Source organism: Pristiophorus japonicus, chromosome 11 (assembly GCF_044704955.1).
Source record: "Pristiophorus japonicus isolate sPriJap1 chromosome 11, sPriJap1.hap1, whole genome shotgun sequence".
NCBI classification, from domain to species: Eukaryota; Metazoa; Chordata; class Chondrichthyes; family Pristiophoridae; genus Pristiophorus; species Pristiophorus japonicus.
In genome coordinates, this window is record NC_091987.1 from 50822702 (window position 1) to 51111059 (window position 288358).

Here is a 288358-nt window from a genome sequence, read left to right on the forward strand (position 1 = left end):
TCTTTCCCATTTGTTGTGTGCCACTTTCCTCTGCAAAGATGAAATTATAACTTTTTAGAGAGGGTGTCTTTCTGCTTGGTGGGAGATATACAACTGGTCACATTTACAATTGCATTTTGATTAAATAAATGAAAATATTACTTACATTAACTACTTGACCAAGATCCTGCCACTTCTTTTTGCACTGGTCTCCAGACATCGGAGTGGTCACCATTGCACAGTAATCTTCTGCAAATTGGTTCCGGCGTTTCTTCATTTCTTTTGGTGGAACTTTTATGTGACCTCTGCTGGTGTTCAGCTTCTGCCATCTACCCTCAATCACAGTAACTGGTGCCTCCACTTCATCCTGTAAGAAATCATTGGTCCTTGTGCCGCATTGCATCTTGTATTGCAGCTCTGATTTTTCCAATGAGAATTAAAGTTTCCACACAGCACTCAACGTTCTCACACACATAACTGGCTCTTTAAAAATGGCCAAACACAGACCAGGAGCTGTACTGGGCATGTGTGCCCATAGGAATCACGTCAAAAACGTCCTTTTTTTGGCACGGACAATACTCTCCACCCCCCGAGGCTACAGGACAGGCTGCGTGGCTGGCGCCAATTTCAAAGAATGGAACGGGGAAACTTGCTACTTTTTTTTGAAGTAGTTGGGGCCAAGAAAAACTGGTGTAACTCTGACAATACACTAAAAAGTGGCACTGGGGAAAATTGAGTCCATTGAACGGGCAGAAACTTATTACAAGATTCTGGCTTAGTTGAATGTTAAACTCCTTGGGGGCCATAATTACATGGGGGGCCCTTAATTCTGGGAGGTGGGAGAACTCAAAGGGGTTAAATCATTTGCAGGGGAGGCAGGAATTTGGAGTCAAAATTAAATCAGCTGGGTTACCACCTCATGCAACCTATGGCCAATATTTGGTTCTGGGACTGGGAGCTGGGAGCATGTCTTCCGTCGAACCTCCCTCTACCTTCAACCAAGTTAGTGGTGCATCTAAAGGCATCCCCAGGCTACCCAGGCCAACATGCTCTCCTTAGGCTCACCTACGTGGATAGCACGTTTCTAGAGGTGGTCACCCCGCACCTTAAGAGTGTGCAGACAGATAGGGATTGGGTGACACCTAGACAGAAGTGGACTAGGCAGGTAGTGCAGGAGTCCGCTGAGTCCATCTTGCTCTCCAACCGGTACTCTGTTCTGAGTAGATGGTGGCACTGGGGAGTGCAGCCAGAGCCAAATCCACAGCAGCATGGGTGGCTCAACTGCACAGCGGGGGAGGAAGTAGAATCGAAGAGCTATAGTGATAGGGGATTCAATAGTCAGGGGAGCAGACAGGTGTTTCTGTGGCCGCAGGTGTCACTCCAGGATGGTATGTTGCCTCCCTGGTGCCAGGGTCAGGGATGTCAGAGAGCGGCTGTAGGGCATTCTGGGGGGAGAGGGTGAACAGTCAAAGGTCGTGGCCCATATCAGGATGAATGACATAGGTAGAAAGGGGGATGAGGTCCTGCAGGCAGAGTTTAGGGAGCTAGGAGAGAGATTAAAAAGCAGGATCTCAAAGGTAGTAATCTCCAGATTACTCCCGGTGCCATGAGCTAATGAGTATAGAAATAGGAGGATAGAGCAGATGACTACGTGGCTGGAGAGATGGTGCAGGCGGGAGGGCTTTAGTTTCCTGAGGCATTGGGACCACTTCTGGGGGAGGCGAGACCTGCACAAGCCAGGCGGGTTGCATCTCAACAGAGCCGGGACCAATATCCTCGCAGGGGGGGTTGCTAGTGCTGTTGGCGAGAGTTTAAACTAGCTTGGCAAGGGGATGGGAACCTGAAAATAGATTCAGTCGAGAGGGGAGTAAATCTGGAATTAGAAAGCAAAAATAAAGAAAGTGAGTTTGAAAGAGAAAGGAAACAAGCAGGAAAAAACGGTAAGAAAAAACAAATTTAAAGGTACTTAGTCTAAATGCACGTAGCATTCGTAACAAAATAGAGGACCTGATGGCACAAATAGAGAAAAATGGGTATGATCTGATAGCCATTACAGAGATGTGGTTGCAAGGTGACAAGGACTGGGAATTAAATATTCAGGGGTATTTGACAATCCAGAAGGACAGACAGAAAGAAAAAGGAGGTAGGGTACCTCTATTGATAAAGGATGGAATCACTGCAATAGTGAGAAATGATATTGGCTCAAATGATCAGGATGTTGAAACAGTTTAGATGGAGATAAGGATTAATAAAGGGGAAAAGTCACTGGTGGGTGTTGTCTAGAGGCCCTCTAACAGTAGCAACTCTGTTGGTTGCAGCATAAATCAAGAAATAGTGGGGGCTTGTAAAAAGGGATCAGCAATAATCATGGGTGATTTTAACCTCCATACTGATTGGACAAAGTAAATTGGTCTGGGTAGCCTTGAGGAAGAGTTCAAAGAGTGCATAAGGGATGGGTTCCTTGAGCAGTACGTAACGGAACCAACCAAGGGGGGCAGGCTATCTTAGATCTGGTCCTGTGTAATGAGACAGGATTAATAAACAATCTCCTAGTTAAGGTCCCCTTGGAATGAGTGATCATAGCATGATTGAATTTCAAATTCAGATGGAGGGTGAGAAAGTTGGTTCTGAAACCAGCGGACTAAGCTTACATAAAGGAGACTGTGAAGGTATGAGAGCAGAGTTGGCTAAAGTGGACTGGGAAAATAGATTAAAGAGTAGGACGGTTGATGAACAGTGGTGTACATTTAAGGAGATATTTCACAACTCTCAAGAAAAATATATTCCAGTGAGGAGGAAAGATAGCCATTCATGGCTAACTAAAGAAATAAAGGAATGCATCTAATTAAAAACAAGAGCACACAAAGTAGCCAAAACTAGTGGAAGGACAGAAGATTGGGAAGCTTTTAAAAGCCAGCAAAGCATGACTAAAAAAAATGATTATGAAAGGGAAGATATACTATGAAAGTACACTAGCACAAAATATAAAAACAGTTAGCAAGAGTTTCTATTGGTATATAAAAAGGAAAAGGGTGACTAAAGTAAATGTTGGTCCCTTAGAGGATGAGACCGGGGAATTAGTAATGGGGAACATGGAGATGGCAGAAACTCTGAACAAATATTTTGTATCAGTCTTTACGGTAGAGGACCACTAACAATATCCCAACAGTGGATAGTCAAGGGGCTATAGTGGGGGAAGAACTTAACCCAATCACAGTCATATGGAGGTGGAACTCAGTAAGATAATGGGACTAAAAGCAGATAAATCCCCTGGACCTGATGGCTTGCACCTAGGGTCTTAAGAGAAGTAGCAGCAGGGATAGTGGATGCATTGATTGTAATTTACCAAAATTCCCTGGATTCTGGGGAGGTCCCAGCAGATTGGAAAACTGCAAATGTAACTGCCCTATTTAAAAAAGGAGGCAGACAAAAAGCAGGAAACTATAGACCAGTTGGCCTAACATCTGTGCTTGGGAAAATGTTGAAGTCCATTATTAAAGAAGCAGTAGCAGCACATTTGGAAAAGCATAATTTGGTCAGGCATATCCAGCATGGATTTGTGAAGGGGAAGTCATGTTTGACAAATTTGCTGGAATTCTTTGAGGAGGTAATGAACAAGGTGGATAAAGGGGAACCAGTGGATGTGGTGTATTTGAACTTCCAGAAGGCATTTGACAAGGTGCCACATAAAAGGTTACTGCACAAGATAAAAGTTCACAGGGTTGGGGGTATTATATTAGCATGGATAGAGGATTGGCTAACTAACAGAAAACAAAAAGTCAGGATAAATGGTTCATTCTCGGGTTGGCAATCAGTAACTTGTGGGGTGCCGCAGGGATCAGTGATGGGTTCCCAACTATTTACAATCTACATCAACGACTTGGAAGAAGAGACTGAGTGCAACGTAGCCAAGTTTGCTGATGAATCAAAGATGGGAGGCAAAACAAAGTGAGTCGGCAAAAATTTGGCAGATTGAGTATAATGTTCGCAAGTGTAAGGCTTTGGCAGAAAAAAATCAAGGAACAAGTTATTATTTAAATGGGAAAAGATTGCAAATTGCTGCAGTACAGCGGGACCTGGGGGTATTTGTGCATGACACACAAAAGCTTAGTATGCTGGTACAGCAAGTGATCAGGAAAACCAATGGAATCTTAGACTTTATTGCAAAGGGGATGAAGTATAAAAACAGGGAAGTCTTGCTACAGTTATCATCATCATCATAGGCAGTCCCTCGAAACAAGGATGACTTGCTTCCATGCCAAAAAAAGGATGAGTTCACAGGTGTTTTGAATGAAGAACCCAAACTACATCCTCAAGGGTGGAAGATGCTTGTGTGTGGATTTTTTTAACGTGTGATGGCCGTTGCACACCAGCCACCACATGGGCTTGACAGAGCTAGGTCTTGGTCCAGTGGCAAGGATTACCCAAGACAACTGGAGACCTGCTCTGCTGCATGGGCCTAGTGCGCACACATATCGCAGTGTGGGCTGGCCCATGCTGCCCCTGTGCCCCTGGCCCCGAACTCATGCTCCCCTGGGCCCGATCACATCCCTCCACAGTCTCTCACACAGTTATACAGGATAGTGGTGAGGTTACACCTGGAATACTGCGTGCAGTTTTGATTTTCATATTTATGAAAGGATATACTTGCTTTGGCCGCAGTTCAGAGAAGGTTCACTGGGTTGATTCCGGAGTTGAGGGGGTTGACTTATGAGGAAAGGTTGAGTAGGTTGGGCCTCTACTCATTGGAATTGAGAAGAATGAGAGGTGATCTTATCGAAATGTATAACATTATGAGGGGCTTGACAAGGTGGATGCAGAGAGGCTGTTTCCACTGATGGGGGAGACGAGAACTCGGGGGCATAATCTTAGAATAATAAGCCACCCATTTAAAACTGAGATGAGGAGGAATTTCTTCCCTGAGTGTTGTAAAACTGTGGAATTCGCTGCCTCAGAGAGCTGTGGAAGCTGGGACATTGAATAAATTTAAGACACAGATAGACAGCTTCTTAACCGATAAGGTAATAAGGTGTTATGGGGAGCGGGCAGAGAAGTGGACCTGAGTGGATCAGCCATGATCGTGTTAAATGGCGGAGCAGGCTCGAGGGGCTGTATGGCCTACTCCTGCTCCTATTTCTTATGTTCAAATTCCTGGGACATTGGAACCGGTTCTGGAGGAGGTGGCACCAATACAAACTGGACAGTCTGCACCTGGGCAGGACCGGAACCAATGTCCTAAGGGGAGGGTTTTCTGGTACTGTTGGGGAGGAATTAAACTAATATGGCAGGGGGAAGGGAACCAATGCAGGGAGACAGAGGGAAATAAAATGGGGACAGAAGCAAAAGATAGTAATGAGAATAGTAAAAGTGGAGGGCAGAGAAACCCAAGGCAAAAACAAAAAGGGCCACATTACAGCAAAATTCTAAAGGGGCAAAGTGTGTTAGAAAGACAAGCCTGAAGGCTCTGTGCCTCAATGCGAGGAATATTCGGAATATGGTGGACGAGTTAACTGTGCAGATAGCAGTTAATAGGTATGATATAATGGGCATCACGGAGACATGGCTCCAGGGTGACCAAGGCTGGGAACTCAATATCCAGGGGTATTCAACATTTAGGAAGGATAGATAGAATGGAACAGGAGGTGGGGTGGCATTGCTGGTTAAAGAGGAAATTAATGCAATAGTAAGAAAGGACATTAGCTTGGATGATGTGGAATCGGTATGGGTGGAGCTACGGAATACCAACGGGCAGAAAACGCTAGTGGGAGTTGTGTACAGACAACCAAACAGTAGTAGTGAGGTTGGAGACAGCATCAAAAAAGAAATAAGGGATGCATGCAATAAAGGTACAGCAGTTATCATGGGCGACTTTAATCTACATATTGATTGGGCCAACCAAAATGCGGTGGAGGAGGATTTCCTGGAGTGTATTCGGGATGGTTTTCTAGACCAATATGTCGAGGAACCAATCAGGGAGCTGGCCATCCTAGACTGGGTGATGTGTAATGAGAAAGGACTAATTAGCAATCTTGTTGTGCGAGACCCCTTGGGGAAGAGTGACCATAACATGTAGAATTCTTTATTAGGATGGAGAGTGACACAATTAATTCAGAAACTAGGCTCCTGAACTTCAGGAAAGGTAACTTCGATGGTTTGAGGCACGAATTGGCTAGAGTAGACTGGCAAATGATACTTAAAGGATTGACGGTGGATAGACAATGGCAAACATTTAAAGATCACATGGATGAACTTCAGCAATTGTACATCCCTGTCTGGAGTAAAAATAAAACGGGGAAGGTGGCTCAACCGTGGCTAACAAAGGAAATTACGGATAGTGTTAAATCCAAGGAAGAGGCATATAAAGTGGCCAGAAAAAGCAGCAAACCTGAAGACTGGGAGAAATTTAGAATTCAGCAGAGGAGGACAAAGGGTTTAATGAAGAGGGGGAAAATAGAGTACGAGAAGAAGATTGCCGGGAACCTAAAAACTGACTGCAAAAGCTTCTATAGATAGGTGAAGAGAAAAAGATTAGTGAAGACAAACGTAGGCCCCTTGCAGTTGGATTCAGGGGAATTTATAATGGGGAATAAAGAAATGGCAGACCAATTGAACAAATACTTTGGTTCTGTCTTCATGAAGGAAGACATAAATAACCTTCCGAAAGTACTAGGGGACCGAGGGTCTAGTGAGAAGGAGGAACTGAAGGATACCCTGATTCGGCGGGAAATTGTGTTAGGGAAATTGATGGGATTGAAGGCCAATAAATCCCCGGGACCTGATAGTCTGCAGCCCAGAGTACTTAAGGAAGTGGCCCTAGAAATAGTGGATGCATTGGTCATCATTTTCCAATAGTCTATCGACTCGGGATCAGTTCCTATGGACCGCAGGGTAGCTAATGTAACACCACTTTTTAAAAAGGGAGGGAGAGAAAGCATCTAATTATAGACCGGCTAGCCTGACATCATCAGTGGTGGGCAAAATGTTGGAATCAATTATTAAACATGAAATAGCAGCGCATTTGGAAAGCAGTCACAGGATCGGTCCAAGTCAGCATGGATTTATGAAGGGGAAATGGTGCTTGACAACTCTTCTGGAATTTTTTGAGGATGTAACCAGTAGAGTGGACAAGGGAGAACCAGTGGATGTGGTATATTTGGACTTTCAAAAGGCTTTTGATAAGGTCCCATACAAGAGATTGGTGTGCAAAATCAAAGCACATGGTATTGGGGGTAATATACTGATGTGGATAGAGAACTGGTTGACAGACAGGAAGCAGAGAGTCGTGATAAATGGGTCCTTTTGAGAATGGCAGGCAGTGACCAGTGGAGTGCCGCAGGGCTCAGTGCTGGGACCCCAGCTCTTTACAATATACATCAATGATTTGGATGAAGGAATTGAGTGTAATATCTCCAAGTTTGCAGATGACACTAAACTAGGTGGCAGTGTGAGCTGTGAGGGGGCACTAAGAGGCTGCAGGGTGACTTGGACAGATTAGGTGAGTGGGCAAATGCATGGCAGATGCAGTACAATGTGGATAAATGTGAGGTTATCCACTTTGGGGGCAAAACCACAAAGACAGAATTTTATCTGAATGGCGGCAGATTAGGAAAAGGGGAGGTGCAATGAGACCTGGGTGTCATGGTTCATCAGTCATTGAAAGTTGGCATACAGGTGCAGCAGGCGGTAAAGAAGGCAAATTGTATGTTGGCCTTCATAGCTAGGGGATTTGAGTATAGGAGCAGGGAGGTCTTACTGCAGTTGTACAGAGCCTTGGTGAGGCCTCACCTGGAATATTGTGTTCAATTTGGTCTCCTAATCTGAGGAAGGATGTTCTTGCTATTGAGGGAGTGCAGCGAAGGTTCACCGGACTGATTCCCGGGATGGCCGGACTGACATATGAGGAGAGACTGGATCAACTGGGCCTTTATATATTGGAGTTTAGAAGGATGAGAGGGGATCTCATAGAAACATACAAGATTCTGACGGGACGGGACAAGTTAGATGCGGGTAGATTGTTCCTGATGTTGGGGAAGTCCAGAACCAGGGACACAGTCTTAGGATAAGGGGTAGGCCATTTAGTACTGAGATGAGGAGAAACTTCTTCACACAGAGAGTTGTTAACCTGTGGAATTCCTTGTCGCAGAGAGTTGTTGATGCCAGGTCATTGGCTATATTCAAGAGAGAGTTAGATATGGCCTTTACCGCTAAAGGGATCAAGGGGTAGGGAGAGAAAGCAGGAAAGGGGTACTGAGGGAATGATCAGCCATAATCTTATTGAATGGTGGTGCAGGTTCAAAGGGCCAAATGGCCTACTCCTGCACCTATTTTCTATGTTTTTAAAGTTCTTACTAAGAGCAGGCATATGTTCTATTGTAGGTCTAGTAATTGCCCCAACAGAGACAACGGTAATCATCTTTTCTGGGATGAAATAACTTCTGAACTGGGGCACTTTGTCTTCCTTTGTGGAAAATCAATGTTTTTCGATATAAATCTTCAACCCTTCAAGGTTCTCTATGTCCTGCAGGGCACCATTCTTATTTTGCAGGACCTCATGGGGCATATGGTATTAGTTGTATGATACAGCAATAATGGAGTTGTTGGTTCATCATGGCAATCAATCCCGATCAATTAGTCTGCAGCAGACCTAGCCATGTGGCGAGGGAACCTCCAGAGTTCGAAAGCTTTGGGAATCACAGCTCCAAAGTCACTGTTCATCCATTACACTTTCCATAGGTCATGTCTCAAATTACTCATAGTGGAATGGGATCAACATCCAGTGACAGAGCTGGGACCTTGGCATTTTGGGGCCTTTAAAAAGTATGACTGGATTTAATCAGACAACCAGCAAACCAAAATTAGGCAAAAAATATTTCACTTTAATGAAAGCCCGCAATGAAATTCCTACCCTAGAAAGAGTGAATTTTCACTTCCTGGATCATATTGAGTAATATTAATGCATTGATTGTCGAAACCAACATTGTTAATTTCCAGTTTATGTTAAACACAATGGATTCCTGTTGATATTGAGAAGAAATAGGTGAACTTAAAGACCTCTATTAAATCTGTTTTTGGACAGTAAATTGCATCCAATTTAAATGAAGGGTCTTAACAAAAGGGGACAGAACCATTTTCAATTTTTTGGGTACCCAGTACCAAGATCAAATGCTCCCAAATAATATGCATTAGTTTCAAAATAAAGCTTTCTTTCCACTGACATTAAGCCTTACACCAATGTAACTTAGCAGAAGCTCCACGCTGAAGTTTAATTCTGTGGGCTTGGACTAGTAAATGTTTTAAGACTGCTCAAATTGCAATTAGGTCGATTATGAAGTATTACAAAGTATTTAAAGCACAGAAACAGGCCAATTGGCCCAACAGGTCCATGCCAGTGCTTATGCTCCACACGAGCCTCCTCCAACCCCTCTTCATCGAGCTCCATCAACATATCCTTCTATTCCTTTTTCCCTCTGTGCTTCTCTAGCTTTCCCTTGAATGCAGCTGACAGAAACTCTCAGAAAGAATAGTCACTTATCCCATCAGTCTTATCAATCCAGGACCCACAGGTGCAAAGATAATTTGTTAACTGACAGCCTTGTCCAGTCCTTTTAGAATAGTTACCTTTTTGAAGATTTTGAAAAGAGCTTTTGTTCTGCAGCTGCTCAGTCATACACAGTCAAAATGAATTTGGTGCTGTTAAGTGTGAATAGAAAGTTGGCCTGAATGTTGGGTGTCTGTATAATACAGAGGAATCTGACTGCTTTGTTCAGTATATTTTTAAAACACTTCATGGAATTGCATTTCCAAGGATATGCCCCAACAGTTTACCGTAACTTTAGTGGAAACACCGGAGAAATAGCCATTTATGTGTTTCTCCAAGGCTTCTTAAGGAGTTATGGTAGAATGTGGACATACCAAGTGTGCCTATTTATGTTTTTAATGCAGCCTTTTATTTTATATGTTGTGTGCGTTCCCATCAAAACTACCATAAATGCACATCTTTTCAAAGAGATCATCATTTGCTGACGATGCTGTTGTGTATCTGTAAAGCATGCACTCCCATGTTCCGCCACCAGGGAGTGCATCCCCTGAAGTCTCAAGGGATCCCAGCATCCCTTGGAAGCACTGTATTCCCTTAGCTGGCCCCTAAGGCCTGTTCCTCACTCTGAAGTGTCTTAATAAAGACTGAGGTCACTGTTACTTTAACCTCCCTGTGTGCAGCCACATCTGTGTTAGGAACACAATAACTGGCGACGAGTATACGAATCCAACACAAAGATGCAGCAAACTGTGGGCATCCTGGAGAAGTTCTTGGAGGGTGAGGACTGGGAATCCTATGTTGAACGGCTCGACCAGTACATTGTAGCCAACGAGCTGGACGGAGAAGGAAGCGCTGCAAAAAGGAGAGTGGTCCTGCTCACGGTCTGCGGGACACCGACCTTCAGCCTCATGAAGAATCTTCTGGCTATGGTGAAACCCACAGGTAAGTCATATGAGGAGCTGTGTACACTGGTTCGCGAGCATCTTAACCCAAGGGAGAGCGTGCTGATGGCAAGGTATCGGTTCTGCACGTGCCAGCGATCTGAAGGTCAGGAAGTGGCGAGCTCCGTCGACGAGCTAAGGCGACTTGCAGGGCAATGTGAGTTTGATGGCTACCTGGAGCAAATGCTCAGAGACTTTTTTGTACTGGGCATTGGCCACGAGACCATCCTATGGAAACTTTTGAATGTAGAGACACCGACCCTCAGTAAGGCCATTGCGATAGCACAGGCGTTTATGTCCACCAGTGATAACACCAAACAAATCTCTCAGCACACAAGTGCTGGCAATGTTCATAAATTAACTGGAACTGTGTTTGCGAGCAGAAATGTACAGGGCAGAAACCACGAGTCTGCAACTGTCAGCAGGCCTCAGGTGACCCAGATGACTCAGAGTCCGCAACAAAGGATGAAAGCAAGGCAATTCACACCTTGTTGGCGTTGTGGAGGCTTCCATTCATGCCTATTCATGACGCTTCAAAGGGTATGTTTGCAAGAGCTGTGGAAAAATGGGGCACCTCCAACGAGCTTGCAGATGAGCTGCAAGCTCTGCAAACCCTGCTAAGCACCATGTGGCAGAGGAAGATCGGTCCATTGTGGATCAAAGCAATTTCGAGCCTCAGAGAGAGGAGACAGATGCTGAAGTACACTGGGTGCACACATTTGAGATGAAATGTCCACCTATAATGCTAAATATAAAATTGAATGGCTTACCCGTAGCCATGGAACTGGGCACTGGCGCTAGCCAATCCATTATGAGTAAAAAGATTTTTGAGAGACTGTGGTGCAACAAGGCACTCAGACCAGCCCTGAGCTCCATCCACACGAAACTGCGAACGTACAACAAAGAGCTTATCACTGTCCTGGGCAGTGCCATGGTCAAGGTCACCGACGAGGGCATGGTGCATGAACTGCCACTCTGGATTGTCCCGGGCGATGGCCCCACACTGCTTGGAAGGAGCTGGCTGGGCAAAATCCGCTGGAACTGGGATGACATCCAGTGCTATCACATGTCGATGAGGCCTCATGTACCCAGGTTCTAAACAAATTTACTTTCCTTTTTGAGCCAGGCATTGGAAACTTTTCCGGGCGAAGGTGCGGCTCCACTTGGTCCCAGGGGCACAACCCATTCACCACAAGGTGCGAGCATGATGAGGTAGAGAGTGGAAATCGAGCTGGACAGACTACAATGCGAGGGCATCATCTCTCCAGTGGAATTCAATGAGTGGGCCAGCCCGAATGTTCCAGTACTCAAAAGTGATGGCACGGTCAGGATTTGCAGCGATTATAAAGTAACTATTAATCGTTTCTCGCTACAGGAGCAATACCCACTATCTAAGGCAGACGACCTATTTGCGATGCTGGCAGGAGGCAAGATGATCACCAAGCTCGACCTGACTTCAGCCTACATGACGCAGGAACTGAAGGAGTCTTCGAAGGGCCTCACCTGCATCAACACGCACAAGCGACTGTTCATCTACAACAGATGCCCGTTTGGAATTCGGTCGGCTGCAGCGATCTTCCAGAGAAACATGGAGAGCTTACTCAAGTCGGTCCCACACACGGTGGTTTTTCAGGTCGACATATTGGTCACGGGTCGGGACACCGTCGAGCACCTACAAAACCTGGAGGAGGTCCTCCAGCAACTGGATCACGTAGGGCTGCGGCTGAAGAGGTCGAAATGCATCTTCATGGCAACAGAAGTGGAGTTTTTGGGGAGAAAGATCGCGGCGGACGGCATTTGGCTCACAGACACCAAGACAAAGGCTATCAGGTATGCGTCCAGGCCACAGAATGTCATGGAATTGCGGTTGTTCCTGGGACTCCTCAACTATTTTGGTAATGTCCTACCGAGGTTAAGCACCCTCTTAGAGCCCCTACATTTGTTATTGTGTAAAGGTGAGAACTGGGTATGGGGAAAAAACAAAGTAATTGCTTTTGAGAAAGCCAGAAACAGTTTATGATCCAACAAGCTGCTTGTATTGTATAACCCATGTAAAAGACTTGTGCTAGCATGTGATGCGTCGTCAAACGGAGTCGAGTGTGTATTACAACAAGCTAACGTTGCGGGGAAGTTGCAACCTGTCGCCTATGCCTCCAGGAACTTGTCTAAGGCCAAGAGGGCCTACAGCATGATTGAGAAAGAGGCATTAGCGGGTGTGTTCGGGGTAAAGAAAATGCATCAGTACCTGTTTGGCCTCAAATTTGAGCTGGAAACCGATCACAACCCCCTCATATCCCTGTTCGCTGAAAACAAGGGGATAAATACTAATGCCTCAGCCTGCATACAAAGGCGGGCACTCACACTATCAGCTTACAACTATACCATCCGCCACAGGCCAGGCACTGAGAGCTATGCGGATGCTCTCATTCGGCTACCATTGCCCACGACGAGGGTGGAAATGGCGCAGCCAGCAAACTTGTTGATGGTGACGCAGCCCGCAGACTTGTTGATGGTCATGGAAGCATTTGAAAATGATAAATCACCTGTCACGGCTCGCCAGATTAGGACTTGGACCAGCCAAGATCCTCTGCTGTCCCTCGTAAAAAACTGTGTACTGCATGGGAGCTGGGACAGCATCTCCGTTGAAATGCAAGAGCTAATCAAGTCATTCCAGTGGTGAAAGAACGAGCTGTCCATTCAGGCAGACTGCCTGTTGTGGGGTAACCGCGTAGTGCTACCCAAAAAGGGCAGGGAGACGTTCATCTCGGACCTCCACAGCACACACCCGGGTATGGTAATGATGAAAGCGATAGCCAGATCCCACGTGTGGTGGCCTGGTATTGACTCTGACTTAGAGTCCTATGTATGGCAATGCAGCATGTGTGCTCAGTTGAGCAACGTGCCCAGAGAGGCACCACTAAGTTTGTGGTCCTGGCCCTCCAGACCATGGTCAAGGATCCATGTCAACTATGCGGGCCCGTTTCTCGGTAAAATGTTCCTGGTGGTGGTGGATGCTTTTTCAAAAGGGATTAAATGTGAAATTCAGTCGGGAAGCACCGCCATCGCCACCATTGAAAGCCTGAGGGCCATGTTTGCCACCCACGGCCTGCCTGACATACTGGTCAGTGACAATGGGTCATGTTTCACCAGTGCCGAATTAAAAAAATTCATGACCCGCAATGGGATCAAACATGTCACATCGGCCCCGTTTAAACCAGCCTCCAATGGGCAGGCAGAACGGGCAGTACAAACAATCAAACAGAGCCTCAAACGAGTCACAGAAGGCTCACTCCAAACCCGCCTGTCCCGAGTACTGTTCAGCTACCGCACAAGACCCCACTCGCTCACAGGGGTGCCCCCGGCTGAGCTACTCATGAAAAGGACACTTAAAACCAGACTCTCACTGGTTCACCCCAACCTGCATGATCAGGTAGAGAGCAGGCAGCAGCAACAAAATGTAAACGATGGTCGCGCCACTGTGTCATGGGAAATTGATCTGAATGACCCTGCGTATGTGCTAAACTATGGACATGGTCCCAAGTGGATCGCAGGCACGGTGATAGCTAAAGAAGGGAGTAGGGTGTTTTTAGTCAAACTAGACAATGGACACATTTGCAGAAAGCACCTGGACTAAACGAGGCTGCGGTTCACAGACTGCCCTGAACAACCCACAGCAGACACCACCTTTTTCAAGCCCACAACACACACCCAAAGGATCAACGACACCACCCCGGACCAGGAAATCGAACCCATCACACCCAATAGCCCAGAAAGGCCAGGCTCACCCAGCAGCCCTGCAGGGCCAACAACACACCAGCCCAGCGAGGGCACAGCCAACACACCAGAACAGACATTTTTACCAAGGTGGTCCACCAGGGAAAGAAAGGCTCCCAACCGCCTCACCTTGTAAATAGTTTTTGCTTTGACTTTGGGGGGGAGTGATGTTGTGTATCTGTAAAGCATGCACTCCCATATTCTGCCACCAGGGAGTGCATCCCCTGAAGTCCCAAGGAATCCCAGTATCCCTTGGGAGCACTGTATATAAGCTGGCCCCTAAGGCCTGTTCCTCTGGAGTGTCTTAATAAAGACTGAGGTCACTGTTACTTTAACCTCACTGTGTGCAGTCTCATCTGTGTTAGGAACATAATAGATACAAAGCTAGATGGGAAGGTAAACTGTGAGAAGGACGCAAAGAGGCTGTAAAGTGATATAGGCAGATTAACTGGTTGGACAAGAAGATGGCTGATAGAGTATAATGTGGGAAAGTGTGAAAATATCCACTTTGGTAGATAGAATGGAAAAGCAGAATATTTTTTAATGTTGAGGAATTAGTAAATGTTGGTATTCAAAGGTATTTCGATGTCCTTGTACATGAATCACAGGAAGTTAACATGCAGGTACAGCATGCAATTAGGAAGGCAAATGGTACGTTCGCCTTTATTGCAAGGAGATTAGAGTATAAGAATAAGGAAGTCTTGCTGCAATTGTATCGAGCTTTGGTGAGACCACACCTGGAGTACCATGTACAGTTTTGATCTCTCACCTAAAGAAGGATATACTTACCTTAGTATAACAAAGGTTCACTAGATTGATTCCCTGGGATGAGAGGGTTGTCCTATGAAGAGAGGTTGAGTAGAATGGACCTATATTCTCTGGCATTTAGCAGAATAGGAGATAATCTCATTGAAATGTATAACATTCTCAGAGGTTTTGACAAGGTAGATGCTGAGAGGCTGTTTCCCTTGGCTGGAGAGTCTAGAGCTAGGGGATCATAGTCTCAAGATAAGGCGTTGGCCATTTCGGACTCAGATGAGGAGAAATTTCTTTACTCAGAGAGTTATGAATCTCTGGAATTGTCTACTCCAGAGAGCTGTGGATGCTCAGTCATTGAGTATATTCGAGACTGAGATCGATAGCGTCTTAGGCACGAAAGGAATCAAGGGATATGGGGTTAGGGTGGGAAAGTGGAGTTGATGTAGAAGTTCAGCCATGATCTTATTGAATGGCAGAGCATGCTCGACGGGTTGCATGGCCTACTCCTTATGTTCTTATTTCGACGTTTCTCTGGGGTTTTCACGGATCGTCCGTCGAACGTATGACAGATAATCCCACAAAAAGTCAATCCCTTTGTGTCATAATGGCTATGATGGGGTTGTTTTTTAGTTGTCATCTTTTTGTGCTGTGTCGGCTTTTTTAAAACTGTGGGTCAACTTTTGCTGGTTTTCTGGATTGCCATGTATAGAACATTCAAATCTCTTAAGTGTGTCACAACCTTCTAATGCTGTTCCAAACATTAGTTATTCTCTGTAATATAGGCTACAGAGAACATAGCCTGTTATATCATAGCATTAACTTACACATAGCTGTGCCACAATGAGGCATACATAATCAAGGGAGATCCATTTCCTTCAAGCAAATGAGCAATAATGGCAGTGGCTGATGTCTATGCTATTCTGAGGAAAACAAAATTAGCTATATATTAATTTTCAGATGTAATGGCACTTTCAGTCATCATTACTATGACCCCACTTCCTATTAATAACAATCATTGGCAACTCCGCAAGCACAGTGACATGAAGCTCACGTATAACAGTTGGAATGCTCCGGAAAGTTCCTTTGCGGAAAAAAATGTCTTCATAGAATCATAGAAGTTTAAAAAGGTATATTTTAGCCACTTGTTTTATATATTTGAGTAGAGGTGGAAGTGAGGGGAGGGGCAAATGCTGAGCAAACGTGCACTGTTTCTGCAAATCTCATCTCGAGTTTTTCGTCAAATTCATATGAAAACATCAGTTGAAGAAAAAAACTCCTGATTGATTTGCTCTAACAGCCTTCAGTCCTATACTCCAACTAATTTGATTGATTCATATCGATAACCTCTAGTTTCTTCTGAAACACTGACAAACTGACACAGGGTAAAACGATGACTGGGAGTCTGAAACACTGCCAGTTGGCTTGTATGATGTTACTATAAATGAAAGGGCAAAGACTGATTTATACAGTTACCAAAAATTGATAGAGTCTTACAGTCTTGTACATGCTTATTTCTATTATAAACAGTTTAGTTTTGTGAATCTGTTACTGCCAATGATCAATCTCCAAGTTTTTCTCTGCAGTTCTTCATCACGCAATAGGAAGAAAGAGTACTTTCGACAAAAGTTATAATGGGATTAACTGACAGGAAGAGGATATTGCACTGATTAATATCATACTCTCTTGTGGTGGTCCAACACTCTTGTATGCATTAAAACAGAATAAGAAGGAGTCACATATGAAAAGGAAACACCAAAGACTTGAGTTTTGTGAAGACTGGTGACTTTTATTTTTTTCATTCTCCCCACTGTCTCTCTGACGTTTTGTGAAAAAAGGCAGGCCACATTCTGCATCAGCCATCTTAGATGCCACACCAATTACACACACTCACAAATTCAGAATATCATTACTGCTGAGTAAAAATAATTTACCAGTACAAAAATACCAGCAATCAAGCACTACAGAACATCACAAGGACTCAACAGCACCAAGCAAGTAGATCAGGATTGCGTAAGGCAGTGGCCAATCAAGTAGGCAGGAAGGCAATCAAAAAATTCACTGTAAGGCTGAAAGAAATGTATGCTTCCAACTACAAACTCTGTGTTCTGAGGATGGTCAACATTTAAAACACAAAGAGTTGTACTTTGTCTGAGACTTCATGCTCATGCATGATAACATTGGTGTTCATGATGTTCAATAGGATTTACCAAAACTAGGACACTCAGGCTTTCATTTTATTATATTCATTAATTACAATATATTCACTGTACTTTGATGGGCATATTTTTGAAGCCTAATTGGCACCATATTGCAATAGATTCAAAAAACCAACCAGTAAGGGGAAGGATTCCAGTACAATATAATCACACTCTATAATACACGATTATTACCGAGACAAAAGGTAAAATGGACTATATGACATATAAGGTGGCTAATGATGGCTGCCACTGGTCATGTAATTACTTTAGACCTATAAGGAGGGCAACACATTGAAACATGAATCATTACAATTGCTCTGCCAACAGGTTTTATCCGCTGGAGTTTCATTTTGTGGCAACATAGTTGGAAATATACATGTAGCCTTTTTTTAAAACTTTAGCCTAAGCATCAATCAGTTCCAAGTCAAAAGTACAGCTCCAGCAAATACAACATTAGTACAATTTGAAACCTATGATCAGCATGCATAAAGAATCTGGTCACTTCCTTAGCACAATTAAAAAAGATAGTAACCAAGAGTTCTAAACTCAGTTAAATCAGGCCTGAATGTGTCCCCCATTTTAAAACCTCTCTCCCCAACAAGCAATTATTTTTGTGAAACAGTCACCTGCATTCAATTGCCTGTTTCACCAATCCCACTACTTTTGCCACATGTCTGGATGCGAGTGAAGCCTTTATTAAACTATCACATACTAATATGGTTAATGGCAGCACACTATTGTCGCTGTAGTGGTCCCTTTTGCTCTGTTTTGTTGAGTAAAACCTGTAAATTGCTACTTAGACTAATAGAAATATATGTGCTACAAAATACATCCACTTCTAGTCATCTAACCATGGAAATGATTCAGTCTTGTCGAGGATTAAGAGACCACCTGGTTAAAATTGGAAGGTGACCACTTAATCATACAGGTTTCTTTTGCATTTAGTTCTTGCTAGCTCTGTAACTATATCATTCTAAGAAGACATTAAATGCAGTCGTTTCTGGTATGGTGAAAGCTTGCAGTCTGTCCAAATGGCAAGGCATAACATGCTCACATTGATAATTAGGATTCGATTGATACAGCATTATAAAAAGTCATTTCAAGAACAATATTAAATGTTTCCTGTGATTTGTGTTCATCTTAAAAACAGTAGGTTAAAAACATCCTTTTAAACAACCATGTTGTTGCTTGGTGTGACATATGAAATCACACTGTACCAGTGTATACATTAATTGCTTTTACCTTTGGGCAATAATCATTATTAAAACAGGCTGAAATCCCCTATTAACTCCAATTAGTGAACAACAGTCTTCAGCAAGTGACCTCGCAGAATAATCAAGCAAAAGCCGATTCACTTGTGATGTTACAAACAACCATCCTTTTTGATGCAGCTTTAAGACTGAATAATAGTGAGCATTGAAAAGATCCAAGTACATGACATTATTTAGCCCCAAGGACACAATAAAACAAATGCCACCTTACTAGAGGTCTGACATGTATTGAAGTACAAGTGATTGCTTGCAGTGAAAGCTTTTGGTGGTATGTATGAAACAGATATAGTGATTTAGTGTGTCTGCCTACATGCTGAAGTATAATATGCCTGCCAGTATATCAAAAAACCTATTTGTGTTGAGATTAACAAAGTTTTTAATACTTACCTATGTTACCAAGACAAGAAAAGTAAAATGTATTGTGCCTTCGAGACCGTTCATGTTGACCTCTACATTTCCAATAGAAGGTTAAATAGACAAAATCCCTTTGTTGGCCTACATTGACTGTTTTTTATCCAGAGGGTTCATAGCATATTAATACATTTAGTTCAAAATGGTGACGACAAGTACTGCATGAAACAATCATCATGTTTAGTTTTAGGTGTAATAAGCTATTATAGAAAAGTGGAACTGTTTCAAAAAGCTTGATGATATGTTCAAAGTGACAGGCTAGTTATGCCAGAAAAGGATACTACCTTTGCAACTGGACAAAATGACAATAGCTTTGGTTGTATTTATGGCACAGGATTACAGTCAACATGGAGGACAATGATTATTAAGGTTATATAGAATTATCTATGTTCAATTTTGTTTAAATTAACAAACAGACCAGTAACAAAAATGAATTTCACAACTTTTTGTCAATATGTATTAAAAACATGCAACAAACACAAAAACCAACTACTATGTCAGATAGTAACTGAGTTGCCAATGTGCATCATAGACAATATGTGATTCCAGAGTACAATTCTAAAAATATTAAAACCGTCACTAACTTTTTAATAATGTTTAAGTCAAATGGTCTTTATTCAAGGAGAAACTGGATGAAGACATTTTTCAGCTTTTCAAAGTTTCAATTAAGTGTATTTCTTATCACGGATAGGGATAAAAATGTATCTTTGTTTTTATAATGCACTTTACTAAAAGTGACATTTTCTGGTAATAAAAAAAAATGGAGGTCGAAGATCACAGTACAAAGTTCAAGATAGAACATTTATTCCATTTCTCCGTGAAGCCTGATAAGTAATTCCAATCAACTGTACTTCCAGTCAATGTTGCTGTGAGTTACATTTATCTGTATAATCAACCTTGACATAAAAACCTCTTCATTTTCAATTAGTTTTCAATTTTGTGAAGTTCTCTGCAGATATTCTCTCCAGCCAATTTTTTACAAAGTCCAAAATATATTGGCATTTCGTTGTGCTTAGTATAAGAACTTAACATCTGCTCATTACTGAACAAATTCATCCTGTGCAGTGACGTTTCTTTTCTGCTTGAGTTGTACTGAACGGAAAGAGAATAAATATGGTCCTATGTATATCTGTGAAATGAATGAACAAAACCACTTAGCTGACATTTGATGGTTGAAAACCTCAGCCTAAGAGAATAGGCACAGCTTTGCAGGGATTGCATCACTATCCTTCAGAGTGGTGTTCTCCAATGAAGGAACACTTCTTGGATTAAAGAACCTAACCATCAAGAATTTGCTTTAGAACTTCATACTGGCCAAGAGAGTGAACATTTGTGACTAGTGTTCAGTTTGTCACCTTCCAAATAGGTGAACTTATTATTGGTGAGCAAAGTAAAATACCAACTTGGTTACATTTTCAGACAATGGCTTCGTTTGGAGTAGAAATGGGGAAATGTATTTTTTGCATTGCTATCTCCAATCAATAGAAATAACAATCATGTTATTTCTCAATTGTCTTTGAATGAGTTGTGCTTTGATGTTCCTTTTAAATTAATTAACGGTTAAAATCGCTGTAATTAAATAAGTGAACTATTGCTGTTTTTCACTGAAGTAAGGTTTACACTGCCTATTTTAATACGTTAAGAATTTAATTTCTCTCAATATTGTTTGATACTAATATACAATGAGGAGGCCATTGATCTGTACAGTAATTATGTTTTAAGATGAGAAGTCATCAAAATCCAGATTTACAGAAGGAATATATTGGTCATTGAGTAACAGATTGAATGTCATATTCAGCAAGGGCTCTTTGTTTAATGCTTTTGAAATATAAATAGGAAAAACTCTAATTTTATAATATGTGTTGAAGTACATTTTTTACTAGAATAAATTGTGAAAGTGACTCGATAGCTTTGTCTGATGTTTTTTGCTACAGTTTGAGATATTAATGGCAGCAGCTGTCAGAGAATGGCACACCAGAGATCCGGCCTACTTCAGTGAAGTGGAAAGGCACATTATATCAAGATGCTCATTTAGATTGAAGCTTCATTATTTGAGACAATATAAGAATCTTTAAAAACTCCTGCACACAAAAGTTACAACCAAGAGCAACTTTTACTTCAGAAGCAGCAGAAGCTGCTCACATTAACTGAACAGTGTTATCCCACTACATTTCCTTTTTTTTTAAACCTATTAAGTTGCACTTAATGATCATTACATTTTTAAAGTGAAACTGCAGCCAAATTAAGGTTATAGTTGCGTTCTCAATTGCATAGTAAGGTCCATGTGATGGTATTGCAGCTAAACTATAGCATTTGGTAAAATAATTGAATTTGAAGTTAACTTTCAATTGGGCAAACTTTTTTTCTGAATATAATCAATATGTATTAATTTAAAATGCTTGTCACGTAATGTAACAAATCAAATACTTAGGAATTCTGAATTGTTTAGTTTTAATAACTTCTGTGAATTCATTTGTTCTGCTTGTCTATTTAGTATATGATTTGTGACACTTCAGTGTCGCTTTACTTTTCAATACCAAGTTATTGTCATAACATTATCAAAATGAAAGAAACCACTCAAGGACATCTTTTAGTTAGTGGGAAGAATATAATACAGATGTTCTGTCATGAGACGTGCATCAGTGCTTTAGCACATTTTCCCAACATGCTACTAACCATGAACACAACCCTTTATTATTTTTAAAGAGAACTCGCATAGATAACTAATGAGGCATTCTATCAAGGCTAAGGCATTCTGTTTTCAAGTTGTTGTCTGCAATTATTCCACAAGATTTGCAGATAATAGTATAGACTAAGTTTGAAGAAAAACTGCAAAAATTCAATGCGAGAGCTGTGAGGATAGGTTGTAACAACAGCATTTCTATTATTTAATGAATACTACTACAAGTGTTACAATAAATATTATAGCAGTGGAAACGTCCACCAGTTCATCCATCAGTAGCTGCCCTCTCTGAGAGTTGAGGGTGGAATCTCTAAATTTCTGTAAGTATAAGTGATTTGTGGGTTAATGCTTGGTCATAGGTCAAACAAAATGGATTTACTTGTGACTAGCTTTCTCTTAGGCACTGACAATATTAGAGTTTAGGCCTCGCATATACTTCTGACAGGAGACATTTGCCTACCCATTGGAATCTACCAACTGATTGTATTGTTTTTTCAAGGGACGAGCAACCTCTTTCACTCTCTCTCAGCCTATTGTCCAGATCAGTGCTCGTGCTAATTCGTTCATACATGCTGCATGGCATGATGGATGTGTCTTTGGAATGGCGTGAGGACCTGTATTTAAGGCAGCAATGTGAATCAGTTTCCTCGCATTATATTACTGGAGACAGTTTCCATGCAAGCTATAACTGTTGCAAGTGCACATTTTCCCTTCTGGAATGTGTAGTACATTGAAAAGCTGGAATATCTGGTATTGGAAATCTATATAGGGACCAAATAAGATCTAATAGCAGAGAAAAGTACTTTGATACATTTAGAGCCTTTCCGACACTTGAATTCAAGCATCACACAACAGGATTCAGTCCTAAGTGTGAATCCCAATAAATAAATTAAATGCACTACTCTGGAGTCACATATAGTTTGACTGTGGTGTTTGATGCACAGAGGCAGTAAATATGTGTAAACTGAGGTACAATACATGCGAAAATCCCAAAATACATCAATCACAATAATGTATAATCGTCAAATTATCCAAAGTGCTTAAATTCTGACCTGTCCTGTTAGCTGCCTTTTTTTTCCTATTTTTGTCTGTTTCCATAAAATCTCTCTCACAGGACCTTTTTTTATTTTTTTGTGTGGGCTTGTTAAAGATAAATGGGAGGAATATCAGCCTTTGTTATTAACATTAGGGAATATTATTTTACCAATTCACAGCTAATTAGTGAAGGCCAACCGCAGAGATTTTCTGACACAAGGAATGCCGCAAAATGCAGGTCAGCACAGAAAACACCACAGAAAGAGGAATATACAAGTCAGCTGGTCACAAAATTTTATAGCAATTAAATAATCAATGCATTCCTCTTCATAATGCATCATGTAATTCTGCCAAAGGTCATGCAGCAAACATATGTCATCAGCACAATTGTGTATAAGGTTATGAGGCAGTGACATAATCATCAAATATTCATGAATCATTGGATAAACTAAAATAAGGTTTCATTAGTTAGATTGAAATAAAATATTAGTTATTTTAATCAATTAAATGGAGATTGTGTTTAAGATAAATAACAACCCCAAAGTTAGGGTCACAATGAGGCCTTGCCCACCAATAATTGGCACTTTGCTTTATTCTCAAAACAAATGTATATTCATTCCCATTACATTTAAAGGATACCATTTTCACTTACATTTTTACTTCTTAAAATAACATTGCATACAGTGAAACAGAGAGCCAGAGAAATTTTGTACAGTGCAAGAATTCCAAATGATGGTCATCAAACTGCCAGAACAACACCAAGAACATTTAAATTAAGCCACACTGTTTGACTGGAAAACTTTCCCGCCTTTAGCCATATGGGGAATGGTCCACACATCAAAGGGGAGAGAGTAGCTGGGGTTGGGGACCTTGCATCTTCAGGCATTTTCCTCAGTGGCCTTCTTTTCATCACCTTTAACTTCTTCATTTTGGGCACTTTCAGAGGGTTTACTTTCGACTGCAGAATCTGAAAAAGGACAAATTTATTATGAAAGAAACATATCACTGATACAACTTTATACTTAAAAAATTTCAGTTATCATTATTCACAATGAGAAAAACACTGGTGCTTTTTCATGAATGTTGAAACCATTTATCGACTGTGGTATGCCTGTTTCACAAATATCAATTAATATTAGCGGATAAATGTTTAATTCATTTGTATGATATCACTCTGCTATTTTAGTGGATGTGTGGAGCCATTTAAAATAAACAGATCAACACCCGCAATAAAATAGTAGACAAAGGAATGTTCTACATACGTTTTAAGTCTTTTCCAGTAAGATTGGCAACATTAATTTCTATGTTATAGATTTTTGCCTTTTAATTTGTACAGCTAAACATTGGGAAGACTAGGCGTTGGATTTTTGTCGACTTTGCGACCGGGTTTTTGCCACGATTTGACCTTCCGCGGCGAAAACCCAGTCGGCGGGATCCTCGGGCACCTCTTTGCGGTGGCGCTTCCACGTACCGCCAGGAAGAGGTGTGCCGACATGAAACGATGTGCAATGCCACAGATTGTGTTACTGTCATACTTTCATTACACTCTGCCGCGCCCAGAATACCCACATGTCAAACCTGTCGCTGCAGCCATGCAGGCAGCGGCAAGAAAGGTAAGTTAAAGTTTTTATTAATTATTTTTCAGTGCTTTAGTAGGTAAGGATTTTGTGGATGTTTTTTTACAATTTTTGTTTTTTTGTTTTTCCCCCCTCCCAAGGTCTCTCTCGCAGCGCTACCGGCCTCTGACTAAAGTTGCTGAAACTCGCGATTTGCGCCGCGAATCCTCATTGCAACGCTGACTTTACGAAAAGGTCAAAAGTTAGGCCTAAAAACGGTAGCGCAGCGAAAATGGTAACCTTGGTGTAAAACCACCGTTTTCGCTGAAAGCCAAAAATCCAGCCCAAAACTATAATTTTCTCTTCCCATCACAAACTCCATTTTCTTTTCACCAACTCCATCCCTTCCTTGTCTGCTGTCTCAGATGGTTCCTGGAGAGATTGAGTAGATTGGGCCTATACTCTCTGGAGTTTAGAAGAATGTGAGGTGATCTCATTGAAACATAAAAGATACTGAAAGGGATTACAGGGTAAATGCTGAGAGAGGTTGTTTCACTTGGCTGAAGAATCTAGAGCTAAAGTTGTGACACTTTGGAATTCTCTGCCCCAGAGGGCTGTGCATGCTCAGTCATTGAGTGTATTCAGGGCCGAGATAGATATATTTTTGGACTCTCGGGAAATAGAGGGATATGGGGATTGGGTGGGAAAGTGAAGTTGAGATCAAAGATCAGCCATGATCTTATTGAATGGCAGGGCAGGCTCAAAGGGCTGTATGGCCTACACCTGCTAAATTTTATGTTCTTACATTCCCAATCTTGGAGTCCTATTCAAATCTGAGCTGAATTTCACACCTCATATCTTCTACATCATTATGACCCTGTACTGCCTCCTATGTAACATTACCTGCCTCTCTATCATTCTAAGCCGCTCTATCACTGAAATCTTCATCCATGCTTTAGTCACATCTAGACTCAATTATTCCAATGCTCTCCTGGCTGGCCTCCCATCTTAACACTCCATGAACATCAGCTCATCCAAAACTCTGCTATCTGTATCCTATGCTGAACCAAGTCCTGATCACCAATCACCTTTTTGCTCACTGACCTACATTGGCTTCCCCATCTCTGTAACCTCCTTCAATCATACACATCCTCTCTAAACGCACCATTCCACTGGCAATGGGCACATGTGCATCACTCAATCCATTAGTCCTAGAAACGACAGCAACGCTTTCGGCATCTAGGTACCAGTCACTGGAATTGTCTCTCCAAACCTCTCTGCTTTTCCAAGTCCCTTTGGCTTTTTGTTCATTCTCTTCATGCCTCTGTGAAGCAGCTTAGAATGTTTTTTTATGTTCAAGGCGCAATATAAATAAACACAGGTTATATTGTTGAACACTGAAACAGCTCTAATCAAAGTCACAAATGACATCCTTTGTGACTGGGACCATGATGAACTACCCCTCCTCATCGTTCTCGACCCGTCTGCAGCTTTTGACAGGGTTAATCGCACCATCCTCCAACGCATCTCCCCTGCTGTACAACTGAGCGGACTACCTTCATTTGGCTGGTTCCATTCTTATCTTTCCCGTCGTTGCCAGAGAATCTCCTGCATTGGCTCTCTTCCTGCTCCTCTGACGTCCCCCAAGGAACTATCCTTGGCCCTCTGCTAATTCTCATCTACATGCTGCCTCTCGACGACATCCTCCAAAAACACAGGTTCTACATATAAGCTGAAGGCACCCAACTCTACCTCACCACCACCTCTCTGGTCCTCTCCACCAGCTTTGTACAGTTATCCTGTTTGTCTGACATCCAGTACTGCATGAGCAGAAATTTCCTCCAATTAATCAATAGGCAGACAAAAATAACTGGGGGCAAAATTTCCCTGTTTTATAGCCCACAATAGCCCCGCCGGGTGGTGCTAACCATTTTCACCCAATGGAGGGCATCTCTGGGGAAATTGCCCTGAAGGTTTTGGGGGCGCTGTGCAGGCAGCTCCTGAACCAGCACACAACTGGCGATGATGTCATCACTGTGCACACTGACCCCTCACCACATCGCCCTCCAGAGGAAATTGCCAAGCGAGTCGTGAAGCTGGCAGACATCCGTCGCTGGGGTGTCCCTTCGAGGGGAGGCCTTTAGTGTCCCGGCCGCTATATTTATTTGTCAGCCGCCTCTTGTGTCAGCCCAACAATGGGTGCTGAGTTGCTGCCGGTCGATCGCCTCCCTGGTGGCCCAGTGGTGGCCACCAAAGGCCTGAAGGGGAGGGGCATTGTAGCACTGGCCTGCTCTGCACGGTGCTGGACATGGTGCTGCTTCCTGGTGAACAGCCCCTCAAAGGAAGCAGAGCTCTGGAGACAGCGCTCCACTTCCTTTGAGGGACACATGGCCCAATTCTGTGCCGGGGGTGTGACTTTCGGATCGGAAGCAGGAAGTCCCGACCCCGGAAGGTTACCGCCCTCAATCGGGGCGAAGGGCAATTTCAGGGCCATTGTCTTTGGGCCCCCACCACAAACTCTTTTCCCTAGCCACTGATTCCATCCCCCTCCCTGACTACTGTCTCAGGCTGAACCAGTGTGCTCACATCTTCGCATCCTATTTAACCCTGAGCTTCTGACCTCATCCTCTCTATCCCTAAGACTGCCTACTTCCATCTCTGTAATATTGCCCATATCTGCCTCTGCCTCAACGTTTCATAAGAACATAAGAAATAGGAGCAGGAGTTGGCCATTTGGCTCCTCGAGCCTGCTCCACCATTTAATAAGATCATGGCTGATCTGATTTTGGCCTCCACTCCATTTTCCTGCCCACTCCCCATAACCCTTGACTCACATCATCCAAAAAGCTGTCTATATGTCTATATACAATGACCCAGACTCCACAGCTCTCGGGTAGAGAATTCCAAAGATTCATAACACTCTGAGAGAAGAAATTACTTCTCATCTCTGTTTTAAATTGGCAACCCCTTATTCTGAAACTATGTCCCCTAGTTCTAGATCCCCCGAGGTGAAGTATCCTCTCTGCATCTACCCTGTGAAGCCCCGTCAGAATCTTAAATGTTTCAATGAGATCACCTTTCATTCTTCTGAACTCCAATGAGTATAGGCCCAACCTGCTCAACCTTTCTTCATAAGACAAGCCCTTCATCTCAGGAATCAACCTAGTGAACCTTCACTGAACTGCCTCCAATACAAGTATATCCCTCCCTAAATAAGGAGACCAATACTCTAGATGTGGTCTCACCAATGCCCTGTACAACTGCAGTAGGACTTCTCTGCTTTTATACTCTCCCCCTTGCAATAAAGGCTAACATTCCATTTGCCTTCCTGATTACTTGCTGTACTTGTATGCTAACATTTTGTGTTTCATGTACAAGGACCCCCAGATCCCTCTGTACCACAGTGTCTCTCTCCATTTAAATAATTTGCTTTTTTATTCTTTCTACCAAAGTGGATAACCTCACATTTTCCCACATTATACTCCATCTGCCAAATGTTTGCCCAGTCACTTAACCTATCTATAATCACTTTGCAGATTCTTTGTGTCCTCTTCATAATTTGCTTTCACACCTATCTTTGTATCATCAGCAAATTTAGCTACAATGCACTCTGTCCCTTCATCCAAGTCATTAATATAGTTGAGGCCCCAGCACTAATCCCTGTGGCACCTCATTAGTTACAGTTTGCCAACCTGAAAATTACCCATTTATCTCGACTCTCTGTTTTCTGTTAGTTAGCCAATCGTCTATCCATGTTAATATATTACCCCCAACCCCGTGAGCTCTTGTCTTGTGCAGTAACCTTTTATGTGGCACCTTATTGAATGACTTCTGGAAATCCAAATACACGGCATCTATTGATTCCCCTTTATCCACCCTACTCGTTACATTCTCAAAGAATTCTAGCAAATTTGTCAAACATGATTTCTCTTCATAAAGCCATGCTGACTCTGCTTAATTGTATTATGATCTTCTGAATGTCTTGCTACTACTTCCTTAATAATGGACTCCAGCATTTTCTCAATGACAGATGTTAGGCTAACTGTCTATAGTTTCCTGCTTTCTGTCTCCCTCATTTTTTAAATAGAGGCATTACATTTGTGATTTTCCAATCCACTGGGAAATCTCCAGAATCCAGGGAATTTTGTTAGAATACAACATCCACTATCTCTGCAGCTACTTGTTTTAAGATCCTAGGATGCAGGCCATCAGGTCCAGGGGACTTGTCTACCATTAGTCCCATTAGATTGCCTAGTACTTTTTCTCTAGTGATAATTGTTTTAATTTCTCCCCCTCCCTATAGCCTCTTGATTATCTATTATTATTGGAATGCTTTAGTGTCTGCCACTGTGAAGTCCGATACAAAATATTTGTTCAATGTCTTTGCCATTTCCCTGTTCCCCATTAATTCCCGAGCCTCATCCTCTAACAGGCCAACATTTACTTTAGTTACTCTCTCCTTTTTTTATATACCTGCAGTACCTCCTACTGTCTGTTTTTATATTTCTTGCTAGTTTACTCTCAAAATCTATCTTCTCTCCAATATTTTTTTAGTCATCCTTTGTTGATTTTCGAAAAATGTCCCAATCCTCTGGCCTACCACTAATCTTTGCAACATTGTATGCCTTTGTTTTCAATTTGATACCATCCTTAACTTCCTTAGTTAGCCACGGATTGTTCGTCCTTCTCGGGGTATTTCTTTCTCACTCGAATATATCTCTGCTGGGAGTTATGAATTATCTCCTTAAATGTCTGCCACTGCTTATCTATAGTCTTACCCTTTTAATCTATTTTCCTAGTCCACTTCAGACAAATCTTTCTTCATACCTTTGTAATCGCCTTTATTTAAGATCAGGACATTAGTTTGAGACCCAAGTTTCTCACCCTTAAACTGAATTTGAAATTCTAACATGCTGTGATCACTCTTCCCTAGAGGATCCTTTACTATGTGATCATTCATTAATACTATCTCATTGCACAGAAACATAGAAACATAGAAAATAGGTGCAGGAGTAGGCCATTCGGCCCTTCCAACCTGCACCGCCATTCAATGAGTTCATGGCTGAACATGCAACTTCAGTACCCCATTCCTGCTTTCTCGCCATACCCCTTGATCCCCCTAGTAGTAAGGACTACATCTAACTCCTTTTTGAATATATTTAGTGAATTGGCCTCAACAACTTTCTGTGGTAGAAAATTCCACAGGTTCACCACTCTCTGGGTGAAGAAGTTTCTCCTCATCTCGGTCCTAAATGGCTTACCCCTTATCCTTCGACTGTGACCCTTGGTTCTGGACTTCCCCAACATTGGGAACATTCTTCCTGCATCTAACCTGTCTAAACCCATCAGAATTTTAAACGTTTCTATGAGGTCCCCTCTCATTCTTCTGAACTCCAGTGAATACAAGCCCAGTTGATCCAGTCTTTCTTGATAGGTCAGTCCCGCCATCTCGGGAATCAGACTGGTGAACCTTCGCTGCACTCCCTCAATAGCAAGAATGTCCTTCCTCAGTTTAGGAGACCAAAACTGTACACAATACTCCAGGTGTGGCCTCACCAAGGCCCTGTACAACTGTAGCAACACCTCCCTGCCCCTGTACTCAAATCCCCTCGCTATGAAGTCCAACATGCCATTTGCTTTCTTAACCGCCTGCTGTACCTGCATGCCAACCTTCAATGACTGATGTACCATGACACCCAGGTCTCGTTGCACCTCCCCTTTTCCTAATCTGTCACAATTCATATAATAGTCTGTCTCTCTGTTTTTACCACCAAAGTGGATAACCTCACATTTATCCACATTATACTTCATCTGCCATGCATTTGCCCACTCACCTAACCTATCCAAGTCACTCTGCAGCCTCATAGCATCCTCCTCACAGCTCACACTGCCACCCAACTTAGTGTCATCCGCAAATTTGGAGACACTGCATTTAATCCCCTCGTCTAAATCATTAATGAACAATGTAAACAGCTGGGGCCCCAGCATAGAACCTAGCGGTACCCCACTAGTCACCGCCTGCCATTCTGAAAAGTACCCATTTACTCCTACTCTTTGCTTCCTGTCTGTCTGGCAACCAGTTCTCAATCCATGTCAGCACACTATCCCCAATCTCATGTGCTTTAATTTTGCACATTAATCTCTTGTGTGGGACCTTGTGGTATATTTGGACTTTCAGAAGGCTTTCGACATCAACTGGTTCTCCCTTGTCCACTCTACTGGAAACATCCTCAAAAAATTCCAGAAGATTTGTCAAGCATGATTTCCCTTTCACAAATCCATGCTGACTTGGACCTATCATGTCACCTCTTTCCAAATGCGCTGCTATGACATCCTTAATAATTGATTCCATCATTTTACCCACTATCGATGTCAGGCTGACCGGTCTATAATTCCCTGTTTTCTCTCTCCCTCCTTTTTTAAAAAGTGGGGTTACATTGGCTACCCTCCACTTGATAGGAACTGATCCAGAGTCAATGGAATGTTGGAAAATGACTGTCAATGCATCCGCTATTTCCAAGGCCACCTCCTTAAGTACTCTGGGATGCAGTCCATCAGGCCCTGGGGATTTATCGGCCTTCAATCCCATCAATTTCCCCAACACAATTTCCCGACTAATAAGGATTTCCCTCAGTTCCTCCTCTTTACTAGACCCTCTGACCCTTTTTATATCCGGAAGGTTGTTGGTGTCCTCCTTAGTGAATACTGAACCAAAGTACTTGTTCAATTGGTCCGCCATTTCTTTGTTCCCCGTTATGACTTCCCCTGATTCTGACTGCAGGGGACCTACGTTTGTCTTTACTAACCTTTATCTCTTTACATATCTATAGAAACTTTTGCAATCCGTCTTAATGTTCCCTGCAAGCTTCTTCTCGTACTCCATTTTCCCTGCCCTAATCAAACCCTTTGTCCTCCTCTGCTGAGTTCTAAATTTCTCCCAGTCTCTGGGTTCACTGCTATTTCTGGCCAATTTGTATGCCACTTCCTTGGCTTTAATACTATCCCTGATTTCCTTTGATAGCCACGGTTGAGCCACCTTCCCTTTTTTATTTTTACGCCAGACAGGAATGTACAATTGTTGTAGTTCATCCATGCGGTCTCTAAATGTCTGCCATTGCCCATCCACAGTCAACCCCTTAAGTATCATTCGCCAATCTATCCTAGCCAATTCACACCTCATACCTTCAAAGTTACCCTTCTTTAAGTTCTGGACCATGGTCTCTGAATTAACTGTTTCATTCTCCATCCTAATGCAGAATTCCACCATATTATGGTCACTCTTCCCCAAGGGGCCTCGCACAAGAGATTGCTAATTAATCCTCTCTCATTACACAACACCCAGTCTAAGATGGCCTCCCCCCTAGTTGGTTCCTCGACATATTGGTCTAGAAAACCATCCCTTATGCACTCCAGGAAATCCTCCTCCACCGTATTGCTTCCAGTTTAGTTAGCCCAATCTATGTGCATATTAAAGTCACCCATTATAACTGGTGCACCCTTATTGCATGCACCCCTAATTTCCTGTTTGATGCCCTCCCCAACATCACTACTACTGTTTGGAGGTCTGTACACAACTCCCACTAACGTTTTTTGCCCTTTGGTGTTCTGCAGCTCTACCCATATAGATTCCACATCATCCAAGCTAATGTCCTTCCTAACTATTGCATTAATCTCCTCTTTAACCAGCAATGCTACCCCACCTCCTTTTCCTTTTATTCTATCCTTCCTGAATGTTGAGTACCCCTGGACATTACCAGATCTAAAATAGTCTGCTCTCTGGTTAATTCCACAATGTATTGTTCTTCGAAACGATGCCAAATATACCCTATGAGCTCGTCCTTAAGGCTACCTTTGCCAATTTGATTTGTCCAATCTATGTGTAAATTAAAATCGCCCATGTTTATTGCAGTACCTTTCTTACAAGCCTCCATTATTTCTTGATTTATACTCTGTCCTACAGTATAGCTACTGTTAGGGGGTCTATAGACTAATCCCACCAGTGACTCATTTCTCTTCTTATATCCAAACTGATTCTATATCTTGATCTTTTGAGCCAATATCATTTCTCACTACTGCACTGATCTCATCCTTTATTAACAGAGCTACCCCACCTACTTTTCCTTTCTGCCAAAATGTCAAATACCCCTGAATATTCAGTTCCCAGCCTTGGTCACCTTGCAACCACGTCTCTATAATGGCTATCAGATCATATTTATTTCTATTTGTGCTGTCTGCTGCTGAAACTCTCATCTATGCTTTTGTTAACTCCAGACTTGAGTTTTTCAATGATGTACTGGTCAGCTTCCCACCTTCCACCCTCTCTAAACTTCAGCTCTTGCAAAAACACTGCTGCCCATAACCTACTGGCCAGTACATCATTGAAAAACTTCCACCAAGTCTCATTCATCTATCAACCCTGTGCTTGTTGACCTGCATTGACTTCTGATCCCTGAACAATTCGATTTTAAAACTTTCACCTATTTAAATCCCTCCCTATCTCTGTAACCTCCAGTCCTACAACGCTCTGAGAACTTTGGCTTCTTTCACATCCCCCACTTCCTTCACCCCACCATTGGCAGCCATGGATTCAGCTGTGTAGGCCCTAAGCTCTGGAAATTCTTCCCTGAACCATTCCACCTTACTCTCCTCCTTTTAAAACATTCCTTAAAACATACCTATCTGACCAAGCTAATGGTTACTTGTCCTAATATCTCCATATTTGGCTCAGTGACAATGTTTTAATATTGTCTGAGTTCAGAGTATCTGTTGATGCCTTGATCATACATAATTTAGTATATACCTGGAACAAAATCCTTATATCCTGTCTAATTCATAAATCCAGCAACTACCCTGGTCTGTTAGGCAACTCAGCTCCTAATTATCATTTTGAAATTGTATGAAATAAAGTATTACAATCTCCTATTGTGTCTCAATAGCTTACATTTTAAACTATCAGAACACAAAGTGTTAATTTATTTAATTGAAAAGTGCTGTAAAATGAAACAATTTCCAAACAAACTCCCTTGGAGTTTGGTTTGGAATATGAATAATGTTTTCACACTACAACATAACATTAATAAATGACTGCAGTCTACTCATCTTGATTCAAGGTTGCTTAATTTGAATTGTCTGTTAATTCAAATTGGAATCATGCAAAATGGCCTCTTGTGCCATATTATTTAAATTATTTAATTCAAACTACTGGAAAAGGCATATTTTGTTGAACAAAAGATGACTTCAAATTAACAGGAGTAGATTGTGATTACATTCGGCAGGTTTATGTTTGCATTTGAAGCCCCTCAAATGTGCTAACCTTTGTATGTAATATAAATTGGGATATAGTTTCCACTTCTGTCTGCTAGATTTTCACAGTTTCCAGCTCAAATCGACTGAACCAGTGCAAAAAATTGAAGAATCTTAAACGTAAATGAGTTATGCCCAAAACCACTTGAGTTCGCATTTTCCTCGCTCTCTTTCACGCTGGTTCAAGATTCAATTTGCCCAAATCAGGCTCCACCCTCAAAATTGTCCTGCCCCCAAGTCAAAATTGTGAGATTCCGATGATTTAGCTGGTTTGGGAAGGCTCTTCAAATTGCATTCGTTTTCTTAGGGGCACAGGCACAAGTAGACATGTTTTAAAAGTTTCTTCATATCAAAAAAATATTGAATTAAATAAGAAACTGACTGGTGTACACCAATGAAACTATTAAATGGTTCAGTATACTTTTCAAAGTAATTTTCAGTGATTTTAAATCACGTTCATCACAGATGGAGGACTGGACACACTTATTAAAAATGTTTATTTCTTAATCAAATGAAACAAAAAAGAAACAATTACACTGTCCGATTGAACTGGTTCATAAAATATTTGACTTGTTCTGATTATGCAAATAAATTTTAGTGGAAACGTGAAGTTTAACCAAACCAGCACAAAAATCAAGCACATTTCGTCGGAGTTTCCTGATTGTGTCCAAAGCGGAAACTCTATCCCATTTTGTTTATTTACCAGGATTCAACTATTCACTAGCTTGCAACAAATTTGCTTTGATCTTGTCACAATGACACTTTTAGTGTGCACAGGATCGTGACATCTACACTATCTTAAGGGACAACTAGAATGCTCTTCTCTGGTGTGGAAAGACATTGTGGCATCTTGACCCAGTGCGTCAGCCAACTGTGCTGTTAAAAGAGGGCTGGTTCGAAATAGTCAGGTTTCTGGATGGTAATCAAATGCTTTGTGATCTACTGTGTTTGGGGAAACTAGTTTTTGGAAGGTTAAATACTGCCCTGGTGTACTTAGCAATGTTACATGCCAGGAAAGCTCAAGGATTTTTTGCAGCCAGCATTGCTCAGATGCTTTTGGTGGAAAATATGTCGTCAGATAGAAACATAGAAACATAGAAAATAGGTGCAGGAGTAGGCCATTCGGCACTTCGAGCCTGCACTGCCATTCAATGGGTTCATGGCTGAACATGCAACTTCAGTACCCCATTCCTGCTTTCTCGCCATACCCCTTGATCCCCCGAGTAGTAAGGACTACATCGAACTCCTTTTTGAATATATATAGTGAATTGGCCTCAACAACTTTCTGTGGTAGCGAATTCCACAGGTTCATCACTCTCTGGGTGAAGAAGTTTCTCCTCATCTCGGTCCTAAATGACTTACCCCTTATCCTTAGACTGTGACCCCTGGTTCTGGACTTCACCAACATTGGGAACATTCTTCCTGCATCTAACCTGTCTCAACCCGTCAGAATTTTAGACGTTTCTATGAGATCCCCTCTCATTCTTCTGAACTCCAGTGAATACAAGCCCAGTTGATCCAGTCTTTCTTGATATGTCAGTCACGCCATCCCGGGAATCAGTCTGGTGAACCTTCGCTGCACTCCCTCAATAGCAAGAATGTCCTTCCTCAAGTTAGGAGACCAAAACTGTACACAATACTCCAGGTGTGGCCTCACCAAGGCCCTGTACAACTGTAGTAACACCTCCCTGCAGTTCTTTTAATTGTAGGACCTTGTAATACGCCTGCCCATATGTCGGCAGATGTATTATGCACCCACCCCTAAATGATATGGAAATTCTGATGTATGGAAAAAAGAAAGGGGGCATTCCATTCCAATTTCTGCCCCCACCCACAGATTTTTAAACCAAAATATAAATTCAGAAACTCAGTCCCATTGTCACAAGGAATGAGTATTTTCTGTGCGTTAGTTTGGCCTGGTGTTTCTGCTTGATTGCGCTGCTTTTGTCAGCACAATTCCCCCGATATCGGCATATTCGGTGTAAAATATCACAGAATTTTAAGCACAAATTGCGTTCAGCACATATCCAGTTTCAGCGATCTTTTGCACAAGTTTTAAAAACATTGTGCTAGAAGTAGCTCCCACCCACAAAACTGGCCATGCCCCCAGGGTGAATTAATCACCATTGCGAGGTTCCACTAATTGCACTCATTTGTGGGCCTTCGAGGAAGATTTAAAACTGATCTAAAATGCTTATTTTTTGTAATAATCCCATTTTCAGTTATATTAATCAAACTTTACTAAGTTACCACTCTTAAATATATCAAGGACAATGTTTAAAATTACATTCTAAAACTGTGCCTGATTGCGCTGGTTCATGGCAGATTTTCCGTTCGATGATATGCTAATGAGTTTGAGCGGAACCTTGAGAATAAGAAAGACCTCTCAAAACTCCCGCTGTTTGCGCCCGAATCACCGAATGCACCCAAAGTAGAAGTTCTACCCCATAATTTGTACTATTATAAAGTTGAGAATTCTCAATATACATGTTATGTTTTTTTAAGTGTGTTTCTGATTTACAGTGCTTGCATCCTGCTGTCAGCACTCCCTTCTATAAAGTCAAAGCAGTGATTAGCACATGACTGAGCTGTCAACACTATGGCAGATAGCTCAGTGAGTTTATCCAGTCAATAGCAGAGCCCAGAAGGTTCCAGATGCGATCCACACAGTCTGCACTAAATTTGTTGATCGCAGCCTCAGGGCCCTTGGGTTAAGGAGGAGAAACTCAGTCAGGATTCCCATTCCTGATCACTGCAGATTGGATCCCAGGTAATTGGATTTGGCTGTGAGGGCTCCCCACTTCCCCTTGTTGAACAGCCTGCCCACTTTCCCTGTCAATGCTCACACATGATTAATTGCCACTGGAGTGAAGGTATGACTGCTGCTTATGTATCCATATGCGAGCAAGGAGTCAACAGTGCAGGAGAGACAGTGAGGGGAGAAAATTTGCATTTTATGAAAATGAGCTATATTCCTCAAACACTGCAAATAGTCTCATGGAACATCCCATCACACCAGTGATATCACAATCTTCACATGGTTACTTTTACACTATTCATGAGAACAGCCGACTCAATGGGTGGTATTCTTGGTTGCAATAAAGTTTCATTGTCTGAGGTGCTACAGGAATCTCTGCAATGCAAATGTTTCGTGGCAGTATGCTCATTATGGTTAAAAAAAAATAGAACATTTGTCCTCGTGACATCAAACGGTAGAATCAAGCGTTCCTTGGTCAGGTACAGCCTTTTAATAGTCTTTAAATGATTAAATGTCTCAAACTAAAAAGCTGTATAGCTATGTACTCACTACTTACTCTCTGGTTGCCAATGTGTCAGGAACTAGATCACAGAAATTAGGTTGCATATATATTTTGTGCAGCATCCAATCTAAGGGGAATTTTTTCAGTAGCAAAACCACGTGGGATTAATTATTTTTCAGCAAATCTCAGCACAAGAGGTGGTAGAGAGATGGATTACATAAATGGTATTTCACAGGAACTGCAACACTAGGCAACCAATCACTGCTGAAATGTTAGAAAGAAGTATTTAATACATAGAGGACCTAGAAGTGTAAGGAAAGCCAGTGGGGAGGGGTGACAGGCAATACATTTTCAGATCCTGTCCTCTGGCACTATAAATGTTTATTATGTTTCATATATCTGTGCATTAATTAGTTTGGCAGTTTAATTTGATATTATAGCAATATTAGTAGAATTAGTCCAGTAAGCAGCTACCTAATGGGATATTATACAGCATAGATTGTGCAAGAACCTGGATAACGACAACCATATAAAATTTATCAAAGCTACAATAACCTCCTTTTATTAAAATGCTGTCTTCGGAAGCCATATAAAAAGGATACTATAGCATGGCATTTGGTACGAAGCAGCTGGTTAATATAGTTCTTGTATAGGAGCTGCATGCAATATGTCTCATTTACTTGGTGTATGGTTCGGGTTTCTGAAAATCTGCCTATCTAAATGATTTACATCTGGTATATCTCTGTAGGGTGTGAACCATGCATATTTGATCAAATCTCACATTTGTTGTTAAGCAATTGATCAATATAAAAATCTGTTAACACTCACACGTGCACAATGTATTCTGCTCACCTTTAAAACAGATCTTATTCCTAAAAAATGGAAGCCATCATAAGTTGGAGTGGCCACTTTATTCCTCATCCATCCCCAAAAAACACTCGCAACATAGGTTCTCATCTCAGTTCATTCATAAACAAATTATTCATTATCCAAAACAAGCAATTTAATACTCCATCCTTAAGGGTTTCATTAATATTAGTTAAACCTTCCAGAGAATTATTTTGAACACTTATTTTCTCAAATACAGCATGTATGGTATATGTTCCATTCACTGAGATGCTGGACCATTGCAGTGCGAGCTTTTGCACTGGCACACTGTGGAAATGGGAGCCTTAGAACACCATCCGGTGTCGACGCCTCATTTAATATTCAAGATGACCTCCTGAATTGTGCCTCACGTGGCAGTTCGCTAAAGTTGGAGTATCTGAATGTATGGCGTGTAAGCAGCCCTTCGAGGGCTGCTGCTGGGACTTGAAGCTCACTTACCAATTGAGTGGTCACAAGGGATAAAAATTGTTGGCAGCCCTTCTGAAATGTGTATGAGGTTGAAAATTGTAGACAGACTTTCTGAACACTTAACTGAGCAAAAGAAGTGGGTGTCAAAAGCCAATGGATGGCACACCAAATGTGGAGGTAGGAAACAAAGTTAGTGCTAAAATGATGGAGCGAATGATCCAAACCACTTGTCTGATGGCTGGCGATATGGGGATGCTGGATGAGGTGGGTCTACGAATGTTCACCCTAATAGCCCCACTCCCTCGAGGGAAATGGTACAGAATGTCTTGAGTGAGAGCCAGGAGTGAATGTTTCATAAAGTGTCTGCGAGTCTTGGAAACAGATGTGGAAAAAGATAGCAAAGTCGCCAAGGTGCAGGGGAGGTTTAAAGTTGTAGTATCTCTGACTAAGGACATGCCGCATCCCGTAGATGGTCTTCTCTGCTTAGACAACGCTCACCTACAGCTAACAACAGTACCATATACCACATAAATGGCCCAAGTCTGTATGCTGTAAAGTGTTGCCTGTCTACCACTAAAGCAGTTGATTTCCTGTTTCCTCCTGCAGTCTGCTCTTTGGATTCCTTCAACATGCTGCTTCTTTCCCTCTGAACATTACCACTCCAGAAAACAAAAGAGAACAAAGAACCAGAGGCAGCATGTGGGAGAACAGGTGAAGGGAGAAACTAGAAATGGTGTAAAACCAAGCTCTGATATCCCACATTACAGTATTTCATTAAGCCCTCAGTGACCAATTTTAAAACCAGTTTCTTCAGATCTCCTCATTTGATCATTCAAATTGGAATGAATGCCATTTTGATCAAATGAGATCACTACATTTTATTTGTATGAAGTCTTTCATTTTTCACCTAAAGGTAGCAAATGTATGACAAAACGCCGATACACAATTATACTATTTTTATGCACTACTTCATCAGAAGAACCCACACCAAAAAGACACTGTGAACGGAGGAGCAGAATGGAATAAATTCTTGGGACTTCTGGTCTACTGCAAACTCAACAGCAGTTGAGCTTAAAGAGATCACAGAATTCCAGGGTTGGGGGAGGGAGTTTCATTTCTTTATCCTGTGCTCTGATGTGCTTCTTGACTGCTCTGCACAGTGCCTTAAATTAGAGTGGTTTATCAATCTTTTGTGGATATTTTGGGCTATTGTAGATATTGAAGGACAGTTGGAACATTCATGTCGAACAAACTACCTCAGTCAACACTGACACAGCCACAGGTCCTAAATATGCAGAGCCTTGAGCCTCGTTTTTAACTCTCTCTCTGGCAGGAAGTAGCCAGGGGTCAAGATGGACAGCAAACCACCTGATCTGCCGCATCATGCAGCTCAGGAAATTTTACCTCCCGGACCTCTTCAGCCTCTGTCCGCCAATCTCCCTTTCAACTGGGAAGTGCTAGCTGCCTGGCAGGTGGGAGCGGGAATTTGAACAGCAGGAAATCTCCACTGGAGACCTGAAGAAATGGTCCCTGGCAGTCCGGTAAATGAGTGGGAAGGGGTCATGAGATGTAGTCGGGGAAGGGGAAAGGGAAGGCTGGTACTGGTGAGGCCCAAGATTTCTTCGTGGGGCCTGGATGAGCACTTTTGTGGGAGGAGCCTACAAGGAAATACACACACAAAATTAGCTCATCTTTCTAGGCTTCTACTGGCCCCGAAATTTCTCGTCACCAGGTTGGCTGAGTGGAGAAGCCACGACAGCTTTCCCACACAAGCCTTGGGTTAAAATTGCCATCGGGCATAGTTGAGGTAAGTGGAACCCAATCTGCATATTTGACGAAGGTCCCCACTTCTTTCTGACTGCTGTTTCTCTCCTGCTCAAAAGAGCAGGTTAAAATTGCAAACCGTGTTGAAGCAGTGGGATCAGTGGTAGTAGGTTGCTGCAATCATATTATCTGCCTGTCTGCCCAATTTCCACACCAGAAGCTAGCTCTAAAAAGAAAAAAAATTGCATTGTCAGCTTTGGCTTTGCCTTTAAGACTGAGATCATTGGATTAAGTCCCAGAGCCTTGAAGCACAGAATCTAGGCTGACACTTGCAGTACTGAGGGAATTCTGCACTGTTGGAGGGGCTGCCTTTAGGATAAGTTGTTAAATCGAGGCCCCCCTCAGGTGAAGGTAATAGATCTCACTATTTAGAAATGAGCAGGAGAATTCTCTTTGTGTCCTGGCCTATATTTACTCCTCAACCACCACTATTAGAACAGTTTATCTGTTCATGTATTTCATTGTTTTTTATGGGACCTTGCCGTTCACAAACTGACTGCTGCATTTCCGTATAGAATCAAAAATGGCTGCACTTCAAAAGCACCTCATTGGCTGTGAAGTGCTTTGAGAAGTCCAGTCGTTGTGAAAGGCACTGTAGAAATGAAACTTATTTTTCATCTATCACCATATCATATCCTTAGACCATTCCAAACGACTTCACAATCTGAATTACTTTTGAAGCACCGTTACTATTCTTATGCAAGAACTTCTCCATCTCCTCCTTTAAAACCTGCCTTAAAACCCACCTCTTTGACAAAGCAGTTAGTCAAGCCTCCTAACATCTCCTTCTTTGGCTCAGTGTTGATCTTCATCTGATTACACTTCTCATAAGGGCCTCGGGATGGTTCCCTACTTTAAAAGGCAGCAGATAACTTCAAGTTGTTCTTGTTCAACAATTTTTTTAGTGATGTTACTTGAGGGGTGAATGTTGTCTAGGATACTGGAAAAACTCTTTTATCTTGTTCAAATGGATTCTATGTCGACTTGAATAGGCAGATGGCATTTTTGTTTATGACAGCACATCTGAAAATACAGCACTCCTTTGGTACAAGTTTCAGGTGTCAGTCTAGCACACATGCTAGAATCCTGGTGGTGGGTGGGAGAAATTGCTAGGGTCAATTACATTTATCCTCCGCGATTAAGTAATTATTTGGCCTGGTGCTTATCTTGCAACTGGAAAACTAGGAGGGTGCAGAAAAGAAAAGGAAATTGTGTATTTGTAACATTTATTTATTTACCTTTAAAGAAACAGGCACTAATAAACCACAATTATTATAAATGATTTTTCTTTTCAGGTGGAACAACACTCCAAAATGTTTCAACCCACTCTATCCCTGACAGTGTTGTAGGTGAGGGTAAATGCATGATTGATATGTGTCCAATTCCTGATGATGTACTGGAGAGGCTGACCTTGGTATTATTCTCCCCATGTCGGGCGGGAGAGGGTCAGGGGGGGTGTTCAAGAATGAAATTCAGGGAAAATGCCAGAAATGGCAGATATTGGGCTAGGTGTCCTGCTGTGGAGAGATGGGCTACTTCATTAAGATATTTAAATTGGGCTCCCAATTGCACAGTTTAAAAAAAAAATTGGCTGTTGTTGAGTGAGCATCCTAGAGGCTGGGAAACCTGACAGTGAAAGGAAAACTAGAGCTGCAGGCTTCATCCCAGCACTCCTTTTCCAGCACTCCTTGTGGGTCAGAATTGGTAGGAGTGCTTTCCCCGGCCCCTCAACAAAGTCTTCGGCCTCCCCTCTGCCAATTCCAGACCTGGGTCAGCCCCCCAACACCCCTGTAGGCCCGATAGCGTCCCTCTCGCACCTGCTGTGATCGCTGACCTTCCCTCTTTGCGGTTGCCGAGGGTCGTCCCCAACGGTCCTCAGCTACGACCTCCTGCCACTGGTTTCCTCTCCCAACTGCAGGCCAGGCTGTCAATGTGTCCAGCTGCCAGGCAGGACACTGAACAAATAACTGATAATGAGGTCCTGCCATTAAGTCTGACAGGTATTCCATGTCCCCAGTCTTGCCAGGTTAGTCGGACATTTTTAGGTTCCCCACCCCATCCATGTCTCCCTGTAGTGGGGCTGATGTGTCAATCCTCAGTAGTATTTTGTGTGTGTGTGTGATGATCAAGGTTGTGTCTCTGTTCCCTGGAAGCACAGTGACTTGTAAATGTCCAATTCCTGGTGATTTGGAAATGTGTATGCCTCTGATCCTCAGTTGTCTAGTTATGGGGATTAGGGGAAATGCTTCATGGCAGCATAGTGATGAGTTTGTATATCAAGTGGTTTGCAAGTGAGTATGAATCTAATCCCTTTGGTAGTTTTGTGGTGAACATATGTAATAGCGGAGGAAGGATCATCTCTGCTTCGTAGCAGTACTGTGATGAATATGTATTGATTCCTGGTGACTTAGAAATCAATTTAATCCCTGGTGTGTTAGAGTTGAATTTCAGTGGTCTGGTGAAGAGACTGGAAGGTGTATCTGTCTTCCCTAGCAGCGTACAAATGGGTATATATGCCTTTCACTCAGAGAGATGTTTCCAGTTACAAGATAGGCAACATGTCATCCAAAAAATAATGATCAAAATCGTGATAGAGTAGTTCTCATTGATTTTTGTTACACTACCTGTGGTAGAGCAGAAAACCCAATGTCACTCTGTTGCCAATGACCAATGAAGGGTGAGGTCATTAACATTTCACAGGTTAGATAGCTCAGATAGTTGTGAATCAGGATTGGGATGAGAAAGTCTTGGGTATGAATCCCAGGAGAATTCATTCAACCTTTCATTCCTCTGAAGTAGATAAAATGAGCACCAGGTCTTGGTATGTGGGGAGAATATGGAACACTGTCAGGACTAATCAATGCTTATCACACTGTTGCAGTATTTGTTGTCTGTTCAACAGGGGATGAGCGTTGTATTAAAATAGACATTCATTACATGCCTAATGAGACCAATCCCCATCAATAACCTCTCTCTCTTTCCCTCGCATACATATTGGCACAGCTCTTCTACAATGGAATGGAGGCTTTAAAATGTTTTGCATTGTATCATCACAAATCTGAAAGTGAGTTTGTTAGATAACATTCCACTTAGTAACTAAATTATGTTTCTTCAATGGCTTTGTTTTTTTTAAGGAGTGGTATATTTATATATCACAGACCAATTGCATGGAATGGAAATCTGGGAGTTGCCTCAACAGTTATTGATATTTGCTACCGACTTTACAGGATTGGTAATATTTTGTTCGACCAAAATCCTGTTAGAATTTGCCACAAAACTTTACAGTGCATCACAAAACACCAATTAAGATAGAAACCATAAAGTGAGAAAATGTAAAAACTAATCAAGTGCTGATGCTTTGACAGTAGAGCTCCTCATTTGAATTTCAATTTCAGAGTTTTCCCGACTCAAGACTTTTCTCATTCTCTCTATGACTATTGCTTGAAAAGCTGTTAAGTCATTTTTGAATCATCTTCTTCTTCTTAGGCAGTACCTCGGAGTCGAGGATAACACCAAAAATGAGTTCTCAGGTGACTGAAGGGTCCAGTGTGGGACCTACAGTCTCTGTCACAGGTGGGGCAGATGGTGGTTGAAGGAATGGGTGGGTGGGTTGCTTGGGTTGCCGCACGCTCCTTCCGCTGTCTACGCTTGGCTTCAGCTTGCTCTCGGCAATGAGATCTGAGGTGCTCAGCACCTTCCCGGATGCTCGTCCTCCAATTTGGGTGGTCTTGGGCCAGGGATTCCCAGGTGTCGGTGGAGATGTTGCATTTTTTCAAGGAGGCTTTGAGGGTGTCCTTGAAGCGTTTCCTCTGCTTCCCTGGGGCTCGCTTGCTGTGTCAAAGCTTCGAGTAGAGCACTTGCTTTGGGAGTCTCGTGTCAGGCATGCGGACGATGTGGCCCGCCCAACGGAACTGATCGAGCATGGTCAGTGCTTCAATGCTGGGAATGTTGGCCTGAGCGAGAACACTGATGTTGATGCGCCTATCCTGCCAATGGATCTGCAGGATCTTGCAGAGGCAGCGTTGGTGGTACTTCTCCAAATTTTGAGGTATCTACTGTGCAAAGTCCACATCTCTGAGCCATATAGGAGGGCGTGTATCACTACTGTCCTGTAGACCATAAGCTTGGTGTCGGGGTTGAGGTCCTGGTCTTCAAACACTCTCTTCCTCGGGCTATTGTTTAAAAAGCTGTTAAGGCACTTTAAAATAGTTTTCAGTCAACATGCCACCCGACAGATAGAACTTTCTGACTCTAAATCTAGCCAGCCCAGCTCTCAGATTTGTGTTATCAATCTAAGAAGGCTTGTAATAAAGGAATGACAATAATCATGGGCGAATTTAACCTTATTGATTGGACAAAGCAAATTGGCCAGGGTAGCCTTGAGGAGGAGTTCATAGAGTGTATCTGGGATAGTTTCCTTGAACAGTATGTTGTGGAATCAAACAGAGAGCAGGCTATCTTAGATCTAGTACTGTGTAATGAGACAGGATTAATAAATGATATAGTAAAGGATCCTCTAGGAATAAGTGACCATAACATGGTGGAATTTCAAGTTCAGTTGGAAGGTGAGAAAATTGGTTCTCAAACCAGGGTCCAAAGCTTTAAATAAAGGAGACTACAAAGGTATGAGGGCAGAGTTGGCTAAAGTGGACTGGAAACATAAATTAAAGTATGGGATGGTTGATGAGCAGGGGCAGATATTTAAGGAGATATTTCATAATTCACAACAAAAATATATCCCAATGAGAAGGAAAGACTCTGGGTCCTTGTGCATGAATCCCAAAAAGTTAGTTTGCAGGCGCAGCAGGTAATCAGGAAGGCGAATGGAATGTTGGCCTTCATTGCGAGAGGGATGGAATACAAAAGCAGGGAGGTCCTGCTGCAACTCTACAGGGTATTGGTGAGGCCGCACCTGGAGTACTGCGTGCAGTTTTGGTCACCTTACTTAAGGAAGGATATACTAGCTTTGGAAGGGGTACAGAGACGATTCACTAGGCTGATTCCGGAGATGAGGAGGTTACCTTATGATGATAGATTGAGTAGACTGGGTCTTTACTCGTTGGCGTTCAGAAGGATGAGAGGTGATCTTATAGAAACATTTAAAATAATGAAAGGGATCGACAAGATAGAGGCAGAGAGGTTGTTTCCACTGGTCGGGGAGACTAGAACTAGGGGGCACAGCCTCAAAATACGGGGGAGCCAATTTAAAACCGAGTTGAGAAGGAATTTCTTCTCCCAGAGGGTTGTGAATCTGTGGAATTCTCTGCTCAAGGAAGCAGTTGAGGCTAGCTCATTGAATGTATTCAAATCACAGATAGATAGATTTTTAACCAACAAGGGAATTAAGGGTTAAGGGGAGCGGGCGGGTAAGTGGAACTGAGTCCACAGCCAGATCAGCCATGATCTTGTTGAATGGCGGAGCAGGCTCGAGGGGCTAGATGGCCTACTCCTGTTCCTAATTCTTATGTTCTTATGTAAGGGATAACCATCCATAGCTAACTAACGAAATAAAGGATGGTATCAAATTGAAAGCAAGGGCATACAATGTGGCCAATAGGACTGGGAAAATTTTAAAAGCCAGCAAAGAATAATTTAAAAAAATGATAGAGAGGGAAGATAGATTATGAAAGTAAACTAGCATGAAATATAAAAACAATCGTAAGAATTTCTATGGGTACATAAAAAGGAAAAAAGTGGCTAAAGTAAATGTTGGTCCCCTGGAGGATGAGACTGGGGAATTAATAATGGAGAACAGGGAAATGGCTGAGACGTTGAACAAATATTTGGTATCGGTCTTTGGTAGAAGACACTAAAAACATCCCAATAGTGGATAATCAAGGGGCGATAGGGAGGGAGGAACTTAATACAGTCATTATCACTATATGAAGTAGTACTCGATAACATAATGGGACGAAAGGCAGACAAGTCCCCTGGACCTGATGGTTTATATCCAAGGGTCTTAAAAGAAGTGGCTGCAGAGATAATGGATGCATTGGTTGTAATCTACCAAAATTCCCTGGATTCTGGGGCGGTCCCAGCAGATTGGAAAACTGCAAAAGTAATGCCCCTATTTAAAAAAAGAAAAGGAGGCAGACAAAAAGCAGGAAACTATAGACCAGGTAGCCTAACATCTATCGTTGGGAAAATGCTGGAGTCCATTATTAAGGAAGCGGTAGCGGAACATTTGGAAAAGCGTGATTCAATCAAGCAGAGTCGGCATGGTTTTATGAAAAGGAAATCATGTTTGAAAAATGTCCTGGAATACTCTGAGGATGTAATGAGCAGGGTGGATAAGGGGGAATCAGTGATGTGGTGTATTTGGATTTCCAGAAGGCATTCAATAAGGTGCCACTAAGCAGTTACCGCACAAGATAAAAGTTCATGGGGTTGAGGATAATATAGCATGGATTGAGGATTGGCTAACTAACAGAAAACAGAGAGTCGGGATAAATGGGTAATTTTCCAGTTGGCAAACAGTGATTAGTGGGGTGCTGCAGGGATCGCTGCTGGGTCCTCAACTGTTTACAATCTATATTAATGAATTGGATGAAGGGACCGAGTGCAATGTAGCCAAGTTTGCTGATGATACAAAGATGGGTGGGAAAGCAAATTGTGAGGAGGACACAAAGAAATCTGCAAAGGGATATAGACAGGCTAAGTGGGCAAAAATTTGACAGATGGAGTATTATTTGGGAACAAGTGAGATTATCCACTTTGGCAGAAAGAATAGAAAGGCAAATTAGAATTTAAATGGAGAAAAATTGCAAAGTGCTGCAGTACAGAGGGATCTGGGGATCCTTTTACATGAAACACAAAAAGTTAGCATGCAGGTACAGCAAGTAATTAGGAAGGCAAATGGAATGTTGGCCTTTATTGCAAGGGGGATGGGGTATAAAACCAGAAATGTCCTATTACAACTGTCCACTTGATGAGGCCACATCTGGAGTACTGCATACAGTTTTGATCTCCGTATTTAAGAAGGATATACTTGCATTGGAGGCTGTTCAGAGAAGGTTCACTAGGTTGATTCAGGACATGAGGGGGTTGACTTTTGAAGGTAGGTTGAGTAGGTTGGGCCTATACTCATTGGAGTTCAGAAGAATAAGAGATGATCTTATCGAAACATATAAGATACTGAGGGATCTCGACGAGGTGGATGCACAGAGGATATTTCCACTCAGGGGAAACTAAAACGAGGGGACATAGTCTCAGAATAAGGGGCCGCCCATTTAAAACTGAAATGAGGAGGAATTTTTTTCTCTGAGGGTTAGAAATCTATGGACTTCTCTGCCTCATAGAGCTGTGGAGGCTGGGTAATTGAATATATTTAAGGTGGAGATAGACAGATTTTTGAGCGATAAGGAGTAAAGGGCTATGGGGAGTGGGCAGGGAAGTGGAGCCGAATCCATGATCAGATCAGCCATGATCTTATTGAATGGTGGAGCAGGCTTGATGGGCCAAATGGCCTACTCTTGCTCCTAGTTCTTATGTTCTTGTGTTCATACGAACTGAAATAAAAGTATGGAGGAAATTTGCAAAATGTTCCAGTTTTATAATGGTATCGAAACAAATAGTAACAAAGTGGAGAGAGAAATAAAACTAATCATGCTATTATTGTCCCTTTATGCTCTGTAGTCAAATTAAAAAGCTCTTTTTCATTCTATGAAGTGTAATATCACATTTATACTGGGAAAATGTCATCCGTGGCATAACTGTTATTTGCAGTAAACTCTTAATTTATATGCAGCAATGCTACTGCTAGCTTTGCTTCCAATATGTACACTTTGCTTAGATTTGTGATGGTAAAGTGCTTATACACTGCAAAACAGTTTACACTGGACCTTTCTCAACCGTTGGAAAACGCACTAAACAAACATCACTTTCAGGACAATTGTGCATATTTGGTGGTTGCCATGTTTTTCAGCAGCCTCTTCTGTCCCAGCTACTATAAAATCTCCATGAAATATAAATAAGCGGTGTCTACAGCAGTAGGGCTGGGAACCATCACGAGAGAGCCTATTCAGAAAGCAGTTCTCGATTATATATTGGCTATAAGAAATACACCACAACTCGGCCAGTATGACTCCTGTATAATGTGATTTGCAACAAGTGAAACAAGTAGGTTTGCATGTTACAATGGTGGTTTCAAATACCCATGCTATTGGGTTAAATGGAATATAAAATAACGTTGCATTATCATATAGATGACACAATAATTGAGGGTTAGCTGTCTTGTGAAAATATATTTTACTAAATATATGCTCCTGCCTCTGCCAATCTTGAGAATTTTTCAGACAGTTTGCTAACATTGAACTTCATTGCCTAGAAATACCAGCATGAAATATTACTGTATAAATTCTTAATATGCTCCAGTTACATTTTTCTCTCTGCTATTTTAACAGATATTAATACATTTAAAATAAATGGATTAGTACCTTTGTTAAAGTAATGGAGAGACGAATTTCAGACAAATGCCTTTGTACGTTAATATCACATGGCATAATTTCAGGTCCCAAGTAAATAATACTAGGAAATATTCGATAAGTTAAATAGGAATGTTTTGTGTGATGCTGCAGCAGTGCAAACAAAATACAGAAAGTAACATTTTAGAGGCTCTACTCCTTGTGTAAAGCCTTGGTTGATGGGATCGTAGACTAGAGAATTGGGCACAAACGTCATCACACCCAATGTTTGCCGCCCCTGAATTCTCCAATGATTAATTTTAATGAATTAAAAATCTCGAGCATCTCCAATCCAGCACACTAATCTGGCACGCTTGTCTTCATACTTGACATTCTACACATTCTCATCATCATCATAGGCAGTCCCTCGGGGTCGAGGATGACTTGCTTCCACACTAAAAATGAGTACTCAGGTGACTGATGAACTCATTTTAAACGGTGGAAGATGCCTGTGCATGAATTCTTTTAACATGGATTGGCTGTAACACACCAGCCACCACACAGGCTTGACGGAGCAAGGCCTTGGTTAAGTGCCAAGTGACTCCACAACGACTGGAGACCAGGCTCCGCCGCATGTGTCTAGTACATACACACAAACTCAAACATACTCCTACTTTCCTCCTTCCTCCTTCCCACAGGACTGCTCTCTCCATGGAATTCACAGTCTGCAATGTGAGCCTCACGACCAAGGGTCAATGATGTCACTGAGCGACTGCAGGGCATTCTGGGGAGGGAAGGGGAACAGCCAGTGGTTGTGGTCCACATTGGTACCAATGACATAGGTAGAAAGAGGGGTGAGGTCCTGAAAGCGGAATTTAGGGAGCTAGGAGTAAGATTGAAAGCCAGGACCTCAAAGGTGGTAATCTCAGGATTACTGCCAGTGCCACATACTAGTGAGGGTAGAAATAGGAAAGCTAATCAGATAAATACATGGTTGGGGCATTGGTGTAGGAGGGAGGGCTTTAGTTTCCTGAACAATTGGGACCGCTTCTGGGGTAGGTGGGACCTGTACAAGTCGGACAGGTTACACCTCAACAGAGATGGGACCAATGTTCTCGCGGGTGGTTTTGATAGTGCGGTTGGGCGGGCTTTAAACTAGCTTGGCAGGGGGATGGGAACCCAGGAGAGGGCTCTGACCTAGTTAGAGTGGGTGAGAGCTCAGATGAACAGAACTCCAAGAAAGAATGCAAAAGGCAGGAGGCAACAGAGCAGAGTAGCACTGGGGTAAGTGTAAACCACAACGTGATAGGAAGGGACAATATGTATGAATATAAAGGTGCTGCAGGAGGGGTCAAAACTAAAAATCATGGTTTAAAAACTAGTATTAAAACACTTTACCTAAACGCACGCAGCATTCGAAACAAAGTAAATGAGTTGACAGCACAAATCATTACAAAAGGGTATGATTTGGTGGCCATTACTGAAACGTGGTTGCAGGGTGGCAAATACAGGGGTATCTGACAATTCGGAAAGATAGACAAGAGTTGGGGTAGCTCTGTTAATAAAGGATGATATCAGGGCAGTTGTGAGAGACGATATTGGCTCGAATGAACAAAATGTTGAATCATTGTGGGTGGAGATTAGAGATAGTAAGGGGAAGTCACAGGTGGGCGTAGTTTATAGGCCCCCAAATAATAACTTCACGGTGGGGCGGACAATAATCAAGGGAATAATGGAGGCATGTGAAAAAGGAATGGCAGTAATCATGGGGGATTTTAACCTACATATCGATTGGTCAAATAAAATTGCATGGGGTAGCCTGGAGGAGGAATTCATAGAATGCATATGGGATTGTTTCTTAGAACAGTATGTTACAGAACCTACAAGGGAACAAGCTATCTTAGATCTGGTCCTGTGTAATGAGACAGAAATAATAAACGATCTCCTAGTAAAAGATCCTCTTGGAATGAGTGATCACAGTATGGTTGAATTTGTAATACAGATTGAGGGTGAGGAAGTAGTGTCTCAAACGAGCGTACTATGCTTAAACAAAGGGGACTACAGTGGGATGAGGGCAGAGTTGGCGAAAGTAGACTGGGAACACAGACTAAACGGTGGCACAATTGAGGAACAGTGGAGGACTTTTAAGGATCTCTTTCATAGTGCTCAACAAAAATATATTCCAGTGAAAAAGAAGGGTGGTAAGAGAAGGGATAACCAGCCATGGATAACCAAGGAAATAAAGGAGAGTATCAAATTTAAAAACCAATGCGTATAAGGTGGCCAAGGTTAGTGGGAAACTAGAAGATTGGGAAAATTTTAAACGACAGCAAAGATTGACTAAGAAAGGAAAGATAGATTATGAAAGTAAACTTGCGCAAAACATAAAAACAGATAGTAAAAGCTTTTACCGATATATAAAACGGAAAAGAGTGACTAAAGTAAATGTTGGTCCCTTAGAAGATGAGAAAGGGAATTTAATAATGGGAAATGTGGAAATGGCTGAGACCTTAAACAATTATTTTGCTTCGGTCTTCACAGTGGAAGACACAAAAACCATGCCAAAAATTGCTGGTCACGGGAATGTGGGAAGGGAGGACCTTGAGACAATCATTATCACCTCGGGGGGGGGGGGGGGGGGGTAGTGCTGGATAGGCTAATGGGACTCGAGGTAGACAAGTCCCCTGGTCCTGATGAAATGCATCCCAGGGTATTCAAAGAGATGGCGGAAGTTATAGCAGATGCATTCGTTATAATCTACCAAAATTCTCTGGACTCTGGGGAGGTACCAGCGGATTGGAAAGCAGCTAATGTAACGCCTCTGTTTAAAAAAGGGGGCAGATAAAAGGCAGGTAACTATAGGCCAGTTAGTTTAACATCTGTAGTGGAGAAAATGCTTGAAGCTATCATTAAGGAAGAAATAGCGGGACATCTAGATAGGAATAGTGCACTCAGCAGACGCAACATGGATTCATGAAGGGGAAATCATGTTTAACTAATTTACTAGAATTCTTTGAGGTTATAACGAGCATGGTGGATAGAGGTGTACCGATGGATGTGGTGTATTTAGATTTCCAAAAAGCATTCAATAAGGTGCCACACAAAAGGTTACTGCAGAAGATAATGGTACGCGGAGTCAGAGGAAATGTATTAGCATGGATAGAGAATTGGCTAACTAACAGAAAGCAGAGTGTTGAGATAAATGGATCATTTTCAGGTTGGCAATCGATGGTTAGTGGTGTGCCACAGGGATCTGTGCTAGGACCACAACTGTTTACAATATACATAGATGACCTGGAAGAGGGGACAGAGTGTAGTGTATCAAAATTTGCAGATGATACAAAGATTAGTGGGAAAGCGGGTTGTGTAGAGGACACAGAGAGGCTGCAAAGAGATTTGGATAGGTTAAGCGAATGGGCTAAGGTTTGGCAGATGGAATACAATGTCGGAAAATGTGAGGTCATCCACTTTGGGGGAAAAAAACCCAGTAAAATGGAATATTATTTGAATGGGGAGAAATTACAACATGCTGTGGTGCAGAGGGACCTGGGGGTCCTTGTGCATGAAACTCTTTTGAGTTTACCTGAAAAAAAACATAAACATTAAACCGTGCCACCCGCCCTGGATGACACAGCAGACCTTTACAAGGCCCTTTTTTTTTTTCCTTTTTTGTGTTTTCTTTTGTGTTTTTTTTTTTGGGCGCTAAAATCACATTTTTCCAAGTGCCCCCTATAAAAGGGGAGGGGGACACTAAAAGCACCGGCAATTAAAACAAATTAAACTTTAAAACGTAAAATCAAATTAAAATTTGGTTGCCGGGCGTGATGATGCACTCCAGTCCCTCCGGTGCCCACTTCTCGCGGAAGGCCGCGAGCGTACCGGTGGACACCGCGTGCTCCATCTCCAAGGACACCCTGGACCAGATGTAAGAGCGGAAGAGAGGCAGGCAGTCAGGTTGAACGACCCCCTCGACCGCCCGCTGCCTGGACCGGCTGATGGCACCCTTGGCCGTGCCCAGGAGCAGTCCTACGAGGAGGCCTTCGGACCTACCCGCTCCCCTCCGCACAGGGTGCCCAAAGATCAGGAGAGTGGGACTGAAGTGCAGCCAGAATTTCAGGAGCAGCCCCTTCATATAATGGAACAGGGGCTGCAACCTCGTGCATTCAATAAAAACATGGAACACGGACTCCTCCAGACCGCAGAAATTGCAGGCGGCCTGGGAGTCCGTGAACCGGCTTAAAAATTTATTGCACGGCACTGCTCCATGCACCACCCTCCAGGCCAAGTCCCCGACAAATAGTGGGAGGACCCCTGCGTAGAGCGCCCTCCATCGGGGACCCCCGCCTCCTCCGGACGGCAAGATGGTATCCTTGTGCATGAAACCCAAAATGTTAGTTTGCAGGTGCAGCAGGTAATCAGGAAGGCGAATGGAATGTTGGCCTTCATTGCGAGAGGGATGGAGTACAAAAGCAAGGAGGTTCTGCTGCAACTATTCAGGGTATTGGTGAGGCCGCACCTGGAGTACTGCGTGCAGTTTTGGTCACCTTACTTAAGGAAGGATATACTAGCTTTGGAGCGGGTACAGAGACGATTCACTAGGCTGATTCCGGAGAAGAAGGGGTTACCGTATGATGATAGATTGAGTAGACTGGGTCTTTACTCGTTGGAGGTCAGAAGGATGAGGGGTGATCTTATAGAAACATTTAAAATAATGAAAGGGATCGACAAGATAGAGGCAGAGAGGTTGTTTCCACTGGTCGGGGAGACTAGAACTAGGGGGCACAGCCTCAAAATACGGGGGAGCCAATTTAAAACCGAGTTGAGAAGGAATTTCTTCTCCCAGAGGGTTGTGAATCTGTGGAATTCTCTGCCCAAGGAAGCAGTTGAGGCTAGCTCATTGAATGTATTCAAATCACAGATATATAGATTTTTAACTAATAAGGGAATTAAGGGTTATGGGAACGGGCGGGTAAGTGCAGCTGAGTCCACGGCCAGATCAGCCATGATCTTGTTGAATGGTGGAGCAGGCTCGAGGGGCTAGATGGCCTACTCCTGTTCCTAAATCTTATGTTCTATGATCTCACAACCTCGCTATTGGCCCATGCTGCGCCTTCCCTTGGTCTTGCCATGCTGCTCCACTTCTGGGCTCTGACCTCTCCACACTTCCATGCCTCATCTGTCCTCTCCTCTCTGCTTTCGACCTCCGGACCTCGCCCGTCCCGACCTCCGGACCTCACCGCTTCCGACCTCCGCTTCTCCAGTTCCTGCTCCTGGGTCCTAATTCCTCCACTGGGCTCCACCATGCTCCAAGAGATGCCACCAATCAGCTACCTGCATTCTGATGACATCTAATTTTGTAACCCACTTTGGTTTTGTCGCCCTCTCTAGACTGTTGTTGATTTTGCTGCTGCGGTGGATAACTTTTTTTGATTTGCCCACAGGTCCAGGCTCACGCTGCAAACATTCTACACTCCTGTCAGTTCAATCTTAAAAGTGACACTCATGGCTTTATGCTAGCCACTCACAATGATTCAAAATATTACTGGTATCCAACAATATAATTTCACTATAAGATATTATACCAATCAGAATACAGCCTTTTATCAATTGCTGTTCCAAAAACTGAAGTCGCAGTGAAAAACATTCTAACCTAGTTTTCTGTCCTATTTTTGGTACTACATTGCTTTCATTTTTTTTCAGATCTCCATTTGCAGTTCATATTTGGCCTGGATAATATTGATAGAATCTCATCTCTGTGAATACAGCAATTTATTTAGGGTAGAAGCAGAATATACAGTTTGCATAAAATAGATGACTCTAACTGTTTGGCCTATTTAGTGCCAATAGGACTGCAATCCTAACATTAAATTGTGGGGTTCCTATTATCCTGACCCAAAAGCTTCAAGGTAATTTCTAAATTGTGTATCCAAAATGTTTTTAAAACCTAAAACAGCAGAATATGGAAGCATTGTCAAAATTTAGGTGATTGTAAAGGGTCTTCTGCGATATCTGTTTACCTGTGTGCATTTTCTGCCTCTGCGTCTGTCTCAGTGACGACAGACAATCGGAATGGACCACACCGAGTTCTGGGGAATTTCCCGCAGGTTATAGAAAAGCTAAAACAAAGTAAAGCTGTCCATACAACAACATCTTCCTACATAAGGTAATATCTAAATCAATCCAAGTTACATCGTGGTGCAAGTTCATGGCAAAAAAGCAACCATTTACAAAATATTTTTTTTTAAAGAAATCTTAAAATCTGGATTATTCAGTCAATAGTATAAAATAGTGTCGATCAGAGGTTCCCTAAGCTGAGCCCTATCCCTTTGGAGATTTATGGCCCATACACGGCCCCCTCTTTCTAAGAAACCGTATTATTGCATAATAAATGTTAGTGTTGATATAGCTGGTAACCCAGAATACTTCAGCAGTTTTGTCACTTTTGCTGTGCTCGCTGACCTACATTGAATTTCGGTTAAGTTTCGCCTTGATTTCAAAACTCTCTTCCTTATTTTCAAATCCTTCCATGGCCTCGCCCCTCCCTACCTCTATAAGTTCCCCCACAATCCCCCGAGATGTCTGCGCTCCTCTAATTCTGCCCTCCTGAGCATTCCTGATTAAAATTGCTCAACCATTGATGGCCACATCTTCTGTTGCATGGGCCCCAGCTCTGGAAATCCCTGCCTAAACCTTTTCACCTTTCTACCTCTCTTTCCTCCTTCAAGACGCTCCTTAAAACCTACCTCGTTGACCAAGCTTTTGGTCACTTGTGCTAATTTCTACTGATGTGGCTCGATATCAAATTTTTAGTGCATTATACTTCTGTGAAGCGCCTTGGGATATTTCACTATGTTAAAGGCACTATATAAATACAAGTTTTTTTGTTTTAATTCTGCACCCTTGCATTTTTGGGTTTAATAAGAAGTCTAATCACATCACTAAGCTCACCGATTGGGAAATTCCTGAGCATGCTTTTCATGATGTACCAGGGCATCATGTTGGGTACTAGCAGCCAGTCAAGGGCTGCTGACTGCCTAATGAGCCTCTGTACAACTTGTGTGCAGATTATGAGCTCTCTGAGTTTACTGCCTGCATTGGTGCATGATGAATGCGTCAAGCATGCTGAATACCTCAGGCCTCCACGCCCAATTTTTCACGGAGTGGGTGATGTGTTTCAGGCACCTGCCATCCTCATGGAACCACATCCCTACATGTTCCAACAGATCCTGTATTTATAAAAAAATCATCCTACTCCTCTTTTGGTGATTACCAGGAGTTTTATATTTGGTTTTCAGCTAACTGTGTGGAACTCATGCTTCTGGAACCCAATAGTACTAGGACAGGTCTCATGCAATTCAAAATAATGGATTAAAACAGTTGTGGTGCAAATGGGATTTAGGGGCCAAGTGGCCTACTCTTGCTCCTATTTCTTATGTTCTTATGAGTAGTACAGGTGGTTACAACACTTTTCTATCAATTCTGAGACCAGAGTTTGAATCTAGCCCAGTCTGATGGGATGAAATTATCTTCTGTAGGCAGCAATAATTGCTAAGCAATATGAGTTTGGGCAGTCTCAATCCGCCTCCTCATGGGCACACATCCACAATACAAAACTGACAATAATTTAGCACTAATTGTCTCCCCGAGTGAAATTATCAATCAGGTTAGATGATGTGGGGAATGTAAGTGTCTTATGAGTGTTGTAGGAGTGTTCTGAGATTGACTGGTGTTCTAATGTAGTTCTATCCTGCTTTTGACTCTTACAATACTGCACCTGGAAATGCTTGATAAGATCGAGCTGCAAAGAAAAGTTTGATTCCACAGCATTCTTCATTTCAATAAGCACAAGTTTTATAAAAACAAAAGTAAAAAACAGAATGCCCTTGAGGTCTTTAATTAAACATTTCTTTTTGGATTAAAATTAAATTGAATATCCTTTTAACATTTTACATATGATAAAAATGTGTGCATTTTGCAGCCTTTTAAAACCATGTCATTTGTCATGTCAAGTGGGAATAAAGCAGCACCTCGGATCCGTACCAAATCATTCATATTCTGCACATGGATCAGTTAGCAGGGGTGTTAAAATTACCTAGTTATCACAGGATAAAATCCTGATTTCATTGCTTCAGCTCATAAGCCCAAAACAGTCCCCATTCACATCAATTATCATCAGAGTGATGCTTTATTTGAAGACTATCAATCACTGGATAGATCTTCTGGGAAATATATTTCCCCATGAGAAATAATTTATTTTACTTGAAGCAATGGTCACACGAAGTGGTTAATGGATTTCCCAGCTAGTCCTACATTTATATTACCACCTTTAATGTGGAAAAATGTCCCACAGCACTTCGCGGAGGAGCAAAGGAGGGTTAGGAGAGGTGACCACAAGTTTAATTGAACACCTGGTGTTTTGAAAAGACTACTAAAAGGAGGTGGAGAGGTTTGGGGAGGGAGTTCTAAAGATTAGTGCCAAAGCACCTGATAGCTTTGCTACCAAAGCAGAAGGTTAAGATTGCACAGAAAGCCAGAGCCAAATAACTGGAGAGTGCAGGAGCGAACATACGGCTGGGCAATGTTGGAAATATAGATGGGGTAATATCATTTGTAGATGAGGATCAGAATTTTGAAAGCAATCTACTGAGGGATGGAAAACTAATGTCGGTCCGCAAGGAAGGGGATAATGCAAGTGGAACTTACTATGGGGGAGGATGTAGGTGGTTATGTTTTGAGATTTAAGGTGTGTGGAGGTTGGGAGCAAAGTAAGGAGGTTAGGGGTGGAGGCAAGCAATGTTGCAGAAATGTAAATAACTGGTCCTAGTAGTTGATAGGATACGGGTTCTGAAGCTTAGTTCTAAGTTGAACAGGAGGCCAAAATTCTATACAGTTTGGTTCATTTTAAGAAAGCAGCCTTGGTGGGGATGGCGAAAGTGCAGAGATTTTGGCAGAGGCCAAAACTGATGGCTTATATGTTCCAGATATTCTATTGTAGGAAATTCTGGATCACTCTCAACCTAATGGCAGGCAGGCAGTCATGGAGGTGGTTGTGGGATGTACTGGAGAGGTAGAGCTGGATGTCATCAACATAGATGTAGAAACTGGATCTGTGTCTTATGGGTATTTCCACCAAGGGACAGCATGTAGAGGAGGGAGGCAAAGGAATTCCAGATGTTGATCTTCCAGAAGATTTAAGAGTAGCCATTGATGGAAATGCACTGGCTATGTTGGGCCAGGTAGGAGTGGAACCACACAAGGACCGTACGACAAGGTCGACCACAGAAACATGGTTCCATCGAGTGTACAGCACAGAAATCAGCCATTCAGCCCAACTGTTCTCTGCCAGAGTTGTTCTCCACATGAGTCTCCTCCCACCCTTCTTCAGCTAACCCGAACTGTATAACCTTCTATTCCTGTCTCCCTCATGTTAAATGAATCTCTGCTATTTGCCTCAGCTACTCCTTGTTTCACATTCTTGCCACTCTTCCTCCTGAATTCCAGATTTGATTTATTAGTGACTATCTTATATTTATGATCTCTAGTTTTGGACTCCCTCCACAAGTGGAAATATTTTCTCTACGTCTAAACTATCAAATCCTTCCATTATCTTAAAGACCTCTATCGGGTCACCCCTCAACCTTCTCTTTTCTAGAGAAAAGAGCCCCAACCTGTTCAGCCTTTGCCGATAAGTATATCCACTCAGTGCTGGTATCATCTTTATAAATCTTTTTTGCACCTTATCCAATGCGTCTATATCCTTTTTATAATATGGAGGCCAGAACTATGCACTGTACTCAAGTATGGTCTAAACAAGGTTCAATACAAGTTTCAAGTTTAACACAACTTCTCTGCTTTGTACTTCTATCCCTTTCGAAATGAACCCCAGTGTTTGGTTTGCTTTTTTAATGGCCTAATTAACTTGCGTCGCTACGTTGTGTGATTTATGTAACTGTACCGCTAGATCCCTTTGTTCCTCTAGTCTAGTCAGGCTCTTATTATCCAAGCAGTATGTGGCCTCCTTATTCTTCCTACCAAAGCACACCACTTCACACTTGCCTATATTGAAATTCATTTGCCAATTACATACCCATTCTGTAAGTTTATTAATGTCCTCCTGTACTTTGTCATATTCTTCCTTTATATTAACTACACCCCCCAATTTGGTGCCATCTGCACATTTTTAAACTGTACTTCTGATTCCCGAGTCCAAATCATTAATGTAAATAGTGAACAATACTGGTCCCAGCAGCAATCCCTGTGGAACACCACTTCCCACCTTTTGCCACTCTGAGTAGCTATCCTTAATCTTGACTCTGTTTTCTGTTTGTAATCAGGTTGTTATCCATTCTGCTGTCTGTCCTCTGACTCCACCATGCATCTACTATATGGTACCTTATCGAAGGCTTTTTGAAAATCCAAATATATTACATCTACTACATTACCCTTGTCTAATCTTTCTGTTACTTCTTCAAAGAATTCAATAAGGTTTGTCAAGCATGATCTTCCCTATTGAAATCCATGCTGATTACTTTTTGTTATATTTTTGGTTTCTAGATATTACTCTTTTACATCTTTAAGTAAAGATTCCATTAGCTTTCCTACCACTGAAGTTAAGCTAACTGATCTATTGTTTCCTGGATTTGTTCTATCTCCCTTTTTTAAATATAGGGTTAATATTAGCTGTCTGTCTCTGGTTCTATTCCTTTTTCGAAATAATTGTTTTTTTTATATATGTAATAGTGCCTTTGCTATCTCTTCCCTCTTTCCTATTACTCGATCCAGAAGTGATTCCACCCCTTGTTGGGCTTCTTGCGTATTGGGTAAGAAAGGAATCCCGAACCCACTGCAAAAATTTAATTCCCTTTTCCTCTTTCCTTACTACTTCTTGCCTATTAATTTGGGGGTAGTTGAAATCTCCTAAAATTATTCTATTATGTCTTTTACTCATTTAACAGATTTGCCCAGTTGCTGATGGTAGAGGATGGAGATTGATTAGTGGGGGAGCTCCCCTCGGGAGCTGACTCCCCCGGCGGCCATCTTGTAAAAACCCTTGCTCCAAACACTGGCACCTGCTTGACTATGTCATCATCTGAGCCAGGGATCGCAAGGATGTGCACATCACCCACGCCATGACAGGAGCTGATGACTGCTGAACGGACCACCGCCTAATCCGATCCATCATCGACATCAGCATAGCCCCAAAGCGTAGGGGGCAGCAGAAGCAGTGCTGCAAAAAAGTCAATGCCGGGGCACTTAAGGACCCAGCTAAGAGAGCCCTATACAGCCAGCGCCTCACAGCTAACCTGGCGTGCCTTGATGACCCTGAGATGCAGAATGCCCAAAATGCTTGGTCTGCCCCCCAGGCCTCCATAACCAGTGCCTGCGAAGAGACGCTCGGTCACTCAACCAGGAAACACCAGGACTGGTTTGATGAGAATGATCAGGAGATCCAAGAACTAATAGATTGCAAGCGCAGGGCATTTTTGAGCCTTAAATAACAACCCAATTCTGGAGCAGCAAAGCAACATTACAGACGGCTCAAGGCTAAGGTCCAACAAAAAACTCGGGACCTAAAGAACAGGTGGTGGATGGAGAAAGCACTGGAGACACAGCAGCTGGCCAACAGCCATGATGTGCGAGGATTCTTCATCGCAGTCAAGGCCACCTATGGTCCAAACACCCAAGGCCCCACTCCACTGATGGCCAAGAATGGAGAAACATTCATCAAGGACACCGAGGCAGTCAGGGCCCATTGGAAGGAGCACTTCGAAGATCTCCTCAATCGAGTCTCTGCCTTTGACCCGAGTGTTCTCGACTCCATCCCACAGCATGCCACCCGCCACCACCTCGGCAAAACCCCATCACTGCACGAGGTAGAAAAAGCCATAAGAGAGCTTAAAAACAACAAGGCTACGGGTGCGGATGGAATCCCTGCTGAGGCACTGAAGTATGGCGGAGAGGACGCTCCATTGACCCTCCACGGTTGACCGTGTCAAAGACCTTTGCAAGGTCGAAGAAGGCCATGTATCAGGGCTGGCACTGTTCCCTGCATTTTTCCTGCAGCTATCACGCTGCAAAAATCATGTCCGTTGTGCCCCGTAGGGGATGAAATCCACACTGCAACTCCGGGAGGAGCTCCTTGGCCACAGGGAGAAGACGGTTCAAGAGGACTCGCGACGACTTTCAGATAGAATCCCTGCTGAGGCACTGAAGTATGCTGGTGCGAATACATGACCTCATCTCTCTCATCTGGAGGGAGGAGAGCATGCCGGGAGATCTCAGAGATGCAGTGATCATGACCATCTTTAAAAAAGGGGACAAGTCCGACTGCGGCAACAACAGAGGAATCTCCCTGTTATCAGCCACTAGAAAAGTCGTCGCTAGAGTCCTCTTGAACCGTCTTCTCCCTGTGGCCAAGGAGCTCCTCCCGGAGTCACAGTGCGGATTTTGTCCCATACGGGGCACAACGGACATGATTTTTGCAGCACGACAGCTGCAGGAAAAATGCAGAGAACAGCGTCAGCCCTTATACATGGCCTTCTTCGACCTTACAAAGGCCTTTGACACAGTCAACTGCGAGGGTCTATGGAGCATCCTCCTCCGCTTCAGATGTCCCCAAAAGTTCGTCACCATTCTCCGCCTGCTCCACGACGACATGCAGGCCGTGATCCTTACCAACGGGTCCACTACAGACCGAATCCACGTCTGGACCAGTGTCAAACAGGGCTGTGTCATTGCCCCAACCCTCTTCTCAATCTTCCTTACTGCCATGCTCTACCTCACAGTCAACAAGTTCCCCGCTGGAGTGGAGCTAAACTAAAGAACCAGTGGGAATCTGTTCAACCTTCACCGTCTCCAGGCCAGGTCCAAGACCATCCCAACCTCTGTCGTCGAGCAACAGTACGCGGACGGTGCCTGCATCTGTGCACATACAGAGGCTGAACTCCAGGACACAGTTGACGTATTTACTGAGGCATATGAAAGCATGGGCCTTATGCTAAACATCCATAAGACAAAGGTCCTCCACCAACCTCTCCTCGCCGAACAGCACTGCCCCCCAGTCATCAAGATCCACAGCGTGGCCCTGGACAACGTGAACCATTTCCCATACCTCGGAAGCCTCTTATTAACAAGAGCAGGCATTGACGACGAGATTCAACACCGCCTCCAGTGCAGCCTTCGGCCGCCTGAGGAAAAGAATGTTTGAAGACCAGACCCTCAAAACTGCCACCAAGCTCATGGTCTGCAGGGCTGTAGTAATACGTGCTGTCCTGCATGGCTCAGAGACATGGACCATGTATAGCAAACACCTCAAGTCGCTGGAGAGATACCACCAACGATGTCTCCGCAAGATCCTACAAATCCCCTGGGAGGACAGACGCACCAATATCAGCGTCCTCGGCCAGGCCAAAATCCCCAACATTGACGCACTGACCACATTTGATCAGCTCCGCTGGGCAGGTCACACTGTTCGCATGCCTGACACAAGACTCCTAAAGCAAGCGCTCTACTCGGAACTCGTTCATGGCAAATGAGCCAAAGGTGGGCAGAGGAAATGTTACAAGGACACCCTCAAAGCTTCCCTGATAAAGTGCATCATTCCCACTGACACCTGGGAATCCCTGGTCAGAGACCGCCCTAAGTGGAGGAAGTGCATCCGGGAGGGCGCTGAACACCTCGAGTCTCATCGCCGAGTGCATGCAGAAATCAAGCGCAGGCAGCGGAAAGAGCGTGAGGCAAACCAGTCCCACCCACCCCTTCCCTCAACGACTATCTGCCCCACCTGTGACAGAGTCTGTGGTTCTCGTATTGGACTGTTCATCCACCTAAAAACTCATGTTAAGAGTGGAAGCAAGTCTTCCTCGATTCTGAGGGACTGCTTTTGATGAGACTTGCCCACATATTTCTTCCTACGCTTCCTTTCTACTATTAGGTGGTTGGTAGATTACCCCTATTAATGTGATGGATCCATTTTTATCCTTTGTCTCAATCCATATGGATTCTGTTTCTATCTTGATGTCAGTTATGTCCCTTTTTTTCTACTGATATGTTATCTCTAGCTGGTACAATGGCCCTATGCTCCTCCCCCTTCTTCCTTCCCAATCATATGTGGTGGAGGAAGATTGCATGATCAACTATGCTGAGCATTACAGACAGGTCAAGGAGGAACAAAGAGTCTTCGCCACGCCCACAGAGGATATCATTGGTGACTTTGATCAAGGTGGTCTTGGTGCTATGGGCAAGGCAGACTGTGGGAGACGTGAGCATGCAGCTGTGAGACTATGACTTGTTAGAGGATTTAAACGAGGGGTTAGAGATTAAACAATAGTTAAAGTTTATGAGAAAGTTAAGGTGGGCTTTTGGGGAGGGAGAGTACCCACCTAAGTGTCATTATGAAATCCATTTTTTAATTTAATTTTTAATAATTATTGACCTAAATGAGACAATTTTATTGGATTTTCTTCTCATTAATCATTGATTGGGATTACTTTTGCTTTCTTCATTTATTGATGCACTGTAATTAGTTACCATTTATTTTGGTTAGACCTTCATGATTCTAACTCTTTAAAGGCCGAACATTCCTTCGTGATCACATTGAAATGACAGTCTGTTAAAATACGAAGGTGAAATTGATGATTTAATGATAGTATGAAATTCAAGTCTCAAAGATCATGCCATTAATCAGACTGCAGGCTAATTACATCAGGAAATGGAAGTTTGTCATGTCTCTTGATAAATGCTGCCATCGTCCTGCCATACCCATTAAGAGATGTATGCCCTATTGCAAAACATTATTTTAAATCATCAGCATTTAAAATTATATTTGGGGTAGATGTTCAAATAACATGAACGATTTCCTGAGTTTAATTCCAGAGCCCAGGTTGATTTGGGGCAAATCCTGAGGTGTAATTTGTGAACTGAAATGTAGTACTTTATATCCCTGTCTTCAACCAACATTATACTGCACATCTTAGCAATAAATCAGAGAGCAAGGCAGCAAGGGAATGAAACTGTAGTTTAATTGCAGAGCATGTCTCCGACTGGCTAGACAGTGCAGTTGCCATAGTGACATAATACCATTGGTTGGTAGCTGAGGAGTCTCTAGAGACTGGGTGCTTCATTTAGTTTTCAAATTTAATCTTAAAGACACAGTAGAAGCATCTGCCGTGAGGTGTCGGTGACATATTCACTGACTCTGTTACCAAGGTAACACTAAATGCCAGCCATTTTGCTGTCAAGTAATTTATATTGATGTTATCTCTTTTTATCTTACAGCACAGATCTGTATTTTTATACATATATCTTTTAAATTTGCTTTATCTATGGTTAGTTGAAATTTGTTTTTGCTCGTGATTGTTTTCCGAAAGGGAATGTTTTCCTAGAAGTCTGCACATTGTGTCTACTCTTTTTAATTGCCAATTAGGATGACTGGATTGCCCCAGTGTCATCTACCCAAATCCAAAATAATTTAGCAGAAGTGCTTCCTTTTGAAAGGGGCACAAATAATAACCACCCAAATAACAGAGAAAGCAAAGGAAATCAAATTAAATATTATTACCTGTGTTGACTAAGCACTCTCGTCCCACCGGTCATGGAAGGCCTCAAGTGTACTGGCGGACACCTTGTGCTCCTTCTCCAGGACCATGTGAACATGGACGTAGCCGTGGAAGAGAGGCTGGCATTCAGAGCGAACACCCCAGATCACGTCCAAACTGACCTGTGGAAGGCCACCTTGGCCAGGACCAGGAGGAGACCCACTTGGAGGTCCTCTGACTTGCTCCCCCCCCCCCACCCACCTCTAAAGGTCAGGAGCGTGGAAAGTGTGGCTGAAAATTGAGGAGAAGCCCCTTCAAATAGTGAAACATTGGCCCTGATGTTTACTGGGATGGGATTTTCACGGGGGGCCGGTGGGGGGGCGCGGTGCGGAGGAGGAGTTCTGGTCACGCTGTGCATAGTCCTTTTCAACAGGATTCCTGCCTGGAAGTCAGCATGATTGACAGACTTGGCTCCCTGCCAGGTGGGGGAATCTGCAGCAGAGGCTGCAGCCCAGGAGCAGGTAGGTTTCCTACTGCTGGGGGTGAGGTCAGAGTGTGGAGTGGGTACTTAGTGGATTTGGGGCCGATTTGCGGGTGATCGGAGACAGATCAGGGATTCCCACTGTTGCCATGTTAAGGGCTATTTGAAAAAGAATGCATCTCTGGGCAATGTTCCTCTAGTGCACAGAATACAGACAACTCGAGGAAGTGGAAGATGTAATTGGACATCAATCACCCAGCATCCTTTCAGGAATGTGTAATTTGCTCCAATCAATGGCAGTCTGGCTGGTGGCTGGCAGTACAGCCTTCAAGCTCTGCTTGATGACACAGAGATAGTTACTAATGTGTAGTAGCACTTCAGGCACCATCCCTGAGTTCAGACAATGCACCAAAATAACTCACCCCACAGTTCAGAATGTGCACCGTGCTAACACTACCTACAGTTCAGATAATACATTATCATCATCATCATTGGCTGTCCCTCGAAATCGAGGAAGACTTGCTTCCACTCTAAAAGTGAGTTCTCAGGTGACTGTACAGTCCAATACGAGAATTACAGTTTCTGTCACATGTGGGACAGACAGTGGTTGAAGGAAAGAGTGGGTGAAGAGTCTGGTTTGCCGCACGCTCCTTCCGCTATCTGCGTTTTGTTTCTGCATGGTCTTGGCGAAAAGACTCGGTGCCCCTCCCGGGTGCTCTTCCTCCACTTAGGGCGGTCTTGGGCCAGGGATTCACAGGAGCTGATGGGGATGTTGCACTTTATCAAGGAGGCCCTGGCCAAAGACCGCCCTCAGTGGAGGAAGTGCATCTAGGAGGGCACTGAGCACCTAGAGTCTTATCGCAGAGAACATGCAGAAATCAAGCGCAGTCAGCGGAAAGAGCGTGCGGCAAACCTGTCCTACCCACTCTTTCCCTCAATGACTATCTGTCCCACCTGTGGCCGGGACTGTGGTTCTCATATTGGACTGTGCAGCCACCTAAGGACTCATTTTTAGAGTGGAAACAAGTCTTCCTCGAATCCGAGGGACTGCCTATGATGATGATGATGATACCTACAGTTCAGACAACACCGAGCTGATGTTGCCCAGTTCAGACAATGCACAGTGCTAACACACCCACGTGTTAATAATAGAGGTGGTAATGTGAAGTGCTAACAGTAGAAGGACAAACACGGTGCTAATGCTAATTCATAAATCATTAAATTCCACCGCACAGAAGGAGGCAATTCGACCCATTGAGTCTGCACTGGCTCCTTCAAAGAGTAATCCATTTAGTTGCACGTTCCTGCTCTTTCTCCATATCCCTGCAATTCTTTCTGCTTCAAGTATTTATCCAATTCCCTTTTGAAGGCTACTATTGTGTCCACCACCCTATCAGGCAGTCCATTCCAAATTCTAACCACTCGTTGCGTAAAAAAGGTTTTCCTCATGTCGCCTCTGCTTCTTTTGCCAATCACCTTAAATCTGTGCCCTCTCGTTATCAACCCTTCAGCCATTGGACGCACAGGCATCTTCCACCCCTTCAATTGGAGTTCAGGACTGGAATATTAGGTCCTTCATTGAAACATCTGTGAACTCGTGTGGAAGCAAGTCATCCTCGTTCGAGGGACCACCTATGATGATGAATCATTGGAAACCGTTTCTTTATTCACTCTATCTAGATAAACTCCTCTGGAAAATCTTCTTTCAGTCATCTCTGCTCCAAGGAGAACAATCCCAGCTTCTTTAGTTTAACCATTTAATTGTGTTTCCTATCCCTGGAACCATTCCAGTAAATCTCCTCTGTATCCTCCCAAGTCATCTCGTGCTTCCTCAAGCTTAGTGCCCACAATTGGACACAATACTCCAGTTGGGGCCAAACTAGTTTTTTATAAAAGTTTAGCATAACTTCCTGGCTTTTAAACTCTTAAAATTGGCCAGTCTTGCGCCCGATTTTTCAGCGATATTTCACCTTTTTTGACATTAAAAGGTGCTAACCTAAATTGGCCAAACTTGTGTGCCGGCAGTTTTGAAATACCGCTGAAAAGCACACCGCCGTCGTGCAACTCCAAAAAAAACGCGATATCGCTTTAAATTGGCCTATTGGCACACCCCTATTCTGCACGAAAGAAAATGGTAAAATCTGCGTTGCAGCCTCAGAAACAACGGTAAGTACGAAGACCTGCAAAAAAGGTAAGTTAAAGTTTTTATTTTTTAATTCTTTTGCAGCAATTACGTAGTTAAGGGTCTTGTGAATGCTTTGGGATTTTGATTTTTTTGTTGTTTGAAATTTTTTTTCGGTGTGTTTTCCCCCCTGCCAGGGCCTGTCTTTTTAGTGGTAATCGGCCTCAGACTAAAGTTGGTGAGGATTGCCGTTTCCCCCACGAATCCTCGTGCAACGTCGATTTTTACCGTCAGGCGCATTTTGTTGCCAATTTTACCCCTTTAAAAAATAGTGGTATTTGTAACGATATTTTTGCGCAAAAATGCTGAAAAAATACGGCTATCGCCAAAAGACCAATTTCTATCCATATACCTCCGTTTATAAAGCCCAGGATCCAATATGCTTTATTAATTGCGTTGTTGACTTGTCCTGCCACCTTCAAAGGTTTGTGCACAAGTACCATCAGGTCTTTCTGTTCTTGTATCCCATTTAAAAATGTACCATTTAATGTATATTGTCTCTCCTCATTCTTCCTAACAAAATGTATCGCCTCACATTTCTCTGCATTGAATTTCATCTGCCATGAGTACGTCCATCCACCAGTTTGTCTATGTCTTCTTGAAGTCTATTACTATCTTCCTCACTGTTTACAACACTTCCAAGTTTTGTGTCATCTGTAAATTTCAAAATTGTGCCCTGTACCCCGAAGTCCAAGTCATTCATGTATATCAAAAACAGTAGTGGCCCTAGTACTGAACCTTGAGGATTGACACTGTGTATACTTCCCTCCAGTCTGAAAAACAGCCATTCACCATGTTATGTCTTAGATAAGGAGTCAGACTAGATACTGCAAGCTCAATGTAAGTGTGACCGTAGACCTTTATTACAGATCTCAGAGTGCCTCTCCAGCCTGTGAGACTTTCTTATATACAGGTGCTCCTAAGGGATTGTGGGATTCCTTGGGACTCCAGGGGATAAGCCCTCTAGTGGTTAGATTGGTAATTACAGGTTTACATACATAACAACACTCCTCCATCCTCCCACCCCCCACCCCAAGTCAATAGTGTAACTATTTACAATGTGAGTCGATCTGGGGCCTTCCCTTCCCTGGTTGATTGTCTCGGTGCAAATGATGGTGTTGGTGAGTCATTTGTTGGGCCTTCGCTGGGCTGCTGCGCAGCTGGACTTGCTGGGCTGCTGGAGGTAGTGAGTCCTGCTGGGCTGCTGCCGGAGATGGGTTCTGCTTCATGGTTAACTGCTGGGTCGGTTGCCACTTGTGTGTGTTGGAGGGTCGAAAAAGGTAGAGTCTATTGTGGGTTATTCTGGATAGTCCGTGAATCTGAGTTTGGTTTGGTCCAAGTATTTTTTGCAGATGAGTCCATTTACGAGTTTGACCACAAACACCCTACTCCCCTCTTTGGCCAAAACAGTGCCAGCAATCCACTTGGGACCTTGTCCATAGTTCAACACAAATACAGGATCATTTACTTCAATTTCATGTGACACATTTGCGCGATCATGATATGTATTCTGTTGAAGCCGCCTGCTCTCTACCTCTTCGTGTAGATCAGAGTGGTCTAACGAGAGCCTTGTATTATGTGCCCTTTTCATGAGCAGTTCAGTGGGAGGGACCCCGGTGAGCGAGTGGGGTCTTGTGTGGTAACTGAGCAGGACTCGGGATAAGCGAGTCTGCAGTGAGCCTTCAGTTACCCTTTTCAAGCTCTGCTTGATTGTTTGAACTGCTCATTCTGCCTGACCGTTGGACTCTGGCTTAAACGGGGCAGACGTGACATGTTTGACCCCATTGCAGGTCATGAATTCCTTGAATTCGGCACTGGTAAAGCACGGCCTATTGTCACTTACAAGAACATCAGGCAGTCCGTGCGTGGCAAACATGGCCCGTAGGCTTTCAATGGTGGCTTGCTGACATTATCACATATTCAATCCATCTAAAACCACTAAAAACATTTTTCCCAAGAATGGGCCTGCATAGTCGACATGAACCCTAGACCACGGTTTGGAGGGCCAAGACCATAAACTTAGTGACGCCTCCCTGGGTGCATTGCTTAACTGTGAACATGTATTACATTTGTGCACGCAGGACTCTAAGTCTGCATTGATACCAGGCAACCACACGTGGGATCTGGCTATCGCTTTCATTATTACAATGCCTGGGTGGATACTGTGGAGATCACTAATGAAAGTGTCCCTGCCCTTTTTTGGCACAACCATAGGAGGCAGTCTGCCTGTATAGACATTTCATCTTTGCGCTGCTGGTACAGCTTTATTTCTTCCTGCATCTCTAACAGGATACTAGACCAACTCCTGTGGAGCACACAGTTTTTTACTAAGGACAGTAAGGGGTCCTGGCTCATCCAGGTTCTAATCTGTCGGGCGGTAACAGGTGATTGCGCACTCTCGAATACTTCCATTACCTTAACTAAATCTGCAGGCTGTGCCATCTCCACCCTGGTGGTGGGCAATGGTAGCCTACTGAGAGCATTGGCACAGTGTTCTGTGCCTGGCCTGTGGCGGATGGCGTACTTGTATGTGGACAACGTAAGCGCCCATCTCTGGATGCGGGCTGATGCAGTTGTATTCATCTCCTTATTCTCAGAAAAGAGGGATATCAGTGACTTATGGTCAGTTTCCAATTCAAATTTGAGCCCAAACAGATATTGATGCATTTTCTTTTCCCCATAAACACACGCTAATGCTTCTTTTTCGATCATACTGTTGGCCCTCTCAGTCTTAGACAGACTTCTGGATGCATAAGCAACCGGTTTCAATTTCCCAAATTCATTAGCTTGTTGCAATACACACCCGACCCCATACGACGATGCATCACCTGCTAGTATCAAACGTTTACATGGATAGTATAACACAAGCAATTTGTTTGAACATAACAGCTTCCTAACTTTCTCAAAGGCATTTTCTTGGCTTTTACCCCATACCCATTCATCTCCTTTACGCAGTAAAGAGTGCAGTGGTTCTAACAACGTGCTAAGACCCGGTAAGAAGTTACCAAAATAGTTCAGGAGTCCTAGAAAAGACCGCAGCTCCGTCACATTCTGATTGCCTCCGTCTTCGAATTGGTGGGCCTGATGCCGTCCGCCGCGATTCTTCTCCCCAGGAACTCCACTTCAGGCGCCAGGAAATCTCACTTCAAGTGTTTTAGCCTGAGCCCCACACGATTAAGCCGACTAAGAACCTTCTCCACGTTCTGCAGGTGCTCGACGATGTCCCGATCTGCAATCAAGAAGTCGTCCTGGAAGACTACGGTGTGCGGGACTGACTTCAGCAAGCTTTCCATGTTCCTCTGGAATATCGCCACGGCCGATCAAATCCCAAACGGGCATCTGTTGTAAACGAAAAGACCTTTGTGCTTGTTGATGCAGATGAGGCCTTTCGAAGATTCCTCCAGCTCCTGCATCATGTAGGCCGAGGTCAAATCCAGCTTCGTGAAGGTGTTCCCTCCCGCCAGCATCGCAAATAGGTCGTCTGCCTTTGGTAGCGGGTATTGATTCTGCAGTGAGAAATGATTGATCGTTACTTTGTAATCACTACAGATTCTGACAGTGCTGTCTCCCTTGAGGACTGGAACAATCGGACTGGCTCACTAAATTCGATCAGCGAAATGATGCCCACTCGTTACAGCCTGTCCAGCTCGATCTCCACCCTCTCTCTCATCATGTACAGTACCGCTCCATCCTTGTGATGGATGGGTCGCGCCCCCGGAATCAAATGGATCTGCACTTTTGCTCCGTGAAATTCCCGATGCCCGGTTCGAACAGTGAGGAGAACTTGCTTCGGACCTGAGCACATGAGGTGTCATCGACAGACGAAAGCGCTCGAACATCGTCCCAGTTCCAGCATATCTTTCCCTGCCAAACAGCGTGGGGCCATCGCCCGGTACCACCCAGAGTGGTAAATCATGCACCGCTCCATCGTAGGAGACCTTTACGGGATCATTGCCAATTACAGAAATCAGTTCCTTTGTGTACATTCTAAATTTAGTACGAATGGGAGTCAGGACTGGCCTTGAAGTCTTGTTGCACCACAACTTATCGAAAATCTTTTTACTCATTATGGACACCGGAGCCCATTTAATTCAACCTTCAGCCTTATCGGGGGACACTTTGTGGTAAATGTGTGCACCCCATATACCTCTGCCTCCTCGGTCTGAGGCTCTGGTTCGGCGTGATCCACTGTGGATCTGTCCTCTTCTGCAACATGGTGGTTTGCAGGATTAGTAGGGTTTGCAGCTCGCCTCCACATACGTTGGAGGTGTCCCATTGTTCCACAGCCCTTGCAAATGTATGCTTTGAAGTGGCATGAATGGAATTGATGATCACCCCCGCAGCACCAACAAGATATTAATTGCCTTGTATTTGCCACCCTTGATGACGGACTCTCTGTCATCTGCGGATGTGCCCTGTACATTTCGATTCAAAAACAACGTTACTTTGTTCACAGTACTTGCAGCAGCACTAGTGTGCTGGGAAATTTGTTTGGTATTGTGGAGATAAACGCCTGGGCTGTCGCTATAGCTTTACTCAAGGTTGGGGTCTCTACAGTCAAAAATTTGCGAAGTATTACTTCATAGCCAGTGCCAAAGAAGTCCCTGAGCATATCCTCCAAGTGTTCTTCAAATTTGCAATGTCCTGCAAGGTGCCTTAGCTCGGCGACATAGCTCGCCACTTCCTGGCCTTCAGACCTCTTGTACGTGTAGAACCGATACCTCGCCATCAGAAGGTTTTCCTTCAGGTTTGATTGCTCCCTGACCAGTGTGCACAACTCATCGTATGACTTGTCTGTGAGTTTTGCTGGAGTGACCAGGTTTTCATGAGGCCATACATTGGTGCCCCGCAAATGGTGAGGAGGATCGCCTTTTGTTTGGCAGCGTTCCCTTCTCCTTCCAGCTCGTTGGCCACGAAGTATTGGTCAAGTCGCTCCACGAAGGTTTCCCAATCATTTCCCTCTGAAAATTTCTCCAGGATGCTCACAGTTCTCTGCATTGTTGCGTTGGGGTTAATCATCTGTATCTCGTCGCCAGTTGTTATGTCTTTGATAAGGAGTCAGACTAGATACTGCAAGCTGAAAGTAGGTGTGACTGTAGTCCTTTATTACAGATCTGAGTGCCTCTCCAGCCTGTGAGATCTCCTTCTTTACAGGTGCTCCCAAGGGATTGTGGGATACCTTGGGATTCCAGGGGATAAGCCATCTGGTGGTTGGACATGGTAACTACAGGTTTACATGCATAACACACCAAAAATCTCTGTCTATCTCTTAGCCAATTTTGTGTCCATCCTGCTTCTACCCCTTTTCGGTCACAAACAGTTTGTACCTGAGTGAAACAGGGAGGTGTGGTTTCGAGGGTGCTGAGTGAGGACACGTTGGAGTGGGTTAGATTTGCTCCAACTGTCATTGGTCAGTATGGGCACACTTGTGCATTGGGAGAATATCTAAGACAGACCTGATATTTTTTCCAAGGTGGACAGAACATCACCCTGCTATCTCATGCACTCCAGGCACAATTATTCAGTGAGTTTTACCATGGCAGACAGGCACCAAGCTGACGCCTCCAGCAGGTACAGCACCCAAATTTTTAATGTTTCAAAGGTTCTACATGTTCTCAAGATCTGACCAATTGCCTTTGCTAGCCCTGGTCCCAGAACTAGTACTGAACCTTGAGAACCCAGCTCCTCAAACTGACACCTGAAGTTCAATCAGAGCTATAAACATCCAAACTGCAGTAAACCATCCAAAGATGGCATGTCCACTGAAGTTGATCCCTCCCCCTGTGGAGACAAAGTGCTGCAGACTGACATCACTCCAGAATCACATACTGAGGACACCAGCATGGAGACCATAGGAAAAGTCAACTCTGGAAGTAACAAAAGTGTGTTTTAGGATTGCATCAGTAATGACCATGATGTAGAGATTGAGATAGGCAAAATCTCAGAGGTAGAAGTAAGCACTGAAGATGATTGTCTGGAGTTGAGACTGGCTCGGTGACAGAGGGCAGTCTGGTGCAGCTGCTACTGCTATCTCATTGGTGATGAGTTGCCCAGTCCCAGCTCGCAGGGTGGTTTCTACAAGGGACCACATGAATGCAGCAGTGTTTCCACTGAAGAAGACCTGTGCTGCAGCGATACATGAAGCAACTCCATGGAGGTAGAAGATACATTAATGTTCAAAACACACATGGGTATAGTGGATAGTGTCCAAACACTGATTTCTGCATAAAACCCAGCTGCTTGGTATCTAGCTGACTAAAATGGGCTGTGCTGGGATTTTCAATTCACTGGAAAATAAGAAGTTTGTGATATGCCAAAACGAAATCTGGCATAACTAGGCTGGAAAATGTACTATCGAGATGATGCCTGTAAAACCACATCTTGGGTGGTGTATAAATATCTGCTTTTCCTGTACCCAGTATTTCAATAATTAGCTTCTGTCGTATTGACATGTTCTGTGCTTTATCTGAACTTGGTAATGAGAGGGGAAATACCTCTTTGGGCCTGAAGGTGGAGTGTATGACAGAGGTCTGTACTTATCTGGACTCTAATACAGACTCCTAATACATATTCTCATTGTATGTATGTGAATTTTCAGTACATTTTATCTATTACAGTGACTACAATGTACAGGGTATTTTCTTGCTGTTTTATTTTCTACACCTGTACTGTGTACATCAACACTTATTGACAATGGCTACCATTTCAGTGAGATTACCATTGCTGTTTATAGGACAGACGAAGGCCATTTGGGCCATTATATCTGTGCCAGCTCTTTTTCCATAGAAATATACCTTCTTCTGCTTCAAATATTTGTCCAATTTTCCTTAAAAAATGCAATTGTCTCTGCCTTAACGATTCACTGTTGTAATGCAGTTCATACTCCAGACGATCCTCTGTGCAGATAAATCTCTCCTAACCTCTGTCCTCACTCTCTCACTAACATTTTTAAATTAATAACCTCTCATCACTGACTTAAAACTAGAGGAAATGGTCTTCCCTATTCACTAGCAAAATCCTTCAAAATATTCAAACCCTCTATTGAATCTTCTCTTAACCTTATCTGCCACTGAACAAATAACCTTATATCTCAAGTCACTCCTTGTAACTATCACTGGTATCATCCTGGTGATTCTGCACTGTAAGCTCGCTACGACTTCAATGTCCTTTCAATAATGGACATCATTACTTCTTTACGTGTATATTCTTTGACCCGGTTTATAAAATCCAAAATGCTGCTGGTCTATTTTTATAACTTTATCTACCTACACTTGCAAGTTCAAGGAATGATGTATTTGATTCCCTAGGATTCTCTGTTCATCCAGACTCTTCAGTGTATACTCCCATTCCTTGTATTTTTTCCTCCCAAAATGGCTTATCACAGCCACATGAAACTGTATCTGCCACCCTTCCGCCCATTCTGGTAACATCTGTCATCCTAATATTTTTTTCAGTCCTCATTGGTGTTTGCCAAACTCCTTTACTTTGCATCATTAACAAATTTAGAAATTATGTTCCCTATTCCTAAATCCCATAGGCTTATGCTTTTAATTTTAAGTCTTTTGAGATGCAAGATAAATAAACAGTACTTTGACTAATATGTGTGCCTATGTTGGAGATTGGTTGAGTATTCCGACTTGCTAGCAGAAGATTCAAAGGACTTGGAAGCTTTGATGGAATATTACATTATCTGCTGACATACAACACCGAGAAATATAAATCTGCTGACTGCTGTTTCACATCAGATAGAAATGGATTTGCACTGCAGTTCAAATTGCTGGGCTGAGAAAATGAACTGATGTGATCCTGCATTACAAATATTCTAAATACTTACAACAGAGCTTATATTGGCCTGCTATTCAATGATAGATGGTGGAGACTACTAAACACACATCTAATCCAAGTTCCAAGATACTGTTCCCATTCATTCCGATAATATACAAGTCCTGAGCCAAGCATAATCCTAATCAAACATAAAAATTCTTTGCAAATTATTTATGTATTCATAATTTATGTATTCTTCATTTATGTATTCATCAGGTTCAGCTGTGTCATTGGGATATAAATCATACTGCATGTGTATTTTTCATAACTACAGCCAAATTAATAAGGGTCCAATGTCACTAAAGTGACTGACAGTGACTAAATAGGTAGCTAAATAACATTAATTGTACTGTATAATGTAGGGCCTAAAATCTAATATATAAAAGATACATAAACTAGCTACACTTCATATATAGCATATTTTTTGAAGATATTGTAACTCCTACATATGTGAAAATCTGTGCTATGCAACTATTTTGCTAATTCAATTTAAAAGATGGGGAAAATCCCAGTTATTTATTTGATGAATGATGCTGCATTTACATTACAACACTGAGGCAGCCCTAACAACAGCAACAGTATAGTGTAAGTGAAGCAGTGTTGATGCCTCTGGCAACACAAAGTACCCACTTCAAGAAGAACATTTTCCTGGTGTCACTGGAAGCACAGCATTATTAGCAACAAACATAAACAGCTGCCAGCACCATTGTGCTGACCACCATGTTTTTCTGTTACAATCACCTGAGCACCTGTAGAGGCCAGCAATGTGTTTCTAATGGCTTGCACAGATCTTTCCCAGCCATCAGGGAAAGCCCATGGCAGAAAACAAAAGACATAATTCTAACTTTCAAAGAACTGTACATGCACCGCCCTGTGCCTGTGCAATTGCTTCTGTGTCCCCAGTGCTTTGAGAAGTTCCCTGCAATGAATAAATAGGTTAGATTTCAGAGGACTGGAAGTTAATTGTATGGATATGTAACAACAGTTCTTTTTTTATACTGTCGTGCCCAGAATAGACTTTAGGAACATAGGAAGAGACAAAGGTCGTTCAGCCCTCGAGTCTATTCCACCATTCAATCAGATCATGGCTGATCTGTATCTTAAATCCATCTATCCGCCTGTGTTCCATAACCTTTAACACCTTGTCTACCAAAAAACTAGCAATCGCCGTCTTAAATTTTTCAATTGACCTAGCTTCAACAGCTTTTTGAGGGAGAGAGTTCCAGATTTCCACTACCCTTTGTGTGAGAAGTGATTCCAAATATCATCCCTGAATGGTCTAGCTCTAATTTTAAGGTTATGCCCCCTTGTTCTAGATTCTCTCACCAGAAGAAATAGTTTTTCTCTCTAACTACCCTATCAACTTCTTTAATCATCTTAAACACCTCAATTAGATCATCCTTTTAATATTCTATACTTAAGGGAATATAAGTCTAGTCCCACTCCCACTCTGATCTCTCCCTCCTCGGCCTCGTACATTGTTCCAATGAAGCTCAATACAAGCTCGAAGAACAGCACCTCATCTTTTGTTTAAGCACTTTACAGCCTTCTGAGCTCAACATCGAGTTCAGCAATTTCAGACCATAACCCCAGCCCCATTTTTTTCTGTTTTTCTCTCTTTCCCACAGCAGCTGTTGGTGATTCTGCCATCTCCGTTTACACCCTATCTAGACCCATCTTTTGTTTCCCAACTTAGCCCATTACCATCTCCTTTTGCCTTGCACCATCATCTCCTTTTGTCTTTTAATCTCTTCTGCCTTTCATCCTATCATAGAGCTTCTCGTTTGTTCTTTCTTCCCCCCCCCCCCCTTTCCCTGCCCCTACACTTGCTTAAAAACCTGTTATCTCTAACTTTTTCCAGTTCTGACAAAGATGAGTCATTGGCCTGAAATGTTAACTCTGTTTCTCTCTCCACAGATGCTGCCTGACCTGCTGAGTATTTCCAGCATTTTCTGTTTTTACTTCAGATTCTAGCATCCGTAGTGTTTTGCTTTTGTACAAAGTCTAGTTTATGCAACTTGTCCTCATAATTTAACCCTTTTCGTCCTGGTATCATTCTGGTGAATCTGCGCTGAATCCTTTCCAAGTCCGATATATCCTTCCGGTGGTGTGGTTGCCAGAACTGAGTGCAGTACTCTAAATGGCATCTACCCAGAATGTTATACAACTGTAACATAATATGCACCCGTTTGTATTCTAGCTCCCTTGAGATTAAGGCCAACATTATATTAACATTTAAAATTATTTTTTGTACATGTCCACTAGCTTTTAATGATACAAAAGCAAAATACTGCAGCTGCTGGAATGGGAAATAAAAATAGAAAATGCTGCAAATCTCAGCGGGTCAGGCAGCATCTGTGGAGACAAACAAAGCATGGTAATAGCACAAGTCACTTTAATGCTCCACTCCACTCCCACTCTGACTTTTCCGTCCTCGGCCTCTTGCACTGTTCCAATGAAGCTTGAGGAACCACGCCTTGTCTTTCATTTAGGCACTTTACAGCCTTCTGGACTCAACATCGAGTTCAACAATTTCAGACCATAAGCTCTGCCCATATTTTATTTCCCTTTTCTCCCTTTTTGTTTTACAAAGCCCCCTTTTTTTCTCTTCCCCATGACAGCTGGTGATAAGTTCACCATTCACACTCCATCTAGACTCGTCTGTTGTTCCCTAACTTGTGCCATTACCGTCTCATTTTTGCCCATCATCCCTTTTTGTCTCAAATCACTCCTGCCTTCCACCCTATCACAGACCTGCCCTTTTGTTCTTTCCTCCCCTCCCCCTTTCAGTGTCTCTGCACTTCCTTAAGAATCTGTTATCTCTCAAAATTTTCCAGTTCTGATCAAGGGTCACAGACCTGAAACATTAACTCCCTTTCTCTCCACAGATACTGCCTGACCTGCTGAGATTTTCAGCATTTTCAATTTTTATAAGCTTTTAATGATTTCTGTACTTGGACCCCTAAATTTCTCTACTTCTCCACAGTTCCTAGCTTCTCCCCATTTAGAAAATACTCTGATCTATCTTCCTTGGGGCTAAAATGAAAGACCTCAAACTTTCTCAGATTGAACTCAATCTGGCACGGTTTTGGGTACTCACTTAATCTATCAATATCCCTTTTCAACTTTCTGCATTGCACTATTATATACGTCCATCTACACTATTTACTGTGCCACCCAACTTGGTGTCATCAGCAAAATTGGATATATGGCTCTCTATTCCTTCATCTAAGTCAATGGCCTAGAAATCCTGGCCTCCCCGGGTCTGTACGGAGTGTGTACGGATCTGGGAAGGCATCACAAAAGCCGGTTTTCAGCGCACAATGCACAATGCACCAGCTTGACAGATCCTCCGTATCTCGGCAGCCAGGACATTTACATGGGCAAGATTGAGGTATTTACCCATATCTTGCCTAGCGGATGTCCTGAAAACTCTTGCACCTGACAAATGCAGGTGCATAGCCTACTTTTAAGAGTTTTAAACCGTACAAAAACATAGTAAAATAAAATTTTTAAAACACCTTTTTATTGTTAAAAAAAACCCTGCCCACTACGGCAAGTTTATTTTAAATCCCAATTTTAAAAAAACCTTCTAAAAAAAATTGGAAAAATATTTCTTTTTTCTAAGACATTTTTTAACTTTAATTTCAATTAATTTTAATTATGTGAGGTGTGTTTTTTATTTTTTATTATAGTGTTTAGTGTGTTTTCTTTTTCTCATTAATAGCAATGAGAATTCGTAGATATGGAGTTTTCATTGCTATTAATGAGAAAGCTGTGGAATACTGTATCTGGTTGTGTAGTCACACGTGACTGCATCTTCTGCGCCCGAAAGCACTGACAGGACTGAAAAATAATATGAGAATTTTAATGAATTCTGGGAAAAGCAGATACTTAATTGGTTTTAAAGTGATTTTGGGAAGTTTTGAGGTTGTGAAAGCCACTATATAAATGCAAGTCTTTCTGTCCTTTTCACTTGTTTAGGAATCATCCTGTCAATCATTCAGATATACCATCAAAGGTATCATCATCATTCTATAGCTCTGCTGCAACAGGATTTATTTGGATTGCATGATTGTGTATAGAATAAATGAGATGTTTGGGCGTAGCTCTCTGTGATATAAACGAGTTGTTAGACAAAGCAATGGCACAGGGAGATTCTTCACATATGAGCTTGGACAGAGTGTAGGCAAATTATTTGACAGTGGTGGCCATCATAGCCTAAACTGATCTTGTCCTCGTTGTGTTAGTAATGGTTCCAGAAAATGATCAACATTTAATGTTGCTGTCCTGTGAGATTTTCATGGTTTCAATAAGTCATGAGACATTTCTTATATTTCATATTAATACTGAACATATTCTCCTGGGTTTGGTTGAAGATTATTCTGCAAAATGGGCAGTGTCCTAGATCCAACCAGCTTCAGCTGCTTCATCAATGACCTTCCCTTCATCATAAGGTCAGAAGTGGGGATGTTCACTGATTACTTCCATTCGCAACTCCTCAGATAATGAAGCAGTCCATGCCCACATGCAACAAGACCTGGACAACATTTGCGCTTGAGCTGATAAGTGGCAAGCAATATTCGCGCCACACAAGTGCCAGGCAATGACTATCTCCAACAAGCGAGAGTCTAACCACCGCCCCTTAACATTCACTATCATTACCATCGCCGAATCCCCCACCAGCAACATCCTGGGGGTCACCATTGACCAGAAACTTAACTGGACCAGTCACATAAATACTGTGGCCGCAAGAGTGGGTCAGAGGCTAGATATTCTGCAGCAAGTTTCTCACCTCCTGACTCCCCAAAGCCTTTCCACCATCTACATGGCACAAGTCAGGAGTGTGATGGAATATTTGCCTGGATGAGAACAGCCCCAACAATACTCGAAGCTTGACACCATCCAGGACAAAGCAGCCCACTTGATTGGCACCCAATCTGCCACCTTAAACATTCACTCCCTCCACCACTGGCACACCGTGGCTGCAGTGTGTACCATCTACAAGATCCACTGCCGCAATTCTCCAAGGCTTCTTTGGCAGAACTTCCCAAAACCCCAAACTCTACCAGCTAGAAGGAGAAGTGCATCAGGGATATAGGAAAACCATCACCTGAAAGTTTACCTCCAAGTTACACACCATCCTGACTTGGAAATATATCGCCAGTCCTTTATCGTCACTGGGTCAAAATTCTGGTGCTCCCTCCCTAACAGCACTGTGGGAGTACATTCACAACATGGACTGCAGCAGTACAAGAAGGCACTTTCCACCACCTTCTCGAGCAATTGGAGATGGGCAATAAATGTTGGCCTTACCAGTGACACCCATACCCAGGAACAATTAAAAAAATAACTGATGTCGCAATACCATGGGCTGGATTTTCGGGTTTTGGGGCGAAAACGTAAGTGACACGTGAAAGTTATCGTTTTCACTGCATTACCGATTTTCAGCCGAACTTTTGGCCTTTGGGGTCTGTGCTCCGCAAAGGGAGGCATTGCACAATTATTTACGGCGCAAAACGCGATCCTTGCCAACTTTAGTGCAGGGGTTGGGAGCGCTGTGAGAGAGACCTTGGCGGTGGGGGAGGGTGGGGGGGGGGGGGGAGAGAGGAACATTCAAAAAGCATTACCAAGACCCTTACCTAATAAATCGCTGCAAAAAAAAAAAAAAAAAAAAAAAACTTTAACTTGCCTTTTTTGCAGGTTTTCTAACTTGCCGCTACTGGCAGGGCTGCACTGACAGGCTTTATCTGCCACTGTTCTGGGCGCGGCATACAGGTCGGGAGAGTGCCGAAACTTGGACGGTAATGCAATCTGCGTCGTTACACGTCCGGCGCAGCTCTCCCCAGTGGTACGTCCCATCGCCGCTGGAAACAAGGAGCCGAGGATCGCGCCTGGGCTTTGTGACCTGGTTTTTGCCGCGGAGAGTCAAATCACAGCGAAAACCTGGTCGCAAACCCCTCGAAAATCCAGCCCAAAGATTTTTTTAAATTAATTTGTTACACTTTACGATAATCAGTGCATCAGATTAAAAGGAAATTACGAATGAAAAGATGACTTAATTCTTCATTTGATACTTCTGCTATTATTGTTTACCATTTTGAATACATATTGTGCAGTAAAATATATTTCTGAAATATTAGTGGTGGGGGGTAAGTAGATGTTAATACACTTTCAATTCTTGATAGTATTGTAGAAACTTAATCTGAATTTATACAATTAATTAACACACGTCACTGTGGTAATCAGGATATATGAAAAAATTAATCTCGCGCATCAGATTATGCAATCGGGAACCTTGTGAAAATGAAGCAGGTCTCACTTGTATGCAGATGACCCCTAATGCATGTGACTGCTAGACCATGCCATAATCTGCAATCAAACCAAGCATGCAATAATATTTTACATGTCAGAAGAAATTAATATGTGACCTGCAGATATATTTTGTTATTGCTATTCTAGTGCCTGGAATTTTTTTTTAATAGCAAATTCTTGTTGTAATTTCCAAGATATTGGAAGGATGCTATGTTGAGTGAAGGTGGGATGGTTGGTGGGTTCATACTGTTAGTTATTTAGTCCATCAGATTTCACCATTGTTTGAGCTCAGACTATAGTGCAAACTATTCTCAAGGAGAGCTCCAAAAAATAAAGCTGAGTGTGGCCAAAGTCACTGAGCAGCAGTGTGTGACAATGGCACACAAGGCCCATAAACTGAGGTCCTTTTTAAAAAAAAAAATAAGGAAACATATATGTGTAAATGGAAAAATGTCCTTCTACCAATGCAAGATGCCATTTCTACTATGGTAAAAGTTTGTGCGTTGGGCCTAGGAATGGCCATAAATAAAATAGGTGAGACTATTTTATTCTTACCTTTTTATTATCATTTGTTTGTTGGCCTGTTGTGGTTTAGTGATGTGTTCCATTTTGGGATGGTTCTAAATGTTTATTTTTCTGTTGATTTTTAGTCAGCGAGGTGTCTATCAAACCTAGAAAACCATTACCATATGAATTAAACTACTGAGAAATCTACATAAATAGATTCTTTCTGGTTGTTTTGTGGAGAGAAAGGAGCTGTTTATCTAATCTATGGCAGAATTGCGGTTTGTAATGAAAGCTGATTTATGCTGGAGCAGAGGTGTGGCAAAGGTGGTAGAAAAAAAAACAGTCTTCCAAGAAAGCTCAGTATTTCTTGTCACCACTAACTAATTCAATTTTACAAAAAGCCTAAAGCTTCAATTCAACCACTGCAACCATTACAATGGGCTCACATTTCGGACCCCTGCTAGAATGGCGGATGTCGGAGAGACCCGTCTAATTTGTGGAACAGAAATAGCGCCGAAAACTTACCTCGTGGTTCTCTGATGTATGTCAGGCCGTTTCCAGCTCGGTGTGGCACAGCAGGAGCTGCTGGGGGTGGAGCTACAGCCCTGCGCCAAAAAGAGTGCCGGCAGCTGCGCACGTGTGCAGCAGCTCCAGGTCCTCCCAGCGTGTCCTGTCTCCGGGCGACGACCCTATCCCTGGCCTTGGGGATGTCGCCCCTATCCCGGGCCGAGTGGCCTGACTGCTCTTACCTTTTCCGCGGCGGGCCCGCCCGGTATCTCGCTGGGGGCGGACCCCTCCCGAAGTCCTCATCGGCGGCAGGGCCCGGCCGACCAGCATCTCCTGGGGGCGGGCCCCGCCAGAGCAGCTCTTCAGCAAGCTACTGGAGGGCTCCCGGTGCTGCAGTAGGTGAGTAGAAACTTTAAATTTTTTATTTATTGATTGATTTATTTTTTTTATTTATTTTTTTTTGACTGGTTGATTTATTGATTTATTTATCATTTATTGTTGATGATTGCTCTTTATTGGTAAAAGTGAAGTGCTTAATGCTTGTAAAATCCCCTAACTTCCCATCAGTTGCTACCTGCGACTAATTTATAAATTGTAGGCAAGGTTTATCTTAGCATACAAAAATTGACACTTACTCCGTTCTAAGTTAGTTTGGAGTAACTTTTCGCTGCCTAAACTTGCAAAAGAGGCGTAAGTGATTGGTAACGCCCCCTTTTGAAATAAAAACTGTACTAAAACAAAACTATTCTAACTAACTAGAATTGGAGCAAACTAAATGCCGAGAATTGTGATTTCTAAGATACTCCATACTAAACTAGTTGCTCCAAAAAAATAGGAGCAACTCGAGCCGAAACTTTGAGCCCAATATAACTAAACTCATGAGACACCTGCCCTTGTTGCAGTTGTCTTCTGCAGCACCTTGATGTTATGCCACCTAACAAAACAATAGTCGAGGTGTTTAATATATTACACTGTTGATCTCAGTATTCCTATTTTGGATCATTCGTGCATCCTTTTAAATCAAATTTTAATGACCATTTCTGTAGTTCTTGTAGTCTTACAAAATTAGTTCAGTTTTGTCATAGCATATCTGTAGAACGTGGTTTTTATTTACAGATGTATTTCTCTGTGCTAAAAATATTTCTGTCTACAGTACACATGGATTTGGATGTTCTGTGTCTGAGTACAATATTTTGGGCTGGATTTTCAGCTTTTGGGTTTTTTTCGACAAAAACGGTAGCAATACGTGAAACTTAATGTTTCCGCTGCGCGACCGTTTTTAGGCTGAACTTCGGGTTTTACGTATGTGCCACATCGATAAGGGGGGCATTTCATGAGGATTCACGGTGCAAAAACGCGAGTTTCACCGCGAATCCCAAAGGGGCTGGGAGTGCTGCGAGAGAGGCCTAGGGAGGGGGAAAATTTTTTTTAATTCAAAGAAACATTCAAAACATTTACAAGACACTTATCTAATAAATCACTGAAAATTTTTTTTAAATTAAAAATGTAACAACTTTTTTGCAGATTTTCAAATTACCGCTGCTGGCAGGGCTGCTCTGGCAGGGCTGCACTGACAGGTTTGACCTGTCGGTATTCTGGGCATGGTGTACGGGTTGGAAGAGAGATGAAAGTCCGACGTTAACGCATTCCGCGGCATTGCATGTCGACGCACCTTCCCCGGCGGTATGTCCCATCGCCGCTGCAAACAATGAGCTGAGGATCCCACTCGGGCTTTGTGACAGGATTTTCGCCGCGGAGGGTCAAACCGCGGCAAAAACCCAGTTGCAAACTTCTAAAAAATCCGGCCCTTTAGATGGGCCCAAGTTGAATGACAATAATGGCGCTGAATTCGCGCAGGTTCCGTGTTTAGGCATGTGAAGCTCCCAGAAAAAGCAGAGAGCTGGCACAATCTGGTCACTTATTTTCCAAGGGTTTCCACTGGTTTTCCACTTGAGTTGCAATAGGAAAACGGTCAAACCCCCTACATAGCATTATCTAGAGGACAAGAACTAGCACAATGGATATGCAATTAGGAGTAGTTGAGTGAATGCACAACACTTGAGTGCAAGTGGCAAGGTGCAGATACGATGGTAAGTGCTACAGGGAATCGAATACTGCCAGAGTGATCTCCTGGACTAGTTTCGATCTCCTGGATGGTTTGGAGAGGAATTTTCCCAGATGTTTTTCCCCAATTGGCCTGGGTTTTTATCTGTTTTTTTTTGCCTCCCAGGAGATCGCATGGCTCTAGTTGGGGTGGAGTGTAAAATGTTGCGATGCATGGGGTGTCGCAGTTGGTGGGGCCGACTCGTTGGGCCGGATGCTCTTTACCTTTCCACCATTGTTCACTTTCATAGGTTTATTTGTCACCTTCAGGGCTGCTGAGCGAGGGCCATGTGGCTCTTTGTCGACTGGCGCAGACACGATGGGCCAAAATGGCCTCCTTCTGCTGTGTGCGTGCGTGCGATATTATTGAGATAATTTTATTTTATATTGTCTACTGAACAATCCAACTATTTTCAGATGACGTGTATCAAGAAACATCCGAGATTCAGGGGCAAAATGTCAATGTAGCAGTTTTGATACTTCATCAGATTCAGCACTTAAAATTCTTGCCCTGTATTTATTCTAAAATCCAGTTTGTAAAGACTAGCAATAAAGATCATATCTTCTTTAACCTTCATCTGAATATATTGTATATTTATTATGACAACCATCTGGTAACTTTAGACCTTCTCAGCTCATATCTGAATATGTATGTATGCTTCCACTGTGATTCAGATGCATCTCCAGAATAATAGTGAAGGGGTTATTAACCTCCACTATGCTGAGTAACCAAGAATGCATCATTTGTGACTCGTGCTTTTGGAATTAAATCATCACATATCAACAAAAGAGAAACCTTTGAGAGCATCAAATACAAAACTACTACTTCCAAAATAAAAACTGTTGACCACAAGGTTTTTGAACTGCACTGTTCTTCCGAAATGACTTCTTAAATCTGACATGTTCTGAATTTGTAGGTCTATTTCTGCACTTGAGAAAAGAACACTGGGGAATACTTCAGTAAGCAGTTGGAGCTGAGAAGGTTTCTGGAAATGTGAGCAAGACAAGAGCAAATGCATCTCGGATCTTGCTGTTACCCTGCAGCTCTGAATTAGTTTAATCATCGTCATTGACATGAGACTACAATCAGGTTTGTGCAATGCCTCAAGGACAGCATTAACCTTAGGCCTATGTTGTTATTTTCTTTTTGTGCAAGGAAAAACACTCAATATTTGGCCAACATTCAGCAAGTAGAGTATGTATAAGGAAGGCATGGTTAAATAAAGACTTTGGCCAAGAAATTCGGGTCATTTGCACCTTCTGTTGGCGCTAACTGGGTGCAAACGACTTTTCACCTGGGCGCGGTGCTGCTAACAACTAGTGCAAAATTCCATGAGAGTTTAGCGGTGGCAGTAACCCGTAATACCCCACTTCGCTGTGCCAGCAATGACGACATCATCACCACGCACAGCGCCTCATTAGCGCCCCTAAATTGGATATCGCAACATGAAGCTGCACCAGGCGATGCCAGCAACAGCTTCAGGGGCATGTAAAGAGCGGCCAGCCACTTGCAGGGCACAAGTTAAAGAGGAGGTGTGGGCCATTACAAAAACAAATTCAGCCGATTTTGTTGCTTTGAACACTGGGTCCATGCTGCGATCAGTCAACCCAGCACTCTGCTTGAGTGCCGGCTGTTCTCACAGCACCCACTGCTCTTTGGTGGTCCAGGGAGGCCCCTTTCATTACTGAAGAGTTGTCAGCTTGGGCCCTTCCCTTTAATTAAGAGAAGAGCTCCTCCTACACGGCCCAGTGCGTAGCGCTGCACCTCACTCCCAACACGTCAATCCCCCTGCTGCCCCAGAAAGGAAGTGGAGCGTGTTATTTTGTGCTCCACTTGCGCTTTATGGGCACAATAGAATTTTCTCCCTTTGAGTTTTATTTCTAAAGTAATCTCATCCTAATATAGAGTATCATTCTACATAATTTCCTGGGTGAGTTATGACGGTTCTTAGCTAGACTGTTGAACCAAAGAAGCCACCATACCACATCAGACCCTCAAGGGGAGGGGAGATGCAGAAAAACCAATCACAGACATGCAACCTATGTCAGCTATATACATTGCCACTGTTGGCGACCTTGAAAAAGTCTTTGGCCCAGATTGTCCCACCCTCGTGGTTGATATCAGCAGGAAGAAGCAGTGAGGAACTAAAAGGCGGGCAAATTTATGCAAAATAAAAAATAAACCATAGGACGAAAAAAATTCAGCTACAAATGCAATTTTATGTCAATTTGAATTCAATGTCAATAAATGTAGTTTAGATGCTCACACTGTTACTGATCTGTTTATTAGTGCATAAGCCTAAATAGGCTTTATTTTTATTTCTGGAAATCTTGTGATACTGCATTTAGTAACAGTAAAGGTTAATTTGCAATGTTACAAGCCCATGGAAGGGTCCTAAAAATTCAATCATATCCAATTAATGTAAAAACAAATGTCAGATTAGATAGAATTGGGACTCTAATCTGCACTGTAATCTGCAACCATTTACATGTTGTCTGAGACATTTCCTTGTTAATTGGTTCAGGAGAAAATGTCTGCTAATTCTGACCACTTCTGATCTGCCGCACACCTTTAAAGCAATTTCTCAACATTCGTTATAATGGCAACTGCTCATAATTCATGCAGATAGTCAGCGTTTTCAAGGCACAGCCCGCTGGTGCATGTTCACAGACTTCAATCAGTGCTGCTCCTTGCTGTGTCTTCCTCTTGCTCCTTCAGAGGATTAAACACTTTGACATACTGTGGGTGGAAATTCTTACACAATCAGGAATATCTTTGCCATAGTATACAGAGGCAGCGGTCGACAGAGGTCGAAGCTGGGGTGATGGGGCAGAAAGAGCTGGATCCAGGACCGAGAGGGGAGGGGTGGAGAATACCCAAGATGAAGCAAAAAGTAAAAAATAATGGCTGCATGAATTGGGGGAAGGAGCAACAGCACTAGATTAAACTTGGGGTGGTGGGGGCAAGAGAAAGGAAGAGTCAGCTGGGAAGGTGGAGAAATTGCTAGCATGAACTGGAATTGATAGCGAAGAACAGTGATAGATTAAACTGAGGGGGAGAGAAGAATGCTGAGTTGAATTCAGAGTGGAGAGGAAGAAGTGGGCCAGTATGAACTGGGGACATTGGAAGAAAGAGATGGCCTCCGAGAACTGAAGGGGAGGTTGGAGGAGGAGAGTACCTTTTTGTAAGAGCGAGGGAATGCCTCTTGAGGAAAGGGCTGAAATAGCTGTGAGGAAGAGATAGTCTGTTTTTTTTGTTGTTGAAAGCCTCAATGTTATTTACTTTTCCTTGTTTTGATTCAACATCCACCAATTGTGAACTATAATAGTATTTTAAATTAACTAGAAAGAATTTATTATGTAAAAATTCAAGGTTTTCTTGGGAGCGTACCCCCAGACCTCGATACATGTGCTGCCAGTCGGCATGAATGGGTGTGTACAACTCTAAAGTTGCTGCCTACAGTCCTGACTAAGCTGTCTGAGCCTGTGGTCCCTATGGGTGAAACTCCCTGCTGAAAGCACAAATTCAAAAATTACAAGAGCAAAATACTGCAGATGCTGGAAATCTGAAATAAAACAGAAAATGCTGAAAACACTCAGCGGGTCAGGCAGCATCTGTGAAGAGAGAAACAGAGTTAATGTTTCAGGTCGACGACTCTTCGTCAGAACTGGAAAAAGTTAGAGATGTAACAGATTTTTAAGCAAGTGTAGGAGCAGAGAAAGGGGCAGAAGCGGAAAGAACAAAAGGGAAGGTCTGTGATAGGGTGGAAGGCAGAAGAGATTAAGAGACAAAAGGGATGATGGTGCAAGGCAAAAGGAGATGGTAATGGGACAAGTTAAGAAACAAAAGATGACACAAATTAAAAACATTACCCTGCTTGAGTTAGACAGAAAAAACCCTGAACATGAGGAAAATCACTAAATGGAATACAAATTGGCTATAAGATGATGGGAGCAGTTGGAAGGGGTGTAGTAGCTACTTTCCTAGGTGCACAGAATTTGGGAGAGACAAGAAATGCTTGTGTAGTGTCTAAGGGCAGAACCTTCAACTTGGGCAGGATAGTAGCAGATGGTCGCTCGTTGTACGCCCTGCCTTATTTTCCTTTCCATTGAAGTCCATAGAAAAGAAAAGCGGGTGGGGTGTACAATGGGCAGTCGATTTGCTACCACCCATTTTATGACCCTGCTGAAGCTGAATGTTCTACCCTAATATCGATAGTCTTCAAGTTAATTTGGGTCAAATCTTGGAGTCTTGGCAGAGTTGCTTAGTTCAGATGTTTCACTGTTCCAAATACATATTGAACTCTGGCAGTATTGGTACACTAATCCAGTGCTGTGCTAAATTGATACGAGACACTCAGTTGTTCCTTAGATATCTGAAGTATCATGGAGTATGTTGCACTGAAATCCACATGACGAATTGCAACTTTAACAGATCGAGAGACATTAGACTGTGCATGATTTAGTGTCAGTTCTTTTCTTGAGTTATTTCTAATATGCATGGCAGGGATGCCAATTAATTTGAGCATGTAGTTTTCCTTTGCATCAAATCCTGCAAGGAAGCTGTTGCAAAGTTGAATGATCTGCCATTTCTTTCCTCTGTAATGAGACACATAAATCTGGCAGAATTTCATTTTAGGACTGAAGGCCATTAGTTTTACTCCAGTCTCTCAAACAACATTGATTCTGAGAATGTTTCCTTGGATCCAAACTCTAGTAAGCTTATACCTCGTTTATATAGTGGCAAATGAGAGCAGAAGGAATGCATGATTCGGCTCCTGTTTCTAACTCCAATGCCTTTATTATATCTAACCTGCCAGCATTGAAGCCATACAAGACAGATTATACTGACCCCACACATAAGGGAGCGCAGGTTATTCTACAACATGGGACATTACTCTAATTATGCAGGCATTTGCACATTACATCATACAGAGTAATGCTCCAGGTTTCAAAGGAAGCTGGATCACAAAGCCACTGTAACCTACCTATCTATTTACCTACATTGATGGGCATCATGAAATTAGCTAATTGCACATTATTCATTGATCTGAGAGGTCGGACTCATGGGTAAGTATAATTAACAGTTATAAATTGCATTATGTCATCACGATATATATTGATTCTGCTGCGCTAAGTAGCTCATGAAACAACATGACTGCATCTGCAGGTCACCCCTTGGAGTAAATTTTGAATTTGTGCAACAGCGTAAAACTTCAATGGAAATAAAAATCAAGAGAGATGTAAAAATCATCGAATGAGATTCAGTGGAGTGCAACTCTTGGCCACCCAGATGCAAATCCATGGGATGGGGATCATCTGCATGGTCAAGGCCAGCCATTGGTGGAGGCCTGGAAAATCAGAGTGGCTTCACACCACTCTAAGGACAGAAGGAAAGCCTGGGAAGACCCCAACTAAAAAGGCATTTTGTCTTCTTTAGCTCCCAATGCATCCCAACTGGGCTTAAGCTTAAGGTTATTGATCCACTCTGGAATCGATTACCTTTGCTTTGTAAAGGTTTGGGATCCTTCAGTAGGCCACAATAGAGCTGTTTTGCTGAGGTCTTTTAATGAAATATTGGGTAAAATTTCTGGATTCGCCCAGGAACACCCCTTCCCTCCCCAGATTAGCCACTTTGACTTGGGGGACAGGTGAACACACACTCACACCCACTACAGAAAAATATATAGAGCTAAAAATAGGATGGAATCTGAGTAAAATGCCCTAAATTCCAGCTATAAGCAGTGGAGCCACTTGCTCTCCATCCTTGGGCCTGGTCAGAATTTAGAAAAGATAATCTTTTACAAGTTTTTTTTTTTCACTGGTCACTGCCAGGAGATGTGGAATTTGACTTTATTTCCCACTTGTGAGCTTGAGCATAAAGCTTGGGGACAGAGCTGGGTGGACGCAATCCAAGTGGATCGCAAACGAAATGGAAGAATTTGATGAGAGCAGGAATCGATGGAGAGGAGGAAGGCGGTTGAGACGTCCAGCTGAAAAGGAGGAGTGAAGGCACAGAACCCAAGGACTTTAAATGAATAGGCTCAAGAGTGGACCTGCAGGAGAGCGAGAGGAGCGGCTGGAGGTAAAGGTAGGCTCAGAGTCCAGAGGGAGCGAAACGTCGGAGGTTTAAAAAAAAAACTGAAGTGACATTGACACAAGGGAAGGAGCTGGTTGGTGAGTAGCTGGTGATTGTTTTTTTTTTGCAGTCTTGAGTTTATTTCTGTTAAGTTATTTAATAGTCTATTAAAAAGAGGCATGGCAGGGCACCTCAGTCTCATAGAATGCACATCTTGTGCCATGTGGGAACTCCAGGACCCTTCTCATGTCCTGGACAACCATGTGTGCAGAAAGTGTCGTCAGCTGGAGGAGCTGGTGCTCCGGGTTTTGGAGCTTGAGCTCCATGAGGCTGAAAGCTACATGGATACCATGTTTCAAGAGGTGGTCACCCCACAGCGCAAGAGTATATAGGCAGAGGGATAAGGTCCTGCAGGCAGATTTTAGGGAGTTAAGAAAGATTAAAAAGCAGGACCTCAAAGGTAGTATTCTCTGGATTACTCCCGGTGCCACGAGCTAGGGAGTATAGAAATAGGAGGATAGAGCAGATGAATGCGTGGCTAGAGAGATGGTGCAGGAGGGAGGGATTTAGATTCCTAGGACATTGAGACCAGTTCTGAGGGAGATGGGACCTGTACAGGCCGGACAGATCACACCTCAACAGAGCCAGGACCAGTATCCCTATCGGTGCGTAGAGGGGGAAGAGGAGGTTGCTAGTACTGTTGGGGAGTGTTTAAACTAATTTGGCAGAGAGATGGGCCCCAGGATGTAGCATTAGAAAGGAGAAACAAGGTGTACAAAGGATTGGGAGAGACCGATAGAACTAGAGTAAGAAATAGTATGGTATTAGGTGGGGTCAGACTTAAGAGAGAATGCAAGAAGGTCTAAGACAGGTTTACAGTGCATGTGTGTAAATGCATGAAAAGTGGTAAATAAGGTTAGTGAGCTGCAGGCACAAATAGCCACATGGGGATGTGATGATGTGGCGATAACGGAGATCTGGCTCAAAAAAGACCAGGATTGGGGACTAAATATTCCTAGATATAAGATGTTGAGAAAAGATATGAAAGGAAAGAAAGGAGGTGGGGTGACAGTATTGATTAAGGAGAATATTACAGTGCTGGAGAGAAAGGATGTTCTGAGGGGTCAAGAACAGAATCTATTTGGTTAGAGTTAAGAAACAATAGAGGTGCCAATATGCTACTAGATGCCGCCAACTAGTGGGAAGGATATAGAGGAGCAAGAACTATAGAGTAGTGATAATGGGGAAAATCAACTATTCTAATATAGACTGAGATAGTAATAGTATAAAGGGCAGAGAGGGGGGACATTTTTTGATGTGTATTCAAGAGAACTTTCTTGATCAGTACGTTTCTGGCCCAATAAGGAAGGAGGCATTACTGGATCTGGTTCTGGGGAATGAGGTGAGTCAAGGAGAACAAGTGTCAGTAGGGGAACATTTAGGGAATAGTATCATAAGTTTTATATTAGCTATGGAAAAGGACAGGAATCAATCTAGAGTAAAAATACTGAATTGGAGCAAGGTCAATTTCAGTGGGTTGAGAACGGATCTGGCCTGGGTAAATTGGAATCAAAAATTGGCAGGCAAAACTGTAATAGAACAATGGGCTGCCTTTAAAGAGGAGATGATTCGGGCCTCGGTTTAACATCTCCTCCAAAAGACGGCACCTCCGACAGTGCAGCACTCACTCTCGTGTAATGCTGAGGATCAGCTTAAATTTATGGGCTCAAGTCCCTGGAGTGGGACTTTGACTTAAAAGTTGGGGGCATGATTAAGAAGTTTGCAGATTACATTAAAATAGGCTGTGTGGATGATAATGGAGAAAGCTGCGGATTGCAGGAAGATATCATTTTACTGGTGAGGTGGGCAGAACAGTGGCAAATGGAATTCAATCTGGATAAGTGTGAGGTAATACATTTGGGAAAGTCTAACAAGGTAAGGGAACACACATTAAATGGTATGACATTAAAGAGTGTAGAGAAACAAAGGGACCTTGGAGTGCAAGTCCACAGATCCCTGAAGGTAGCAGGCCAGGTAGATAAAGTGATTAAGAAGGCATATGGAATACTTGCCTTTATTAGTTGAGGCATGGAATACAAGAGCAAGGACATTATGCTTGAACTGTATAAAACACTGGTTAGGCAGCATCTGGAGTACTGTGTGCAGTTCTGGTCACCACATTATGGGAAAGATGTGATTGCACTGGAAAGGATGCAGAGGAGATTTACAAAAATGTTGCCTCGACTGGAGAATTTTGGCTGTGAGGAAAGATTGGAGATACTGGGTCTGTTTTCTTGGAACAGAGGAGGCTAAGGGGAGACCTGATTGAGGTGTCCGGATAGAGTGGATAGGAAGGACCTGTTTCCCTTAGCAGAGGAGTCAACAACTAGGGGGCATAGATTTAAAGTAATTGGGGGGAGGTTTAGAGGAGAGATGAGAGGAAATTTCTTCACTCAGAGGGTGGTGGGGGTCTGGAACTCACAGCCTGGAAGGGTGGTAGAGGTAGAAACCCTCACCACATTAAAAATATACTTGTATGTGCACTTAAAGTGCCGTAAACTACAGGGCTACGGACCGAAAGTGGGATTAGGCTGGATAGCTCTTGGTCGGCTGGCGCGGACACGGTGGGACGAAATGGGCTCCTTCCATGCCGTAAATTTCTATGATTCTATGAACCTACAACCTTCTGACTCTGAGCCAAGTGTGCTATCCACTAAGCCACAGCTGACACAGTAAAGTGCCACGTAATAGGCTTGCCAGCAAAGTTGAAGCCCATGGAATAAAAGGGACAGTGGCAGGATGGATACGAAATTGGCTAAGTGACAGGAAATAGTACTGGTGAACGGTTGTTTTCCGGACTGGAGGAAGGTATTCAGTGGAGTTCCCCAGGTATCGGTACCAGGACCACTGCTTTTCTTGAATTATATAAATGACTTGGACTTAGACGCACTTTAGGAAGGAAGTGAAGGCCTCAGCGAGGGTGCAGAAAAGATTTATAAGAATGGTTCCAAGGATGAGGGACTTCAGTTACATGGATAGACTTGAGAAGCTGGAGTTGTTCTCTTTAAAGCAGAGAAAGTTGAGAGAAGATTTGACACAGGTGTTTAAAATCATGAGGGTTCTAGACAGAGTAGATAGAGAGAAACTGTTCCCATTGATGGATGGGTTGAAAACCAGAGGACACAGATTTAAGACAATTGGCAGAAGAACCAAAGACGATACAAGGAAAAACCTTTTTGCGCAGCGAGTGGTTTATGATGGGGAATGCACTGCCTGAAAGGGGGGTGCAGGCAGACTCAATCACAGATTTCAACAAGGAGTTGGATAAGTACCTGAAGGGAAAAAATATTGCAGGGCTACAGGGAAAAGGCAGGGGAGTGGGACTAGCTGAAGTGCTCTTGCAGAGAGCCGGCATAGGTCGACGGGCCGAATGGCCTCCTTCGTGCTGTCACCATTCTATGTGCTCATAATTGGCCCCTGCCGATTTTTGGCACATTTACCAGAGGTGCACTGCTTTTCCACGACTCCAAGCGTGCCGAAAATCTTCCTCCCGACTTTGGCCGCTGTGTGGTCTCTCCTCATAGCATGGCTAGTGGATTGGGGGCAGAGCCAGTGACCCGCCACTGAAAACAGTGCCGGGACGTTTGCGCATGCACATTTGAGTATGTTCAGTAGCTCCTCGCCCCCAGCGCTTCCTGCAGCCTGTGTGAGAGGGACCTGATGCTCGCAGTTGCCGCCCTTATCCCTGACCGAGTGGTCTCCCGCAGGGGCCCACTGTGTAAGTAGCTGCTTGTGTTTGTGGTTTAAGCTGCTGTGATTAAGATGGCCAGGGTCAATGTCAGGAAGGGTAGTGTTAAATAGGTTTTAGTTAAGCCTTGCTGGGGTTGAGTAGAAAGTTTAATCATCAGTGTTTGGTGAATAAGGGTGCTTTTTGCTCTAATTTTTTCATTTCAGGTTTGGGGGCGGGACCTTTTATAATAGTAAATTAAGTGGCGATATTTTTGGTAAACAGGCGGAGTTTATGTTTGCCTAGTTCCTTTATTTTCTTTTAATCTTTCCTTAAAACTTTAAGTCTTGGTGCTTTAGGTGCAAGTCCTTTCCGCTTCCTTCTATTTTTTATTTGTTATTGAATGCTTATTACTTTTTGTGCTTTGTAAGTCTTGGTGCTTTAGAATATACTAACCTGCGCCGATTTCTTAACTCTCCGCAAGGGTTTTTTGAAGTGGCCACATACGCTGGCCTAAGTAGATTTGGAGTAACTATTAGCTGGCCAAAGTTGCCTAAATGGCCAAAACTGGCGTAGGTGACTGGGAACGACCCCTTTTGAGAAAAAAAAACTAAACAAAAAAAATCGTGACTAACACAGTTACTCTGGTGCAAGTTTATTGGGGAAAGTGGAGATTTTTAACTTGTGCCAGAAAAACTCCAAAAAAAACGGAGCAACTCCTGGCCAATTTTGAGCCCATATGATTCTATGCTCTCGGATAGATTGGGGAATAAAGGAAATCAATGGCGACAAATAATAAGGTGCTGCTCATCTGCTTGCATCAAGCTCCTCCTTCTGCTACTGAATAATTTTAGAAGCATTACTATATAATTCTTACCCTAACACATTAAAAGGTAATAATTAAAAGCATATTTAAAAAAAACATAAATGTACTTGCACTTCAGTTAGTACATACAGACTTTAATTAAAATGTTAACAAATGTATTTTTATTCAGCTGTAAAATAGGTGAGACAGTGCTGGTGAAAGTACTTTCAAGCTCAATCACTATGGAATAGGGAGAAGTGAGAGAATGTATTTGGCAGGAGGTAACATGGTTGCTGGACTCCAACCCTTCTATAGGTGAAACCAACCCTATTGTTCCACCAGACACAAGACTCCCAAAGCAAGCGCTCTACTCTGAACTCGTCCATGGTAAACGAGCCAAAGGTGGGCAGAGGAAACGTTACAAGGACACCCTCAAAGCCTCCCTGATAAAGTGCGACATCCCCACTGACACCTGGGAGTCCCTGGCCAAAGACAGCCCTAAGTGGAGGAAGTGCATCCGGGAGGGCGCTGAGCTCCTCGAGTATCGTCGCCGAGAGCATGCAGAAACCAAGCGCGGGCAGCGGAAGGAGCGTGCAGCAAACCAGGTTCCCTGCCTACCCTTCCCCTCAACCACTGTGTGTCCCACCTTTTACAGAGACTGTGGTTCTCGTATTGGACTGCACAGCCACCTAAGAACTCGAGCTAAGAGTGGAAGCAAGTCTTCCTCGATTCCGAGGGACTGCCTATGATGATATGATGATATCTACAGAACTGCTTTCAAAAGGGTCTCTGTGCTACAATTGACACATGAGGAGCATTTCGTAGAGTGTGGCCAGAGAATGTAAACTAAAATCTTGTTAATTACTTAGAGCGCTCTCATTGTTAATACATAATACATTAGTGTGTCAGCATCCTGCCTGCATTCTCAGCAGCTTTTATATTGCAGAAGGCCCATGGCTAATTGTATGTAATTAAGGAAATAAAGCTTGGTTAATTCTGCATTAACTTCTATTGAGTCAGCGTCACAGTGTGAGTCAAAAATACATTCCCTTTAAACAATAATAGCTGCATGTGTGCACTATCTTCACAAATTCAGCATAGGTTGAGTGATTCAAAGAACAAAGGTCAAGTCCATCAATCTAATAGCTTGCCTTCAATTTAGCAGAACTTGCCTTCCTGGGCCGAGTTTTCAGATAAAGATAGGACTTACTTTTATTTTTTTATTTGTTATTGAATGCTTATTACTTTTTGTGCTTTGTAAGTCTTGGTGCTCCTCTCCGCTTCGCTTCTCTTCCCGCCCCTATCCCAAGCCAAATGGCCTCCAATGTACCTACCTGCGCTGATTTCTTAACTCTCCACAAAGGTTTTCTGAAGTGGTCACATATGCTGGCCTAAGTAGATTTGGAGTAACTATTAGCTGCCCAAAGTGGCCTAAATGGCCAAAACTGGCGTAGGTGGCTAGTAACGCCTCCTTTTGAGAAACACTAAACTAAACTTAAAAAATCGTAACAAACTCACTTACACTGGTGCGAATTGAATGTACAAAATGGGGATTTTTAAGATATGCCAGAAAAATCAAGTTACTCCAAAAAAAACGGAGCAACTCCTGGCCAAAATTGATCCCATAGAAACTGGAGTAGGCCATTCAGCTCCTCGAGCCTGTTCCACCATTCAATGTGATCATGACTGGTCTGCAACTTAAATCCATGTACCTGCCTTTGCCCATATCCCTTGATACCTTTTGGTTAACTGAAATCTATCAATCTCGGATTTAAAATTGACTCTGCGTCAACAGCCATTTGCGGAAGAGAGTTCCAATCTTCTACCACCCTTTATGAGTAGAAATGTTTCCCAACTTCACTCCTGAAAGACTGACTCTAATATTTAGATTATGGTCCTAGACCTAAATTCTTGAACTAGCGTAAATAGTTTTTCTCTATCTACCCTATCAGTTCACCTTAACCTTCTAAATTCTATGAAATACAACCCTAGTTAATGTAATCTCTCCTCGTAATTTAACTCTTGGAGTGCGTATAACATTCCAGTGCATCTACGCTGCACTACCTCCAAGGGCAATATATCCTTCCTAAGGTGTGGTTCCCAGAACTTTATTTTAAAATTTGTTCTGGGATGTGGGTGTCACTGACAAGGTCAGCTTTTATTGCCCATCCCTAATTACCCTTGAGAAAGTGGTGGTGAGCTGCTGCAGTCCTGTTAGGGAGGGAGTTCCAGGATTTTGATCCAGCAACGATGAAGGAATGGCGATACATTTCCAAGCCAGGATGGTGTGTAACTTGGAAGGAAATTGCAGGTGATGGTACACCCATGCGTCTGCTGCCCTTGTCCTTCTAGGTGGTAGAGGTCATGGGTTTGGGAGGTGCTGCTGAAGAAGCCTTGGAGAGTTACTACAGTGCATCTTGTAGATGGTGCATCTTGTAGATGGTGCACACTGCAGCTATGGTGCGCCGATGGTGGAGGGAGTGAATGTTGACGGTGGTGGATGGGGTGCCAATCAAGTGGGCTGCTTTATCATGGATGGTGTCGAGCTTCTTAAGTGTTGTTGGAACTGCACTCATCCAGGCAAGTGGACAGTATTCCATCACACTCCTGACTTATGTCTTGTAGATGGTGGAAAGGCTTTGGGGAATCAGAGGTGAGACACTCGCTACAGAATACCCAGCCTCTGACCTGCGCTTATTGCCATGGTATTCATGTGGCTGGTCCAATTAAGTTTCTTGTCAATGGTAACCCCTAAGATCTTGATTTGTGGGGGATTCGGTGATGGTAATGCTGTTGAATATCAAGGGAGGTGGTTAGACTCTCGCTTGTTGGAGATGTTCATTGCCTGGCACTTGTGTGGCGCAAATGTTACTTGCCACTTATCAGCCCATGTCTGAATGTCATCCAGGTCTTGCTGCATGCGGGCATGGACTGCTTCATTGTCTGAACATCCCCACTTCTGACCTTATGATGGAGGGAAGGTCATTGATGAAGTAGCTGAAGGTGGTTGGGCCGAGGACACTGCCCCAAGGAACTCCTGCAGTGATTTCTGGGGCTGTGCTGATTGACCTCCAACTACCACAACCATTTTCCTTTGTGCTTGGCATGACTCCAGCCAGTTGAGAGTAGCCCCCTGATTCACATTGACTTCAATTTTAGTAGGATTCCTTAGTGCCACACTTGGTCAAATGTTTCCTTTATGTCAAGTGCAGTCACTTGCCTCACCTCACCTCTGGAATTCAGCTCTTTTGTCCATGTTTGGACCAAGGCTGTAATAAGGTCTGGAGCCAGGTGGTTCTAACGTAACCCAAACTGAGCATCGGTGAGTAAGTGCCGCTTGATAGCACTGTTGATGACACCTTCCATCATTTGCTGATGATTGAAAGTAGACTGATGAGGCAGTAATTGGCCGGATTGGATTTGTCCTGCTTTTTGTGGACAGGACATACCTGGGCAGTTTTCCACATTTTCAGGTAGATGCCAGTGTTGTACCTGTACTGGAATAGTTTGTCTAGGGGCACAGCTAGTTCTGGAGCACAAGTCTTCAGCATGAAAGCTGGGATGTTGTCGGGGCCCATATCCTTTGCTGTATCCAGTGAGCTGAGCCGCTTCTTGATATCACATGGAGTGAATTGAATTGGCTGAAGGCTGGCTTTTCTGATGGTGGGGACCTCAGGAGGAGGCCGATATAAATCATCCACTCGGCACTTCTGGCTGAAGTGGGTGTAAACACTTCAGCTTTGACTTTTGCATTTGTGTGCTGGACTCCGCCATCATTGAGGATAGGGATATTCACAGAGCCTCCTGTTCCCGTTAATTGTTTCATTTTCCACCACTATTCATGACTGGATGTGGCAGGACTGCAAAGCTTTGATCTGATCCATTGATTATGGGATCACTTAGCTCGATTTATAGCATGCTGTTTCTGCTGCTTAGCATGCATGTAATCCTGTGCTGCAGCTTCCCCAGGTTGGTACCTCATACTTAGGTATGCCTGATGCTGCTCCTGGCATGCTTTCTGCCCTCCTCATTGAACAAGGGTTGATCCCCTGGCTTGATGGTAATGGTAGAGTGAGGGATACAGGTTACAGATTGTGGTGGAATAGAATTCTGCTGCCGATGGCCCATAGCACATCATGTTTTGAGCTGCAAGATCTGTTCTGAATCTATCCCATTTAGCATGATGGTAGTGCCACACAGTATGATGGAGGGCATCTTCAATGTGAAGATGGGACTTCGTCTCCACAATAACTGTGCGGTGAACACTGCTACCAATGCTGTCATGGACAGATGCATCTGCGACAGGTAGATTGATGAAGACAAGGTCAAGTAGGTTTTTCCTTCATGTGGGTTCTCTTGCCAACTTCTGCAGGCCCAGTCTGGTAGATATGTCCTTCAGAGCTCGGTCAGTAGTGATAATACCAAGCCACGCTTGGTGATGGACATTGAAGTCCCCCACCCAGAGTACATACATTGCTACCCTCAGTGCTTCTGCCAAGCGCTGTTCAACATGGAGGAGTACTGATCCTACTGCTGAAGGAGGCGCTAGGTGGTAATCAGCAGGAGGTTTCCTTGCCCATGCTTGATCTGAAGCCATGAGACCTCATGGGGTCCGGAGTCAATGTTGCGGACTCCCAGGGCCACTCCTCCCGACTGTATACCACTGTGCCACCACCTCAGGTGGATCTGCCCTGCCAATGGGACAGGACATACCCAGGGATGGTGATGGAGGCGTCTGGGACATTGGCTGAAAGGTAAGATTCTGTGAGTACGACTGTGTAGGGCTGTTACTTGACTTGTCTGTGGGCAGCTCTCAAAATTTTGGCACAAGTCCCCAGATGTTATTGAGGAGGACTTTGCAGGGTCGATTGGGCTGGGTGTGCCATTGTTGCATCCGAAGCAGGTACCAAGGTTGATGCCAGGTGGTCCATCCGTTTTTATTCTTATTAATGTTTTCTGTAGCGGTTTGTTACAACTGAGTGGCTTGCTGGACAGTTAAGAGTCAACTATATTGCTGTGAGTCTGGAGTCACATATAGGCCAGAGCAGATAAGGGTGGTAGATTTCTTTCCCTAAAGGACATTAGTGAACCAGATGGGTTTTTACGACAATCCGGTAATTTCATGGTCACCATTACTCGCGTTTTATTCCAGATGTTAAAAAATGTTTTAATTGAATTCAAATTCCACACTGTAACTTAACCACTATGCTTCTGTTATCAATAAACTGTTCACAGTACTCCAAGTATGGTCCAGGGCTTTGTAAGATATCTAAACCCTTGTATTCTTGCTCTCTAGCTATGAAGGCCAGCATTCCATTAGCCTTTTTGGTTATTTTTTGTACCCGTCCATGTCATTTTAATGATCTATGTACATGGCCCCCTGACCCCCCTGACCCCAAGTCTCTTTGGACCTCCACTGTTTCTAGCTTTTCACCATTTAGAAAGTACTCTGATCTATCCTTTTTAATTCCAAGGTGAATGACCTCAACTTGCCTATATTGAAATCCATTTGTGACAGTTTTGCCTATTCACTTCATCTATTAATATCTCCTTATAATTGTATGCCTCCATGTACACTGCCTACAATGCACCCTATTATTGTGTCATTGGCAAACTTGGATGTTTGGCTCTCTATCCTGTAATTTGTCATTAATAAATACAGTGAATAGTTGAGGCCCCAACGCAGATCCCTGTGGGATAGTACTAGTCACATCCTGCAAATTAGAGTACCTGCCCATTATCCCCGCTCTTTGTCTCCTGCCGCTCAGCCAATTTCTTAATCGGGTCAATAATTTTCCCGCAATTCCATGGGCTTCAACCTTCGTTAACAATCTATTGCCCTCAATTGTGGCTCAGCCCACTTTTCGGCGCACTTACCAGAGTTGGGCCGCTTACCTGCGTTCCGAGGTGCATTGAAAAATGTTGTTGCCACTTTGGCCGATCTCCGGCCTCTTCACTGCAGTCGTGCAGCATGGCCAGTCGAGTCGGGGGTGGAGCCAGCGTTCTGCACTGAAAACTGTGCCAGGACATCTGCACATGTGCAGTGGAGTCCGCTGGTGATGTCCGTGAATGTGCAGTAGTGCTGCGAGTCTGCCACAACAGTAGGTGTCTGCGTGGCAATGCGCTCCTTCAGGTAAAGTTCTCTACATTTATTCCGCCTCCTTTGTTGGGCTAGGGGGTGGGCAGAGAAGGGTTATGAGGTTGATCTTTAGTGTCAGGGGTCTGAGTTGTGAGGAAACACTTGAGAAACAGGCTTTTCACGGGTTCAAACTGGTAAAATATAACATTTTGGCTGCTGCTATCAAAGTTCTTCGCACAGTGCTTGATCAACACTTGGAACTGGACTCCCAGGCACAGTGGTGGAGGTGACAAGTCTGGGTGGCAGGCAGGAGCGCTATCAGTTCTCCTGCCGGCCCCAACCCTGGCCAAGTGGCCTCCTGGTGCGATCGATCTCTGAGAAATCACCGGCAGGCAGGAGCACTAAGAGATCGATTGCACCGGGAAGCCACTTGGCCAGCGCTAGGGGTGGGCAGGAGAACTGATAGTGGTGATTTCTATCAGTTCTCCTACCCGCCCCTAGCCCTGGCCGAGTGGCCTCCCGCGACTGGCCGGCCCGCTGCTTTCCCAGGCCAAGTTTGAAGATGAAGGTAGGACTTATTTAAATGTTTTCTTTTTTATTGAATTCTTATTACTTTTTGTTTGCAAGGTTTGCTGGTTTGTAAGGCTTGGTGGTTTAGGTGCAGGCAGGTCCTCTCCGCTTCCCTCCCCTATCCCAGGCCGAATGGCCTTCAATGTATCTACCTACGCCGATTTCTTTAACTCTCCGCAAGGGTTTCCTGAAGTAGGCCAGCGTATGTGGCCAAGTATAAATGGAGTAACTATTAGCTGGCCAAAGTTGCCTAAATGGACAGAACTGGTGTAGATGGCTGGTAACACCCACTTTTGAGAAAAAAAAATTAACCTAAAAAAAATCGTAACTAACTCAGTTACACTGGTGCAAATTGAATGGGGAAAATGGGGATTTTTAAGGTACGCCAAAAAAAACAAGTTACTGCAAAAAAAAACGGAGCAACTCCTGGCCAAAATTGAGCCCATTATGTGGGATTTTATTAAATGCTTTCTGGAAGTTCATGTAAATAACATCCATAGACATTCCCCTGTCCACTATTTTAGTCACCTCTTCAAACAATTCAATCGGGTTCGTCCGGCATGATCTATCCTTTACAAATCCATGCTGGTGCTCTCTGATCAGCTGAAAACTTTCAAGATGTTCAGTCACTCCATCCTTAATTATAGACTCTAATAATTTCCTGACAACAGATAGGATAACTGCTCTATTTTCTTCCATTCTCCTTTCTTAAATAGCAGAGTGAGATGTGCAATAATCTAATCTATAGGATTCTTGAATCGAGAAAACTTCGAAAGATCAGAATTAGGGCATCTGCAATCTGTTCCCTTACTTTCCTTGAAACCCCAGATTGAAAACCATGTGGTCCTGCGGATTTGTCACTCTCATGCCATTATTTTCTTCTTGCTGATGATACAAAGCTAGATGGGTCAACATCCCCAGCATCGAAGCACTGACCACACTCAACCAGCTCTGTTGGGTGGACCACATTCTTCACATGCCTGGCACAAGACTCCCAAAGCAAGAGCTCTACTCGGAACTCTTACACGGCAAGCGAGCCCCAGGGGTGCAGAGGAAACGTTACAAGGACATCCTCAAAGCCTCTTTGATAAAAATGCAACATTCCCACCGACACCTGGGAGTCCCTGGCCAAAGACCGCCCTAAGTGAAGGAAGAGCATCCGGGAGGGCGCTGAGCACCTCGAGTCTCGTCGCCGAGAACATGCAGAAAACAAGCGCAAGCAGCGGAAGGAGGGTGCGGCAAACTAGACTTCCCACTCACCCTTTCCTTCGACGACTGTCTGCCGCACCTGCGACAGATACTCTAATTCCCGTATTGGACTGTTCAGTTACCTGAGAACTCACTTTGAGTGGAAGCAAGTCTTCCTCGATTTCGAGGGACTGCCTATGATGGTGATGAGGTGGGGAAAGTAAGCTGTGAGGAGAACGCAAAGGGATATAGACAGGGTTAGTGACTGGGCAAGAAGATGGCAGATGGAGTATAATGTGGGGAAGTGTGAAAATATCCACTTTAGTCGGAAGAATGGAAAAGCAGAATATTTTTAAAAAGGTGATAGCCTGTAAATGTTGGTATTCAGCGGGATTTGGGGACCTTGTACATGAATCACAGAAAATTAACATGCAGGTACAGCAAGCAATTAGTAAGGCAAATAGAATGTTGTCCTTTATTGCAAGGGGATAAAAGTATAAGAGTAAGGAAGTCATGCTGCAATTATAGAGGGCTTTGGTGAGACCTGGAGTACCAAATACAGTTTTGGTCTCCTTACCTAAGGAAAGGTATATTTGCCTTAAAAGAAGGGGCAACAAAGGTTCACTAGATTGATTCCTGGGAAGAAAGGACTGTCCTGTGAGGAGAGATTGAGAAGATTATGACTATATTCTCTCAAGTTTAGAAGAATAAGAGGTGATATCATTGAAACATACAAAATTCTTACAGGTCTAGACAGGGTAGATGCAGGGAGAATGTTTCCTCTGGCTGGGGAGTCTAAAACCAAGAGTCACAGTTTCAGAATAAGGGATCGGCCATTTAGGATTGAGATGAGGAAAAACTTCACTCAGAGGACGGTGAATCTTTAGAATTCTCTACTCCAGAGGGCTGTGGAAGCTCAAGACAGAGATCGATAGACAATTGAATATTAAGGGAATCGAGGGATATGGGATCAGTGCAGGAAATTGGAGTTGAGGTAAAAGATCAGGCATGATCTTATTGAATGGAGGAGCAGGCTCGAGGGGCTAAATGGCCTACTTCTGCTCCTAATTCTTATGTTCTTATTATCAGTTTTTAAGGAGCCCACATTGCTTTTTAACAACCCTCTTCTTCCGAATATAATTGTAAAAGTTTGTATTGCTATTTATATTCCTTGCAAGTTTATTTTCGTACTCCCTCTTTGCATCTCTTACTATCTGTTTTTTCACCCTTTGCTGTTCTATGTATCTCTCCCATTCGTCAGGCTCTCTGCTATTTTTTGCATTCTTGTATGTTTTCTCTTTTAGTATTATGTTACCTCTTTAGTAGTCCACGGCTGTTTTTTGGGGGGAAAGTAGAGGTCTTGCCCCTTAGGGGTATAATTTGTTCTTTCATGACCTCTGGATGTCCCAAATCGCTTTACAACCAATTAAGTATTTTTGAAGTGTAGTTATTGTTGTATTTCAGGAAATATGGTAGTCATTTTGGGCACAGCAAGCTCCCACAAACAGCAATGTGATAATGACCAGATAATCTGTCTTTTAGTGATGTTAGTTGAGGGATAAATATTGGCCTGGACATTTGGGCGAACTCTCCTTCTCCTCCTCAAAATAGTGCCATGCGTTCTTTTACGTCACACAGAGAGCAGATGTCTCACCCGAAAAATGGCACCACTGTCAGTCCGAGCTTCCTCAATTCTTCTCATGTCACCTGTGTGGAGGTGGAATCCTGGATTATCAGGTTCAGTGTTATTAGGACAATTGGCCTAATGTTGCCATTTTTACATTTTTATACGCAAGGAACACGAGTTAAAGTTCCATATTCAAGTGAAATCTGCTTTATTAACTTTCTGCTATTCTGTTTTAGTAAGCCTGAGTCACAGTGGGGAAAGTATTATTCTTCCACTACCTGAAGACGAAAGAAACATGAGGGGTTGTGCCAATTCAGTGAGTTCATTTCAGTAACTCTCAGCAATGCTACAAAACCAGATCCTGTGCAGATACTTTACGGCTTGCAGGGACATTGCCTGGTGCAGAGCATGAGCGAAATAACTGGTAAAGTACTAAAATCGTAACATAGTTAACTCAGCACAGAACAGGGATCTATCTAATCTGGGTGACTCTGTATAAACCAGGAAGGGTACTTTCCAGATGAGTTATCAAGGGATGTGCCATTTTATGTTTGATGCTATTATGTGCAGACTGAAACGTTCAAGGATGCAATGTTTCTTTTTAATAAGGTCATTTCCTGTATCTGAAAGTCTACACACCAAAAGTAACCTTATTGTAGCAATCATTACGGCTATTAAAAAGGCTATTTTTGGCATGTTTAAACAGTGATTTTCATATGCAGAATAAATTAATATTTTTTAAACATTAAAATTAATTTTAGTGAGATCCCTGATGGCCTAATGGGTAAATGTACTGCTGGGTGTGGCATTGAGCCATGCAGACTGTAAAGATCCCAAGTGGGGTGGCATGTGGTGAGTTAGCTCATCTAAGCTGGGGCACCAGTGAAGCAGTGCAATTAGGATGAAAGGGAAAACAAAATGTCAGACTGCCTACTTCATAGAATAAGAACATAAGAACATAAGAATTAGGAACAGGAGTAGGCCATCTAGCCCCTCGAGTCTACTCCACCGTTCAATAAGATCATGGCTGATCTGGTTGTGGACTCAGCTCCACTTATCCGCCCGTTCCCCGTAACCCTTAATTCCCTTATTGCTTAAAAATCTATCTATCTTTGACTTGAAAACATTCAATGAGCCAGCCTCAACTGCTTCCTTGGGCAGAGAATTTCACAGATTCACAACCCTCTGGGAGAAGAAATTCTTTCTCAACTCGGTTTTAAATTGGCTCCTCCGTATTTTGAGGCTATGCCCCCTAGTTCTAGTCTCCCCCACCAATGGAAACAACCATTCTGCCTCTATCTTGTCTATCCCTTTCATGATTTTAAATGTTTCTATAAGATCATCCCTCATCCTTCTGAACTCCAAGGAGTAAAGACCCAGTCTACTCAATCTATCATCATAAGGTAACCCCCTCATTTCTCGAATCAGCCTAGTGAATCGTCTCTGTACCCCTTCCAAAGCTAGTATATCCTTCCTTAAGTAAGGTGACCAAAACTGCACGCAGTACTCCAGGTGCGGCCTTACCAATACCTTATACAGTTGCAGCAACAGCTCCCTGCTTTTGTACTCCATCCCTTTCGCAATGAAGGCCAACATTCCATTCGCCTTCCTGATTATCTGCTGCACCTGCAAACTAACATTTTGGGATTCATGCACAAGGATCTCGGCTTACGCCGATGACGTGCTCCTCGCGGTAGAGGATCCCGCTGACCTGCGGAGGATGCGTGAGTGCCAGGAGATTTACTCGGCTGCGTCCTCCACCAGGATCAACTGGGAGAAATGTTCCGGACTCCTGGTGGGTCAGTGGCGGGTGGACTCCCTGCCGGAGGAGCTCAGGCCTTTTGCCTGGAGCACGACCCATCTCCTCTATCTGGGAGTCTACCTTAGCCCCGACGAGGGAGCCTGGCCGGCGAACTGGCAGGAGCTGGAGGCCAAGGTCGCCGCTCGCCTAGGGCGCTGGACAGGACTGCTCCGAGTGCTGTCCTACAGGGGTCGAGCGCTAGTCATAAACCAGCTGGTGGCCGCAATGTTGTGGTACCGGCTGGTCACTTTGACCCCTCCCCCTGCGTTTGTCGCCAAGATACAGAAGAAGCTGGTGGACTTCTTCTGGAACAACAGGAAGCACTGGGTCTCTGCCGCGGTCCTGAGTCTCCCGCTTGAGGAGGGCGGTCAGTCGTTGGTGTGCGTCAGCGCCCAGCTCGCGACTTTCCGTCTTCAGACCCTGCAGAGATACCTTTACGTCGAGCCCCCTCCTAGGTGGTGCGCTCTGGCGAGGTATTTCTTCCGCCAGCAGCTCGACCTCAATTATGACACGCAGCTCCTGTTTGTGAACTTGGGGGGTGCCAGGACCGCCCTCCGGGAGCTGCCTGTCTTTTACAGGGAACTCATCAGGGTCTGGAACAAAGTCTCCACCAAGCGCAGCTCTCCGCCGGCTGGAGTGGCGGCCGTCCTGCAGGAACCGCTGCTCGGGAATCCGTACCTCCACGGCCGAGGTTTTATGTGGCGGTCGGAAGAGAGGGCTGTGGCTGGTGAGGTGACCAGGGTCAGGGACCTGCTCGATGGCGGAGGAGCGGGCTGGATGGCGCCAGACACGCTGGCGCGGCGCCTAAATTCTGCCAACGTCCGCCACGCGGCCGATGCCATCGAGTCGCTAAAAACAGCTTTGGGCCCTGACTCCGTTAGGTGCATCGAGGAGGCTCAGGCACGTGGGGAGATCCCGTCCAAACTGACCCCCGTCCGGACGGAATTCCTCATCGGCGCCAAACCCCGGAACCTCCCTCGGGGGCCGGCGCCTCACAACTTGAGCCGCCTCGGGGAAATCCCCTCCGTGCCTTTCAGTTCCGCGCGGAGGGGTTTCCTGTACGGGCTGCTCCTGCACACCCTCAACTTTGCCATCCTCGCCGGCCGTCCGGACACGCCATGGCGTACCATCTTGCCGTCCGGAGGAGGCGGGGGTCCCCGATGGAGGGCACTCTACGCAGGGGTCCTCCCACTATTCATCGGGGACTTGGCCTGGAGGGTGGTGCACGGAGCAGTGCCGTGCAATAAATTTTTAAGCCGGTTCACGGACTCCCAGGCCGCCTGCAATTTCTGCGGTCTGGAGGAGTCCGTGTTCCATGTTTTTATTGAGTGCACGAGGTTGCAGCCCCTGTTCCATTATTTGAAGGGGATGATCCTGAAATTCTGGCTGCACTTCAGTCCCACACTCCTGATCTTTGGGCACCCTGTGCGGAGGGGAGCGGGTAGGTCCGAAGGCCTCCTCGTAGGACTGCTCCTGGGCACGGCCAAGGGTGCCATCAGCCGGTCCAGGCAGCGGGCGGTCGAGGGGGTCGTTCAACCTGACTGCCTGCCTCTCTTCCGCTCTTACATCCGGTCCAGGGTGTCCTTGGAGATGGAGCACGCGGTGTCCACCGGTACGCTCGCGGCCTTCCGCGAGAGGTGGGCACCGGAGGGACTGGAGTGCATCATCACGCCCGGCAACCAAATTTTAATTTGATTTTACGTTTTAAAGTTTAATTTGTTTTAATTGCCGGTGCTTTTAGTGTCCCCCTCTCCTTTTATAGGGGGCACTGGAAAAAGGAAAAATTTGATTTTAGTGCCCAAAAAAAAAAACCCACAAAAAAAAAACCCCCAAAAAAAAACAAAAAAGGGCCTTGTAAATGTCTTGTGTGTGTCATCCAGGTCGGGTGGCACGGATACATGTTTTATGTTTTCGCAGGTAAACTCAAAAGAGTTTCATGCACAAGGATCTCTGCTTACGCCGATGACGTGCTCCTCGCGGTAGAGGATCCCGCTGACCTGTGGAGGATGCGTGAGTGCCGGGAGATTTACTCGGCTGCGTCCTCCACCAGGATCAACTGGGAGAAATGTTCCGGACTCCTGGTGGGTCAGTGGCGGGTGGACTCCCTGCCGGTGGAGCTCAGGCCTTTTGCCTGGAGCACGACCCATCTCCTCTATCTGGGAGTCTACCTTAGCCCCGACGAGGGAGCCTGGCCGGCGAACTGGCAGGAGCTGGAGGCCAAGGTCGCCGCTCGCCTAGGGCGCTGGACAGGACTGCTCCGAGTGCTGTCCTACAGGGGTCGAGCGCTAGTCATAAACCAGCTGGTGGCCGCAATGCTGTGGTACCGGCTGGTCACTTTGACCCCTCCCCCTGCGTTTGTCGCCAAGATACAGAAGAAGCTGGTGGACTTCTTCTGGAACAACAGGAAGCACTGGGTCTCTGCTGCGGTCTTGAGTCTCCCGCTTGAGGAGGGCGGGCAGTCGTTGGTGTGCGTCAGCGCCCAGCTCGCGACTTTCCGTCTTCAGACACTGCAGAGATACCTTTACGTCGAGCCCCCTCCTAGGTGGTGTGCTCTGGCGAGGTATTTCTTCCGCCAGCAGCGCGACCTCAATTATGACACGCAGCTCCTGTTTGTGAACTTGGGGGGTGCCAGGACCGCCCTCCGGGAGCTGCTTGCCTTTTACAGGGAACTCATCAGGGTCTGGAACAAAGTCTCCACCAAGCGCAGCTCTCCGCCGGCTGGAGTGGCGGCCGTCCTGCAGGAACCGCTGCTCGGGAATCCGTACCTCCACGGCCGAGGTTTTATGTGGCGGTCGGAAGAGAGGGCTGTGGCTGGTGAGGTGACCAGGGTCAGGGACCTGCTCGATGGCGGAGGAGCGGGCTGGATGGCGCCAGACACGCTGGCGCGGCGCCTAAATTCTGCCAACGTCCGCCACGCGGCCGATGCCATCGAGTCGCTAAAAACAGCTCTGGGCCCTGACTCCGTTAGGTGCATCGAGGAGGCTCAAGCACGTGGGGAGATCCCGTCCGAACTGACCCCCGTCCGGACGGAATTCCTCATCGGCGCCAAACCCCGGAACCTCCCTCGGGGGCCGGCGCCTCACAACTTGAGCCGCCTCGGGGAAATCCCCTCCGTGCCTTTCAGTTCCGCGCGGAGGGGTTTCCTGTACGGGCTGCTCCTGCACACCCTCAACTTTGCCATCCTCGCCGGCCGTCCGGACACACCATGGCGTACCATCTTGCCGTCCGGAGGAGGCGGGGGTCCCCGATGGAGGGCACTCTACGCAGGGGTCCTCCCACTATTCATCGGGGACTTGGCCTGGAGGGTGGTGCACGGAGCAGTGCCGTGCAATAAATTTTTAAGCCGGTTCACGGACTCCCAGGCCGCCTGCAATTTCTGCGGTCTGGAGGAGTCCGTGTTCCATGTTTTTATTGAGTGCACAAGGTTGCAGCCCCTGTTCCATTATTTGAAGGGGCTGATCCTGAAATTCTGGCTGCACTTCAGTCCCACTCTCCTGATCTTTGGGCACCCTGTGCGGAGGGGAGCGGGTAGGTCCGAGGGCCTCCTCGTAGGACTGCTCCTGGGCACGGCCAAGGGTGCCATCAGCCGGTCCAGGCAGCGGGCGGTCGAGGGGGTCATTCAACCTGACTGCCTGCCTCTCTTCCGCTCTTACATCTGGTCCAGGGTGTCCTTGGAGATGGAGCACGCGGTGTCCACCGGTACGCTCGCGGCCTTCCGCGAGAGGTGGGCACCGGAGGGACTGGAGTGCATCATCACGCCCGGCAACCAAATTTTAATTTGATTTTACGTTTTAAAGTTTAATTTGTTTTAATTGCCGGTGCTTTTAGTGTCCCCCTCCCCTTTTATAGGGGGCACTGGAAAAATTTGATTTTAGCGCCCCAAAAAAAACAACAAAAAAAAGAGAAAAAAAAAGAAGGAAAAAAAGGGGCCTTGAAAATGTCTGCTGTGTCACCCAGGCGGGTGGCATGGTTTTAATGTTTGTTTATTTTCAGGTAAACTCAAAAGAGTTTCATGCACAAGGACCATCAGCCGGTCCAGGCAGCGGGCGGTCGAGGGTGTCGTTCAACCTGACTGCCTGCCTCTCTTCCGCTCTTCCATCCGGTCCAGGGTGTCCTTGGAGATGGAGCACGCGGTGTCCACCGGTACGCTCGCGGCCTTCCGCGAGAGGTGGGCACCAGAGGGACTGGAGTGCATCATCACGCCCGGCAACCAAATTTTAATTTGATTTTATGTTTTTAAGTTTAATTTGTTTTAATTGCCGGTGCTTTTAGTGTCCCCCTTCCCTTTTATAGGGGGCACTGGGGAAAATTGTGATTTTAGTGCCCAAAAAAAAAACCAAAAAAAGAAAAACACAAAAAAAAAGGGGAAAAAAAAAAGGGGCCTTGTAAATGTCTGGTGTGTCACCCAGGTCGGGTGGCACGGTTTAATGTTTTATGTTTTTGCAGGTGAACTCCAAAAAGGGTTTCATGCACAAGGACCCCCAGGTCCCTCTGCACCACAGCATGTTGTAATTTCTCCCCATTCAAATAATATTCCCTTTTACTGTTTTTTTTTCCCCAAGGTGGATGACCTCACACTTTCCGACATTGTATTCCATCTGCCAAACCTTAGCCCATTCGCTTAACCTATCCAAATCTCCTTGCAGCCTCTCTGAGTCCTCTACACAACTCGCTTTCCCACTAATCTTAGTGTCATCTGCAAATTTTGTTGCACTACACTCTGTCCCCTCTTCTAGGTCATCTATGTATATTGTAAATAGTTGTGGTCCCAGTACTGATCCCTGTGGCACACCACTAACCACTGATTTCCAACCGGAAAAGGACCCATTTATCCCGACTCTCTGCTTTCTGTTTGCCAGCCAATTCTCTATCCATGCTAATACATTTCCTCTGACTCCGCGTACCTTTATCTTCTGCAGTAACCTTTTGTGTGGCACCTTATCGAATGCCTTTTGGAAATCTAAATACACCACATCCATCGGTACACCTCTATCCACCATGCTCGTTATATCCTCAAAGAATTCCAGTAAGTTAGTTAAACATGATTTCCCTTTCATGAATCCATGCTGCGTCTGCTTGATTGCACTATTCCTATCCAGATGTCCCGCTATTTCTTCCTTAATGATAGTTTCAAGCATTTTCCCCACTACAGATGTTAAACTAACCGGCCTAGAGTTACCTGCCTTTTGCCTGCCCCTTTTTTAAACAGAGGCGTTACATTAGCTGCTCTCCAATCCGTTGGTACCTCCCCAGAGTCCAGAGAATTTTGGTAGATTATAACAAATGCATCTGCTATAACTTCCTTCTCTTTTAATCCATGGAATGCATTTCATCAGGTCCAAGGGACTTGTCTATCTTCAGTCCCATTAGTCTGTCCAGCACTACCTCCCTAGTGATGGTGATCATCTCAAGGTCCTCCCTTCCCACATTCCTATGACCAGCAATTTTTGGCATGGTTTTTGTGTCTTCCACTGTGAAGACAGAAGAAAAATAATTGTTTAAGGTCTCAGCCATTTCCACATTTCCCATTATTAAATCCCCCTTTTCATCTTCTAAGGGACCAACATTTACTTTAGTCACTCTTTTCCGTTTTATATATCTGTAAAAGCTTTTACTATCTGTTTTTATGTTTTGCGCAAGTTTACCTTCATAATCTATCTTCCCTTTCTTTATTGCTTTTTTAGTCATTCTTTGCTGTTGCTTAAAATCTTCCCAATCCTTTAGTTTCCCACTAACCTTGGCCACCTTATACGCATTGGTCTTTGATTTGATACTTTCCTTTATTTCCTTGGTTATCCACGGCTGGTTATCTCTTCTCTTGCCGCCCTTCTTTTTCACTGGAATATATTTTTGTTGCGCATTATGAAAGAGCTCCTTAAAAGTCCTCCACTGTTTCTCAATTGTGCCACCGTTTAGTCCTTGTTTCCAGTCTACTTTAGCCAACTCTGCCCTCATCCCACTGTAGTCCCCTTTGTTTAAGCATAGTACCCTCGTTTCTGACACAACTTCCTCATCCTCAATCTGTATTACAAATTCAACCATATTGTGATCACTCATTCCGAGAGGATCTTTTACGAAGAGATCGTTTATTTTTCCTGTCTCGTTACACAGGACCAGATCCAAAATGGCTTGCTCCCTTGTAGGCTCTGTTACATACTGTTCTAAGAAACAATCCCGTATGCATCCTATGAATTCCTCCTCCAGGCTACCCTCTGCGATTTGATTTGACCAATCGATATGTAGGTTAAAATCCCCCGTAACTACTGCCGTTCCTTTTTCACATGCCTCCATTATTCCCTTGATTATTACCCGCCCCACCATGAAGTTATTATAGAATGATACAGCACAGAAGCAGGCTATTTGGTCTATCGTGCCTGTGCCAGCGCATGGAAAGAGTTAGCCAATAAGTCCCACTCCCTTGCTCTTTCTTCGTAGCCCTGCAAATTTTCTCCTTTCAAATATTTATTTAATTCCCTTTTGAAAGTTACTATTGACTCTAATCCACCACCCTTTCAGGCAGTACATTCCAGATCATAACCACTCACTGTGTCATTTTTTTTCCCCTCATGTTGCCTCTGGTTCTTTTGCTAATTACTTGAAATCTGTGTCCATTGGAAACAGTTTCTTCTTATTAACTCAACAACAACAACAACCTCTATCAAAACCCTTCAGGATGTTGAACACCTCTATCAAATATCCCCTTAACCTTCTTTGCTCTAAGAAGAACAGTCCCAGTTTCTCTAATCTCTCCACATAACTGAAGTCATGCATCCTTGCTGCCCTCTCTGCACCCTCTCCAAGGCCTTGACATCCTTCCTGAAGTGTGGTGCCTGGAATTGGACACACTACTCCAGCTGGGGCCTAATCAGAGATTTATAAAGATTTAGTATAATTTTCTTGTCTTTGTGCTCTATGCTTTTATTTTAAAGCCAAGGATCTTGTATGCCTTTTTAACAGCCTTCTCAACTTGTCCTGTCATCTTCAAAGACTTGTGTACATACACACCCAGGTCTCCGAGTTCTTGCACCCTCTTTAAAATTGTTCAATTTATTCTATATTGTGTCTCCTCATTCTTCCTACCAAAACGAATCTTCACTCTTCTGTGCATCAAATTTCATCTGCCACATATCTGCTCATTTCACCAATTCAAGTCCTCCTGAAGTCTGCTGTTATCCTCCTTGCTACATTTCTGAGTTTTGTCTCATATGTAAACTTTGAAATTATGCTCTCTATACCAAAGTCCAGGTCATTAATATGTGTCAAAAAGAGCAGTGGTCCTAATACCGATCCCTGGGGAACACCACTGTATACTTCCTTCCAATCCAAAAAACAACCGTCCACCACTACTCTCTGTTTACTGTCTATTAGCCAATTTTTCACCCACATAGCCACTAGTCCTTTAAACCCATGGGCTTCAATTTTGCTAACAAGTTCATTTATGAAGTGCTTCCCCGCCGGCCCACCAAGCAAACTGCTTTCCTCCCTGCGATCTGCTGACCGGCTGCCCCCCACACTCCCCCACACCGCCCCCACCCCCTCGTGATCTGACCCCCCCCCCCCCCCCCCCCCTTGTGATCTGTGCCAACCCCACTGTGTCCTCCACAGCCCACAATCTATCCACCGGTACCTGCTCTTTTCTAGCCAACTCCCCCCCTCCCCCCCCCCCCACTCTGTGATGTTCACCATGACCATCCATGATATCCACCTCCTGACCCTTGTTCTCTCCCTCTCTGCTTCCCATTGCGACCTCGTGCTGCAGGCCATCCCGCCCGACAGCTAGCCAGCCTCTCAATCTGGCTGGCTCCCGGCTGGGAAATGGAGACAAAAAATTTAAATGAGTTGCTGCCGTTAAACTGGGCAGGACCTCCGGGTTATCCGAATTTCAAGGTTTCACAGCCACTATGACCCATCCCCCCTGCCCGCACCTCGTTCCCTTCCTGCCTCCCAATAAATACTAAGACTGATGTTGCGGTCGATAGGTGCACAAATCTGGGAGGCAATAATACGTTCAAGAACCTTGGAGAAGAAAGGGGGGTTGGAACAGGGATGGTAATTATTGAGGATAGTAGCATCCAGGATGGGTTTTTGAAGTGAGGGTTATTACAACTGTTTTGAAAGCAAGGGAGACAATGTCTGAGGAGAGGACTCCATTTACAATGTGATTTAGCATGGGGGACAGAAATGGAAGTTGGGTGATTAGAAATGAGTGAGAATAAAATCGAAACAGCAGAAGGAATGCCTCCTGGATTAGATGAGTTTGGAGATGGAGAAATTAGATATAGCTGGGGATTCAGGGCTAAGGTGGTATGGGGGCTGTGGGGGAAATTTGGCTTGAGGGGTAGGGGGAGCAACAGAGGCAATGAATGGCAGACTTGTGGCGAAGACCTCCTGCCAGTTGATGGGTACAGGACTGCCCACCACCTCTCCAGCGCTAAAAACAATGCCTCCAAGACTGGGGCGATGATCTGCCATGAGGATTTGAGAATAAGTGCTCCATCTCCTTCTTGTTCTTCTTATGGTTATTGAGGCAGCTGCACAGCCAACAATGCTGAGAATGTGGTGCTGCAGCATCAATGAGCCTTCCCTTTAAGTAGTGAAATAATCCTATGGCAATCGGGCGTTTCGATTAGACTGTATCCGATATTGGTCCAGCCATTAACTGTAATGCCAATGAGCTTGAATTTTTAAACCTGATTTATGACTCCAATCATTTTATTGAACAGTGAAATTGAATTTTGCATGCAGTCTAGAGCATTTTCGCCTGGCACTAATTCACCATCTTTTAAGAACATAATATAAGAAATAGGAGCAGGAGAAGGCCATCCAGCTCCTCGAGCCTGCTCCACCATTCAATAAGATCATGGCTGATCTTGTACCTCAACTCCACTTTCCTGCACTATCCCCATATCCCTTAATTCCCTTAATATTTAAAAATCTGTTGATCTCTGTCTTGAATATATTCCAAGACTGAGCATCCCCAGCCCTCTGGGGTAGTGAATTTCAAAGATTCACCACCTTCTAAGTGAAGAATTTTTTCCTCATCTCAGTCCTAAATGGCCGACCTCTTATTCTGAGACAGCGACCATTGATTCTAGACTCCCCAGTTGGAGGAAACATTCCCCCTGCATCTACTCTGTCGAGCCCTGTAAGAATATTGTATGTTTCAATGAGATCACCTCTCATTCTTCTAAACTCTATAGGCCTTGTCTACTCAACCTCTCCTCATAGGACAATCCCACCATCCCAGGAATCCGTCTGGGGGACCTTCATTGCACTCCCCCTCTATGGCAAGTATGTTCTTCCATAGGTAAGGAGACGGAAAATGTACACCATACTCCAGGTGTGGTCTCACCAGGGGCCTATATAATTGTGGTAAGACATCTTGGGGTAGAAATTCGCCTCTGTCGGAAAGAGGCCACAACTACCATTTTTCCTATGTGTTCACCGCCGTGGTGGATGCGGTGGCCTCTTGCGCGAAATTCAGCTCTTTTGTCTTTTTTTTGAAGTGAGCAGAAATCGGTCACAATGGGGGTGGATTGTCCACCGCTGTCGGTCATCTGCATAGTGCTAGTGATGTCATCACGCTGGCGCGTCAGAACGTCCCTCCCCTTCACTTAAAGGGGAGAGCCGTTGCAATCTCTGCGTTTATTTTAGTTCGGTCCACTGGGCTACCAGGGAGGGTTTTGGCTGGGCCAGCAGCCTGGCACCCAAGTTGGTGGCCCAGCCGAACCCGGGGCATATTTGTCAGGCCGACCGAGCAGTCTGCCAACAAAAAATTAAAATGGTGGCCGCGGCAGTGCGCCCTCCTCTTTACTGGCGGCCGCACCGCCATTTTGCACACACTGCAAACACAGTGCGTCGACAGAAAATACTGTCGGGGGCACTGCGCAGCGGCCGCAAGATTTTTTAACGTGAATTTTGCTTGTGGGGCGGGAAATCGGCAGTGCGCGCTTTGATGACGCACTTAGTGTTTGACAGCAGCGGGACAGAAGTGGGGACCACTGGAAAAAGCACCAAGGAGAATTTTGTGAGTGGCGGCCATTCGACCAAAAATTGGTAGCCATTTGACACTGCCACGTGGCTGCCGCTTTCCGGTGGTAACTGGCCTTATTGGGAGGCTGAATTTCGGTGCACTTTACTCTTGTCCTCAAATCCTCTTATAATAAAGTCCAACATACCATTTGCTTTCTTAGTTAACATGCAGGTATAGCAAGCAATTATCAATGATTCATATACAAGGACACCCAGGTCCCTCTAAACTCCAACATTTCCAATGTCTCATCGTTTAAAAAATACTCTGCTTTTCTATTTTTCCTACCAAAGTGGATAACTTCACATTTCTCCACATTATGCCATTTACTGTGTTTTTGCCCACTCACTTAGCCAGTCGATATCCCCTTGAAGTCTCTTTGCATCCTCCTCACAACTTACATTCCCACCTAGCTTTGCATCATCAGCAAACCCGGATATACATTTGGTCCCCCTCGTCCAAAGCATTGATATAGATTATGACTAGCTGAGGCCCAAACACTGATCCTTGTGGTACCCCACCTTTTGTCCTAACCCCACCCATTCCTTGTCTGTAACGAATTTCTAACCCAAGCTCTTCCAAAATGCGACACACACTCGTTATGGTTATTCCATAATGTCAGCCATGGCTCAAGGATAGCACTCTCACCTCTGAGTCAGAAGGAATTGGGTTCAAGTCCCACTCCAGAGACTTGAGCACAAAATGTAGGTTAACATTTCCAGTACAGTACTGAGGGAGTGCTGCATTATTGGAGGCGCTGTCTTGTGAATGAGATGTTAAACCATGGCCCTGTCTGCCCTCTAGGGTGGCTGTAAAAGATCCCGTGAAACTATTCAAAGAAGAGCAGGGGAGTTAACCCCAATGCTCTGGCCAATATTTATCTTTCTACAACATCTCTAAAACAGATTAACTGGTCATTGGGCCACATTTTGCTGTCATCTGGGCCCCATGCTCTGGCATTCTCTTTCTAAACTACTCTTCCTCTCCCCCTTTAAGGCCCACCTCTTTACCAAAATGTGGTCACTCTACTTAATCTTTAAATAGTGAGCCTAATGGAGCTCACCCTTATTTTTACATAAATAGTACAGCAACCCAGGCGAGGAACAGATGCAGAGTCAACTGCAAATATCCAAAAGTTGATGTCCGAGTTGCCGTCAGCCTCGCAAAAATGGCATTTCGCTTTCTACCTCACCATTGAAATGTGTTGGATGTCGTGAAGTTGCTGTATTTGTGTGGTCGATACGAAGTAAACTCGCAACGCAAAGTTAAGTCTTGTTATTTCAAGTGTAAGTACCCTTTATTGACATGATAATTGTTAATTATTGCCAATCAACCTCTGGCACTGAAAATTAACTATTACCAGTCTAATTTCTTCAGGTATTAATTGTTGCTGGAGTTTTTCTGAAATGGTATATTTAAAGTTTTTACTTTTCCTTTCTGTCTCTGTTTTTCTCACTCTTAATCCAATCTTTCTTTCCCTCTCTTTATTGCTTTCTGTACCTGATTTGGCATTGAATTCATCCACTAATTTATATTTCCTTCTCCATCCTTCCACTGTTTATTTCTCAATCCTTCCATCTGATTGGTTAAGGAGATACACAGTTGCTCACCCTCTTCACTTGGGACCCAGAAGCCTTGTTTCCCTCACACTTTGAACAACTTAATGGAGAAAAATATTTTGAGCTGAAGGGTGCATGCATAGTCGAGCTAATGGACTTTCGATGCCCTGCTACAGCAAAATCTGGCTCATTATCACACTGCAGTTTGTGGGACCATACTGTGCGTTACTTGGCTGCCACGTTCCTACATCACAACAGTGACTACACTACAAAATTACTTCATTGGCTGTAAAGCGCTTTGGGACGTCTGGAGATCTTGAAAGGTGCTATATAAATGCAATTTCATTCGTACATTTTAAATGTCATATACTTTTCATAAAATATAATGTTTGTCTTAAATATAGATCTGGTATTTCTTCACCATCCTGATATCTAAGTTGATATAATAATAATGGTGTAACATCATTGAGGTATTCTACATGAAATTGAGCACCTGAGATGCTGTTCAAATAATCAGCTTTCAACACTGAAATAGGGAATTAATGAGCTCTTTATTCAACAAGTTACCGATGAACCTTTGTCTCAACTCTAGACTTGCTTCAGTCCTTTTTTTAAAAAAAAACTCTCTTCACTGGTTCATGGTGATTTCAATTACATTTTAGAGTTAAGCAAAGTGAAAAACTGAATTATGCAGAGATTGTGACAGAATAGTTTAAAATTCATAATTATAGGCTGGGAAATTCTTCAAGCTGCTCCTCCTCCACCAGTGCTGCATTGCAGAAATGTATTGGAAAGCCCATTTACAATGTGTAAAGAAATGTCAGCAGAGTGGGAGTAGCTCTCAGGAATTTCCCTTGCCTCGTAATTTTTGCACTCATTTTATGGCAGCTTTCTTGTGCAACATTTTTTTTTCGCTTGGCAGGCAATGATGCTACTTGAAACTGGGTAATTTTTTGCAGTTGGCATGCAGTGACAGAACTAAGAATTCTTAGTCTGAGCATGGTGCAGATCAACCTAAATTGCAGGTCTGCATCATTGGTCTTGCCCATTATACATATAACCTGTTCCTCCTAAGGTTGAGTCTTCCAATAACAGTTAAACATTGTCATTGCCTAGCTAACCCATATTCTGGGCAGTTATTCCCAAATAATGTTATTATACCACAAGAATCAATCATCCTACATTTTAGTTTGGAAGGATTTTCTTTATGGGGTATGATCAGAAATATTTTTAACATTCACAATGGCCAGTATAATAAGGTGACGTAAAATGGTTTTGATATTTTCTACTTGATTTTTAGTAACCTTGAAGTAGCTGCTTAATTTTCTGACAATTGCTGATCAAATGAATGGTATCAGATGTGCCAGTTCTTTTCCCATTGCCAATTTTCTCCAACAAATCTCTTCCCGTCCCTCCCCATCTTTCTTTGATCCTTTTGCCACATGTGGCTCCACAAGCATCCTCTGCCATGTTGCCCAAGTATCCATTATACATGTGTGTTCTTGATAATGAGTTGCGACAAGCTATTTTATCACAAAGAGCACCATAGTTAAGCCCAATTATGTGCTTATCTGATATATATATATATACATACCCACCTTTCTACCAGTGGTCGCTGGAAAACAACTCGGAGCGGTAACCTTGCCTGAATTTTCCTTCATATCCCGTGGTGTTGAAGATAATTTTAGACCTCTAATGCACCCTGGCTGCAATCAACTAACTCAGACAAGGAATTAAGTCTGGAACCATCCTGAGCTTCATGGATCCGCTACTCATTGGATAAATTTGCCGAGCTATCAGAGAGGAAGGATGCTTGTTCAGTGACATTGTAATATCCTTTCCTTTAACACTCATCACAGGCAAATCCCTCGAAGCGAGGATGACTTGCTTCCATGCCACAAAGGAATGAGTTCACAGGTGTTTCAATGAAGGACCTAATATTCCAGGTCCCAAACTACATCTTTTTGGGTGGAAGATGTCTGTGCTTGGATTTTTTTTAACGTGTGGTGGCCACCACACTGGCTTGACAGAGCTAGGTCTTGGTCCAGTGGCAAGGATTACCCAAGATGACTGGAGACCAGCTCTGCTGCATGGACCGAACGCGCACACATAGAGTAGTGTGAGCTGGTTCGTGCTGCCCTCGCCTCTTCTGGGCCTCAGACTCACGCCTCTCCTGGGCCCGGTCACTTCCTTCTACAAACTCTTGCCGCTCCTTCGCCCCTCCTGCTGTGCCTGCCCACACTGCAATCAGCGACCTGGCTTCACAGCCGTCGCCCTCCTGCAATGGTATGCCGTCGCACGCTGCTCCCTCTGATGGCCCTTTAACACTAACCTTTAACACTAGTGTTAATCTTATTGGCAGTAATTCTTTGAAGACTGCAGTAACTCTCTGTCCTTGAAATTCAAATAGCTGAATGCTTCTGTTAAAATAGCAAACAAAAGAATGCCACTGAAATGAATTAAATGTTCACATGCTATTATTCACATCACATAATTTCAAGGCTTCTACGCCATACAAAAATAACAGAGAATATAATTTTTCATTTCTTTAGCCTGTTCTCTAAATAATGACATGTTGTACCTCTTGAAAAGGTGTGTCTGACTGACAAACCTAGCTTGTGTATTGTCTAATGGAAAATTGACTTATTTTTCACAAAGATATCAGGTGGCCGAAATTGCCCCCATTTTAAGGCTTGTTACCGCCGCTAAAAGGTGATAACGGGGCTGTAAGGCCTGTCAGCCATGCGTTGACCACTTATTGCCCTGGCGGAAATCCTTTTTCTGCCTCTTCATGAGAAGGGAAGCTGCCAGTAGCTGGGCCGTGTGGCTGCCCTTAAAGGGGAGGGTGCACCGCAGTGGCCGTCATTTTTGTTTTAATTGTCGGCTGACTCTGCAGTCGACCCGACATTGGCAGCTGCTAGTTCGGCTAGGATGCCAACTGACAGCCTGGTACCCACTCTGAGGTGCTGGGTCACTGGCCTGGCTGAACTCCTCCCTGGTAGCCTAGTGGGCACCAAGGAGGCCTCACTCGGCCTCGCAGTGTCTCTCCCCTTTAAGTGAAGGGGAGGGGCATTGTTGCACATCAGCATGGCACAGCCGCATCGCGCTGATATACTCAGTGTGGCGGTGATGGACACTGTCCCACTCCCAACACAAACCCGCCTCAAACTGTGCCGCAAAGCGCTGGGAGGCGGTGACAAAGTTAAAGATCCGTTTTTCCCACCTCTTCCCTCCGACTCCCGCCGGGCAGTGATAATTCGAATTATCTGCCCCAAACAGGGTGGGAGGGCAATTTCCAGCCCCAGTTCTCAGAAGAAACATCACATTTTGGGACCAACTTAGAGATTATTTTCACTATCTCTCCATCAAAATGACATTGTTTTGTACCTGATAAAATGGTACTTTCATGTCATGCATTTGGAATCAGAAGGTAAAAGCTTTGCTGCTAACGTCACGATAATTGCCTTTCATAAGACTTAATGCCTTGACATGACACTGTTCTTCTTTCAATAGCTGAGATAAGTCGTGGAATTGCAATAAATATAAAATGTCCATAATACAGCAATGTGTATACAGACAAGTATGTTAATACAGCAATTTAGTCACCAAGGCCACCCAGTGCTGCTTTGTGTTCTGGATACTCTATGTGCTCCTGTATGACCTGATAGCCAGACATCTCAATTACTAATATGAACTGTGAAACAACCACTTTCAGTGAATATTCTTCAAAATCTTAAATGCCCTATTAACTGCACATTATATGAGACAACATGAGCCTCTGCCTCACAGAAACATTCACCCTCAAATCACACTGCGACACATTGAACTTGGATCTGAAACTCTGGATCCACTTTTTGGTGGTGGAGGTAACTTAATTATTTTAACTGGTAGCCTCCATACAAAAAGCACTGAGAGGAATATCAGGTACAAACTAATATCCCACATTGTGATTTCATAGCCATTGAGATACACAGTTTGCAGTAAAAGGAAAAAGGAGAGTGATCAGTCTTCTGGAAAGATGTTCTCTGTACATTATGTGTACCAAAGTCATAAACTGAGGATCCGAAATTCATCGAAATACTGCCCACTAACGCCCGATTACCACAGAAAAAACAGGTTTCATCAAAAATCAGGTACAATACCGCCCACATACTGCCCGGCAATAGTTTCATGAGTGAAATACTGCCGGGCAGTATGCACACCGCCCGCCCATGTACAACCGCCGAAAAGCATAAGTTTCATGATATACCGTCAACATATCGCCGGAACTTCATACTGTCCTGGAGAAGGTGCTTTTCAGTGGATCTTAAGTGGGCAGTACGTCCACAGAGCTGACCGGTTTGTTTGATAATGCACAGATCTTTAAAGTTCTCCACAGTCTGATGTATTTTTAAATGGATTGTAGTATTTTCTAATGTTAGGCAATAATATGAATGGTCTAATAAAGCCTTATTTACTCCTTTTTACTAATGAACTATAATAAAAATGTTATTAGTCTCTCTCAACCCCCAGTCTCCTCCCCCTCCCCACCGTAATCTCACTCAGTCCTCCGCAACCCCCCCAGTCTCACTCACCTCCCCTCTCTCTTCCCCCCCCCCCCCAGTCTCACTCACCACAACCCAGTCTCACTCACCCCCCCCCCCTCCCCGTCTCACTCAGCGGCCCCCCCAATCTCACTCAGCCCCCTCCACCCCCCCCCCAGTCTCATTCAGCTCCCCCCCCCGACTCCCCTGGACTCACTTGTCCCTCCCCCGGTCTCACTCTCCCCTCCCCCGGACTCACTCGCCCCTCCCACCCACCTCCCCCCCCGTCTCACTCACACCCCCCCCCCCCACCCCAGTCTCACCAATACCCTGTAGAGTTGTAGCAGGACTTCTCTGCTTTTATACTCCATCTCCCTTGCAATAAAGGCCAACATTCCATTTGCCTTCCTGATCACTTGCTGTACCTGCATACGAACATTTTGTGTTTCATGCACAAGGACCCCCAGGTCCCTCTGTACTGCAGCATTTTGTAATTTTTCTCCATTTAAATATTAATATGTTTTTTTATTTTTTCCTGCCAAAGTGGATAACCTCACATTTTCCCACATTATGGGGTGAGGTTTCGGCCACCCGCTAGAACGGCGCGCATTGGAGAGGCCCGCCTAATTTATAGAACAAAAATTGCGCCGAATACTTGCCTCGCGATTCTCCAATAGCTGCCGGCGTCCTGTCTCCGGGGCGACGACCCTATCCCCAGCCGAGTGGCCTGTGCATCTTACCTCGGCGGCATGGCTCGCCCGCCCGGCCTCTCGCTGGGGTGGGCCCTGCCCAAAGAGTCGTCGGCGTCGGCAGCAGCCCGGCATCTTCTTCTCTTTCCCCCACATCTTCTCTTTTCCCCCCCCCCCCCCACCCCACCCATCATCATCTCTTCCCCTCTTGTCCCTGGTGCTGCAGTAGGTGAGTAGAAATAATTTTTTTATTTATTGAGTGATTTAAAATTTTTTTAAATTTGTTACTTTTTAATTTATTTGGATTGATTTATTGGTTTATTTATCATTTATTATTGATGATGGCTTTTTATTTGCAAAAGTGAAGTGTTTCGTATTTGTTAACCCCCACCCCTCGTTCCCTACACCTGATTTGTAACCTATGCCTGATTTTCTAAGTGCAGGCAAGGTTTTTTTGAACATGCAAAAATCTACACTTACTCCATTCTAAGTTAGTTTGGAGTAAGTTTTCGCTGGTTAAACTTGCAAAACAGGCATAAGTGGCCGGACACGCCCCCTTTTGAAAAAAAATCTGTTCTAAAATGAAACCGTTCTAACTCACTAGAACTGGAGCAAACTAAAGGCCGAGAATTGCAATTTCTAAGATATTCCATTCTAAACTAGTCGCTCCAAAAAAATAGGAGCAACTCAGACCGAAACTTGAGCCCTGTAATCCTTCTGCCAATTTTTTGCCCACTCACTTAGCCTGCCTATATCCCTTTGTAGATTTTTGTGTCCTCCTCACAACTTGCCTTCCCACCCATCTTTGTATCATGAGTAAAGATGGCTACACTATACTCAGTCCCGTCATCCAAATCATTAATATAGATTGTAAATAGTTGAGCCCGCAGTCTCATTCACCCGCCCTCACTATAGGTTTGTAGAGCTGATACTGAGCCAGAGTGTCCCTGGAGATGGAGCACGTGGCGTTATTGGTTTTAGTGCCCGCCCACCGCCCCGCCCCTTTTAGTCTGGGGGCACTTGTATAATTTGTGTTTTATTGCCCTGAAAAAAACCCTAAAAAAACAAGGGGGTATTTGAAAAGTTTTTGGAGTGCCCCCCACTTTAATCAGGGGGCAATTGATTAACATAAAAACATAGAAAATAGGTGCAGGAGTAGGCCATTCGGCCCTTCGAGCCTGCACCACCATTCAATAAGATCATGGCTGATCATTCCTTCAGTACCCCTTTCCTGCTTTCTCTCCATATCCCTTGATCCCTTTAGCCGTAAGGACCATATCAACAACTCTCTGTGACAGGGAATTCCACACATGAACAACTCTAGTGAAGAAGTTTCTCCTCATCTCAGTCCTAAATGGCCTGCCCCTTATCCTAAGACTGTGTCCCCTGGTTCTGGACTTCCCCAACATCGGGAACATTCTTCCCGCATCTAGCCTGTCCAATCCAGTCAGAATCTTATATGTTTCTATGAGATTCCCTCTCATCCTTCTAAACTCCAGTGTATAAAGGCCCAGTTGATCCAGTTTACAACTCAAATTAGTTGTAGAGCTGATGCATTGTGAGTGGCTTATCCAGTCATGTGATGTTCACAAGACTCAATAAAACCCCAGACAGTTGGGTCTAGGTCATCCACGATGAGGTATGCAGTTGTGAGCCGAGTGGATGAACTGTTAATGTGTAGTGTAATTTTGAACCTTTGTTAATAAATCAGCTAGTTCTTAATAGCAATGTGCTGCTATGAATTCTTAAGCAAAGAACCCATGAAGCAAATACATTACAGGAATAAAGCAGGACTTACTGGTTTGTTGCACACACCTTCCGCCCTTTGTGCTTGGCTTCCGTGTGCTCCCAACGAAGAGACTCGGTGTCCTTAAGCATGTATGAATAAGATGGCGGCCATGGAAACCATCGCTCCCTCTCCTGGTTCCCGGGATTATATTCACCGTTTCCTCCCCTACCGGTTGTAAAATACCATCGATTCTCGCCGCTCGCGATCCCCCAGCTCCTGAAGTGGCTTTGTTGTTACTGGCTTACTTGCGCTCGCCACCCGATGCCATCAGATTAAGAAACTGAGCTGAATTGTCGAGTTGGAGAGGCCAGCAGTGAGACCGGGACCCAGGGAAGGTTCAGCATGGACCAGCAGCGAGGTCAGGTGGTCGAAGCCAGCATCGAGGTTAGGAGATCAAGATCAGTAGCAGGGTCAGGACCCAGAGAAGGTACAGCATAGACCAGCAGTGAGGCAGGGCCACGAGGCCAGAATACGCGTGGTTGTTAGTAAATAAACAACGACCAAAGCATAATCGGCTGGAGAGAGAGCGGAAAGAGAGCCTATGCATGGATAGCAGCATGCTGGAGCTGAAGCCGGGGGGCCCAGGATACAGTGTCAGTATTTTATGGACAAATTCGCAAGTTGCTCCAAGATTAATGCGCTCACCTGCACTGCAATCTCTGAAAACCAGGGAGAGAGGGCCTGAGGGAGGGAGGGGGTCAGTAGGAACATGTGCATGCGTGCGTGTGTGTGTGTGTGTGTGTGTGTGTGCGCAAGGCAAATGCAGCAGAGCCTGGTCTCCAATCATCTTGGATCCCCTTGCAATTGGACCAAGACCTCGCTCTGTCAAGTTCGTGTGGTAGCTGGTGTGCAACGGCCACCATACATTGAAAGAATTCACACACAGGCATCTTCTACCCTTTTAAAATGAAGTTTGGGCCTTTAACATCAGGACCCTCATTGATAACTTCAACAGCAATAGACCGGGACGTTTTACAGCTATCATTGCCCGGGAACTCAGATGTTTCGACATCGCTGCCCTGAATGAGACACGGTGGGCAGGAGAAAGTCAGCTCAAGGAACAAGGTAGTGGTTACACCTTCTTCTGGAAAGGCAAACCAGAAGAAGATCGCTGCCTCCATGGAGTTGGCTTCGCCATCAAAAATGAACTAGTTTGGTGTCTTAGAGATTCCCCTTACGTGACAAACGAATGCCTCTTGACCCTTTGGCTCACCCTAACCTGGAACCAGTGTGCTACAGTCATCAGTGCATATGCCCCAACCCTGGAAGCGACAGACGAGTCCAAAGAGGAATTCTACGCCAGCCTTGAACAATCCCTGCCCCGACTCCCAATGGGCGACAAGCTGATTCTCCTTGGTGAGTTTAATGCCAGATTTTGAAAGGACATAAACCTTTGGAGAGGTGTGAGTGGCAGGAAAGGGATAGTGAAAACCAACTCCAATGCATCCTCCCCCTGACAAAATGCTTAGAACATGGTATTGTCATAACCAACACCTTGCTTCATCAGAAAGACAAGCACAAGGCCTCATGGCAACACCCACGTTCCAAGCACTGGCATCTGCTAGACTAAGTCATCGTCCAAACAAGGGACTGCATCACTCACGCCATGACAGAAGCTGATGAATGCTGAACTGACCACAGCCTAATCTGCTCTGTTATCTCCATCAATGGAGCCTCAAAACTGTGGCGGCAGAAAAATCAATGCTGAAGCAATCAAAGACCCTGCAAAGAAAGCCCTACTCGGCCAACGCCTCACAGTCAACCTGATGACTTCCAACGAACTGACATCGCAGAGTGCCTAGTCTGCCCTGCGGGGGGGGCAAAATTCAGGGTCTCTGAGACCAGTTACTGCCCATTTGCAGCAGCCATTCGTCAAAATCGAATGGCCGCCGCTTTGGGATCAACTAGCCGCCCTGACCCAATATCAGGTCGGGGATTTTTCGGCCTGGACCCCATACCGTCCGATGCTGATGACCATCGCAAACAAGTCATCAGTTAGTGCACTGCCGCATTTAATTTAAAAAAACTAACCGACATAAATTCAGCTGAACTTGTCGATCCCCCGCTGCGCAGTGCACCAACAGGTTTTTCTGCGTCTGCCATCTATTAATTTTTTTCCGGCCAACTTCCTTATCAGCTGGCAAGACAGTGCCCCTGGGTTCGGCCAGGCAGCCTGGCACCCCCTCTTGGGTGCCAAGCTGTTGGCCCGGCCGAAACCCTCCCTGGTTGCCCAGTGGCCAAAGATCTTTTAAAAATACTGAATCTCTCCCCTTTAACGGAGGAGAGAGAGTGTGGTGATGCAGACACGCTGTGATGTCACCACTATTCCGCTGCTGATTGAAAGCGACGGAGTCCCGATCCCACCCCAAATTCAGCTACTTCCCGTCTAAGTCCCTCCCCCACTATGATCGATTTCCGTTGGGACTTTGAAAAAAATTCAAAGTCCCGAAATTCGCTCAGCGGACTGCATCGGACCTACCAGGGGTAAGTACCACTAAAAAAAAAATCATAGGCGCGCCAGCTTTATGGTACACCTGAATTTCGGCCCCTTGGTTACTCTACCAGAAAATATCAAGACTGGTTCGATGAGAACGACCAGAAGATCCAGGAGCCAATAAACCGTGAACGCAAGGCATTTTTCAAGTAGAAGCAACACCACAACTCGAGTGAAAGAAAGCAGATCTACAGACAACTTAAGGACAAGATCCAACAAGAAACTCGTAATCTGAAGAACAGATGGTGGGTGGACAAAGCACAGGAGATCCAGCAACTAGCCGACAACCATGATGTGCGTGGATTCTTTAGCACAGTCAAGACCACCCAAGGCCAAAGCACCCAAGATCTATTCCACTGAGAGCCAAGAACGGTGACGTTCTCATCAAGGACAGAGATGCAGTCAGTGCCCACTGGAAGGAGCGCTTCGAGGATCTCCTTAACCAAGACTCTGTCTTTGACGTGAGTGTTGTTGACTCCATCCAAAAGCATTCTACCCGCCACCACCTCTGTACAATCCCAAGCCGGCATGAGGTTGAAAAGGCCATCCGATAACTGAAAAACAACAAGGCCTCAGGAGCAGATGGAATCCGCGCCGAATTACAAAGTACTCTTGACCTCCATGACCTCATCCTTTTATCTGGAAGGAGGAGAGCATGCCAGGGGATCTCAGACGTTGTAATCATGACCATCTTCAAGAAAAGTAATTAGTCCGATTGCAGTAATTACAGAGGAGTTTCCCTGCTGTCTGCCACGGGGAAAATCATCGCAAGAATCCTCCTCAGTCGTCTCCTCCCAATGGCTGAAGAGCTCCTCCCAGGGTCACAATGTGGATTCCTACCAGTAAGGGGCACAACGGACATGATCTTCACCACGTGACAAATCCAAGAAAAATGTAGGGAGCAGCTTCAACCTCTGTACATGGCTTTTTTGACCTCACAAAGGCCTTCGACTCTGTTAACCGTGAGGGATTGTGGACTGTCCTTCTTAAAAATTCTCAGCATCCTCCGCCTGCTTCATGATAACATGCAAGCCGTGATTCTTACCAATGGATCCACCACTGACCAATACAAGTGCAGACCAGGGTGAAGCAAGGCTGTGTCATCGCACCAACCCTCTTCTCAATCTTCCTCGCTGCAATGCCTCATTTCACCTTTAACAAGCGCCCCACTGGAGTGGAGTTAACCTGGAGGACAAGCGGGAAATTGTTCAATCTTCAACGCCTCCAGTCCTGATCCAAGGTTGTTCCAACCTCTGTCATTGAATTAAAATATGCAGACAACGCTTGTGTTTGTGCACACTCGGAGGCCGAACTCCAAATCACCGTTGACACCTTCACTGAAGCGTACGAGAGTCTGGGCCTTACATTAAACATCAGTAAGACACAGGTTCTCTACCAACCTGCCCCACCACATAGTACTTCTCCCTGATTTGTGCAAGGTCTTGTCATGGATCTTGATAATGTGGACCACTTCCCATAACTTGGGAGTCTACTATTAGCAAGGACAGACATTGATGACGAAGTCCAACACTGCGTTCAGTGTGCCAGTGCAGTCTTTGTCCACCTGAGAATTAGTGTTCAAAGACCAGGATCTCAAACCTGGCACCAAACTCATGGTCGACAGAGCAGTAATGATACCCACCCTCCTATATGCTTCAGAGACATGGACTATGTACAGTAGGCACCTCAAAGCACTGGAGACCTACCAGCAACACTGCCTCTGCAAAATCCTGCAAATTCATTGGCAGGATAGGCGCACCAACATCGGCATTCTCTCTCAGGCCAACATTCCCAGCATCGAGGCATTGACCACGCTCGATCAGCTCCGATGGACGGGCCACATTGTCCCATTGCAAAGTGCTGCAGTACAGCGGGACCTGGGGGTACTTGTGCATGAAACACAAAAGGATAGTATGCAGGTACAGCAAGTGATCAGGAAGGCCAATGCAATCTTGGCCTTTATTGCTAAGGGGATGAGTATAAAAGCAGGGAAGTCTTGCTACAGTTATACAGTGTATTGGTGAGGCCTCACCTGGAATACTGCGTGCAGTTTCGGTTTCCATATTTACGAAAGGATATACTTGCTTTAGAGGCAATTCAGAGAAGGTTCACTAGGTTGATTCCGGAGATGAGGGGATTGACTTATGAGGAAAGGTTAAGTAGGTTGGGTCTCTACTCATTGGAATTCAGAAGAATGAGAGGTGATCTTATCGAAACATATAAGATTCTGAGGGGGCTTGACAAGGTGGATGCTGAGAGGATGTTTCCACTGATGGGGGAGACTAGAACTAGAGGGCATAATGTTAGAATAAGGGGCTGCCCATTTAAAACTGAGATGAGGAGGAATTTCTTCTCTTAGTGTTGTGTCTGTGGAATTCGCTGCCTCAGAGAGCTGTGGAAGCCGGGACATTGAATAAATTTCAGACCGAGATAGACAGTTTCTTAACTGATAAGGGGTTATGGGGAGCGGGCAGGGAAGTGGACTAGTCCATGATCGGATCAGCCATGGTCGTATTAAATGGCAGAGCAGGCTCGAGGGGCTGTATGGCCTACTCCTGCTCCTATTTCTTATGTTCTTATGCCCGATACTAGACTCCCGAAACAAGCACTCTATTCCGAGCTACGTCACGGCAAGCGAGTCCCAGGAGCGCAGAGAAAATGCTTCAAGGACACCCTCAAAGCCTCCTTGGAAAAAATGTAACATCCCCACCGACACTTGGGAATCCCTGGCCCAAGACCGCTCAAAGTGGAGGAGATGCCTCCGAGAAGGCACCGAACATTTTGAGTCTCTTCTCCGGGAGCACGCAGAAGTCAAGTACAAACAGCAGAAGGAGTGTACGACAAATCTAGCACCCCACCCACCCGTCCCTCCAACCACCATCTGCCCCACCTGTGACGGACATTGTAGATCCTGCATTGGAATCATCAGTCACCTTAGTGTGAATGTGTGAACATTTCAATGTATGAACATCACGGATCTCATTGGAATCTTGCTGTGCGCAAGTTAGCTGCCACGTTTCGCATATTACAAGTGACTACACTCCAAAAGCGTTTCATTGGCTGTAAAGTGACTTGACTGTGGTCATGAAAGGAGCTATATAAATGCTAGTCTTTCTTTAAAACTCATTTTAGTGTGGAAGCAAGTCATCCTCGACTCTGGGGGACTGCCTAAGAAGAAGAGAAAACAGGATTGCCCACTGTCACCTGTCATGTATCCAAACATGTTTACTGCTTGTACTATTACATATGATGTGCCACTAGAGGGCACTACTATGGGAAACTTGTACACCAGCAGTATGGTCACTAAGGTGTGCCACCAGAGGGCACCACAGTGGGAGACTTGTACGTTACCTGTACAGGTGTGCCAGGCCTAGTATAAAAGGCAGGCCACCATGTGTGATACGCACTCTGGGGTTACATTAAATGGACTAAGGTCACTACAGTTCAAGTAGAATACATTGCCTCGTGGAGTCATTACCAGAGCATCTAAAGATATAACATGACCCATCCAATTTGATAACAACACAGATGTATATTGTTATTATTGGCGGATTTGGGACCCAGTTAATTCCACCCACTGCCTTGAATAATGGCTAACCACTGGAATCAGGTGGTTGGTGCCCCAGGTGTGATATTTCTTTGTATGTCTTAAAATGAGATCTTTTGTTTGTAGGGCACGAGACACCTAGAAAATTAAGGTGGCTGACATGACACAAGCTCCATGCATGGGTTCTTCTACCATGTTAAAGGCAGATGTCTCTTATCCAGTGGATAAGGAAACTTCAAGACTTGGTTTGTGGCTGCTGGAAAGGGTTAACTGGAGGCTTATACATCTAGGACTCAATGTCTTCCAGGGCTGTAATGCAGAGAAGCAGACAACTGCTGTTGAGCCTGCATGTGTCCAACTGGTGGAATGAATGTTTGGTGGGGCATGGTGTACCGCTATGCTATGATTAGAATAATGGTGGCAATGCCCTCATAAATGTAACGGTGATTTGTGCTGGTCACTATGCCACTCATGAATTCCTGATAACTGCTGTCCATCTAGAGGACACATGCCAGCAAAAAAAGTGTCAGCATTAATAGAGATGAAATGGGGTGGGACAATGCCAGCATGAGCTCAGGGGGAGGAATACTTGGTTAAATGAGGAGAGTAGAAGAAACGTACTTTTAGATTAATAATTAGATTGAAGTGGGACAAGAGTGTTGGGTTAAATTGATGAGCGAGAAGAAGAGTGCCATTATGAACTGGGTGGATTGAAAACACAAAGAAAGTGTCTCTGTGTAAAGGTGGGGGCTTAGGTGGGTTATTGTGTGTATATATGAACTGAGTCTGAGAAGGGTGGACTGCCTTTGTGAACGGAATTGGTGGGGGTTGGTTGAATGTAGGAGAGTGATTATTGAGGCATCTTTTGGGGATGTAATGGTCTGATTGGTGTCTGAAAAAAACAAATATCCCTGTTTTTTTTCTTTGTTAGGATGAAATCTATTACTTTTGAAGTGTATCGTAGTTAGAATTCATAAAGTAGAATTTTAATGCAAGAAAACAACTTTTTCAAGGGATCATGTTCCAGACAACCCTAGAAACCACCACTACTTGTTTTACTTCACTATTTGAATTTTCCCCATTCAACTTACATGTACTTGTATTTCTTTCCTTCTTTCCTCCATTACAAATGAAGAAATGTTTTATATAACTATCACTTAAATTACAAAGACCTACAATTATTTGTTTTCACATGTTAATTTGTCAATGTTTTTTGAAGTTCCATCAATCTTTGCTCGTTTTCTAGGTTATCATGTATGCTCGTAAGGGTTCAAAGTCATCTTTTTAATTGTCTAATCAGTTAATGACCATCTTCCTCAGTGGGGGCAAATAAGGCTTTTTAGGGTGTCTCTAAGATGACACGTGGTGATGGAAGTGTGGAACCAAGTCAATCGAATAGACTCAATAATCCAATATCTGAACCAGCAGGTCCATAGCACTCCAGGGCATTGCTGATTACTAATGGATTCCTAATGGATGCCGGAGGGAGAGGCCTGTTCTGGGGCGCTGGGACTCTTCTCATTGGGCAGTAGATAACCCTGCAAGACAATGCCCTAATAGATAGGATGATCCTAGCTAGACAAGCAATGGAAAGTTCTCTGTACTGGTAAGCTGCATGATTTTAATTAAACTTCAACAGTACCTCTACACATGCTTTGAGGTCCCTAAGCTTGGTCTCTGCCAACCTGCATGAATGCTCTCTGCAATTATTAAGTAGGATGTGTTCCCTGAGGAAAGGATGTACACTCCATATTGGCTGAATAAAAACTTTATATGTGTAGATTTCTCAGTAGCTTGATCTGGAAACAGAAACATGGTGATGGGTTTGTCCTGTGTCAGTGGGCGACTTAAAAATATAAATAGCAAACATGAAATAAATGAGAAAAATCTGTTACTTATCATGTAATGACTTCAAAATACTGTCTGTTTTTTAATTAAAATGCATTAATATGTAATGAACTTTCAAGGCAGAGAGCCAGACACGATCATTGAAAAAAATTCAATAACAGGTTTATGAAATAATTTTGTATTCACACAAAAGTATTCAACAAGTAAGAGATGTGAATATATAAATGTCAAGTCTAAACCAACTTTGGCATTTCAAAACATAATTGGGTTTGTCAATCATTGTAAGTTTTCTTTTAAAGCAGAACTAACCACAAATTGAGTATGTGAAGAAAATAAGTAAACAGGTTTTTCAATATGTGTATTATACGTATCTTGCAGACTTAATACTTGATATTTACATTATCCAAAGACTCTTCTTGTTGATAAAGGTGGCTGAGAGAAAGCAAGATGCTAAGGATAGATGCTGCACGATCTACAAATTTCTCTATCTAGTTTCACACAACTAGACCTGATGCTACATATGAGCACAGAAGGTTATCAAAGTTATCAAGTTGTTGAACTCGACTGGCAAAATAACCCTATCATCAGTTATAACTTCACCACAGTCTTCCCCAAACCAAAAACAACTCTTGGAATTATAGAGTTTATAATCAAAGAAGGTCATTTTGATCAGGTTTAACTTGGAGGAATTTTTGGTAAGGATTTTTTTGAGGGTATGTACCCTCTTACCCTTTCCCCAGCCCCCCCCCTCCCCCGCCCCCACAGTTTGCTCCTGTTACTAACCCCTCCCAGGCTGGACACCTTCTGGTGAAGAAGGGACAAAGTGGGCCTAGTATAGTATAGTATGAGGCAATCCCTCGTGCCAACGATGACCCGCTTCCACACCAAAAAGGGACGAGTTCACAGGTGTTTCCTGAACTACATCCCGATGGTGGAAGATGCCTGTGTGTGAAGTGGTCATTGCACATCAGCCACCGCACGGGCTTGACAAACAAAGGTCTTGGTCCAGTGGCGAGGATTAACCAAGATGACTGGAGATCAAGCTCTGCTGCACAGACCTAGCGGGCACACATACTCCGACTGTCCATAGTTCGCAGTGTGGGCTAGCCCATGATGCACCTTCCCTAGGTCCCAACCCCACTGTTGTTGTAAACTGCGCTGCTCCTGGGCCTCACCTTGACTCCGACCTTGCCATTCCTCGACCCCGCCACTCCTGGGCCATGACCCCACCGCTCCTTGACTCCGACCACACCACTCCTAGGCCACGACCTTGCCACTCCTCGACTCCGCCACTCCTGGGCCACAACCCTACCGCTCCTCGACTCCACCGCTCCTGGGCCACGACCCCACCACACCGAACCCTTGCTTTTCCTGAGCCCCGATCACGCCACTCCTGGGCACCAATCTCTCGTCACTCCTCCGCCATAATCTCTCGTCGCTCCTCTGCTTCCCGCCGCCTCTCCTTCTGCGCCTGGGTCCTGACCCCACTGGTGGTCCCACCCATGCTCCAATCAGTGTCCTGGATTCTGATGACGTCAATCCAGTCGCCCTCCTCGAAGCCGTCACACACCTGGAATGGCTCGCGCTGCTCCCTGCAGGGGCTAGCTCCAGCTTTTATATCCCCAACCCAGGGATGGTGTTCTCTCCCAGATCGGGGGTGCCATGCTGTCCATGGCCATTCCAGGTCTTATAGCCCCAACCTGGGGATGGTGTTTATTATGTCTTTAGATGCTCTGATAATGACTCCACAAGGCAATGTGTTGTACTTGAACTGTCGTGACCTTAGTCCTTTATTGATAACTCGAGTGAGGATCACACAGTGGCCTGCCTTTTATACTAGGCCAGGCACACCTGTACAGGTAACCTACAAGTCTCCTACTGAGGGGCCCTCTGGTGGCACACCTTGTAATAGCACAAGCAGTAACCATGTAGGATACATGACATCACTTTCCCCCAAGCCTTTAGTGCAAATTGCCTTCATGTATTGACTGTGCTCTGGGCTTAGCTCTATCTGGTTGACCCTTGGAGGGTCGTTTCGATCTTGGGTGAGTAGGTGGTGTTTCGTTGGCAGTGAAGGTGCTGGTGGTTACTGTTTTTGTGCGTCCATGACCACTCCATTCTCTTCACCCCCACCCCACATATAGATTATGCTGGTGGCTCATTACATTCATATACATTCAAGTCCAGAAAAAAAATTGTATTTACATCATTACATTTGTGGTACAGCTGTGAGGCAAGTACATTTGACTGGTGAGGTACACACTTGATATATACTTGGAATCAGTACTGGTGTGTGAGGACAAATTAGTACCAAAACTGCTGGATAGTGTCCCAGGTGGTCTGGTGGTGCGGTGCCCAGTGCTGGCAGTGGGAACCCGGTTGGCTCAAGTTGCCTGCTCTCGGGGCCTTTGCCGTTGCTCCTAGCGCCGGGCAGGTTCACCTCCCTGTCCTTTCTTTGTGCCCTGGTCGCTGCTGCTCCCTGTGGAGCAATCGTCTGGCAGTGCACAGGGAACTGCTGACTCGCTTGCCTGGGTGTTATTTGGTTTGGGATCCTGGCTAGTCCCGGTCCTATTTGGGAGAACCGTTGCGGGTGACCCTTCGTTCCCGGGTGTAGCCTTGGTGGCGAGAGGGTCTGTGGGCTGCACCTTATCGCAAATTGCTCTTTCAGGCTCATGGCGATTGGTGCCATCGGATCTCTGAGAGTTGGAGCTGATCAGGGGCAGGGTATCGATACCGGTGCCATTGCCCACCTGAGATCTCTTGCTCTGTGGCTTGTATGTATTGGCTGCTTGTGGCCACACTCCATGGTGCATAACTCTGGTCTCAGGCATGCAGGCTACTACATTGGGTAGCTCGCTGGACCTGTATGCTCCCGATCAGTGCCTGCCTGCTGCATTAAGTGTATGCAGTTGAAATCCTACATCGCACAACATTTCATTACTCATAGTAAATAACCTGTAGCTGCGATCGCGCGACTTTTCTTTGCTTATTGCATGTACACAGCTCTGATCATCAATTACACATTTTACATCTAACTCACAGTTGCTCTTACATTGATTGAGAGTGTAGAACTGTCCCTTTAAGTGTGGTGAGTTGCAGGCCTCCTTTTAAGAGAGCCTTGCTATCTTTACCCCACTCCTCTTCGTTTGGTGCCACGTGTTGCTCCATCAGCTCTGCGCCTCGTGTTCGGCAGCTGCCATCTTTTTCTTCAGTGCATCATCTCGTGGTTTGGGTGCCATCTTTCCTCCATCCATGATGTTGAATGCAGTGATTTTCTTCTCCCCGGGTTCTGCGACCAAAGCTGGGAAGTCGCCTTTGGATCCGATTTTCTTCCTCCGGAGTCCTGTCACTGGAGCCCAGAAGGTGCGTTTGGGTCATCTCAGCTGGATCCTCTCCATGCAATCGTGCTGTGCTGGTCTGCTCTCTGGTGTCAGATCCAACCTCAGGTGAGGGCTTGCTTTGCCTCTGAGCGTGGAGGACGTCGATCGCTGGAGGGATGAAATCTTCCCAACTCCAATGGATCTTCTCCATCCACCACCTTCCGCGTAGCGTTGGTCCATCACCTGCAACAAACCACAGAGGTAACTTGTGCACCGCACCATCATGGAGTGCCTTTACAACCGCACTACCAACGACTGGGATAAGTTAATCGGTGTAGGTGCACAGCTTTGCCTGAACCGGGACCAACTTGGATCGATTAACTTGATTGTCCCATAGCCTCTCAAAGGCTTCTTGATTCATTACTGACTGGCTCACCCCCATGTTCACTTCCATGAAGACTGGAACACCATTTATCTCGACTTCCATCCTCAACGGGGAATGCTCGGTGGTGCAGGTAAACATGCTATATACCTCATCGTGGGGCTGAGCTGCTTCTCTGACTATCATTTCATAATCCACGTTGGATTCATGGCCATTTGCAGACTCTTCATCAATACAGTGAGTCGTATTTCTTTTACACATTTGCTGGAGGTGGCCCTTTGTGCTGCAGCCTTTATACACACACAGTCTTTAAAGCAGCACTGGTGAGCCCTGTGGTTCCCTCCGCAACGCCAGCATGGAGCTACTCGGTTAGCCCCCTTCGGCGGACTCTGAGTTAAGAGACTCGGGGGTCTGTTCTTCTTCCCCTGAGAAGGTTCATGTTCTACAGTCCAGATCTAAAAGGCGCCACTCTGTGCACAGTACTTGCTGGGTTTGAGTCCTGAGGATGAGTCATCTGCCTAGAGCCGCAGGTCGAGGTCATGAATGCCTGGCTCACGGAGATGGGCTTCTGCAGTGTGACTGTGACATCCGCAAACAGTAGCTTATGAAGAAGGCCCTCATGGCCGATTCCAATGACAAAGATGTCCCTCAGTGCTTCGGTGAGGTGGTTGCTGCAGTCACACGGTGCCACTGGCCTCCTGAGGTCTGCAGAATATTTCGCGATTTCCTGGTCTTCGGGCCGTCGGTGGGTGAAAATCCGGTGTCTGGCTGTGAGGATGCTCTCTTTGGGCTTGAGTTGTTTTTGGATAAGAGTTACAAGCTCCTCGTACATCTTGGTCATTGTCTTCGCTGGTGCCAGCAAGTCCCTGATGAGGCCATAGATGTTGGGCCCACAACTGGTTAGCAGGATAGCTCTGTGCTTATCAGCCAGTGTGATGGATTATCGCCTGCCAGGTCGTTTGCTGTGAAGAAATGGTCGAGCCTCTCCACAAAGGTGTCCCAATCATCACCATCGGCGAACTGCTGCAACGTGCCAAGGGTAACCATTTTTGCGTGAAGGTCCGTAATCTCGTCGCCAATTATTATGTCTTTAGATGCTCTGATAATGACTCCACGAGGCAATGTGTTGTACTTGAACTGTAGTGACCTTAGTCCTTTATTGATAATTCCAGAATGAGGATCACACCTGGTGGCTGTCTTTTATACTAGGCCTGGCACACCTGTACAGGTAACCTACAAGTCTCCCACTGAGGGGCCCTCTGGTGGCACACCTTGTAATAGTACAAGCAGTAACCATGTAGGATACATGACCCTGTTCTAAGAGGATCATGAGAGCAGCTCGATAAAGGCTCCCAGACCAATTTTTTCTCTGTCTTCTTCCTTAAAAGGGCAATGCCTGACTTTCATTTAGCACATTGCCACTGCAAGAAAGCTGACATCAGGTACTTGGAGACAAAGAGAGTTTGAACAATTATCTCATTGCTTTACGGCACTGTGTGCATGAGCTCTGCTATAATGTGTCATTGTGCTGTGTTAATTTTCAAACCGCTTCATTGAATCTCTGTTAGCTGCTTAATCAACTGATTGTTTCCTTCCACAATAATCAGTAATGGACTGGGAAAGCCATAAGTACTGTCAGTTAATGATGGCCTATATTGTTCCATATTACATCTCTGGATTCACTCCAGATCTTGTAGTATGAGATAAAAATGAAACCTCCCCATGAAATACTATTGTCAAAATTTTATCTTAAAGGTGGGTAGGGGTTGCAATGTTGTCAGAAAACTCAGGAGAACGGGCTTCCTTCAGGCCCTGCTGAATTTAACGACAGGGCCTGATTAATATTTAGCTTCACAGTTTGTCGCTTGCAGCCAGCCAGAGGGAGAGGCTGGCTGGTTATCGGACGGGTATCCCTGCAGCACCAGGCAGTGGAGAGGAGGGAGTGGGGGGGGGGGGAGGGGATGGGGAGGGGGTTAGAAGGATGGAGAGGATGGGGGGGGGGGGGTCAAAGGATGGAGATCATGGAAGGGTCAACTGATGGAGATTGTGGAGGTTTCGAAGGATGGAGATGATGGAGGGCTCGGAAGGCTGCAGGTTGGAGTGTGGGCCGGAGGGGAGATCGAAGGCTTGATGAGAGGGGGGAATCGGAGGCCGGATAAGGGGTCGGTGGCCAAGGATCAAAGACCAGAGGGTGGTAATCGATTGGAGGCCTTGTTGGGATTGGGGGGGCGGGGGGGGGGGTGCAGGGATGTTAGAAATTAATGGTGCCTAAAAATGCATATTATGTGAAATAAACTGTGATGGTGAATAATACTGTGTTTAAATGATTGTATGTTTCTGATCAAGACATGTAAGGGGTTAATGCATAAGTTGTGTCTTTCAGGAACTCTAAGTTTTTTGTTTTCCTGCAAAATTAGTATGAGAGACTCTAGCCTTGGGAGGACAAGGTTGGATGAGATAAGGGGGGGATCCAGATGGATTGGCCTTCAAAACATATAAACAAGAAAGCATGCGTAATGCATGTGAAGACCACTTCTTGCGGGAGGGTTTTCATCTGTAAGTTTAGACCAAGAATTCGACATGCCATTAGGCAATTTGTTTTAAGTGATAAAGTGCAACATCCCCACCAGCACCTGGGAATCCCTGGCCCAAGACTGGCCTAAATGGAGGAAGAGCATCGGGAGGGTGTTGAGCACCTCTAGTCTCGTCGCCGAAAGCATGCAGAAGCCAAACGCAGACAGCGGAAGGAGCATGTGGCAAACCAGACTCCACACCCACCCTTTCCTTCAACCACTGTCTGTCCCACCTGTGACAGAAACTGTAATTCCTGTATTGGACTGTTCAGTCACCTGAGAACTCAATTTTAGAGAAGAAGCAAGTCTTCCTTGATGTCAAGGGACTGTCTTTGATGATCATGTATTAAGGGGAAAATCTCTAGGTTAAATGGTCCTGTCCATATTCTATCCCAGACCAAACCCTAAAAAGAGAATAAAAGCAAGACCCAAAGAGCCTTTGGCAAGATGGTGAAGTAACGACTCCTAAGGGTGGGTAACCTGCAGACTGGTAAGTGGCTAAAGTAAATGTTGGTCCCCACGAAGATGAGACTGGGAAATTAATAATGGAGAACACGGAAATGGCAGAAACACTAAAAACATCCCAATAGTGGATAATCAAGGGGCTATAGGGAAGGAGGAACTTAATACAATCACTATCACTAAAGAAGTAGTACTCGGTAAAATAATGGGACTAAAGCTGGATTAGTCCCCTGGACCTGATGGCTTACATCCTAGGGTCTCAAAAGAAGTGGCTACGGAGATAGTGGATACATTGGTTGTAACCTACCAAAATTCTCTGGATTCTGGGGCGGTCCCAGGCGTGCCACACTCAAGATGGCAGCGGCCGCGGGACGGTTAAAGCTGTTGGGAGAGCCTCTCGCTGCGGCGTTTACTTCGCTGTGGGCCCCGCGCATTTCACTTAGCTGCGGGGTTAAAAAAAAAACATGTATTTAATACTTTAATCATCGATGTAACTAATGCATTTTTTGTCTGTGTGTGAAAGAGGAGTCGGCTTTCCCTTTTACGGTACAATTTCACCCTCTTTTTGTTGCTTTCGTTGAGGATTGAAATCAGAACATAAACGCGCACTTTTAAAGTTATTTCGGGAGGGGGTGGGTTTCTTGTTTGGTTTAATTCACAGTAAGTGTGTTTGGGATATTGGTCTGCAGGCGCTGGGTAAACTCACTGACTCAGCAGCAACTCGCCCACAATCAGCGTTACCAACCCTCCCGGATTGCCTTGAAGTCTCTGAATTCAACAACAAGAACCTGTATTTATATAGCGCCTTTAACTTAGTGAAACGTCCCAAGGAGCTTCACAGGAGTATTACGCGATTAAAAAAAATTGACACCGAGCCGCATAAGTAGAAATTAGGGCAGGTGATCAAAAGCTTGGCCAAAGAGGTAGGTTTTAGGGAGCGTCTTGAAGGAGGATAACGAGGCGGAGAGATTTAGGCAGGGAGTTCCAGAGCTTGGGGCCCAGGCAACACAAAGCACGGCCACCAATGTTTGATGGTTATAATTAGGGATGCTCAGGAGAGCAGAATTAGAGGAGTGCAGACATCTCGTGGGGTGGGTGGGGCTGGAGGAGATAGGGAGGGGCGAGGCCATGGAGGGATTTGAAAATTTTGAAATCGAGGCATTGCTTAACAGGAAGCCAATGTAGGTCAGCGAGCACGGGGGTGATGGATGAGCGGGACTTAGTGTGAGTTAGAGGCTATTGTGTGGGTGGGGGGAACTTAAAACAATCACTGTCACTAGAGAAAAAGTACTAGGCAAACTAAAGGTGGACAAGTCCCCTGGACAAGTCACAGATAGATAGATAGATTTTTAACCAATAAGGGAATTGAGGGTTACGGGGAGCAGGCGGGTAAGTGGAGCTGAGTTCAGGCCAGATCAGCCATGATCTTGTTGAATGGCGGAGCAGGCTCGAGGGGCTAGATGGTCTACTCCTGTTCCTAATTCTTATGTTCTTATGAATTGGAAAACCGCAAATGTAACGCTCCTATTTTTAAATAAAAAGGAAGCAGACAAAAAGCAGGAAACTATAGACCAGTTAGCCTAACATCTGTCGTTGGGAAAATGCTGGAGTCCATTATTAAGGAAGCAGTAGCTGGATATTTGGAAAAGCATAAATCAATCAAGCAGAGTCAGCATGGTTATATGAAAGGGAAATTATGTTTGACAAACTTGCTGGAGTTCTTTGAGGATGTAACAAGCAGGGTGGATAAGGGGGAACCAGTGGATGTGGAGTATTTGGATTTTCAGAAGGCATATTCGATAAGGTCCCACAAGAGGTTACTGCACAAAATAAATGTTCACAGTGTTGGGGATAATATATTAGCATGGATAAAGGATTGGCTAACTAACAGAAAACAGAGAATCGGGATAAATGGGTCATTTTCCAGTTGGCAAACAGTAACTAGTGGGGTGCTGCAGGAATTGGTGCTGGGGCTTCAACTATTTACAATTTATATTAATGACTTGGACCGAGTGTAATGTTGCCAAGTTTGCCGATGATACAAAAATGGGTGGGAAAGCAAATTGGGAGGAGGACACAAAAAATCTGCAAAGGGATATGGACAGATTAAGTGAGTGGGCAAAAAAATTAGCAGATGGAGTATAATGTGGGGAAATGTGTGGTTATCCACTTTGGCAGAAAAAATAGAAAAGCAAATTATAATTTAAATGGAGAAGAATTGCAAAGTGCTGCAGTACAGAGGGACCTGCATGAAACACAAAAAGTTAGTATGCAGGTACAGCAAGTAATCAGGAAGATAAATAGAATGTTGGCCTTTATTGCAAAGGGGATAGAGTATAAAAGCAGAGAAGTCCTGCTACAACTGTACAGGCTATTGGTGAGGCCACACCTGGAGTACTGTGTAGAGTTTTGGTTTCCGTATTTAAGGAAGGATATAATTGCATTGGAAGCTGTTCAGAGAAGGTTCACTAGGTTGCTTCCGGAAAAGAGGGGGTTGACTTATAAAGATAGGTTGGGCCTATACACATTGAAGTTCAGAAGAATGAGAGATGATCTTATTGAGACATATAATGAGGGGGCTCGACAAGGTGGATGCAGAGAGGATATTTCCACTCAGAGAGGAAACTAAAACTAAGAGAAATAGGGCCCAAGTTTGCCCCCCCCCGCTTAAAACGATGCACCTCCATGAGGTGCGCCGACTTTGTAGAAGAAAAAACGCGCCAAAAACTTACCTCGGTATTCTCCCTGCTGCTGGAACGCCTCAGGCCCTTGGCATCGTGCAGCACAAACTGGGGGGGTGGGGGGGGGAGGGGGCGGCGGAGCAAGGTCCCGGCGCATTACCTCCTCGCCCCCATTATCTCTGCAGGCTGTGTGGGAGGGGCCCGAAATACGCCACCCCTAGCCCTGGCCAAATGGGCTCCCTCATCGGCTTTCTCTGCCGTGTTCAGCTCAAGTATATCATATCAATGACTCAATGATTTCCCGTCTTTCTTTCACTGATCCAAAAGATTTTCAGTAGCTTATTAATGATTTAGGTTGCAGCTAGACGGCAGATTCCAATTTGGGATGAGCATTTGATAGAAAGTGTCTGTCAGCTGTTAGACAGGCGGAGAGAAGACCTTCGCTATGCTGCGGACTGACCTCAGTCTGACTGTTGGTGAGATGCAGTGGGAGAGTTCCAGTTCACATGTGCATTCCAGTGTATATTTAGAATTCCAGTTCCCCCGGCTACTCATTTTTCGAGTTAGGGAGGGTATGAGCAGGTACACCCACTAGGTCGTATTTATTCTGTATTAAAACTGCCCGAAGCCACTGCCCCTAGCCCTGGCTAAATGACCTCCCTCATCAGCTTTCCCTGCCGCGTTCAGCCTCCCCCACCCATTACCAATGCCGCATTCAGCCTCCCCCACCACCCCACCCCACCGCTCCCCCCCCCCCGCTTTACCGATGCCGCGTTGACCTAACTTCCTGGTGTGCGCCTTACTGCCCCTAGCCCTGGCCGAATGGGCTCCCTCATCGGCGGCCAGCTGCTAGTGGTTTTCAGCAGTAAAGCTTTGCTGAAGGAAGGACTTCTATTTTTTATTTGTTTATTTATTGATTGATTATGTGGTCCTAAATTCTTGTTTGATTTACATTCACGTTTACTCTTCATCTGCTTTCAAAAGGAATTCTGAAAAATAGTTTGACTGAAACTCTTATTTACAGGACTTGCTATAATGTATTTGCTAGTTTACCAATCCATTTTTAATCTAGTTGTTTAGTGCTTTATCAGTCTTGGTGCTAGGTGCAGGTCCTCTCAGCTTCCTTGTATTTTTTATTTGTTATTGAATTCTTATTTTTGTGCTTTGTTTAGTGTTTGGTGCTTTAAATGTACTTGTGCTTCATTAATGTTGTTGTGAAAGTGTTTAGTGCTTTGCAAGATCCTCTCACTTCACTCCCCCCCCCGCCCCCCCCCCCCCAATCTCTAGCTACCTGCGCTGATTTCTTAGCTCATCGTAAGATTTTTCTGTGCGGACACAAGTGGCTATATACACTAGCCTAAGTTAGTTTGGAGTAACTTTTAGCTGTCTAAACTTGCTTAAACGGCCAAAACAGGCCTAAGTGGTTGGTAACGCCCCCTTTTGGAAAAAAAACTAAACTTAAAAAAAAAACTAACTATCTCACTTATATTGGAGCAAATTAAATGGGCAGAATTGCAATTTTTAAGATGCTCCAAAAAAAAGAGCAACACATGGGGAAACTTGGGCTCATAGTCTCAGTATAAGGAGCCGCCCATTTAAAACTGAGATAAGGAGGAATTTCTTCTCTGAGGGATGTAAATCTATGGAATTTTTTGTCCCATAGAGCTGTTGATGCTGGGTCATTAAATATACTTAAGGTGGAGATAGACAGGTTTTTGAGCTATAAGGGAATAAAGGGTTACAGGGAGTGGGCAGGGAAGTGAAGCTCGAGTCCGTGATCAGATCAGCCATGATATTAAATGGCAGAGCAGGCTCGAGGGGCCAGGTGGCCTACTCCTGCTTTTCTTATGTTCTTATGACTTTGGTAACGTTCTTGGGTAGTTCAGGAAGGGAGAGGAATAAGATGTGCTGTTCGCTCACGCCAACCGTCTGTCCAATCGGGTCCGGTACTAGCCACTTGTCATGGTCATATGTTTTTGCAGTCTAACTAGTGTGCTCTGTTCCCTCCGAAATTCTGATTAAACATAAAGGGCCCAAGTTTCCGCCCCCTGTAAAAATGGCGCACTTCCATGAGGTGCGGCAACTTTCTAGAATAAAAAGGGTGCCTAAAAGTTACCTTCTAATTCGCCACACGCCTCAGGACGTTTTCGGCCTCGGCATAGCGCAGCACAAGGGATGGGGGACAGAGCCCGGTCCTGGTGCTGAAAACAGTGCCGGGACCTCTGCACATGCGCGCTAGAGTGTGCGCACATGTGCAGTAGCTCCTCGCAGCCTGAATCTCTGCGACGTTGTGTGGGAGGGGCCCGAAGCATGCCGCCCATAGCCCTGGCCGAATGGGCTCCCCGGGCATTGAAGATGTGCTTAAATAGTTATCGAGACTCGGGCTTGCTAGAAACACCCACACCGATTATCGCTGGGATGATCCGATTAACTGAGAGCCCAGAAAGCAACATCTGCCTGAGATGTCCGGGAAGGAAACCGCTGGTTTTATTGACAGACCGACTGACAAATCACCCAATGGGAAATAAGTTGGATGGAGAGCCCACTTAGTTGCTGTGGTCGGGAGTTACACAAGCCCATGTTCAGAGTCAGTCTGTGCTCCTTTCAGAAGATGGGCACTCCGGCCACGGATGCTTTGACAGTGACCAAAGATCAGTAACAGGGCAGAAAACTCGCACACAACTCTTGTTGACAGATGCAGCTTGCCCCATTTAACAAGACTATGTTCTGGTTGTGAGAAAACACTCCAGGTAAGTGACTGATACGGACTCGTGACTGAAAAGCTCAGATGTGGGACCTGCCCTATATTGACGACTCTGAGCTGGACTCGGGATCCACGTCTTTGAACATTCTCTGACAACCACGGATTTCAACAAAGTAAGGAGATGACACTTCAAGACCGCATCCACAGGGAGCGTGCCTAGACTGGGGGAGAAACATCCTGCTTTTATTCTGGACTGGTTGGAATTCTAAAAGTGGAATCTTGCAATCTGGAAGCACCAAATTAATAAGCATCTAGTTACAAAATACGGCAATTCCAGTGCGTGCTCCAGTCGGCAAAGTAGGACTTCTAATTTTTGATTTAATGTTCATTTATTGTTATTTAAAAATTATGATGGTTTCTATGCATCTTTATGGTTAAAAGTGAAGTGTTTAATGCTTTGTAAAATCCCTTAACTTCCCTCTAACTTCGCTTCCCCCCCATCTCTCGCTGCCTGCGCCTATTTTATAAAGTGTAGGCAAGTTTTTTTTGAGCGTACAAAAATCGACACTTACTCCGTTCTAAGTTAGTTTGGAGTAATTTTTTGCTGCCTAAACTTGCAAAACAGGCATAAGTGGCTGGTAACGCCCCTCTTGAAAAAAAAACTCTACTAAAATGAAACTATTCTAACTAACTAGAACTGGAGCAAACTAAGTGCCGAGAATTGCGATTTCTAAGGTACTCCATACTAAACTAATTGCTCCAAAACAATAGGAGCAACTTGAGCTGAAAGTTGGGCCCAATATAACCACCATATTCTTTTGTATGTGATCCTGATTATTTGAAAGATTAGAGGTAAGTTAATCTCACCTGGTGTGGTGGGGGGGGGGAGCGGAGGGTGCGTCGGGGGAGATTGGGAGGACTGGGGGGGGGGCGGGTAGAGGGTGTTCAATCATGGGGGGTTGGTGAAGCAAGAGCGCTGGATCCAGCAGGTAAATGGAAAGGCACTTGCCTCCTGGGTTGAGCAGTTCTCGCCTTTGTTTAGCTGGCGCGTTTCCCGAGGCCTGGGAAACCTGCCCATCCACAGTTGCATTCAAAAAGGAGCTTCAAAATGAGGCACGCATGATTGACAGCGGGATGGAAGTCCGCTCTGAACCCACCTCCTTGTGAATTTCCAAAGTGTCGGCTCTGGCTATGGATTGCAGACCCGACACTAAGCGATGCGTCAGGCAATTGTGCTGGTTAAGAAGCTGCTTAAATCTATTTAAGCAGCATTTTAATTGGTCCAAAGGATTTTTCCAAGTTTTTTGCAATGTTCACATTCCTCGGCTATCATGTCAGGTAAGTGGTGTCGGTTTCTCAACAACTCTGGGTTGGTTTGATTGGTTCACAGCTGCAGAAGTTGTATAAAAGCTTTCATTTCACAACTATTCAATTTCCAATCAAGGAAGCTGGAACCTTCAGGATTTGGAATGCACTTTTCAGCTTTATGGAGGTTTGAGGTGTTTGCAATGAACTCTCTATCCAGTGTCACCTCCTTGGAGCAAACTCTCTCAGCATTGACAGATTGCTTCCGTCATCTCAACTTCAGCTGCTATCTATTCCATCAGCATCAGTACCATTGAAAAAAAATGTCACCTTGGTCCTCAGAATCCCACATTGATTAGTCCCAACATCACTAAATACACCAGTATCACCACCAACAACACCAACCTTCTCCACAATCACCTGATGCTACACAGGGCATCAGCACCCGACCACATTGCTGCCAGGACGGCCCCACCATGGCCACATTTACTTCTCTTGATGCTATACAACCTAGCTGTCACATAATGTGCATGTTGGCACCACCCCAGACCAACACCATAAAGAATCCCTACAATACCCCTCTACAATACCCAAGCCATTCCTTTCACACTCATCACCATTTGGGGGCACTGTTATCACTGCAACTCACTAAGCCACTTCCAAAGGTGCACACAGATCTGTCCAAGAAGACAAAGTGCTTAAAATAAAGGTTTCAATGTTTGACAACATATTCACAGAAACTCTACATGAACATTGGCTAAAAGACTCAAGTGCCTATCCGTGTGTGCTGTTAGTTGGTATGATTGGTCAAGGATGAGGGTGACTAGTGAGGTGGGGATGTGATGATATAGATAGGGATAGAGGATGGGTGGAAGTGCAAGGTAAGTTGATGTGAGTAAGGATGTGTAAAGGTAGGGAAGTGTAAGAATAAAAGTGTTTAGTAATAAAATTGATTCTGTATATATCTATAAATGTTAAAAGTGTAGATTATACTGAAAGGCTGCAGTGTTGAAATAAACAAAATGGATGACTTCCTCAAGTTCATGTCTCCATGGCTATGAAACTCACCAAACTAGAAAAGGTGTTAATTGGAAAGCCATTAACCTAATCAGGAATGGCCCTGGAACCATGACCCCAATCCTGAAGCTTTCTGAGAAACAATGGCCTTAAGGGATATAAGAAGTCAAGCCAAAGATTGCTGGGTCTCTTCTCTCTTTTCTTAAGCACACGGCAAAAGCAGGACCTTCCTCCATAGATAAAGAGGCAGGCCGTGTGCATTGCCAGAGGGAAGTAAAGTATACGTTTTTTATTGTAACATTATTGTATCTTTTGTAACTAAGTAGATTCGGAGGATAGCTGACGACTGCTGATAGATTTGCACGTGTGTGTTTAGTAAACTATTCCAAATTGTTTTAAAATAATCGGTCTTGCTGTCAATGTAATGCCAGAGATTTAGAAATCTTGCAGAAGGCAGAGTGATGGGGATGTGATGAGTGGCACAACATGATGAGGTTGAGTGTGGCTTTGCAGCAACATTTCGTGATCTACTGAGATCATTGAAAAGTTTGCGCCACTGCAGCCAGGTCCTCCTGATGACATCCCTGCTTGTGCCCTCCTGTACAATGTGCAACCAGGCTGCGATGGTCTCCTGGGAAGGTCTCTTCCACCCATGGGAAGGGAAGATAACCTCCCTGCATGCTGTGAATCACTCCATTAGCATATGGAGAGAGTATGGAAGAGCCTGGGTGCAGCCATGCACTTTTGTGCAGAGCTTGTCAGTGTTTGCAGCACTTCCATGCTGCAGACCACTGACAATAAAACTGTCAAAATGTATGTGGGCATGGTTCCTTTTAAGGAACCGGCTGATGACATGTCATCAGCACATGTGTCATGAAATTACGTCAGCAGACTCGCTTCCTTTTAATTGGCCGGGAACCTCACAGGGCGACCTCAACAAGCCCAATCTAGGGAAAGTCGCGGGGAAAGCTGACATGGAGCCAGGAGTACTTTCATTGCCCGCCTCTCTCCTGCCTCGGTAGGAAAAATCAAGGCCTCTGTGTCTACCCTATCAAGTCCTTTTATCATTTTAAATCTCAATTAGATCAACCCTCAACCTTCTAAACTCAAAGGAATGCCACCCAAGTTTATAAACCTGTCCTCATACAGTCCCGGTATCATTCAAGGGAAACTGCGCTATACCCCTTCAAAGGCCAGTATATCTTTCCTAAGGTTCAATGGCCACACCTGAACCCGATACTCGAGATGGGGTCTGACCAAGGCTCTCTACAACTGAAACATCACTTCCTCACTTTTGAATTTGAGATAAAAGCCAATATTCTATTAGTCCCTCTGATTAATTTTTGTATCAACATAACAAAAAAACAGATCATCTGGTCATTATCACATTGCTGTTTGTGGGAGCTTGCTGGTTTCTCTCCCTAATGCAGTACGATCAGCAATTATTCAATCAAAAGGCACAATTCACAAATCTAGAGAGCTTTAGAAAATGATTGATTTTCCGGTCCTGTCTGCTTGTTTTTGCCTCAGAGGGACAGCAATGGCGGCGGTGAGCTTTTCTGGGTGGGTGACCAGCTTCCAGCGCCCCCTCCCCCCCGGAGTTTTCGGAGCCAGTTTCGGCGGGGCGCGAAGCATTACCACCAAGAAGAGACGAGCCGGTGTGCAACGCCCCTGGTTGCGACACCGGCTCGATTTTTCAGTTCTGCCCAACCAGTAGCGCACCCTGCTGGGACCGCCTGTGAAATCGTGCGCTTCAACCTATACCGGCTGCAATGAGGTAAGTAATGTCCACTTCAGGTAAATGTGATTGTTTTCTCTTTGATTTTTGTTTTGCGATTTATGTTGTCGTGGCATGGGCTATGTATTGGGAATGTTTCTGGTGGGTTTTTATCCGGTTTTAAAAAAAATCTCCGCAGACCTCCCTGAGCGCTCCCAGGTCGGTTGATTAGCTCAGGATTTTCGCATGCTCAGCCCGAAGAGAGGTGTGTAACGCTTCGCTTAGCCCTCCGCCTTACACTCGGGGCACAGCTGCCCAATTTTGCTGGCTGAGGCGCAAACTTTTCCCAGGCGCAAACATTACCGCCCCGCCACCATTAACGCCCCAAAATGACCAAAGCCGAAGTTCCAGCCAATGTGACTAATGCCTCTTCACCTATTTCTTTTAATACCATGAGATGGAAACCTTCAGGCCCTGGAGATTTGTCTATCTTAAGTCCCATTATATTCCAATTATTTTTACTGATATTAAACCCGTTAACTTCCTTCCTTTGACTTATTTTAAGATTCCCTTGTACCACTAGTATTTTGTCATCTTTCTCCATTGTGAAAACTGGTAATCATGTAACAAGTCTGCCATTTTCTTATCCATTATAGTCACAACAGCATCAGTCTTGAATGGGCCCACACTCCTTTCACCACACACTCTTAATATATTTATAAAATCATTTGTTATTAGTTTTGATATGCTATGCAAGTTTTTTTTATATTCTATTTTTTACACCTTTCATTACTTTCTTTTTATCCCTTTATTGCTTTTTATAGCTCTCCCTGTCTGCTTTCCCCCCACATTTCCTTGCATTTGTTTTTTTTGCTCTTTTGTTGACTCATTGCTTAACTGCATAAGTGGAGCCTCTGCCGTTTAGGCGTAAGTACTGGTTTTATATTGATCACTCGACCACTATGATCGAGGAAAAGAACTAAACAATGACTTTGCCCCTAATGTACTTGTAGCTGTGCTGATTAAAATTAGATCCATAATAGCTCTGCTCAATTTGCTCTCATGCCTTTAAGAACATAAGAACATAAGAAATAGGAGCAGGAGTAGGCTACCTGGCCGCTCGAGCCTGCTCTATCATTTAGTAAGATCGTGGCTGATCAGATCATGGACTCAGCTCCACTTCCCTGCCCAATCCCCATAATCCTTTTATTCTCTTATCGCTCAAAAATCTGTCTATCTCTGCCATAAATATATCCAATGACCCAGCCTCCACAGCTCTCTGGGGCAGAGAATTCCACTGATTTATAACCCTCTGAGAGAAGAAATACCTCTTCACTTCACTTCAGTTTTAAATGGGCAGCCCCTTATTCTGAGACTATGTCCCCTAGTTTTATTTTCCCAAATGAGTGGAAATATCCTCTCTGCATCCACCTTGTCTAGCTCCCTCATTATCTTGTATGTTTCGATAAGATCACCTCTCGTTCTTCTGAACTCCAATATGTATAGGCCCAACCTACTCAACTTATCTTCATAAGTCAACCTCCTCATCTCGGGAATCAACCTAGTGAACTTTCTCTGAACAGCCTCCTTAAATACGGAGACCAAAACTGCACGCAGTACTCCAGGTGTGGCCTCACCAATAGCGTGTACAGTTGTAGCAGGACTTCTCTGCTTTTATACTCTATCCCCCTTGCAATAAAGGACAACATTCCATTTGCTTTTCTGTACCTGCATATTTCATGCACAAGGACTCTCAGGGCAATCTGTACTGCAGTATTTTGCAATTTTTCTCCATTTAAATTATAATTTGCTTTTCTATTGTTTCTGCCACAGTGGATAACCTCACATTTTCCCACATTATATTACATCTGCCGAATTTTTGCCCATTCATTAGCCTATCTATATCCCTTTGCAAATATTTTGTGTCCTCCTCACAATTTTCTTTCCCACCCATCTTTGTATCATCAGCAAACTTGGCTACATTACACTCGGTCCCTTCATCTAAGTCATTAATATAGTTTGTAAGTAGTTGAGGCCCCATCAACGATCTTGCGGCACCCCACCAGTTACTGTTTGCCAACCGGAAAATTACCCATTTATCCCAACTCTCTGTTTTCTGTTAGTTAGCCAATCCTTTATCCATGCTAATATGTTACTCCCAACCCCATGAACTTTTATCTTGTGCAGTAACCTTTTATGTGGCACTTTATTGAATGCTTTCTGGAAATCCAAATACACCACATCCACTGGTTCCCCCTTATCCACCCTGCTCATTACATCTTCAAAGAACTCCAGCAAATTTGTCAAACATGATTTTCCTTTCATAAAACCGTGCTGACTCTGCTTAATTGAATTATGCTTTTCCAAATATCCAGCTACTGCTTCCTTAATAATGGACTCCAGCATTTTCTCAACAACAGATGTTAGGCTAACTGGTCTATAGTTTCCTGCTTTTTGTCTGCCTCCTTTTTTAAATAAGGGCGTTAGAATTACATTTTTCCAATCGACTGGGACTACCCCAGATTCAGGGAGTTTTCGTAGATCACAATCAATACATCCACTATCTCTGCAGCCACTTATTTTCAGACCCTAGAATGTAAGCCATCAGGTCCAGGGGACTTGTCCTCCTTTAGAAACATAGAAAATAGGTGCAGGAGTAGGCTATTTGGCCCTTCGAGCCTGCACCGCCATTCAATGAGTTCATGGCTGAACATGTAACTTCAGTACCCCATTCCTGCTTTCTCGCCATACCCCTTGATCCCTCTAGTAGTAAGGACCACATCTAACTCCTTTTTGAATATATTAGTGAATTGGCCTCAACAACTTTCTGTGGTAGAGAATTCCACAGGTTCACCACTCTCTGGGTGAAGAAGTTTCTCCTCATCTCGGTTCTAAATGGCTTACCCCTTATCCTTAGACTATGACCCATGGTTCTGGACTTCCCAAACATTGGGAACAATGTTCCTGCATCTAACCTGTCTAAACCCGTCAGAATTTTAAACGTTTCTATGAGATCCCCTCTCATTCCTCTGAACTCCAATGAATACAAGCCCAGTTGATCCAGTCTTTCTTGAAATGTCAGTCCCGCCATCCCGGGAATCAGTCTGGTGAACCTTCGCTGCACTCCCTCAATAGCAAGAATGTCCTTCCTCAAGTTAGGAGACCAAAACTGTACACAGTACTCCAGGTGTGGCCTCACCAAGGCCCTGTGTCCCTGTACTCAAATCCCCTCGTTATGAAGGTCAACATGCCATTTGCTTTCTTAACTGCCTGCTGTACCTGCATGCCAAACTTCAATGACTGATGTACCATGACACCCAGGTCTCGTTGCATCTCCCCTTTTCCTAATCTGTCACCATTCAGATAATAGTCTGTCTCTCTGTTTTTACAACCAAAGTGGATAACTTCACATTTATCCACATTATACTTCATCTGCCATGCATTTGCCCACTCACCAAACCTATCCAAGTCACTCTGCAGCCTCATTGCATCCTCCTCGCAGCTCACACTGCCACCCAACTTAGTATCATCTGCAAATTTGGAGATACTACATTTAATCCCCTCGTCTAAATCATGAATGTACAATGTAAACAGCTGGGGCCCCAGCACAGAACCTTGTGGTACCCCACTAGTCACTGCCTGCCATTCTGAAAAGTACCCATTTACTCCTACGCTTTGCTTCCTGTCTGCCAACCAGTTCTCAATCCACGTCAGCACACTATCCCCAATCCCATGTGCTTTAACTTTGCACATTAATCTCGTGTGTGGGACCTTGTCGAAAGCCTTCTGAAAGTCCAAATATACCACATCAACTGGTTCTCCCTTGTCCACTCTACTGGAAACATCCTCAAAAAATTCCAGAAGATTTGTCAAGCATGATTTCCCTTTCACAAATCCATGCTGACTTGGACCTATCATGTCACCTCTTTCCAAATGCGCTGTATGATAGCCTTAATAATTGATTCCATCATTTTACCCAATACTGATGTCAGGAAGACCGGTCTATAATTCCCTGTTTTCTCTCTCCCTCCTTTTTTTAAAAGTTGGGTTACATTGGTTACCCTCCACTCCATAGGAACTGATCCACAGTCTATGGAATGTTGGAAAATGACTGCTAATGCATCCGCTATTTCCAAGGCCACCTCCTTAAGTACTCTGGGATGCAGACTATCAGGCCCTGGGGATTTATCTGCCTTCAATCCCATCAATTTCCCCAACACAATTTCCAGACTAATAAGGATTTCCCTCAGTTCCTCCTTCTTACTAGACCCTCTGACCCCTTTTATATCCGGAAGGTTGTTTGTGTCTTCCTTAGTGAATACCAAACCAAAGTACTTGTTCAATTGTTCTGCCATTTCTTTGTTCCCCGTTATGACTTCCCCTGATTCTGACTGCAGGGGACCTACATTTGTCTTTACTAACCTTTTTCTCTTCACATATCTATAGAAGCTTTTGCAGTCCATTTTAATGTTCCCTGCAAGCTTCCTCTCGTACTCTATTTTCCCTGCCATAATCAAACCCTTTGTCCTCCTCTGCTGAGTTCTAAATTTCTCCCAGTCCCCGGGTTTGCTGCTATTTCTGGCCAATTTGGATGCCACTTCCTTGGCTTTAATACTATCCCTGATTTCCCTTGATAGCCACGGTTGAGCCACCTTCCCTTTTTTATTTTTACGCCAGACAGGGATGTACAATTGTAGTTCATCCATGCGGTCTCTAAATGTCTGCCATTGCCCATCCACTGTCAACCCCTTAAGTATCATTCGCCAATCTATCCTAGCCAATTCACACCTCATACCTTCAAAGTTACCCTTCTTTAAGTTCTGGACCATGGTCTCTGAATTAATTGTTGCTTTCTCCATCCTAATGGAGAATTCTACCTTATTATGGTCACTCTTCCCAAGGGTCCTCGCACAACGCGATTGCTAATTAATCCTCTCTCATTACACAACACCCAGTCGAAGATGGCCTCCCCCCTCAACATATTGGTCTAGAAAACCATCCCTTATGCACTCCAGGAAATCCTCCTCCACCGTATTGCTTCCAGTTTGGTTAGCCCAATCTATATGCATATTAAAGTCACCCATGATAACTGCTGCACCTTTATTGCATGCACCCCTAATTTCCTGTTTGATGCCCTCCCTAACATCATTACTACTGTTTGGAGGTCTGTACACAACTCCCACTAACGTTTTTTGCCCTTTGGTGTTCTGCAGCTCTACCCATATAGATTCCACATCATCCAAGCTAATGTCATTCCTACCTATTGCATTAATCTCCTCTTTAACCAGCAATGCTCCCCACCTCCTTTTCCTTTTATTCTATCCTTCCTGAATGTTGAATATCCATGGATGTTGCGTTCCCAGCCCTGATCATCCTGGAGCCACGTCTCTGTAATCCCAATCACATCATATCTGTTAACATCTATTTGCACAGTTAATTCATCCACCTTATTACGGATACTCCTTGCAATAAGACACAAAGCCTTCAGGCTTGTTTTTTTAACACCCTTTGTCCTTTTAAAATTATGATGTAGTGTCGCCCTTTTTGTTTCTTGCCTTTGTTTACTCGGCCTTCCACTATTGCTTTTTACCATGATGTCCCTGATTTCCCACATAGCACAGGAGGAGCATGACACGGGTCTGAGCTCTCCTGCCATGATTTAACCCTTAAATTAATTTAGTCCCATTATTTTATCGAGAAAGCAGGAATGGGGTACTGAAGTTGCATGTTCAGCCATGAACTCATTGAATGGTGGTGCAGGCTAGAAGGGCCGAATGGCCTACTCCTGCACCTATTTTCTATGTTTCTATGTTTCTATTTTTGCCGAGTACTACTTCTTTATTGATAATGACTCAATTAAGTTCCTCCCTCCCTATAGCCCCTTCATTATCCACTATTGGGATGTTTTTAGTGTCTTCTACCGTGAAGACCGATACAAAATATTTGTTCAATGTCTCTGCCATTTCCCTGTTCTGCATTATTAATTCCCCAGTCTCATCCTCTAAGGGACTAACATTTACTTTAGCCACTCTTTTCCTTTTTATGATCATTTAGAAACTCTTATTATCTGTTTTTATATTTCGTGCTTTATTGGAAACTGTGGTTTCTAGCTCCTATTAATATTTTTCATTCTCCTGTTCGATTCCAGTTAGATGTTTTTCATCATTAAAATTGAATATTAACATCATATTTACAGAACTAACTATTACTTGCTTGAGGGCCTCAATTCAACGTCATTGTGCCCATTTTACGAATGTAAAACTAATGCAAAGGTAACCAATTTATCAGAGCAGATGTCTGCACCCAATCAACATGGGTGTTCTGGTCTGAAATGATCACAGGCTTCAGTTCAATATTAAACATAGAAACAGAAACATAGAAAATAGGTGTAGGAGTAGACCATTCGGCCCTTCGAGCCTGCACCACCATTCAATATGATGGCTGATCATGCAACTTCAGTACCCCATTCCTGCTTTCTCACCATACCCCTTGATCCCTTTAGCCGTAAGGGCCACATCTATCTCCCTTTTGAATATATCTAACGAACTGGCCTCAACAACTTTCTGTGGTAGAGAATTCCACAAGTTCGCAATTCTCTGAGTGAAGAAGCTTCTACTCATCTTGGTCCTAAATGGCTTACCCCTTATCCTTAGATTGACTCCTGCTTCTCGACTTCCCCAACGTCGGGAACATTCTTCCTGCATCTAACCTGTCCAATCCCATCAGAATTTTATATGTTTCTATGAGATCCCCTCTCATTCTTCTAAATTCCAGTGAATATAGGCCTAGTCGATCCAGTCTTTCTTCATTTGTCAGTCCTGCCATCCCAGGAATCAGTCTGATGAACCTTCGCTGCACTTTCTCAATAGCAAGAATGTCCTTCCTCAGATTAGGAGACTAAAACTGTACACACTATTCAAGGTGTGGCCTCACCAAGGCCCTGAACAACTGAAGTAAGACCTCCCTGCTCCTATATGCAAATCCTCTCACTATGAAGACGAACATGCCATTTGCCGCCTTCAACGCCTGCTGTACCTGCACGGCAACTTTCAATGACTGATGTACCATGATACCCAGGTCTCGTTGCACCTCCCCTTTTCCTAATCTGTCACTATTCAGATAATATTCCGCCTCCCTGTTTTTGCCACCAAAGTGGATAACCTCACATTTATCCACATTATACTTCATCTGCCATGCATTTGCCCACTCACCTAACCTATCCAAGTCACCCTGCAACCTCTTAGCATCCTCCTCACAACTCTCACTGCCACCCAGCTTAGTGTAGTCTGCAAACTTGGAGATATTACATTCAATTCCTTCGTCCAAATTATTAATATATATTGTAAATAGCTGGGGGCCCAGCACTGAACCTTTTGGTTCCCCACTAGTCACTGGGACTCCTGCACCCATTTCAGACACAGACTCCTAAATGTATTTCGATTTTTTTTTGTCGGTAAACAGAGCAGCAAGTTTGTGGACAAGAAGGTTTCACTGAGAACAAATATTCTGCTTTGGTGGTGTTAGTTTAGGGATCAAGGGCTCAAATTTCCCCAACCCCTTTTTCTGGCACCCTCACCTGAGGTGCGCCTCTTTTGTCCGCCTCCAAGCACGCCGAACATCTTCCTCCCGATTCTGGCCACCCCCCAGCCTCTCCTCGGCGGTGGCATAGCGTAGCGTGGCCCAATGGATTGGGGGCAGAGCCAGGTCCCGACGCTGAAAACAGTGCCGGAACCTCGGTACATGCATGTATGAGTCTGCGTGCATGTGCAGTAGCTGCTGGGCTCCTGGGAGGCCGAATCTGTGAGTGCAGGCTGTGTGGGAGGGGCCCGAAGCATGCCATCCCTAGCCGTGGCTGAATGGGCTCCCTCATCGGTGGCCCGCTGCATTCCCTAAGGTCGGATTTCTATTTTTTATTTGTTATTTACTGATTAATTGATTGCTTATTACTTTGGTCTTGGTGCTTTAGGTGCAGGGTTCCTTCTATTTTTTTTATTTGTTAATTAATTGCTTATTACTTTTAATGCTTGGTTCAAATGTACTGCTTTCTTTAGTGCCTGTTGCTTTAAATGTATTTATGCTTCTTTAATGTTGTTGTGAAGGTGTTTCGTGCTTTGCAGGGTCCCCTTCCCCCTCCATCTCTGGCTGCCTGCGCTGATTTCTTAAGTCACGCAAGGTTTTTCCGAACGGACAAGAGTGCCCACTTATGCTGGCCTAAGTTAGTTTGGAGTAACTCTTAGCTGGCTAAACTTGCTTAAATGGCCAAAACATGCGTTAGTGGCTGGGAACGCCCCCTTTTGGAAAAAAAAAACTAAACTGGAAAAAAAAACTAAACTTAAAAAAAAAACTAACTAACTCACTTACACTGGCGCTAATTAAATGGCCAGAATTGCAACTAAAAAGATTCTCCAGAAAAATCAAGTTGCTCCAATAAAAACGGAGCAACTCCTGGGGAAGTTTGGCTGGGACACCAAGGTCCCTCAATACTGCACTGATATGTTAGCCCAAATTATCTGCTCAAATTCTGTACGCGAGCTTAAACCCACAACCTTCTAACTTGGAGACAAGAGTGTTGGCACTGAGTTAAAATCCTGTGTTACCAAATTGGGGACTCAGCTTGAAAGAAACAAGGATCAGAGATAGGGTTGCAATATTGTAATGCCAATTCTTTGACCAACACTGCCTTCAAGCATGGCTCCGTACTGGGAGTGCAGAATTGCTGATGTGACTCCAACATATCACCATGTCTTATTTGCACCTGCGTATAATTTGAATGCATGGTTAATTTTTTTTTTTTAAACACCCAAAACTAGATACAAAACTTATCCGGCACCTTCAGGACATGGCCTGTTGCAAATGAGGAATTTTGCCGGATAAGGTGAGGTCATGTGTTTGGGTGGACTGCGCCTTTAAGCTGGGCTGGGGTGCTGCTGCAGTCAGTGTGTGTGTGCGCGGATTGGCTGGAACGACATTCAGTCAGCCATTCATGTGCAGGGGGCCGAGAAGAGTCTGTGGGCCAAGAAGAGTCGGCAGGCCCTGAAGAGTCGACAGGCCCCAGTGGGCGCAGAAGAGTCGGTGGGCCGGCGGGCCCTGAAGAGTTGGCTTGACCCTCCTGATGGAGCGCTATGGGGAGAAGCAGCCGGCTGCAGGACTGTGGCTGCAGGAGTTCCAGCAGGGTGATGAGGAGGAGGCAGCTGATCGAGGAGAAAGATTATATTAGTGAATAGGATTTTGACCGGCTGTGTTCTGGGCATGCGCCACTTGGCGGCCGGGGATGGTTCTGGACGAGGGGTGGTGCTGGATAAGGGAGTCTCAGATAAGAGAGGTTCAACCTGTACCTGTAGTTAAAAAAAATATAATAATAGAAAATCATGCTGTATCAAAATCTTTCCATTGCTTTGGTTTGGTAGTTTCCACTTCAATATATGCTTCAAATTTATAACAGAGCTGTCCAATTAATTAACTCAAACTTGCATTTCATTGATGACTTGCACCCAATATCACAAGTTTCACAGTGAGATTCAAAGTCCATGAATGCAATTAACAGCTTGTTTGAACACAGAGTTGAAATGTGGCAGTTCCTGTGCTACTAGGACCATTTTAGTATCATTTGTTGAATAGTAGTTAGATATTGTGCAATGTTGTTTCACTTTCCTGAGGGGTGGAAAGGGGGATTCAGTGAGAAATGTTGCAGACCTTTGCCTTGGCTGATTAAATAAGAAGGCTCGAATAGTAAATTTAGTCATAACTGGGTAGATTGTGAATGAGCTGCCTAGGAGTGGGCTTGTTGGGCCAAATGTCTTTCATCTTGCTGTGTTATCTTCTGTTCTCATAAGCTGATTGGCTGAAAGCATCCACAGTTCAGATTGTAATAGAACTCACCTCAACATCTGCCCTGGCAACTCACATCCTGGAGGAACACGTGGGCTACATGGCTGCACTGACCTAAAAAGTATTTATTGTTGCAAGGTTCAAGTGCCTGCATGTATTGAAAAATCAAAAACGGACTCTAAAGCTTGCCACAAAAATAATTTTAAACTTGCCCTATTTGGATCCTTCAGCTGTCCCTCCCTGCTGTCTCCCAACATGACAGTCTGGGTCTTATGTTCATCATAGGATCCCAATTTGCATATTAAAAGAGCCTACTTTCTGAAACTAGCCACCCATTCTTTTATAGGATGGTGTCAGCTGGCTTGAGAGCGGGAACGAGGTTGTAAGTTCTTTCCTTTAATTTTCCATGCACTATCGTCCCGTTTCTGCTGGTGAAAATCTCCTTCACTGTTTTAATACATTAAAGAAAGAAAGATTTGCATTTATATAACGTCTTCTTTTATGACCACCGGACATCTCAAAGAGCTTTACAGACAACTGTAGTCAATGTTGTAAACATGGCAGCCAATTTGCTCACCGCAAACAGCAATGTGATAATGACCAGATAAACTGTTTTTGTTATGTTGGTTGAGGGATAAATATTGGCCAAGACACCTGGGATAACTCCCCTGCTCTTCTTCGAAATAGTGTTATGGGATCTTTTACATCCGCCTGAGAGGATAGACGGAGCCTCAGTTTAACGTCTCATCCGACAGTGCAGCACTCCCTCAGCACTGCACTGGAGTGTCGGCCTAGATTTATGTGCTCAAGTCCCTGGAGTGGGATTTGAACCCACAAACCTCAGACTCCAAGGCGAGTGTGCTACCCACTGAGCCACAGCTGATATCAAAGGGGTCACTAAATAAATGCAAGTTGTTATGTGGGAAGGGAGTAGGACAATATCTGATCTGTTTCTGAGTTTCACTTCAGGCACTAGGATTATTCCTTTCATCAAACCGATCATCTTCCACACCCATTTATGATTATGGTTCTTGTTTTGGTTATCTCATATTTTAATCTTAGTCATGTTATGTTTATTGACCGAATTACTGTTAGAATGTCTTAGCTGGAAGCAAAGGAAACTGGCTGCAGCAGTACCAGTAATGAGTTAGCAGATTTTATTTTTAAATTTACCATCAAGGGCAAAATGCACCACCAACCATCCAGGCACACATTGTCCTCCTCTCCCTAGAGGAATGATTTAAAAATGAAAGTAGACCAATTCTGAACTATAGGATTGACTCCTGATTAAGCAACACTGTGGGTCGCCAGCCTTTACAACACTGATTTTTTTTTTAAATGGTGGCTTTATTATTAGGGTTCCAGAAACAATGTATATATTTACAATATATATTTACTTTGTGCTGTAGAATTAAGGACACAAATTTTTATGCTCCAACATAATGGCAAACAGGATCTACATAGAGTTAACCTGCACACTATTCTTCTTTCATGCTTAATGGCACAAGGCAACCTATTTCTTTCACTGCTTCACATCCAGCAGATCGTGCTCCGGTTCATTTCCATAACAAATTCCCTTTTTATGTGGGCAGGCTAATAGCCAGACTCTCAACCTCCTACCAAGAGAACCAGCTAGATGTGATAGGAGGTCACCACTCCACATCCCGCTGGATGCTAACCCAGTATTCAGAGACCAGAACTCTCGTCTCCGTTCGCCGGGACTGTCTAGAGTCGAGCTCGAACTCAGAATCTTCCGATGAGAGGCGGGAATGCTACCACTATTAGTCCACATTAAATGATTGGAGGAAGAGCCACTGCAGAATCACAAACATTTCATCACGTTATCACAGGCATGCATGGTGATGATGTTCCCAGCACAATTATATTTTTTGAGGCAAATTGCATAATTGTAGCTGTCTAAAAGTGTTTTTCAAGTATTTTAACAGAGCACTTAAAGGGTTTTTTCATATTGAACAGATGTGTATTTTGGGACTGCAGTTGGAAGTTGTATAATTGAGAATCTTTTGAAATAAATAGAGCCTCAAATTCATAAAAATATTTCCATTTCCGTGGAATACAATATAGTGCTGGAACAATGATTCAATATAAAATTTAACTGTTGCCTCTTTGACATTTGTATTAGGCAGAGTAGTGCCCTAATGTGCAGTCTGTCAGATCAGCAGGGATTCTCACTGATGCAAATTTACATTTGGAAACTAAACTTTGATAAAATATGGCAAACAAGTCGGTGGAATTCAATGTAAGGGCCAACATTTGCCGTATATAAATAGTTCATACATAATGGAATTGATGAAATTGCTTGTGACATGCTACTGTATTCAGAATGTTATTTTCGTTCCCCACTTATCTTCCCTTCCTTCTCTCCTGAGGATGCCTGTCATACTGGGTTTCTCGCTGTCTCCCGGGACCCCTGCACTGTGCAAGTAGGACCCGGGAAAATCAAGCCCCATGTTTTAAGACTTGCTAGGTGTATGCAGTACATTTGGAATTTCATAAGTATTGTCAACAAATCTCAGAGCAGCAATTATCCCTTGTACTCAAAATGTAGCAGGGAAGATAACTCTTAAACTAATACCTCACAAATGACTGCTGATTCATTTTAATTCTATTTTTAAAACCCACTTTTGTGTTATTCTTTCTTGTGTGCTTCATAACATGCACGATTTCCAACCAAGGGGGTAGATGTATAAATGGGCTATGTACTTGTATGCTTCTGCTAATGCCAGTTGCAAAATAATGCAGGATTGACTCATCTTCTGAAATGCCTTAGTATTAATACCACTCCACTCTTGCTCAATTTCTCTGTGGAAATATATATCGAAGTGCCAGGCCAACCCACTGAATATGACATTGATTTAAATGTGTGAAAAACTCCAGGATTCCTTGGAGGGGGCGGGGTGGGCGGGGGCGGTGGGGAGAGGGGGAGTTACAATTAATTTTAAAAACTGCTCCATTGCCACTTAAAGTGATATTCAGTCACCATTTGAGACTGGACAAGTACAAAACCACCTGAGTATCTTTCTTGGAGACTTGTGCAACAAGATCCCCTGCTTTTTACCAGGAAGGGAGATGGGAATCGATGACTAGGGTACAGAGTTGAGAAGACGATGCTGAATCAGACAAACAGCCTGACAGCAGAGAGGCAGTGGAGAGTTTGAGAGAAATGATGGAAAGGCTGAGATGTGAGTCATCAGTCGACATTTAGAAGTTGATCTCATACTTGCGAATTATGTCACCAAGAGGAAGCATGTAGATGATGAAGAGGAGGGGGCTAAGGATAAATCCTTGGGGGATTTCAGAGGGCTGGGAAGAGAAGAAATGCATTCAAAGGATTGTGAAGCTTAAGAATTTTCCATCCCAGAGGGCTGTGGATGCTCAGTTGTAGAGTATATTCAAGAGATCGATACATTTTTGGATACTAAGGGAATCAAGGAATATGGGGTAAGGTGGGAAGTGAAGTTAAGAAAGAAGAATGGCAGAGCAGATTTGAAGAGCCAAATGGTCTACTAATGCTCCTATTATGTTCTTATGTAGAAGACCTTATTGAAATATTCTGGCTACAATTGGACAAGTAAGAGTGGAACCAAGTAAAATTAGTCACACAGAATTCATCCCATCTCATAGCTGTCACTGTTAGCCTTAATTATACCATAGTAATAAAACTAATTAGCTTGGTATGATTTGCATTGGAAAAATATATATTTTTTTATTCGTTCATGGGATTTGGGTGTAGCTGGCAAGACCAGCATTTATTGCTCATCCCTAATTGTCGTTGAGAAGATGGTGGTGAGCCGGCTTCTTGAACTGCTGCAGTCCGTGTGGTGAAGGTACTCCCACAGTGCTGTTAGGGAGGGAATTCCAGGATTTTGATCTAGCGACGATTAAGGAACGGTGATATACTTACAAGTCAGGACGGTGTGTGACTTGCAGGGGAACTTGGAGGTGGTGGTGTTTCCATGCGCCTGCTACCCTTGTCCTTCTAGGTGGTAGAGGTCGTGGGTTTGGGAGGTGCTGCCGAAGAAGCCTTGGCGACTTACTAGCAGAATTTACAGATATTGTAAATTTTGCTAGATACACTTGTTAATGTCTCTCCATTGCTTTAACAGGCGCCATCAATTGTAAATGATCCATTTAGTTTCTTGAAAGCTGCAATTTCTTCACAAATATTACTTGACTGACGGGGTAAACCATTGTATTCAACTGTTCGAAATGTTCCCTTGTCATAAAGTACACACATTTACAGTATTTACATTTTATTTATGTGCCATTATAACATTCAATAATTTGACAATCTTCATTCATATGAACAACTGAAAAACATTCTTATCTAACACCTTTGAACATGTTATTGCATCCAGATGGAGTTACTCAATTCTGAATTCAAGGGTTAAGAATCTGGCAGTTGTGCAAAGAGGATATTCTCTAAGCAGTACCATGCTGCTAGGCATCTATTTGTTTTGTCTTTAGACCTCAGATCTCAGCATGAATCCTACTCTGACTGCAGTAAATTCAACTCAATATTAACAGCCTCCCCTCCCCATGGCAGACGACAGAGAGTGCTGGGGCTGTGGTTAAAAATGTAAATACTGGGACGCATCCCCAACCCGCCTGTTGCCATTTTTATGCGAGTATCGTGCCCTCGAGAGGCAGGACACTTCACGAACATATTTAACTGAGGCTCCCACTGTGCAATTGGGAACCTGATCTAAATTTAACAGTTGCCAGCTGGGTTTCAATGGAATAAAGAAGCCTGGCAGGGAAATTGAGGCGGGAGCTGCCGGCTCCAGCCGATCCCTGATTTTTACAGCACTCATTGTGGGCCAGGAGGTGCAGGGGAGCACCCCCAGCACCTCAAGGAAGCCTTCGGCCTCCCCTCTGCCAATCAAAGTCTCTCTCTCCCTTCTGCCACATCTGTGACCCCCACCCCCATTCCGTACCAAGCCCCGATCTGTAGCTTCCTCCCTTCCAAATGTCAAGGACCATCCCCAAGGGTCAATGGCTGTGGCCCCCTGCCGCTGGTTTTCTTGTTCGGCAGCTGGCCAACCTGTCAATCCGGCTGGCTGCCGGGCAGAAAAACGGAAGAAAGAAATTATAATGAGATATTGCCGTTCGATTCGGCTGGACTTTGCTTTTCTGGCCTTGCCAGGTTTCCCCCGTGTTACCACTCCCCTGCTCCCCCGCACCCTCCCCGTACATATCGGGCTCTCTAAGTTTTTACTTAATCAACTGAAATTGTGATTAGCAGCAACAAATAGATATTAAAGCTTCTCATTGTGATCTTTCCAAAGAACATAGGAGAAGTTCACAACCTCCTGAGGTGTAAGCAACCTCTGTAGCTTCAATTTATCATAATCAATATATCCCCATCAAACATAGGATTACATAGGATATCCAGCAGGGAAACAGGCTATTTGGCCCAATCAGTCCATGACAGCTCCACTCGAGCCTCCTCCTGTCTTCCTTTATCTAAATCTATCAGCTTAACCCTCAATTCCCTTCTCCCTCGTCTGCTTGTCTAGCCTCCCTTTAAATGCATTTACACTATATGCTTTAATCACTCCCTGTGTAGCGAGTTCCACATACTCCCGACTCTTTGCTAGGAAAGGAAAGGGAGGGCATGAAAAAATATTGGCAAGTAAAATCAAGGAAAACCCTCAGATGTTTTATACATACATTAAGAGCAAGAGGATAACTAGAGAAAGAGTAGGGCCTGTTAGGGACCATAAAGATAGCCTGTGTATAGAGGTGGTAGATGTGGGTATGGTTATTAATGAATACTTTGTGTCTGTTTTCACAAAAGAGAGGGACGATGCAGACATTGCAATCAGGGAGGAGGATTGTGAAATATTAGATGAAATAAACATACTGAGAGAGGAGGTATTAAGGGGTTTAGCAGCTTTGAAAATGGATAAATCCCCAGGCCCGGATGAAATGTATCCCAGGCTGTTGAGAAGCAAGAGAGGAAATAGCAGAGGCTCTGACCATCATTTTCCAATCCTCTCTGGCTACCGGTGTGCAGCTGGAGGACTGGAGGACTGCTAACATGGTACCGTTGTTTAAAAAGGGAGAAAGGGATAGACTGAGTAATTACAGGTGACTCAGCCTAACCTCGGTGGCGGGAGCATTATTGGAAAAAATCCTGAGGGACAGGATAAATCTTCATTTAGAAAGACATAGATTAATCATGGATTTGTTAAGGGAAGGTTGTGCCTGAATAACTTGATTGAAATTTTTGAGGAGGTAACGAGGAGAGTCGATGACGGTAACACGTTTGATGGAGTCTACATAGATTTTAGCAAGGCTTTTGATAAGTTCCCACATGGCAGACAGGTCACAAAAGTAAAAGCCCATGGGATCCAAGGCAAAGTGGCAAGTTGGATCCAAAATTGGCTCAGAGGCAGGAAACAAAAGGTAATGGTCGATGGGTATTTTTGTGACTGGAAGGATGTTTCCAGTGGGGTTCCGCACGGCTCAGTACTAGGTCCCTTGCTTTTTGTGGTATATATCAATGATTTGGACTTGAATATTGGGGGTATGATTACGAAGTTTGCAGATGATCCAAAAATTGGTTGATAATGAAGAAGAAAGCTGTAGACTGTAGGAAGATATCAATATACTGGTCAGGTAGGCAGAACAGTGGCAAATGGAATTCAATCTGGAGAAGTGTGAGGTAATGCATTTGGGGAAGGCTACCAGGAAAAGGGAATACACAATAAATGGTAGGACACCGAAAAGTGTAGATGAACAGCAGGACCTTGAAGTGCATGTCCACCGATCCCAGAAGGTAGCAGGCCAGGTAGATAAGATGGTTAAGTAGGCATACGGGATACATGCCTTTATTAGCCAAGGCATAGAATATAAGAGCAGAAATGTTATGTTTGAACTGTATAAAACACTAGTTAGGCCACAGCTAGAGTACTGTGTGCAGTTCTGGTCACCACATTACAAGAAAGATGTGAGTGCACTAGAAAGGTAGAGAGGAGATTTACGAGGATGTTGTCTAGACTGGAGAATTTTACCTAATGAGGAAAGATTGGATAGGCTAGGATGGTTTCTTTGGAACAGAGGAGGCTGAGGGGAGACCTAATTGAGGTGTATAAAATTATGAGGGGCCTAGATAGAGTAGATAGGAAGCACCTATTCCCCTTAGCAGAGGGGTCAATAACCAGGGGGCAAAAATTTAAAGTGAGTGGTAGGAGGTTTAGAGGGGATTTGAGGAGAAATTTTTTCACCCAAAGTGTGGTGGGCATCTGGAGTTCACTGCCTGAAAAGGTGATAGAGGCAGAAACCCTCAGCATTTGAATGTGCATTTGAAGTGCCGTAACCTACAAGGTACAGACCAAGAGCTGGAAAGTGGGATTAGGCTGGATAGCTCTTTGTCGGCCAGCACAGACACAATGGGCCGAATGACCACCTTCTACGCTGTCAATTTCTATGATTCTTTGGGTAAAGAAGTTTCTTCTGAATTCCCTATTGGATTTCTTGTTGACTATCTTATATTGATGGCCTTTAGTTAATCACTTCCCCACAAGTGGAAACATTCTCTCTCTCTCCATTCTATCAAAATCTTTTAGAATTTTAAAGACCCCTAATTGACCACCCCTCAGCTGCCTTTTCTCAAGAGAAAAGAGACCCAGCCTGTTAATCCTTTCCTGATATTTATACCCTTGCATTTCTGGCATCATCCTTGTAAATCCTCTCTGCACCCTCGCCAGTGCATCTATATCCTTTTTATAAAATGGTGACCAGGCCTATAAGCAGTACTCTAAGATGGTCTAACCAAGGTTCGATACAGTTTTAGCATAACTTCCCTACTTTTCAATTCTATACCTCTAGAAATAAACCCTAGTGCTTGGTTTGCTTTTTTATGGCCTTGCTAACCTCTGTCGCAACTTTTAGTGATTTGTGTATTTGTACTCTGCGATCCCTTTGCTCCTCTACCCTACCTACACTTGCACCCTCCAAGTAATAATTTAAAATATAATTACTTTGCAGAATCTGTGCATGAGCTCTGCACATACCTACTTGTCATGTTAAGAATCTCAATCACTTTTGCCTCAGCTGCCTGAGATGACTAATGAAGATCAGATGGCAAGACACGATCTCTGACACTAAAATAAGCTGACCTACTGAGCATGGATGCTCTGATCATGAAGGGACGGCTATGATGGTCAGGTCATGTGGTGCGAATGTCTGCTGAACAAATTCCGAAGATCGCTTATGGCCCATTAATGACTGGGAAGTGAGGTGGTCAGTACAAAAGATGTGAAGACTGCTCAGAAACAACTCGGAAACAATGCAAAATAGACATCCATAAGTGGGAACAATGTCAAGGTAAGAAAGCCTGGCGAAAACCCATTCGCCAGGGCTCCTCCGATGAGGCCCGTCGCAACACTGATGCTGAATGTAAATGCCAGAGGAGGAAGTCTCGCCTGAAAAATCCAGGTTCCCAACCTGGTGTATTGGCGATCCACTGTTTCAATCTGCAGATGTTCATTCTGAGCAAAAATAGGTCTCGTCAGTCACCAAAAAACTCACTGTAAAAAAATGAGATGATATTCTGGCTGCCGTCTTCGATGTCATTGAAAAGCCTTTAGATACCAATGGGGAAAGTCAGCATTGTAATTTTGATTTGACTCGAGGCTGAGTTTATTATGTATACTCCAGGTGAAGTGTTTTACAAGTGAGTTGATGTAATTTCTTCAATTTACCTTAAATATAAAAAATGGTGATGCAATAGCCCACAAAATAATGTTTGAAATATACAGAATTTGTTTACTCTTCAGAATTTGATCTCTTTGTTCTTAAAGGTAAAACCGCTGTACTACAATCAGATTTTGTAGATGGCCTGTGTTTAGTAAGTATACTCATGCCAAAATAATGAGGTGGGAGTGACCTATATTACAAGGTTTATTTTAACTCCCACCATACAGTGGAAACTGGACAGGAGTGGAGTTAAAATCCTAATGGGGCACTTACCGCCTCGCTTCCTATTCATTGCCATATTCCCTCCAGTGTTTTCATAGGCAGCAAAGGCACCCACTTAAATCAAGTAGGAATTTCATAATATCATGCAAATCAGAGTCCTGTGACATACAATGCCATTTTAACAGCCTACTGGATGGCGCATCCACCATGGAGCCTCCACTCAGTAAAACCTGGTGCAACATCAAAAGCAGCCCCTCAAGGTACGCGGTAGAAAGACTTTTATGGGGCTGGAAGGAGCAGGCCAACTCTTCTGGGCTCCACAAGAAAACTGTGCACAGCTGCCATTAACTTCCCCCATCCACCCAACGATTGCCTCTCGGCTGTCTGATATTGCGCCAAATGGTGAGCTACATTGGGATGTCCATTCGAGACGAGCAGCTCACCTCAATAGATTGGGCCTTCCCACATAAGGGATCAGGAAACCGGCATGCATAAGAGCAGGCTGGAGAAGAATAAGGCCAGACATAGCCTGGTGGGGGTGGGCGGCGCTGGCAGAACAGAGTGGGAGCAGCTGGGAAGAATATTTTAAAAATATGAGCAACACGGAAATAGAAACATTAAAAGGTACCACGTTGATTAGAGATCAGGGAAGAAGTGTGGGGGAGCGGCAGCAAAATGGTGGCTGGGTAGTGGAGAACAGCAGCAAATTGGGGTATGGCAAATTGGGACCTGTGAGGAGGAGAGGCAACATGGCATATTGGGGTCTGTGGAGAGAAAAAAGCAGCTGTAGTGACAATAGGGAAGTGGAATCACAGTAATCTTAAAACCTGGTGCAAAGTGGAAGTCTCGCACTGCTGTCTCCTACTCCTGCAAGATTTCTATGATCTAGTTCTATTTTTAAAAAGGAGGAAATGGCCTGCAAACTGATCACTTGAAAGTGATCAATATGCAAATTTCATCAGGACATCCACCCCCAACAGCGAAAGAGTGTGTATGTGTGTGTGTGTGTGTGTATGGGTGCACCCATCGTGCACATGTGGGGAAGGAAGAAGGGCACTGAGGAGCCTTTCTGAGATTAAAGCATATTGCTAGAACAGAGATCTAGGGGCCAAAATTGCCGCTTTTTTTAAGGCCCATTACCGCCTCTAAGAGACGGTAATGGGGTGAGAAGGCCTTTCCGACCGGGGGCAGGTGGATGGTGCGGTCCATCCAGAATTGCACCCGGGCCGGGGGCGGCGGAAACAAGCTTCATCTTTCTGTGTCCAACGCCTTGTCAGTCACACGCTGACCCCTTACCGCCTGGCGGCATCACTTTGGGGCGAGAGTAATTGCCCCGCGGTATCACGGCAGCTGCCGGTCAGTGTCCCCGACAGCTTCATGCGGCAGGATGCTGCCAGTGGCTGGGCGCGCATCTTCCCTTAAACGGGAGGGCGCATTGCTGCGGCTGCCATTTTATTGTAATTGTCGGCCGACTCTGCATTCGGCCAGCAATGGTGGCCATGGGTTCAGCCGGGCCGCCAACAGGCAGCCCAGCCGAAGCCCTCCGTGGGCACCAAGGAGGCCTCCCTCGGCCTTGCAGCATCCCTCCCCTTTAAGTGAAGGGGAGAGAAGTTGCTACGTATCAGCGCGAAGCGCCGCGTCCGTGTCAAGCTGTCTTGCACGGCACTAATCACACCGCTCGCCCGCCCCTCTGCCGAACCCAACGCCGCCCCGTTCATTTTTGGATCCAAAAGGGCCGAAGTTCCCTCTAATCTCCGCCCCATCTATCCAGGCGGTAAGTCACCATTTAAGTTGAATTATCTGCCCCAAATGGGGTGGAGGACAATTTCGGCCACTTAGAAAGCTGTTTCCTGCACCTTTGCCTTGTTATAACTGACCCGCTAGTGCTTGGTGTTGACGATGAGTGCAAATAGTGGAAATATTTTCCATCACCCAGTAGCAGCACCTCAGCTTGATGAATATTAAGTTTCTCCTCCCCTTGCCATAGCAACGAAAAGGAAGTAATGCCCACTAAACTTATTAAGATCTAAGTGGCAATTTATCAGTCGCAATTTCCCTGTTCAAATGACAAGATTAGGACAGCAAACCATGTCTATATAATGTACCATGTTCTGGCACAAATACATTCTCTGCAACTTAGGCTCATCATATAAAGAGCAATCTTAAAATAAAGCCTGCAAAGTTATCAAATTAACAAGGTTTCATTTACCTTGACAATTTTTTGCATAATTTTAGTCAACAGTAAACTAAATATAACACTAGAAAGCTTCATGCTGCACAAGGTTAGATTTAATTCTCAGTGAAATTCAAATCTTCGTTTTGGTTAAGGAATTTATGCATTATAAGGGCTGAATTTCCAAGTACACTTTAAAGCTGAGGGATGGTAACAGAGCACCCTTAATCTGTGCACCTGCCACTGGGACGTATTACATGTCACCGCAAGAACTTTCCTCCCCTTTCAAGTGGCAAACTCGATAAACACTCTAACTAATTCAAGACACAGGGCTCAATTTTCCCCAAGCCCGTTTTCTGATGTATTGTCAGAGCTACTCCCGTTTTTCCAGGCCAGAAATGTGCCAGAAATATTTTGACAACATTTCCCCGATGTATAATTCAAATTTGATGCAACGCAGCATGTCCAATCACCCCGGGGGACGGGGGTGGGGGTGGTGGAGCCTGCTGTCTGCGCTAAAAAAACAATGCTGCATCTTCTATGCATTCGCAACAAAAAAAGTGATGTTTTTGACGTTATTTCAATGGACGCGCATGCGCAGTACATCTCCGGGTTGGCAATCGGCCATTTTTAAAGAGCCAGTTGTGTGTATGTGAGAAGGAGTGCTGTGTGAGAGCATTGAAAAAATCGGATCTGCAGCAATACAAGATGCAACGCGGTGCAAGGACCAAGAATTTATTGCAGAATGAAGTGGAGGTACTAGTTACTGTGATTGAGACCAGATGACAGGAACTGGATACTAGCAGGGGTCACATAAAAGTTCCACCCAAAGAAATGAAGAAGCACTGGAACCAAGTTGCAGAAGATTACTGTGCAATGGTGACCACCACGAGATCTGGAGGCCAGTGCAAAAAGAAGTGGCAATACCTTGGTCAAGTCGTTAGTGTAAGTAATACTTTTACAATTGCGATTCCATTAAATAAATAAATGTAAATATGACCATCTGTATGTCCCACCCAGCAGAAAGACACCCTCTTTAAAAAGTTAGGTTTTCATCTTTGCAGAGGAAGGTCGCACATAATAAAAGGGAAAGAACTCTAACAGGAGGAGGCCTGGCAAATCTGCAGTCACTGACACCCTTGGAAGAGAGAGTCCCTGCTTTGATGGGTCCTGCCTGGAGAAAAGCAACCGCTACTGCACAAGCTGGACTCACACTCGAGGGAGAGGGTAAGTCCTGCAAATTCCTCTGTCCGACTTTGCTAAATGTTAAGTACTGCGCGGACTCGCTATGCTTCGGTTCATGGGGATGTCTCCGTCAGCTATGCTTCGGTCGATGCAATGTGTTATCATTCATCGTGGTCCTTCAAATCAGTCTGCTGCCTACGCTGTGTGAGCCTACTCATGCCACCCACCCTGTCCCCTCCACTGTTGCTAACCATTTGTCTGTGTTCTGTTATATTTTGCAGCACTTGAGGCCGACCCTGACGATACAGAAGATGATTCAGACGAGGACGAGCCTTAAGAAGAGAACATCTTCCAATCCCACCCATCAGACTAACAGCATGGGAGGAGGGGGAGGGTTTGGAGATGGATGAAGCCCCCACTATTTTACTGACTTTGGTGGAGGTGCAGGTACCGCCCATTGAGGTGCCAGCCCCTTCTGTGACTAGTGGTTTGAGTGTTGGTGGGACATTCCATGGATTCCTAAAGTCCGAGGCTGCTTGTTCCAGTGTTGGGGTGCAATGAGGCACACCCAGGGTCCCACCTTTTGAGGCTGCGGGTCCCAGTGGTAGTGTGCGAGCCACACCTGTGGGGAGGAGGGGAATGAGAGCTCAACTGCGCTCTTCTGAGGTGCAGAATGTAACAGATGTGGTTCAGATGATGCACAGAGCATTGACCTTACGCGATCACTCCTGAACATCAGTGGGGTGGGTGATGAGGTAGCGGGATTGTTGGGAGAAGTAACAGCAATCTCACGAGAAATGGGAACAATGTCCGAGACCATGAGTGAGGGAATATCTGTCAGCTGAAACCATGTCAGTGACCATGAGGGTGGGAATGTCACAGGTAGCTGATGCACTCTCAGTGAATATCAGGTGCAGACACGATCACTGAACATGAGGGAGGGAATGTTGCAGGTCGTTGAGACACTGTCAGGGCACATGAGGGACGGCATGTTGGAGTTAGCTGCTGCAATAAAGGAACACGCCCAGGCCCCGCGCCCACTGACAGAATCAACTGCCACTCTCGCTCCAATCCCCACACCAGACTCTGAAGAGCCCCAAGCCGGGCCCTCCTCAACAGGTGTGCACTACCCGAGATCTTAGAAAGAATAAGCTTGGTACCAACCCCAGATACACTGTGCCACCGCCTGTGGACACGGGTGGTGGAGTCACCAAGAACAAATGCAGCGGACGGTCTTAGAATAAAGTGGAATAAAGAAATAGGTGTAGCCTTTCTTTGCTGCTGCTGCTGTTGTTATTGTTACTGTTAGAACTGTTCTCAAATCAAAAGATTTTTGTAAGTTATGTAAATTTAAAAGTTTAAAAGTTAGTAAGTGATAAAGTTTTTAAGTGACCTTAAAGTTTTTAAGTGATCGTAACTGAAAACTTTAAAGTTTGATACAAGAATAATAATTAAGTTAAGTACAAAGAACTGTTTGTTAAACTTTTGAATAAAATATATTTTACATTAAATCTGAATAATTTTTCATTATTTGTTCCATTATTCACACAGCAGGCAGGACAGATTCTTTGTTCTCTCTCTCCCCAAGGTCTGCATGGATGGACCATACCCAGGTCTTGTGACTTCTCCTCCCCCTCCCCCCAAGTTATTGCAATCTTGTGACTTCTCCCCTTCTCACCCCCTCCCCCAAACTCACTGCAATCTTGTGCCTAGTGCAGCAGCCTTCCGATCACCATCTCCTTCCCAGGCTCAGTGCAGAAGCCTTCCGATCGCCACCTCTCTCCCCGGTGCCCCCTGCACCCTCTGGGCTTGTTTTCCGCCCGAGCCCCTGTGTCCGGGCGTGGGGCCGATTCTGGCGGCCGACGCTACAACCCCCCTCCAGCCCTGCTTGAAGAAGTTCGGTAGTGGTGTGTGAGTTTAAAAAAAAAAATGAAAACTTCAGAAATCCAAGCAACTTCCATGTACTCCGTTGAAAGGTAAAAAAAAAGTCGAACTTTGTTATGGATATTTCAAGTGTTGGAAACTCCCTCCAGAAACTTTGATGAAAAACAATGGCGTCTTTCAGCGTCGATTTTTCAATGTGCACTGCTTTCTGTTAACTCACCAGAAGGCTTTCCGGGAGTGGCCAGATACGCCGACCAAGGATAAAAGATTTCTGGGCAAACTGCGAAAAATGCTGAAAACTGGCATCGACATGAGGGAACACAAACTATGACGTCAAAAAAACCTAATCTAGAAAAATTGTAACTAAAGCAGTTACGCCGGAGCAGATTCCAGGGGGGAGCTTTGAATTAAATAATTTCGCCAGAAAAAACGGTGCACACCAAAAAAATGGTGCAAATGACCCGAGAAAATTGAGCCCACAGACTTTGAACCAATAAGTGGTATTATTTACATAGGTAGATGAACAAACACTGCACAATGAGAAATTTATTTCCCTACTCCTGATGCCTGCATATGTGGCAGAAAGCACACGGGGCTAGCTTGCCCATGCAGTAACCGAAGCGGCTTAGCTTGAAACCGATCCATCCCAAGATTCCGCTGTCAAGAAAGCGATAGACTTCTCGAGAGTTGCCTCACTCCCAAAAGGGTCATATATCATCATATATGCACACAGCTGCCAGCCACCTTATATACCTTGCCACTGAGGGAGAACTTCGAACAAGCACAAGGCTAGGATTAAAGAATATATTCTTCACACATTGTCACCGCGAGCAGGTACTGTGGAAACAAACACGACAATTTCACACACATTGTATGATATCTAAAATCTTATTACACTGAAGTTGTGAGTGCAGAATGTTCTTGCTAAGGTTTGTGAACATATTTCATCGGGTGACAGAAATGTGATATTTGTGGATTGACTGAAATATTTAAGGCATTATAGCGAAGGCCTATTTCTGAGGGACATAGGAATATGGCGACAGAGCTATTAACACGGTGCCCATATTTTCAAGTTAAGGGGTAGTGTCCTTTGAGAATTATCCAAACTCTCTTAGCCAGAATCAAGTTTTACTCTGCAGCCTTTTCTGACTCATCCCGCTCCTATCGTTACTTGCCTTAATACTCTGGACCTCTGATCTGATGTGGTATCTCTTTGAAGAATAGAAACATAGAAAATAGGTGCAGGAGTAGGTCATTCGGCCCTTCGAGCCTGCACCTCCATTCAATGAGTTCATGGCTGAACATGCAACTTCAGTACCCCATTCCTGCTTTCTCACCATACCCCTTGATCCCCCGAGTAGTAAGGACTACATCTAACTCCTTTTTGAATATATTTAGTGAAGTGGCCTCAACAACTTTCTGTGGTAGAGAATTCCACAGGTTCACCACTCTCTGGGTGAACAGGTTTCTCCTCATCTCGGTCCTAAATGGCTTACCCCTTATCCTTAGACTATGACCCCTGGTTCTGGACTTCCCCAACATTGGGAACATTCTTCCTGCATCTAACCTGTCTAAACCCATCAGAATTTTAAATGTTTCTATGAGATCCCCTCTCATTCTTCTGAACTCCAGTGAATACAAGCCCAGTTGATCCAATCTTTTTGATATGTCAGTCCCGCCTTCCCGGGAATCAGTCTGGTGAACCTTCGCTGCACTCCCTCAATAGCAAGAATGTCCTTCCTCAAGTTAGGAGACCAAAACTGTACACAATACTCCAGGTGTGGCCTCACCAAGGCCCTGTACAACTGTAGTAACACCTCCCTGCCCCTGTACTCAAATCCCCTCGCTATGAAGGTCAACATGCCATTTGCTTTCTTAACCGCCTGCTGTACCTGCATGCCAACCTTCAATGACTGATGTACCATGACACCCAGGTCTCATTGCACCTCCCCTTTTCCTAATCTGTCACCATTCAGATAATAGTCTGTCTCTCTGTTTTTACCACCAAAGTGGATAATCTCACATTTATCCACATTATACTTCATATGCCATGCATTTGCCCACTCACCGAACCTATCCAAGTCACTCTGCAGCCTCATAGCATCCTCCTCGCAGCTCACACTGCCACCCAACTTAGTGTCATCCGCAAATTTGGAGATACTACATTTAATCCCCTCATCTAAATCATTAATGTACAACGTAAACAGCTGGGGCCCCAGCAGAGAACCTTGCGGTACCCCACTAGTTACTGCCTGCCATTCTGAAAAGTACCCATTTACTCTTACTCTTTGCTTCCTGTCTGCCAACCAGTTCTCAATCCACGTCAGCACACTACCCCCAATCCCATGTGCTTTAACTTTGCATATTAATCTCTTGTGTGAGACCTTGTCGAAAGCCTTCTGAAAGTCCAAATACACCACATCAACTGGTTCTCCCTTGTCCACTCTACTGGAAACATCCTCAAAAAATTCCAGAAGATTTGTCAAGCATGATTTCCCTTTTACAAATCCATGCTGACATGGACCTATCATGTCACCTCTTTCCAAATGCGCTGCTATGACATCCTTAATAAATGATTCCATCATTTTACCCACTACCGATGTCAGGCTGACCGGTCTATAATTCCGTTTTCTCTCTCCCACCTTTTTTAAAAAGTGGGGTTACATTGGCTACCCTCCACTCCATAGGAACTGATCCAGGGTCTATGGAATGTTGGAAAATGACTGTCAATGCATCCGCTATTTCCAAGGCCATCTCCTTAAGTACTCTGGGATGCAGTCCATTCAGCCCTGGGGATTTATCGGCCTTCAATCCCATCAAGTTCCCCAACACAATTTCCCGACTAATAAGGATTTCCCTCAGTTCCTCCTTCTTACTAGACCCGCTGACCCCTTATATATCCGGAAGGTTGTTTCTGTCCTCCTTAGTAAATACCAAACCAAAGTACTTGTTCAATTGGTCTGCCATTTCTTTGTTCCCCGTTATGACTTCCCCTGATTCTGACTGTAGGGGACCTATGTTTGTCTTCACTAACCTTTTTCTCTTTACATATCTATAGAAGCTTTTGCAGTCCATTTTAATGTTCCCTGCAAGCTTCCACTCATCCTCTATTTTCCCTGCCCTAATGAAACCCTTTGTCCTCCTCTGCTGAGTTCTAAATTTCTCGCAGTCCCCAGGGTTCGCTGCTATTTCTGGCCAATTTGTATGCCACTTCCTTGGCTTTAATACTATCTCTGATTTCCCTTGACAGTCACAGTTGAGCCACCTTCCCTTTTTTATTTTTACGCCAGACAGGGATGTACAATTGTTGTAGTTCATCCATGCGGTCTCTAAATGCCTGCCATTGCCCATTCACTGTCAACCCCTTAAGTATCATTCGCCAATCTATCCTAGCCAATTCATGCCTCATACCTTCAAAGTTACCCTTCTTTAAGTTCTGGACCATGGTCTCTGAATTAACTGTTTCATTCTCCATCCTAATGGAGAATTCCACCATATTATGGTCACTCTTCCCCAAGGGGCCTCGAACAAAGGGATTGCTAATTAATCCTCTCTCATTACCTGTCCTGGTAAGGGCTGGTCCAGGTCCTGATCTGGCAGGCTGTAAAGGGTGACTTTTCATTTTCAAATGCATCCATCACCAAGAGCAAGTCTACAGGCTGTGCCATTTCCACCCCGGTTGTGGGCAATGGTAGCCGACTGAGAGCATCAGTGCAGTTCTCTATGCCTGGTCTGTGGCGGATTACATAGTTATATGCAGACAGCATGAGCGCCCACCTTTGGATGCAAGCAGAAGCCTTTGCTCTCTGAGATTACCGATATATGTGGCTTATGGTCAGTTTCTAACTCAAACTTGAGATCAAACTGATGCATTTTTACTGGTGCATTTTTTTCACCCCGTAAATGCATGCCAGAGCTTCTTTTTCAATCATGCTGTAGGCCTTTTCGGCCTTGGACAAACTCCTGGATGCATAGGCGACCGGTTGCAATGTTCCCAATTCATTTCCTTGTTGTAACACACACCCGACCCCGTACGAAGATGCATCGCAAGCTAGCACTAAACGTTTACATGTGTTATACAGAACAAGCAGTTTGTTGGAACATAACAGATTTCTGCCTTTCTCAAAAACAACCTCTTGGGATTTCCCCCATACCCAGTCATCTCCCTTGCGTAGCAACACATGTAGGGGTTCTAGCAAGGTGCTTAACCCTGGTAGAAAATTACTAAAATAATTGAGTCCCAGGAACGACCGTAGCTCCATCACGTTCTGTGGTCTTGGCACGTTCTTGATGGCCTCCGTCTTGGCATCGGTGGGTCTGATGCCGTCTGCCGCGATTCTTCTCCCTAAGAACTCGACCTCTGTTGCCAGGAAAACACACTTCGAGCATTTCAATCTGACTCCCATGCGATCTAGCCGACTTAGAACCTCTTCCAGATTCTTCAAGTGTTCGATAGTGTCCTGACCTGTGATCAATATGTTGTTCTGGAAAACCACAGTGCAAGGAACTGACTTTCGCAGGCTCTCCATGTTCCTTTGAAAAATAGACGTGGCCGATCGAATCCTGATGAAAGCAGCCCCAATTTTTCACGTCTTCATATTTGTATTTACTCACACCAGAATCTACTCAATCTGCACTCTACCCTCTCTATTGCTTCAACGCCCTTATATTGTATGCACTACTCCAACTGTGGTATTACAAAGGTTTGATATGGATTCACTATTTCATCTAGACTTTTGTATTCTGTACCTCTTGTCATAAAACCCAGGATTTCATTTGCTTTTTAAAAAAATAATCTTATCCACATGTGATGTTGCTTTTAAGATCTTGTGAGCCTGAACTCCAAATCCCTATGCTGTTCCACATCAGCCAGTGTTCCCACATTCAACGTTAAATACGTTTATCCCCCCAAATTTACTACCTCACATTTACTGGCATTGAATTCCATTTGTCACTTTTTTGCCTGTCCCACTGTCTAATCAACATTCCCCTGCAGCTTCCTTTGGCCTTCAGAAACCACTCTGCTCGATTACCGCCTAGGCGGTGAAGGTGAAAATGATTCCCATGCCTCCAAATTTGTACACCACACCCTCTCGCTTTTATAGAACTACTCCTCCTGGCCCAACAAGGGAACCTGAGGCCGCATATGTCACGGGTTTTCCACCTCTTCCCTCCAGACCACGATCACGCTGAACTTCCGCAGTCTGTTATTTCCATGTCCAGCAATAGCCTGCAGCCACGGGATTTTCCACTCCCGCCTGTGGGCTTCCACGTCATCCATGCCGGCTTCGGACAGTGTCGGGAAATCTAAATTGGGCCAGGCAGTTAAAATCTCCCAGGGTGCACGCTGTGGGGGGGGAACAAATAGATCACCGCCCACATCATTATTGCTCACCGCACTCACACTTTTTCTCTTCTGACTACACTCCATCTTGCTCCCCAGGGATGTCAACCTAACATCAAATAAACTGCATCATAATGTATGTATTCGTGCCCCATTTGAGGACACAGGTCATTGATTGGTGGGATTCTTTTCAAAGAACCCGTGTTAGGTGAGGGAATCGAATATTCATGTTTTATGCTATGGGAAATGCAGTGAACAGTCCACAGGGCTCGTGTACCCCAGAAATGTTACATTGTGAAACTGGGAAAAAGAAGACTGCACCGTTACAGCACATTGTTGTGTCCCAGTTTCAATAGAATACCTTTATGAAAATAACTGCCAATGAGCTGCCTCAATGTCATATGCTCCAGGAAAGATGTCTACTATAGAAAATTTCCCCAGTCTTAGGTCTCAAGGTTTTCCTTTTGTTGCAAGTTAACTTGAATGTTCTGCGCTGTTCCTTTTTGTTCCCATATTCCTTTGTGCACACTAACAATAGCCACCGTTCTCAGAGAACCATTACTGCCAGCCAGAAACAGAACAGCAAATGGCAGATATATAATTACATGAAGTGAATACTGAGACTTATGGTCACCGGTACATAATATATTTGTGTGTAGAACTTGTTATATCAGGTGACATAACACTGAGGTACCATGAAAACAACACAAGAACAAATGAGAGGTATTTGTTCTTGATTGTTGCTGGGAGCTTAAGACTTAGAGTAACTTCACTGGATACTGAAAGGCATGTTCTAGACTTCCTATAGCCTAATACACCCTTCTGATAGTGATAGCCAGATTTTCATCTATAGATGTCATCATCATCATAGGTAGTCCCTCAAAATCAAGGTAGATTTGCTTCCACTCTAAAAGTGAGTTTTCAGGTGACTGAACAGGCCAATACGGGAATTACAGTCTCTGTCATAGGTGGGACAGACAATCGTTGGAGGAAAGAGTGGGTGGGGAGTCTGGTTTGCCGCACGCTCCTTCCGCTGCCTGCGCTTGTTTTCTGCATGCTCTCGGCGACGAGACTCGAGATGCTCAGCACCCTTCCGGATGCTCTTCCTACACTTAGGGCAGTCTTTGGCCAAGGATACGCAGGTGCCGATGGGGATGTTGCACTTTATCAAGGAGGCCTAGAGGGTGTTCTTGAAACATTTCCTCTGCCCACCTGGGGTTGCTTGCCGTGTAGGAGTTCCGAGTAGAGCGCTTGCTTTGGGAGTCTTGTGTCGGGCATGCAAACAATGTGGCCCGCCCAACGGAGCTGATCGAGTGTGGTCAGTGCTTCGATGCTGGGGATGTTGGCCTGAACAAGAACACTGACATCGGTGCATCTATCCTCCAAGGGGATTTGCAGGATCTTGCGGAGATATAAATCATTTATAAATGTTTAAAAGCTAGTGCTGATCTTGTCACCATGATAATATGGTAATAGCACTCACAATGTGTAGGTCTGTTTACAGATCCGGGTGCAGATTTGGGCAGGTCTAGGGAGCACACCATTTGCAGGAGTGGAACATTGAGAGTAATTGAGATTTAGAGGAATGAGAACAATTAAAGGGAAGTATCACAATAGTGTAATTAGATGCCTTTGGAACCTCTAAATGCTTTCAGAATTTTCAACCACAACACAGCATGCTAAACAGCAAAAGCAATATGCTATAGATAGAGCTAAGCGATTCCACAACCAATGCATCAGATTAAAGCACTGCAATTCCGCCACATCCAATCGTGAATGATGGTGGAGTTTAAACATCTTAAAAAAAAAACACTGCCATTCCTAAATATGCAGGTGTGAAAGGAAGTGGAGGAAGGTTTGGGCTGTGGCTGATCAGTACATCCAATGGAAAAGAAAATAGGGCATGGTATATACAGGTTGAGCGTCCGAAATCCAGCAACCTCGGGACCGTCTTTGCCTGGGTCGAGGTAGATGGGGTCTGGCAGCCGAGGTAAGGGGGAGAAGAACAGGGCCGGGGCCGGGGCAAGGTCGGGCCGCCGAGGGCCGGGGCGAGGTCGGGCCGCTGAGGGCCAGGGCGAGGTCGGGGCGGGCGAAGTCGGGCCGCCGAGGCAGGGGGAGTCCGGATTTTGGAACATTTTCCGGTTTCCAGATGACCCCACCACGGATTGACCCGGTGTCCGGATTCCGGAATATTTGGAATTTTGGAACTCTGGATTTCAGATGTTCAACCTGTAATAGGCTGCTGATTCACTGAGCTCATTTTGCAATATTGGCAGAGGCTATTTTCACCCCCTAAAGATTGGCAAAATTTTAGATATATTTAAAAGTGGGCACATATATATTTGTGCTGATTTTTATGTTGGAAATCCAGGGTTTAAACTCTACCAGATTCACTCCTCCAAGTAGGTTCTTGTTTATTTTCTAACTATTGAAGCATTCACAACAAAAAGAGAGCATTTGGCACTGACAGCTATGCCCCAACAGGGAGGCCTGAGGCTTGCCTTAAATTGGGCCTTGAGCCTCGTTTCAATTATTTGAGGGATCTGGTGGCACCTGTCGCACCTCTAGAGGCAGCTTTTCCATTGCCTAATGATCAATGTTGGGCCGCATGCCTTGGTGGCAGTACATAGAAACATAGACAATAGGTGCAGGAGTAGGCCATTCGGCCCTTCAAGCCTGCACCACCATTCAATGAGTTCATGGCTGAACATGCAACTTCAGTACCCCATTCCTGCTTTCTCGCCATACCCCTTGATCCCCCTAGCAGTAAGGACTTCATCTAACTCCCTTTTGAATATATTTTGTGAATTGGCCTCAACTACTTTCTGTGGTAGAGAATTCCACAGGTTCACCACTCTCTGGGTGAAGAAGTTTCTCCTCATCTCGGTCCTAAATGGCTTACCCCTTATCCTTAGACTGTGACCCCTGGTTCTGGACTTCCCCAACATTGGGAACATTCTTCCTGCATCTAACCTGTCTAAACCCGTCAGAATTTTAAACGTTTCTATGAGGTCCCCTCTCATTCTTCTGAACTCCAGTGAATACAAGCCCAGTTGATCCAGTCTTTCTTGATAGGTCAGACCCACCATCCCAGGAATCAGTCTGGTGAACCTTCGCTGCACTCCCTCAATAGCAAGAATGTCCTTCCTCAAGTTAGGAGACCAAAACTGTACACAATACTCCAGGTGTGGCCTCACCAAGGCCCTGTACAACTGTAGCAACACCTCCCTGTCCCTGTACTCAAATCCCCTCACTATGAAGGCCAACATGCCATTTGCTTTCTTAACCGCCTGCTGTACCTGCATGACACCCAGGTCTCGTTGCACCTCTCCTTTTCCTAATCTGTCAACATTCAGATAATAGTCTGTCTCTCTGTTTTTACCACCAAAGTGGATAACCTCACATTTATCCACATTATACTTCATCTGCCATGCACTTGCCCACTCACCTGACCTATCCAAGTCACTCTGCAGACTCATAGCATCCTCCTCGCAGCTCACACTGCCACCCAACTTAGTGTCATCCGCAAATTTGGAGATACTACATTTAATCCCCTCGTCTAAATCATTAATGTACAGTGTAAACTTCTGAGGCCCCAGCACAGAACCCTGCGGTACCCCACTAGTCACTGCCTGCCATTCTGAAAAGTACCCATTTACTCCTACTCTTTGCTTCCTGTCTGCCAACCAGTTCTCAATCCATGTCAGCACACTACCCCCAATCCCACGTGCTTTAACTTTGTAGCTGTCTGGTAAGTCCTGGTGCAGGGGTGGTGAACAGGAGTGGGTGCCAGAGGGCGGGCAGCGGACCTTGAGATTGCCATCGAGCTGGGAGGAGTACTCCTGCTCCTCATGGCTTCACAAAGTTTAAGAAAAAATTAACTTACCTTTCTGGTGACGACCGTTTGCCCAGCCTGGCGTCTGTTCCACGCAAGGCGGCCCAATTTCTCAAAGGGGTCTTAAAACAGGCATTATGCTCCTCATTAGCATATGGAAGGGGCCTAACGCATGTATTAAGAAGCTGCCCTGGATGCGTTACTGTGACTTGATGCCATTATGGCATTGGATGTTTTCCTGCCTCTCTTGGTACCAGGGCAGAGTTCCGCAAAATTGGCCATTTTTACCTAATATTGGAGTAAGCTAATAAATGAAACTGCTTAAAAGTTGTGGAATATTTTACTTCTGTTAAAGTTGAATCTGCTAATTATTCCACAGATATTTTAAAATATTCTTTATTTGCATCTTTCTTACAAACTGATTAGTGACACATATTTCTTACACCTGTGTGGTACGTGGGACAATTATAACAAGGTTAATTTTGTGAGGGATAATTAGCAACAACTATAAACCAGGACAATCATAAATTTAAGGTGAGACTTAAGAAGCTGGTATTTTTTTAAATATAAATATAGAGCTGTAATCATGGTGTATTTTTATTACAATTAGCGACTGCAGACCATGAATTAGTCAGAGGTTTTTCTGTTTCATAGTGACAAGAATAATGTCCTGCAATACACAATGTATTGCAAAAGGATTGGTTTGCTGTGGCACAGCTCACATACAAAGTGGATCTCATGGACAAGATGAGGGGAGATGTGATAGAAACTAGAGATTGGCATGGGGTTTGGGGCTATGTTAACATGGTTGCTATGAATAGGGGTAAGAGAGTTTAGATGGAGGAACACGTTTAGACAGGATGGAGGAGCAGTGAATTCAGAAGAGAGGGCAAGGGTTGCTGAGCTGGAGATTAAAAAGGAGTTGCTCAGTGCAGCAGCTGAGGGAGGAATGGAGGGACAATATCTTGGAAAGAAATTAGGTGGGCGTTGGAGGGGACAGTAGACAATGAAGATTTGAAAGAAATGGCAAGAGGAGTTTAACATGAAACTACTTAGAAATTGTGGAATATTTTACTTCTGTTAAAGTTGAATCTGCTAATTATTCCACAGATATTTTAAAATATTCTTTATTTGCACCTTTCTCACAAATTGATTAGTGACACATATTTCTTGCACCTGTGTGGTACGTGGAGAAGGTGCCAAAGGAAAAAGAGGAGAGATGGAAGTGTGACAAGGTGATAAGGGCACACTGCCACCACACTGGTTTTGGCAAGGTAGGTAGTAGAAAGTATAGACATGCAGGGTGGCTTCACTAAACGGTATGATGTCACTATCAATGTTCCCTATAAGGTGTGTGGCTGAGCACCTCTCTGCCGATCCCGTGCAGGCCAGGACCGACTTTTTCAACATAAAGTTTTGCGCATGAGCGAAACTGACTGGGCTGCGCAGTCACTTAAATGGGTTGTGTATCCAAAAAAATGAGGATACCACCCATGAGCCATGTCTCAGTCAAATTCAGGATGTCAATACAATAAGGTCATGGATGGTAAGACCTTTGTTCATTAGTGAATGGACATTGTGGAGGGAAAGATGATCCGCTGGCAGACACCAAGGGGGCAGTGATAAATGAGGTGAGTGCGACAGTGAGACTGGTAGGATTAGCTCCACTAGGTATGCTGGGCAGGAACATCAATAACTTGATTGAGTTTTTTGATGAGATAACAGAGAGGGCTGATGAGGGCAATGTGGTTGACATGTTGTACATGGACTTCCAAAAGGCGTTTGATAAATTGCCACATAATAGGCTTGCCAGCAATGTTAAAGCCCATGGATTAAAAGGGACAGTGGCAGCATGGATACAAAATTGGCTAAGTGACAGGAAACAGAGTAGTGGTGAACAGTTGTTTTTTGGATGGAGGAAATATATAGTGGTGTTCCCCAGGGGGCGGTACTTAGACCACTGCTTTTCTTGATATATATTAATGACTTGGGCTTGGGTGTACAGGGCACAATTTAAAATTTTCCTGATGACATAAAACTTGGAAGTATACTGAACAGTGAGGAAGATAGTGATAGATTTCAAGAAGACATAAACAGGCTGGTGAAATGGGCAGGCACGTGGCAGATGAAATTTAACGCAGAAAAGTGTGAAAAGATACATTTTGGTAGGAAGAACAAGGAGAAACAATATAAACTAAAGAGAGCAATCCTAGAGGGAGTGAATAAACTGAGAGACCTGGGGGTATATGTGCACAAATCATTGAAAGTGGCAGGGCAGGTTGAGAAAATGGTTAAAAAAACATGCGGGCTTCATAAATAGAGGCATAGAGTACAAAAGCAAGGAGGTTATGATGAACCTTTTATAAAATACTGGTTCAGCCTCAGCTGGAGTATTGTGTCTAATTCTGGGCACCACACTTTAGGAAGGATATGAAGACCTTAGAGAGGGTGCAGAAAAGATTTCCAAAAATGGTTCCAGGGTTGAGGGACTTCAGTTACATGGAGTGACTACAGAAGCTGGGGTTGTTCTCCTTAGAGCTGAGAAGGCTGAGAGGAGATTTGACAGAGGTGTTCAAATTCATGAGGAGTCTAGACAGAGTAGGTAGAGAGAAACTGTTCTGATTGGTGGAAGGATCGAGTACCAGAGCACACAGATTTAAGGTGATTGGCAAAAGAATCAACGGCGACATGACAAAAAACTTTTTTATGCAGCGAGTGATTAGGATCTGGAATGCACTGCCCAAAAGGGTGGTGGGGGCAGACTCGATTGTAGTTTTCAAAAAAGAATTGGAAAAGTGCTGAAGGAAAAAATTTGCAGGGCTACGGGGAAAGGATAGGGGAATGGGACTAGCAGAAGTGTTGTTGCAGAGAGCCGGCATGGCCTCAATGGCCCGAATAACCTCCCGGCTGTAACCATTCTATGATTCGAGGAGGGTGTTGCTGGTTGTAAGGAGATAACAATGACTGCCTTGATGGGCCCTTCAGAGAATTCCAAGAGGGTGACTGTGGGCTTATTCAACGGTGATTCAAGCCTGGGAGAGTAGAAGGAAGACAGGAGTAATGGTGGGCCCAGGTAGGGCTTATTTTAGTAAAGTAGCTGAGGGGGGAGAAATGAAAGGCAGCATGACGGAATGACAGCAAGCCTGAGACTTTAGTTGATTGCAATTAGCTGTGAAATATCACAAAAAAATGGGCCCTTCAGTTATTTTAAGAGCTACATGTAATTACTGGTTTTGAACAAGATTTCTGCTTTCATACTAAAGCAAAAACCTTAAATCACCATTTCGAAAATAAAATGTACTTGATTCAGGCAACAATTTAATAAGAACAGCCATTTTGAATTCTTGAAGTCTTTTTTTCTATCTTAAGCAAACATTATAAACAACATCTATCTGTGGTATGTCCACTTGATTACTGCTGGAAGAAGATCTATGCTTATGTTGAGTTGAATTGAGTTTGAATTTTAACTCCAGATCAGATAGCAGCATAATTTCTGCACCACTGTGATCCTCTGGGGAGGCTAAAAATATTCTTTTGGATATTGATGCAAATAGCTTGAAACATGACTGTCTTTGCTCTGAGCTGCATTCTTCTAAAGGAGGACACACAGCACATTGCATATGAATTGATCCTGTTGGGGAAGTCTTTGATAATTTGCTTAGAGATGTCTTTCACGAACTTCATATAGTTTCCGGTGGGTTCTTCTAAATACTTCTGAATCACTGAGGACATGTCATCTATCATGTGGATGCATTTAAAAAGCTTCACTGAAGTAAAGTTTATACTCCATTGCTTTTGGCAATCTTCTTTGTGGGGCCTAGATGCAGTCCAGAACAGAACCTCCACCTACTTTCTACAGTTTTGAGCAATCACAGTTTCATCCGCAAACTGAAATCAGGGTATAAGGATTGTGGGCAGAAGCCACAATCCATTTGACACTAATGGATTAACATCATAGGCCAAGCCAGGTTACACCCCAACCACTGGTGCCATTGCTGAATTTTGCAAAGAGAAAATTCTTGGCTACAATCTTTATCAGATTCTAGATGCATGAGACCCACGCTAACGATGGCAGTCCCCAATATATAGGCGATGATTTTAAATTGCTCCTGCCGGGTGTAATAGTCTTACATAGCAGTAAGGTCTGTTATTTAAACAACCAGCATTTCCAATACTCTCTACTGCTGCCATCAGCTGTGTGAGACCTATGCATCAGAAGCTGGTAGCATGGCACTTAATCCAACATGAATACAGATTCAGTATAAAGCCTTTGGATTGACTCTGTACTCTGTGTGTATTGGATTGGTTAACGATAACTGCAGAACTTGGGTCTGCAATCTGAGTAGAATACGATGCTCAGGTATGTATACTGTCACATACTCATAACACAGGGCAGAGAGCACTTAATTTTATTCACATCAAGATCAGATTGGTCCCCAGAATTATGAAAATATTTTCAGTCTTCTTAACAATGTTTGGGTTAGAAAAATCATCTAAGCTACTGAGGGTGTCATCAAACTAATCAACGGCATCGAAACCAACTCCAACAACTATCCAAGTCTCTCTCAATGTGCATTTGCTGCAGCTCTTTTGTGTTTTTGTTGTCGTACTGCTGTAGTTCCAAAACAAGATATTGATGCAGAAATCCCCTTCTGTTGGTAATTATAATAGATGTATACGTGTTTGCTTATTTGATCATTGAGCTAGCACATCCATTTCTTCATGTCACTTGTTTTCTGCGCTCAACACTTTCTTCCCATTTTTTTCAGAGTTTGCTCTGAATTCTCTACTAAATAATAAACTACCTGCTAGCATTGGGTGGATATTGATGTTCAGGACATGCAATAACCTCAGTGTCTCATTGAAATCCCATCAGCTGACAGTGACGGATAGTCACGTAACCCTAAGGCTCCCTACCTACAGTGGTGGGATCGGCTGCTGGGCCACCGCACAGGGATCCTGTGATCGGGCGGGGAGGTGGGAGAGAAGGTGGGGAGATATTGGCAGGGGAGGCCTAAACCTTCCTTGTGGGGCATAGAGGAGCTGTCCTGGCTTCACAAGGAAAGTCAGCCAAAAATGTCAAACTTACCTCGAATGACCCCAATCCTCGTTGCCCCTGGGTTGGCCTGGCAAGAAATTCACTGCTGCTTCCCACTCAGGCCACCTAGCAAAAATTGCAGTTTTGTCCTGACGACATGCATATGTTAAAAAGGACCTATCTGGCTTTGGGCGGGTGACCTTGCTGCCTGCTCAGGAGAGCAGGTGAAAATCTGAACCTGCCAGCTCCTTGTGGCTCCAGGGTGGTTGGTAACCTGGGGTGTTTTAACTGCCTACCTGACCAGTTTCTGTCAGGCAGAAAGGGTTAGAATTGCCCCCAAAAGACATGTAGCAGTGGTAATGTGGAAAGATCTATATTTTCATGGAAATTAAGCAAATCATTTTAATTTCTATCATGACATTTCCTCTTTACAAGATATAACAACCAATTACAGACTATTGCTAAGTCTTTCGTGCATTGATTAATGATCTTGATCAGCAGTAAAATGGCCAGAGAATAGGCTCAATTTTCGCCACCAGTCGGCGGTATTTTTTTGGCATCTGCTGAGTTTTTTTTGAGCAATCCCGAATTTGCAACTTTCCTCAAAGTTTGTACGCCGGCGAGCACTGTCATCTGTACGGCAGATTTTTTGGCACAGGTCTGGGTGACAACTGATTCCCGCGCTGTTTTTGGCCATTTAAGCCATTTTCGGCAACACCGATTAATTTTTTTAATTACGGCGCAGAGTGGCCTTAACTACCGATCAGAAAAACCCTTAGGTTAACTTAAGAAAATCGGTGCTCAGGTCTGTATCGGGATTGTTTGTTTGCTCATAGAAACTGTCTTGCTCATAGTTTAGAAATCAGCACTGAGGTCTGTATTGGAGCTGTTTCTTCCAGTTTAGTTTATAATGATCATGTTCAAGTATGTTCCTTTTTCATCTCTTTACATCAAATTACTTGTTTTGGTATAGGGTCCCAGCTCCCGGTCCCGCTACAATCCCGGGCCGAATGGCCCTCTCCCCCCCCCTCCCACCACCCCCCGCCCCCCCACCTCGCTGCAATCCCGGGCCAAATAGCCCCCCTCCCGGTACTGCTCCTGTTCCAAGCTGAATGGTCCCCTGCTCCCGGTCCCGCTGAAATCCCGGGCCGAATGGCACCCCCCCACCCCGATCCTTTGCTCCCCTGTCGCTGCAAGCTCTGGCCATGGAATTTCAACTAACAGGGGGAGCTTCAGCCCTCAGTGTTGTGTCTCGTTACCCAGGCAACCTCAGCTTTTGGCGCACACTTGACGCTCCACCCACAGATTTAACTTCGGGTACAGCAGTGCCAAAATGAAATTCTTCTTTGGCAAAAGTTGCATCTTTATTTTTCGGCGCAACCAGGCACAAAAAAAAATCGTCCGTTAATCCTCCTGGGTACCAAAAATCGGCAAAGAGGAAAATAGAGCCCAGTATCTTCGTTCTTCACTGTGGTTGTGACAATAGGCTATAATGCTTCACATATATTGAATTGAAGTCTTCATCTACCTAAACTAATCCATAACTGGATGCCATTCCGGTCCGTGAATCAATGGACAGAGCACAGTATCAGTTGATGAATTCCACCATTGTCTTTGCTCCCCCGAAGACAATGAGACCTTGATGGACAGCGACACATTATTACTGGGTCATTATCTTCTTCACGTTACTATTGTTCAGAAGCACCGGTTTGATGCTGCTCACAATCTGAGCCTTCTGTGTCTACGTGTGAAAAGGCGGCGATGAAGAGCTGCTTCAGCACAACTGGTGTTTCTGCTCTAATTCCTGTTGGCTGGAAATGTGATCAATGAGTGCAGAATTGCAAAACAGCCAAGGATTTCATTGTGGTTATTTGCGGCCATCTATTTATTAAAATCCAGCAGAACACAAATCTAGGAATAGTTTGTAAAACAGATTTTCCTTTTTTATTTTCAGTCTTTGAAAACTCATATTCATAGCATTTCCCAGTTCAAGGCACTGCCCATGTGTGATATATAACTGCTCAGTGTTTCTTTTACAAAAATAGGATTCCTACAATCATAGAATGGTGAGGCTGGAGGTTTTTTTAAATGTATTCGTTCATGGGATGTGGGCGTTGCTGGCAAAGCCAGCATTTATTGCCCATCCCTAATTGTCCTTGAGAAGATGGTGGTGAGCCACTATTTCAGAGGGCAGTTCAGAGTCAACCACATTGCTGTGAATCTGGAGTCACATATAGGCCAGACCACGTAAGGATGGCAGACTTCCTTCCCTAACCGACATTAGTGAACCACAGAGGTTTTTATGGCAATCCGGTAGTTTCATGGTCACCATTATTGACAGTAGATTTTTAATTCCAGATTTATTTATTAACTGAATTCCCCAGCTGCCAGCGTGGGATTTGAACTTGTGTCTCCGGGTAATTAGTCAAGACCTCTGGATTACTAGTCCAGTAATATAACCACTATGCTTCCATACTCCAACTTTCGGTGCACCCGAAGTTGGGCCTTGGGCTTTGGGCCTCATTACCATGGGGCCGGAGAGCTGCCTGTTATTGGCCTGATGCAGGATTAAAGGTTCGGCTGCTGCAACGCCATCAGCGGCTCTCAAATAGTTGATGACATGGGACAACTGGGAACACAGGGGCAATCAGGTCAGGAAGGAAGCGATGGCCGGGGGTGGTAGAAAGCGGCAATGATTGTGGGGGTGTTTGGAGGTAGAGGTGACTATCAGGGGGAGAAGTAGATGTGATAAACAGGGGGGAGGTAGAGGTGATAAAGAGTCTGGAAACAGCGATGATCAGGTAGGGGAAAGTTAGGCGGGGCGGGGGGGGTGTTCTCGGCCTCCAGTAGTAGCTCCTGTTCGTTGAATGTGGGGTTGGGAGGATCACTCCTGCTCCATCAGTTCCAAGTTCATAAAGTATTTTTGGCCCTGAATTGACAGTCCCTAAGTGCCTAAACTCGAAACTTGCGATCTGTCAAGAATCCACCTTACAGATCGCTTGCATCCAGGAGTGAAGGGCGAAGAGTTGGGCATCTTCTGCCCAGCGAATGCCCTTGAAATTCTTATAAAACTGATAAAAAGCTGCTTTTATCAGTGTAAGACTTTTAAAGAACAGAAATTTTTTTTAAAAATTAATAATTTAAACATCCTGTTAAATAACAAAAGTTTATTTTTAGACGCTTTAAAATATGTAAATTTATTTTTCAAAAAATAACATTTTTGTCTTAAATTAAATTTCATTTTGATTTTAAATATGTGATGTTTTTTTAGAAATTTATTTTAAGTGCTTGTGTATTTTTGGTGGTATTCCCATTCATATATATGGAACTCACCAGAAGTATGAATGGGAATATCCCTACTTTGATTGGTTGGGCCGGCCCACATGATCCCAGGGCCCGTGCGAAGTGCCTAAGTCCCTGGGATACGTGAGCCTTTATGCAGGCCTTCACTTGGAAGCTCAGAACCGCAAGTCCCTGGGATTCATAGAAATTTTTCAGGTCAGAAGCATCCACCTGCAGGAAGCCTCCGACCGCAATTTCTGGGCCAATAAAATCTTATCTCATTGTTGTGACCTAATTGGAGGTGACTATTAGGCCGCATGTAGACCTGGTTTTCCCGAGTGCAGAATGAGTTGGTTGCCTCAGGGCAAACCAAGATTGCAATGGGGACCTCAAATAGGCATTCATCCTTGGCATATGCACATAATGCCTGTTTCAGGCACAGCCCCTGAATGCCAATTTCTTTGCCTTTAAAAAATATGGGCAGCACATTACCAGCTCATAATGACTGTGCACTTCTTGCCTACCATATTGGAAGCTTATAACACCCCTTAGCACCCAAAAACAGCACTCTTGGCTGGAATGTCTACATTTTTCTGCATTATATTCTGCATAACATCAGCAAAAAAAATCCTGTATTCCGGAATAGCCAGAAGATTATTTTAACCTTTGTGGCTTTCAGCATCTATTTCTGTTAATTTAGTTATCACTGCTGAAACCAGAGAGGTAACTTTCTGTGTCATCAATTAACCAGTTTAGTTGCTGATGACTGTGACAATCATTTGCACACTCTGCAATATTACAGCACTCTGTGCTTCCATCAACCTGACATGGCAGAGGAGGTAATCACAGCAGGTCATGAATGCCCGTTCAAGTTGATAACACAACAGTTCATATGACTGATATTTTTGATGAGCCCTCTAATCTTGATCAAAAGTCATGTTCATCAACCCAATTGAGAATAATTCAGTGCTGTGTTATAATTTCTATACTTCCCGCAGCCTGAGAGCGAAGGGCTAGAATTTCTCATCACAGTAATAAAGATTATGAACAAATCTTTCATAGAAACATAGAAAATAGGTGCAGGAGTAGGCCATTCGGCCCTTCGAGCCTGCACCACCATTCAATATGATCATGGCTGATCATGCAACTTCAGTACCCCATTCCTGCTTTCTCTCCATACCCCTTGATCCCTTTAGTCGTAAAAGCCAGATCTAACTCCCTTTTGAATATATCTGATGAACTGGCCTCAACAACTTTCTGTTGTAGAGAATTCCACAGGTTCACAATTCTCTGAGTGAAGAAGTTTCTCCTCATCTCGGTCCTAAATGGCTTACCCCTTATCCTTTGACTGTGACCCCTGGTTCTGGAATTCCCCAACATCGGGAACATTCTTCCTGCATCTAACCTGTCCAATCCCGTCAGAATTTTATATGTTTCTATATGTATGGATAATTAAGCCTGAATGTGAGAAGGAAATGAAATAACAAACACAATTGATGCTGCAGCACTGTTATGTTAATGATTGTATCTGGGGCATAAAACAGGCGGTAGCAGATTGGCCATCCATTGTATATCGTTTGAATTTTCTTTCTACTGAAGTAGATAGAATGGAGAATCGGACAGGGTGTATAACTTGTGGTAGATCCGTTACTGCCCGTTTTACACCCAGGCCAAACTTGCAAGTTCTGGCTGTGATTCAAGTTCCAGTTTTATATTCCCAGAACTCACACCATGATTAATTAATTTTTTAATGTACCGCTCCTGAACGTCTAACTGCACTATCATGCAGAATTACTCCACTTCCAGTTACGAGTGGCCGCTGAGACCCAAAAGCTGATTACTTTGTGTTGTTTTAAATGTTTCTGTCGAGAACTTCATTAATATTCCGTTTATTTTTTCTTTTACAGCTAGGAGTTGTGCATTCTTAGAATCTAAATCCTGAATATTTTATTGAATTCCAAATGCCTCTGTTCAGAATTTTTCACTTACTATTACACAGATTATACTCCACTTCTAGTTTTTATTTTTTTATTATCGGAAGGAATCAAATAGCAAAATTAAAAGTATCATATTTATCACTGAGAAAGAATCAATCAGCACCTCCAGTGGATCACTGAGTTTATCCCTGTTTGATTTGCTGATTACAGCTGGGCCAACTGGAGGGGAGCTACATTTGGCATCAGTGATCCTGGGTTGTTGGAGGGAAATACTGGCCATGATCATTATCCTGTGACCCCGACTGGAAATACGTATGTATGGCCATTAAGTGAGGACACGACCAGGTATGACTCATTGTCATGGCTACTTAGGCCAAGCCAAAACTGTAATCCTACTAAATGTCAGCTGTGGCTCAGTGGATAGCACTTTCATCTCTGAGTCAAAAAGGTTGTGCGTTCAAGTCCCAGTACAGTGCTTAGGGAATGGTAGTCTCTTGGAGGTGCTGTCTTTCAGGTGAGATGTTAAATTAAGGCCCCATCTGCTCTCTCAGGTGGATGTAAATTATCTCATGGCTCTATTTTAAAGAGGAGTCCTGACCAATATTAATCACTCAGCCTCCTTGATAAAGTGTAACATCCCCACCGGCACCAGGGAATCCCTGGCCCAAGACTGCCCAAAGTGGAGGAAAAGCATCCGGGAGGGTGCTGAGCACCTCGAGTCTTGTCACCAAGAACTTGCAGAAACCAAGCGCAGACAGCGGAAGGAGCTGCAGCAAACCAGGCTCCCCACCCAACCTTTTCTTCAACCACTGTCTGCCTCACCTTTTATAGGAACTGTAATTTCCACATTGGACTGTACAGCCACCTGGCAACTCACTTTTAGAGTGGAAGCAAGTCTTCTTCGATTTTGAGGGACTGCCTATGATGATGATAATCCTTCAACCAACGTCAGTAATACAGATTATCTGGTTATTATCTCATTGCTGTTTGTGGAACCTTGCTGTGCGCAATTGGCTACCATGTTTCCTACATTAACACAATGACTACACTTCAAAGGTACTTCATCGGTTGTAAAGCGCTTTAGGAAACTCTGCGGTTGTGAAAGGCGCTATATAAATGTAAGTATTTCTTTCGGACTGCAGTGTTCCCAAACCCCATGAATATTTAAAAGGTCTCACTTTCCCTTGCTCCAATCCCAGCATCTTGCCTCCTTCCTGTCGCAACCCGAAGCATCACTTTCCCTCTCAACTACAGCACCTCTCCTCCTATCTTCATCCCGGTATATTTTCCCAGCCTGACATACTCAGCTTCTATTTATCTTTTTTAAATTCTAGAGCATGCAGGAAAATGGGAGGTAATTGTTTGTTTTATTCATTCATGGGATGTGGGCGTCGCCGGCAAGGTCAAGATTTATTGCCCATCCCTAATTGCCCTTGAGAAGAAGGTGGCTCACCACCACAAGGAATATGTATAAGAGGCACTAGAGATAGGACACTAGAGAAAAGGACAAAGGAAGAAAACGTAAGGAGGCGTAAGATAGAAACAGAGTGATACCATTACCACAGTAAGAAAAGTGTATGACAGCCATTAAGAGAAAGATAGGAAGAAAGTGAAAATTATTCGAAGACAAAGACTGAGTGACCCAAAAAGAATTTGAGTGGGAAGGAAACAGAGACAGTGACAGAAAAGGACAGATTTGCTTTTGGTCCATTAGCAATGTTACATGTAATCAACAATATTTGATATGTTTGTCAGCTGGTAGAATGCTCCTGTCATTTTAAAACAGTGCATCAACATGAGCAATGTCATAGGAGATTCAGTAGTTATTCCTCCTAATCATTTCTGCATTGAGACATGTTTAAATATTATATTTACTCTCACTAATTCTGTGCTGACATTGGTAAACTAAATAACTTGCTATTATCGACATTATTATTTACTTTTCAGTGAGGGTAACTGCTACTTTCTATTCTGTAAGCATTACTATGCCTCCAAGTGGTGCCTTTACCCAATGTGACTTCAGGGGAGATGCATCAATGTGCCTTTGAAGGCTTTGTATGCAAAACTGCATATACTTGCCAACATTCCTCCTGCATTTTAAAAGCTTGGATCATCAAGCTGATTTTATGAAATTGTGTTCTTGATGGGGGAGGCACCCTGCTTTGAGTGCAAATTTGAAAAATTGGGCCTCGTCTCCTTCCAATATCCTTTCATCCAATGAATACAAGTTCTGTTCAATAAGGCTCTTTTCATAACCTAGAGCATGAAGACTCCAGAATAATCAGCACGTCAGTGTCCTTTTTATATTTTAACCCTTCCATGCTAGGGTAAGATTTTACAAGCATCGCAGTCTTCTGGCACCTTGTCCAAGTAGCTGTCTTTCATGGGTGTGCCTCAATGATGGATGTCAACAGGCTATTCAGTAGTAAAAGACATCATAATTGAACCCAACTGAACCGTATCCAACATCCATGTATTTCAGCAGGAAGAATTGCACATGATCAGGAGTGGAAATCCTATCTTATTTTTCACCTCCCTCACTCAGAGGTGTCAAGAGGTAGAACCCTCTCTCCCTCCAACCAATTTCCCCCACCCCATTACGGATCAGGCTAAGATCAGCTCATTTGTAAGTAAACTCTTTCTACTCTGTAAGCATTAATACTATATACCAAGTGGGGCCTTTATTCACTACGCCTTCAGGGTAATGTGCCCAAAATTGCTTACAGTATAACAAGTATCATGGCCAATGCACCTGTCTGAGCAATAGCCTATGGCCACTATTGTCTTGGTGGCTTGACCAATATTAATTCTCAACGTCACACAAATCAGATTAATGAGTTACTTATCTCATTGCTGCTTGTGAGAGCTTGCTGAAAACAACTGTTGTGCTTGCCTCGTCAACAACAGCCATAATTCATTCTATGTGAAACTCAGAAAGACATAACACTGAAGGTTTTATTTGAATGAAAATCATTCTTTTATGGCCAAATGCCCTTTAGAACCATCACAATGCATGGTTAACCCTGTTGATAACGGGTTTATATTGACTGGATATTTTTGGTGAATGTTAACCGAAATCAAAACCCTTTCATCCCTTTGCTGACAGACATCTCTTCAGTGTATGCTTTATTATTCCTTAGCCCATCCACTTAGCTGATCCAGTTTCCTTTGATCAGTATCCATCTCAAGAACCATTTATATAGTGCTTTTATTGTAGAAGAATGTTCCAAGGTACTTCACCGAAGTCAGGGCAAAAACAAAGATGTCAAGCCAAAGAAGGAGAGATTTGGAGAGGTAAATATAAGCTTGTTTGAAGAGATGGGTTTTAAGGAGGGTCTCAAAGGAGGAAAGTGAAGTGGCGAGGATTGTGGCGGGAATTCCAGAGTGTGAGCTCGGCAGCCAAAGGCATGCTTGGTTTTCAGTTGAGGAACTGATCAGGATCTGCCATGATGCCTCTGCAATTGAAAGACAGACTGCTACTTGCAATCAAAACCCACATAAAAGTCATGACCACTTAACCCAGATATCAGAGGGCAAACATTACCTTTGGAACCATACTCCAGCTGGAGTCAGAATGCTTCCAGAAGAGTGGAGGGAAGAAAAGTTGCAAGAAATAAAAAACAGGAATGTTATTTTAAAAATATGCTGAAATACAAGGTTCAATTGCAATATAATGATAAAAATGATGTTGTGACTAAGAGCTTTTTAAAGTGAGGTGTGATGCTGACTTTATTTATAACAGTCTCTTGAACATTATTAGAAAGTGAGGTATGACTAAGTATGTTTGCTTATCATTTGTATAATCACTTTAAATATTTTCTTGTCAAAGAATTTATTGAGAAAACAAGAAGTTAAAGATTGTGGAATAGCAGAGAGAATGTTCGAAGAGTGAAAAATGTTGGCTTGTAAAACAAGTTATTTGGAGCTTTTCCAAGAAATTAATCCTATCTCAGAAAAACTTCCAAGAACATTGACAACATTCCTGAGACTGCAAGGATTGAGAAAAGTATCTTTAAAAAATTTGAAATACTGGTTGAATTTTACTTTGCAATAAGGAGGTAAGGCTATGCTTGAGAAAAGTGCATTGTTATTTGTTTATCAGGTTTTCCCTTTAAAGATTGGCCAGCATTTCTTTTTTATCACAAGGGAGGCAATGGATTGACATGGACAAGGAAGCAATGTCCAGCCATACTTGGGACATACAAATTGCTTTATATGGATATAGTAGCACCAGACATCTTGAGTCCCGAATTTTCTTCGGGGAGGTGGGTTGGGGATGGTGGAGGTGGGGGGGAGCAGGCGGGGGAGGGTCTGAGGCATGCAGGAAACCTGGGAGGTCGGGTTTCCCACAGTCCCTGCCGACCTTGCCAGCAGACCTAATTTGAATGTGAGGCCTCATTTTCCTGCCCGCAGCCAGCCAGCTTGAGAGGCTGGCTGGCTGCAGGCGGGTAGGCCTCAGTGCAGGAGAGGGATTGCAGGATGGGGGTTGGCAATCGGCATGGGTTGGGAATCAGGAGGGGTCGGTAATCGGTGGGGGAACGGGGGGGTCGGGAGTTGGCAGGGAATCAAGGATTGGGGAGCTCGGTGATCGGTGGATGGTGGTTAGAGATCGGGGAGGTCGGGTTTGTCAGGCAATCGGGGATCGCAGCAGGGAGAGAGTCGGCCAAGGATCCGGGCTGGGGGCGCTGAGGATCGGGGCTGGCCTCATCTTCAACGTTGGGGTGGTGAAAGCCTGGGAAGGTGATCGGAGAACAGGGGGAAGGGGGTTTCCAACCAAGGGAGTGGATTAGGTCAGGACCCTGGATCCAGGAGGTAGGTATAAAGCCACTTACCCCCTGGATGCAGCAGTCCCCGCCTTGGTTTAACTGCTGGGATTCACGAATTGTGTGAAACCTGTCCACATGCAGTTAAATTCAAAATGGATGGGGACAATGAGGCTTCCTGGGAGCGTGTTGGTTGCCCGCCTCTGGCAAAACCGGAAGTGACCGGGCTGGAGGCGGAATCAGGTCGGGAATCCCACTTGTAACAATTTAACTGCTCCCATGTTCCAAACCTCTTGTGTATGGAGAAAGAGTCAGACTGAACACTGTGAGCTCAAAGTAAAGTGTGACCTTAGTCTTTTATTGCAGGTCTCCAGAGTGCCTCTCCAACCTGTGAAGCCTCCTTAAATACCTGTGCTCCCAAGGCATTATGGGATCCCTTGGGATTCCAGGGGATGAGCCCTCTGGTGGCTGTACAGAGTAAATACAAGTCCACAGATATAACAACACTCCCCCGCCAAAGTCAATAGTGTAACTATTTACAATGTGAGTCGATCTGGGGCCCTTTTTGCCCTGGTTGATCGTTTCAGTGTGAAAGCCTGGTGTTGTTGAATCACTTGTTGGGCCCTCGATGGGCTGCTGTGCAGCTGGACCTTGCTGAGCTACCTGGTGTGTTGGGCCCTGAAGGGCTGCTGGGGATGATGGGTTCTGCTTCATGGTCAACCGTGGTACATGTTGCCACTGGTGTGTATGTTGGAGGATCAAAAAAGGGAGGGTCCAAGCTGGGTTGCTCAGGATAGTCCGTGAATCTGAGTTTGATTTGGTCCAAGTGTTTCCGGTGAATGAGTCCATTTGAAAGTTTGACCCGAAACACCCTGCTCCCCTCTTTGGCTACGACAGTGCCAGGAAGCCACTTGGGACCTTGTCTATAATTTAATACAAATACAGGATCATTGATTTCAATCTCACGTGACACATTTGCGCTATCATGGTATGCACTTTGTTGAAGCCACCTTCTCTCTACCTGTTCATGTAGATCAGGGTGAACTAACGAGAGCCTTGTCTTAAGTGCTCTTTTCATGAGCAGTTCAGCAGGTGGGATCTCGGTGAGTGAGTGGGGTCTCGTGCGGTAGCTAAGCAGGACTTGGGATAGGCGAGTCTGCAATGAGCCTTCAGTTACCCTCTTCAAGCCTTGCTTGATGGTTTGCACTGCTCCCTCTGCCTGACCATTGGACGCTGGTTTAAAGATGTGACATGTTTGATCCTGTTACGGGTCATGAATTCTTTGAACTCAGCACTGGTAAAACATGGCCCGTTGTCGCTCACCAGGACATCGGGTAAACCGTGTGTGGCAAACATGGCCCACAGGCTTTCAGTAGTGACAGTGGACGTGCTAGCCGACATTATCTCATATTCAATCCACTTGGAGTACGCGTCTACAACCACAAGAAACATTTTACCCATAGTCGACATGTACCCTAGACCACGGTTTGGAGGGCCAAGACCATAAACTTAGTGCGCCTCCCTGGGTATATTGCTTAACTGCGAGCATGTATTACATCTGTGAACGCAGAACGCTAAGTCCGCATAGATACCAGGCCACCACACGTGTGATCTAGCTATCACTTTCATCATTACGATGCCTGGGTGGGTACTGTGGAGGTCATTGATGAAGGTGTCTCTGCCCTTCTTGGGGACCACTACTCAATTGCCCCACAGAAGGCAGTCTGCCTGGATAGACATTTCATCACTGCGCCACTGGAACGGCTTTATCTCTTCCTGCATTTCCACTGGGACACTGGACCAGCTCCCGTGAAGCACACAGCTTTTGACTTGAGATAATAAGGGGTCCTGGCTTGTCCAGGATTTGATCTGCCGGGCAGTGACGGGTGATTGCTCACTCTGAAATGCTTCCATAACCATGGCTAGATTTGCGGGCTGCACCATTTCCACCGCCTACTGAGAGCATCGGCACAGTTTTCTGTGCCTGGCCTGTGGCGGATGGCGTCGTTGTATGCGGACAACGTGAGCGCCCATCTCTGGATGTGGGCCGATGCATTGGTATTTCTCCCTTTACTCTCGAAAAACAGGGATATAAGTGGCTTATGGTCAGTTTGCAATTCGAATTTTAGCCCAAACAGGTATTGGTGCATTTTCTTTACCCCATAGACTCACGTTAACGCTTCTTTTTCAATCATGCTGTAGGCTCTCTCAGCCTTAGACAGACTCCTGGATGCATAAGCAACCAGTTGCACTTTCCCAAAATCATTAGCTTGTTGCAATACACACCCAACGCCATATGACGACGCATCACATGCTAGTACCAAACGCTTACATGGATCATACAACACAAGCAATTTGTTTGAGCATAACAATTTTCTCGCTTTTACAAAGGCGGTTTCTTGGCTTTTGCCCCAAACTCATTCACCCCCTTTTCGTAGTAAGACATGTAGTGGTTCTAGCAATGTGCTGAGACCCGGTAAGAAGTTACCAAAGTAGTTCAAGAGTCCCAGAAAAGACCGCAGCTCCGTCACGTTCTGTGGCCTTGGTGTGTTCTCGATTGCCGCCTCCTTCACGTTGGTGGACCTGATGCCGTCCTCCGTAATCCTCCTTCCCAAGAACTCCACTTCAGGCACCAGGAAAACGCACTTCAAGCTTTTTAACTTGAGCCCCATATGGTTGAGTCGACTAAGAACCTCCTCCAGGTTCTGCAGGTGCTCAACTGTGTTCCGATCTGTGACCAAGATGTCATCCTGGAAGACCACGGTGTGCGGGATCGACTTCAGTAAACTTTCCATGTTTCTCTGGAATATCACCGCCACTGATTGGATTCCAAATGGGCCTCTGTTATAAACAAAAAGACCATTGTGCGTGTTGATGCAGGTGAGGGCCTTCAATGATTCCTCCAGTTCCTGCGTCATGTAGCTTCGTGAACGTCTTTCTCCCTGCCAGCATTGCAAAGAGATCGCCGGCTTTTGGTAGTGGGTATTGGTCCTGCAGGGAGAAACGATTGAAAGTTACTTTGTAATCACCACAGATTCTGATGGTGCCGTCTCCCTTGAGGACTGGGGACAATAGGACTGGCCCACTCACTGAACTCAATCGGTGAAATGATGCCCTCTCATTGCAGCCGATCTAGCTGGATCTCGACCCTTTTTCTCATCATGTACGGTACTGCTCTCGCCTTGTGATGGATGGGTCGCGCCCCCGGAATTAGGTGGATCTGCACTTTTGCTCCTTGGAATTTCCCAATGCCTGGTTCGAACAGCGAAGGAAATTTGTTTAAGACCTGGGCACATGAAGTGTCGTCAGCGGGCGATTGCGCTCGGATGTCGTCCCAGTACCACCGTATCTTTCCCAGCCAGCTCCTGCCGAGCAGCATGGGACCATCGCCCAGTACCACCCAGAGTGCTAGCTTGCACACCGCTCCATCGTAGGAGACCTTTACGGTAGCACTGCCGATTACAGGAATCAGTTCTTTCATGTAAGTTCTTAGTTTTGTGTGAACTGGAGTTAAGACTGGCCTTGAGGCCTTGTTGAACCACAACCTTACGAAAGTCTTTTTGCCCATGAAGGACTGGCTCGCCCCTGTGTCCAGCTCCAATGATACTGGGAGTCCATTTAGTTCAACATTCAGCATTATCGGGGGACAATTCGTGGTGAATGTGTGCACCCCATGTATCTCTGTCTCCTCGGTCTGAGGCTCTGCTTCATCGTGATCCTCCATGGATCTGTCCTCCTCTGCAACATAGTGGTTTGCAGGCTTAACAGGCTTTGCAGCTTGCCTGCACACTCATTGGAGGTGTCCCATTGTTCCACAGCCCTTGCAAATGTATTCTTTGAATTGGCATGAATGGAAACAATGAACATCCCCGCAGTGCCAACAAGGTGTTAATGGCATTGCATTCATCACCCTTGATGGTGGACTCTGAGTCATCTGCAGACGTGCAGCTGCAGGGTATGCGTGACCTGCCCTGTACGTTACGATTCGAAAACAACATCACTTTGTTCACAGTACTTGTAGCTGCACTTGTGTGCTGAGAGATTTGCTTTGTATTGTCACTGGTGGCAATGAATGCCTGAGCTATCGCTATGGCCTTACTCAAGGTTGGGGTCTCTACAGTCAAAAGTTTGCGAAGTATGGTTTCGTGGCCAATGCCAAGTACGAAAAAGTCTCTGAGCATGTACTCCAAATGTCCTTCAAATTCGCAATGTCCTGCAAGGCATCTTAGCTCGGCGTCATAACTCGCCACATCCTGGCCTTCAGACCTTTTGTAGGTGTAGAACCGGTACCTCGCCATCAGAACACTTTCTTTCAGGTTCAAATGCTCTCGGACCAGTGTGCACAAATCGTTGTACGATTTCTCCGTGGATTTTGCTGGAGAGAGCAGATTCTTCATGAGGCCATACGTTGGTACAGATGGTGCGGAGGGTCGCCCTTCTTTTGGCAGCACTCTCTTCCCCATCTAACTCGTTGGTCACGAAGTATTGGTTGAGTCGCTCCACAAAAGTTTCCCAATCATCTCCCTCCAAGAATTTCTCCAGGATGCCCACTGTTCGCTGCATCTTTGGGTTCACTATCTGTATCTCATCGCCAGTTGTTGTGTATGGAGAATGAGTCAGACTGAACACTGTGAGCTCAAAGTAAAGTGTGACCTTAGTCTTTTATTGCAGGTCTCCAGAGTGCCTCTCCAATCTGTGAAGCCTGTGCTTCACAGATTACGGGATCCCTTGGGATTCCAGTGGATGAGCCTTCTGGTGGCTGTACAGCGTTAATACAAGTCCACATATATAACAAAACCCACCCATTTTTTTTTTAATAGGAAAGTTCCGGAGAGTGTTTGCCATTAATGTTAACTTATAGTTAACAAACATTCACAGCCACACACACAGCTAAACAAAACAATCCTGATCACCCCTGCCACAGTGGTATTGTGTCATTATCAGCCCATAACCCAGAGTTCAGAATAGTTCTGGAGTTTAAATTTAGAAAGAAAGTGAATAAGCATGATAGCTTTCATTCCAAAGGTATGATGGTTTGCGTTGTACTGCAAAAGACCATATCCTGAACCATGTGTCAACTCTCATCTCAACTTAGAAAAAGCATCCAGCATCAACTGGAGAATATATCTGCCATTTCAAAAGTCATAGCAGATAAAAATAATAATGATGGAATACAAATCACAACACCATGAGAAGTAGTGAGTCTGAAATTTATAAGAGACAACTTTAGGGACTGGATGACAAGAACACTGCTCTTTCACCTTTGAGATCTGGGATTGAATCCAACGTGATGAAAATATAATCAATTTGGCAGATGCAAATTCTAAATTAGATGAAACCGCAGCCTGGAAACTTTGTATGCAATTGATGGTCTCACTCAGAAAAGAAAAATGAATGACGGCCACAGGAGAAGAAAATTACACACTGGCACTCTAAGGAGTATTCTTTGAGGTTGGATTTAAGGCATGTTTTTGGGAACGGTACAGAGAGGAAGCTTTGCCATATGTTTAAGTTATGCTATGCCTGACCAGAGAGTGTTTGATGGAAGCTTTAAGTGAAAAATATGAAAATAGTTTAATTCTCCAGCATTGACATCTTTCATCATAAAGAAGCATAATCATCAAGTAAAAAAGGAAAAAAATAATATGACGAAGATTCAACCATATCCCCTTTGTGACAAAGTGCTTGCTGTAAAAGATAAAGCTTGCATTTATATAGCAGCTTATCACATCCTCAGTGTATCCCAATGCTCTTATATCCTGCAACCAGAACCTTAACCCCACCCAATTAATACTCACATCGCCCATGCTTCTACACCTAGGACCACGTCCCCAACACTACAATCTCACACAACCACCCCCTCCCCCACTCCTTACTCCTGCTACATGCAGTTCCTGCAATCCAACTTCCTACCTAGCTGTGACATGGTACATGTTCCATGCCATTTCCTCTGTATCCTGTGCGTTAAAATCGTAACTAATTTTTAATAGTAATTAAGGCCACTGATCTATAGTTAGCACAAAAGTATTCATACAATCATGCCATTGGAACTTGAAAATATGACAAAATATCCCTCTTACAATACTCTGAATATGTCAAATTGTATTTTATTACAACTGCCATAAATAAGTGTCCTTGATAAAATATAGGGTCCAAAATTCATCGACATACCAGCCGCTTACCACCCAAAAACAAGTTTCGGCAAAAAACAGGTACATACCACCCAGCAGAAGTTTCATGAGTGACATACCACTGGCGGTATGCACACCACCTGCCCATGTAGACCGCCCACATACTGCCCAAAAGTGCAAGTTTCATGACATACCGCCAACATGCCTCCAGAACTGCATACCGTCCTGAAGAAGATGCTTTTAAGTGGATAGTAAGTGAGCAGCATGTACACAGAGCTGACAGGTTTGTTTGATATTACACAGATCTTTATAGTTCTCCACAGTTTGATGTATTTTTAAATGGATTGTAGTTTTTTCTAGTGTTAGGCAATAATATAAATGGTCTAATAAAGCCCTATTTACTCTTTTATTAAAACAATTTATTAGTCTCTCTCACCCCTCCCCCATTCTCTCTCACCCCCCAGTCTCTCTCTACCCCCCCCCCCCGCCCCCACCACGATCTCAGGTCAGCAGTCTCTGGCCTCTCGTCGGTGCCTCTCGAGAGGCGGGGGCGGGGGGGCGGCGGAGTTTGACAGCCACGCGCGCATGCGCACAACTTGGGAGCCGAAGATTCCCAAGTCGAAAGGCCTCCTCCGCCAGCCACTGCCCGCTGCACTCCGCCACCGCCCGCTGTACTCCGCTCCCATTACCATCGAGAAAAGCGGGATGAAACTCCCGCCCACTCAGCCCCAGCGGTACCAGGTGGTAAAAAATGATGCACCGCCCAGGGACCGCCGAAAAACGGATGGAACTTGTGTTTCACCAAATTCGGACCCATTGTACGCAATATACCATAACACAGTGAATCCTCGGATTTGCTATAAACAATGCCAATATGTAAATTGTATCCATTTAAAATTCCTATGTATTTTGTTTCAAAATCACAAACTGAACTTATCTGCTGGACTTTACTTTTATTTTCAAATGCCCTATATCCTTTTGATTTCATGCAGTAATATTCAAATCAGAATTTCCTGTAAGTCCCAGACTACGCATGTGCAGCTCTAACATACCGCGCGCATGTGCAGAAGGCCGCAAAGATGTTCATGCAGCTATTCGCTCCTGCAACTTAACTTTGTTTCCAAGGAATTCTGATACTTGCCTTCCCCTCCCCCGATCCAAACACTTGAGCCATACCTTCTGCTCTTGCTGAAATGGTGGATACTCACAGATTTGCCCCAGTGCTGTGGGTGCCTGTAAATGAAAGTCAATTAAAGCGACCGTCTCTTGAACCCACCCCACCATTTTCAGGCACCATTGGGGGAGCAAGTCTCCAGCAAGCCCGGGAAAACCTGGCAGAAAAAAGATCTCGGGCAGACCTGCAAGCAAGAGGGTTTTATAAAAGGCCCATACACCTTAAAGTTAAAGGCATTTGTCCTCTCCTGTAGATTTTTATTTTATTTCCCCCAGCGGGCACTTAGGCTTTCATGAGCCTTGAGAGTTGCCGGTTAAGGGGATGGAATTAGTGGCGAGCATACAGGGTTTGTGGTGGGACCGAAGACGATGGCTTTCCATTGTTTAATAGGAAGAAATTGTGGCTCCTCTGAGACTGGATGTTGAACAAATAGTCTGACAGCACAGAGGCAGTGGAGCAGTGAAGAGAGGTGAGGGTGGACAGATAGGGTCATCAGTTTAAACGTGGCAGCTGATTCCATGTCAAAAGTAGCAGAGTGGATGAAGAGGGACATGATACCATGGTCATAATCATTTTTGATTTTTATTAGGGCCATTTCAGTGATGTTGCAGGGGCAAAAACTTGATTGGAGATTCAAACATAGAACTGTGGGAAAGATAGAGACTCATTTTGGAGGGAACAACACCTTCAAAGGGCTTACGAGAGGAACGTGGCATTGGAGATGGAGATAGTTTGAAAGCAAACAGGGGTTGATTGTGAGTTTTTTGAACAAGGTCTTTTAATGGCCTTTTAAAAAGGCAGAGAGGGTAGTACCTGATGAGAGGGAACTGTTTTCAGTATCTGCTAACATGAGGGCCAGGAAGTAAAATTGGATGATTAGTAGTTTAGTGGAATGGGGTCAAGAGTAACACATGGGTCTCAGAAACAAGAGAGCTCAGAAAGGGCATGACGGGAGATAGATGATCAGCTGGAGAAAGGCACAACATAATGGCTAGGGCCGGGTGAAGCCTGAGGAGTGATTTGGCTTGTGGGCAAGGGGAAGGTGGGGGTAGGGGGAGTAGCAGAGGCAGCTGGATGGATGGTCTCAGTGACTAAGACGTCTATGAATTCCTGGCACTTCTTGTATGAGGTGAGAGTGGAGGGGGCATCCTCCTTTAAAACACAGGTGTTATCTTTGCTTTCCTGGATGAACCTGAAGTAGTGAATGGTTTCAGCAGAGGAGAATGAGGCCCAATAGTGCTTGATATGCTCCATCCAGATCTGGTCATGGATGGCCGAAACAGTTGTGTGTAAAATACGGTCAAATCTACGCCCCATGGACTTCAGGGGGAATACCAGTGGGAACAACCAGAATGTGACTGAGAAAAAGAGAAACAATTTTACACGGAAGATTGCAAGGCTGCAGTATGCATTCAGAGTTAGTAATTGAAGCAGAGAGCAAGTCGATATTTAGGAATAGGATCAAAGGGTATGTGAACAGGGTGGGCACATGGAATTAGTACTGCTGCTCAAGTGGAGAATAAACATCAGAACAGACTGGTTGGGATAAATGACCTGTTTGTGTTGTCATTTCTAAATGATGAGGGAAGAGAATATTGTCAGAGAAAACTGATGAGAAAAGATGAAAATGCTCAAATAGTACGAAATGTAAAACATAGAAGTCTCAGCTTGGCTCAGTTGGTAGCATTCTCACCTTTGAGTCAGAAGGCATGTAATCTAGGCCAACACTTCATTGCAGGACTAAGAGAGTGCTGCAATGTAGGAGCTGGCATCTCTTGGATGAACCCGAGGCTCTGTCTACCTGTTCAAGTGGATATAAAAGATCCCATGGTCACATTCACCCCTCAAACCATACCATCAGGATAGATTAATTGGTCATACATCTCTGGAGTGCAGCTGACAACGGGATTGCTGTTCACTTCCTATTCACTGCACTCTTCCAATAGAAAAGCAGTAATGTATTTCTGTAAGTACGAAAAGCTCTGGGAAAGCTAGTGTTAATTCTCACTCCCAACAATTAGGTATTATGCTAATGACCTCCCTGCAATACAAGTACTTAAATATATGCTTTAGGAGGTAATTAAGCAGACTCCTTCTATTATCTCAGGGAAAGCCTTAATTAGTTTAGAGCCAAGGTGCTTGGTTATTTCTGGAATAGAGCTACTTCTTGTAATAACCATGATGATGGGTCTTTCAAAAATTAGCACTTGAAAATATTTTTTTGTGTATTTCTAATGTGATGGTGTTTGATGAGCCAAAGGGACAGAGAGAAGTGGTCCTGTTTCCGTTTAATGGGATTGTAGTTAGTAGTCCATTTGATAGGATCCGGGAACAAGCACCTTTTAATGTAGAAAAATGTCCTACGGTATTTCACATAGGTGTAAGGAAAAACAGGTGGAGGAATAGAATGCAAGCCTGATTATACCTTCCTGTATATTGGTTAAGTCTTCCATATTATTAGCTATGCCTCCAAATTTGTTAAGATTGTCAAATTTTAATACCATACCTCCAACCATGAATCTAAATCATTTATGTATATGATAAGCAACAGTGATCCCAGCTTGGATCACCCTGGGACACCTCTTCCTGTCAGTCCAAGAAACTTTCCTTAACTTCTACCCTCTGCTTTCAGTTTTATAGCCATCTTTCAATCCATTCTGCTACCTAACCTTTATCATGAATCTCTTGTGTGCCGCCGTATCAAAAGCTTTCTTCATTGAAGGTCCATGTATATCACATCAATGCATTGCCCAAGTCTACTGTACCTGTTATTTCTTTAAATAATTCAATAAGGTTGGATAAACATGATCTTCATTTTAGAACATAAGAATTAGGAGCAGGAATAGGCCATTCATCCCCTCGAGCCTGCTCCACCATTCAATGAGATCATGGCTGATCTACCTCAACTCCACTTTCCTGCACTATCCCCATATACCTTGATTCCCTTAATATCCAAAAATCTATCTATCTCTGTCTTGGATATACTCAAAGACTGAGCCTCCACAGCCTTCTAGGGTAGAGAATTCCAAAGATTCACCACCCTCTGAGTGAAGAAGTTTCTCCTCATCTCAGTCCTAAATGACTGACCCCTTATTCTGAAACCGTGATCCCTGGTTTTAAATGCCCCAGTCAAAGGAAACATCTTCCTTGCCTCTACCCTGTCAAGCCCTGTAAGAATGTAGTATATTTCAATGAGATCACCTCTCATTTTTCTAAACTCTGGAGAATATCGGTCTAGTCTACTCAATCTCTCCTCATAGAACAATCACCCCATCCCAGGAATCAGTCTGGTGAACCTTTGTTGCACTCCCTTCATGGCAAGTATATCCTTCCTTAGGTAAGGAGACCAAAACTATACACAATACTCCAGGTGCCGTCTCACCAAGGGCCCTATAGAATTGCAGTAAGGTGTCTTTACTCTTCGATTCAAATCTTCTTGTCATGAAGGCCAACATTCCATTTGCTTTCTTAATTGCTTGCTGTACTTGCATGTTAACTTTTAGCAATTTGTGTACAAGGACACCCAGGTCCCTCTGAACAGCAACATTTCCCAATCTCTCACCATTTAAAAAGTACTCTGCTTTTCTATTTTTCCTACAAAAGTGGATAACTTCACATTTCTCCACATTATATTCCATTTGCCATGTTCTTGCCCACTCACTTAACCTATCTTTATCCCCTTGAAGTCTCTTTCCTTCCTCCTCACAACTTACATTCCCACCTAGCTTTTCATCATCTTGGATATATTACATTTGATCCCCTCATCCAAATCATTGATCTAGATTGTGAATAGCTGGGGCCCAAGCACCGATCCTTGCGGCACCCCACTAGTGACAGCCTGCCAACCCGAGAATTACCCGTTTATTCCTACTCTGTTTTCTGTCCGTTAACCAATCCTCAATCCATGCTAGTATACTATCCCCAATCCCATGAGCCCTAATTTTGTTCAATAACCTCTTGTGTGGCACCTTATCGAATGTCTTCTGAAAATTCAAATATTCCATATTCACTGGTTCTCCCTTATCTATTCTACTAGTTACAACCTCAAAAAACTCTTAACAGATTTGTCAAATATGATTTCCTTGATTTCCCTTTCGTAAATCCGTGCTGATTCTGCCCAATCCTATTATTATTTTCCAAGTGCCCTATTACCATGTCCTTAATAATAGATTCTAGTATTTTCCCTACTACTGATTCCCTGTTTTCTCTCTCCCTCCTTTCTTAAATAGTGGGGTTACATTTGCTACCTTCCAATCTGCAGGAACTGTTCTAGAATCTATGGACTTTTGGAAGATGACAACCAATGCATCCACTATCTCTATAGCCACCTCTTTCAAAACCCTAGGATGTAGACCATCAGGTCCAGGGGATTTACCAGCTTTCAGTCCCATTAATTTCTCCAGTACTATGTTTTTACGAATACTAATTTCTTTCAGTTCATCATTCTCGCTAGATCCTTGGTACACTACTATTTCCGGGAGGTTTTTTGTGTCTTCTTCCGTGAAGACAGACACAAAGTATTTGTTTAATTTCTCTGCCATTTCCTTATTCCCTGTTATAATTTCTCCTGTCTCAGCCTGTAGGGGACCCACATTTACCTTTGCTAATCTTTTCCTTTTTACATATCTATAGAAGCTTTTAGAGTCAGTTTTTATGTCTCTTGCTAGTTTACGCTCATATTCTATTTTCCCTTTCTTTATCAATCTCTTGGTCTATCTTTGCTGAATTCTAAAATCCTCCAAATCCTCAAGCTTACTGCTCTTATTGGCAACATTATCGCCTCTTCCTTTGATCTAATACGATCTTTACTTCTCTTGTTAGCCACGGTTGGACTTCCTGTGTGTTGCCCCCTGACCTGTGAGAGAGTACCATTGGCGGCAGGCGGGGATATAAGCAGCCACTGCAGGGAGCAGCGCAAGCTATTCTGGGAGTGCGATGGCTTCGTGGAGGGCGACTGGATTGATGTCACCTAAATCCAGGTTGCCGATTGGAGCATGGGTGGGACCATCGGCGGGGTTGAGGAGAGGAGACGAGCAGCACAGAAACAATGAGCTCGGGGCTGAGGAGAGGTGAGACTTCGGTGCCGAAAAACGATGAGAGATTGGGGCCCAGGAGAGACGAGTTCGGGGCCGATCTGTGGCTAGAGATTGGGACCCAGGGGAGGCATGTTCGAGGCAGAGGTACAGCAGGGTCGTGCGCCAGGAGCGGCGGGGTCGTGGCCCAGGAGCGGCGGGGTCGGCGTCGAGGAGCGGCGAGGTCATGGCCCAGGAGCGGTGGGGTCATGGCCCAGGAGCGGTGGGGTCGGGGTCGAGGAGCGGCGAGGTCGTGGCCCAGGAGTGGTGGGGTCATAGCCCAGGAGCGTCGGGGTCGGGGTCGAGGAGCGGTGGGGTCATGGCCCAGGAGCGGCGGGGTCGGGGTCGAGGAGCGGTGGGGTCATGGCCTAGGAGGGGCAGGGTCGGGGTCGAGGAGCAGCGAGGTCGTGGCCCAGGAGCGGTGGGGTCATGGCCCAGGAGCGGCGGGGTCGGGGTCGAGGAGCAGTGGGGTCATGGCCCAGGAGCGGCGGGGTCGGGGTCGAGGAGCGGTGGGGTCATGGCCTAGGAGGGGCAGGGTCGGGGTCGAGGAGCGGTGGGGTCATGGCCCAGGAGCGGCAGGGTCGGGGTCGAGGAGCGGTGGGGTCATGGCCTAGGAGGGGCAGGGTCGGGGTCGAGGAGCAGCGAGGTCGTGGCCCAGGAGCGGTGGGGTCATGGCCCAGGAGCGGCGGGGTCGGGGTCGAGGAGCGGTGGGGTCATGGCCCAGGAGCGGCGGGGTTGTGGCCCAGGAGCGGCGGGGTCGGGGTGGATGAGCGGCGAGGTCGGGGTGGATGAGCGGCGGGGTCGGGGTGGATGAGCGGCGAGGTCGGGGTGGATGAGCGGCGAGGTCGGGGTGGATGAGCGGCAGGGTCGGGGTGGATGAGCGGCGGCGAGGTCGGGATGGATGAGTGGCGGGGTCATGGCCCAGGAGCGGCGGGGTCGAGGAGTGGCGGGGTCAGGGTCGAGGAGCGGCGAGGTCGTGGCCCAGGAGCAGCGGGGTCGAGGAGCGGCGGGGTCAGGGTCAAGGAGCGGCGAGGTCGGGGTCAAGGAACGGCGGGGTCAGGGTGGATGAGCGGCAAGGTCGGGGTGGATGAGCGGCGGGGTCGGGGTGGATGAGCGGCGGGGTCGGGGTGGATGAGCGGCGGGGTCGGGGTGGATGAGCGGCGGGGTCGGGGTGGATGAGCGGCGGGGTCGGGGTGGATGAGCGGCGGGGTCGGGGTGGATGAGCGGCGGGGTCGGGGTGGATGAGCGGCGGGGTCGGGGTGGATGAGCGGCGGGGTCGGGGTGGATGAGCGGCGGGGTCGGGGTGGATGAGCGGCGGGGTCGGGGTGGATGAGCGGCGGGGTCGGGGTCGAGGAGCGGCGGGGTCGGGGTCGAGGAGCGGCGGGGTCGGGGTGGATGAGCGGCGGGGTCGGGGTCAAGGAGCGGCGGGGTCGGGGTCAAGGATCAGCGAGTTCGGGGTGGATGAGCGGCGAGGTCGAGGTCGAGAAGCGTCGGGGTCGAGGAGCGTTGGGGTCGAGGAGCGGCGGGGTCGGGGTGGATGAGTGGCGGGGTCGGGGTCGAGGAGCGGCGGGGTCGAGGAGCGGCGGGGTCGGGGTCGAGGAGCGGCGGGATCGGGGTGGATGAGCCGCGGGGTCGGGGTCAAGGATCAGCGAGGTCGGGGTGGATGAGCGGCGAGGTCGGGGTAGAGGAGCGTAAAGAATTCGGGGGCCAGGAGTGGTGGGGTAGTGGCCCAGGAGAAGCGCAGCATGTAACAACAGTGGGGTCGGGGCCCAAGGAAGGTGCATGGGCCGGCAGTGAGGCTGTGAGGTCCACACTGTGACCTATGAATTTCAAGGACAGTAGGAGTATGTGTGTTTACTCGGTCCAAGAAGTGGAGCTTGGTCTCCAGTCACCTTGGTTAACCGTTGCCACTGGCCCAAGACCTTGCTCTGTCAAGCTCATGTGGTGGCTGGTGTCCAACGGCCACCCCATGTTAAAAGAATTCACGCACAGGCATCTTCTACCCTTCAATATGTAATTTGGGACCTGCAATGTCAGGTCCCTCTTGGAAACATCTGTGAACTCATCTTTTTTTTGGTGTGGCAGTGGGTCATCCTCGACACGAAGGACTACCTAATACTAATTTACTATACTTTTCCTGTGGGAATGTATGCTTGTTGTAAATTGTGTATTAATTCTTTCGATTCTAGCCATTGCTTGTCAACTGTCATTTTATTGTAGTTCCCCAATCTAACGTTACCAACTCTCACCTACGTAGCATCCTTTGTTTAGATTTAAGAACATAGTTTCAGATTTAACTAAATCACTTTCAAACTTAATGTAAAATTCTATCATATTATGGATACTCTTTCCTCAGGGCCCGTTTACTACAAGTTTATTAATTAACCCTTTCTCATTGCACAATACTAGATCTAAAATAGCCTGTTTTCTAGTTCTCTGGAAATCCATGCTGACCATTTTTTATTATATTCTATATTTCTCGGTGTTTTGAGATCTCATTCTTTGAGCAAAGATTATTTTATATTTCCTTCCACTGACGTTAAGCTAACTGTTCCCTGGGCTAGTTCTATCTTTCTTTTTGAACATAGGAATTACATTTGCTGCTTTCCAATCCTATGGCACTATTCATTTTTCTATTGAATTGGTTGAATAAGCAAAACCAAGTCAGACCATTCCAATACCAGCCCAATCCAATGCTGGCAGCATGTCACAAGATACCACAGTCTGTCTGCCTTTTTTATATAGTTTCCATTCTTGTTTAATTCTGTTCTTTAAAGCCCCAGTATTTTACTTTGATCATTATCTCTTTGCAATAGTTTCCAATATTCATAAAGAGGAACAAATGCTTCTTCAATCAAATATCAATGTTCAAATACCTCAGCATGAAATTTAATTAACATGAAATGCGTAAATTCACTGGTAGCCGTTAAATGGCTAAAATATACATATTTATTAAATGTGAAAAAGACCCAGCTTCTTTTCGGAAATGTCATTGCCAAAAATTCACAATGAAATATTGTTTGCAATGCACAGATTACTCACTACCTGCATAAAAATATATTATTTTCAAATATTTGAGACATTTTTTTTAAATTTCCTTCTGATTTCTTTCCATTTACACGTGAATATTGTTACATTATTCAGAATCATAGTTATAGAACTAGTCACCAAAGCGAAGAGTTGCAATTTAAATACAAATCAAATTATACTAAAATGTTATTGGTTTTAATAAAATTCACAATTCTGAGCAAAAATAGCAGTCCTCTTTTTAAAAAAAACTGAATAAATTCGACTGGTAAGATTGCTATTTTTCTCAACAACTATGCAGATTTGTCCTCCTTCATCCTCGAGCATCACTGTTAAATCATATCATCATCATAGGCAAACCCTCGGAATCGAGGAAGACTTGCCTCCACTCCTGAAGTGAGTTCTTTGATAGCTGAATAGTCCAATACAAGAGCCACAGACTGTCACAGGTGGGACAGATAGTCGTTGAGGGAAGGGGTGGGTGAGACTGGTTTGCCACACGCTCTTTCCGCTGTCTGCGCTTGATTTCTGCATGGTCTCGGCGTTGAGACTCGAGGTGCTCAGCACCCTCTCGGATGCACTTGCTCCACTTAGGGCGGTCAGGCCAGGGACTCCCAGGTGTCAGTGGGGACGTTGCACTTTATCAGGGCAGCTTTGAGGGTGTCCTTGTAGCGTTTCTGCTGCCCACCTTTGGCTCGTTTGCCATGAAGGAGCTCCGAGTAGAGCACTTGCTTTGGGAGTCTCGTGTCTGGCATGTGGACTATGTGGCCTGCCCAATGGAGCTGATCAAGTGTGGTCAGTGCTTCAATGCTAGGGATGTTAGCCTGAATGAGGACGTTGATGTTGGTGTGCCTGTCCTCCCAGGGGATTTATAGGATCTTGCGAAGACATTGTTGGTGATATTTCTCCAGCAACTTGAGATGTCTACTGTACATGGTCCATGTCTCTGAGCCATACAGGAGGGCAGGTATTACTACAGCCCTGTAGACCATGAGCTTGATGGCTGTTTTGAGGGCCTGGTCTTCAAACATACTTTTCTCAGGCAACCGAAGGCTGCACTGGCGCACTGGAGGCGATGTTGGATCTCGTTGTCAATGCCAGCTCTTGTTGATAGGAGGCTCCCAACATATGGGAAGTAGTCCCACGGTGTCCAGGGCCGCGCCATGGATCTTCATGAATGGGGGGGCAGTGCTGTGCGGCGAGGACAGGCTGATGGAGGACCTTTGTCTTACTGATATTTAGCATAAGGCCCATGCTTTCGTACGCTTCAGTAAATACGTTGACTATGTCCTGTAGTGCAGCCTCTGTATGTGCGCAGATACAGACGTCGTCCGCGTAGTGTAGCTCAATGACAGAGGTTGGGGTGATCTTGGATCTGGCCTGGAGACGGCGCAGATTGAACAGGTTCCCACTGGTTCTGCAGTTTAGTTCCACTCCAGCGGGGAGCCTGTTGACTGTGAGGTGGAGCATGGCGGCGAGAAAGATTGAGAAGAGGGTTGGGGCAATGACGCAGCCCTGTTTGACCCCTGTTAAATATGATTGTAGTGAACAGATCTTTAAAAAAGTTCAAAGGTGAATCCCAATCTTAGAAAAGATATTGGCCGTGATTTCTCCGGTGCTCTGGGGGTAGGTCATATGGGAAATTGACAAAGATGTTGGGACCGCACTGTCAACCTGCCACTACACGACTTTTCCAAAAATCGGGTCTGCCTGCGTTCAGCAGACCCGACCGCCAGTGGCAGGGGAGGCAATTGAGCCAATTATTGGCTTGTTTAAAATCCCTTAACAGTGATATTTTACTCACCTTTTGACTTTAACTGCTCGACTATTGATTTCACACTGCTCCTGGATGCCGTCTGTTCATCTAAGATGGAGGTTGAGTGGCCATTGAAAGAGATGATTGGTGACAGCCTTAAAACTTGTATAAGACCTCACAATTTACATCTGCATACTTTACAACCCAGAGATTTTTGGGTTTCTCCCCTTGGAAGACAGATTGTGCTTTATGCAGGCTGCAAGTCTTAGTAGCAAACTCTCCAGCCAAGCTTATCTCATTGCAGCAAACTCTCACACCTTTGACAGAGTGCTTCTGTCATCTCATCTTCAACTGGTATATACTCCATCAGGATGGGAACCATTGACACTCTGTCATCTTGGCCCTCAGAATCTGACCATGATTAACCCCATCAGAATCACCAGGCACACCAGCACCACCAACAACAAAATTTTCTGCAATCACTTAATGCTGCACAGGATGTAAGGATGGCCTCACCATGGCCACATTTACTTCACTTGACGTTGCACATCCTGGCTTCTATTTGAAATGCCAGGTTGGCACCATGCCACACCAACACCATAAAGCATCCATACAATGCCCTAGCCATTCCTTTCACACTCATAAGAATTTCAGGGGACACACTTACGTCTTACCATTCACTGCAGCTCACTAAGCTAAATCCAAAGGTGCACACAAATCTGCCCAAGAAGGTAAAGTCCTGAAAATAAAGATTTCAATGTTTAACAACACATTGACAGAAACTTTACATGAACATTTGCAAAAACACCCAAGTGCCTATCCTTGTGTGTTGTCAGTTGATATGATTGCACGAGGATGAGGGTGAGTGTGAGGGGAAGCTAGTGAGATGAGGATCTGATGATGTAGATAAAGAGAGAGGGGTGGGTGGAGGTGCAAGGTAAGTTGGTGTGAATAAGGATGTGCAGGAGTAGGGTAAGGAAGGCAGAGTGATGGGGATGTAATGAGTGGCACAGCAGGATGAGGTTGAGTGTGGCTTTGCAGTAACATTTCATGATCTACTGAGATCATTGAAAGGTTTGTGCCACTGCAGTCAAGTCCTCCTGATGATATCCCTGCTTGTGTCCTCCTGTGCATGGTGCAACCAGTCTGTGTTGATCTCCTGGGGAGGTCTCTTTCAACCATTGGAAGGAAGGAGAAACTCTGACTTCCTCCATAAACATCTGGAGGGAGTGATGGAAGAGCCTGGGTGCAGCCGTGCACCTTTGTGCAGTGTTTCTCAGTGTTTGCAGCAGCTCAATGCTGTTGAACACTGACAGCACAATTGTCAAAATTAATTTGCGCATGGTCCCTTTAATGAAACCAGATTGAAGAGTGGTGCAGGAGGGAGGGATTCAAATTCTTGGGACATTGGAACTGGTTCTGGGGGACGTGGGACCAGTACAAACCGGATGGCCTGCACTTGGGCAGGACCGGAACCAATGTCCTAAGGGCAATGTTTGCTCGTGCTGTTGGGGAGGGTTAAACTAGTGTGGCACGGGGATGGGAATCTATGCAGGGAGACAGGGAAGTAGAATGGGGGCAGAAGCAAAAGATAGAAAGAAGAAAAGTAAAAGTGGAGGGCAGAGAAACCCAAGGCAAAAATCAAAAAGGGACACATTACAGCAAAATTCTAAAGGGACAAAGTGTGTTAAAAAGACAAGCCTGAAGGCTCTGTGCCTCAATGCGAGGAGTATTCGTAATAAGGTGGATGAATTAACTGCGCAGGCAGCTATTAACGAATATGATATAATTGGGATTACGGAGACATGGCTCCAGGGTGACCAAGGCTGGGAACTCAACATCCAGGGGTATTCAACATTCAGGAAGGATAGGCAGAAAGGAAAAGGAGGTGGGGTAGTGTTGCTGGTTAAAGAGGAAATTAACGCAATAGTAAGAAAGGACATTAGCTTGGATGATGTGGAATCTGTATGGGTAGAGTTGCGGAATTCCAAAGGGCAGAAAATGCTAGTGGGAGGTGTGTACAGACCACCAAACAGTAGTAGTGAGGTTGGGGACAGCATCAAACAAGAAATTAGGGATGCGTGCAATAAAGGTACAGCGGTTAACATGGGCGACTTTAATCTACATATAGATTGGGCTAACCAAACTGGTAGCAATACGGTGGAGGAGGATTTCCAGGAGTGTATTAGGGATGGTTTTCTAGAGCAATATGTCGAGGAACCAACTAGAGGGCTGGCCATCATAGACTGGGTGATGTGTAATGAGAAAGGATTAATTAGCAATCTTGTTGTGTGAGGCCCCTGGGGGATGAGTGACCATAATATGGTAGAATTCTTTATTAAGATGGAGAGTGACACAGTTAATTCAGAGACTAGGGTCCTGAACTTAAAGGTAACTTCGATGGTATGAGACGTGAATTGGCTGGAATAGACTGGCTAATGATACTTAACGGATTGATGGCAGATAGGCAATGGCAAACATTTAAAGATCACATGGATGAACTTCAACAATTGTATATCACTGTCTGGAGTAAAAAGAAAATGGGGAAGGTGGCTTAACCGTGGCTAATCCTTCCAATACTGGTAACTTTCTTTGTATTGCATTTCACCCGATGTATTTTCAGAATAATTGTAAGGACTAGTAGAATAAATAGTTCCAAAATGACCTGCTCCCACTCTCTCTCTCTGTTTCCACACAGACCCACCTAAAACATTTTTTGGGAAATTAATTCTGAAATCTAATTGAGGAATTAGAGTTCTGATAAATTGTTGAAGCTCTGTGAAATTTCATATAAAATAACATGGACAGATGTTACAAACATAAATACAACAGAGCCCAAACAAAGATCTGAAAAATCTGTACGTTAATCATTGGCTGTGTTTCAGACAGTTTTACAATTCATTACAATTCATTCTAATACAATGGGTAACTGTCTCCATTTAATCCTTTTACAAGCCCTGTGCCTGTTGGCATCAACCGTAAAATTTTCGGATGTCATTACTGGGTAGTTGGTGGGTGTAATAGAGCTCCCGCTAGTAGACCACTGCTTCACCTAGTGAACTACTGTGTTAATGCAACTACTGATGTAAATATTAAAAGGGTCATGTGGCAAAGTCACATGATGACAGTTTTCGGGTATGGAGCCATCTCATGTAGTGTGTGTTTGTTAGTGATATAGTAAGAATATATCACATATTGGCCACAAGGTTAGGATATGTGGATTCCCTAACTGAAATTTTTGTTGCTGGATAATCCAGCCAACCAACAGAGAGACTTTGAGGAGTTCTTTGTTTTGCAGAACAGTTCAAAATCGAAGGTAAATTACAAGCACACTTGGCTGAACTGTCGACGTTGCCAGAGTTCAGATGGCTACACCTATGGGAAGTTAGTTCCATCATAACCGAGAGACCTTTGGAGCGTATGTGGAGCAGTTAAAAATGTTTATCACCGTAAATAGTATCGTCGAAGTCCCCAATGATAAAAACCATAACTGGGTGGTTTTAAAAAGAAAATGGTTTATTTTCTTGACTGAAGCAGGACCCGAGGTGTATGAAACCCTGAAAAATGTGCTTGTTCCCGTCAAGCTAAAGGGCACACCAGTGACGGAGATTCCAGCATTACACTCCTGAGCCCCTGGAAAATGTTGAAAGTTATCATTTTGGAACACAAAATCAATTAAATGACGAGGGAATTAGTGAGTACATTGTAGCTTTAAAAAAGCTATCCATTCACTGTCATTTCAGAAACTTTCAGAAGCGAGCATTGCGTGATTGCTTTGTTTGCTTCATTTTTCATCCCACAATCAGGAGGAAGTTGTTGACCACTCCTAACTTGACTTTTGATTTAGCTTGTCAGACAGTTATGTCGATGGATATGGTTGATCAATACTCCCGAGAATTTTGCACCATTTCCCCGTCGTCAAACAACCGAGGTGAATCGCCTTCAGGTTAAAAGTAAAAGGCAGTTGGGCCCCAAGGCCTCAGCAACTGGCCAAACTAACAGTACATTGAAGTCATGCTATCAGTGCCTGGGACAACACATTGCTCAAAGTTGTCCATATATGAAGGCAGAGTGTTTCTTCTGCAAGAAAACACGACGTCTTGCGAAGGCATGCCGACTGAAGAGTAAACCGACTTTCAACACTAGAAGTAGAAATTGCCAGACATTACATAGCATTGAAGCGGAGCAACAGGATGAGGTGGTTCAGGGGATACACGTCATCAGGAGCACGAGGGTATCTAACAATGATTCGCAAGGTATCGTCATCCAAATAGATGTTGCAGCCACCAGGATACTCATGGAAATCAACATAGGTGCATCCATGAGCATAGTACTGGAAATGCTATGTCCCAACAAGTTGAGTGATTTTCCACTGGAGAAACCGAAGATAGAGCTGCGAGGCTACTCAGGAGAGCAAATCCCTATTGTAGTACATATCACCATACTGGTGAAATACAAGGATCAGTTTCAGAACTTGCCTCTCATAGTAGTGGCGGCAGGAGCCAAGCCTGTCTTGATAGGTAGAAATTGGTTGGGATCACTGAAGCTGGATTGGAATGAGAGTTTTCACGTTGAAAAGAGATTTGCATCAAAAGATGACATCATCAAGCAGTATCCAAAGGTATTCTGTGAAACAGGCAGTCCAATCCAAGACTTCAAGGTGAGTGTCAGAGTGCATAAGGACGCTAGATCGGCTTACTGAAAGCCACATCTTGTACTATACGCACTCAAAGGGAAAGTTGAGCAAGAACTCAAAAGACTAGAAATTGAGAACATTATCTCTGAGGTACAAGAAGTGTTCTATTTTTCATACATTAATGAACTGCTAGTCACAACTGAACAGATTGGTAGAGCAACCAACTGTGACCCAGTTATGTCATAGGTGTATAATTACATAGCAAATGGCTGGCCAAATCAGGTATCAGAGAAAGATACTCATCCGACTAATGTTTTTCTAACTCTTGGCATTAGCATTTGAATTTGGGCCATATTCTCTTTTGTCTCTCCCATCTCTCTTGTCTTCCAACCTATCACAGATCTTTTCTTTTGTTCTTTCTTCCCTTCCCCCTTTCAGTACTTGTTAAAAATCTGTTCTTTTCGAACACTCTCCAATTCTGACGAAGGGTCATCGACCCTAAATGTTAACTCTGCTTTCTCTCCACAGATGCTGCCTGACCTGCTGAGATTTCCAGTATTTTCTATTTTTATTCCAGATTCCAGCATCCTCAGTATTTTGCTTTTGTTTCAACCATACTTCGTTCATAGGAATGAATTGTCAGTGGATAAATATTTTATCATGTGGGGTGCAAGAGTGGTTATCCCAAATTAGTCAGGTCCAAATTGTTTGGAGATCTTCATGACCAACATCTGGGAATGCGCACGCAGTTACTTATGGTGGGCAGGTTTAGATAAAGATATAGAGTACATCATTAGTCAGTGTACAACATGTCAATGAGGTAAGCAGGAAGCTACCATCAGTACCATTACAGCCAGGGAAGTGGCCTCCCAGGCTGTGACAAAGGTTACATGTTGATTTTGCTGAGCTAGAAGGACAACAATTGTTCATAGTGATTGATAGTCATTCGAAGTGGAAAGAGGTGTTTCCAATGTGGGAAACAACAACAAATAAAGCACTTGACAATTTGCAAAGATTGTTTTCTTCAGAAGAAATTGTGTCTGATAATGGGCCGCAATTTTGTTAAGAATTTGCAATGTTCAAAAGTAGAAAACTGTGTGAAACATACCAAGATTCCACCATAACACTCTGCTTCAAATGGTGCAGCAGAGCATACAGTACAAATTGTAAAATGTGCTCTCATCAAGCACATGTTGGATCCAAATCCAAAGAAATGGCAGTTGTCATTGGACCACAAATTGGCAAATTTTCAAATTACTTACCATAATATTCCTCATACAACTACTGGTAGAACACGAGCAGAGTTGTTTCTCAAATGACAGTCACAAGCCAGTTTCTCGTTGTTAAAGCCAAACTTGGCACAGTCCGTAAAAGAGAAACAATTAAGACAGAAAGAGAATCATCATAGACATGGAGCAAGAGAGAGAAATGTAAAATTGAATCAGAAGGTTAGAGTGAAGAACCATCAACATAAATGGTTAAAGTGATTACCAGGAAGAATAGTGAAGATATGTGGCCCTCACACATATTTGTTCAAGATGTTTGATCATGGAAAGGTTAGGTTTGTTCACATTGATCATATTTTACCTACAGATGTGGAAGGAGTTGAAAGTTGAATTGATTTGATTATTTCTGATGAGTCCGATAGTCTTGTTACAAGTAGCATACGAGTAGCAAATCCTACATCTAATATACTAGAAACAAGTCCAAGAGAAAGTCATAATTTAAGTCTGAGTCCGAGTCATGCAGACAAACTGTCTCAAGTTGTAGATTCCAAATGTAGATCAAGAGTTGCCCTTGGAGAAAAATTCTCCTCAGTCTCAGCCCAGAATAAGTCTAAGATCTACAACAAGTTTGGAAAATTCTGTTTGAGAGCAAAGGTATCCTCTTCAAAACAGGAAACCAGTGGTTACGTTTGATTTGTAAATATGGAAAAATAATTCCATATCTTTTGTTGTGTATACCATGGAAGTTATGTATGATTACTTCTTCATTATGGAGGGAGAAATGCAATGGTGCTCCCTTAGTGGACTGCTGCTCCAGCTAGTGGACTACTGTGGTAATGCAGCTGCTGATTTAAATAATAAAAGGCTCACGTGGCAAAGTCACATGATGGCAGTTTTCTGGTATGGAGCCATCTTATGTAGAGTGTGTTTGTTCGTGATGTAGTAAGAATATATCACAGTGGGCAATTAGCCCAATTCTGTGCCAGCAATTGGGATTTCCAAGGTGATGCAGATTATCTGTCAAGGCGTATCTTGACCGATCGCAAGTTTTGAATTTGGCGCTTGCATAGAAACATAGAAACATAGAAAATAGGTGCAGGAGTAGGCCATTCGGCCCTTCTAGCCTGCACCGCCATTCAATGAGTTCATTACCCCATTCCTGCTTTCTCGCCATACCCCTTGATCCCCCTAGTAGTAAGGACCTCATCTAACTCCTTTTTGAATATATTTAGTGAATTGGCATCAACAACTTTCTGTGGTAGAGAATTCCACAGGTTCACCACTCTCTGGGTGAAGAAGTTCCTCCGCATCTCGGTCCTAAATGGCTTACCCCTTATCCTTAGACTGTGACCTCTGGTTCTGGACTTCCCCAACATTGGGAACATTCTTCCTGCATCTAACCTGTCTAACCCCGTCAGAATTTTAAACGTTTCTATGAGGTCCCCTCTCATTCTTCTGAACTCCAGTGAATACAAGCCCAGTTGATCCAGTCTTTCTTGATAGGTCAGTCCCGCCATCCCGGGAATCAGTCTGGTGAACCTTCGCTGCACTCCCTCAATAGCAAGAATGTCCTTCCTCAGGTTAGGAGACCAAAACTGTACACAATACTCCAGGTGTGGCCTCACCAATGCCCTGTACAACTGTAGCAACACCTCCCTGCCCCTGTACTCAAATCCCCTTGCTATGAAGGCCAACGTGCCATTTGCTTTCTTAACCGCCTGCTGCACCTGCATGCCAACCTTCAATGACTGATGTACCATGACACCCAGGTCTCTTTGCACCTCCCCTTTTCCTAATCTGTCACCATTCAGATAATAGTCTGTCTCTCTGTTTTTACCACCAAAGTGGATAACCTCACATTTATCCACATTATACTTCATCTGCCATGCATTTGCCCACTCACCTAACCTATCCAAGTCGCTCTGCAGCCTCACAGCATCCTCCTCGCAGCTCACACTGCCACCCAACTTAGTGTCATCCGCAAATTTGGAGATACTACATTTAATCCCCTCATCTAAATCATTAATGTACAGTGTAAACAGCTGGGGCCCCAGCACAGAACCTTGCGGTACCCCACTAGTCACTGCCTGCCATTCTGAAAAGTACCCATTTACTCCTACACTTTGCTTCCTGTCTGACAACCAGTTCTCAATCCATGTCAGTACACTACCCCAAATCCCATGTGCTCTAACTTTGCACATCAATCTCTTGTGTGGGACCTTGTCGAACGCCTTCTGAAAGTCCAAATATACCACATCAACTGGTTCTCCCTTATCCACTCTACTGGAAACATCCTCAAAAAATTCCAGAAAATTTGTCAAACATGATTTCCCTTTCACAAATCCATGCTGACTTGGACCTATCATGTCACCTCTTTCCAAATGCACTGCTATAACATCCTTAATAATTGATTCCATCATTTTACCCACTACTGATGTCAGGCTGACCGGTCTATAGTTCCCTGTTTTCTCTCTCCCTCCTTTTTTAAAAAGTGGGGTTACATTGGCTACCCTCCACTCCATAGGAACTGATCCAGAGTCAATGGAATGTTGGAAAATGACTGTCAACGCATCCACTATTTCCAAGGCCACCTCCTTAAGTACTCTGGGATGCAGTCCATCAGGCCCTGGGGATTTATCGGCCTTCAATCCCATCAATTTCTTCAACACAATTTCCCGGCTAATAAGGATTTCCCTCAGTTCCTCCTCCTTACTAGACCCTCCGACCCCTTTTATAACCGGAAGGTTGTTCGTGTCCTCCTTCGTGAATACCGAACCAAAGTACTTGTTCAATTGGTCCGCCATTTCTTTGTTCCCCGTTATGACTTCCCCTGATTCTGACTGCAGGGGACCTACGTTTGTCTTTACTAACCTTTTTCTCTTTACATATCTATAGAAACTTTTGCTATCCGTCTTAATGTTCCCTGCAAGCTTCTTCTCATACTCCATTTTCCCTGCCCTAATCAAACCCTTTGTCCTCCTCTGCTGAGTTCTAAATTTCTCCCAGTCCCCAGGTTCGCTGCTATTTCTGGCCAATTTTATGCCACTTCCTTGGCTTTAATACTATCCCTGATTTCCCTTGATAGCCACGGTTGAGCCACCGTCCCTTTTTTATTTTTATGCCAGACAGGAATGTACAATTGTTGTAGTTCATCCATGCGGTCTCTAAATGTCTGCCATTGCCCATCCACAGTCAACCCCTTAAGTATCATTTGCCAATCCATCCCAGCCAATTCACGCCTCATACCTTCAAAGTTAGCCTTCTTTAAGTTCTGGACCATGGTCTCTGAATTAACTGTTTCATTCTCCATCCCAATGCAGAATTCCACCATATTATGGTCACTCTTCCCCAAGGGGCCTCGCACAACGAGATTGTTAATTAATCCTCTCTCATTACATAACACCCAGTCTAAGATGGCCTCCCCCCTAGTTGGTTCCTCGACATATTGGTCTAAAAAACCATCCCTTATGCACTCCAGAAAATCCTCCTCCACCGTATTGCTTCTAGTTTGGTTAGCCCAATCTATGTGCATATTAAAGTCACCCATTATAACTGCTGCACCTTTATTGCACGCACCCCTAATTTCATGTTTGATGCCCTCCCCAACATCACTACTACTGTTTGGAGGTCTGTACAAAACTCCCACTAACGTTTTTTGCTGAAATCCCGAACCTGCGGTCAATTTCAAAGGTGATAAGACACCATGCTCTCGGAGTACGTCATCATACCCACCGTAAAATCCGCCCCATTAAGTAAAATATTAGGGGATTGAAATTGAGCTGTGGGACTTTTGTAATAGAAACATAGAAACATAGAAAATAGGTGCAGGAGTAGGCCATTCGGCCCTTCGACCCTGCACTACCATTCAATGAGTTCATGGCTGAACATACAACTTCAGTACCCCATTCCTGCTTTCTCGCCATACCCCTTGATCCCCCTAGTAGTAAGGGCTACATCGAACTACTTTTTGAATATATTTAGTGAATTGGCCTCAACAACTTTCTGTGGTAGAGAATTCCACAGGTTCACCACTCTCTGGGTGAAGAAGTTTCTCCTCAGCTCGGTCCTAAATGGCTTACCCCTTATCCTCAGACTGTGACCCCTGGTTCTGGACTTCCCCAACATTGGGAACAATGTTCCTGCATCTAACCTGTCTAAACCCGTCAGAATTTTAAATGTTTCTATGAGATCCCCTCTCATTCTTCTGAACTCCAGTGAATACAAGCCCAGTTGATCCAGTCTTTCTTGATAGGTCAGTCCCGCCATCCCGGGAATCAGTCTGGTGAACCTTTGCTGCACTCCCTCAATAGCAAGAATGTCCTTCCTCAAGTTAGGAGACCAAAACTGTACACAATACTCTAGGTGTGGCCTCACCAAGGCCCTGTACAACTGTAGTAATACCTCCCTGCCCCTGTACTCAAATCCCCTTGCTATGAAGGCCAACATGCCATTTGCCTTCTTAACCGCCTGCTGTACCTGCATGCCAACCTTCAATGACTGATGTACCATGACACCCAGGTCTCGTTGCACCTCCCCTTTTCCTAATCTGTCACCATTCAGATAATAGTCTGTCTCTCTGTTTTTACAACCAAAGTGGACAACCTCACATTTATCCACATTATACTTCATTTGGCATGCATTTGCCCACTCACCTGACCTATCCAAGTCGCTCTGCAGCCTCATAGCATCGTCCTCGCAGCTCACACTGCCACCCAACTTAGTGTCATCCGCAAATTTGGAGATACTACATTTAATCCCCTCGTCTAAATCATTAATGTACAGTTAAACAGCTGAGGCCCCAGCACAGAACCTTGCGCTACCCCACTAGTCACTGCCTGCCATTCTGAAAAGTACCCATTTACTCCTCCTCTTTGCTTCCTGTCTGCCAACCAGTTCTCAATCCACGTCAGCACACTACCCCCAATGTGCTTTAACTTTGCACATTAATCTCTTGTGTGGGACCTTGTCGAAAGCCTTCTGAAAGTCCAAATACACCACATCAACTGGTTCTCCCTTGTCCACTCTACTCGAAACATCCTCATTGGAAACAAATATGTTGGTTAACACATTCACCTGAAAGTCCAGTGTTTGCTATTTTATAAAAATTATTAATCTGCTAACCTTAAGAATAGATGAACAGAGAAATTTCACACAAACACATTAAGCAACATATTACATCACACACCAGAATTTCAGCACTTCAGTTGCATTTCACCATTATGTTAATGATAAAGTATCAAAATATAATTTTATAAGTTTTCATTCTTTTGAGGCACCTTTAACTATGTATTACTGATGTAAAGCCAAAAGCAAAAGGTTCAACATAATGTCACCAGATTGATCAGAGAGATAAATAAATTAAAAAACATATTTGTGATTACTCTAAATTTTCAAATAAACTCTATTGCTGAACTGTTGTGAACAATTCTATTTGTTTTATTGTGTCATAGTGCTAAAACAAATATAAACCTGCACATACCTTGTAAAGCTAGGTCCATTTTTAGTGTTCTATTTCAACAATATACATTTTTGGAATATTGTGCTAAAGTTTGCAAACAGAATTTGAGTTCAAATGGCTGCACACTGATTAAGACATATTTAGCTATTTGTGGTATATTGTAGTTTGCAGTCAAATTGGGGACTTATTAACCGATCATTAAACATTTTACAGGCATTAAATATACTCCAAACCCCATCCAAGCCTTAAATGTGATTTGTAACAGTTTCAAAATCCAGCTTTATGGCCCAAAGTCTGTTACAAATATTATTTCTTGTGGACTAAGAGGTTACTGTCTGGTAGGCTGATCCCCTTGGTACAAGACTGGCCTACTTCGATGTAATGACAAGAACATATGTGATGTCTTCAAAGAACACACATTATCCCACATGGGACTCTTAAGAACAGCTAAGTTTAAAAAGCTAGAAAAAAAAATTAAGTGTCCTGGCAAGTAACACTCAGACATCAAAACATTGGCTTTGCAGCTCGAGTGTCATATCTACTTGTGATTGATTGGCCTTTATGTTTCATGGGATTTTTGATCAAACTTCATAGTCAGAATAAGTACATTTCACAGGTAATTCAGGGACATTTCTTATTGTAACTGTACAGTATTAAAACCATCTTGTGTGGTAGTTGTGGCCTTCTAAGAGGCCAGATGTTGGTTCTAGCTGCAACGTAATATGGAACAGGAATTTAGTTGAAGAATTGCTGCATTCTTTTTTTGTTGTATGTTGCTGATTATAGTGGTGCATTTCCACTAATTTTACAATCCTCATTTGAAAGATTAATTTAGTGATTACTCTTGCAGAGAGCAAAATTCACCAGAACCCCCTCTGTGTTTGGGCTCATTCGAAAGGAAATTTAATTTGGGACTATCTACTGAAAAGTTTGGAACTCTAAAGTGCTTATGGAAAAAACTACGAACTTTAATAGAATTATGAACTTTTACAAGACAAATTCAAGCCTGTGGGCGGACCTAGGGAACAAAAGAAGCCCACTTGATTATTGGAACTGTCTGGGTGTGAGGACTGAGTTAACCTGTCTGGAAGAATGAGCATTTGGAAATCTTCCCCCACAAGAGACATTACCATTACAGTATCACCCAGAGGTAGCTCCCCATCAACATGGGTCTGGACAAACCATTTCAGCATATACATCACAAAGAGACCCAATCCAGCCTGTGTACGCAAGACTAAGCACAAAAGGACATTGCAATTACCAAACTAATTTTCCATCAGGAAACAGTTGTCGAACATCAACCCACCCAAGACATATCAACTTTAACGAGCCTGACAAGATATTACAAAAAAGAACCGAGCCCACCAAAATTCTATAAAGGATTTTGAAGAGATTTGGTGGCAAGATTAGAACACTGAAATCGTATAACTGGCCACTGTTTTCAACAGAGGAGAGAGGGAGAGAGGAGAGAGGAGAGAGGAGAGAGGAGGTTGCTACTACCTCATCAAGACAAGGAGAGAAAGCAACGTGATAGTTGTAAATTAACTTCTCCAGCCTCGAAGTCCTGAAGGAAAGAAGAACATCACCATCTACCATTAATTATCAAAAGGATTGGTAAGCATAAGTCCCTGCCTGCCCTGGAGTCTAACCTAGCTTGAATTAGGTATTGGGAGGTATCATTTTACTGCAACCCCCTTTGAATGTGTATGGTACTTTATTAGAGTGATTATAAGTTTGACCTTGTAACTTTCCTTTTATTTTTCTTTATTAGAGTGATTGTAAGTTTGGCCGTGTATTTTCTTACTAGAGTAACAAGCCTGTGTTACCCTGACTGTAATAAAACCAAAGTTCTTTGCATCAAACCAGTGTCCTCTGCACTTTTGACACACCCCCAAATAAATTCAGAGTACAGAACCCAAGGGAGGGGAAGCGATTTGAAACCACTCAAGTTGGTCAGAAGGGAACCTGACCCCCTCATAGAGACCCACACCCTCCTTTACAAAATGGCGACCGTGGCAGGACTCTGGTACACGGGGTGAGATGTGGAGAATGCTGGTTTGGGGAAAAGATCCAAAATGGAAGAGAGGATTTCCTCCTATGTGTATAAGAAAGCGATTGTAACTAAGGAATGGATGCTTAGTCTATTGTGCGCTGAGCGTCCAGCTGACGCAGCCCAGTGGACAGCAAGTAAAGATCACAAAGAAGTAGTCGAGAAAGCAATTTGGTTGGTCTGTCTACAGTGACAGGTCCAACTGCTAGACAGAATGAATGAAACATTACAGGCAGAGTTATGGAAATGCGCAGAGAACTATCAGGAAAGGTTTATGTCAGAAGAAAGATTATCAGGAGAACTCTGCAAACTAAAATAGGAAAGAACCCAAATAATGGAAAGGTTTAAAAACAGTCAGGACTATTTTCAATGTCATGTTACCGAGACCAAAAGTAATGAAAAGTCACTGAGTGAGGAAAGAACTCGCCTCACCCTACAAGTAAAAGACCTCCAAGAAAGATTAAAAGATGTGCAAGCAGCGTATAAAGTAGCTAGCATTAATGGGTTTGAATCGGGAGACCATGGTCCCTGCCAGCAACAAATTAAAAGTTTAAACCTTGCTCTGTCCAAGGCAAAAGGCATGGTATGCCTAATAAACCCTGGTATGCCCCAGGTAAACCTGGAAGAGAAGGAAGAAACTACCTGGCCACTACCTTTGGCACCGGTGACTACACCGGTGCAGCAGCAGCAGGGGCAAATCAGTTGCGGGGCGGACAGGGATAGTGAACCACCACCACCACCTATAGCTGAGTTTCAGCTCAGCTTGGCCGCAGTGAAGAGAGGGAGGCGAGCCAGAACAGGGAGAGCCAGAACCAGGGCCAATGTGCCCGGTCTGGCAACAGAAGTTTGGCCCGCCCACCCTTAACAGGGGTCCAGGGCCGCTGGAAAGTCAGTTTGTGGTCCCCCACACTCCCCACCAGCTTAGGGCTATGATAAGCCACCTGGGAAAACTAACTCCAAAGAGAGACCCCTCGTTCACTTTCTGGAAGTGGAACAGGCAGGGGATATTAATGGGTGCGATGTTGCAGAAATGACAAAGATGCTTCTCCTATCTCTAGACAGCAAACTGTACCAGTGCCTCTCTTCTGAGAGCAAAAGAGGATAGAAAGGACATTTTAGAAGCTATGGCTGCAATGGCGGGAGTCCCTTCTCTAGAGTAGAGAAAACGGTGCAGCTCACAGGAGAAACCCCACAGGCTTTCGCAGACCGACTGTGGTTAGTGTATAAAAGCGCCTGTAATGGGGACATAGACAGAGATCACTTAAACCCGGACGAATTAGCACACTGGCTCCGAAGCCTAGGAGCTAACAGTTTACCCAGAATAAGAACCAAGGCTGAGGCCTGGTTCGACCCCAAAGAACAGGGAGTGCTTAGGCAGTTGACCCTAGCTTACCGAAATGGCAGAGGGACAGAAGAGCACCCACAAAAGGGAAGGTTTCAAGAAATCCGACCTAGCCAAGACAAGAGGAATGGTGCCACGAGGGGCATAACCCCTCCAATACAAAACGTACCTGCTTTGGGTGCGGAAAGAGTGGGCACAGGAGAAGGGTTTGTAAAAAGCCTTGGAAGAATAGCGCAGGAAAGAATTCTCCAGCCCCTGCCCAAAAGACCGAGACAGATGAGCTAGTCCCTCCCCACTCATTTGAGACCTTTTTAACTGCACTCCGAGCCATGTTAGATGGCCCAGGGAGGAAGGTAGCCATCGCCACCGGTACCGAGATCCCATCAGCCCCCTCCCAACCAAAACCGTGACTAGGACAGGCTCAGCCTGTCCACCTGTGTGCCCTCGAGTATGATGCGTGGGGGAGACTGACCGTACAAACGGAAGTGGAAAAGGTGAAAGGGACTTATCTGCTGGACACCGGTGCCTCAAGCACCCTTGTCTATGCAGCTAACCCCGCCACCTCACCTCTGTCTAACGGGGTCCCCTACAGCTTGGTGGGTTTCACAGGTACTGAACAGACTGGCTCATTCTCCCTTCTGCTCTCCATTCATTTAGGTACACTCCACACTAAGTGGACTTATGTCCTGATAAAGTGGGAGCAGGAAGGGAGAGGGATCCTGGGGGCTGACTTCATCCGAGGCCACGGGATCCTAGTGGATTTAAGAAACCACTGTCTTTGGGGGTCAGTCTGTACAGGACAGGAGAGTGAATTGATGGTTATCCCGGGAAAACAGGGAAAAGGGACGGTGTGCACCATGAAACCAAAGGAGGGTTACGACCTTGAATCATTGTTCAGTAACACCCCTGTAGAATATCAAGAATATGTGAGGAAAAACCTTGCAGCTTTTGCCACTCACAAACAGACAGCAGGAGAATAAATGGGGTCGAGGTTAGCATACATAGGGGCCCCATGACCCGATCACAGAAACAGTACAACTTCCCCAGGGAGGCGGAGGCAGACATGAAAACAGCCTTGGGTTCGCTGGTTAAACAGGGGGTATTGAGACCAATAGCTATCCATGTGAACTCTCCATTGTGGCGGTTAAGAAACCGGACAACCCCTGGAGAGCCAATGTAGACTATCGAGTACTCAAACGTAACATTCCCGCCTGTGCACCCATTGTTGCTGCTGTCGCCGACCTCATTGGAAGTATCCCAGCCTCCGCGACCACCTTCATGGTGCTGGATATTTCCAACGGGTTCTGATTCATACCTTTTAAGAAGGGAAAATCAGTACAAGTTTGCTTTTACCTTTAAAGGACAGCAATATACTTGGAACTATCTCCCTCAGGGCTTCCACAACAGCCCCAGTATTTTCCATCAGTGTATGGCCAACTGTTTAAAGAGTTTCAGCAGACCCCAGCAATTAGTACAATATGTAGATGAGCTGCTCCTGTTCACCGATGAGGGGGAGGAGCATGGCCCACTGCTGGCTGAGCTGCTGAAAGAAGAGGGATTTAAAGTAAACCCCAAGAAGACACAGATCAACCTGAAGGAAGTAAAATTCCTGGGACTGGCTGTGCGCGCAGGGGAAAGAGCCATAGACAAAGCTAGAAGGGAAGCAGTGCAGAAGTCACCCACCCCCAACACAGTAACAGGAGTAAGATATTTTCTAGGGCTAACCGAGTACTGCAGAGACTTCACTGAGGATTATGCAGCCACCGCAGCCCCTCTGCTCCGACTCCACAAGGGAGTGGAGTGGGAATGGGACAAAGGTTGCGAGGAAGCATTTATCCAACTCAAGAAAGACCTGCAGACCGCGCCAGCTCTAGGGGCCATAAATGGGGTTAAAGAGTTTATCCTGGAGGTAGCAGCCAGTGGGGACAGCCTGAGTGCAGCACTGCTCCAAGAGTGGCATGGCCGGCTAAGACCAGTGGTCTACTCCTCCAGGATACTCACGGACATGGAGAAGGGATACTCCAACTGTGAGCGGCACCTCCTAGTCACTCACTGGGCTATGAAAAGACCACTGATCTTCACAGGGAGGGTCCCCTATCACACTCCTTACCCAACATATGCCCACCCAAATGCTCCTGGACCGGAGAATTAAGGACGGGACAGTGAGCAGTGCCCACATTGCTCGCTGGACCCTGCTCCTTTCCCAAATGGACCTAAGGGTAAAGGGTCTCTGCGAGCCAAATATCACCAGAGGTAGCTCCCCATCAACATGAGTCTGGACAAACCATTTCAGCATATACATCACAAAGAGGCCCAAACCAGCCTGTATGCAAAAGACTAAGCACAAAAGGACATTGCAATTACCAAACTAATATTTCCATCAGGAAACAGTTTTCGAACATCAACCCACCCAAGACATATCAACTTTAACGAGCCTGACAAGATAGTACAAAGAAGAACTGAGCCCGCCAAAATTCTATAAAGGATTTTGAAGAGATTTGGTGGCAAGATTAGAACACTGAAATCATATAACTGGCCACTGTTTTCAACAGAGGAGAGAAGGAGAGAGGAGGTTGCTACTACGTCATCAAGACAAGGAGAGAAACCAACATGACAGTTGTAAACTAACTTTTCCAGCCTCGAAGTCCTGAAGGAAGGAAGAACATGACCATCTACCATTCACTATCAAAAGGATTGGTAAGCATAAGTCCCTGCCTGCCCTGGAGTCTAACCTAGCTTGAATTAGGTATTGGGAGGTATCATTTTACTGCAACCCCCTTTGAATGTGTATGGTACTTTATTAGAGTGATTATAAGTTTGACCCTGTACCTTTCCTTGTATTGTCTTTTATTAGAGTGATTCTAAGTTTGGCCGTGTATTTTCTTACTAGAGTAATAAGCCTGTAATACTTTGACTGTAATAAAACCAAAGTCCTTTGCATCAAACCAGTGTCCTCTGCACTTTTGTCACACCCCCCAAATAAATCCAGAGTACAGAACCCAAGGGAGGGGGAGCGATTCAAAACCGCTCAAGTTGGTCAGAAGGGAACCTGACCCCATCATAGAGACCACCCCCCCCCCTGCCCCGCTACCCCCTTACACTCTGAACAACGCAAAGTGGTTGTGAAAAAAATGTAGAGTTTTAGCCATAAATAACGACCTTAAATCCTAAACAATGCTTCAGAGGAATTGTGTTGTGTATAATGCTGTTATATAAAATATTAAAACAAAAGTACCTATGGCTCAGCGACAGCTGGTAACGACAGCCATTACAAAACAGGTGGTCAATTATCTCTCCTCAACTGAGAAAGCCAGCTGGACAGGATCAGTTATGAAAATCACCACTGATTGCACTGTTTGCCCATGTAGCAAACTGCTTAAATGTTACTTTACTGAGTATGCCAATGTTGCAATTTTTCAAATTAAGCTCCATTTTAAGAGAAACATACTGTACACTACAAAGTCTCACCACTGCCCTCCTTCCCTGCTCACACATGGCAATTAATTATTTATTTTTAAGTATATGCAAGTGTACCGCATATCTCTGTGTAACAGCTGGCAGAATATGTTTTCGCCTTGGCAAAGATTTATAGTCTCAACCTGCAACTAGTTGGATACTGGCCTCAGACCAGTACGTATCAAATATTCTGCCAGAGATGCCCCTTTTCGAACTGTCTGTCTCCTTAATTCAAATGGGCTTTTTGAACGAAGTGGGCTTTTATGGAATTTCTCAAAAAACATTTTTTTTAAGAAAGGTTGCTCAAGCAAGAGCTTTTTAAAAATCAAATGCACACTAAAAATTTGATGATCCTGCTGATTGTATCTAACTCCAGAAGGAAATAGATATAAGCCTCAGTCATTTGCCAGTTTTAGTATCAATAAATATGAAAGTGGTTTTCGATTTCAATGACGCCAGAATACCTAATGGTCAGGGTGAATTACAAATGTTTATTTCTCTCATTGGATTTGCTGTACTGTGTTCACACAAGTACATACACAAGAAAGGTTTTGATAGAGTGGATACACAGTGAATGTTTCCACTTGTGGGGAAGAGCATAACTAGAGGCCACCAGGAAATTGTGTTGGGGAAATTGATGGGATTGAAGGCCGATAAATCCCCAGGGCCTGATGGACTGCATCCCAGAGTACTTAAGGAGGTGGCCTTGGAAATAGCGGATGCATTGACAGTCATTTTCCAACATTCCATTGACTCTGGATCAGTTCCTATCGAGTGGAGGGTAGCCAATGTAACCCCACTTTTTAAAAAAGGAGGGAGAGAGAAAGCAGGGAATTATAGACCGGTCAGCCTGACCTCAGTAGTGGGTAAAATGATGGAATCAATTATTAAGGATGTCATAGCAGCGCATTTGGAAAATGGTGACATGATAGGTCCAAGTCAGCATGGATTTGTAAAAGGGAGATCATGCTTGACAAATCTTCTGGAATTTTTTGAGGATGTTTCCAATAAAGTGGACAAAGGAGTACCAGTTGATGTGGTATATTTGGACTTTCAGAAGGCTTTCGACAAGGTCCCACACAGGAGATTAATGTGCAAAGTTAAAGCACATGGGATTGGGGGTAGTGTGCTGACGTGGATTGAGAACTGGTTGTCAGACAGGAAGCAAAGAGTAGGAGTAAATGGGTACTTTTCGGAATGGCAGGCAGTGACTAGTGGGGTACCGCAGGGTTCTGTGCTGGGGCCCCAGCTGTTTACATTATACATTAATGATTTAGACGAAGGGATTAAATGTAGTATCTCCAAATTTGCGGATGACACTAAGTTGGGTGGCAGTGTGAGCTGCGAGGAGGATGCTATGAGGCTACAGAGTGACTTGGATAGGTTAGGTGAGTGGGCAAATGCGTGGCAGATGAAGTATAATGTGGATAAATGTGAGGTTATCCACTTTGGTGGTAAAAACAGAGAGACAGACTATTATCTAAATGGTGACAGATTAGGAAAAGGGAAGGTGCAACGAGACCTGGGTGTCATGGTACATCAGTCATTGAAGGTTGGCATGCAGGTACAGCAGGCGGTTAAGAAAGCAAATGGCATGTTGGCCTTCATAGCGAGGGGATTTGAGTACAGGGGCAGGGAGGTGTTGCTACAGTTGTACAGGGCCTTGGTGAGGCCACACCTGGAGTATTGTGTACAGTTTTGGTCTCCTAACTTGAGGAAGGACATACTTGCTGTTGAGGGAGTGCAGCGAAGATTCACCAGACTGATTCCCGGGATGGTGGGACTGACCTATCAAGAAAGACTGAATCAACTGGACTTGTATTCACTGGAGTTCAGAAGAGTGAGAGGGGACCTCATAGAAACGTTTAAGATTCTGACGGGTTTGGACAGGTTGGATGCAGGAAGAATGTTCCCAATGTTGGGGAAATCCAGAACCAGGGGTCACAGTCTAAGGATAAGGGGTAAGCCATTTAGGACCGAGATAAGGAGAAACTTCTTCACCCAGAGAGTGGTGAACCTGTGGAATTCTCTACCACAGGAAGTTGTTGAGGCCAATTCACTAAATATATTCAAAAGGGAGTTAGATGAATTCCTTACTACTCGGGGGATCAAGGGGTATGGCGTGAAAGCAGGAAGTGGGTACTGAAATTTCATGTTCAGCCATGAACTCGTTGAATGGCGGTGCAGGCTAGAAGGGCTGAATGGCCTGCTCCTGCACCTATTTTCTATGTTTCTATGTTAATATAAGATAGTCACCAAGAAATCCAATAGGGAATTCAGAAGAAACTTATTTACCCTAAGAGTGGTGAGAATGTGGAACTCGCTACCACAGGGAATGGTTGAAGCGAATAGTACAGATGCATTTAAGGGGAGGGTGGACAAGCAAATGAGGGAGAAGGGAATACATCATCATCATGGTGTTATGCTGATACAGGGTTATGCTGATAGATGAGGAAAGACGGGAGGAGGCTCGAGTGGAGCATAAACGCAAGCATGGACTGGTTGGGCCAAATGGCCTGTTTCTGTGCTGTATATCCTGTGTAATCCTATGTCATCCTAAGATCCAAACTAGTTAGAGACCCCACATTGAGGCTGATAAATCCCCCTGATCCCGTGTTACTTGTGTAAAGCCATCTGTATAAGTTTGTTTTCCATGCTTCAGCTGGTGGAGTGTACTGACATCGTGTTGTGGTGCTTCTGAAGAAAACGAGATGAGAGTTTATAATGAATAGCAATGGCCATGTGAAATAGGATCATCGAGATGGATAATATCAGAGATGGCAACTTACAGGAGATTTGCACATTCTCAAAGGAGGATGTCCAGACCAGCACAATCTTCTAAAGTACAAGGGGTTCATTAGTAAATTGCAAGCTATCATAAGTGGTTCACGGACCATTTTTAAGACATGATTTTGTGTTCAAACAATCTAATTGTCTTGATGGTAACATACCAACGCTTGTCTCTTACCTGATTTTGCATTGTTTTTTTACTTGTCCTGGGGGATCTTGCGAAAACATTTTGAGCTGTGTCAATTGGCAGCTGTAATATTTCAAACCTGATCTGTTCTACTTTGTAGAGAAAAAGCAACAGATGCAGAATTGGGAATCCCTACTTGAAGCCAATCGTGTTGCTACAGTTACATGGAAGTTTATATACATACACATATATACTTCTCTGTCACCCTATGTATAATCACAGCACCACTGGTGAGGTTGACTCAAAAAAATCATGGTACAATAAGGCAGTTGAGTGGATATCTTTACCATATTAAAGTGCTGACCATTCCTTCTGTATGCAATCTGATTTGAACAGAAAATTTATAATGATTATTCAATGATGAATGATCGACAGTTTTCATATTTGAATTTATTATTGATGAAAATGTAACAGTATTACCAACACAAATATTATAATTTTGAGCACGTTTCTATATTGGCAGTCTGAAAAGTCATCTAAAATTGCGGTGTCATTTATAATTTTAATGTTAATCAGTAGATGTAAAAAAATGAAAGAAAAAACCAATATTTCCACACTTTTGTTATACAGACAGCTTCTAGATCTGAACTTAACTCTTCCACATCATTCTTACCAATGTTAGGTGTGTCTTAGGGTGTTTTTTTCGAATTGTTTTACATTTCTTACCTGTTTTCTCTGGTGCTGTGCTGCTAGCAGCTGTCTCGGTTTGGGCTTTTGTTGCTGCATCACTGGCCTCAGCGGCAGGTGCCTCTATTTGTTTCTTCTCCTTTTCCTGGCTGGAGGCAACATTTGAAGATGGAGTGCTTTCAGTGGCAGTACTTGCGCTGCTTCCTGTTTCCTTAGCATCCTTTTCAGCATTCGCGGACTTTTCATCTGTGGCAGCTGGCGATGCTTTCTCCAAGTTTTCCGTGGGAGCCTCCTTTGCCTCTGATGCCTTCTCAGCATCTGAGGGGGTTGCTTCAGGATTGCTTGCCGCCTTTTCTGCCTCTTCTGTTTTCCCTTCCGAACCAGGCACGGTTGGTTCTGTTGCCGTTGCCTCTTGCTCCTTGGTAGCCTCTGTTTTTTTAGCATCTTCTTTATTCTCTGCACCCTCCGCCTTCGTTGCCACGGCTGACTCTCCTTTCTTCTCCCCCTTGAGCTTTTTCCGTGTTATATGGCCACGGAAGCTAGCCTGGATTTTGGTGGCGGCCTTGTGAGCCTTGTCTTCAGGTTTGGTAGTCTCTTGCTCAGCTTTCGCATTAGCGTCGTCATTCTTCTCAACCTAGAATCAAAGTCACAGAGAAACATAGTCATGAAGTCAAATACAGAAACATTCTGAGCTCACTAGTGTTATATTCCCCTACCATTTCTCTCAACGTGCATTCTGTGCTTCGGATTTTGTGTATCTGTGCTTTCGAACCACTATTTATCCCATTTTGCAATCCCATCGAGGTGGTTTAACTTACTATCAATTACTGCTAATAGACAAATAGAAGCATTATCAGCTCGGCTGCCAGACAAAAGAGGTTGCAGATATACTGCCATTTTCACAATGCAGTGTCGTTTTCGGTGTGCATCAATGGAAGTGTGGCAGTATAACTCAGGAGACTAGGACAAAAGCAAAATACTACGGATGCTAGAATCTGAAATAAAAACAGAAAATGCTGGAAATCTAAGCGGGTCAGACAGCATCTGTGGCGAGAAACAGATTTTACGTTTCAGGTCGATGGCGAAGGGTCACGTTAACTCTGTTTCGCGCCACAGATGCTGCCTGACCCGCTGAGATTTCCAGCATTTTCTGTTTTTATTAACTTAGGAGACTGCCTGATGCACTAAAGCCAGGCTTGCTACAAGAGATGTGTTTACATGAGCTTGTGTTTGCATCAAGCTCAGACAGTATAAGCTCTAGTCATCTCTTTGAGTCTTATTTATGATAAGCTGAGAAAAGGCACCTCTAATGTAAAATACAATGAACCACCAGCTTTTTTCCTTTTCTAAGTGCCTTGCTTAGCAAACAATCGGAGAACCGAGTGGGTGCAACATCCCTGCACTGGAAGACAAAGGCCCATGGATCGTGACAAATTGGTCCTCGGACCTTATCTAAATAATCATGAAGAGCTTCTAACACCAGTCACACCTCCAGAGGCAGCTTACTGCACTGAACAATTCAATTTCAGGTCCACCTGCCTCTCTGGCAGAGACCATCAACCAAGTCCTGCAGGGGGAGGCGGGGGCGTGGAAGGGGGGAGGCGACAGATGACAGCAGGAGAAGGGCAGCAGCCATTGGGAGTACTGTGGAGCCAGGAGGAGCACTTCTGCTCATTTTGGTTCCACATCAGTTTATTTTAAAAAATTCAAAATACTTGCACTTTCAGTGGCGGCCACTGTCTAGTCCGCATTCTTGTGCAAAAAAACCTAGAGGAGCAAGCCCGAAGTCTGCTCTGATCAGCGCAACCCAATTTGGCAAAGGGGTCCACATACAGACAGTAGGCCCCCAATTAGCATATACAAGGGGCCAAATGCCTGTTTTAAGCAGCTGCTCCTGAAAAATGGACAGACTCAATTTCATGTTGGACGTCTTTAGGGTGTCCTTAGAAAGCAGGACATTGGACCCTGAAATTGGACCTTGCTGTGCTTGTTTTTGATTTTGACCCCATACCTTGTAGAGTGTCAAATTCCCCAGAGAGTGTCACACCATGACTCTCGTAATCAAGCTTGGAACCTGATACTAACTTTCCAGCATAAATGCACCCTTAATGTATCAGATGACATTGTGAGCTTTGAACTTACATCTACCGAAGACAGAACTAAGAATCAATGTATAAGATCTTAATCAGTCAGCAGATAATATTATTTTAAAGCTTTTTTTTTGTTCTAAATTAAAAGATACCATTTTCTGCAGAGTACATGAAAGTGATTGCTACAGACTTGAGTCTTATTTATGCTGATTAGATGTAACATAATTTATTTATTTAATGCTACAGTCCTAATACTAGAATCACTGTACTTTATGCCATGGTTGACCTCATTAAAAATAGTATGAAGATGCAAAAGAGCCCAGTATTTATATTCACTTTCAGGCATATTAGTCAAACAGCAATGAGTGGTACTCCATATTGCTGATGTCAACAGTTTAACATCCTCATTTCCACTGAGATTAAAAAGTTGGGATTTCAATTTTGAATATCAGTCTTGTACCTTTTTAACATTAATATTTGGCAAAGCCAAGAGTGGAGCGGGAGACGAGGGCGAGGCCGAGAATGAAGTGGGAGACAGGGGTGAAGCCACAAGGGGATTGGGAAAAAAGTATCACTTAAAGAGAGGCGACAGGGGTAAGTTACAGGAAAATAATTAATTTATCTACCTATAACTTAAACTAGACCAAGTAGTTCTTTAAAAAAACTAAAAATGTAAGCTAAATTCTTTAAATACATAAACTTTAATTAAATAAATCAATAAAACAAGGATATATAGGGACGGCAGTGCAGGAGGTGCACTGCAACTACAGCATGTGAGAGTTTGTGGAGAGCATTGTGATCTGGGCAACCACATCTGCAATAAGTGTTTGCATCGCAAGGAAATTTGACTGAGATTTGTTGAGCTGGAGTCCAAGGTTCAGATATTGCCAGGCATCAGGGAGGGGGAGAGCTACCTGGACAATTTAATCCAGGAGGCAGTCACATCCCTTAAGTTAGGTAATGGTGCAGGTCTGGTTACTGGTCAGGGACAGGAGGATGTGACTGCAACACAGGTAGGTAAGGGGGCCCCAGGTGCACCACGTCCCTGAACCAGCAGGTATGAGGTTCTTGCTGCCTGTGTGGATCAGGGCAAAGTCGGCATGCTGGAAAAGCAAAGCGACCACGGCACCATGGTACAAGAGGCCATTCAAGAGGGGGAAGTGAAACGGAATGTGGTAGTGGTCGGGGACAGTTTAATTAAGGGCATAGATGCTGTTCTCTGCAGTTGTGACTGGCAGTTCTGAAGGTTGTGTTTCCGACAGAGAAGAACTTGGAGTGGGAGTCGGAGGATCCAGTTGTTGTGCCGACATAGGAACCTACCAATAAAGTTAATGCAATAATCGTGGAGGATTTTAATCTTCATAAAGACTGGATAAATCAAATTGGCAAAAGTAATTTGGAGGATGAGTTTATGGAATGCATTTGAGACAGTTTCCTCGAACAAGGGGAGAGGAGAGAGGGGAGGGGGGTAGTGGAGGGGGCAGAGAGGAGGGGGGGGGCGGGGAGAAGAGAGGAGGGGAGGGGAGGGGCGAGCGGAGAGGAGGGGAGGGGGAGAAGAGAGGAGGGGAGGGGGAGAAGAGGGGAGGGGAGAGAGGAGAGGGGGAGAAGAGAGGAGGGGAAGGGGACAAGAGGGGAGGGTGGAGAAGAGGGGAGGGGGAGAAGGGAGGGGGGAGAAGAGGGGAGGGGGGAGAAGAGGGGAGGGGAGGGGGGAGAAGGGAGGAGGGGAGTGGCAAAAGAGGGGAGGGGGGAGAAGGGAGGAGGTGAAGGGAGAAGAGGGGACGGGAGGGGAGAAGAGGGGAGGGGAGGTGGAGAAAGGAGGAGGAGAGGTGGGAAAAGAGGGGAGGGGAGGGGGCGAGAGGAGGGGAGGGGTTAGAGGAGAGGGCGGAGAGTGGAAGGGAGGAGGGGGAAGGGAGGAGAGGTGAAGGGGGGTGTTGTGTATCTGTAAAGCATGCACTCTCATGTTCCATCACCAGAGAGCTCTTCCCCTGAAGTCCCAAGGGATCCCAGCATCCCTTGGGAACACTGTATATAAGCTAGCCCCTAAGGCCTGTTTCTCACTCTGGAGTGTCTTATTAAAGACTGAGGTCACTGTTACTTTAACCTCCCTGTGTGCAGTCTCATCTGTGTTAGGAACACAACAACTGGCGACGAGTATACAAATCCAATGCAAAGATGCAGCAAACTGTGGGCATCCTGGAGAAGTTCGCGGAGGGTGAGGACTGGGAAGCCTATGTCAAACGGCTAGACCAGTACTTTATAGCCAACAAGCTGGACGGAGAAGGAAGCGCTGCAAAAAGGAGAGTGGTCCTCCTCACGGTCTGCGGGGCACCGACCTACAGCCTCATGAAGAATCTTCTGGCTCCATTGAAACCCACAGATATGTCATATGAGCAGCTGTGTACACTGCTTCGGGAGCATCTTAACCCGAAGGAGAGCGTGCTGATGGCGAGGTATAGGTTCTACACGTGCCAGCGATCTGAAGGTCAGGAAGTGGCGAGCTACGTCGCCGAGCTAAGGCGACTTGCAGGACAATGTGAGTTTGATGGCTACCTGGAGCAAATGCTCAGAGACTTTTGAACTGGGCATTGGCCATGAGACCATCCTACGAAAACTTTTGACTGTCGAGACACCGACCCTCAGTAAGGCCATTGCGATAGCACAGGCATTTATGTCCACCAGTGATAACACCAAACAAATCTCTCAGCACACAAGTGCTAGCAATGTTCATAAATTAACTGGAACGGTGTTTGCGAGCAGAAATGTACAGGGCAGAAACCACGAGTCTGCAACTGCCAGCAGGTCTCAGGTGACCCAGATGACTCAGAGTCCCCAACAAAGGATGAATGCAAGGCAATTCACACCTTGTTGGCCTTGTGGAGGCTTCCAGTCTATTCATGCTGCTTCAAAGGGTATGTTTGCAAGAGCTCTGGAACAATGGGGCACCTCCAACGAGCTTGCAGACAAGCTGCAAGCTCTGCAAAACCTGCTAACCACCACGTGGTCGAGGAAGATCGGTCCATGGTGGATTAAAGCAATTTCGAGCCTCAGAGAGAGGAGGCAAATGCTGAAGTACACGGGGTGCAAACATTTTCGAAGAAATGTCCACCTATAATGCTAAACATAAAATTGAATGGCTTACCCGTAGCCATGGAACTGGACACTGGCGCTAGCCAATCCATCATGATTAAACAGATGTTTGAGAGACTGTGGTGCAACAAGGCACTCAGCCCAGCCCTGAGCCCCATCCACACGAAACTAAGAACGTACACCAAAGAGCTTATCACTGTCCTGGGCAGCGCCATAGTCAAGGTCACCTCTGAGGGCACGGTGCACGAACTGCTACTTTGGATTGTCCGGGGTGATGGTCCCACACTGCTTGGAAGGAGCTGGCTGGGCAAAATCCGCTGGAACTGGGATGACATCCGAGCGCTATCAGATGTCGATGAGGCCTCATGTACCCAGGTTCTTAACAAATTTCCTTCCCTTTTTGAGCCAGGCATTGGAAACTTTTCTGGGTCAAAGGTGCGGATCCACTTGGTCCCAGAGGCACGACCCATTCACCACAAGACACGAGCGGTACCTCACATGATGAGGGAGAGAGTGGAAATCGAGCTGGACAGGCTGCAACACGAGGGCATCATCTCCCCAGTGGAATTCAGTGAATGGGCCAGCCCGATTGTTCCAGTATTCAAAAGTGATGGCACGGTCAGGATTTGTGACGATTATCAAGTAACTATTCATTGTTTCTCGCTACAGGACCAATACCCACTACTTAAGGCAGACGACCTATTTACGACGCTGGCAGGAGGCAAGACATTCACCAAGCTCGACCTGACTTCGGCCTACATGACGCAGGAGCTGGAGTAGTCGTCGAAGGGCCTCACCTGCATCAACACGCACAAGGGACTGTTCATCTACCACAGATGCCCGTTTGGAATTCGGTCGGCTGCAGCGATCTTCCAGAGAAACATGGAGAGCCTATTCAAGTCGGTACCACACACTGTGGTCTTTCAGGATGACATATTGGTCACGGGTCAGGACACCGTCGAGCACCTACCAAACCTGGAGGAAGATCCTCCAGCGAGTGGATCGTGTAGGGAGAGGTGAAAATGCATCTTCATGGCAACAGAAGTGGAGTTTTTGGGGAGAAAGATTGCAGCGGACGGCATTCGGCCCACAGAGGCCAAGATAGAGGCTATCAGGTACGCGCCCAGGCCACAGAACGTCAAGGAGCTGCAGTTGTTCCTGGGACTCCTCAACTATTTTGGTAACTTCCTACCGGGGTTAAGCACCCACTTAGTGCCCCTACATGTGTTATTGTGTAAAGATGAGAACTGAGTATGGGGAAAAAAAACAAGTAATTGCTTTTGAGAAAGCCAGAAACATTGTATGCTCCAACAAGCTGCTTATATTGTCTAACCCGTGTAAAAGACTTGTGTTCGCAGGTGACGCATCATCGTACGGAGTCGGGTGTGTATTACAACAAGCTAACATTGCCGAGAAGTTGCAACCTGTCGCCTATGCTTCCAGGAGCTTGTCTAAATCTGAGAGGGCCTACAGCATGTTTGAGAAAGAGGCATTAGCGTGTGTGTTTGGGGTAAAGAAAATGCATCAGTACCTGTTTGGCCTCAAATTTGAGCTGGAAACCGATGACAAGCCCCTCATATCCCTGTTCGCTGAAAACAAGGGGATAAATACCAATGCCTCAGCCCGCATACAAAGGTGGGCACTCGTGCTATCAGCGTATAACTATACCATTCGCCACAGGCCAGGCACCGAGAACTGTGCGGATGCTCTCAGTCGGCTACCATTGCCCACCACGGGGGTGGAAATGGCGCAGCCTGTAAACTTGTTGATGGTGGCACAGCCCGCAGACTTGTTGATGGCCATGGAAGCATTTGAAAATGATAAATCACCTGTCACGGCCCACCAGATTAGGACTTGGACCAGCCAAGATCCTCTGCTGTCCCTAGTAAAAAACTGTGTACTGCATGGGAGCTGGGCCAGCATCCCCGTTGAAATGCATGAGCTAATCAAGCCATTCCAGTGGCGAAAGGATGAGCTGTCCATTCAGGCAGACTGCCTGTTGTGGGGCAACTGCATAGTGCTACCCAAAAAGGGCAGGGAGATGTTCATCTTGGAACGCCACAGCACACACCCAGGTATAGTAATGGTGAAAGCGATAGCCAGATCCCACGTGTGGTGGCCCGGTATCGACTCTGACTTATATTCCTGTGTACGGCAATGCAGCATGTGTGCTCAGTTGAGCAATGCACCCAGAGAGACACCATTAAGTTTGTGGTCCTGGCCCTCCAGACCACGGTCGAGGATCCATGTCGACTATGCAGGCCCGCTTCTCGGTAAAATGTTCCTGGTGGTGGTGGATGCTTTTTCAAAATGGATTGAATGTGAAATTCAGTCGGGAAGCACCGCCACCGCCACCATTGAAAGCCTGAGGGCCATGTTTGCCACCCACAGCCTGCCTGACATACTGGTCAGTGACAACGGGCGATGTTTCACCAGTGCCGAATTTAAAGAATTCATGACCCGCAATGGGATCAAACATGTCACCTCGGCCCCGTTTAAACCAGCCTCCAATGGGCAGGCAGAGCGGACAGTACAAACAATCAAACAGAGCCTTAAACGAGTCACAGAAGGCTCACTCCAAACCCGCCAGTCCTGAGTACTGCTCGGCTACCGCACGAGACCCCACTCACTCACAGGGGTGCCCCCGGCTGAGCTACTCATGAAAAGGACACTTAAAAGCAGACTCTCGCTGGTTCATCCCAACCTGCATGATCAGGTAGAGAGCAGGCAGCAGCAACAAAATGTAAACGATGGTCGCGCCACTGTGTCACGGGAAATTGATCTGAATGACCCTGTGTATATGCTAAACTATGGACATGGTCCCAAGTGGATCGCGGGCACGGTAATAGCTAAAGAAGGGAGTAGGATATTTGTAGTCAAACTAGACAATGGACAAATTTGCAGAAAGCACCTGGACCAAACGAGGCTGCGGTTCACAGACTGCCCTGAACAACCCACAGCAGACATCACCTTTTTTGAGCCCACAACACACACCCAAAAGATCAACGACACCATGCTGGACCAGGAAATTGAACCCATCACGCCCAACAGCCCGGCAAGGCCAGGCTCACCCAGCAGCCCTGCAGAGCCAACAACACGCCAGCCCAGCGAGGGCACAGCCAACACACCAGAACAGACATTTGAACCGAGGCGGTCCACCAGGGAAAGAAAGGCTCCCAACCGCCTCACCTTGTAAATAGTTTTCACTTTGACTTTGGGGAGGAGTGATGTTGTGTATCTGTAAAGCATGCACTCCCATGTTCTGCCACCAGGGAGCTCTTCCCCTGAAATCCCAAGGGATCCCAGCATCCCTTGGGAGCACTGTAGATAAGCCGGCCCCTAAGGCCTGTTCCTCTTTCTCTTGATTGTCTGAATAAAGACAGAGGTCACTGTTACTTTAACCTCCCTGTGTGCAGTCTCATCTGTGTTAGGAACACAACACGGGGTTAGAGGAGAGATGAGGGAGAGAGGGGAGGGGGAGAGAGGAGGGGGAAGAGGGGAGGGGAGGGGGACTGAATGGAGAGGGAGGGAGGGGGTAATGGAGGGGAGGGGGAGAGAGGAGGGGGAAGAGGGGAGGGAGGGAGGAGGGGAGAGGGGAGAGAGGAGGGGAGGGGGAGAGAGGAGGGGAGAGGGGAGAGAGGAGGGGAGGGGGAGAGAGGAGGGGGAAGAGGGGAGGGAGGAGGGGAGGGGGAGAGAGGAGGGGTGAGGGAAGAGGGGAGGGTGGAGAGGGGAGGGTGGAGGTGGAGGGGGGAGAGGAGAGGGGGGAGAGAGGAGGGGAGGGGGAGAGAGGAGGGGAGAGGGGAAAGAGAGGAGGGGAGGGCGAGAGGGGAGGGGAAGAGAGGAGGGGAGGGGGGAGAGGGGAGGGGGAGAGGGGAGGTGGAGAGAGAGGAGGGAACAGGAGAGAGAGAAGGGGAGGGAGGAGAGAGAGGAGCAGAGGGTAGAGAGGGGAGGGGGAGAGGGGAGGGGGAAGAGGGGAGGGGGAGAGAAGAGGGGAGAGAGGAGAGAGGAGAGGGGAGAGAGAGGAGGGAAGTGGGGGAGAGGGGAGGGGGGAGAGGAGAAGGGAGAGAGAGTAGGGGAGGGGGAAGAGGGGAGGGGAAGAGAGGAGGGGAGTGGGGGAGAGGAGAGAGAGGAGGGGAGTGGGGGAGAGGGGAGGGGGGAGAGGAGAAGGGAGAGAGAGGAGGGGAGGGGGAAGAGGGGAGGGGGAGAGAGAAGGGGAGTGGGGGAGAGGAGAGAGAGGAGGGGAGTGGGGGAGAGGAGAGGGAGAGAGAGGAGGGGAGAGGGGAGAGAGGGGAGAGAGAAGAGGGGAGGATGGGAGAGGGGAGGGGTGGAGAGGGCGGAGGGGGGAAGGGAAGAGGGCAGAGGGGAGGGGGAGAGGGTGGAGGGAGGAAGGGAGGAGGCCGGAGGGGTGAAGGGAGGAGGGTGGAAGTGGGGAGGGAGCGGAGAGGAGGGCTGGCGGGTGCAGAGGGGGGAAGGGAGGAGGGGAGAAGTGGGGAGGGAGTGGAGAGGAGGGGTGGAGAGGGCGGAGGGGGGAAGGGAGGAGGGAGCAGAGAGGAGAAGGGGGCAGGTGAGGCGGGGGGGAGGGAGGGGAGAGGAGGAGAGGAGAGATGAGGGAGAGGGGAGAGAGAGAGGAGGGGGAGAGAGGAGGGGGAAGAGGGGAGGGGGGAATGGAGGGGGAGAGGGGAGGTGACGGAGGGGGAGGGGGAAGAGGAGAGGGGCTGAACGGGGAGGGGGGAGGAGAGAGGCTGAATGGGGGGGGAGGAGGCTGAACGGGGAGAGAGGAGAGGGGCCGAATGGGGGGAAAGAAGAGGGTCTGAATTGGGTGGAGGGAGGGGCTGAATAGGAGGAGAGGAGAGGGGCTGAATGGGGGTAGAGGAGAGTGGCTGAATGGGGGGGAGGGAGGAGGGCTGAACGGGTGGGGAGGGAGGGGGTCTGAACGGGGGAGCTGAACGAGCCCCGCCGCCGCCGCCGGGCTGTCAGTAAGGACTTCGGGTAGGCGGGCTCCACCGATGACGAAGTGGAGGGAGAGGAGGTGGGACGAAGGGGAACGGCTGAACGGGAGCGGGGGGAGCGGTTGCTGAACAGGAGTGGGGTGTGGCGGGAGCTGAACGGGAGGGAGGGAGGGAGGGCGCTAGCGGGAGCTGGAAGGGAGTGGGGTGTAGCGGGAGCTGAACGGGAGGGAGGGAGGGAGGGGGTTAGCGGGAGCTGAACGGGAGTGGGGGGTAGCGGGAGCTGAATGGGAGGGAGTTAGCGGGAGCTGAACGGGAGGGATGGAGCCGGGGGGAGCTGAACGGGAGGCCCGAGTCCAACCTTTGCCGCCCCGGCGAGCCCATTCGGCCAGGGCCAGGGGCGGCATGCTTCGGGCCCCTCCCACGCAGTCTCAGGGGCCAGGAGCTTCTGCACATGCGCGCACACTCTAGCGCGCATGTGCAGAGGTCCCGGCACTCCGCCCCCGCGTGTTCTGCTGCGCTGCGCCACGCCAAGGGCCTGGATCAACCGGACAGAGTGGAGAATACCAAGGTAAATAATAGGCGCCGTTTCTGTTCTAAAAAGTCGGCGCACCACACGGAGATGCGCCGTTCTAATCCTGGGGACAAACTTGGGCCCATAATGTGGGGAAATGTGAAGTTATTCGCTTTGGTCAGAAGAACTGACAAACAGAATATTTTTTAAACAGTGAAAAACTATTCAAGATTGGTGTTTGGAGGAATTTGGGTGACCATGTATACAAATCACAGAAAGGCACAGCAAGCAATTAGGAAGGCAAAAGGTATGTTGGCCTTTATTGCTAGGGGGTTGGAGTACAAGAGTAAGGAAGTCTTGTTGAAATAATACAGGACTTTGGTGAGATCACACCTGGACTACTGTGTACAGTTTTGGTCTCCAGATGAGAAGGAAGGATAAACGTGCAATCATTAAATTGATTCCTGGGATGAAAACGTTGTCCTTTGAGCAGAGATTGAGTAGAATGGGCGTATATTCTCTGGAGAATGAGAGGTGATCTCATTGAAACATATAAAATTCTTATGGGACTTGACAGGGTAGATGCTGAGAGGCTGTTTCCCCTGGTTGGAGAGTCTAGAATTAGGGTGCTTAGTCTCAGGCTAAAGGGTCAGCCATTTACAACTGAGATGAGGAGAAATGTCTTCACTCAAAGGATTGTGAATATTTGGAATTCTCTACCCCAGAGGGCTGAGGATTCTCAATCAATGAGTATATTCAAGGCTGAGATCGACAGATTCAGGGATATGGGGATCAGGCAGGAAAGTGGAGTTGAGGTCGAAGATCAGCCATAACCTTATTGAGTAGGCTGGTGGGGCCATATGGCCTACTCCTGCTCCTATTTCTTATATTCTTATGTTCTTGTTTATTCAAAGCAAAGCAAAACTCATAAACGGTGAATTACGTTTTCACAGTAGTGTCATTACATTGGAAGGTTTGAAAAACTAATGTTATGCTGGATTGGACTCATATCTCTTCATAAAATGATTAGCACAAAGGAAATTACAAAACACAAAGTAAATTCTCAATCGTTTCTGCAGGAACTACAAGGAACTCAGGTCAAACTTTCAATTGTAGCAGTCTGGCACAAGAGGATATATCCCTCCCCAAAAGTGTAACAACTGTACCTGCTATTTCTGTTGTCATTGTAATACATAGTACCATCACTGTTATTAATAAATTGAAAAATTGATCTAGGCTTCCCATTTCACTTCTCGTACTTTGGATTCAATCTAATCGTATGGCCTTAAAGTGTTTTTGCTTCCTCTGTCCATTACTTTTAGTGCGTAGCTTGATGCATTTGTGTTAACTTCCTGTGTGCATTTTTTAATGCAGTTGTTAACCCATTTAAAATAAAGTACTCATTTGTTCCAAACATCAACTCGCTAATTTGACTGTCTCATTCAGTGACGCTCCAAGGTCAGGTGTCAAAATGTCATACCGATGAAGTAAAGTTAAGGATCATCAAGCCGAAACGTTAACTCTGCTTCTTCTCCGCAGATGCTGCCTGACCCATTGAGTGTTTCCAGCATTTTCTGTTTTTATTCCAGATTCCAGCATCTGCAGTATTTTGCTTTTGTTTAATTTTCTGAGGTTGGTCTTGAGGCCAAAGTAGAAAAAGCCCTAAATTATATCAAACTTTTAATATTGGCACATAATAAAAATAAGGAATATGCTTAATTCCCTTGAATTCCTTCAACATTATTAATTTATAATTTAAAAGAATCCATGAAACCCAAGAGGCGCATTGTTGGGTGTAAGCATTTAATTATCATGCAAGATTTCTAATCATCATGAAATACCAGAATAAACTACATTTATTTTCTCCTCTATTTCCTATTTTATCTTTATTTTCCTTTCCGATTATTCCTTGTATCATTTTCTCATCTTACTTCAATTGTTTACCTCCATTTCATCTCAATAAAAGTGACCCTGGTGGTTACATCATTAACTATTTTATGCTCATCATCAAGAATCTCATTATTGCTATAGTCTCAAAAATAGCTAGTGCCACCTTAATATATAGCAATATTTTGTATTAGCACATATCAACAAACTATAATGCTTCAGCTACTTGTCTGAATGCACTATATGTGCAATAAGTAAATTGAAAAATGAGTGACAAAATAGATCATTTTAAAATCTCACTACCATCAATTGGACAACATTTCTATTTATATTTGTGTTTCTTCTTTTCCAAACAGAGAAAGGTATTCTGTGGGCAAAATAGATTCCATTGTACATTCTGATTGTTGCTTCAAGATAAAGATTATAACTAATTTCTCCAAAGTGTTGGGCCAGAATCTGCTTTCGAAAGGTATGTACCGACATCTGCTGTAAGGGGTGGTTTTCAGGGGGTCAGCTTTCCCTTCTGACCTTATATGAGCGGTTTTGAATCGCTCCCACACCCTTGGTTCTTGACTCTGGAATTATGAAGGGACTGTGAGAGACTTGGACAGACAATTGGTTTCAAGGTAGGAAGCAGGTATGGCATTATTGTGTTTAAAAAGAAGTAAAAGGCACACCTTTAATAATACACACAGAATAGTGATACCAATACACACTGAAGGGTACAACACATTGAATAAATTGTCAAAATACAGCCTGTGGGGAAAATAATACAGCTTAAACTCTAAATGGGGTAAAGAGGAGAATGCAGATACATTTACACAAGTTATCCCAGCCTCCCCCTCCCAATTCCCCTAACTAAGTTATAGCTCTGGGGTTCAGGGGCTATGCTCACCAATCCCTTTTGACAGTTGCCGGTGAATTGCGGTTTCGGGGTTCGCTGCACTTTGCCTTCTAGGCGAGTGTACCCTGGACGGAGGAGAGGACTTCGGACTGCGTAGTCTTCAAGTTGGGGTGAATCCGCTGATGCAGTAAGTCGCGTTTTGGATGTATGGGGTAAGTACCCATTTTCTTTGGTGAGGAATAGTTAGCCCTTTTAGGTAATTTCTCACCCATTGATCATTCAGAAGTAGATTGTAGAGTAGAAATAAATGTTGATTCTTCGGTTTTTGCTGAGTTGGTCGTTTCGCTGGTTGTGGTGGCCCGGGTTGTCAATTTGGTTGCTGACAACCTTCCGTTTCATGGGCCTTGTCATGTATGTAACTTTTATGTAACAACACTGCAATACTGTATATACGTAAGAAATGCACACCTTGACCACAGGGGGTGAACTTGTGGGAGACACTCCTCACCTGGTCATGCAAGTATATAAAGGGAGGTCCCATGCAGGGTCATCACTTCTTGATCCTATGAATAAAGGTTCAGGTCATGGAGTGACCTTGTCCATAGAATGTGCCTCGTGTGGATTTGTGTATTGTGTAAGGACTTTACATTGGCGACGAGAAACAGGAATCAACGACCCACGAGAATGGCCACCAGCAGCACAGAGGAACGGTACTGTGTTGGTGAGGACTGGGACGATTTCATTGAGAGGCTCATGCAGAGTTTTGTCACGAAGGACTGGCTGGGAGATGCAGCGGCCGACAAGCGAAGGGCTCATCTGCTGACCAGCTGTGGACCTAAGACTTACGCGCTCATGAAAGACCTGCTAGCACCTGAGAAGCAGGCGGACAAAACCTTTGAAGAGCTCAGCAAACAAATCGGTGAGCACCTCAAACCGGCGAGCAGTGTACACACGGCCCGACACAGATTCTATACCCACCGACGTCGGGAAGGATAAAGCATATCGGATTTCGTTGCGGACCTCCGGCGCTTGGCAAGCCTTTGTAAGTTCACAGACGCCTGCAGGGGAGATGCAAAGGGATTTCTTTATTGAGGGCATTGGTCATGCTGGGATTTTCAGAAAGCTAATTGAGACCAAGGACTTGACCTTGGAAGCGACGGCGTTGATGGCTCAGACTTTTATGGCGGGGTAGGAGGAAACCAAGATAATATACGCGCACAATTCTGCCTCCAATTCTGCCTGGCGATGGATCAGGGAGTCAATATCATAAACGTGACACAGAGCCCTGCAGGCAGGCAAGGGCAGTTCAACATACCCCAGGCAGCAATAGACCCAAGAATAAGTCTCCAACAGAGACAATGGCAGGCTGAATGGACATTTACGCCCCCAGCATTGGACAATGCGGCCCGGGATGGGGCCATTGACACCCACTAACAGGGTGCACAAGTGCAGTCAAAGGGACAATCAGCGAGGAATGCCTTGTAACAGCTTTTTTGTTCACAACAATGGGAATCTCAGTTCATGCTGGAGGTGTGGGGGCAGACATGCTGCCAGGACTTGCAGGTTTCAACAGTTCGTCTGCAGAAATTGTAACCGCAGTGGCCATCTAGCCAGAATGTGCAGAGAGCCTGTAACCAGGCTAATATACGAGGCAAAAGAACCAGATGAGGGGTCTGCGAGGCAGGATGATGCTTGGGGCAAATCAATGGATGCTGAAGTTCAGCGGGTTCATGTGGCAAACATTCACAGCTCATATACCAAAACGCCACTTATGATGATGAAAGTCCTATTAAGCGGCATCTTTGTACGCATGGAGCTGGACACGAGTGCCAGCCAGTCACTCGTGAGTGTTCAACAATTCGAAAAGCTGTGATCACTCAAAACCAGCAGACCCAATCTAGAACGCATTGAGACACAATTATGGACGTACACCAAAGAAATCATTCCAGTGCTAGGCAGTGCAATGTTGGCGGTCACACACAATGGATCGGTGAACCAGCTGCGGCTCTGGATTGTCCCGGGCAATGGTCCCGCACTGTTGAGGAGGAGCTGGTGAGCTGAGATGAACTGGAAATGGGGGGATGTGCACGCCATATCATCTGTGGAGCGAAGTTCATGCTCACATGTCCTACAGCAATTTGAGTCACTATTGCAACCTGGCGTCAGGACGTTCAAAGGTACCAAAGTAGTGATACACATCAACCCAGACGCTAGACCAGTGCACCACAAAGCCAGAGCTGTGCTGTATATGATGCGGGAGAAAATTGAGAGTGAGTTGGACCGGTTGCTGAGAGAGGGCATCATCTCGCCCCATCATTCCCGTCCTAAAAGCGGATGGCTCAGTGAGGATCTGTGGCGACTACAAGGCCACTATCAACCGGGTGACCCTACAAGACCAATACCCGTTCCCGAGAGCGGAGGACCTTTTTGCCATGCTGGCAGGCGGCAAGCTGTTCACCAAGTTGGACCTCACTTCAGCCTACATGACCCAAGAACTGGCCGACGAATCTAAACTACTGACCACCATCACCACGCACAATGGACTGTTTGTTTACAACAGGTGTCCATTTGGCATTCGGTCAGCAGCCACGATTTTTCAAAGAAACATGGAAAGCCTGCTCAAATCCATTCCCGGAACGATTGTATTTCAGGACGACATCCTCATCACCGGTCGTGACACCGAGGAACATCTCCACAACCTGGAGGAGGTGCTACGCCGACTGGACCGTGTAGGCCTGCGACTCAAGAAGTCTAAGTGTGTGTTTTTAGCTCCCGAGGTCGAGTTTCTGGGCAGGAGGTTTGCTGCAGATGGGATTCGGCCGACTGAATCCAAAGCATAGAAACATAGAAACAGAGAAAATAGGTGCAGGAGTAGGCCATTCGGCCCTTCGAGCCTGCACTGCCATTCAATGAGTTCATGGCTGAACATGCAACTTTAATACCCCATTCCTGCTTTCTCGCCATACCCCTTGATTCCCCCTAGTAGTAAGGACTACATCTATCTCTTTTTGAATATATTTAGTGAATTGGCCTCAACAACTTTCTGTGGTAGAGAATTCCACAGGTTCACCACTCTCTGGATGAAGAAGTTTCTCCTCATCTCGGTCCTAAATGGCTTACCCCTTATCCTTAGACTGTGACCCCTGGTTCTGGACTTCCCCAACATTTGGAACATTCTTCCTGCATCTAACCTGTCTAAACCAGTCAGAATTTTAAACGTTTCTATGAGATCCCCTCTCATTTTTCTGAACTCCAGTGAATACAAGCACAGTTGATCCAATCTTTCTTGTTATGTCAGTCCTGCCATCCCGTGAATCAGTCTGGCCTTCGCTGCACTCCCTCAATAGCAAGAATGTCCTTCCTCAAGCTAGGATACCAGAACTGTACACAATGCTCCAGGTGTGGCCTCACCAAGGCCCTGTACAACTGTAGTAACACCTCCCTACCCCTGTATTCAAATCCCCTCACTATGAAGGCTAACATGCCATTTGCCTTCTTAACTGCCTGCTGTACCTGCATGTCAAGCTTCAATGACTGATGTATCATGACACCCAGGTCTCGTTGCACCTCCCCTTTTCCTAATCTGTCACCATTCAGATAATAGTCTGTCTCTCTGTTTTTACCACCAAAGTGGATAACCTCACATTTATCCACATTATACTTTATCTGCCATGCATTTGCCCACTTACCTAACCTATCCAAGTTACTCTGCAGCCTCATAGCCTCCTCGCAGCTCACACTGCCACCCAACTTAGTGTCATCCGCAAATTTGGAGATACTACATTTAATCCCCTCGTCTAAATCATTAATGTACAATATAAACTGCTGGGGCCCCAGCACAGAACCTTGCGGTACCCCACTAGTCACTGCCTGCCATTCTGAAAAGTACCCATTTACTCCTACTCTTTGCTTCCTGTCTGCCAACCAGTTTTCAATCCACGTCAGCACACTACCCCCAATCCCATGTGCTTTAACTTTGCACATTAATCTCTTGTGTGGGACCTTGTCGAAAGCCTTCTGAAAGTCAAAATACACCACATCAACTGGTTCTCCCTTGTCCACTCTACTGGAAACATTCTCAAAAAATTCCAGAAGATTTGTCAAGCATGATTTCCCTTTCACAAATCCATGCTGACTTGGACCTATCATGTCACCTTTTTCCAAATGCGCTGCTATGACATCCTTAATAATTGATTCCATCATTTTACCCACTACTGTGGTCAGGCTGACCGGTCTATAATTCCCTGTTTTCTCTCTCCCTCCTTTTTTAAAAAGTGGGGTTACATTGGCTACCCTCCACTCCAGAGGAACTGATCCAGGGTCAATGGAATGTTGGAAAATGACTGTCAATGCATCCGCTATTTCCAAAGCCGCCTCCTTAAGTACTCTGGAATGCAGTCCATCAGACCCTGGGGATTTATCGGCTTTCAATCCCATCAAGTTCCCCAACACAATTTCCTGACTAATAAGGATTTCCCTCAGTTCCTCCTTTTTACTAGACCCTCTGACCCCTTTTATATCCAGAAGGTTGTTTGTGTCCTCCTTAGTGAATATCGAACCAAAGTACTTGTTCAATTGGTCTGCCATTTCCTTGTTCCCAGTTATGACTTCCCCTGATTCTGACTGCAGAGGACCTACATTTGTCTTTACTAACCTTTTTCTCTTTGCATATCTATAGAAGCTTTTGCAGTCCATTTTAATGTTCCTTGCAAGCTTCCTCTCGTATTCTATTTTCCCTGATTTTCCTTGATAGCCACGGTTGAGCCACCTTCCCTTTTTTATTTTTACGCCAGACAGGGATATACAATTGTTGTAGTTCATCCATGCGGTCTCTAAATGTCTGCTATTCCCCATCCACTGTCAACCCCTTAAGTATCATTCGCCAATCTATTCCAGCCAATTCATGCCTCATACCTTCAAAGTTACCCTTCTTTAAGTTCTGGACCATGGTCTCTGAATTAACTGTTTCATTCTCCATCCTAATGGAGAATTCCACCATATTATGGTCACTCTTCCCCAAGGGGCCTCGCACAACGAGATTGTTAATTAATCCTCTCTCATTACACAACACCCAGTCTAAGATGGCCTCCCCCCTAGTTGGTTCCTCGACATATTGGTCTCGAAAACCATCCCTTATGCACTCCAGGAAATCCTCCTCCACCGTATTGTTTCCAGTTGTTTAGCCCAATCTATATGCATAATAAAGTCACCCATGATAACTGCTGCACCTTTATTGCATGCACCCCTAATTTCCTGTTTGATGCTCTCCCCAACATCACTGCTATTGTTTGGAGGTCTGTACACAACTCCCACTAGCGTTTTCTGCCCCTTGATGTTCCGTAGCTCCAGCTATACCGATTCCACATCATCCAAGCTAATGTCTTTCCTTACAATTGCATTAATTTCCTCTTTAACCAGCAACGCCACCCCGCCTCCTTTTCCTTTCTGTCTATCCTTCCTAAATGTTGAATACCCTTGGATGTTGAGTTCCCAGCCTTGGTCACCCTGGAGCCATGTCTCCGTGATGCCAACCACATCGTATCCGATTACTGCGAGGCGATTCGACGAGCGCCCAGGCCCTGAAAATCATTGGAGTTGTGTTCATTTCTGGGACTTTTGAACTATTTCGGGAACTTTCTGACGAACTTAAGCACATTTTTGGAGCCACTACAAGTGCTCCTGCGTAAGGGTTGCGATTGGTTTTGGGGGGACTGTCAGGAACGGGCTTTCAATCGGGCGCGGAACCTACTTTGTTCAAATAAGTTGTTGGCCCTGTAAGAAATTGGCTCTGACATGTGATGCATCGCCCTATGGGGTTGGGTGCGTGTTGCAGCAGGGTAACACTGAGGGCCAACTACAACCTGTGGCTTATGCCTCCAGGTCGCTCTCTCAAGCTGAACGGGAATATGGGATGGTTGAGAAGGAAGCACTTGCATGTGTCTATGGGGTGAAAAAGATGCATCAGTACCTTTTTGGCAGGAGGTTCGAATTAGAAATGGACCACAAGCCGTTAACATCCCTGCTGTCAGACAGCAAGGCTGTCAATGCCAATGCGTCAGTTCGCATACAGCGATGGGCTCTCACGTTCGCTGCTTATGACTACACCATCCGGCACCGGCCCGGCACCGAAAACTGCGCTGACGCGTTCAGCAGGCTTCCACTGGCCACCACTGAGGGGGCAGCGGAGCAAAGCGCTGAGATGGTCATGGCTGTCGATGCCTTTGGCAGCGCACGTTCTCCCATCACAGCCCGCCAGATCAAAATCTGGACCAACAGAGATCCCTTCCAATCCTTGATTAAGAAATGTGTCCTTACTGGGGATTGGGCGCCCGCACACGGAGCATGCCCTGAGGAGGTCAGACCGTTTGACAGATGGATGGATGAGCTCTCCATCCAAGCCGACTGCCTACTATGGGGCAGCCGGGTAGTCATGCCCCAGAGGGGCAGGGAAGCATTCATCAGGGAACTCCACAGCGAGCAGCCAGGCATCGTGCTGATGAAGGCCATGTCCCGGTCACATGTGTGGTGGCCGGGAATTGATTCAGACCTGGAACACTGTGTTCACAGGTGCATGACATGTGCCCAGCTAGGTAATTCCCCCAGGGAGGCCCCCTCAGCCCATGGCCCTGGCCCACCAGGCCATGGTCACGTATTCATGTAGACTACATGGGCCCGTTCATGGGAAAAATGTTTCTCATTGTGGTTGATGCGTACTCGAAATGGATCGAGTGCATCATTTTGAATTCGTGCACGACATCCACCACCGTGGAGAGTCTGCGCTCGGTCTTTGCGACCCACGGCTTGCCGGACATCCTTGTTAGCGATAATGGTCCATGTTTCACAAGCTACGAATTCTGGGAGTTCATGTCGGGTAATGGCATTAACCATGTCAGGACAGCACCGTTCAAACCGGCCTCCAATGGCCAGGCAGAACGTGCGGTCCAAATCATAAAACAAGGCATGCTCCGGATTCAATGACCCTCCCTTCAATGCCGCCTATCGCGCCTCCTGCTGGCCTATAGGTCCCGACTGCACTCGCTCACGGGGGTCCCGCCCGTGAAGCTACTTATGAAACGAACACTCAAAACTCGGCTGTCACTCATTCATCCAGTCCTGTCCGACATTGTTGAGGGCAAGCACCAATCCCAAAATGAGTACCATGACCGAAATTCAAGGGGGAGATGTTTGGAATTGATGACCCCGTATTTGTTCTCAATCATGCTTTGGGGCCCAAATGGCTTGAGGGTACTGTAATAGACAAAGAGGGGAATAGGGTCATAGTGGTTAAACTTAACAATGGGCAGATATGCCAGAAGCATCTGGACCAAGTAAAAAAAAGGTTCAGCATGGACACTGAGGAACCTGAGGAAGATCATGAGATGGTATTCACACCACCGCCAGTGTACGAGCAACAAGAACATTCAGCAGCATGCACAGTCCCTGTGGTCAGCCCGGACAGGCTGGAATCACCACAGGCGACAGACACACATACCAAAGCTCAACAACCAGAGCCCCAACTGCGGCGCTCCACGAGGGAGAACAGACCACCCGAGAGACTTAACCTATGATCCCATTAAGATGTTGAGGGGGAGGTGATGTCATGTATGTAACCTTTATGTAACAACACTGCAATACTGTATATATGTAAGAAATGCACACCTTAACCACAGTGGGTGAACTTCTGGGAGACACTCCTCACCTGGTCATCCAGGTATATAAAGGGAGGTCCCATGCAGGGTCATCACTTCTTGGTCCTGTGAATAAAGGTTCAGGACATGGAGTGATCTTGTCCATAGAATGTGCCTCGTGTGGATTTGTGGTATTGTGTAAGGACTTTACAGGCCTCTTGCTGTTGGCGTGCTCGGTTGATCCTTGATGGTTTCTTGCAGTTTTCTCCACTATTCCATTTGTTCACTCCCCACCTCCTGGTGCTTTTTTTCCCCTTATAAAACTGGGAATAGATATACCCCATAAGGCTTCCTTATCTCCTGCCAAATATGGCCCAGCTCTTTGTTTCAAGGGAGCTGCTCATTAGTTTTGAGCTCTCTTCTTTGTCAGAATTTGGCGGGCTCGTTCAGCAGTAATTTGATTATGATGTGGTAATGTGGAAAATCACCGGTTGGCATTGTTGAAGCAGTGTTTAAACTCTTGGGCCGTTTGGCCTATTTGTACATGCATGCCAATCATGGTCTCCGGTGATTAGCCTGATAGCTCTTGATGCGTTTATGTCCTAGGGAGCGAATTTTTATGCCTCACAGTTCTTGTTAGTTATCGATTGACTCATTCTCCCAGACAAATTGAATTAGTTCCAATACCCAATTCCTGAGTGAAGTCCCACCCTCTGTTCTGGCAGTCTGTTCCAACCTGTTCCTTTAGAGATCTTAAACTTGTAAAGCTCTTAGGTATCTTCCTCAGAGTTATTCCTAGGATACCAAAATGTTCATCGAGTTCCAAATTAAATTCCCTTTCCTAAGAGTCCAAACACTGCGGGGGGGGGGGGGGTGTCTCCATGAATGCATCCCCTTTTATCCCCTGCAGGCCTCGTCTGCCCTTTAAACTCATTTGTGTCCCAAAGTTTTTCCTTCCATTTTAAAAGTCCAAAAAGGGATTCTTCTCCTCTGCAGGGGAAAGGTACAAGGAATCTTTGCAAAATATTGGTAAATTCTACACTGCCATTCGTTAGACTTGGCCCTGCACCCTTCAGCTCAAAAAACATTTGCTCACAAAGTTGCTGAAAGTGCAAGCTGATAATGGCACAGCGAGGGAAACAGGGCATCTGGGACCTGAGTGAACAGAGCAACCAGCAGGGTATCCCCTCAACCAATTGCATTTAAGGAATGGGAAGGAGAGTGAATTGAAGGGGATGAATTCAATTCAAATCAGGCACAGAAAGAGAAATAGAGATGGAAAGAAAGATTGGATTAAGAGAGAGAAAAAAAGAGACAGAAAGGAAAAGTAAGATTAAAACATTCTAATTTAAAATGTGACAATTTTAAAATCTCCCCCAAAAATTCAAAAGCTGAAGGAATGGAGCTCCAGTCTTGTAATGGTTACTTTTCAAAGAGTTTGATTGGCAGTAATTAACAATTATCAGATTGTTAAAAGGGTACTTACACTGTTAATTACTAGCCCTAAATATCTGTGTCGAGTTTAGTTCATATCTACTGCATAAATACAGCAATTTCATGACACTCAATGCACTTCAATGGTGAGACAGACAGCGAGATGCAAAACTAACAGCAGAGCAGCGCAAATCAGGCAGGAACTTTTGGATATTTGCATTTAACCGCGCATCTGCCCCTCACATGAAGTTGCTGTACTATTTATGCTTAAGGAATAGTGAGTGCCATTAGCCTCACTTATTTTGATGTCAAAATCTGGCCTATCACATTTCTGTTTTAATTCTGTAGTATCTGTGCTACCTTGCCTTTCATTATAATTAATGGATATCACAGGAATATATTTCTTCAGCTAGGATAATCCTTTGTTAAAGTTTGCCTCTTCATATTCTGCATTCTTTCTTCTTAACAAGCTCACCTTTCTTCTTAACAAGTGACCCTGCGTACATTTTTTGACTACAAAAGAGGAAAAAAATTGCCTGAGAGATTAAAACATTTTCTTCTCCCCCAAAAGGCAACTGTCTCAGCCTACTCTCTATATTGGTTCGTAAAGTTAGGAGATATCCAGTTCAGATCACAAGGCAGTACTATTATTACAGTCCTCCATTATATAATAGTACAAGTAGAGTCTACTCCCATAAAATAGTACACTCAAACCACTTACAGGAGCAACAGGTGCCGAGAAAGTATCAATTATCAAGATCTTAATGATAAAACCTATAAATTAAACTCTGCTCATAGGCTTCTGACTGCTATTAACTTAAAAAAATCAAGAGAATAATCAGCAATATTTCACCATCAGAAATGGATAGGGACATATATATTGAAATTCGGCAACTTTGCGACCAGGTTTTTGCTGTTATTTCACCCTCCGCGGAGAAAATTCGGTCGGCGGGATCTTCAGTGACCTTTTTGTGACGGCGCTTTGCATGTACCACTGGGGAGAGGAGCGCTGATGCAAAATAACGTTTTCGACCAATATTTGGCTCTCTCCGCACCCATATTCTGTGCCCTGAATACCGACAGGGAAAAACCTGCATTGCAGCCCTGCCAGAAGCAGTAGGTATGAAGACCTGCAAAATAGTTTGGTTATTGTTTTTACTTTTTAATTCTTTTCCAACGATTTAGTTGGTAAGAGTTTTGTGAATGTTTTGTGAATGTATTTTTTTGCAATTTTTTTTTGTTGTCTTTCCCCCTCCCAAGGCCTCTCTCACAGCGTTAATGGCCCCGGACTAAAGTTGCCGAACTTTGCGGTTTGCGCTACGAATCTTCGTGCAATGCTGTGCAAATTAAAGGCAGAAAATCTGGCCTCCTGATGGTAGCGAAGCGAAAATGGTAATTTTGGCATAAAAATACTGTTTTCACTGAAAACCAAATTTCTGGCCCATAATATTTTTTGAACATTTACAAAATGCACTGTGCATTTGCTGCAATTTTGTTGTTGCAAGTTGCTTTCCAAACCTCGCCAAATGCTGAATTGATCCCAGATTAATTGAGCTAACCTGCAAATCTCATGTCAGAGTGGTGAGGTATTTTATGCAGTATCATTTGGGCATTATTCAGATAGTCTGCCAACTGTAGCATATAGTAAAGGAGCAATCACACTTATAAGATCATGCCTGATGGCCTTTGTAAAGACATAGTATAAATAGCTTAGCAGTGCTTCTGTACCTTACTATACATTTGGCCAGCTTTATTAACCTAAAGTGAGCTCATAAGATTAATAGAAAACCTATTAAAGCATCTGAGTTTTGCAATCATTCTGTATTACAGTAATGTCAAAGCACTACTTAATAATGTGTTCCTATGACACAAATAAATAGGTACATAAGGAACAGGAGTAGGCCATTCAGCCGCTCGAGCCTGCTCCGCCATTCGATTAAATCATGGCTGATCTGTACCTCAACTCAATTTATCCACCTTTGTTACATATCCCTCAATAACCTTACCTAACAAAAATATATTTACCTCAGTCTTGAAAGCCCCAATTATCTTAGCATCCACAGTCTTTTGGGGCAGGGAACTCCAGATTCATACTACCCTTTGTGTGAAAAAGTGCTCCTCCAATTCTGGAACATTGCCCGACTCCGCCCCTGCTTCAACTCATCTGCTGCTGGAACCCTCATCCATGTCTTTGTTACTTCTAGACTTGCCTATTCCATCGCACTCCTGGCCGGCCTCCCAGGTTCACTGGTATGGAGCTGGAGACACTGATGGACGGTATGGAGGACAGAAGAAGAATACTGTTTCCTGACGTGGGGAGACCTAGCAGACTGCCAGTACATAATGCATGGAGGGAGATTGCAGGGGAGGTGTCAGGCACCTCCATATATGTGAGGACACACCCTCCCAGGAGGGTGCTGGCCGGTCTGCACCCGGCCCTTCCAGGGTGGTGGTGGGGCAACGCCTCCTAGCTCTGGGGCGACGGGGATCCTCCTCCTCCTCCTGCGCCTCCTCCTCTTCCTCCTCAGGTGGTACTGCTGGCTCGACCTCCAGTGGCTGTCCCCTCATGATGGCCAGGTTGTGCAACATGCAGCAGACCACGATGATTATGGAGACCCATTGAGGGGAGTACTGCAAGGTGTCGCCAGAGCGGTCCAGGCACCGGAACCTCTACTGAAGGATGCCTTTTCACTGCTCGATGATGCACCTGGTGGCACAATGAGCATCAATGCATGCATGCACTGGCGCTGTCCTGGGGTTCCACAGAGGAATGAGCAGCCAAGTGGATATCCTGATTCGGGTCATTGAAGACGGAGGGCACACTGGTCTGACACAGAAAGAACAAATCATGGCTTCTACCTCCCTTGCCCGCTGTCTGCACGATGCTGACGTCTTCTCCTGCGTGCCGCCCTGCTTCTGAGCAGGTGTACCAGGTGTCACCCTCCCAACACTCTTCCCATCCTCAGGGTGAACTCTGCCAAGCAGGTCTCTGTCGCCCTCAGGACTCCACTGAAGAGTCAGACCTGAAAGTTGTACAAAAGTATGTGCAAGCTCAGCAGGTTGAATGAAGTCAAAACAATGAATAAAACTATTAAAAGATTAATACAGTGGATACTGCAATCTTAAATAAAAACATTAATAATTAAAACTATTAAAAGATTAATACAGTAGATACTGTAATTTTAAATAAAAACACTAATAATTAATAAAACTATTAAAAGATAAATACAGTGGATGCTGTAATCTTAAATCAAAACACTAAAATGAATAAAACTATTTTGCTACCAAAGAGCCCCGATCGCGACAACACTTCAGCGGTGCCCCGTTCGAGCACCGACTCGAATACCTCTCGGGGGCACTGTGGGAAAAGTCTTACCTTTTTGCAACTGAAAATCCTCGTCCTTGCCGCTTCCCAGCGGCCCGCACGCTGCAGAGCTCACCGCTGGAATGTCACCTTTACAGCGCTCTGTTTCCGGTGGAAGTGCACACCGCTCAAATCCCCCCCCAAGCTGAATATGGCTCGGGGAGGGAAAATCATCCGATCGCGGCAGCCGATCGATTTTTTTCAGTCGCCCGCCCGCACTCCGCGGTAGCCGTCCCTTTGGGGATGGTGAATTTTGGCCCCCTCATCTTTGTTTTTTAAATCCTTCCATGGCCTCGCCTATCCCTACCTCTGTAATCTCCTCCAGCCCCACAACCCTACAAGATATCCACGCTCCTCCAATTCTGGCCTCTTCAGCATCCCTGATCTTAATCACTCCACCATTGGTTGGTGTGCCTTCAGCTGCCAAAGCCCTAAACGCTGGAATTTCCTCCCGAAACCTCTCCGCCTCTCTCCACTTCGCTCCTCCTTTAAGACATTCCTTAAGACCTACTGCTTTTCATCAGCCCTAATAACTCCTTGTGTGGCTCGGTGTCAAATTTTGTTTGATAACACTCCTATGCAGTGTCTTGGAATGTTTTACTACATTAAAGGTGCTATATAAATGCAAGTTGTTGTTCCTGAATGGCATCACTTTAATTTTAGTTTTGATGGAACTATATATTTTAAGAACAATGTCTGCTTTCTCCTTTTGCTTGTAGCTGATAAAATAGTGTACAAGTCAATGGAATGTATATCAGCATGCCAAAAACATCTATGTAGTAAACCTTATTAAAAACTAAAAGCGATCTAGATTGCAGTGAGTGTACATCTGTATATATAGAAACATAGAAATATAGAAATTTACAGCGCAGAACGTGGCTATTTCGGTCCATCGTGTCCGCGCTGGCCGACAAAGAGCCGCACGGCCCTTGAATAGCATCCCTAAAGGTTATGTATAAACCTATGAACAATGACGGAAAGGCAAAGAGCACCCAGCCCAACCAGTCCGCCTCACACAACTGCGAGATCCCTTATACTGAAAACATCTACACTCCTCCCCAAATGGAACCATGTGATCTCCTGGGAGAGGCAAAAACCAGATAAAAACTCAGGCCAATTTAGAGAGAAAAAATCTGAGAAAATTCCTCCCCGACCCATCCAGGCCATCGAAACTAGTCCAGGAGATCACGCTGGCCGTATTCTATTCCCTGCAGTACTTACCATTATATCTGCGCCGTCCAACAAAAGGTCATCCAGTCTAATCCCAATTACCAGCTCTAGGTCCATAACCCTGCAGGTTACTGCATTTCAAGTGCCCATCCAACCATCTCTTAAAAGTGGTGAGGGTTTCTGCATCCACCACTCTTCCAGGCAGCGAGTTCCAGATCCCCACAACCCTCTGCGTAAAGAAGCCCCCCCCTCAAATCCCCTCTAAACCTTCCACCAACCACCTTAAAACTATGACCCCTCGTAATAGACCACTCCATCAATGGCAATAGATCCTTACTATCCACTATGTCCAGGCCCCTCAATATTTTGTACACCTCAATGACTTCTCCTCTCAACCTCCTCTGTTCCAATGAGAACAAACCCAGCCTATCCAATCTGTCCTCATAACGAAGATTCTCCATTTCAGGCAGCATCCTAGTAAATCTCCACTGCACCCTCTCTAGTGCAATCACGTCCTTCCTATAATAAGGCGATACTCCAGCTGTGGCCTAACCAAAGTATTATACAATTTAAGCATAACCTCCGTGCTCTTATAGTCTATGCCTCAGCCAATAAAGGCAAGCATTCGGTATGCCTTCTTAACCACCTTATCCACCTGGCCTGCTACTTTCAGGGATCTGTGGACAAGCACTCCAAGGTCCCCTTGTTCATCTACACTATTAAGTGGCCTACCGCTTAATGTGTGTACCCTTTCCTTATTAGCCCTCCCAAAGTGCATCACCTCACATTTCTCTGAATTAAATTCCATTTCCCACTGCTCTGCCCACCTGACCAGTAGATTGATATCCTCCTGCAGCCCATGACTTTCCTCTTCATTTTCAACCACACAGCCAATTTTAGTGTCGTCTGCAAATTTCTTAATCATACTCCCTATATTCAAATCTAAATTGTTGATATATACCACAAAAAGCAAGGGACCTTGCAAGGACTGAGCCCTGCGGAACCCCACTGGAAACATCCTTCCAGTCACAAAAACATCCAGCAATCACTACAGTCGGACAATCACTGGGAACAATACACAAACAACAGTGTATTGGCCAGCTCTGCTCACTTGCACTATGGGAACAAATCTTAAGTTGTAAGAAGAGAACAATTTCCGTAATCACAGATATATTTCTGAAAAGTATTGCAATAATATCATATAGAATAGAAAACTACAGAATTATCTCCATATTCTTTGATATTAGGATTTGATAAGAAACACTGTTCAAAATTCACAAACTGTTCACAGCTTCTCTGAAATCCTGTGCAAAAGATCCATAGAATAAAGAAATAAATTAACAGAATGATTTAAAATAGTATAAAGGCACAGAAGGTGGCCATTTGGCACATTGCACCTGAAAGAGTTTTCCACATAGGCATTTTTTTCAAGACGCTTTTAACTAGTTTAGAATGCCGTGATGCGGTTAGAAATTAGAATATATTGCTAAAATTATGTCATTTGTCATCCGTAAAGTCTAACAGGATAGCTTCTGGCAAAACCATGGACAATTGCTGCAATTTCAAAATGTGCGTGATAGTTGCATCACAGTATCAATCCCTTGGCTTGTTGTGACCATATCAGAGAAAACAAGGTGTCACAGATGGCATGGCACAGCTCCATGCCATTGGTTTTTGTGAGGTTTGTTTGCAGTCTGCAATGGGGACTGAGCTCCAGCACTATAGGCATGGGACACGATTCAGCTTTGAGAACTAACTGTTTTGCCAACAGAATTAAATGTTCTGAATAGGACAATAATACCGCTCATGCATGATGTTGTAAGTAGGTAACCCATTCATTATATGCTTTACCATAAAGAAACGTTGTCAGTTATTCAGGTTTTTTAAAATGCAACAGAACAGATAATTAGTAAAGAAGGTCATCGGTATTTATTGTCCAATCACTTATAGCAGCTACTTACCCACCGGCAGCCATTACAGCAGGAAATGGGACACATCTGTGTCCATGCATGTCTGAACAAAATGTACAAAATCTGAGGAGCACAGCATGGTATAATGCTTTGTCCCTCTATGAATGCACACTGCTGTCAAGTAATTCTAAATCAATTCAACAATTTCTGTATTTTTTTAAAGTCCTTTCAGAATTTGTAATCATTAGTAAAATCATTAGTCGTTGCTTCACTTAGGATGAGGCCTTGGGGAGAGGGAGAAGAATCAAAATAAATGAAGTATTCAAATATATTAAATTATTCTAATAAACCACCCTGAAAAATATCACCTTAAATAAGCAATTAACAGCACTGGAAACCCTCAAGTACAGAACTATTTTGACAGCTTTCAAAATACACATAATGATATGCTTACCAATTCTTCTGTTTCCATACCTTTGTCTTGATTTCACTCTGCTTTGGCTCATTCCATGAGAAGCATCCCCTCAGGTTGCTAACGCTGGCGACTGTCATTCCTCTCTTTCCCCTTACTATAACTGATTCAGTAATGTTCTTTAGGGAAGGAAACCTGCCATCCTTACCCAGACAGGTCCAGTCCCACACCAATGTGGTTGACTCTTAATTGCTCTCTGAAGTGGCTATTCAATGTATCAAATCACTTTTTCATGGCAACGAGAGGTGGAAAATAAATGCCGGCCTTGCCAATGACACCCATATCCTAAGAATTAATTGTTAAAACTCTGAATGGTTTCTTCTGTAACCCTCTTAATCTCATCAGATTTTGCGTCACCAGATGTTCTGTTCTCTTTTTATTGATAAGTTTTATTAAATTTTTCATAACTATTTCAGTCTTATTCAATACAAAAGGATAAACAGTGCAGTTAACCTTGACATTTGTGACAGCCCTAGCAATTATACTTGTATTTCTCTAATAAATATTTTGAATATAAAGAGATTTTTTTAACTATTGTCCTTTTTAATTATTTTTACACCAAAGAGCCCAGCACTCAGAATTTGCTTGCCCATTCTAAGGTTTAATTGTATTGTAACAAGAAAAATAGTCACCAAAGCTATTGTTTTACTTGCACTTTGTGAAATGACCAAGGGAGGGAGAAGAGAGAACTAAAGGTAGTGGTGCTAATCATGACCAGTTATAGAAACATAGACATAGAAACATAGAAACATAGAAAATAGGTGCAGGAGTAGGCCATTCGGCCCTTCTAGCCTGCACCACCATTCAATGAGTTCATGGCTGAACATGCAACTTCAGTACCCCATTCCTGCTTTCTCGCCATACCCCTTGATCCCCCTAGTAGCAAGGACTTCATCTAACTCCCTTTTGAATATATTTAGTGAATTGGCCTCAACAACTTTCTGTGGTAGAGAATTCCACAGGTTCACCACTCTCTGGGTGAAGAAGTTTCTCCTCATCTCGGTCCTAAATGGCTTACCCCTTATCCTTAGACTGTGACCCCTGGTTCTGGACTTCCCCAACATTGGGAACATTCTTCCTGCATCTAACCTGTCTAAACCTGTCAGAATTCTAAACGTTTCTATGAGGTCCCCTTTCATTCTTCTGAACTCCAGTGAATACAAGCCCAGTTGATCCAGTCTTTCTTGATAGGTCAGTCCCACCATCCCAGGAATCAGTCTGGTGAATCTTCGCTGCATTCCCTCAATAACAAGAATGTCCTTCCTCAAGTTAGGAGACCAAAACTGTACACAATACTCCAGGTGTGGCCTCACCAAGGCCCTGTACAACTGTAGCAACACCTCCCTGCCCCTGTACTCAAATCCCCTCACTATGAAGGCCAACATCTTAACCGCCTGCTGTACCTGCATGCCAACCTTCAATGACTGATGTACCATGACACCCAGGTCTCTTTGCACCTCCCCTTTTCCTAATCTGTCACCATTCAGATAATAGTCTGTCTCTCTGTTTTTACCACCAAAGTGGATAACCTCACATTTATCCACATTATACTTCATCTGCCATGCATTTGCCCACTCACCTAACCTATCCAAGTCACTCTGCAGCCACATAGCATCCTCCTCGCAGCTCACACTGCCACCCAACTTAGTGTCATCCGCAAATTTGGAGATACTACATTTAATCCCCTCGTCTAAATCATGAATGTACAGTGTAAACAGCTGGGGCCCCAGCACAGAACCTTGCGGTACCCCACTAGTCACTACCTGCCATTCTGAAAAGTGCCCATTTACTCCTACTCTTTGCTTCCTGTCTGACAACCAGTTCTCAATCCACGTCAGCACACTACCCCCAATCCCATGTGCTTTAACTTTGCACATTAATCTCTTGTGTGGGACCTTGTCAAAAGCCTTCTGAAAGTCCAAATATACCACATCAACTGGTTCTCCCTTGTCCACTTTACTGGAAACATCCTCAAAAAATTCCAGAAGATTTGTCAAGCATGATTTCCCTTTCACAAATCCATGCTGACTTGGACCTATCATGTCACCTCTTTCCAAATGCGCTGCTATGACATCCTTAATAATTGATTCCATCATTTTACTCACTACTGTGGTCAGGCTGACCGGTCTATAATTCCCTGTTTTCTCTCTGCCTCCTTTTTTAAAAAGTGGGGTTACATTGGCTACCCTCCACTCCATAGGAACTGATCCAGAGTCAATGGAATGTTGAAAAATAAATGTCAATGCTTCCGCTATTTCCAAGGCCACCTCCTTAAGTACTCTGGGATGCAGTCCATCAGGCCCTGGGGATTTATCGGCCTTCAATCCCATCAATTTCCCCAACACAATTTCCCGACTAATAAGGATTTCCCTCAGTTCCTCCTCCTCACTAGACCCTCTGACCCCTTTTATATCCGGAAGGTTGTTTGTGTTCTCCTTAGTGAATACCGAACCAAAATACTTGTTCAATTGGTCTGCCATTTCTTTGTTCCCCGTTATGACTTCCCCTGATTCTGACTGCAGGGGACCTATGTTTGTCTTTACTAACCTTTTTCTCTTTACATATCTATAGAAACTTTTGCAATCCGCCTTAATGTTCCCTGCAAGCTTCTTCTCATACTCCATTTTCCCTGCCCTAATCAAACCCTTTGTCCTCCTCTGCTGAGTTCTAAATTTCTCCCAGTCCCCGGGTTCACTGCTATTTCTGGCCAATTTGTATGCCACTTCCTTGGCTTTAATACGATCCCTGATTTCCCTTGATAGCCACAGTTGAACCACCTTCCCTTTTTTATTTTTACGTCAGACAGGAATGTACAATTGTTGTAGTTCATCCATGCAGTCTCTAAATGTCTGCCATTGCCCATCCACTGTCAAACCCTTAAGTATCATTCGCCAATCTATCCTAGCCAATTCACGCCTCATACCTTCAAAGTTACCCTTCTTTAAGTTCTGGACCATGATCTCTGAATTAACTGTTTCATTCTCCATCCTAATGCAGAATTCCACCATATTATGGTCACTCTTCCCCAAGGGGCCTCGCACAATGAGATTGCTAATTAATGCTCTCTCATTACACAACACCCAGTCTAAGATGTCCTACCCCCTAGTTGGTTCCTCGACATATTGGTCTAGAAAACCATCCCTTATGCACTCCAGGAAATCCTCCTCCACCATATTGCTTCCAGTTTGGTTAGCCCAATTTATGTGCATAATAAAGTCACCCGTGATAACTGCTGCACCTTTATTGCATGCACCCCTAATTTCCTGTTTGATGCCCTCCCCAACATCACTACTACTGTTTGGAGGTCTGTACACAACTCCCACTAACGTTTTTTGCCCTTTGGTGTTCTGCAGCTCTACCCATATAGATTCCACATCATCCAAGCTAATGTCTTTCCTAACTATTGCATTAATCTCCTCTTTAACCAGCAATGCTACCCCACCTTCTTTTCCTTTTATTCTATACTTCCTGAATGTTGAATACCCCTGGATATTGAGTTCCCAGCCCTGATCATCCTGGAGCCACGTCTCCGTAATCCCAATCACATCATATTTGTTAACATCTATTTGCACAGTTAATTCATCCACCTTATTGCGGATACTCCTTGCATTAAGACACAAAGCCTTCAGGCTTGTTTTTTTAACACCCTTTGTCCTTTTAGAATTTTGCTGTACAGTGGCCCTTTTTGTTCTTTGCCTTGGGTTTCTCTGCCCTCCACTTTTCCTCATCTCCTTTCTGTCTTTTGCTTTTGCCTCCTTTTTGTTTCCCTCTGTCTCCCTGCATTGGTTCCCATCCCCCTGCCATCTTAGTTTAACTCCTCCCCAACAGCACTAGCAAACACTCCCCCTAGGACATTGGTTCCGGTCCTGCCCAGGTGCAGACCGTCTGGTTTGTACTGGTCCCACCTCCCCCAGAACCGGTTCCAATGCCCCAGGAATTTGAATCCCTCCCTGCTGCACCACTGCTCAAGCCACGTATTCATCTGCGCTATCCTGCGATTCCTACTCTGACTAGCACGTGGCACTGGTAGCAATCCTGAGATGACTACTTTTGAGGTCCTACTTTTTAATTTAGCTCCTAGCTCCTTCAATTCGTTTCGTAGGACCTCATCCCTTTTTTTATCTATGTTGTTGGTACCAATGTGCACCACGAAAACTGGCTGTTCTCCCTCCCTTTTTAGAATGTCCTGCACCCGCTCCGAGACATCCTTGACCCTTGCACCAGGGAGGCAACATACCATCCTGGAGTCTCGGTTGCGGCCGCAGAAACGCCTATCTATTCCCCTCACCATTGAATTCCCTATCACTATCGCTCACCCACTCTTTTTGCTGCCCTCCTGTGCAACAGAGCCAGCCACGGTGCCATGAACTTGGCTGCTGCTGCCCTCCCCTGATGAGTCATCCCCCCCAACAGTACTCAAAGCGGTGTATCTGTTTTGCAGGGGGATGACCTGCACTACCTTCCTTGCACTACTCTTCCTGCTGGTCTTCCATTCCCTATCTGGCTGTGGACCCTTCTCCTGCGGTAAGACCAACTCGCTACACGTGCTACTCACGTCATTCTCAGCATCGTGGATGCTCCAGAGTGAATCCACCCTCAGCTCCAACTCCGCAACACGGACCGTCAGGAGCTGGAGGTGGATACACTTCCTGCACACGTAATCGTCAGGGACACCGGAAGTGTCCCTGAGTTCCCACATGGTACAGGAGGAGCATAACTCCCGACCGAGCTCTCCTGCCATGACTTAACCCTTAGATACAGCAACTTAAATTGGCAACAACAATGTTAAAAGTTACTGACTGATATAAAAAAAGAAAAAGAAAAACTACTCACCAATCACCAGCCAATCACTTACCCCCTAGGCTGTGACGTCACCTTTCTGTTTCTTTCTACTTCTTTTTTGCCTCCCTGTAGCTGCACAAGTACGCCTTTTATAGGCCTCTGTTGATCCCCGGACTCACGCCTCAGCGACCACGAACTCCCGCTGCCTCTCGCGGCCTTTTATAGGCCTCTGCTGATCCCCGGACTCACGCCTCAGCGACACGAACTCCCGCTGCCTCTCGCGGCCTTTTATAGGCCTCTGCTGATCCCCGGACTCACGCCTCAGCGACCACGAACTCCCGCTGCCTCTCGCGGCCTTTTATAGGCCTCTGCTGATCCCCGGACTCACGCCTCAGCGACCACGAACTCCCGCTGCCTCTCGCGGCCTTTTATAGGCCTCTGCTGATCCCCGGACTCTGTCAACAATGATGGTTCTCCCCGGGGACTGGGAGAAATTTAGAACTCAGCAGAGGAGGACAAAGGGTTTGATTAGGGCAGGGAAAATAGAGTATGAGAGGAAGCTTGCAGGGAACTTTAAAATTGAATGCAAAAGTTTCTGTAGATATGCAAAGAGAAAAAGACTAGTAAAGACAAATGTAGGTCCCCTGCAGTCAGAATCAGGGGAAGTCATAACTGGGAACAAGGAAATGGCAGACCAATTGAACAAGTACTTTGGTTCGGTATTCACTAAGGAGGACACAAACAACCTTCCGGATATAAAAGGGGTCAGAGGGTCTAGTAAGAAGGAGGAACTGAGGGAAATCCTTATTCGTCGGGAAATTGTGTTGCGGAAATTGATAGGATTGCAGGCCAATAAATCCCCAGGGCCTGATGGTCTGCATCCCAGAGTACTTAAGGAGGTAGCCTTGGAAATAGCAGATGCATTGACAGTCATTTTCCAACTTTCCATAAACTCTGGATCAGTTCCTGTGGAGTGGAGGGTAGCCAATGTAACCCCACTTTTTAAAAAAAGAGGGAGAGAGAAAACAGGGAATTATAGACCGGTCAGCCTGACATCGGTAGTGGGGGAAATGATGGAATCAATTATTAAGGATGTCATAACAGCGCATTTGGAAAGAGGTGACATGATAGGTCCATGTCAGCATGGATTTGTGAAAGGGAAATCATGCTTGACAAATCTTCTGGAATTTTTTGACGATGTTTCCAGTAGAGTGGACAAGGGAGAACCAGTTGATGTGGTGTATTTGGACTTTCAGAAGGCTTTCGACAAGGTCCCACACAAGAGATTCATATGCAAAGTTAAAGCACATGGGATTGGGGGTAGTGTGCTGACGTGGATTGAGAACTGGTTGGCAGACAGGAAGCAAAGAGTAGGAAAAAATGGGTACTTTTCAGAATGGCAGGCAGTGACTAGTGGGGTATCACAAGGTTCTGTAATGGGGCCCCAGCTGTTTACATTGTACATTAATGATTTAGACGAGGGGATTAAATGTAGTATCTCCAAATTTGCGGATGAGACGAAGTTGGATTGCAGTGTGAGCTGCGAGGAGGATGCTATGAGGCTGCAGAGTGACTTGGATAGGTTAGGTAAGTGGGCAAATGCATGGCAGATGAAGTATAATGTGGATAAATGTGAGGTTATCCACTTTGGTGGTAAAAACAGAGAGACAGACTATTATCTGAATGGTGACAGATTAGGAAAAGGGGAGGTGCAACGAGACCTGGGTGTCATGGTACATCAGTCATTGAAGGTTGGCATGCAGGTACAGCAGGCGGTTAAGAAAGCAAATGGCATGTTGACCTTCATAGTGAGGGGATTTTAGTACAGGGGCAGGGAGGTGTTACTACAGTTGTACAGGGCCTTGGTGAGGCCACACCTGGAGTATTGTGTACAGTTTTGGTCTGCTAACTTGAGGAAGGACATTCTTGCTATTGAGGGAGTGCAGCGAAGGTTCACCAGACTGATTCCCGGGGTGGCGGGACTGACATATCAAGAAAGACTGGATCAACTGGGCTTGTATTCACTGGAGTTCAGATGAATGAGAGGGGATCTCATAGAAACATTTAAAATTCTGACGGGTTTAGACAGGTTAGATGCAGGAAGAATGTTCCCAATGTTGGGGAAGTCCAGAACCAGGGGTCACAGTCTAAGGATAAGGGGTAAGCCATTTAGTACCGGGATGAGGAGAAACTTCTTCACCCAGAGAGTGGTGAACCTGTGGAATTCCCTACCACAGAAAGTTGTTGAGGCCAATTCACTAAATATATTCAAAAAGAGTTAGATGTAGTCCTTACTACTAGGGGGATCAAGGGCTATGGCGAGAAAGCAGGAATGGGGTAATGAAATTGCATGTTCAGCCATGAACTTATTGAATGGCGGTGCAGGCTCGAAGGGCTGAATGGCCTACTCCTGCATCTATTTTCTATGTTTCTATGTTAACGCTGGGTATGTAAACAGCAGTTGCTACCCCTGTATTTGTTCTGGGGCTTCTAATGACGTTGGAAGGCTATAATACCAAAAAGACACTATTAATTTTGTCAGCTCCTGTGTTGTAACAGAAGCAGTGTTCAGTAGAATCATTGACTTTAGTGTTGCCAACCCTCCTGGATTGTCCTGGAGTCTCCAGGAATGGAAGGTTAATCCCCCGAGCACAGCTGTGAGCAGCAGAGGAGAAAGTGTGGAAGTAGAGCTCATAGTTTGCACCATTGTGCATGTGTGGGACTTCTTGAGCAACAGCTTCACGTTCTGGAGCCAAATCCTTCTTGACCCCAGTCTCATGAAGGAGAACTCACGAAAAGCTATGCTTAGTGGTATGGAATGGTCAACACCGGGAAATGACAGGGGTGGCACAATGCGATTGCCAAGTTCAGACCAAGCCAAAAACAGGCCAAAATATGTAAGCCACAAATCGAGGTCTGTTTAAAAACAATTTGAAAAATTGAATTGACTTCAGATTATGGCCTGGAATTTCCACCATTGTAATAGTGCAACTACCGCAGACAACATGTGAGGTCATCCACCAGGGCATTTGAAAATGTGAGGTCATCCACCTTTGAAAAAAAAATAGTAAAAGGGAATATTATTTGAATGGGGAGAAATTACAACATGCTACGGTGCAGAGGGACCTGGGGGTCCTTGTGCATGAAACTCTTTTTGGATCCTTGTGCATGAATCCCAAAAAGTTAGTTTGCAGGTGCAGCAGGTAATCAGGAAGGTGAATGGAATGTTGGCCTTCATTGCGAGAGGGATGGAGTACAAAAGCATGGAGGTCCTGCTGCAACTGTACAGGGTATTGGTGAGGCCGCACCTGGAGTACTGCGTGCAGTTTTGGTCATCTTACTTAAGGAAGGATATACTAGCCTTGGAGGGGATACAGAGACGATTCACTAGGCTGATTCCGGAGATGAGGGGGTTACCTTATGATGATAGATTGAGTAGACTGGGTCTTTACTCGTTGGAGTTCAGAAGGATGAGGGGTGATCTTATAGAAACATTTAAAATAATGAAAGGGATAGACAAGATAGAGGCAGAGAGGTTGTTTCCACTGGTCAGGGAGACTAGAACTAGGGGGCACAGCCTCAAAATACGGGGGAGCCAATTTAAAACCGAGTTGAGAAGGAATTTCTTCTCCCAGAGGGTTGTGAATCTGTGGAATTCTCTGCCCAGGGAAGCAGTTGAGGCTAGCTCATTGAATGTATTCAAATCACAGATAGATAGATTTTTAACCAATAAGGGAATTAAGGATTATGGGGAGCGGGCGGGTAAGTGGAGCTGAGTTCACGGCCAGATCAGCCATGATCTTTTTAAATGGCGGAGCAGGCTCGAGGGGCTAGATGGCCTACTCCTGTTCCTAATTCTTATGTTCTTCTGTTCTTATAACATTATTCTAGTGCAGAAGTTACAGGAGATTATGGTGTGAGTGAGTTACGTTAGTTTTTACTCCACACCAACATTTCCTGGGCTATTTGTGCTGCACTGCCGATACCCTCGCCCGAACAATGAGAAGTTAGTTATTATGGGCTGGGTTTTCCACTGCATCTCCGCCCGGTTTCTCGGCGGTATTGGTCGGTTTGGGCGGAAAACCACCCTGCGAAAATTTGCAGAAAGAGTTCAGCTAGCGGTTTCAAAATACTGCTGGGGAGCGGACCGCCAGCGTGCACCATCCAAAGATCACTATCACCCAAGTTTTGACTCAGCGGTGACCCGTAGGTAAGTGGAAAAATAACGCCCATGAGAAGCAATGGGAGCTGGGCGGTAGGTAAGTAGCCCTGCAAAAAAAGGTAAGTTAAATGGTTTTTAATAATTATTTTAAAATTATTTTTACAGCGATTAAGTTGAAAAGGGTCCTGAGAATGTTTTCTGATTTTGTATTTTATGTTTTTTGGAAAAATTATTTTTTCTGTTTTTCCTCCTCCTAGGCCCAACCTGCAGCCTCAGTCTAAATTTTAGTAATTACCGCCCATTTTGTTTAAGAACCGCCCAATCGGCCCAAGATCACACTTTCCGCTGGAATTCGGGGTGTAAGGTCCATTTTTTATCGCCGGGTGGAATTTTTTTCCTTTTTTTGTGGAATTTTTCACCCGTGGTAATTTTAAAATCTTAGTGGTATTTTGAGTGGCAATCCAGCGCTGGCGGATTTTTGGGAAATTTTCGCCCCATATCTTTGCCCCCATTAAAATCAATGACAATCGCAAATTTCCTGAATTAACGCTTGTTTTCTCGCCACTCAAAAATAATTGTGCTGGTGGGACATCACCATTTTACTGTGTACAAATGCCAAGCTGTGTTATTTGTACAGTGTCTAAATATCATTAAATTAAAGTGGCAAACTATTTATTGTGAGTCTATTTTCCAGAGCAAAAACGGCTTTGTTCAAATTAATGAAACAAACGAGTGCAACAGGAAAACATGATTTCCCCCGAAATCTAGCTAATATTAAGCAGAATGGGGACACTGACTCTTCCGAATATTTCCACCCTGATGTGTAGTGAATACTCCGTATGTGTAGTGGAGCGTCCTTCTCCGTTTTGGATGCCCCCAAAAGTTTGTCAACATCCTTCGCCTGCTCCACGATGGCATGCGGGCCATGACCCTTACCAGCGGATCCATTACAGACCCAATCCATGTCCGGACCGGGGTCAAACAGGGCTGCATCATCGCTTCAACCCTCTTCTAAATCTTCCTCGCTGCCATGCTCCACCTCACAGTCAACAAGCTCCCCGCTGGAGTGGAACTAAACTACAGAACCAGTGGGAAGCTGTTTAACCTACGTCGCCTCCAGGCCAGGTCCAAGATCACCCCAACCTCTGTCGTTAAGCTACAGTACACGGACAACGCCTGCTTCTGCTCACATTCTGAGGCTGAACTCCAGGATATAGTCGATATATTCACCAAGGCATATGAAAGCAGGGCCTTACGCTTAACTTCCATAAGACAAAGGTCCTCCACCAGCCTGTCCTCGTCGCACAGCACTGCCCCCCAGTCATCAAGATTCACGGCGTGGCCCTCGACAATGTGGACCATTTCCCATATCTCGGGAGCCTCTTATCAACAAAGGCAGACATTGATGCGGAGATTCCACATCGCCTCCAGTGTGCCAGTGCAGCCTGAGGAAAAGAGTATTCGAAGACCAGGCCCTCAAATCTACCACCAAGCTCATGGTCTACAGGGCTGTAGTAATATCTGCCCTCCTGTATGGATCAGAGGCATGGACGATGTACAGAAGACACCTCAAGTCGCTGGAGATAAATCACCAACGATGTCTCCGCAAGATCATGCAAATCCCCTGGGAGGACAGACGCACCAACATCAGTGTCCTCGCCCAGGCTAACATCCCCAGCATTGAAGCACTGACCACACTCGATCAGATTCGCTGGGCAGGCCACATAGTTTGCATGCCAGACACGAGACTCCCTGAGCAATTGCTCTATGTGGAGCTCCTTCACGGCAAATGATCCAAAGGTGGGCAGTGGAAACGTTACAAGGACACCCTCAAAGCCTCCCTGATAAAGTGCGACATCATGACTGACACCTGGGAGTCCCTGACGAAGACTGCCCTAGGTGGAGAAAGTGCATCCGGGAGGGTGTTGAGCTCTTCGAATCTCAACGCCACGAGCGTGAAGAGGTCAGGCGCAGGCAGCGGAAGGAGCATGCGGCAAACCAGTCCCACTCCCCCCCCCACTGCCCCCCCACCCCGCCGAATGTCTGCCCCACCTTTGACAGGGTCTGTGGCTCTCGTTTTGGACTGTTCAGCCACCAAAGAACTCACTTTAGGAGTGGGAGCAAGTCTTCCTCGATTCCGAGGGACTGCCTATGAATGAATGAATGAAATGAATACTCCGTATGTGTAGTGAATACTCCATATATGTAATTTATAGAAACACCGCAGGTGCATAGATTGCCATCAAATATTGTTAACATAACAGTCTCGTTATAACGTTTTAATATAAATTGTGACATTTGTAACTTTATCACCCAGATGGAAGAGCCGATTTTGTACTTCTCAAAGAGCAACAGGTATCTATCAGTAAATATAATTGTTTTATACAATGAGCAAAGACTGCTGCTTGTAACAAGGATTCCAAATCAAAGGCTGTACCAGAACAGAGTCGGAAACAAAATTGAACTTGGTAACTCTAATATGTTCATGTCAACTCTGTACAAAACCGATTTGAATTTAGTAGTGTGTATTTTTTTTCAGCTTCATTGGAATTGTTATCTAATTTAACGGTATCTGCAATATTTGTGGAACCGTTGTGAATTCAGACTATTCTCCAAAAAGACTACTATAATAAAGTGGTTGTCTCACTTACTGCAGGTCCAGCATCTAATACAGATTCTTCAGTGTTTATAAAGCATTAATTGTTTCTATGAAATTCTTCTGTCAACTACTTTAAAATATTGGCCCAGTGTCTTCATTAATAATGGCCAAAGGAATTTCATAAAAATATATTGTTTACTAGTAGTGCACAGTGCAATTAAAATCCCATTGATTTTAAAGTTTATCCTTCATTTAACTATTAAAAGTAACAGAAATATCATAGTTGGAAATATAAACAAAATTGTATTTTACATTATTTATATCAGGGTAGGTTTTCAAGACAATAATTTTTCTTTATATGCAAGTTATTATGCAAGTTATTAGTGTTATCAGAAATAATTACAAAGATGTGCAGACAGGGACAGTGTAATAATGATTCAGGCTTTAATTAATTTTTAAAAATCCGAATATTTTAATGTATGACTTCACTTAAGTAAGCAGAACCTTAATATTGATTGTGCATTCATTACCCTTTAAAATTCATATGTATTCTGAACACAGACATAGGGCTCAAGATTTACAATAAACAGAAATGTACAATGTGGATTTAGTTGGAAATGGCTGTGGTTCTTGGAAAACAAATTATATGCCATATAATTTGTACTTATGTGATATTGATTTACATTAAGTATGCTATTGCACTTTTAAATTGGCTGTCCAAAATGATATTGGACAATGAGAACAAGTGAAAAGACAGTTTATATTCCTGGAGGTGAAGGCAGTTCAATAAAGAAGTTATGCAGCTGTTGGCACAGTTAGTTTGACTGCTGTCCTCTGGAACCTTGATTCAAATCCAGCCCGACTGATTTGGATAAAAGTCTGTCTCACTGCCAGCTGTCAGGGTTCTATATAAAATGAGTTTTGGCAATGTAAAGTCGGATCCTGATGGACACAAGTCCACAAAAGACCCAATAATTTGATACTAAATTGGCAATTTTACTCTGTGAAACCCATAGATTGGCTGAAGTGGGAAAAGGAAGTGTCAATAAACAATGTTAGTGTCACAATATGCAATGCCAATCCTATTTAGTCCTCTACAAGTTAAAGGCTATATATTGCCCCCTCAATAAATTTCCATGCCACTTTGTGGGAGGGGGGATATATCCAGATAATGCAGCAGATAAAGCAGAAATCGAATTTTACTCATCATCATCGGCAGTCCCTCAGAATCGAGGAAGACTTGCTTCCACTCTTAAAATGAGCTCTTAGGTGGCTGAACAGTCCAATACGAGAACTACAGACTCTGTCACAGGTGGGACAGATAGTCGTTGAGGGAAGGGATGGGTGGGACAGGTTTGCCGCACGCTGTTTCCGCTGCCTGCGCTTGATTTCTGCACGCTCTCGCCGATGAGACTCGAGGTGCACAGCGCCTTCCCAGATGCACTTCCTCCACTTAGGGCGGTCTTTGGCCAGGGACTCCCAGGTGTCGGTGGGGATGTTGCACTTTATCAGAGAGGCTTTGAGGGTGTCCTTGTAACGTTTCCGCTGCCCACCTTTGGCTCATTTGCCATGAAGGAGTTCTGTGTAGAGCGCTTGCTTTGGGAGTCTCGTGTCTGGCATGCGAACTATGGGGCCTGCCCAGTGGAGCTGATCAAGTGTGGTCAGTGCTTCAATGCTGGGGATGTTGGCCAGGTCGAGGACATTAATGTTGGTGCATCTGTCCTCCCAGAGGATTTGTAGGATCTTGCGGAGACATCGTTGGTGGTATTTCTCCAGCGACTTGAGGTGTCTACTGTACATGGCCCATATCTCTGAGCCATACAGGAGGGCGGGTATTACTACAGCTCTGTAGACCATGAGCTTGGTGGCAGTTTTGAGGGCCTGCTCTTCAAACATTCTTTTCCTCAGGGTGGCCGAAGGCTGCACTGGCGCACTGGAGTGGGTGTTGAATCTCATTGTCAATGATGGCTCTTGTTGATAAGAGGCTCCTGAGATAGGGGAAGTGGTCCACGTTGTCGAGGGCCACGCCGTGGATCTTGATGACTGGGGGGCAATGCTGTGCGGCGAGGACAGGCTCGTGGAGGACCTTTGTCTTACGGATAGTTAGCAAAAGGCCCATGCTTTCGTACGCCTCAGTAAATACGTCGACTATGTCCTGGAGTTCACCCTCTGTATGTGCGCAGACACAGGCGTCATCTGCGTACTGTAGCTCGACGACAGAGGTTGGGGTGGTCTTGGACCTGGCCTGGAGACGGCGAAGGTTGAACAGGTTCCCACTGGTTCTGTAGTTTAGTTCCACTCCAACGGGGAGCTTGTTGACTGTGAGGTGGAGCATGGCAGCAAGGAAGATTGAGAAAAGGGTTGGAGCGATGACGCAGCCCTGTTTGATCCTGGTCCAGATGTGAATTGGGTCTGTGATGGATCCATTGGTAAGGATCACGGCCTGAATGTCATCATGGAGCAGGCGGAGGATAGTGACGAACTTTTAGGGACATCCGAAATGGAGGAGGACGTTCCACAGACCCTCGCAGTTGACAGTGTCAAAGGCCTTTGTAAGGTCAAAGAAAGCCATGTATAAGGGCTGGCGCTGTTCCCTGCATTTGTCCTGCAACTGTCGTGCTGCTATCATGTCCATTGTGCCCTGTAGGGGACGAAATCCGCACTGCAACTCCGGGAGGAGCTCCTCAGCCACAGGGAGAAGACTGTTGAGGAGGACTCGAGCGACAACTTTCCCAGTAGCTGATAACAGGGAGATTCCTCTGTAGTTGCCGCAGTCGGACTTGTCCCCTTTTTTAAAGGTGGTCACGATCGCTGCACCTCTGAGATCTCCCGGCATGCTCTCCTCCCTCCAGATGAGAGAGATGAGATCGTATTCGCGCCAACAGTGCCTCTCCGCCATACTTCAGTGCCTCAGCAGGGATTCCGTCTGCACCCATAGCCTTTCGAGAACACTCGGGTCAAAGGCAGAGTCTCGATTGAGGAGATCTTCGAAGTGCTCCTTCCAGTGGGCCCTTACTGCCTCGGTGTCCTTGATGAGTGGTTCCCAGTTCTTGGCCAGCAATGGGGTGGGGCCTTGGGTGTTTGGACCGTGGGTGGTCTTGATTGTGCTGAAGAATCCTCACACATCATGCTGTCAACTAGCTACTTTATCTCCTGTCCTTTCTCCATCCACCACATGTTCTTTAGGTCCCGGGTTTATTTTTTGGACCTCAGCCTTGAGCCATCTGTAATGCTGCTTTGCTGCTCCCGAGTTGGGTTGTTATTTAAGGCTCAGAAATGTCCTGCGCTGGCGATCTATTAGCTCTTGGATCTCCTGATCATTCTCATCAAACCAGTCCTGGTGTTTCCTGATTGAGTGACCGAGTGTCTCTTTGCAGGCACTGGTTATGGAGGCCTGGAGGGCAGACCAAAGGCTGTGGGTATTCTGCGTCTCGGGGTCATCAAGGCACGCCAGGTTAGCTGTGAGGCGCTGACTTTATAGGGCTCTTTTAGCTGGGTCCTTATTGACTTCTTTGCAGCACTGCTTCTGCTGCCCCCTCTGCTTTGGGGCTATGTTGATGTCAATGATGGATCAGATTTTACGAAAGGGCTATCACCACAGGGGACTCAACCTGGAGATGCTGAATGAAGGACTGGCACAACAATGGTGAGAAATCTCCCTTCAAACCTGCTACATTTTAAGTGAAATAGTGACTCACACCAGGAGATTTTTGTGTCATTTTAAACGCCATTTTTATTTTTGTACATCATGGATTTGAGGAGGGGAGCATTACTATACCTCTCTATGCCATCTGTGGTCACACTCCTCTGACATTCCAGGAAATCAGAAAAGTCAAAAGACTAGAAATTAGGCTGCATTGCCCCTGCCATTAGCACGGTAACGGGGCGCTAAGAAGTTACCAACTGGGCCCGGCGAATTCACTGACGCCCACGAACTTCCCTGGCGGTTTAGCGCTGGTGCTAACACTTACCGCCTCGCTCTCTTGTGCCCGTAGACCGTGACTTCATTCGGTGCGCAGTGCCCCATTATTGCCCGGATCTTAAATTCACTGGGGACTTTATTACATTTGGGGAGTGATATTTAAAGGCAGTGGTGGTCAGGTGGGGCAAACTGTATTCTTTGCACCAGTCTGATGCATGTTGATTGTTTTTGGCAGTGCCTTGCTGCACGACTCCTCTGCCCTCCACTCTGAGTGCTTGGGGCTGTAATGGAAGTCGCGCTGGTCCTGTGGCCTCACAGAAATAAGAGCAAGAATCTTGCAACCCAGCATTGGGCCTTCCCTTTAAGCGAGGGAAGGAACCTCTAATTTTGGCAGCATTGCACTCAACATTCTTCAGCACTCTGCCCCAACCGCCCCTCTCACTCACTTTAGCACTCTAAGAGAACTGGTTAGCGCTTGATTTAATGCTCCACTTCCCTCTTGGAGCGCTAAAGCTGAACTTCCCAGGATGAAAAAAAGTTTAGTGCCTGTTGATACTTTTCTCACTTCTCAAAAGTTACCACCCCAAATGGGATGCAATGGAATTTCTACCTGCATGTTATTTCAAACTGCTAAATATTTTTTTTTTAGCCTTGCGACTTTTTGTGACACTAAAGGCACTGTATAAATGAAAGTTATTGTTGATGTATGTATACAATGTATTATAACATTTTAACAGCTCAACCAGATGCAAGCCAGAATCGTTCACATTTCTAGAGCTCAAGGGGGCGAAATTGCTCCTTTTTATAGCCCCATTAGCAAAGACAGTTTTTGCCCGGGGGAGTGGGGCAGTACCGCCTCCCATGAAATTGCTCATGAGTTTGTGGAACCGCTGCCACGGCAGGGCCGTATCTCGCACTTAGTGCACTGGGCCACCACACCACCACGCCACCGGCAATGATGTTATCACCTTGCATGGGAACTTCCGCGCCGGGCGCTATAAGTCCCAGCCCCAGAAGATTACCACCCCCAATTGGGTCGTGGAGTAATTTCGCCCCCAAACATTTTCAGAGATCCAGACATAAAAAACCTTGTTTGATTGAATGTTTAATTTTTGGGTGGGGAAGGGGGGGAAATACAAAGAGTGGTTTATTTTTTAGCTTATTAAAACAAGCAATATCTGTGGTGAGAAATGGAAATTTTAAAAATAATTTTTAAAATCTCACTGCCAGCATTAAGCACACCCGGGACAGGAATACCAGATGCAGATTAATTCTCCCTTTATGTTCCTCCGATATTGTGCTTTAAGCTTGGCCTCAGAAGAGTTTGCCTTCATACTAAATTCCACATTTTCAAAATTAATCAGATTAGTGTGTGCTTGCTAACTCTCTTGTTTGTGAGTTTTAAGGAGATTTTACAAAACGAGAGGCAATCAAGTTGTGAGAAGCCAATGGAAAGAGAAAGCAGCTGGGTTTGGGCTGAAGTGTTGTTGACGTCAAATTACTTTCAGTTATTTGAGTTGCTGAGTGCATTTATTATGGCAGGACAGTGGAAACATATATTATGTGGAATGAGCATGATGGACAAATCATGAGTGTCCATGGACAAACGGAGATTTAGGTCCAGGTGGACTCACTTAAACTGAAAGTTACTGAGCTTGAAAACCAAATGGTGACACTTTGCATTAGACAGTAGGAGGAAGAATTCTTAAGCATGCAGATTTGGGGGGTGGTCTCACCACAGCTAGCAAGGAAGAATGAAATAGAGGGAGGGCAGTGGGTGGCCAATCTGCTGTGAGGAAAGTTGCCTCCGGTAGGGGCAGTCGGAAACCTCAAGGTCCGAAGCTATTTGAATAATGCATGGTGCTGGATATGTATGAGAGAGATGAGGAGAGCATGTTGGGAAAGGGAAATCATGAACAACACCATAGCAGCATGGAGCAAGTGGTTACCCAAGGCAGGAGAATTATGTGTAGGAAAGCAGTGGTAGCAGGAGAATCGATAGCAAGGGAAGTAGGCATTCTCTCGCCAATTGTACGTAAGTCCCAAATGGGGTGTTGCCTCCCAAGTACCAGGGTAAAGGATGTAATGGAATGGCTATAAAAGCTCTTAAAGGAAAAGATATCATCCAAAATCCATGGTCATGTAAGGTAGAATGGGATTCAGGTCCTCCTAAGAGAGTTCAGGATTTAGGGGGTAGATTAAGAACCAAGACCTAAAATATAGTAATCTCAGGCGTAGTAGCCAATATAGAATAGCCAGATAAGGGCGACAAATTAGAGAGGGCAGAGTTCATATTCCTGAGACATTAGGATCAGTCTTGAGAGTAGGAGTGAGCTGTACCAATGGAACAGCTTTCACCTGAAACGAGCTTGGACCAATATCATTGCGGGGAGAGTAATGACAGCGGTGGAAGGTTGAAACTAATGTGTTAGTTGAGTGTGGAGGTGGATGATAAGATAATGCAAAGAATAGATTAGACTGCTGAGAAAGGTAAGTAAGCTTTAGGTGAATAGTTAATAAGGAGTTAAAAGGTTGACAGGTTAAATGGGAGAAAACTGTAATAAAAATATCAAAATGTGGAAGGGCAAAGAAAGAAAAAATTGGAAACATTTGCACAGAGGTTGGCTAGAATGTGGAATTCTCTGCCATAAAACATTGTTGAAGTAGAATCCATAAGTACTTTAAAAAGGGATTTAGATAATTCAGAGAGGAATATTGAAGGGCATGGGGAAAAATAGGAGGGTGAATTATATTAGTTGGTTCATGTGTCGAAAATGACTGGCACAGACTTGATGGGGTAAATGGTTGTTTCTGTGCTGTAAGTTTCTACGATTACAATTTAAAAAAAATAATTCTGAAATATTATGGAGAACAGAAACCATGCTGCGAATAGTTATGGGGCAGGAAGTAAAATATCTGCCACAGCATAAAACTATACCTCCGTAGTCAATAGGCAGGGTTTGAGGTGATTTTACCGGAGGAGGCTCTTGCTGGCTGGAATTAACCTGACACAAAGATGGGAGGAAAAGCAATGTGTGAGGAGGACACACAAAATCTGCAAAAGAACATAGACAGGCTAAGTAAGTGGACAAAAATTTGGCAGATGAAGTATAATGTTGGAAAGTGTGAGGTCATGCACTTTGGCAGAAAAAAATCAAAGAGCAAGTTATTATTTAAATGGAGAAAGTTTGCAAAGTGCTGCAGTACAGTGGGATCTGGGGGTACTTGTGCATGAAACACAAAAGATTAGTATGCAGGTACAGCAAGTGATCAGGAAGGCCAATGGAATCTTGGCCTTTATTGCAAAGGGGATGGAGTATAAAAGCAGGGAAGTCTTGCTACAGTTATACAGGGTGTTGGTGAGGCCACACCTGGAATACTGCATACAGTTTTTGTTTCCATATTTACGAAAAGATATACTTGCTTTGGAGGTAGTTCAAAGAAGGTTCACAAGATTGATTCCAGAGATGAAGGGGTTGACTTATGAGGAAATGTTGAGTAGGTTGGGCCTCTACTCATTGGAATTCAGAAGAATGAGAGGTGATCATATCGAAACATATAAGATTATGAGGGGGCTTGACAAGGTGGATGCAGAGAGGATGTTTCCACTGATGGGGAGACTAGAACTAGAGGGCATAATCTTAGAATGAGGGGCCGCCCATTTAACACTGAGATGAGGAGCAATTTCTTCTCTCAGTGGGTTGTGGATCTGTGGAATTCGTTGCCTCAGAGAGCTGTGGAAGCTGCGACATTGAATAAATTTAAGACAGAAATAGACAGTTTCTTGAACGATAAGGGAATAAGGGATTATGGAGAGCGGGCAGGGAAGTGGACCTGAGTCCATGATCAGATCAGCCATGATCATATTAAATGGCAGAGCAGGCTCGAGGGGCCCTATGGCCTTCTCCTGCTCCTATTTCTTATGTTCTTATGTAATGCATGCAAAAGAGAGCAATGTCCCTTTAACCAAAGTCACCACTTCATTCTCACCTCCAACATCCTCAATGGAACTGATTTTGGAATGAAGGAAAGCCAAGGGGGAGAATTTTCAAAACAATATACGTCTCATATAGATAGAGTGGAAAGGAAGAACAGATTCCACTTAGCAGACGGGTCAATAACCAGGAGGCATAGATTTAAAATGAAAAGTAGGAGGTTTAGAGGGGATTTTTAGGAGAAATGTTTTCACCCAAAGGGTGGTGGGGGTCTAGAACTCACTGCATGAAAGGGTGGTAGAGGCAGAAACCCTCATAGCATTTAAAAAGTACTTGGATATGCACTTGAAGTGCTGTAACCTATAAGGTTACGGATCAAGAACCAGAAAGTGGGATTAGGCTGGATAGCTCTTTGTCGGCCGGCATGGACACGATAGGCTAAATAACCTCCTTCCGTGCTGTAAATTTCTATGATTCTCATCGCATTATTTAAACAGGAAAATAATAAATACTGTTGTTTTATTTATTAATTTTATTTCTCCTGGAGACACACCATGTAGGTCTCCAGTCCCACACAGAGCTACTCCGATAATGTGTTATATGGCAGAATGTTATATACGTAATCGGAGTAGTAAGTAGTGAAGTAGTAAGAGGCCCAAAGTGGTCTCTGCAGGATGAAAAGAAAATATTTTTTCAGCAGGTAAGAGCAAATAAAGTTTTGGGATAAATAAATAATTTTGGTCTCGTCAAATACAGTAAAATAATCTACACTGAGACATCGGGAAGTCAATGCATTGTGCATTTGTGGCATCATTTTGTTTAACCCATCCTAGTCATTCAAGTCATCTTAGAGTTTACAATCCCTATTAATTACCTATATTATTTGTTGATCTGATAAATTCTGGAAAAATGAAGATCATGTCAATAAGGGATATATCCATTTTGATTAGATTTTAGTTTTCTCACCTTTGTCTTTCTGTTTTATATTATTCAATCTGCTGTGCAGCTTTACTAAGGCATTGTAGTTCTGACTAGGCCGTGCTTGTCACACCACTGCATTAACTGGGCAGTCTATTGAATAGCTCACTGGATAAGTAAACTGGTAAAGAATACAACATCTTCCAGCCCCCTTAACCTGCTGTGAACCTGACATTAAAATTAGTGGTGGAAATGTCACATACACTGGCTCGAATTGTTGTACAATTGGTTATGCACTTCCAAATTGTTATTTTGTTTCTTTGATATATACAATATATCTATATGGCATTACTATATCAATCTCAGCAATTGTATCTTAATAACTACCCTTGGATCTGAGTATTGGATCAGTGATGACCCCAGGACAAGCAGTCACTGTTGCCCCATGTGGATTTTACTATGTGGCATAAATTGGAAACGTGAAGATATGGATAGTCTTTAAATCCTGTTGTAGAACAATCATGGAAACTTTGCGAAGCTGTTAGTGTCTATTGTAACATGTGCTGTTGTCCCAATTTCATCTACGTAACTTGTACAGTCATACATATAATGGTTACCTTCTTATCAGCTGTTTAGGTAAATGCTAAATTCCAGCACAAAGAACACAGTGTCAGTTCTTAATGTTTTTAGTGAATTGGGTTCTGTTAGTCTCCAGTAAGTCCTCAGTAGTATACCTTTGAAGTCAGGGTTTATGGAATATTATTAGAGTAATATATTGGGGTTCAATTTGCGGTTGGAGGCTTCCTGTGGGCGGATGCATTCGACCAGCAAAAAATCTACGCACTTACCTTCTGCCTCGGGATCCACGGAGACTTGTGCTCCTGGGCCTCTATGCCTTGGCCTGCGTAGACGCCCACATATCCCAGGGGCATATTAGGTTCGCAAGCGCCCCTGGGATCACGTGGGCTTGCTCAACCAATGAAAGAAGGGAATCCCCATTCATGCTTATGGGGATTCCACATGTACGGAAAGCCCATAAGTATGAATGGTGATCAAATAAAAAATACATGTAGACATCAAATATATATATTTTTTAAATTACATATTTAAAATTAATTAAAATGGTATTTAATCAAATAATATAAAACAAAAATTTAATTTTTTGAAAAATAAATTTCCATGTTTTAATGGGGCTAAAAATAAACTTACCTTATTGCATGGGGTATTTAATGCATAAATGATTGAAAGATAAGTATTTTTATGTTTTTTAAACCTCTTGCGCTGGTAAAATTAGGCCTTATGCCTGCTTTTACCAGTCGGAAGAATTTCATGAGCATTCGCTGGGCAGAAGTTGGGCACATAGCCGATCTCTCGACCGGGGAGGCCCTTTGCCCGGGGATGCATGAGATCTGTCAAGAGAATTCTTGACAGATCGCAATTTCTGGATTTTAGCCATTGCGCAGCACATGTCTAAACCCAAAACTTGCGCGGCCCCTATGATTGTGTGCGCACCGCGTAAATTACGATCCATGCAGTCCAACAATGCAGCTGATTTGCATCACAGATGACCAAATATTCCAATCGATGTAAAGTGGAAATGTGCTTCATGCTTGACTGATGGATACAACTACAACAACAAACAAGAAGCTCAACACTATCCAGGACAAAGCAGTCCACTTGATTGGCAGCCCATCCACCACCTTAAATAAAAATTACCTGCACCTTCATGGCTGCAGTGTGTACTATCTACAGGATGCACTGCAGCAGCTTGCCAAGACATCTTCGGCAGCGTCTCGCAAACCCACAACCTCTACCACCTAGAAAGGACAAGGACAGCAAATGTATGGGAAAACTTCCAAGTTCCCCTTCAAGTCACACACCATCCCGACATGGACATATATTGCCATTCCTTCATCGTCATTGGCTCAAAATTCTGGAACTTCCTACCTAACTGTACTGTGGGGGTGTGATATATTCACAGTGCACAGCACATACAGCTTTCTATAATGGCAGACAACATCTCAGAAGTTCCAGAAGCTTTTGGTCAGTGAACTCATTTATTCACCTTTAGTTGCAGTAACACAATACGTCCACATCCACAGTGTGGAGCTACAACATTACAAGCTTACAGACATTACAGGGAGTATCTTCACCACATGGACTGCAGTGGTTCAAATAAAAGGCTCACCAACACCTTCTCAAGGGCAACTAAGGATGGACAATGCTGACGTTCCTAGTGATGCCCACATACTGAGAATGATTTTAAATGAAAGATACAGCAAGTGCAGCAGGAAGGAGATGCAATTACCAATGGGAAGCAAATGCATGGCAAGCCCTGCACCACCTGTAGCCCCACACATTCACTAGTCTTCCATCACTCTCCAATCACAGCAGCACATTTCACTGAACTTCCTTCTGCTGCTAATGGCACACTCGGCACCTGCTACTGTTTTCACAATTACTTCCCCACAACTGGGCCATCTTTCACTCAGCATTATCACTACTCTACCCTGACAGGCACATCCACACAACCTGTAACTGGGTCACACACTAACACACTCCTTTTCTTCTTGGAGAAGCTGGGAGCTAAAACCTGCCGAGCCTCCTGTTCTGGGGGGGGGCAGGTGGTTCGATACCATCTTCAGCCTTTGCTCACCCACTCCCCTGATTCCCAACCCAAGTTAAAACTTCCCTTTCATTTTTTTTAAATAAAGACACTTTTAATTGGAATGATTTTGATGTAATTTCCTGTCTGTATGTATGCAAATAAACCATGTTCCACAGTTAGGGTATTTGGTCCAGAGGGATTTCTGGTTTAAAATGTGTTTTTAATATCCAGTAAGTATCTGGATACTAAGGGTTAATCTCTTAGGATCCAGCATCCTTTCCTTTATCTTGACAAAAGAAGGCAGGCTGGGGGTGTCACAACAAACGGGATATATTAATGAGTTCTCCTGAAAGTTAATGGCCCAGCCATTTAAACTGCATGCTAAACAGTCTGGGATAATAGTTGGTTTGTATCACCTTCTAATACATCCATTAGGCATTCGGAATTCACACATGAATGTGTTGGGCAGGGCTAAATTCAGGTATCAACAACACAAATCCAGGAAGGTGGTAGACAGTTCAATCTGCAGCCCAACTGACCAACCCCTGGATAGGTAGAGGTTCAGAAGTCAAGCTGCTGACTTCCTGTACAGCTAAAAGCAAAGGACAGACACGTATGGCTTACAGGCAGGCCAGTTTGACAAAATCTGCTGAGAAAGACAGACACGGGTCAAAGCTTTGTGTAAGATACAGCCAATCAGACCAAGGAAACTTTCGTTAAAAAGTTAGTTGAGCC

The 288358-nt window shown here is 44.7% G+C and overlaps 1 protein-coding gene across 1 annotated transcript; it reads right to left on the reverse strand.

Moving 5' to 3' along the window:
* Positions 1-23467: 23467 nt before the first annotated feature.
* Positions 23468-236151, reverse strand: gap43 (growth associated protein 43). Its single transcript, XM_070892693.1, has 3 exons — positions 236068-236151; positions 235391-235985; positions 23468-23556 (listed from the first exon to the last, which is right to left on the reverse strand). Exons 1-3 carry the CDS (start codon positions 236149-236151, stop codon positions 23468-23470), a joined length of 768 nt encoding a protein of 255 aa, XP_070748794.1.
* Positions 236152-288358: the final 52207 nt, after the last annotated feature.

Bases quoted from the DNA above. Each gene is read 5' to 3' on its own strand.
- gap43 (XM_070892693.1), bottom strand. From the start codon at position 236,151: ATGGGATTGCAAAATGGGATAAATAGTGGTTCGAAAGCACAGATACAC. The intron at 235,986-236,067 runs GTAGGGGAATAT...CTTTGATTCTAG, and splicing joins AATGCACGTTGAGAGAAATG to GTTGAGAAGAATGACGACGC. The intron at 23,557-235,390 runs GTAAGAAATGTA...GTCCTTTTTCAG, and splicing joins CACAGCACCAGAGAAAACAG to ATTCTGCAGTCGAAAGTAAA.